This window comes from Electrophorus electricus, chromosome 3 (genome assembly GCF_013358815.1).
Source record: "Electrophorus electricus isolate fEleEle1 chromosome 3, fEleEle1.pri, whole genome shotgun sequence".
Lineage (NCBI taxonomy): Eukaryota > Metazoa > Chordata > Actinopteri > Gymnotiformes > Gymnotidae > Electrophorus > Electrophorus electricus.
In genome coordinates this window covers 21,214,874-21,450,837 of record NC_049537.1, presented here as the reverse complement: position 1 = coordinate 21,450,837, position 235,964 = coordinate 21,214,874, and the positions used below count along the sequence as shown (strand labels likewise).

General features: G+C 43.9%; 6 protein-coding genes across 32 annotated transcripts; 2 read left to right on the top strand and 4 right to left on the bottom strand.

The window, feature by feature from the left end:
* Nucleotides 1–27,979: 27,979 nt before the first annotated feature.
* On the top strand, nucleotides 27,980–31,659 carry hddc2 (HD domain containing 2). Its single transcript, XM_026998762.2, has 6 exons — nucleotides 27,980–28,055; nucleotides 28,234–28,355; nucleotides 28,593–28,695; nucleotides 29,736–29,804; nucleotides 30,389–30,527; nucleotides 30,636–31,659. The coding sequence occupies exons 1-6, from the start codon at nucleotides 27,993–27,995 to the stop codon at nucleotides 30,782–30,784; spliced, it is 645 nt and encodes a 214-aa protein (XP_026854563.1). The 5' UTR covers nucleotides 27,980–27,992; the 3' UTR covers nucleotides 30,785–31,659.
* Nucleotides 31,660–31,957: 298 nt separating this feature from the next.
* On the bottom strand, nucleotides 31,958–48,614 carry tpd52l1 (tpd52 like 1). 10 transcript variants are annotated; one of them, XM_026999179.2, is made up of 11 exons: nucleotides 48,310–48,614; nucleotides 47,625–47,666; nucleotides 47,062–47,082; nucleotides 44,049–44,164; nucleotides 43,324–43,472; nucleotides 36,212–36,313; nucleotides 35,312–35,344; nucleotides 34,593–34,607; nucleotides 33,516–33,554; nucleotides 33,160–33,220; nucleotides 31,958–32,763 (listed from the first exon to the last, which is right to left on the bottom strand). In XM_026999179.2, exons 1-11 carry the CDS (start codon nucleotides 48,326–48,328, stop codon nucleotides 32,644–32,646), a joined length of 717 nt encoding a protein of 238 aa, XP_026854980.2. In that variant the 5' UTR covers nucleotides 48,329–48,614; the 3' UTR covers nucleotides 31,958–32,643. The 10 variants fall into 10 exon arrangements, with proteins under 10 accessions (XP_026854980.2, XP_026854984.2, XP_026854999.2 ...); XM_026999183.2 differs by lacking the exon at nucleotides 34,593–34,607; XM_026999198.2 differs by lacking the exon at nucleotides 33,516–33,554 and having other exon boundaries at nucleotides 48,310–48,613.
* Nucleotides 48,615–48,873: 259 nt separating this feature from the next.
* rnf217 (ring finger protein 217) lies at nucleotides 48,874–63,495 on the bottom strand. 3 transcript variants are annotated; one of them, XM_026999368.2, is made up of 6 exons: nucleotides 62,362–63,495; nucleotides 55,870–56,100; nucleotides 55,533–55,697; nucleotides 54,589–54,790; nucleotides 53,694–53,765; nucleotides 48,874–53,341 (listed from the first exon to the last, which is right to left on the bottom strand). In XM_026999368.2, exons 1-6 carry the CDS (start codon nucleotides 63,226–63,228, stop codon nucleotides 53,262–53,264), a joined length of 1,617 nt encoding a protein of 538 aa, XP_026855169.2. In that variant the 5' UTR covers nucleotides 63,229–63,495; the 3' UTR covers nucleotides 48,874–53,261. The 3 variants fall into 3 exon arrangements, 2 of the variants coding, with proteins under 2 accessions (XP_026855169.2, XP_026855181.2); XM_026999380.2 differs by lacking the exon at nucleotides 55,533–55,697; XR_003409918.2 differs by lacking the exons at nucleotides 48,874–53,341; nucleotides 53,694–53,765 and having other exon boundaries at nucleotides 54,738–54,790; nucleotides 54,987–55,697.
* Nucleotides 63,496–68,113: 4,618 nt separating this feature from the next.
* Nucleotides 68,114–166,083, bottom strand: nkain2 (sodium/potassium transporting ATPase interacting 2). Of its 3 annotated transcripts, XM_035524320.1 has the most exons (8): nucleotides 165,139–166,078; nucleotides 164,907–165,065; nucleotides 130,389–130,526; nucleotides 128,267–128,347; nucleotides 96,272–96,472; nucleotides 77,334–77,394; nucleotides 72,984–73,065; nucleotides 68,114–70,734 (listed from the first exon to the last, which is right to left on the bottom strand). In XM_035524320.1, exons 2-8 carry the CDS (start codon nucleotides 164,958–164,960, stop codon nucleotides 70,725–70,727), a joined length of 627 nt encoding a protein of 208 aa, XP_035380213.1. In that variant the 5' UTR covers nucleotides 164,961–165,065; nucleotides 165,139–166,078; the 3' UTR covers nucleotides 68,114–70,724. The 3 variants fall into 3 exon arrangements, with proteins under 3 accessions (XP_035380213.1, XP_035380215.1, XP_035380214.1); XM_035524322.1 differs by lacking the exons at nucleotides 164,907–165,065; nucleotides 165,139–166,078 and adding an exon at nucleotides 130,735–130,782; XM_035524321.1 differs by lacking the exon at nucleotides 68,114–70,734 and having other exon boundaries at nucleotides 72,980–73,065; nucleotides 164,907–166,083.
* Nucleotides 166,084–173,443: 7,360 nt separating this feature from the next.
* Nucleotides 173,444–208,704, top strand: trdn (triadin). 14 transcript variants are annotated; one of them, XM_026998037.2, is made up of 30 exons: nucleotides 173,444–173,827; nucleotides 175,760–175,972; nucleotides 176,938–176,976; nucleotides 181,630–181,683; nucleotides 182,606–182,734; nucleotides 186,824–186,850; nucleotides 187,477–187,503; nucleotides 188,833–189,702; nucleotides 190,851–190,931; nucleotides 194,546–194,629; nucleotides 195,999–196,091; nucleotides 197,980–198,021; nucleotides 198,216–198,260; nucleotides 199,594–199,626; nucleotides 199,799–199,852; nucleotides 199,966–200,013; nucleotides 200,923–200,973; nucleotides 201,065–201,112; nucleotides 201,216–201,263; nucleotides 201,435–201,473; nucleotides 201,568–201,603; nucleotides 201,718–201,756; nucleotides 201,844–201,873; nucleotides 202,882–202,923; nucleotides 203,565–203,633; nucleotides 204,154–204,198; nucleotides 204,290–204,319; nucleotides 204,555–204,583; nucleotides 205,129–205,173; nucleotides 206,091–206,200. In XM_026998037.2, the coding sequence occupies exons 1-30, from the start codon at nucleotides 173,821–173,823 to the stop codon at nucleotides 206,118–206,120; spliced, it is 2,427 nt and encodes an 808-aa protein (XP_026853838.2). In that variant the 5' UTR covers nucleotides 173,444–173,820; the 3' UTR covers nucleotides 206,121–206,200. The 14 variants fall into 14 exon arrangements, with proteins under 14 accessions (XP_026853838.2, XP_026853771.2, XP_026853761.2 ...); XM_026997970.2 differs by lacking the exon at nucleotides 204,555–204,583 and having other exon boundaries at nucleotides 199,597–199,626; nucleotides 206,091–208,704; XM_026997960.2 differs by lacking the exon at nucleotides 204,555–204,583 and having other exon boundaries at nucleotides 206,091–208,704.
* Nucleotides 208,705–216,845: 8,141 nt separating this feature from the next.
* Nucleotides 216,846–230,587, bottom strand: clvs2 (clavesin 2). Its single transcript, XM_026999690.2, has 5 exons — nucleotides 229,083–230,587; nucleotides 228,041–228,215; nucleotides 220,656–220,766; nucleotides 220,258–220,478; nucleotides 216,846–217,300 (listed from the first exon to the last, which is right to left on the bottom strand). Exons 1-5 carry the CDS (start codon nucleotides 229,469–229,471, stop codon nucleotides 217,207–217,209), a joined length of 990 nt encoding a protein of 329 aa, XP_026855491.1. The 5' UTR covers nucleotides 229,472–230,587; the 3' UTR covers nucleotides 216,846–217,206.
* Between the last annotated feature and the right edge of the window lie 5,377 nt (nucleotides 230,588–235,964).

The window sequence follows — 235,964 nt, the reverse complement described above, 5'->3', positions numbered from 1 at the left end:
AAATAAAAACACATTTCCACACATTATACAGAATTAAATAAACACCCATAAAGAAAAAAACACCTGACAACATGCATATAGACAGACAGACAGACAGACAGACAGACAGACAGACAGACAGATAGATAGATAGATAGATAGATAGATAGATAGATAGATAGATAGATAGATAGATAGATAGATAGATAGATAGATAGATAGATAGATAGATAGATAGATAGATAGATAGATAGATAGAAAGACAAACAGACAGACAGAGAGAGAGAGAGAGAGACTAACCCAACAACTCCAGGAGTAAAAACCCCTAGATTAATTACAAAAATGCATGTGAGGTTACATGAATAATTTACGTCTATACCACTAAAGTGACTGAAGTGTCATATTAACCAGTAAGTAAATACATGTGAAGTTCTCTTTCAATGCCATTTAGACAAAAATAAGCTGATGCTTCTTCAGTACTGAGGTCACTGATTGTAGGACCTAATCACTGTGGGTAAGAACAACTTCACATATCACTCTTCAGGCAGCAAAATTGTCTCAATCTTTCTGAAAGTTTATGTAAAAGATGAGAGTTGTGGACTAAGACAGACATACATTTACTAAGTGCTTGCCACTGGCTCACAAGAATCCTGTTTGGCTCCCAAGACAGCGCCAGATATCTGACTCAGCCTACTGGCTTTACCTGCACTAAATGCCATTGGCCCGGCACACAGCTACATACACTGACACTAGCAAACACAGACTGACAGAAGATCTGCAAGAGTGAAGAACAAACACCAAAGGACAAAGAACAAACACCAAAGCCTCCTCAAAGAGTAAACATAGCATTGGCATTTTGGGGTTAGTAGTATATTGAAATGTGTTGCCAAATGCATGCTAACATGCTTATTTGCTTATATTAAGAAATTAAAAATAGATTTGCAGTTACATGAGTAAACATGCAAAAAAGTTTATTTTCTGCTTTTACTGAAACTGTCTAAACACATACGCTCTTTCTCTCTCTCTCTCTCTCTCTCTCTCTCTCTCTCTCTCTCTACCTCACGCACACACACACACACACACACACACACACACACACACACACACACACACACACACACACACACACACACACACACACACACACACACACACAGAAAGAGAGAAAGAGTCCAGTGGCAGACTCCAGTTCCAGTAATGACTCTCCAGGCTTGAACAGTGAAGACGGCACATTGTTTGGGTACACCCCCCCCACCCCCATTCCGTCATGTGCCTTCACCCTGGTGGAGTGTAGCACAGTCTCCCAGGCAGCTGGCCAACGTGATAGCTTGTTCCCACAGCTTGGTGTGCTCCACTGAAACCCAATCAGCATGTGAGACATGGCTGGGCACACAGGCAGGGCCGGCAAGGCACGCAGAGCCGCTGCCACTGGGAGCTCGCTGCTGGCCAAGGGGCATGACTACCCCACCCCACCCCACTCCACCACCATGGCCACCACTTGCAGCCTTATTCTTCACCTTGTTTGTTTGTTGCATGCCCAACTGAACTAACATGATATAGAACCATGGAAATGCCCGGCTACTGTTGTGAGCTGGGGCAGATTGTGACCTTTCTCACATTCATTTCTGTGGCTTATTGAGCGTAGAGTTTGAATGTTTATTGCTTTAAATAGAACGTTCCAGAACTCTGAAGGCTCTACATTCTAAAAAGTCCAATTAATGAACAATGCAATTACCAGGGCATTGCTAGTACATCAGCACCCAAGGGTTTTGAATAACCACAGCAAAACTAGTAAATCTTCTCTCTTTCTTTCATTCTTTCTTTCTCTTTATTTCTTTCTCTCTCTCTCTCTCTCTCTCTCTCTCTCTCTCTCTCTCTCTCTCTCTCTCTCTCTCTCTCTCTCCGCACACACACATGATAAAGTGTGTTTTCCCGTCTGTCATTACAATGGCCAGACAAGGCCTTTGCGGCTCCACATTTTATGTGTGTAGCAGAGCCCCGTGCGTCTCCTGCCCTGGCCTCTGTCCAGCCTCCTGCACAGACAGCACCAATCAGCCTGTCAGCAGCCTTTCATAGCCCTGTGAGAGCTGCAGCTCTCTCCCAGGTGTGTGGATACTCAGGCTAATTAAAGCCGGCCGGCCGCAATTCGCACACCCCGGACTCTCCCCCATTTCCCCTTGCTGATGGACATGCCCTCCTAAAGAGTTTTTTTTTTTAGGTCTGAAGTTATGACAATGCTGCCCAGAGATATGGCTTTGTGGAGGTCTTAAAGTAATTCTAAAATACATCATGAGTCAGTAGCTTGGTTAGTTACTGCTGCGTATGGCAGGTGTCTACAGAGAACTCTTCAGTCTCTTTAAATCTATTTTTGGCGGCCAAGCCCTGCTTAAAGGTGTGCTAATTTTACACTAATCTGTGAAACGCAACACAACTCTGCAGAGTGCTCCTCGTTATCTGGTTGTTTTCGTGCACCATCCTTGGCCTGTAGAACACGAGGCGCTCCTATCAGCACGAGGTCTGACTGCACAGCATGGCCCGGAACTCGCCCGCCGTTAAGTCTCCCGCGGGGAAGCATGGAGCTGAGAACCTGCCGCCGCCGCCTCCTCCGCGGAATTCTTACGCCGTGATTCTGAGTGCCGAGCGCCTCCGGCCTCAGAGGATTCCCGAGGGGACCGAGGTTTCAGTTTGAGTGTGTGCCTGTGTTTGTGTGCACGCCTCCTGTTCCCAGGCAGGAGAGGATTCCTTTCATCCCGCACATACTTGTGCGGAGCGGGTGTGCGGGCGTGCAGCCCTGCCCCTGCACCCAGCAAGAGAGGCCTGGCCCTGGTGTACCATGCTATCAGTGGTTCCCAAGGCTGCCCAGTCTGGGAAAAGCTGCGTGGACCTGTTCCAAAATCAGCATTACATGCATTATTGTTTTTACCCTCCCCAAGTCCCAAGCACACAATGAAAACAACAGCGACGGCCACAATCTCAAGCCCTCCTCCTCACACAAGGCTGCCCTTAGTCGCTCGTGAGCTGCAGCTTTCAAACAAAGTTAACTGCTTCATGGCAACCCCAGCGTTGCCAAGGCACCACCTTCCTCTGCCTAGGCTCTTTCTCTGACTGTGAAAACGGTGGGGAACAAATATTTCCTGCAACAAAAAGACGTAAAGGTCCCGAGGCCCGGGTTTTTTTTGTATAGGTTTTAAAAGTAGTTTCTTTTAATTGTGTTATATTGTGGTAATCTTATAGTGTGAATCTTACAGTGTCAGAGGAAGGCTGTGAAAAACAGCTTTCTTTGCAGTTTTCATTGAACAGAACTAATAACTTCGATCTGTTGTTTCAGTTGCTAGCAAAAACAACAACTTGCCACTGAATAAACAGTCCCCATGTTTCCTTATTGCTCTTCAGTCAGTCAGAGATCAACAGGCATCTACTTGTTTTCCTAGTGAGTGAGAGACTCACTCACAATAGCGCAGGCCAATGCGCCCCACGCCCCATGACTCCAGAGGCAAATTATAGGCCCTTTATTAGTGTTTAAGGTCACAGAGAGACAAGCAAGTGCATCCTATATCAGGAAGCCCTGCGCGTCTCAGGAGTGAAATATTTGGCGTTGAGTCGGAGCGGCGGTCGCGAGTCGGATATCCTGGGAAGCGGGTATACTGCAGACGGGTTCCAGGCGCCGTGCGGCCTAGCGCTGTACAGAATGGGCCAGAATAATAGAGCCTTTCCTGCCATTCTCAGCTTCCGGGCTGGCCTGTGCCGCTAGCTTTCTACCGTCGCCATGTCCAAAGCTCGCCCCCCGGTGACTGCCAGGCACACTAATCCTGACCGCCGATGCCCGCTGCCCACCCGCGTGTTGGCACTGAGAATGCTGTAAAGAGAAAACGCAGCAGCGGACAGGAACGGACAGAGCGTGTCCTGCATACACACTGTGAGCCAAAGTGAGAGGGAGCTTATGCAATTAGGTGTCCCTTTTCCAACTTCCTGTCCTGAGACCTGAGTTTCCTGTTCGAATACGTAAGCCTAAGGAAGCCTTGGGTTTCCCTTCTATGCATGCAGCCCCTATTGTTCAGGTCTCGCTAACACCATTGTTACACATACTTTGTATTCTCTGTGGCACAGACAGAACACACACGCAGACACACACACACACACACACACACACACACACACACACACACACACACACACACACACACATTTACATACACTCTTTTTACCTAAGCACCCTGAGCTGATTTGTGGATTTTCACACACATTTATGTCCCGTCTGTCTAAACAGAGGCATTACCAAAAGCTCTCTCTAAATCCTCAACTCATTATTTTGAAGTCACTGTTTTGGTTTTTGTGGCTTTTTATGTTTTTGGCACATTTTTTCAAACGCACGACAGCACTGTATTTGCTGGCCCCTGCTGTGACAAATACAGCCATGAACTACAGTCCTGTTATGCAAATTACCAGCACAACCCTCTGGTCCCATTCTCGGATCAGTGGCAGTCACCCCCCATCACCCCCCCCCACCCCCTATACTACAGCTGCCGTGGACACCCACAACCTGACCGAACTCCAGAGGTAAATATGTTTAAGTAATTAGCAGCAAAGAGGGAGGGAGCCATCAGCTGTGCAGAAAGTGACCCGACCACTGTGAAATCACGGCCCCGGCCAGCAGGATGCAGTCTGGGAAAGAGATATGCATGCGACACCAGCCAATGAAACCAGCAGCCTCCTCTCGACCAGGCCACAAAGGACATCAAACAGAAAAAGAAAAGAGAGAGAGAGAGAGAGAGAGAGAAGCTGTCGACATCTGTGCTCATCGTTAGCCGCACGCCCACACCGGAGCAAAATAAAACAACACGACAGTTCTCTTTAGGATCAGCAAGGACCACGTCTGTTAAGTTAATCTGAGAAGTGATAAGTCGGAACCTCTCAGGCTGGGAGATAAAAGGTTAAGTATGAAACAGATTAGAATTAAAAAAGGAACTAGCCTGTGGCTCTAGCTGCCTAGGGATGCTAGGTGAGTTTGCTTGAAATGGTTACCAGAGGGTTCTCAAATGCGGTAAAGAACATCAACTTGTGTGGAACATAAACTTCCAGCAAAATGAACACAAATTGTGACCATTTATCTGAGGGCAAGGTGAAGTGCAATTCTCATGAGGTTGACACGTGCTAGTCTTGCACCTCCCGTCTTTCACGCAAGAAACCCAAACAACCCTCAAGGAAAAACACAGCTCGTGGCCTCCAGACAGTGGCCACAGAGGGGCTCCCATAGGCATCTCAGACACGGGTGCTCTCCTTGGGCTCGTTGTGGGCCTCGTTCACCCTGATGAACCACGGAGCTTTTGAGCGATACGGGAAGTCACAGGCTAGTCACGGCAGCGCCATATCGCTGATATCGCAGGCTGGTGGTAAACATGCTGTGTATTGTTGTAAGGAGGCAAGCCCACCATGCTGCTATCACTGTGAGCCGTACCAGCAAACATAATGCCTGCAACAGGAGCAGTGGGTGTGTTCTCATGGCACAGAGATCGTGGGCGGGGCCATAATAGTGTGGCATTAGTGTTGCTGGCTGTGGGTAGCATATAGTAGATGATCAGATGATCAGATCATTCTTATGTGTGTATCACATCCTAAAAGTTTCATTTTCAAAAAAGTTTCAAAAGTCTTGAACATAGCTTTAATTTGTTTATTTTAGAACTGCTCTGAACTACTCTGATATCAGTGTAAATTATTATTTTATTATTTCAATAATATGCCAATTAATTCGATAAACCAATATGTTCCATTTTTTGCTTCAACCTTTTTATTTCACATAAATTGTATTTCAGATTTATATTTTTATATGCTATTTGTATTTAATACAATTGTTAAGCAATTATTTAGAGTTGAGTGTCAGAGAATCTGGATCCAATTAGAAGTCCTTGGACTTAATATTATTAACATTATTACACCATCAGAATGAAACTCTTCTGAAGCACCGTACAGCATTGTACATCCTTTGCAATGCTGCAAATTTGGTTGCTATTTGTCACACTTCATAAACAAAATTAATTAATAAAAGTCTAAGTTAACACAAAATACAGTGTTAAATTACTGTGATTCCATTTCCCAAATAACATCTTGGAATAACACTTTTGGAATAATGTTCTTTGAAAAAAACAAATCAAAGGTCCTGCTACATATGGCAGGAAGCTAACGCATCATTTCACAATAAGAACATCACTGACAGGCAAATATGGTGGTGTAGTGACAGGGTCTGGAGATACTTTGCTGCTTCCTCAGGGCCTGAGTCACAGTTACTGGACCCATAAATCCTGCTTCCTATGAGAAATTCCTGCAGAAGTGTATCTGCTCATGGCTCCATGATCTGAACAGTCGGGTTACGCAACAAGACAACAATCCAAAGCACATGAGCAAGTGAGAAAAGGCAATATAGGCATTGCAAACTTTTTCATTCCAACAAAAGATCATTTAAAAACTGTTTTGTGTTTTCTCGTATTCTCCTTGTCTTGTTTGACTGTTTTGTACGAGAGTCAGAAAGCTTTTAATGTGACATATGTTCAAAGACAGGAATGGGGGCAAGTACTTTTTCCAAACACTTTTTCACTGCAGCAGTACTCTAGCTGACGTCGCGCCCTATCAGTGGTGTGAACAGGTGAAGAGCACCAGCACACACACGCTTGACCCTCTGGACCTCTGACCCACGGCTGCTGAAGTCCCGCGTAGCACCGCTCAATCCAAGGGAGGATGTGACAACAGCAGGGTCAGCCGCTGTTATCAGGCCCAGCGGCAGACGAGGGCCGGCGGGCGGTGGTGGGCAGACCCCAGATCAGTGACGTGGTGACGGGCACTGCACAGCAGGGCGGCCAGGCCCGTGGGAATGACGGCTGTGGCTATGGTGGTCCAGGCCTGGAAAATACCTGTCATCGGGAGGGCCCAGATCGGGTGCAGGAATCTCCCCACGTTCACACCAGGGATGAGACGGAGGGAGAGGTGTCCACGACAGCTCCCAGACTTTTTTGCAGCTGGAGTCCTTACTCCTTATCAGAGCCGAGCAGGGCTGCCGGCCGGAGCTGCAGGGTGGATGGATGGGAAAGATCAGCACTTGGAGGTATTTTCATAGAGTAATATAGAAATGAAATCTGTCAGTGGTTTGTTTTGCTTAAAAAAAAAAAAAACAACAAAAAAAAACCCATCATTTTTAATTACTTACTGCATGTTCAATACACTATTGATATGGCACATCACAGAATGGAAAACATCCATCAGTACTCACATGGTCCACAAAGGGTAAAGGAGTATTTTAGATTGTGCTTATACTTATATCTGAGTTGATCTCCAAGAAGTTTAGGCTTCCACCAAGAATAAGGAGAACTTTAGGTTATTTGGATAACGAGTACAGAATGGGTAAAAAAAAAGAAGTTTCAGATCTAAACGATTCTTGTGCTTGTGCCAGTCTTTTCCTCAATGCTTAAAAAAGGATATGGGAACTGCAGATCGGTGGGCCTATTGAACGAACTATTTACATGGTCTCGGTGAATGAGGGGTAGTGAATAGAGGTGGAAGTGGCAGTTCATTGTTCGGCTGGGCAACAGGATGAGGCCAGAGCGCTAGGAAGAATAATGACAGGCTCAGTTCTCGCCGTCGCCCAAACAGCTGCAGAGAGTTAGCGGTGGTCGGCGGCGGGGGCAGGGGTGGGGGTGGGATGCCGGGAGACCGTGGCCGGCCGCTGTGAGGCTTGCCGTTGTTGCCTGCGGATACCGCCGGCTGCGGCTGCTATTGTGTGAGGCTGCGCTCTCCCTCTTCCTGTGCTGGATGTGGCGGCCGGGCTCGGTTTGGCTCTGCTGAGATGTCGTGTCGGTCTGTTGCGCCTTAGCTGGCTGGCAGAGTGAGAGTAGCAGTGAGAGTAGCAAGTGAGAGCAGCAAGTGAGAGTAGCAGTGAGAGTAGCAAGTAAGAGCAGCAAGTGAGAGCAGCCAGCGAGTGCTTGCAGTCAGCTGGCAGGCCAAAATACACGTATTTGCACATATTCACTGTAAGTGAGAATGTTGGCGCGAGCAGTGAGCATTATGAGCCATTCAGCAGGATGCATCTGCTTAGCAGGTCACTTGGCACTGCTGGCATTTACTTGCCTTCAGAATATTGCATGCTTCATATGAGCCAAACAAATAACAACAGAAAGTAAATTAACAAACATTTATTATCCGAAACCAGAATTTGTACTTTTTTAATATCATTCATAAGTGTGTTTTAGGGGAGAAATTCCCATTTTATGGCCATTTGAAGATACACAGACGACATGAGGCGGGGAAGCAGGCTCTTAACACCTTCTCAAGGTCTGATCTCACGTCTTGTGTGGGGAGGCAGAATCTTGGTGAGCACTGCTGTTTACAATGGGATGGAGTGGCGGCTTCCAGGCAGTCACGAGTTCACATCCTGTCTGACAGGCCTGTGTATCCTGCAGGGTTCAGGCAGGCCTCTCGCTCAACACGCACCTCACTGAGCTCACTGGCTACATATCAGGCTGCACAAAACATGGAGGATAAGTTAGTTGGTTTGTGGTGGTACACTGACAGGAACTGGATGATAGAAGTTGCTGCCTTGCATGACAGGTGCTTTTATGTTTTGAGATCACAAACTGTGAAAAAAAACCCCAGAAAGAAGCTATTTTGGCTGTTAAATGCATGCCAACATAGAATAACATCAATTGAATCAAATTTAACAATCTAATATAACTTACTACTGCTTCCGAAATATATGAAAATAAACTAAAATCTTTAAGTTTAACCCTACCATTCTACCGTTGTTTAAAATGCTGTTATTTTTTTAAGTTAGTTTTTTTTTTGAGTGTGTGTGAATTTGGTTAAAACGACAGGAACCTGTATTGTCCTCAGGCATCTGGTTAACTTAAACACATCAATCAAGTGCATAATGGATGTTTGCAAGCTGCTGATTTGCCTCAACATGTGTGCATGTTTCCTGTGCCCCTAGCTGATGTAACAGGGGTCACAGGCAAACATCATGAGTGCTTCACCCTCTGCTACACTAGAAGTCAAAGTGTATGTGTTCAAGGACCACCTTTTTAAACCAGTGATATTCCATAAACGTTCCAGTATTATTTAGTATTGTCAGTATTATTATTATAACAGTGTAAAAAGTGATATGGTAAGTGTGTTATAACTATTTTAGTGATACTTGTTACTTTTTAAACTTTAATTTGCCCTGTACTTCACAGCCAAATCCCCAGTGTTGAATTCACAGTGCTGGATAAACACCTACAGTGTTTATGTAAGTCCAGCTGCACCCAAATGAGCATGTGAGTGAAGTCAGCACCAGGGGTTTCTCTGTGTAGGCCACTTACTCTTTACTTGCCTTTTCCCTTATTTACTTTCCATATTTGCATACAACGAGGGCATGAAATCAACCCTGAAAAGGCCGCAAGGCACCCTGACCCTGACCCTGACCCTGACCCTGAGCATGTAATACAGAATGCAGATTTGGAAGCTGATGTCGCTATTACTTGTGCCCGAGAAAGCTGAAATGGTAAAGAAAACCTTTTTTCTCCCACCAGTAAGTTTTTTTTTTCTTCAGTGTGCTTTCAGTAATGTACCTTGCAGGAGCTCTAATCCTGTGAACGCAGACAAACTGAAACTAAAAGAAATGCGTTCTTGGTTTTGCACTGAGGCAAAATGAATTACACCTGACACACTTCAACACAATCTATATATATTGCATCATCCCCTCACTAAAGGTTTTAAAACCTTTAACATAAAAGGTTTCTTTTTCACAGACTTGTCAGTTTAAAATGAAATACTTCAGAAAATAAATGAGAGGATCCCTATTATTTTGAATGGAGTCACTGCTGACTGATGCTGTAATTATTGAATGTGTACACCCAACCCTAATGCAGGACATTTTAATGCTAAATTACCAGTAAATCAGGTTGTGTCACTCAATGTTACCATTTGGGGACCAGGAAGCCAAAGGCGGCGCTGCTGCATCCAGCCTGCCAGAGGAAAAATGCAAAAATCCCCCATCCAGCCTGGAACCAATACTGAAGCATCTGCTCTCAAAACATCTTGACTGGGGCTTTGAGTCACCACAGCTGGGCGTCAAACTCAAGTTGCCGTGGTGAGGCATGTCACCACTGTCTGACCCTTTGCACGAGTGTCTGAGACAGGCCCCTGAGAGGCCTCTGGAGCTGGAGTTGGAGTGGGGGTGGGGGTGGGGTGGGGGGGGGGGGTCACGCCACGTGTCCAGACAGGGCTCGGGAGGTCACAGGCAGCATGGCTCTAAGACCTCTGAGCTGCTCTGTTTGATGTGGCCGAGCACAGACACCGTGGGACGCTTGTGAACGTCCCTCGTCTCACACGGGTGACGGCAGCTGGGGCACCAGCTATTCCCCTTTTCACTCAGAACATGCCCTTCACTGTCACACGCAGGAAACGTCGGATTAGAAGGTCCTAACATGGGCAGGATCAGGAGATAAATGGGGATAAAGGTAGCTAATGCCATAGACACAGTGCCATTCTTTATGCAGACAAAAGTTTTTTGTCATAACTTGATGTCCACTACTGAACAATGAGATCATTGTTTATTAATCCTTGCAATTTACTTATTCAACCTATATTTCAGTTGTTATTACCAAATGCATTAAATAGAAATTCCATATAAAGGCAATTGCGGTTTTCCCATTACTTTATAAGACATTATAAGGCACTATACATTTCGTTAGCTTTTCCATGCTTTGTTAAACTAATCTGTTTCTGTGTTTTCCTGTGGCTGTTTTTTTTTTTTTTTTTTTTTGCATTTACATTGAAGTGCACAGAACAATGTGAAATTACCCATCAAATTTCGCAGACCTGTTTGGTCCTCCGCGAGGAACAATGGTCGGCCGGCAACAGCGCTCTCAGGAGTGCGGCGCGGTCCGCGTGAAGGGGCGCCCGGGGAGCGGAGAGGCCGGCTGCCGTGGCGATGGCGGAGACGCTGGCGGAGGGAGGGGGAGCCTCCGTCAGGCTGTTGGGAAAATAATAGCCCCAAGGTAGGCCGTGGCAAACAGGAAGGGCGTGGGCAGGATCCGAGCGCAGCTGCCGCGCCGAGCGGCGTCTGTTCCCACAGCCTTTGATGTGCGGGCACATTGCGCTCTGTGCCATGAGATAAACACTGTGGGAGCGCGGGTTTGTTTGTGTTACGCATAGCTCCATAATGAGCCGCGCCAGCCGCTGCAGGCCTGCAAGACTCTCGCGCAGAGACCGGAGAGAGCACACAGGGACACTGTCGCTAATTGATCCCTGAATATTGACCGGACTCCCTCATTAACCCACAATTATAATTTATGACTACTGGTTCTACTGGTTAAAAATATCATGTGGTTTTGGTGTGAGGAGCATTGCTAAAGGTGGTAGTTTCAATCGAGCCATTCATTAACCAAAAAATATTTTCATGATTATCCGCAAGTCTATCTTAAATTTAATGTCATGCACTGACATAAAAAATATTGCAAAATAAATTGACAGAAAATATGTTAGATTTATGGTGAGCAGTGTTTATTAAATAACATTCAATTTAATTGTTGGTAACGTTTGTTAAAATTATTATTATTATTACAGACTGTCACAGTTCCAAGCCTTTTCTCATAGACAGTGTGGTTGGCGAGAATAATTTTTTGTCCTTTCAGACACTCTATAAAAAATTACACTCACCTTGGGAATATTGAGCACAGAGAGAGAAAGGCTATGGTATCAAATTGGTGGGAGGCAGACATTCTTCTCGGAGCTAAATAAAGTCTATGAGACACACTTTCTCATGGACCCGGCAGACTCTGGAGCAGCAGCGGAGAGTGGTGTGCGGATGACCCCTGAGTCTGCGCTCTGGAAAAATCAGGCTCTGCGTAAGAAAGAGCCCTGATCGGACTGATGATTACTAGGGCGCTAAAATAAACCACTGCGTAATGCACGCTGCCATAAGCAGAACGTTGCTCATTCATGGAATGCTGGCTGGAGAATTAGGGCCATCCCTCGTCAGGTCCTTGGGTTCTTGTTCTCAGCCAGGAACATGATGAGCCCTCCTGGGTGTCTTTATCTGAGCCGGGCCCCTGAGGTCTCTGCACCAGTGGCTCTAGGCATGGCTTATGTTTAGATGCCCACTAATGTGGCTATACAACTAAGTTGCAGCTATACAACGATGTGTGTCTCTGCTGTTTGTTATGTAGTTTGCTATTTGTAACTCACAAAAGCCTCACAAAGCTTTGATGAAGTCTCGAGTTCTTAATTGATCATTTCTGGTATAATGCTTACAAAAAACTGATACACATTTATTGAATAAAATATGTCTCAGAGTTGTCTCGCTTAAGGAAACTGTTTAAAAACCATGTGTTCATGAAATCCAATTACATGTTATTTGTTGAAAACATTCAAAGATTAAAATTTGGGTGATATTTAATAGTTGGTAGTATCTTCATGGTAGTAAAGCAAAACAGAAAATATGTTGCTTAAAAAAAGTGTTTGTTTCCTTAAGTAAGACAACTCTGAAGCTGAATAGGCAGTAGGCATTTCTGTCTTTGGCACACATCATTGTCATTCTAGCTCTTGAGCTTGTGACACGTTTGTGGTCTACTGGGCAGACAATGCTTATTTTTGAGCCATTGTTCACATCTATTTATAAAGCAAGAGAGCGGTGAGAGACAAACAGCCAGCCAGGTCCCATAGGTATTGCTATGACCAATGTTTCAAAAGACTCAGGCATGCCAGAAACCTCTAATTAGGCTTTAACAACTGGGAATAATGAAATATCATATTTGTTTTGACTACCTATCTTGATAGTTATCATGATAAGGAACGCTATTAACTTACATGGACTACTTATGACTAGAGGAAATCACTGGCATCTGAAGTCAGTCAGATATGCATCTGAAGACTGTTGCTATTGGTCTTGTAAGGTTAAATTTCTGCAGTAAAGCAATGTTTTAGATCCATGATTATTGAAGATTTTGCTTAATTGAACTTGAGGGCGAAGCAGTAAGAGTCTCAATAGCTCTTGCAAAACAAAAATTGATGCTGGGAGTTGGATGCCTTGAAAATATAAAGCATTAGAACTGTCAGATTCAGTTACCTACACAGAGCGACATAAAATTAATCCAGACGGCAGTACCAGTGTGACTGGTTTCACAAGTCTGAAATGTGTTATTATAATGAAATCAGGACTATTTATTAGTCATTACCATTACAATGGAGGTTTTGGCCAACTGCTTAGCATTTCCATATTTAAATCTTCCATATAAATCTAAGTCTTTAAATTGCTGTTGACAGAGCATGACAGAAGTGTGTAATCCAGTCACGTTTGATGAAGGAAAGCATGATTATATGAGTTCACGGACTACATCGATGTCTTTCAAGCATGCACAAAAAGCCGACCCATTTGAAGAATGAGAGAGGATAGGCTAAACCCGTCCGTGTGGCTCGCGATTATGCAAAGGAAGCCAACTACTTACACGATTCGGGCGTTTATTAGCGCAACCTTTATCAGAGCTGCGCATTGTGGCTGCGCAACCCCGCACGTTCCAGAGAACCACAGTCCCAAGTCTGGTGCATTCCCGGGAAGGGGGACGAGGGTGTGGGAAAGACCCCGAGGGTGCACCCTCTTCCTCTATCAGCTGATTTTACTTCATGTTTAATTCCTGGTACAGTTTCCATTTGTGCAAAGGTCAGGTTTCTGGGAAAGTCCACCAGATGAGGGCTCAGAATGTGATCAGAGCAAAGACGGCGGTGCCGTCGCTCGTAGATTGCTTTAATTGTGCTCGCGCTAATGTATGCTACGTCCCAAATAAAAAAGCCTTTGTACCTTGAGATGGGTTTCAAAGACCGGACGCAGATCGGGCAGGACCACCACCATGCAAGCCAAAATGAACCATTAGGCCTTTGGAGAGATTTCTGCTGTCGATTTTAAATGCCTCAGATTAGTTTTGTCTCTTTTGAATGTGCTCCAAATAGCCTCTGATATTGTTCAGTATGCTACTATTTAGACTTTTTATTACCAAAGCTTGTAAATAAATACATTTTAAAAAGTATAAACGACTACGCACGTATCTTGAACTCTCAAAGATATGATAATCTTCATACATTTTCAGATAAATGGTTATTACGTGTTGTGGTTCATTTAGAAACGTTTCAAATGAACAACCGTAAAGTAAATAATGTAACTGTGAAGTTAAAAGTCGGACAGTGGGAATGAGATTCTTTCACTGACGCAACAGAAACGGGGGAGCTGGCAGCTTAAATGACCGTGAGAACTGCGTGGAGCACAAGAATATAATTATCCATTCAAAGAAAGAGAATGTTTCAGTGTTTAGACGTAGACAAAGATTTATTCCTACTACATAAGCAATATTTATTTTAAGCGTAGACTCATCAAATATATTTTAAAAGTAATTTGGGGACAAAGGTTTCTTGAGGTTTGACAAAAGATTACTAAAAACGCATTTTGTTTACTTGGAAGCAGTCCGTTTACTTTGAAGCTTCAGTGGCATTTTGGAGCAGGGAACAAAGATCATGCTTCCGAGAAGTAAACAATATGGACATGAATAAACCCCAAAAAGAGCATCAACCAAACGAATGAAATAATCAAAATATTCCACACCAAACTGATTTCATCTAACCGCACATTTGTCTGCGGCTGCTTAATTGTGGTCAAAGTAGGCCGTCGGTTTCAGGTGATTATATCACGTGTCATGGTGACATGATCGGGGCCCGGGAACATATGCTCCCACCACCTGTTGAATATTTAACAGTGGGAAAGGGCACTCCGAGAAATCCCCATGGCCCCTGTTTAGGTTTCCGTGGTGATGTGATTGTTTTTGGTTGTTGGATGGCACAAGGCGCCACGTCCAACACAACACAATTAGAGTGGCCGGCAGCAGAGGAGCGAGATAGTGCTGATTGTAATTATGTGTTGATCACAGCACCTCCGCCTCCATCAACAGCCTTGTTTAAAAACAGATATCCTCCTGCACTGTTGCCATGCTGCGCAGCCCAGTGACGCTGCCACAACGATATCACACTGGAAGCGTCTTCAGCGCCTACTGTAGAACATTATGGGTTAAACAACGAGGTTTGTTCCATAAACAGCTATTTTGTTTTAGGCTGAGGATTTCAGGGCACTGTTTAGTGATAAAAATTATGAGAAACCACAATATTTATTTGATGATTCAAACCGTGGCAGCTCATAATAAAATAGTCGAAATCAACTTTCTTTCCTTATTTAAAATTCATTTTGTGAAAGTTAAATATTTGTCTGTTCAATATCTACTTTACACACCTGTAGCTTTTGCTGACTTTGATTACACAACTGTAATGTAGAGAGTAGGCCCAACTCATGGAGATCAGACTATAAATGAACTTTTAATAACTTCGGTCTGCAGAGACCTGCAGAGAGATCCGATGCGTAATTGAAATAAAAGATGAGCTGTGCAAAAAATGACAGATGAACTCCTCAATCAGTCACTATGTAAAGCTGAAGTGTGTTAGCTTTAAGGCAGCATTGTGTAGGTATACACTAAGAAGAACGGTTCGAGAGTACCTGCTGATCAACTGAACACAACGCACTGGTGTGAGAGGAACTATAGCTAGGTCACATAGTATGTGATAAGTGGCTGCTTTGAAGGGTTGGTGCTATTCTTATTTGTAAGTTATCCACGAACCTGTAATTACAGTTCTGTAGCCAACATGAGTCACTACCAAATATATCCCCCTTTTTTCTCAAACCAAATGACATGGGTGTTTTCTACTCAGCTTTTTTTTTTTAGCCGACTAAACTTCGCCTTTTTTTTATGCCACGAAAGGTGAGCCTGACATACTGTCATTTAATGTAGGAGTATAGCAGACAGGTATAGCAGATTATAGCAGAGGGGGAGACACCAGCCTTTGGCAGGGCAGATCACTTTTTTTTTCCCTAGGTGGCACTAAAATCTCCATGGGTACAGGCAGAGTTGGGGTGGGGGGTGTCATGTGGGCTTCTTTTGGTTTGAGCTGGGGCCCTGTCTATACCAAGCCTTCCTGTGCCCGTGCACTGCCAGAGTTACATGCTCCCCTCCGCCACTGGCCTGTGTGCACAAAGACACTAGTGTGTAGGTATTCCACCTCCTTATAGTGCATCTAAAGTCTTTTTCTTCTTAGAATTACCCCTTATTTCTTTGCCATAACTCTGGTTGTGGGCTGCTCCTGAAATTCATCCAGTTGGAACCAGTCTTGTGGTCAGGAATTGACCATTGATGTTTGGATGACAAACAGATTGCATACCTATAAAATACTTCTATCAAAGTGGCTAGTGAGTGAATATTCAAATTAAATCATGGATTGTGTGTGCAGTGGTCATTTAAATCCCAAGCAAAATGTTCCAATGACACGGAAAGGCTTAGAAATATAGCTGTACTAGTAAAAAGACGAGGCACTCTCGGAAGCATCCCCTGCTTGCACGGAAGGCCCAGGCATATTACTGCAGACAGACAAGGTTAATAGATGGGCTAGCAGCATGGCTGCTAATCACAGGTCCTGACTTAAAGAAACAGCTTGAGATGAAAGAAGGCCTTCACAGACACCCCATCTCTCCGATTCCCATCCCGGCTAAAAATGGAAGCGTGAGAAGTGCTGGCTATTGGTGACCTTCATCCAAGAGGACAATGTGGAATCTCTGTAAGGCAAGCTCCGTGCTTTTAATTGAATTAGCATCCTGACACTGGCCTGCGGGAGAGTGAATGCGCCGTTCTGTGACCCAGAGAGCTTGGGAGATTCTGCTTTCCTCCACAAAACTGTAATATCTCTTGCCTATGTGTTCACTGATACGTGTCATTCGAATTCTACCATTTTTTTAAAAAAATGGCAGTCCTCTCAATAAAATGTCATGAATCAGGGAAGTCAAATCCAGTTGCTGGTACTGGACGCGAAAGATAAAAACCATCAATTAAATTAGGCCTGGCACACGTGCACCATGAGAACGAGCCTACGTGAGGCAGTAGCCCAGGGGGAAAGGCCAGCAGTTTCCTGATGCGCCTGAAGTGGCTCTTTCTGGACACTGGGCATTCAGCAAGCTGGAGAAAGCACCCTGATTAATTTGGGCTCTGCACATTTCACCCTCCGCCTTATCGCTTATCAGAACAGGGCTGGGTCCTTTCCCCCTGCAGGTTACACAGATTAAATAATGCTGGAGCGCATTTCTGAGTCTGGGTGGGAGACCAGGACCGAGCGGCCGTGGAACAGAGTGTCACTCTCCAGCCCCTCACCATGGCTTTGGTATTCGAGGTATATCTAACCTAGATATCATATATCTGAAGCATTCCGTGTATTTTTAGTGGTCGGAGGCCTAAATGTTTTCAAGTGCATTCTTGGAACTTTTGCTTTAAATATTTACAACCACTTAGGAGCTAAATTTGATCACGCCCCGTGAGACGGTCTCTTGAGCAAAATGATCTGATCTGAGCTCACTTGCTCGACATCATCGTATCAAGATACAAATGCTATCTGTGAGAAGAAACAATGCTGTGCACTTAACCCAGACAGGCCGCCATGTAAATGAAACGGAGCATCAGACAAGGAAAAAAAATTTCAGAGCATCGTCCATATTTTTGACCTCTGGCTTTAGACTGTTTCACACATGTGCCTGCACAGGCTCAAACGTAACACGGTACACGTGGAAACAAAGCTGCCCTCCTACGGCCGGGAGCTGCATGGCCGTGGTAAATCAACCGGATCGTCTCGAAGCAGCCGTTTCAAAGGCAGACTTCTCCAGCGCACGGTGCAAGCGGCGAGAAAGCCTCGTGACTCACTAAGGCCGCTCCTGGGGAGAGGAGAGCGTAATTGCATGTGGCTGAGTGAAAGATGGTTATTCATTTTACGAAGCAACAGGAAAAGTGGTGGGAGGGCAGTTGAAGGCAAGCTTATTTTTTTGGATAATGAAAATCAACGGCTCACCCATGGTTTGAGAGCGCTGACGTGAGATAACAATGCGGACAACGCGGTCCTTATGTGCCACGACGTATGCTTTAGAGCGGACATTTCACTCTGAAATCATGGGGATTTAAAGAATTCTTGCTGAATCAGTCCAAATACACCCCCTCACACAAACACCTCACACTAATATGCACACACAGCATACAGCAGGTGCGGTATTAGTACACTAAAACTAGTTAGGAGAGAGCCATATAACAGCCAAACCAGCTTCCACTTCCAGTTTAACAAGTATATTTTATCTTTCAAAACCCACAATAAAATTGAGCTTTTTAAATTAACTTTGGAATCTCCTAAATTGAAATCTTCGTGTGCAGAGACTCTTGCATCCTCTGTGTTTATTTCTTTAGTCTGGGTACAGTGTGGTTCTTCTTCTCTCGTTGCTGTCCAGGGCCGACGTGCGTATGTGACCTGTTCTGCCCTGCACAGATAAGGCCCTGAGAGCTGGAGAGACTACTGCTCCCACACCAGGGAGCTGCACAGCTGACCCTAACCCATACGAAGCATGCATGCATACGCACATGTGTGCGTGCATGGGTGTGTGTGTGGCAGGGTCATAACATCACTCGGTCCTGTTGTATTGAGCTGTTCTTTGTTTTATTCCTTCTTACACTTTCTCTTGCACATGCATTCAGTCATTTTTCAGCAAAACTCACACACACACACACAGACAGATACCAATTTCCTAATCTCTGTGATGTTCAGCCTACACTCTGCTATCTGTGAAGTCCTACTCACACAGCCTCTCTGTTTGACACACAACCTCTCTCCTGTCTATCTCCCTCCCTCCACACGCGCACACACACGCGCAGACACACACACACACACACAAAACCACTGTCTTTCTGTCCCTTACATGCTGCTCTCCCTTTCTTTTATCGCTTTGATTCCCTCCCCAAGGCTCATGCTCCAGCCTTTACACACACTCCCTCTGCAAGCCTCTCACTGCCCACCACCCCCGCCACACACATCCCTGCACCCGAGCCAGTCAGCGTGGAGCTACACGTCAAAGGGCGAGAGTGGGAGAAACCAAAAGAGAGGGGGTAGAAGCCAGAGGTGGGGGGACATGAGAATCCCAGGATGAAGGAATGGAGTGCAGCTGGAGTGCATGAACTTCAGAGGTGAGAGCAGTGAGGATGAGGATGAGAGAGAGCGAGAGAGAGAGAGAGAGAGAGAGAGAGAGAGAGAGAGAGAGAGAGAGAGAGAGAGAGCAGTGGAAAGAAGCAGCACAAGAGCCACGAGTGGCTGTGGAACAACACAAATGAGTGTGGCTGTGGTCTGATTGTGTGAGGGCCAAGTGTATAAGTGTAGTAATATATAAACACAATCCGTGGGGTCCCTTTTGTGGGTGTTTACAAGTGTACAAGTTACTTTACACTTTACCAAGTTACCGTACCTTACATTTATATAAATATTTTAAAAATTAAAATTGAAAATTAAAATTGAAAATTTATTTATGCAGTGCTTTTTACAACAGATGCTGTCACAAAGCAGCTTTACAAATGTCCAAGTCCAATAATTATGAATATCTTTAAATATTAATGTAAAGGTTAGGTTTAAGATAATGGCTAAAGTAGATTTTCACTGGACTTGGTGTGAGACCTCACAAGTATAGTAATACATAACTGTGTGAGAGTGAGTGTGTGTGTGTGTGTGTGTGTGTGTGTGTGTGTGTGTGTGTGTGTGTGTGTGTGGAGCCAGCAATGGCCAGAGACAGAGCAGGGTGAGAGAGGCTGATCTCCTCGGCGCTGCAGCACAGAGGGCTTTTTGTGGCGGTACCCACGCCTGTCCCTGACGCTCCGACGGTCCCTGCCACACCGCTGCAATGGCAGCCCACCCGGGTCCCCCTGGGGCAGTGATCAGGTGACGTTCCCAGCCCTCTGCACATCACCCAATACCCAACCCCCCACCCCCACCCCCAACAGCAGCTCTAGTGCAACCCTGGAGACATACATGGACACACACACGCAAGCACGCACGCACACACACACACACACACACACGTCCACCCATGCGTGCACGTGAGAACACGCAGCCCTTCTTCTCATCCCCGTAGACAGGCTCCTCACACTTCTCACTCTCTCAAATAAAACACAGTGCTGAGCAAAAGAGCCACACAAAGCAGCATTCTATGGGACCAAAGCATTAGTGGAATTTTCAAATGAACTTCAAAATTAGTCTAAAAATATCATGCGCGTAAAATCAAAGGTATTCCATGTAGGAGATTTCCAGTCTTGGAAACACTTAGTAATGCATCCCAATTTCTTTGAAAGGACCAGTCAAGATTCTCATTATCCATAATGATAATGAGAAAATTTACCTTCTTAATACACACTTTGTCTAGTATTATTTTATTGACGTCTCCTGGGTGGAAAACAGTTTGGGTTCACAGGGAGACTCTGGCCTGTCAGCCTCCTGTATCCGAGGACCTCTCTCACTGTCTGTGTAGGGAATACAATAGAGGAACCAGAAAGTCTATACCTTCACCCGGTGACTATGGTGAAGACCACAAACTCTGAACACGAACAAAAAGAAGGCAGAAGCCCTTTAGCACTACTTCTTCAAAATGAACAGCATGAAGAGCCACGTCTCTGTATCCGAAAACTGATCTGAAACTGGATACAACTGGGGCAAAAGTGTGTAAGAGTGGGGTAGGTTGTGGAGGTACATATCACTTTTTTAAGAGAACTGAATCGTTTGAAAGTCTTTCTAACCTGTAAGAGAAAAGGGAAAAAAAAAAAATGCTCTAATCCGTCATGGTGGCAGAAATTTTATATCAAACAAAACACAATGCAATGCAAAAAAGCCAGGCAAAACTAAAACTTCAGTTCAGGCATAAAGAAGTGTAAATGATGTACATAAAGTAATGTAATATGAGTGTAATATAATTTACACTTGGTCATAGACTCCCCGGTGTGAGCTTGCATTATTTTAGGTCAAGTGGTTCAGACTGATTCAGTGTGTGTGTGTGTGTGTGTGTGTGTGTGTGTGTGAGTGCTCCTGCAGGAGGCGGTGTGCGGGGCGTCAGGCAGAGCCTCGGGAGCTCGGCACAATGCGTCTGCGGAGCAGCGCTCTGCCACCACTTCCTGCTGTTGTGCCGGCTGATCCCCTTGCTGATAGTCAGCAGTCCTCCGCCCTCCCACGCCTCCATCACCATCTGGAAGTGCTGATGTCCTAGAACCGTTCCCACATTATCCCCCGGCCCCCACGCTCTCTCCCTCTCTCTCCATCCCTCACTCACTCTCTCCCCTTCCCTACTTCCCTCTCTCTGTCTGCCATACACACATGCTCACATGCATACGGAAAAAAAAAAAAAAGAAATTCATCAACTTACCCACATGCGCACACATGCATGCACATTCGCTGGTTATCCTGGCAAAAGGCAGAACGGAAGCCGGCTGGACAGAGGAGGGCTTTCCGTGTCTGCACCCGTCCACGGAAGAGCCCGTGGCGTGCTCTCATTGTTCGGCCATGCCGCTCGCATTCCCCGGTGGAGAGAGTAGCAACATTGGCACTGAAGGGCTTTCTAGATGGTAGTAGTTTGTACTGATGATGGGCAGCAGCAAATGAACCCTAGTTCTCTCCAATAAGGTTGTTGAGAATGCCTGAGGACCCCTCGGACGGTCCGGCCTCTGCTTGCCGAACGCGTTGCAGTTGGAGTTTGAGACAGCAGAGGGGTCTGTGTGGCGTTCTCAATGAAAGGGTGACAGGGACCCACAGAAAACTGTGTCCCAGATACATGTCAGAAAGTGGGGGCTGGCAGAACAGCGTGTGGTCACCTGACAGGTAGTTTTCTAGACCCCGAGTTTCAACAACAGCTCGATGGCACTGGCAGGCCCCGCAGGTGGTCATACGGCATCGGGGAGCTGAATATGAAGGTGTGGCGAGGAGAGCACTCTGCACAAGCTCACAAGGAGAGCATTGATCAGTGTCTAGCAGCTCAAGGGCGACTGGCTGCTGGAGTGGGCATGGATCCATGAGCAGAAAGGAGTTCCAAAGGGCAAAGGAAGCCATGTTTGGTTCCCAGCAGGCAAATGACAAGGCACTCGAAGTGGGTGGGACACCGAACTGCGCACAGCCCCGCCCACATAAACGAACCACGACCATCATATAACAATCTGACGTGGAAAAGGGCTTTCAAAGAACAAAAAAAAACCACGGTGATCTAATACAATCAGCAAAGGGACGATCCTGTGCGGGAAGGCCTATCAAAAAATTGAAGTGCAGGTGGAAACATCAGGCTTCAGGATCAACCTTATTAACAGGAAAAAGCAAACTTATTCCCTGTTCCAGTCACTGGTTCAGTGCCACCACAGGCAAGGTGGAGAAGTCGGGTGGAGGGGTTTGGACGGAAGGTAGGGCAGACGGTGCACTCACAAAAACGGTTGCGCAGTTGGAAGCACGGGTGTTGTGGGGGAAAGGCCAAAACCCCACGGGTCTTGGGTGCCCAGTTGCATCACTGCACGAGAAGGGGCGGAGCTTCGCCGGGGGTTGGTGGGCAGAGCCGCACGCAGAGAGCTCCGGCATCTGGCCACTAATGAGGCGCTCCAAGGCAGCGGTGCTCTCATCAGCTCTGTTTGTTTTCACAGGCAGCTCTGCGGCGACATGCCGATTGTTTTGCTTAGAAGGCCCTGCCATCGTTCTCAGGATCTGGGCTCAGTGACTAACCCCCCCACCCCTCCCAACCCACCCCCGTCCCCCCCAAGGAAGCTAAATATAATCATGCCGGCCCTCTGCGCCGGTGTGGTGACAGTGGCCTCGGCTGTGTGGACACACTGAGGAGAGTAGGGGGTGTTTCCCATCACTCCAACCTCCCCTGGCCAGCGTCCAATGGCTGCAAAGCCAGCAGGACGTAGTATGCACATTCCCTCATAGTATTGTTTTTTTTTTTTCTTCTTATATGTGCGTGTATAAAACAGAAGGTGCAAAAATATCATATTCTTTCCTTTAAAAAACTGGAAGCCCTTATATGCCCACAAGTTCTCTCATTGTTGAGCACACGAGCATTCTAGAAAACTCATCACATCTGTATCTAAACATTTAGCTGTGCCTGCATGATCAAATGATCAAACTGCTGTTATATACTGTAAATCAACACTGCATCATGAGTTATGTAAACTGATTTTTTTACATTCTTTGTTCATCTTCCGTTTAATGATTTAAAGTGGTTACACCCACCATTTGAGAAATGATAACATGCAGCTGTAATGTGAAAAGTTGTTTTATCAAATTAGGTAAAATTAGATTAAAAGACCTTACTTGGCAAAAATTAAAAGGAATGATTCAGCACGTAGACACTGTCAACAAAGATTTCCTAAATACTCATATCCCAAACTTTACAATGTTTTCATATCATGTATACATTTTTTTACCACCTGAAATTGCACTGACCTACATATTTCTTTTCTCATTAGCATAACAATTTTTAGTTTCTGCAGAAATATTAGTGGAGGGCAACTGACCACCAATGTTTAAGACAAATTAAACACCGCGTGACTGGTGATCAGTAATCCTTCTTACCATGGACATTTTGGGACTCCCACTGCAATACCTCCTGATCAGCCATCCCGATATGTTAATTTTATCTCTCATGTTCTTTGGCTCTTAATTAAAGTGCTTTACTTTTTTTTTTACCACACGCTGGGCCTGATGCCCACGGCCGAAACACCCCAGCCTCCCTTCTGGATGCACTGCACGTCCAGGCACACTGGCAGGCCGCTCTGATTTTGAAGTGTGGCAAAATGAGCAGGCTCTGAGACCCCAGCCCGCTGCAGCTGCCCCTGCATCTCGGGCTTCTTTCCCAGCGCAGGTTTCTAGGGAAAGGGGACAGAAAGAGAGGCACTGCCCTGCCTCACCACCCTCCACCTTTCTCCTCTCTTTTCCTCCTCACCAGCCTGTGTTGGAATAAACACAGAAAGAGGGGGAGAGAGGGAGAGACAGTGAAAGAGAGATAAAGAGACGGAGGGAGAAAGCGTCTTAGTGACAGACTGGAAATGTGTTACGCAGTGGAAGCTGGTGGCGCTGGGCCGGCACTGGGCCGAGTGTGTGTGTGCGAGTGAAGCCTAGCCAGGCAGGAGGATGGGGGGCTGGCACTAGACTGGGAACAAGGCGATCCGGAGCCGTGGGACCGGTGGCGGGGAGGGCAAGGTTCGCTGGCGTGACCGCGCCTCTCACCCTTTATCTCAGCCGCACAGGGGAGAAGTGGGTCAGCGCCGGGGGAAGAGGTAGAGTTACAGCTGAGTGAGGAGGGAACAGGCTCGGCCGCCACTCGCCCTACCAACGTCGGGTTTCATCAGACACGCAACAGAAGACAAGACTGACTGATGTGCACAGGAGGCAAATAAATTGTTTAATTAGCTGTTGGGTTTTTTTTCCCCACCATTACTATACTTCTTTCATCTCTACATAACAGAAGCCATAAGGTTTGATCCGATCCATGGATATGTTGAGTGGGAAATAACACAGCCTTGCTCACATGTAATAGACTTCTTGTCTGGTCCAGAAATCAGATCATGTTGCCCCAACTCTGTGGGTGTTTGTATGGTGCAAGTGCTTCAGGGGCTGATGTCAATCACCTTGGGTGAGCATCCACCGCAGCAATTCACTCTGATTCTGATAAACAGAAATACAGAAAAAATAAACATTTCTTTACCATTTCATTCAGCAGCATGGTCTCAACTGGAGGACACAGAAAAGGTAAACCAGTAAGTGGTGTGATGTGATGCTCCAAAGCAAGTACCCGTTTGAACCAATCAGAATACCCAACACATATGGTTTCATTGACACAGTCAGTGACCAGTTTGGGTCAAAACTACATGTGCAAACATTAGTTATGCTTCTGATTTTGCACTAGACAAAGTGCGTTCCATCCATTAACACCTTTTGTGCCTTTTGGATTAAATGGAACTCAAGGTAGAGGATTACCAATGAATCAACTTAGATTTCAACACTGCATTCAATGTCGAATGTCAAACGTGTGCTGGAATGTCAGGGCGTTTTGAAAGTCCTCCATGGCAGGGAATGGGCTCCTGTTGCATTTAAAGTGCATTCATAATCAATTTTATGGCTGACGGCGGCTTCCCCTCCGTTCTCACAGGGGCGAGCGGAGGCGTGGGCCGCTCGCTGTGCCTCACATCCATGGCCCCTCCGAGCCCTAAATCAAAGCTCAGGAGCCATGACTGACAATGCCCCTTTCTTTCCCCTGTGCCCCCTTGAAGAAGAAAGCCGTGCAGTACCCCGCCTCCACCGCCCCAAACTTCTGCCCCTCCGCCCAACCTGTCCCTGCCTCGCATTTATGACAGCACAGAGGTCGCTCGCTTCAAGGTGGCGCTCATTTGAATGGTGGCGGGGTTAGGGCTCTTATTTCTCCTGCCGCTGACCCCCACCCACCCCCACCCCCCATTTCTAACCTCCTCCCATTCACACAACCCGCCATGACAAGGTCCTCCGCTGTGCTGCCGGCCCCTCCGCACAAAGTGCCCACAAGCCAGCGCTATTTGTTAGCTGCAGTGACCATGGCCCTGGTCCTCCCTGCACAAAGCCGGGACACAGTGAAAGAGACTTCTGACACCCAAAGCAGGTTGCAGCTACCACGCTGTCACCTGTTGCCATGGTAATCCCCTAAAAGAGGGATGCGTTTTTGCTCAGGAACCCTGCTGGCCTTGCTTAATACCTAAGGATGTTATTAAAAGAAATGCACTTTGCACTAAAAGCAGGCTGAGGCCTAACAAAATACAAATGAATATATTTCATTGTGGGCATGAAAGTCTTTCTTATAATGCACAGTAACTTTGGGTGCAAAAGTATTTGACAATAACTGGGCAAAACTTTAGTTAGGCCATCTAAATGTCCTTATAATAAAGTACAATAAAGTATAATAAAGTATAATAAAGTAGTTAAGCTCTGGCGGTGTTCATTTGCAGCCATTTTATTAAGCCTGATGAAGACACTTTGTCACTCCACAGGTGAGCATCTAATCACTTGTGCAGCTAGTGCAACAGTGCAGCAGCCAGCCATTTAAAATAACAGCTGTGTGGTGAGTGTAGACTGCTGACAGCCTTCGGTGCCCATGTGAAATGAGGGTCTGAGGGACCAAGGGGTCGGGGGACCGAGGGCTTCTCTCACGAGAAACCACGCGACATCCTGCCGGTGGCTGCGTCACGGCGCTCCCTTTCGCTCTCTCTGTCGGACGGTTCGCGGCTCGGCGGGCCAGCAAAATCCCCCCGAAGAGTTCCCAGGACATTTTTAGGCCTTGCCGCTATATTTAGGACCCCCTTTGGTTAACTGGGGTCAAGGTTCGAGCTAACATTTCAAATGTAACACAGCCACGTGGTTAAATATAGTGGATGGGACAATGCTGAGAGATATGCAGTCAGTAGACCGACGTTCTGTTCAGAGCTGCTCGAGTGGCTATTTTCTGCTGCCACAGGAGGATGGGGGAGGAAAGATGTGTTTCCTGTAAATAAACAGGGGTGCGCAGCTATCATTGTTTTGACAACGGAAGTCGTGTGGATGTTTTTCTTTCTCTGACACTTGTCACGTCTACCTGTAAAAAGCGGCTTTTCCTACAGGCCGCAGGAACAGATTGAACCGTTTGTAGACTGAAATGAGAATTTCAATGGCAAGTGATTTCTGCGCAAGCAACAAGCTTTTTATCTACAAATACACACAGACACAGTAGTATTCACTTCTTTTAAGAGATACCCCTCCTTAACAGTGTTCAGTGTGTGATAATGAGTGTATATTTGTATTTGTATTTGTATTTGTATTATAGGTTTAGTGCCATCTTCATCCTGTTTCACAGTCCATTTCAAGAGTGCTTTGAAATCTCATATTTCAAATCACATCAACTTGGTATAAATGAGCTTCAACTTTGATTTTTTCCCCAGGTGCAGTACATTACTTGCAGATAAACTATCCGCACACACTCTGCTGTGATCACAGAAAACAATGTCTACTCAATCACATGAATCTCACTAGAGCTATTAGATTCATCTAAAAAAATTCTGAATTTTCACATGGAGGCGGGAAGCATCTGCAAATTGTGTGGTGCATCCACAAAACCTCCTTTCTGTTGCCCACGTAAGCAGGGCCAACAGAACTCCCTGGAAGAGTATGTATTGTCTACACGTTGCAGTGTATAGGCCACTCCAGGAAACAGCGTCGCGAGGAAGTGTTACGACACAGGTGGATGAGCGTGACCCCCTGATAATGAGGGCTACATACGTGGCGTATAAATACCGTATTTAGCACTAGGATTCTGCTGGGAGGAAGACACTCATATCCTCGTTACGCAGTAACATAAGGTCGCCTGCTCTTCCTTGCTAGACAGTCTTTCCTCCAGGGGGCTTTCGTCGAGTGTCTTGGGGAAACGTGCAGCAACAGCGCCGCATGCAAGTTGCAAGAACAATTAAGCAGTGTTGTTGCAGTGAAAATCTAATTAAGTTGTGGTCAATGGTCTGCGCATCCTAAATCTATATTAAAATGCCTGCCTCTGGTAACCCTGAACAAGGATATAAGAGATTTGTTTGGTTCGGCTGGAATCTCATTTATAAATACTAAGGAAACATTGTAAACAGCATGCATGTCAAGGCCAAAACATCTGAGGAGGTGCAATGTTTTCCAACAACCACTGGGAACTTGAAACACTCAAAGAGTATCGTACGCGGTTTTTTTTTGACACCATGTGCCATACCGTTATCAGAGAATATTTCAATTTTTAAGATAATCTCAAATTCCCACAGACACTTGTAAGGGAGAATGCTGTTACATGTTAGCTTCAACGGATGAGCTCATTCGCCGATGGAGCAAGTAAAGCGCAGGCTACTGTTCCTTTAACGAAATTGGCTTTCACCATAAAATATTCTGTAGAAACTGAATGTGGCGTCACTTTCTAATCCAGCTAAAAGGCCAAGAATAGAAACCCACGAATTATTTTATAGGACACTGCCATCTAGTGCTACAAGAGAGTTAACACCACAGTTTGTACGTATTCGCGAGAAAGAAAGAAAAAAATCTACTTCCGGTTCATTCGTTTCATGTCTGGTAGACACAGCATGGAGAACATGCTGCAGTTCTTAAAACTAGTAGGGCAATTGAAGGTAATGTATGAATTTTAATAAATGTCCCATCTGATCTTTTTGTGCCGTTTACGGTTTGCTTACAGCCATTACAAAAATATGCGTGTTAGTGTTTTGTAGCTTTGATCATGCTACATATCTAGACATTCAGTGGAGTGTGCCAAATGGACAAGACAAGTCCGTTTTTTTCCGTTTGCAGCAAGTGCCACGAAAGGGATGGGTGTACAGACACGTGAAGCATCCAGAGAGTGTGTCCGATCACATGTACAGGATGTCAGTGATGGCATTAACGATACAAGACCGTGGCGTAAACAAAGAGAGGTAACTAGATAATGTTCACTTGATGTTTGTGTCTGCGGTGGACATGGAGTAGGGTGTACTGAAGGCATAGTTGGAAAGAAGATTGAAAAAGTTCCGGTATGTACAGAAGACGAAAACTGAACCCGTGGCCTCAGCTAACCGACGAGTCAAGCATGCCCTGTACCCATGTGGTTTATGACCTATAGACACACACACACCGTTCAGTGACGCATTGTGTTGAATTCCTTCCCATTCCAGATGCATGAAGCTGGCCTTAGTACATGACTTGGCCGAGTGCATTGTGGGCGACATCGCTCCAGCCGACAACATTAGCAAAGCAGAAAAACACAGAAGAGAAAAGGTATCGTTTGAGATGTCTAATTTCATTGTAAAATATTTAATCACTTGGTTGGTGTATATATAAAGACGATGTAACCAAAGGTCTGCACACTAGATTTTCACACTTGGACATCTCATTCCAAAACAATGTACATCAATATGCAGTTGTCCTCCCCTCCCATTTGCAGCTAAATCTTTTCATAAGAATGTGTTGTGTGTCTATGGGACTTTTGCCTATTCACTGAAAGCCTTAGTGAGGTCATACATTGATGCTGAATGAGAAGCCTGTCTTACCATCAACGTTCCAGTCTACTTCAGGGGATTTAAAGCTCAGGGCTCTGTGTGGACCTCTAGAGTTCTTCCACACCAAACTCATCAACCCGTGCCTTTACTGACTGACCTCACTTTGTGCTTTTAAATCACTCACTCTTTTCCCAAACTGTTGTCACAAAGTTGGAAACGTATAATTGGTTAAAATGTCTTTGAATGCTGGAGCAGTGGAAACATGTTCTCTGGAGTCATGAATCGCACTCCACTATCTGGCAGTCTGATGGAGGAATCTGGGTTTGGTGGACGCCATGCGAACGCGTTCCTACTAGCTTGGACGGTGCCAACAGTAAAGTTTGGAGGAGGAGGGATAATGGTTGACTGTTTTCCATTTGGGCTAGGTCCCCAGTGAAGAGCAGTGTTAATGCTACAGTATACAGTGCCCCTGCTCTGGGAGTTTTCTCGCTCTTTGTGGCTGAGTGGCTGTTGGTCCTATCTGCTTCCATTTCACATTAATACCATTTGCAGTGTAGTAGAGCAGAATGTTAAACATTCTTGTGGAAAGGGAGCATCCAATGACAGTGACACATTTATATGCCAGTGTTTGACTATGGAGACTGCATGGCTGTGTGCTTGATTTTACACACCTTTTAACAAAAGATGTGGCTGATCTTAATACTTAAGAGGGATGGTCACATAGTTTGCCATATAGTGTATACGTATGACACTTCATTTGGGGGAAAAAATCTACTAGTTTACCATGAATCCTCATATAATTTTATATGCTTTTTTCAGGAGGCAATGGTTCACATCACAGGCTTGCTAAGTGAAGATCTGCATAAAGAGCTCTACCAGTTGTGGGAGGTAAGTTTGTACCTTTTCCATATCTTATGTTCTCAAAACAAGCCATGTTGTATGGGATTATGGTGAATTTGATGTCTCCTGCCTCCATGTACATGTTTGTCCACTTTGTAGTAGGCTGTGGTCTTTCATGATTTAAAAGCATCAAGCATGCCCAGACAAATTCCCTATGGAAAGTGATGAAAGATTCTGCATTTAGTCATAAACCTCAATTAATAACAACAACAATCCACAGTCCCTGGGATAAATCCAAACCTTGTTAGGGTAGGATAGTTGCCATATTGAAGTGAAGGTTACATTCTACTGCTCATGCTCCCAGCTCCCAGCACAGGGTCACGTGACCAATCTGTGCCAATCAAGAGTCAGTTAAGGGATAATTAAAGGACCTATTTTCCATTCGTGTTAGAAGTACAGTGCCAATGTGCTGTTCTCACACACGAGAGATGCATGTCTCCTAAAAATTTGAAAAACTCCACCACATCGATGGTGGTGATAATGAGTTCATCCAAATTGTAGAGATATATATATTGCAATAGTAGACTTTGCTGCAAAGTGTGGCCAAAGCAATCGTCTGCGTCACCCTGCAGGAGTATGAGACCCAGTCGAGTCCAGAGGCCAAGCTGGTGAAAGAGCTGGACCAGCTCGAGATGATCCTACAGGCCCATGAGTATGAGGAGCTGGAGGGGACCCCAGGCAGACTGCAGGAATTCTTCTCTTCCACTGAAGGTTTTCTCCTGTTCCTTCTCCTTTAGGTGAAGGCTGAAAATCCATCAGCTGCCAGAATGCTCAGGTCAGCTAGCGCCGATTGAAAGTGCTGCTCTTTGCTTGTTGCAGGCCGTTTTCATCATCCGGAGGTCCTGGCCCTGGCGAGGAGTCTGAACGAGGAAAGAGCTCATCACATAGGGAAGCAAGGCGAGGCCAGTTTGGGGCAGGCAACAAATCAGGACAGCCACGTAACGCACAACTTCATAACTTCACTGTAACCGGAGGAAGGGTGAGCTGCTGCATCAGGGTGTACTCTAGATTTTGTGGTTTATATTTATCAATAACCACAAACCACCCAACAGCTAAGGTTTCTCCTTGCATCTTTATATTGTGATTGTCTTGCCAGACAACTTTCATTCTCAAGGGGCAAACAATAATAATTTTACTTGAAACATCAGCAGAGATGAGCTTACAGTCATTTCTGATTAAGACAATGTAAGAGCTTCTAGCGCTTAATTTTCTTTTAAGTACTTTTACTAAAGGTATTTCTTGTTTTGACAGAAATTATGTCTTCAGATAGAAGATAAAGCAGTCTTAATGAATCTACATTTCTGTTAACATTGTTATGAGTGCTTTAAGACTGTGTTGAAGTGTAACACAAGACAAAATTATCTTCCCTGACTTAACTTCTGTTGTTAAAGTAGTAGCTGTATCTACCACATACACATTGTGTTTTTGTCAGTGTTCAGCTGTATAGAAGGGTCATTGTTGCACTTGAATTCCTGCTCCCGAAATTCTTTGGCTTTTACGGAATTGAGTTGACTCACCCTGCATTTACTGCCAGCCTTTCTGGTTACTGCTGACAAAACTTCCTTCTTGATTACTTTGTCAGCAGATTTTGCTGGGTTTTTTTGCTTCATAGGATGAGCAATGGCACACACCAAAGGTCCCATAATTCTTTCAGTTTCCTGTTCTAGATTTATTTATTTTTTACTTTTTTGACCAGTTGGCATTATAACCGAATATTGACTTCATGTCAGGAAACATCAGCCTGTTTTTTTTTTTTTTTTTTTTGGTTGTTATTTTCAATAATCTTTCATTAAAGTGTACCGTAGCCAACTTTAAAAAGCAATAAAAAATGCTGAAAAATTGAGGAAATGTGATGTTAATTTTATACATAGGAAAAAAAATTTCTAGGAATCAGATGCCAGTAATTCTTCAGTAGGTGTGATTCAGCTTCACAACTCTTCATATTGATAAGATGAGACTTCTGACATTGCAAAAATCTTTTAATATTGAATGTTATGCTGAAATGTCAAAACTTGGTATACAAGAATGGATAATGGCAAGTTTATAAAACATTGTTTTCTTTTTGCTAGGTGCTAATAGTTTTAGATTATATTGCATCAATCCACAATGTACAACTTCAAATATAGCGAGGGAAATGATTCTGAAGATTTAAAAAAAAAAAAAAAAAAAGGTTATTGTCAAATTATAGACTACACATTTAAAAATACTCGGCTGGCGGCTTTCAGGAAGCCAGAGCTTTAGTACGTGGGGAATATTACATTGTAGTTATGCATGTAGAGCATATTTATAGAATACATATTTAATAAGCATATTTAATATATGTTCTAGTGTTCACTGTAGTGTGTTCTCATCAGTGATTAGGAGACATTTTAGTGGAGCAGCAGTTTGCCTTGGGTCATGCTAAAAGTGCAGTGCAGCTATAAAACATAGATTCAACCAAATGAGGAAAAAATACTTGAATTGATCACCTGGTCTGGTCCAGCAAATTAATTTGTGATTCTTAACTGCATATAAGAAATTAATTCTTCAGCAAATTAATGGAAAAACTAATTCTGAGGATGGTAGTTGAACATACCTCAAGGTACTGAACACAATGAATTTCTTTTTAAATATAATGTAACAAAAATTATTAATTATTTGGACAGAAGCTATACCAAGACAACTTTTGGATGTATGTTTTGGTTAAAGCACTTGGTAAAATATTTGGTCACAACTAGTACTGAACTCTGGACTTCAGAAAATCTTGTCTAAGGAGGGAAGCTAGCCTCCTGACCACAAAGGGGCAGCAGAGTTCCATCGGCAAGCTGGTAGCAGGCCAGTCCTATTATCATGGAAACTCTGTGTTGTCTCTTGGGTTGTTGGTGGGTACATCCTGAGCGCAGGCCTGGGCTGTTGAGGAGAGCACATCCTCGAAGCTTCCTCCACTGCTACTCCCACCTACCTTTAACTGCTCAGAACAAACAAGCAAACAAGAAAACAAAAACAGTGCATTGTTTAGTAGTCAAGCACTACATGTAAATCCTATTAACACAGCTAACGACCTAGTCTGTAGTCTACACTCCCTTCTTGATGCCCTAAATCTGCTTTAGGTATACCACTATTGGATGTGCTTTGGATCAGAGTTGCAGTGCCCTAGACACTGGCCATTTCTCAAACATTCAAGCAGCTACACACTTGTTGGCAAGATGCCATGAATGCCAAAGGAGATAAATGATTAATGGTGGAGGACTAACAGCCTGCTCCTGGGCTGCTGACAGCACCATCACTCCCGGTCTGCCTGAAACACGGGCCAGTACTGACTGACAACAACCGCCCACTCCACACCCTGTCAGGTTAGACATACCTTGATGTTAGACATGGTGCTTTCAACCTTCTCCTCAAATGACTTAAAACTGGATGAGTTTCTGTTGAAAAAGGAAAACAAATTAATGATGCACTGAATGTATTTATAAATGTATTAATCAAACGACATTCACACAGATGCTCGTGATAATTGTTAAGACTATCTGGTGATTATAAGATCATTATTGGAGTTAAGTACACGTAGACTCTGAAAGGCGATGTCTTATTTAAAATGCATATTAACAGCTAAAGGGCCTCCTTTTGCTGCTACTTTTTAAATTCTAATCTTCCATGCAATCAATATCAGAGTAAAGTGGGTTTCATGATTAAATAAAATATACTCTTATTCACATTTACCTCATGGGGGGCATGCTCATTGAGTGGTGTATAGAGTAGCTGTCCCATGAAAGCATGACCAGGCAAAAGAGACAATTATTAGCATGAACAGACAGGAATCAGCACATATAGCAGACAAAGTATTAGCAAGCACATCACAGAAGGGGATAAGATGTATATATTTCAAAATGTTCACCCACTAAATGTTAGTAAGTTATGTTTTGAGAAGTAGAAGTAGTATTGTAAGAAATGTACTTCTGCATCTATCACTTTTATCCTTTTATCACTTAATATGTTCTGTCCAATAGGAACTAGGCATGTGCTACTCTTCAGTGCATAGCGCTGCATCACATTCAGATGGGCTAACTGCTGCTTTCTGTAGTGCTTTGAGAGAATAAGTTCCTGCTTTCAGTTCAACACCAGGCTGGTGGAACTACTGCTCATGGAAGCTTAAGTAATGGCTAGACAGGTATTGCTAGCTGCTGTTACCTTGACTGTGAACTGAAGGGAAAAGACACAGAAGACAGGGTACTACATGCATACTGAATTCCCTTTTTTTTGACAGACTTAAAAAAAAATGACATGGCAACAATATAAGCAATGATGATATACTGACTATAAAACTGGCTTGTAATAATGAACAAGTTTTGTGTATGTGACATGCATTCATAGTTGGCTCTTAATGGATTGACATGAATGATGAGGAATAGTTTAGCATAGTGATTCTTTAGCCAGTCCTCAGTTATCCTGAGTCAATCCATATGTTTATTCTGTTTCAACTCCCAACGCATCATGATTAGGTCATCAAGAGCTCTGTAACACTTGGTTACCTCGGTCAGGCATAAATGGAGCTGGAACATCACAAATCTGGTCTAGCTGACTGTCCTGAAGGACTGAACTGAGGACATCATGATTGTCCTCCAGTAGCCTTGCATATAATCCTATTCAGCTGCTAGCATGTCTGGTGTCATGAAGATTAACTGAGAATCTGTGGTTCACAAGTTCAGGTACGATTCATTTCCTTTCAGGTGTCACTATTTTCAGATATCATGCAGAGACTGAAAACAAGCACTTCAGGCCACACACACAGCATCTTACCCTATTGCGTTTAATCTTTTGATGTGCAGCATGAAAACAAAGAAAACACACATATACTTTTACCCTATAGGACACACATTATAACATTCATCCAACAAACGTTGGTACAGCTGACCCACAGGGTGAGAAAACAACCCCCCCCCCCCCCACCAAACACTGTTTAAATGGCCATGACCTAGATGCACCTAAAAGTGGACACAAAGAAAGATGATATGTGCAGCATGTGGTGTAGTGTGAGTGCACAGCTCCAGTATGAATATTGATGAGGTAGAAGGCCATTACAATGAGCCTATCTGACTTGCTGATGAACCTTTTCATTGCCAAAATGAAGCACATGAAGAACATGGAGCATACACCACATGCAATTATGTAAATAAGGCAGGCTCGTATTCTGTGAAAAACTGCACCAATGGCTGATTGATAAAAAAAAAATAAATTGCATGCATTTTTCTGGAGTGTAGTGCTGAGTGAGATAATACTCCAGAGATTGGTGAAGTGTTATGGTAGTTGCAACAGTTTTATTTCAGCACAGGAGGTGAATGAACAGTATTTGTATAGTATGTTCTTAGACCTCAATTTTACAGATAATTTTTTTTGTGTGTGTGAAATCACGGGCGTTGGCAGCGTGCGTATCTGCTGGAGATGTAAAAAAAAACCACACACATGCAGTAGAAGAGTTTGGGAAGCTAAAGTTCACACAGAGACACAGCTTTACGTACCTCCTGGGATATAGTAACTCAAGGCCAAATATGCTGGGAGTAAAATGAGCAGAATAAGGAGTTGGTTTTGGGTACAAGTACAAAATAATGGGAAAGAACTTTGGTATACTGCAGTAATAACAGGAGGAAGCATGTTATGTGTTTCAACTTAGAAATGTAAAAAGAGAACGAAGTCAGAGACAGAGAATGTTACTAGCTTGGTAAATGGAACATTGTGGCTTATTGCACCATAACAGACATTTACCACTGCACTCTGGTTATTATGAGAGAGCAGAATTTCTCTATTGTTTATCCACATTTAGACACTTTTCTTTTTTTTTTGCTGATTACAGTGAGGAAATGCCATGAAACACGTAGCCGCACATGCGGTGTGGTGCGCAGCGCTTGGGCTCTCGGACGGATGGTAGACAGAGACAGAATGTTCGCCATCTGTGAAGCATCACCCTCAGGGCTGGGACATGCCTGACTGCAGGAACAGCACAACCAACACTTGGCCATCTTCAACAGCAGTCTTTGGTGGCTGCCTCTCAGTGTGACGCTGGAGTTGTCACTTGTGTGTGTCAGGCCTTAGCCCTTCTTGTCATAGTTTCTTGTCACTGCTTGGTTGCAACAGTGTCATGAGAAGCCCAGTGAAAAGAGCTCCAGTCTGGGCTTACAGAACACAAACATGCCTAATTAAACCTGTCCATCTGCACTTTACAGCCATCCTTCCCTACAGATGTCACGTCAGCAGCAGGTGACGGTGGTGGACAGTGTGGGTAAATGAGTCATTGATTGGGTAAAGCCACTGCTACTAGCATGTAATGTCAGTAACATGGTTTAGCATAGTGCAGAGAAAGCGAATGTAGGAAGGGGCAGATTAGAATGGTAGAAAACCTATGTTAGAAACCGACAACATACCTCATATCCCCAATCTTCCTGCTAATGGCAGTGCCCAGGTTGTTAAATGCCACTGACGTCCTCTGGCCCGCTGTACTTAGGGTCTCTGAGGTCTTTTTGTATCTGTCAGCCACACACAAATAAAGACGAATTGCCTTCATGAGCAACAGGGTTCCAAGCAGAAAGAGAAGTTATTAAATAAATACTTTAGTATTTCTTAAAGAAATACTTCCTTATGTAATTGAACCTCTATTAAAAATAAACTCCTCCCTCAACACTGGCTATGTTCCTAAATCATTCAAACGAGAAATTATCAAACGACTGATTAGGAAAGCTAACCATGACCCATGTCAGCTGCCAAACTATAGGCTGATGTCAAACCTTCCCTTTGTTCCTAAGATCCTTAAGACAGCAGATAAGCTCATACTTGCATCAGAACCACATGCATTAAATTTTTCTGTCAGTGCTTAGACCTCATCATAGTACTAAGACAGCGCTGATCAAAGTAGTTCATTGGCTTCTCATTAGTGTCTCTTTGCTTGTACTACTTGATCAGAGTGTACTTTTCTGCATTTACCAGTGTTAGTTTGGTGCCCCACAAGGCTCTGTTCTAGGGCTCCAAATTTTTACTTTAAATATTCTGCTTTTGGGTGAAATTATTCATAAATATTGTGATAGTTTCTACTGATAATCTGATGACACACCGTTGTATATCTCATCCAATTGTGTAAAGGACATTAGACACTGGATGTTGAGTAACTTTCTCTTAATTATGACAAAACAAAAATACTTCTATTAGACCCACAGGCAGCCAGGAGTAAGTTTTCTGATTGTTTGGTAAACCTGGATGGTCTCCCAATTATTTCACATGCAGTAGGACAGCCTAGAAACACTGCAATCATATAAATGGTCTATAATATATATATATATATATATATATATATATATATATATATATATATATATATATATATATATATATATATATATATATATATATATAAATATAAAATCACACACACACATACATATATACATACATACATACACACACACACACACAGTTATGTGAAAATTAATAGCATTGTGTTTAAAACAATCCTCATAATAGCATTTATTTCCATATACAGAAAGGCACTGGGAGCACTGCACATTCAATTCCAAATGAAAACATAAACAAAATATCCATTTTTAAACTGAAAATGAAGAAAAAAGAATAATGGGCAGTGTTTTCATTTTCATTTACAAACTTGAATATTTACAGTATAAATTGAAAGTTGTTTAAAGATTTAGCTTTTCTGTTCACTGGACTAATATTTAGTTGTATAACCTTTATTTCTGATAGATGCTTTACGTCTGTGTGGCATGGAGTCAACTAACGTTTGACACCTGCGAACAGATATTCCAGCCCAAGCTGACTGGACTACATTCCACAGTTCTTCTGCATTCTTGGGTTTTACATCAAAAACAGCATTTTTGATGTCACTTCACAAATTCTCAATTAGATTGAGATCTGGGGATTGGGCTGGCCACATAACATCATTCTTGTTGCTCTGGAACCAGGATGTTGCCCGCTTGCTGGTGTGTTTGGGGTAGTTGCCCTGCTGAAATACCCATTTCAAGGGCATTTCTTCTTCAGCATAAGGCAACATGACCTCTTCCAGTATTTTGATCTATTCAAACAGGTACATGGTGCGTGGTATGCGATAAATGGGTCCGACTCCACAGTATGAGAAACATCCGCAAACCATTATGTTTGCACCTTGATGTTTTACAGTCTTCACAGTGTACTGTGGCTTGAATTCAGTGTTTATGGGCAGCCTTTAGACCCAATAGGAACAATCTTGGTCTCATCTGTCCATAGAATGTTGCACCACTTCTCTTTAGGCCAGTCAATGTGTTCTTTGGCAAACTGTAACCTTTTCAACATCTTTTTTTCAGCAATGGTACTTTACAAGGGTTTCTTGCAAATAGTTTGGCTTCACGTAAGTGTCTTCTGAATGTTGCAGTACTCACAGATAACTGTAGATCTTCTTTGATTTTCCTGGAGCTGATCATTGGATGCTTCTTTGCCATTCTTGTTATTCTATGATGTATGTGGATGGTAGTATTTCGGGTTTTGTTTGCCATTTTAAAGCATTTGAGGTCATTTTAGCTGAGCAGCCAATTATTTTTTGCACTTCTTTATACGTTTTCCCCTCTCCAATCAACTTTTTGATCAAAGTTCTTTCTCCTTCAGTACAATGTCTGGAATGGCCCATTTTACTCACTGAGCAAGGGCTAAAACCAACAGGTACAACATTTGCTGCCTTCCTTCTTTAAATAAGGGCCATGATTGACACCTGTTTCTTCATAGAATGAATGACATCATTAATTGAACTCCACACTGCTATTAATTTGAACACACCCCTTTCATTAAATGCATCAAGTACACCCAATTAGCAGCGTGCATGGTCATGACTGTTGATTCTGTTGGTTGCCCATTACTCGGCTACACCTAGTCATGAATTTTTCCCCTGTTGTATCTTTTCTGCCAAAAATACCATTAGTGATGTTAGACTGCTATTATTTTGCACATAACTATGTGTACATATATATATATATATATTAGCTGTTGCTGTAGTATATATCAGCTTGTTGGTTATATATACCAATAAGCTGATATATGCCATAGCAACAGTGATACTTGAGATGCTTGGCTACACTATCATCAAGGAACAGTATCCTTCATGGAGAAGGAGGTTGTAGGCCAAGATAAAGGTCACATAAAGAGAAGTCAGCCAGCTATCAGAAATGCAGAAAGGCGCCATAAGGCACCTGAAGGTACCTGAGAAGTACAACAAGCTGCCCATACCTGAGGCCTTGAAGTCTGCCAACCAAAGATTAACAGTATAAAAACAGATCCACAAAAGAAAGAAACTGAACAATACTGGAAAGGCATATGAAAGGAGGCATCACACAACAATGTCCAGTGGCATTGAGAACCTGAGAGCTGACCACAGCAATCTCCCCTAACAGGATCCAATAACTATCACACAAGTAGACATCCAAGAAAGGGCAACAAGCATGAAGAACTGGACAGCTCCAGGCCCTGACATGGTCCATTCTGTCAGACTGAAGAAGCTGCCTGCTCTCCATGAGAGCCTGCCCGCACAAATGAACCAGCTGCCAATGGATGGAACCTACCCTGAATGGTTAACTGAAGGCGGAACAGTCCTGATCCTGAAGGACCACCAGAAAGGGGCAATTCCTTCCAACTACCGACTAATAACCTGCCTCTATACAACATGGAAGGTCCTGTCAGGCATCATTGCAGCTAATATAAGTAGGCAATGGCTCAATACATGAGCAGGGCCCAGAAGGGCATTGGCAAGAACACCACAGGAGCCAAGCACCAGCCGCTGGTGGAGACTGTAAGACCAGACAGACCAACCTGTGCAGTGCCTGGATTGATGACAAGAAAGCCTATCATACAATACACATGAATTATGGTATGCCTGAAGCTGTAAAACATCAATAGGACTCTGAGCTTTCATCAAGAACTCATCAAGCCTGTGGAAGACAATCCTAGAGGCCAACTTCAGACCTATAGCACGAGTCACCATGAAGTGCGGGATTCACCAAGGAGATACCCTGTCCCTGCTGCTGTTCTGCATAGGCCTAAACCCCCCTCACCAAGAGTGGCTATGGATACTGTCTACGGAATGGAGCAACCATCAGCCACCTCATTACATGGATGACATCAAACTGTATGACAGACGTGAACGAGACATCAACTCACTAATCCATCTCACAATATACAGCAACATCATCATTCAGACAACGACATCGGACTGTCATTTGGGCTGGATAGGTGTGGTCAGATGGTTACAAGGAGAGGGAACGTGGCGTAAACACAGGGGATGACAGTACGAGAGGGTTATATAATAGATGTTGAGGGCATCTAAAACTACCCTGGAATCCCACAGGCAAATAGGAATCATGAAGAGGCCATAAGGAAAGATGCTACAGCCAAATACTTACAAAAAGTGAGGCAAGTCCTGCAAAGTCAGCTGAATGCAAAAAAAAACAGGACCCGAACTATCAACACCGATGCCCTGCCAGTCATCAAGTACCCTGCTGGCATAATAAGCCTAAGGAGGAAATAGAAGCCATGGACATCAAGACCAGAAGTGTGCAGTCCTGGGAACAGCCAAAATACTATGCAGGACTCTCAGGCTCCCAGGCCTCTGGTAGAGGACCCAAGCTTGAAGGAGACAGACCGCCCGGAGGGTGAGTAGGGAAAAGGGGTCCGAGCTTTTTCCCACATAGGTCCCAAGATATGGAGTAATCTTCCATTCAATGTTCTGGATTCAGGTCAAAAACCTGTTTATTTAGTCAGGCCTCTTAGGTGAAGGTGTAGTTCTGGGGGCTCATAAACACTGAATAGTTATGATAAACTGGGATGTTGTGATTGGTGCTGATGTTCCAGGGAGCCTTCATATCCATGTTACCTTCTGTCTCTGTCCTTTTAGTGCTGCTACACTTAGATATGTCAGAGTCCACCCTTGTACATTACATACCCTCATTTTATTAACTGACCATGCTTAAATTTGTCCTCTCTGTACATCTACTGCTGCTCGATGTCACGCTGTTGCCGAGTCTCAACCCACTTCTCCTGCTATGGCTACTCTCAACCTGAAGCTACACTTGCATATGCTCTTGGAACAATCTATTATAACTGTGAATAATTTCTTTGAATTGAGAATCACATTCATCTTTAATGAACAATCTCATTCTGATTTGCAGAACTGCTCCTATAATCTTCAGGATCTTCTTATGCTCATCTCAGAATATGTTCATGCTTATACCAATACATTAGATCCTCACACAGATGTGCTGATGCTATTTTTATTTACTTATTTGCTATTAGCATTGTTAGTATGATCTGCTTCCTACGGCTGTATTTCTACCTGATTTATAACCATGCTAATCAGTGTCAGACAGAGGAGGATGGGTTCCCCTGTGAGTCTGGAAGGTTTCTTCCGCATTTCTGTCTCAGGGAGTTTTTCTTTGCCACTGTTGCCACTGGCCTGCTCATTGGGGATTTAAGGGAGTTTGGGATTAAGATTTACATCCACATTCTACATCTGTATTCAGTATGTATGTTAAAAGTATCAGACAAATTAATTGAATTATAACTAATCAGATCAAAGTGAGAGGACATTGTCTTTACACTTTCTTTCCTAAGAACACCTGCATGTGCTGTTCTGTTGCAGCTGGGCAAACATCACCACCTCCATAACAATGAGAGTCAGGTGTATGTGTGCAACTGTGTTTAGGCACGTTTTTGCATATGTGTATGTGTGTGCAGAGCAGCTGTGATGATGAGTGAGCCATCCACACTGGTCAACATATCCAATTGTGATATCTGATCAGGTTAATCTTCTCTGTCCGCGGTCTCCTCACCATGGCAACCGTAACCAGAGATGGGTCTTTTCACTTGAGAGGTGACTTAGCAAGTCTCTCTGTGGTAACTTAATTACCATGGCCGGGGTTGTGTGGGAGGCCTATCCAGTGCAGATCATGAGTAATTGGACAGTGACAGGATTTTGATCTAGGGTTAATTCTAGATGTAGCATTTGAATATGAGGGCTGTTGCTTCTCAACACAAAGCTCATAAAATTGTTTTTGCCAGTAATGAGGGTCACCATGAGAAAATTCAGGCTAAATCAGTAGGAGTCTAACCAAACCATTAAGTGTCTCACAAGTTGTTAAGAAGCAAGAACTTTGGGGAGATTAGCAAGACAACCACGGTGTTATATGTCCAAAGAATACTTCTGATCATGAAGAAAAGTTGAAGAGATCAGAATAGAAATCAAGGATGTATGTACTGATGTATCAAAATCTACTATAAAGAGAATACACCACAGCAGTTTATCAGAAAATGCAAACCATCGCCAGAAATAAAAAGGTCAGATAACAGCTTGCTAAAAACGTGTATAAAGCATTCATAACTGTAGGTCAAGATAAATATGAAGAACATTACCTTGTACTGTGAAACATTGTGGCAGAGGCCTGTTTCAGTGTTTCATTACTTAGGAGCTGAGGTACAGAGCCTAAGCAACAAAAATCGTGTCACTTTGAAAATTACCGACAGACTGCACTATATAGACCTGTGTTCAAATTTGCAGCATGCAAATGTCCAACAGCTCCGTGGGCTTGATAGCACTCTTCTGCTAACTGTTCATCGTCCTGTAATATGTCTTCTGGATTGACTATTGGGCATGATTTTGGCAATTTAACAAGGTACAATGGGGAGAATGATGTTATACTGCCTGCTCTCTGCTGTAATTTTAGCGCTATGCGTTGCATTCTAGAATGCCATGATGCACTGAGGTGAAGTGAAGTAACAGACCTGGCCTTGTTGTTAAATGCCATCCTGAGCCAGAACATCGCTGCCGCATATTCTGCCTCTTCATCATACATCCTGTTTGTGTGTGTGGGTCTGCGGTGGCTGGGCGGCACACCGAGTGTGCAGTGGATCAGTTCACAAAAACGGAACCACAGCCATACTGCGAGTTTGGCAGCGCCGATGATGTCATCACGCTAATGGGCTGCTCCTGCGTCTGTACATGTATGCCTGAGTGAACCGTCTTGGCCAAAGACAGAGAACTGATATCGACAGATTTCGTTTCCTTTCAGACTAGTTTTATTCTTTTTACTCTGCCAGAAGAGCTTTATTTTATTTGTATACGGCATACTGCAGAGGTCAAGTAGGGTTAATCTGCATATATGTCGGGTATTACACTGCTTTAATTCCAGCATTAATGTTTCAAACATGATTATAAAAACCAGATGCAATTATATGAAAGACATGGATTAAGCCTACACTCACATTTCTTGTAATGTTAAATGAAACATTCTCAGTGAAAGTGTCATCTAGAGCTCAAAACCAGATATCCTTAATATGCATCAACAGGTCTGTGGTTTATGAATGGGATTACTGTGACAAGACACTTAGAAAGGTGTAAACTGCATATAAAAGATGTGATGTTTGCTAAGTTGTCTTTGGCAGATCCGGATATGGGTGGTGACAGGAGCGTGTTGCCGAGTCTGGGATAGTCCCTGTGCACGGGCAGGCGTGTACTCACGCTGTGGTGGACTGCATGTCGCTCCAGCCCCTGCTGAGGTTCTCCTTCAGCCCGCTTAGCGACGAGACTCCGAGGCACTGTTTTAGCTCCGACTGCCGCTTCTCTTTGGAGGCCAGCACTTGCTTCAGGGTAGCGATTTCCTCCTCCAGCTGACCAGATGAACAATGCATGTAAGTTCACCTCCTCAACCACTCTGAGTCCTGTTTCATGGCAGTGACTGATGGTTGTACAATAGAACAGGCCTGTGACATCTGCAATCGCTATGGGCAGTGAGTAGAGTACATGACTAGTCTTTCCTCTACCAGGACACACACACACACACACACGCACACACACACGCACACACACACGCACACACACACACACACGTCTTCTGTGATGGACATTCTTAGGTGGTTTAAGGCTTAAGGTGGACAATATGATCACAGGAAAAAAAAAACGTTGATGGGGAGGAAGAGCAATACGCACATAATGCTGAGATTTACAGCCATGGCACATACTGAGAGATGCAAAAAAGAGCAAAATGCAAAAAGGAGCTTTAGCACTAGGGCCGCCAGGATTTACATAACACAAACTCTCTTTCTGCACCAGGTCCAAGACGCCTTTCAAGTGTCCCACTGCTCCCAGGAATGGGCCTCGGACTCTTGGCAGTCTGTTATTTTAATAGAGACCAAGCTGTTCCAATATCAAGCAGAATGTCTTGTGAAATGTGGCAAAAAATGTACCTTGATCAGCTCATGCTGCATTTCATCTGTCTCCTTCTCTGTTATGGTGTTGTTCAGGTCCACCTCTGGCACTGTGGCCTCCTTCACATCCTTTAGGGAATCACTGTCTGGGAGATCTGGGAGTGAAAACAAAATGCACTAATTTTAACTGATTTACAAATCTGTATTTACCAACAATAATGAAGTATTCCATGTCACAGATGTAGCTAAATATTGATAATATTAATAATCATCAGCATTATCATAATGATGTGTCCATGACAGTGGCAACTTTACATGCCCATACAGGTCCTAACAATCAATCAGCACATGACAACAATGTGCCCGGCATGTCCGTAGATGTCTTTAACCACCACCCTTTGTGTGCAATTATCTCCTCAAACATGAATTGCATCTTTATTTTTATACCTGTAATTGCAGGCTATATGCAAAACAGTACAGAAATATATAACGATGTAAAAGGTTGCCTGTGGATGCCTTGAGTATTTAGAGGAAAACGTTCCCCTGCAATTCATTATCTTTTGGACGTTTTGCAGAAAGACTTGGAAGAGGAAGATAAATACTTCATATTCTGCCTTGGATCCAGGTATGTAATCCTAGCACAGGGCTTATCTGCTGAAAACCTGATTTAGTAAGAGCTCTGTAAGCCAGAGGTCTCCACAGGAAGTCTGTTTCAAACAGAAAGAAAAGCACAACAGCAGCAGAAGTAGCAAGTAATTAAGTTAACAGCAGCTTGCCGGTGATTTGCATCCAAGGTGCATAACAGGTGATGCACAATGAATGGTGTGGGGTAATATTTAATACTGTGCTTTTTAAGTGGGACATTTAGAGACTCTTCATAAAAGTGTGGGCAATTGGGAAGTTGGCTTCTGTTTTGGTCAACCCTAATCACACTGTCTGTCAATAACCATCGAAAAACACTTTCCACACAGTTCAGTGAGTATACCAACAAACGGGTTTGAAATCAGTTTAGATGTGTCTGACACCATCATTAATGGATTCCTTATACAAGGAATGGTGAAGGTTAATGTTCGACCAAAGGAGAACATGGCAGGATCGAGTGGCTGACACTGGAGCTGCAAGGTTTATCCCTACTGATTGAACTGCACAGAAAGACAAAGGGGCTTCTAATAGGCAAAGATGGGTAAGACTTACTAAGTTCTGCAATCTGATCGTGGATGTTTGTGTGCACATGCCCAGAGAAAGCAGAGTAAATCTCTGTACTTCTGGCCTTTTGGCACACGAGCTGAACTCATTAGCAAAGCTTGGTCTTCTTTGTCACTAGTCAGCAAAGAACATTTTTGAGGTGACAGAGAAGCAGTGTAGCATCATTTAAAAAGGAACGCTTGGAAAGCTCAGTGAGGCTTGCCCAGGGCGTCAGACATACAGAAAACCTAAAAGATTAATAGATTAAATCAATGAACTGATGAAGGTTGCATCATGGGTAATGTGTCTTACCCACTACACATGTATGATAAAAAAGTAAACTGCAAAATTGCAAGCAATAAATCAATATGCTTAATATTTGCAGAACACTTAAAATACTGAACATGTGACTAATAACTAGTGCTAAATTATTCTTTACAGTCAGTCATACTAGTTGGTCTTTGACCAGCTCTAAGGTTACTTAAGGCATGGTTCGAACATATGTATCACGGTAGTAAGGAGAACTGCTATTCAAAGGAGTTTACAGTACCAAAGACCAATTCCAGAAAGGGTTGTGTGGTAGCTACCACTCACTACTCGTACTCAGCTAATGAGATCAGCAGGTGGCATGGTACAAGCATCACGAAGAACAGAATACAGTGACATGATGCAATTTCACATGAATTTCTAATGATGTTTACTCCAACTCACTGGTGTCATTCCATTTAGTCATGACACTTATTTGAAAGCGCTTTGTGTTTACTCATCCACTGTTAACAGTAAAAGTGTGTTGCTAAGCAACTTCTTTTAGTTTCTAAATCACAAACTTTCCAGTTAGGAAATGTCATGAATTCAGTTCCCCAATGCTGTTTACAGCAGACGTCGGTCATCAGTAGACTAAAGGGCAGATCAGTTTCATCTCCAATATGTACAACTACACCTGTTCTTGCACATCATTCTTCTATTCTGTTCTGCGACTCAACCACCATAAACAGTAGCACAAATCCACAGAGAAACCTCTTTTAGATGTAACTGTTGTCTCTGTTTTGGCTAGTGTCATCCTTTTTACATGCTACATTTCTGTTTGCTGTTATTGTGAATCCCCTTCAGAATATATCTTTGTTCCGCTTCGCTACATGGGCGAGCAAGGCAGGGGCCATACGGCCACCCCAAGGTAGAGAAGAGAGCTGTACTTCCTCGGAGGGGCGCTGCAGCCATGACGCCGCACTCGTTTGCTCCCTAAGAGCCCCCTCAGAGTGCTTACTGTCCACATGATAAGCACAACAGACTGAGCAGAACAATCGTTTCACTGTCCACAGTGGAAGACTTCAGTGTGAGGAGGCGGCGGCCCGTGAGCTCATCAAACACAGTGGACACGCTGCATATTTAATCTAAATACCAAATCATATGCTTCTCAATAATCATACAGTGTGGGTTGTGAGCAAATCCAAGACTAAACATTATTGCACTTAGATAACTTAGCCCACCCACTGCTGTAGGCAAACTTTAGACACTCGATAGGCTACACAAATGCTGTTTCAGGAGGGCAACACAATCCATCCTTTGACAGTGTGGTATGAGGAACCAGTGGTTCTACAGTAGAGTTTCACCAGTGCATTGCACAACCTAAGATGGGGCTGGACTTAATCTGGGTAATTTTCTGCTGGGTTTAACAGGCTGGATTTAAAACAGCCAGGTCCCGCAACACTGATAGGCTAACTGCACAGGGTGAGTCGAGAAGTGATCTCCCATCAGTGACGTTACTGGCTATCAGAATGGCGTGAGCATAAAGCATAGTGTCCCACTGAGCTGGGAGAGCGACTGGCAGCACGTACGTGAGACGGTGGGAAAGAGCCGTGAGACCTACCTGCATGGAGAGGGTCATCATCTTGATTAGACAAAAAAAAGAAAGAAAAAAAAGAAAGAGAAAAACAAAATAAACTGGAGGACACTTGTATGGCAAGGGCATCTGGATCGTGCATTTGCACAAACATGATCGTCAGTCATGCCTGATTCGTACACATCATGCAAATCTTCAGTATGGAGAACAGGACAGAGTGTACAGAAGCAAGCACATCACACAGGCATACATTTGCATATCAACATAATAAAAAAAACTGACACTTTACAGTCACCCCTGTGTATCAGTCAGTAGAAATCGACATTCAAGTGTACATGTGCTGAAGGCTTTAGAATTTATTTTTAAAAAGCAGGTAATTTCATGCTGGGAGACAAATTCCCAGTGAAAACGATCATTGTCAACTGTTCCATGTATTACTCTTAAGTTGTACAAAGTAGCTTTTGAAATGAACAGCTGAATGGCATTAACATCAGATTCACAGTGTCTACAGACTTCAGGCATGTCACCTTCAGTCTCAAGATGCAATGAGAGATGGCTTTCTCTAGCTCATTAGTCATACATCATCTTACCCAGGTCCCCTTCTTCAAGAGTCAGTATACTAGAATACAGCTCTGTAAAATTTGATTTCCAAATGTCAAAGCAGGTTATGACAACACAGACACAAACACACTGCATGGTCTTTACGAACAGGATTATGTGATTAGAAAAAAAAAAAAAGTCAAATGTACCCACACTCTCATTACCTAAGCACGAATTTATTTCGGACTAAGGTCACGAGATTTCAGTTATTTTAGCTTGGGTGGTCACATAGGCAGTGAAAATGCGTGTCCTTGGGCTAGTCATATAGTTTCTCAGATGTAGCCAGTCTACCTAAGTTACGTAACAAAACTTTGAAGAATTAATTTGTTTAAATTATCTCGCCTTACAGCCACGGAAACTCGATTAAATGCCACTTGGTTACTCTTGCCAAGTACGTGTGCTTGGAAGAAAGAGTTCCAGACAGGTCAGCACAGCCGCCAAGTAATGACATTTTCGGATATCTTAAAATGTAAACACTGAGCTGTAAAACAGACTGCAGAATCAGCAGGGTTTCATACATGTGCACCAAGGTGACATATGCCCAAAGAATCATTAATAATACTTTTATATTTACAAACTAAATACCTTAAGGAAAGTCCGAGCTACTTCATAGAGCACGGGCAACGTAGACAAGTTTAGTAGCTCTAACCTGAACAGTATAAGCGCGGATCTCACCTTGCCGCCTTGGTTCCATAACTGGAGAAAGCGACCCTCTTAACAAGGAGGTCCAATACACTCGCAGAAGCGTTTATTTTATGAGAATTCCAGTGAAATGTAAAAGCTGTCTAACTTCCCAAATTTCTCCATTAACTCGAAGTCCGTGTTAGCGCTGTCAAATCACCGCCTCTATAGGCGGAGCACTCGTCTCAGACCAATAGTAATGTACACGTTACAACTGTCAAACGTTTCTTCAGTTGTAGGCCGATTTTATCTCTTTTGCTACAATAACCCAGAATTAATCCTCTAACTATATAACTTGTTAATCCACTAAACCGCTTTGAATTGCATTATTGTCTGAATCAAACTCAAGTGGATTTGTTTATAGTAACTATATGTTACAGTATGAATGTATGTGTATGCATGTTATAAAACACAAGCAATGTACCGTATACATTCGAAATTGTTTTAAATATCACTTAAAATAGCGATAGACTCGATCCAGAGATTAACCACAGAGTGACATTTTATAAGTGAACTACTATTGGCATATATAAATTTAAACAACAGCGTCACCTGTCGCCACAATTTCATGGTATTGCATGGCTTGTTAAAATAATTTTTAGATAATTCGTGAACAATCTCGTTTGAACAGGTCGGAGAATTGATTTCTTAGCTCCAAGCTATCTCATCAGGGTTAAACGGTTAGTTCCAGTACAACAAATAGTTTAAACAGTTTAGTTCACTGCAAACTATCACAACATAATTTACCACTTTTAAGAGCATAAATGATAATTTTGTTCTAGTTGGTCATAGTGAGTTTTAAGGTTTTGATTATTTTCCATTTCTGAATATTTTAGTGACTGGAGCTTTAAATTTTTTTTATAGCCGTTAGACAATAACTTGCAAAACCTTTTAGTTGTTGTCTTTCTACAATGAAAATGATCTGTTGAACCATGATGAGGGGTGGAGCCTGAAAAAAACAAAACAAAACTAACTTCGTTAAATTAGTAATTATTGCAGCAGCTACATCAACAAAAACAACAGCAGCAACAACAATAACAAAAATAATAATCTAAAAATATCACCAAGTTATTTTTCATTTGGTAAAAATGGCTCTCTTTAGCCATGCTCATTTCATAACAAAATAGTATAAAAATACTATAGTAATTAAATTCGAATAATACTGTATATGAACAATTATATAATAGTTACAGCAGGAAAGATTACCTCTAGGCTCCAGAGATGTAATAAATGTAATCTTATTGTAGGCCTACAATAGGCTGCCTTAAGGAAACACTGCATGGCCTCCTTTCAACCCTGACCCTTGAATCCCAGAATTTATTTAGCAGATTCGTACCATCAACTCATAGGTAAAAGCAGGCTGAAAAATTGTAAATAGCAAGGTCAGCCAATTCGATATTCTCTCGCCTGAGTTTGTGTTAGCCAGCAGGTGGCAGTAATGTTGTTAATGTCGATTGCTAAACATTACCACAGGTTCTATTACGTTATAACAATGAAAAATAGCTAATAAGCACTACAGGCTTGGTAATGACAGCATGACGCTTAGTTAGTATTGGGCACATCTGTCTTATAGCACTTAGCTGTGTAAATTAGCCCCTCTGTTGCCATGACATTTTATTAGCGACCTTCTACCCCATATTCTTTGCTGCTCAGTTTCTGAACAAACCATTACTAACCGGAATTGCTATGTCTGGGTCTCAATACAGCGTGACACTGAGCTATGGGACTTGTGGGTGCTGTTATGAACGTGTCAGGTACGGGGCTGCTGGGGTATTTACACGTGTCAATGTCACTACTGCGCTGAGAGTGACCTGCCATATCCAGCCAACAGCAGCCTTGTGTTCACAGATAAAGAGCCGAAGGTGGCAGAAATGCATGGCAACTACTGGGTTGTGGTCTCTAACTGCGTACCTGTAAGGGTGTAGTGAGTGTGCCCACATGATCAAATCTATGATTGCAGTGTTATTAACATGAAAGCCTAAGCTTTCAAGCAGGTATTATAAACATGTTCCTTGTCAAAGATGGAATTTAGATTTGAAAGTTTAATGTATAGTGTAGTAAGATAGATTAAAACTAGTTAAAATAGTATGTAGGCCTACTGTAAAATACAATAACAAATCATACTACACTTTGACAGGTATATTTGAGTGAACCAGAATTAAAAAGCTGCTTAAAACAAAAATCAGCTCTACTTAAAAGCTCTGCTCCGCTGTCTGAACGCGAATGTGTCTGAAAGAATGTGCCAAAAATACGCCAAAAATACCCCGAGGAGAGTTTGTCTGCTAAACTCTGAACCCAGCACCGCTTCCATCATTCTGTCACTGGCATGGCGGTCACACTCTGAACGCGTCAACAGGACATCCATGTCAGTCAGCTGCGCTGGAAAGCGCTGGCCCATTGCCCACGCCTCATCTCAGGAAGCGGCTCTTAGCCGGCGGGCGCGTCTGACAAAGCGCTTAGGCAGGCAGGAAATCGATCCCTCTGGCACGGTCATTGTCTGAGACGCCTGACGGAGTGGGACCGGCCCGTGCTGAAACCGTACTCCTGTGCTGCCCGATCAAACAAGTTAAGGATAAGAAACATTCCTCCATGTAATAAGAGCAAAAACGTTGCTATAAACTCACACACACATTAAAAACAAAACAAAACCCAACAACATCAAAGCGTCTTAAAAAGCAGGCCCGAGATAGTCCTCGCCGTTTGGCCTGGATCATGGCCGTTATTTCTCACAAGTGTCACTTCTTCCCCGAAACGACTCCCACAGCCGTTTCGCAATGTAAACGCGCAGTATCCAGCGGGGTGGGGGTATGGCGTCCGTCACCTTATCGGCGTGGAGCACAGCTGCTAATTCCTACGGACCCAGCGCAGCTGACTGCCGCTCGCCTCACATGCCGGAAACGGAGCCCCTCCATCCCGCTTCGGCCTGGTCTGAACGGTTTCGGGTGTTTACACGAGGCTGGCACGCATGCAAATGTTCGGCTATTTCAACGGCAGAGTCTGGAGTTGGCATACAAACAAGACAAGGGAGACCAATGTAGCTACACGGCATCGTTTTGGTGCCATGCTATGACATTTTATTATTGGAATGAGACATTTGGCTACTTATTAGCCGGCGCTCGCACTTAAATAAACTCGTCTTGGCATTGCACCTAGGTCTATTTAATCCACAGTTCAACACAGTGAATACAGACATGTATTTGTTGTCTGCTAAAGTGGACTGGTGTGTCTGACTCTGGAGATAAACTGCAGCAGCATAGAAGATTAAAAGAATTTGCGTGGATGTAGGCTACAAACAGCATACACATTACAATGTGCTTTTTTTCTTTCCTGAAACACATTCATAAAAACAAATTGTGCCACTGTCCCATACATACACCCCAATGTAATCTAAATGTAACCTTAAAAGCAGGTGTTTGCAAATTTACCAAAGTGTACAGGCACTCATATGTGGCATGGAAAGTTAAGAAAACCTAAAACATACACTTGTTCCTTATAACATCCAATCCCATTTACCGCTTGTTAAAAGGCACAGAAAGAAGCCCCCCAAATATCAGTACATCAATAATACATCAGTAATACCAATGCAATTGCACAGTCTAAAACCGCAGACAGAGACAGCAAGCCTCAGACGAACGTTAGGCTTGCCCTGTGACCTGTTTCATCTATGATCTATAGAAGTGTAACATGACCTGACAAACAGAGCCCTGCTGCGCGAGAGCATTGTGTGCGAAATTCCCAACACACTCCCTGAGATAAACAGTTACATGAACCCTTCTGCCTGGCTGGGTACATACACATGATTGTCATCACCTTGACAGAGTGCGTTTTCTGGGAGTTCCAATGATTGCCAGAAGTGCCCATCAACCAGTGACAGGCAGATGTTGATAGCGTCTCTAATGGCTTGAGTAAGTGTTTCAGATTGATATGTAACATGCTAAATGCACAATGTTCACAATCTATTCATAGAAATCAACACGGGATATGCGTCTGTGATATTCAATGCAATGTACAGCAAGACAGCGATCAAGAGTTTAAAGACGTGTTGAATAGTGACCCATTTTAAACACACAACACGTGCTATGGCTCCACATATAAAACGCAATGTGCAAATCTCAAATATACTAGAGGTAAAATTAGAAATGTCCACCAGATGAGCTCAAAATCAATCGAAGCATTACATGTAAGAATAAATACGAGATTCTTCAGTATCTAAGTAAGTGGGAGGTCCTTCACCCGCCCGGTTGCGCTGAAGGGGCAGCACCAAAGCTGCAGATGCGTATCTGTCTCGACATAGTGATGGCACGGCAGAGATCTGCCAAGTGGGAGAGCAGGCGGCCACGGCGAACCCCCTGGCAGTCCAGGCAGGGATGGCTCCACCCCCCGCCACGCTGCAGCTGGTCCTACTCCTCGCTGCAGCATCACGTGAGCCGGTGGTGATGGCCCGAACTCCAGCAGAGGTTGGCACGGTGTGCTGGTTCGTGGTGGCGGGGGTGCAGGAGCACTGATTTCTTCCTTCCCCCTCCCTCGAGCCCCTGAGATATCACACTCAATCCATAACCCATCCTTATAAAAGCAGGCTTGTATATTCAGACCAGGTTAAAAGACTAAAATTATATGTTACGCTCAGATGGATTATTCTACACTCCCCCCCCCCCCAACCATTTGGCCAGCTATCTTAACAATCTTGCGTGCGTAAAACTGTTCTTGTTTTCAGAATAAGAATGTAATTATATGGCTGTGACTGCCCTTCTGTGCTGCAGACACTCAGCATGGCACCAGGGGCTGCGGCGTGGCGTTGGGTACGAGCGGGGAGGGGAAGGAGTGGTCTGTGTAGACCATGTAGACTTGAGCACATATAGGCAGCAGTGCAATTCAGTGAGCTCACTCTGATTACTCCTGGCACATGTCCTGGGTGTGTGTGTGTGTGTGGGGGGGGGGGCAGGCTCTCAGCACAGCCAGCGGCCTGTTCCATTGGAGTGTTTCCTGTGCTTCTTATAGATGTAGTAGACAGGGAATGCAAGCAGACCTGGGGAGAGACCAGCAAGATTGCAAGAACTAGGCTCAGTGTGAACGAAAGCTTTATTTCTGGAGTATTTCAATGCAACATTAATGGAAAGCCAGTTTAATGAAGACGCAGCTATGTGCCTTAACACCGGGGAGGGGGGCATATACTGTGTTTGTTTATAAATGCTATGATCACCCAATCCTGGCCAAATGAACTTGGGCTCCAGCAGTGGAAAATAATCAAACACAAAGTTCTTAATATATGAACACAATAGTTAAAATTCTGATATTAGCAGTACAAAATAGCCAAGGACATAAATAAATCCTACACAAAAAACACATAGCCACTGTGGGAGCAAGCAGAAGTGTCTTACCTATGATGAGAGCCAAGGCACCGAGCACCACCAACATGACGATGACCACGGGAGCGACCAGTACTTTACTCACTGTGGAACAAGCAACACAGAGCTTGGACTCACATAGCGCCTAGCAAACAGTAACACCATGGGGCAAAGATGTTATCAAGGGCAATACACGTGTAACTGCATGTCTATAACAAGTATCTGCTGGCATGTGGGCACCGAGTCCCTGCTTGCATGTAGGTGTTGCTTTATGTTAAGCTACAGCCTTGTGTTAAGCTCCAGTGCTTTAACCTTATAGATGCCTGCAGCATGCGTGCATCTCACTTTCTCAAGCAAGTAACACTCCCCCATAGAGCAGACACTGTATTCAAACCATCTTCGTGATTGTGGAGAGTTCCCAGAAATTCATCTTTCCTCACTACAATGGCCAATGCAGCATCAAAGGCGTTTGCTAAAAGGCTTAACAGGAAAAACTGCACAATCACTGACCAACCTAATCTGTATGACTCAGTTGACAGCCCGGAGCTGAGAACTACTGTTCTTTTGTTGGGATCAGAGACAAAACCCAAAAAGGTGGATTCAGCATTTTGAATCCAGAAGGAGTCTGCTGCTGGCACCGGACATGTGCTGAGTCATTTTGTTACAACAGGGCACCGCCCTAGAGAAGCCGACACTCAACAGGGGCAAGCCCTCACACGTGGAGCCTTCGAGCTTTCAAGGTTTTCAAACACACCAATTTCACAGCCGTAAGTCACCGTCTATGGAAAGCGTTGGCAGTAAAACGCCTCAAGATTTATCTTGAAATAAAGCAACTGTTTCAAAGTCTTCTGCAGGGCTTGAGATGTGGTTCAAGCCAAGTTGAGAAATGCCTGTGTGGATGCGAGGAGGATGCACGTGCCAGACTCACCACACACGGAGCCCCGCACCGCACGGCGCAGGTGCGGCCTGTCAGGTAGGTAGCGGTACTTGCAGCCAAACACGCTCAGGTTGGAGGTGTGGTCGCCGAAGAAACGCAGGTGGCGGTACTTCTCACCGCAGCGGTAGCAGAAGTTGGTGTTGCACTGGGTGCAGGTCATGTGATCGCAGCCCTCTGTCCTCTGAATGTGGATCTGGGGGGGGGGGGGGGGAGAGATGACAATGGATGGGCGTGGTCAGGATTTTTCAGCGCTCAGTACCCACATCCATTCCGGCCTTTGTTCTTCAAGGGAGCCTCGGCCGTGGAAAACACCGCGAGCAATTAAAGAAAAATAAAACTCAACAGAAAAGTCAAGTACCAATAAGGATATATCAACTGTAATAACATACACGTCCCAGTATTTTTGGCTCTCAAACTGGTTTGTCACAATGGGACAGCTCTTGCGTCCTTCATCCAGTCCAGGGTTCCCCTAAATGCACAAGCATTATCAGTGTTTACAGTGTACTTTTCAAGCTACTAAAGTGTAGATAAGAGAGAAATGGAACTTCTTGTATAGGCCAGGGTGAGGTTCTGGCAGATAGCTGTTTGTCTGCACTGTGACTCAAAGCAACAGGCATGATTTATGCTCAAAGGACCCTCTGGCATTAAAGCTGCAAATAATCAAGAGTCTCAAAGTTCCATGAGCGTTTAAAACACACCACTGACAGCTGTGTATGAATTTATAAGAGTGAAAGCCGGCTGTATAGACCTGCAATGTCCCGGAATGCCCATCCACTGATTGTTGAAATAGAAAGAGAGAAAGAGAAAGAGAGAGAGAACAAGAAAGAGACACACCCACTTTTCACACTGTTGGTTGTGCACAGCACAATTCTGAATACTGAGCCTCTGAATATTTGCAGTAAATTGTTAGTGTGCGTGTATGTGTGTTGCAGCACCTTGCAGCGCGGGCACTTCTGAGCATTCCTCTGCCCGTGCTCGATGACGCTGGCCCAGTGACGCAGCAGTTTGTCTCCCTTCCTGTACTCGCGGCACTTGAGGCCGTCGTGCCACGGGGCGTGGCACTTAAAGCACCACACAAACAGGCATTTGGTACACTGAATCTTCGGGGGGGGGGGAAATGCCGCGGGTTAGTAAACAAGGTTCTACAGCCATGCTTGCTTCACACAGAACGCTCTATGTCAACAGAAACACTGATGTAATGGACAAAGTTGCAGTTTTAAAACGGTTTAGAACTGGTTTAGCCGATTGAAAAGGGGCTCGGACCGGCTATACCTTATACTTGTGCTCGGCCTTTCCTGTTGCCTGCAGGCCCCGCCCCTTCAGTGAGGTGAACATGCTGCACTGTGGACAGGGCTTGGTACCGGAATCCAGCCGGCTCACTTCCTGGAAGTACTTGTACTTGGCCAACTCCTCGGCAGCCAGGTGCGACACGATCACGTTCTCTTCCAGATAGCCGCTGCACTCTGTGATGGGGCATGCGATGTCCACCTGTCCCACAAGGACCTGAACACAGGGGCAAACGACCAGCCTCAGGCCCAATGGGTTGAAAAAGACATCCATCCACCAAGGTTGCTACCGAGTTCTCAAATCGTTGTGATGTTTGTGACTCTAACGGTCAGCTAAGGCTTCTAAGGACTGGTCCAATATATTCGGTGCCAGTTGTCCTACAACCTTACAGAGGAAAACAAAGCGGCATGCTAGATCATCCACAGAGATACTATGGTGGCCTGCTTAGTGGTCTTAAAAAACTGATTACCAACAAATATCACATAAACAAATATCAAATAAAAGAAAATGCTGGAAGGAAAATAGAAAACAAGTAAAAGAACAAAAAAAAAAATCAGCTCAAGTAGATTACGTATTCAAATACCCTCTTGACACTTCTCTTTAAAAACTCACCTGGGATTAAGAGCAACACTTCTCTTTAAATACACGTGTGGGATCAAGGAACCCCCTCCCCCTAAAAATTCTCAAAAGTAGAATATGAAGACATATGTCTCAAAGCAGTGTGACCTTTCCAAGTGAACGGCAAACACCTCAGGGATCTCCAAATCATTTGTATTGTTTGTAAACCAGTGAAATCGACTTAGGCTACCCATCAAAGCCAGGCCTCAATGAAGTGTGGCCTTTCTTAATCCAATCTTAATCTTAATACTTTCTTAATCCAAAGACAGCCACATAAAGAATGTCCATCATTAATTCATAGATTTGTCCTACACAATCTGACACATGATTTGTATCACAGGATTCAATACAATGCTGAAATGTTTTTGCACGTCTTCCGAGTTTATCCCTGCAATCCCATGGGAGAGGAAGAGTCCCCGTTTTCGCCAGACAAAGTTTGCAGATGGAGCTCAGAGGTCATTCTGATCATGTAAGACTGGCCAGATGAGGTGTCAAGCACTTTCTAGGGGACCCTGATGAGATCTGACATTCCAGTTAGAGAACTCTCAGTCAGTCATTTGGACCTCTCTGTTCAGCAGTGGGGAAGTAATGCCTCCCCAGGGCCACTCACTGGTTCCCCTTTCTCACCTGTCAACTTGTTATTCTTGCACCAAGATGATCGCTAGCACAACTGCAGAGTGTGAAACACCCTCTCCACTCTGTGAGAAAGAGAGAGAGAGAGAGCACCGCCGTGCCACGGGGGATCCACGCAGGACACTCCGATGTTGTCACCTTAGCATTACGTGTAACACGTTATTACAGATGCTGTCAGGTTAGCATTTAATTGTATGGCCAACATTATTAACTACCTGCAAGGACTGTTCTCACTGCTGGAGCAAAACATTGTTCTCTTAAACAGGTCTTTTTAACAATGGTGTTAGCCAATGAAAGAAGATTGAAAAGAGAATTAAAGGATGAGTTAATATAACTTTCCAAGATTTGGGAATTACCTGAGATTTGAAGCAATTGCAGAACCTAAGCTATCAGACATGGAAAGTGTCGTCATATATCATTAACATTTTCATGGTAACCATTAAGCTATATTTTCACTGTCAGTGTATACTGATATCAACATCCTTAAATGAACAACCAATACCAACTCTGCAGTGGCAATTGTACAAGACTAGTTCAATGTAATGGAATGGTGAGCTTAAACAAACTTAACTTTCAACATATGAAATGTTTCTATACAGGAACTGCTATTTTCGTTTGCTCTGCCTTTGGGTACAGTGATGTCAAACTCCTGGAATTAAATTCAGGGGGACATGTGGCAATACATGCCAGCGTTTGCCAAATGAAACAAAGCTCATTGCACTCTCATCACAACCACAGCATCTCATTTAAAGTTAGTAGGGCGAAAAGAGAAACGTTTCTTGGTCTGGTGGACTGTTTCCAAGCTTAAATAACAGATCCTCCATTTATACAAAAATTTTACAGGCCACGATCGAACTTAACGTGAAGATTTTGGGCAGCTCATCGCCTAAGGCGCAGGGACAGGTTGTGTTACCACTACCAAGGTGCTGTTCCAAGTTCTCCATCTCTCCTGAGTGAGGAGCAAGGCTTTCCCCTCACCCTGTTGATGCGGGATGACGCTAGCTGATCAAGGCCATCATGACAGAGTGTTGCTGATCTGTTGTGTGTGCTGTGCTTTCAAAGGATCAGTGATTGGAAATTCTTGACATTTGTGGTGAGGAAAACAAACAAACATCAAACAATAAACAAAAACAAACATCTAAAAAAAGAGTGTATGGGAATATTATTTTATCCCACTGTGGAAAGAATATTGATATATTGAGGGCAGCATTGTCTATTGCATTTTCTAACAGATTTGATGGACTGGCATATTTAATGGTGAACATTAAATACCACCAAAGTGGATGAAGGATTTCACAGTTCACAAGCATTTCACTACTCATTCGAACACAAGTCCACTTCACTTAATGACCATAGCTGCAGATGAACTTTATCAAACATGGCACCCTTCATTACTGCCAGGAGTCCCTCATACAGCTCAGCTTTGTCTTTCTCTCCCCCCCCCCACAAAACACATATATGTTTAAAAAACCAGTGGAACCAGTTATGAGGGTCACAGGCACTTGATCTGGTGTGACATCTTGGTAAACCAGCAACACAACACTGCACACAACACCCAGAGGACATCATTTTAGCAGTAATCCGTCATATACACTAGACAAAACTATTTAAAAGTATGGACATCAGATTACACTTACACTCTCTCCTTACAGTTCTTGTATACTTTAATCTGTGTTACTTCTCAACTGTAAACATCTTTGGATCATTGAAAAGCACAATGTTCAAAAATTTGTTATTTTAGAACTATTACAATCTATTAGCACTATAAACCTTGCCACTGCATTTCAAATTCTTCTGCATTTGAAGTGTACACTTCAGTTCCAAAATGCTCTGGATAGTGCTAACAGTACCATACACTCAACATGTACTTCAACAGAGCCCCCTACCATGTACCTACACTCACCATGTACTTTAACAGAGCCCCCTACCACGTACCTACACTCACCATGTACTTTAACAGAGCCCCCTACCACGTACCTACACTCACCATGTACTTTAACAGAGCCCCCTACCACATACCTACACTCACCATGTACTTTAACAGAGCCCCCTACCACGTACCTACACTCACCATGTACTTTAACAGAGCCCCCTACCACGTACCTACACTCACCATGTACTTTAACAGAGCCCCCTACCACATACCTACACTCATTGGCCACTTATCAGATGCTTCTATCCTGATGGTGCATTTTATAACTGTACAGAAGCCAATCTTTTGGCATTTCCACAAAAAGTCAACCAATCTACTCACTTATTACTGGTGAGTTTGTCACTACATAAACTTCTGACAGGATATTATCTGGGTGGCGGACTATTCTCACCACATCATTAACAGAGTAGGTACTAACATGATTGTGGGTACTGGGCTGGCATAGTACCCACAGTGTAAAAATGTCACAAGCACATCAGTGACGTTTTTACACTTTTAGTGTGGCCAATCCCTCAAAAATGTCCAGCCAACAGCTTTGCTGTGGTTACCAGTTGAACACTCAAGATCCTGTTAACATCAGCTGTCCTGTGGTCAGGATACTGAAGATCTATTTAACTGCACAGTTAATGTAACTATTTGCCTATTTTATTAAACACCTTAACCCTAGGAACCCTATCTGTGGTATCTGGACCTTGAGGGCTAGGATTTGAATACTTATAATATCCTATGACATCAGTTAACTAACAATGGTTATCAAATCCAAGACATTTGAGGTCATGGGTTGAATACCTCTGGTCTAGAGCTGAATTAAGGACATTCAAATACAAATTGTCCATGGAAGAACATTGGCTATATATGATACATGACATTACATTTATACAGCACCTTCCTCATTACACTTTAAGATCAACTAACCAATGCTTTTACATTCATTCAACACAACAGTGATACAGACTGTAGACTTTAGACTGTAACTGTACACCATTAAGTGTTTCTAATAAAGTGAGTGATGAGTCTATAATCATTTTGGGGCTCCTTGTGTAATAGACCCATTACTCTGCAACGGGTTTGCAGAAAGTTCATTTGGAAGTTGATATCAAAGCTTCCATGGCCTGGAAAACAACACATTTTCACAGGAGTCACAAGGTCCCAAAACAAGGTTTCTGCACGAAAGAAATACTTACCAACCAATAATATATTAATTAATAGACTGCTGCAGCATTAACACTTTTTATACATGTGATTTTGGCTGCTTTTTGTTATAGATTCTAAAAAGTCAGGACTAAGCATGTTTCTGAATATAGAGATGTCATTTCATCTCGGTTCTGAATTAAGACACTTCGATGCTAAGTGCCTGACATTGACAACATTCCGTCCATTTGCAATGCAGACGGCGACGGGCCGAGTTCGGTTTCTCTGAAGTTGTAAATTAGCTGCTTAAATTGGCCCATTGTGCCGCAGACGCTTCTCGCTGCTGTCTGGCTCCAGTCGTAGTACAAACATTAACACATCTGCCCTTCCTTTCGCGTCCCTTTAATCAAGTCAGGCCATCTTCATCAGCACCTCATCAGTCCACACGTTCGTGTTGTAGGCCTAACAGACATTCAGCTAAGCTTTTGGGGCTTTCGACAGACTAGAGGGAACTGCACCTGATCAGCCTTAAGAGAGCAGGACTAAAAGACATTTTATTGGTTGGGTCCTTGCAGTCCCCTTCCTCAAACCTTAAAGCAAAGTGAACTGGTAGGGTAACGATCAACCACATCTGGCTTATATAAACTCAGAGGCAAAGACCTGAACCCAATAAGTACTGTTCATATAAGAGAATGCACAGAAAGCTCAGTGGGGGGGCCTTTATTACATACATCTGCATATGTAAAATGCATGTAAGTAGCAATAAGAAAGCATGATAAAAATCAGAATGGAAACAGGTGTGATCACTTGGAAGTAAACTGCAGAGCCTCTGACCTCCTGGAGCAAAGAAATATACTTCTACCCTAAATTAATGTCTGACACAAAAGCAACTAAATGCATATCATGACCTCATGTAGTAGTGGCTCAATATCAATTTTCTATGACGCGGTTAATTACATGTTGAAAAGGGTCAAGCAAGCCAAGTGTTCCATATAAAGAATACCACACAAAGCAGTAACTGGACAGAAACACAGAACACGCTAGACCAAATAAATTTTAATGGGATAAGGCCCAGAACCACAATAAAAGTCTTAAATCTTCAGGACAAAAGACACAGATATTATTATCACATCAGCCTCTCCCTGACCCCCAGAAGATCATTCATACACGCAAAAATCAGGTTTGGGAGCCAAGCAGCAACAGGCGAGTCTCTGTTACTCAATTACAACAACAACATCCCTCTAGAACGACTACTGGTCTCTACGCGGCCTGCGGAGTGCACACAGAGACCTTCCACTGAACAGCAGAGTAATGTAATTAAGGCCTAGAGAGGCCAAGCTTAGTGATTAAGCAATCAATTACAACAGAGCACAACTTCCAGGGTCCACGCCTATCCCTGCCCACACGCAGCAGCCAAACTACCCATGTTGGAGTCTTTTTTTCTGTTTCTTATCAGATGAATTTCATTAAAACTCATTAGGCTTGCAAAATGCACCATATCTTAAAAAAGGGGCATCACTGTTCCTATTCAGATGTCAGTGACCTTTCACACGAAAAAAAAACAAAAAAACAAAAACAAAAAAACAACAAGGAAACGAGTTTTGCTTTACTGCAAAGGGCCGAGACACCACATAAGTAGTATTTCTCCAACACCCTTTCTAATGGAGACTTGTAAGAACAGACACCAGGAAATGCATTTGATAGTGGATGTCTGAGGGTAGGGTTCCCCTTAAAACACAACAGACAGAGAGCCTGAGAGAGAAAGAGGGAGATAAGAGGAGACAGAGAGAAAGAATGTCTTGCCTCATTATTTTGAAGTGACCTATGACATGAAGCACTGAGGTGAAATGAAGCATTTTCCAGATAAGTAATGAGTAAATTTAGCATGAAAGTGATAATGTAAATGGCACAGAGCTCAAACAGCAAGTGAGGACATCCACTGTTTTATGTGCAAAGGAAGTGCTCCTGATTACATCAGTTTGCGGCCAGTCAGTATCCAAGAACAAAACAAAAGGTCAATCGGTCTATAAAAGATGCCCTCAATTAATAATTCAAAAACCCTCTTTGGATTTTAAAGAAGGCTTCTAAGTTTCTTATATACTTTCAAGAATAATCTTTGCTAAACAAAGAAGCGTTGCTGTCAAGACTGGCGTTAGTAGTACCTGCGAAGTGATGTACTTTTTCAGACATTCTTCACACACCGCCTTTTTGCAACAGTGTAGTGGTTTGATGTGTTTCTCGTCAAAACAAATCCGACAAGTCAACTGCACGGATAGATTATAATCCGCGTTGTGAACGTTGTTCAACATCGTAGAGTCTACGAGGTCTGCCAGTGTATAGCCCTCTGGGTAGCGCCCCATGTCTGGATTCAGTGATTCATTAGGAGGTGAAGCGGACCCATCTGACGGACTCATGTTATCTAAGGTTCCTGTGTTCTCAGAAGGCTTCTTGGATTCATCGTTGGCAATGCAATAGACGGTGCAGTAAACGTGTTCTTCCGACAGGCTTTCATCTCCGCCTTTATTACTCTCAACGTTTCCCTCTGTATCAGAGAGTTCAAGATCTTCTAGATCTAATGACGGGAAGAAATCTGGGAGTTTAGAGTTACTTCCTCGATTAGGGTCGCATCGGGTCCTCCCGTTCTCAGCGAACCTTCCTTGTTCCAAGTTTTGCAAAATTCTTTCCACTTTTTCACGATCTTTGGGACGTTCCACGTTACTGTCATTGAGAACGGAGGATTTCGATGGTCCAAAATTTCTTCTCAAAATGTCCACCGCCAACGTTTTTCTAACAGTTTCCTTCTCGTTGCTTTCTTTACTACCTCTTCGTTCATGTCTGTGTTTGGGAAAGTCCAACCCATCATCCGTGTTTGGCAGCTTCGCTTCGCTGGCATCCTGGCCAAAATCTGTGCTTTGGTTCTCCACTTCACCGGACACCTCAGACAAATTACTGACGGACTCTCCGTCGTAACTAACATAACTAGGCATATTTTTCGATGAGACATTCACACAGGCGAGCTCATCTTCCATTCCCAACTATGAGTCAAGTTCCCATTTGTCAACAGTGCTTTTTCCCAAACTCACAAACAAGACCGCAACTACCATGTCATATACTACTTCCGGGTCCTCTTAAGGTAGAGAAATAAATCCCTGTTGTAGATTACTCCTTACTTTATCCCCTGAGCGTCCGTTAACACGAATAGCTAAACTGAACGCGGTTGCTAATTCAACGTAAACAAAAACCCCTCACCCCACCCCCGAAATTCAGGAGGGACCATGCTGCTCCACAGCTCCGACGGTAGGTAACCTCCGGAGAGCTGAGAGCATATCGGGTCAGACCAATGACAGGCTCCCTTCCTCTGGAGCTAGGCGACGTACCGTAAAATCTGTATAACGAACGCGTTAAAACCGCCATCGCACGACCCCGTCTCACAAAATGTAATTAGGAATAATTAGGGAATAATAATTAGGGAATTGCGATTGTTGTGATTTTACTAATCTGTAGGTTTGTTAAATTTATATATGAGCCCTAGCAACGAAAAACCATATATCAGCCATTTCCTAGACTTACCTTTCTTCATTTATGTGGGCATTTAAAAGTCAAACTTACAATAATGCTTTATATTTTTGTTTATGTTTTTGCAAGGGCCCATATATATATATGTGTGTGTGTGTGTGTGTGTGTGTGTGTGTGTGTGTGTGTGTGTGTGTGTGTGTGTGTGTGTGTGTGTTTGTTTTGCAAGGGTTCATATGATCATAAAAAGAAAAACAAATTCCCACTCAACCTCCGGGGGGTCTTTTTCCTCCAAGACTAATCTTTTTCAATTGTTGTGCAGTGAGGTACAGTTTGACCAGTCAAAAACCTTCTACTCTTTGGCCCTGGAAAACTCCATAGTCAATAGTATGTTTTGAGTCACTGTCCTACTTCAAATAAGTTTTTTTAAAATAGTTATTTTGGTTGAATTTAAGGACAAGCTGCTTCTCTGCACTTCAGAATTCATCTTGTGGCTGTCATCAGGAGTCACTTCATGGTGTTTCACATGCCCATCACTTCATGGTGTTTCACAAGTGAGGTGGATTACCCAGCATTAGAAGCAGTTCCTTATTTGCTCTCTGTATTTCTCATTCCATCACCCAGGTACAGATACATCTTTATCTCAATTGTCCATTGTTCCAGTACATGTATCCTTTGTTAACCCTTTTGTTTGCTCGTGTGGTCATGAATGGATGATGCAATAAGCACAAACAAAGGAATCAGTCAGTGCTGTGATAACTACATAGATATGGGAATATATGCATATGTATAGGTGTTGACATTGTTGAATTAAACCTGACATCCTGCAGTTTGACCTCATAGTCCTTCAGAGTTTAATTTAAAATAAAATGAGAGTTCTAAAGCGGCAAAATATTGTGCCACTCTCCAGTGAACTGCTGAGTGGATGCTGAATCATCACCCTGTTCTAAATTGTCGACCCCATTTGTGTAAATAGACTCCTGGGTCTGTGGTGATACGTGTATAAAGAACACAGCAGAGGACATTTAACATATAATGATCTTTATGTAGGAACAAATATGCTCGCAAAGCACATTTCTTGTGATTTCAGAATCAAAGCAAACGAGTCTAGGCAGCCTATGGCATTATTTACATTGTACGCGAGGCAGTCTATGGCAAAAAGCACATGCATTTAAACTGAAGGGTGTGTTCTCCTCTCTCTCTCTCTCTCTGACACACACACACACACACATATATAGTATGTCCATGTAAAGCCATATTATGCAAGTATGTCTTAACAAAATGACACTCTGTGAAAGACCCTGATAGCACTGAAATGGCATGAACAGGATGAGTGTCTGTGACTGCGTGTTAAATTGAGCTCACGCACTGTTGCTGAAGCATGACAGTTGTCTCCCGTGAAGGTGAGACACAAGCTCGTCATTAATTATGAACTTGCCATCGCTTGCCATCAGCCATGCTTGAACACTTGTTCATAGGAGGGGTATATTGAAATACTGGGGGGAGGAGGAAGTGTGGTTGGGGGAAAAAAAAGCCAACACATTGTTTCAGTGAAAAAAAATCTCGTCAGTCACAAGCATGTTTAAATGTGTTCTCTCTCATACTTAGCACGGGTCTCCTTATTGTCCACTTTTTACGTCTGTCACGTGTGGCTTCACACGCCATAACGTCGCTTGGCAGAGAGGCTGGAACTATCCGGAAGGGCTATAGCAGCAGCCAAAGTTGAAATGTATTCTAAATCAGAAGACTCTAATGCTTTTGCTGAGATGAAATGATTTTCGGCCGAGGTAAGCAGTTGCTTACTGTAGGCTTGTGTCTACTGTGCACTGGATAAAATATTACATATCGCATAAACATTTCAGCTGCATATGGGGCCTGTGGCAGGAGGCCCAGGCGAAAAGTGGGAAGGAGTGCAGCCGTCATCAGAAAGGAGCTAGAGAAGGTCCCTGACATCAGACAACAACACTTTTAGGCAAGTTGGAGGCTTATGTTGCTACCAATCATAACTTGAGTGCTTACAAGCAAGAATCTGAGATTCTTTAAAGGTCCTCTAAAGTTACATGGCAAGACACGGTTTCACCTTTCTACAGCCAGCCGGCCAGCCAACAAGAACAAAAAGGTTGTCTTAAATACAGTTCCAGATGTTTATTTCTCACTCTTGTAACAACATCCCCTTAGTTATCATGTAGAGTAATACGCTTTAAGATTAGGAACATAATTATAAGCCTGGGATTTAAGAGGTAAAGGGCTCCTGTAGTAGGCTACTGATAAAACTCTGACAAGCTCTTTCAAAGATGTAAATATGGTGTTATTTCTTTGATAGCCATACGCAGGTCAATGAAATCTGAATGGTAAAACAGTAATTCAGGGTTGATTTTAACAATGCATAACTATTTGTCGCTGCAAATGCTCCAAAATGTTAATAATAGAAAATAATCTGCCATTGCAAAGTCCACAGGCAAAAGTAACAGTACAAGCCTATTCAAATCAGACTACACAACCTAGGTGATGTTAGCACCCTTAGAAACAGTGAGAGTATGTTTACCTACAGCGAGTTTGTAATATACTCCAGTTGGATAGCCCATGGTACATTTAACACAGAATATGACAAACAACATACACTTTTATATTACGCAACTCTCCTGTGTGTGCCTCTGGGTTTAGATGTTATCTGAAAATGATTTTTCAAAAATGCTTTAAGATTGCTGACAAAAGACAATAAAGATGCCCATGAAATCAATGGATGAAAGTATTGCACACCAAGAATGCAAGCAGAACTTCTAAACATTAGAGCTTCTTAGAGTAGCAGCCCTTCTAGATGTATTTCCACTAGGACTGTGCAAAAATTCTCTTTTGTCTGATTGCCTTAGGAGACCGGATTTATGTTTGAGATGGAGCAGGTTTCATGTTTTGTCCAGAGGCGGGGCTTTGTTTACTGATTCGATCTGAAAAATCCCAGTGGTTTGGATTACATTGAATTCCAAATGTAGATAAAGTTGAAACAGGAAGAACATGTTCTTAAATGTGTTCGAGAGCACACCTGCCAACTAAAACACATGCAAAGGCACTCATTCACATATGTTCTGTTATGAATAACTTAGTTGCCATAGGGAATGCTAGCCTGATAAGCAGGCTGAATATGGGGAAATTTCATGCAATTTTTCCTGCACAGGCTGTTTGGAATTGTGCCAGGGAGCTGTTTCTCTGGCCTTTTCTTAGTCAGATCAATCAGTTATGACCTGCTCAGCTGGTGGCAACATCAGAAAGAGGCATAGAAGAAGAAACCCTAGTAATGACCAAAGCTCAGAGATTGATACTGCTGTTCTACTAGTTATAACAGAACTGGAAGGCACAGAAAAAAGAAATAAAATGGCAGAAATGACAAATTAACAGATAAAATGTAAAAATACTTATCTGTTTTCAATGCTTTTCTCAGTGGCATTCCTTTCATTCTTTTCCCAGTTTTGGCATGAGCTTGAATTACTGACTTAACTATCACTGTTTGGTCAATGCCAGGCAAAATTCACTGAGCATACTAAATGTGCAATAATGCTAATAAAATGCGCGATAGCTCTTCTCCAGTGTAGGAGAACTCCATGTTTTATCACAGCCAAAAAACAATGGGACATGATGGTACTGCAGAACTGTGGGGTTTCATCACTGGTGCGGAGCAGGAGCAAGCAAGCCTGCAGGGCTGAGATCTGTAGAAGGTGGCCATTGCAGAAACCATTAAGATGATAGTTTGTACCTAGCTGTCCTAAACATGCATTATTTACGTCATGCCAATTACCTTATTATTACTTGAGCGGCACGACGTCTCTGCTAGACATCACTGCTTCCCTAATTCACATCCTTTTACAAGCAAATTAATAAAATGACAAGCTTTTTTTACACTGTTTATTAGATATACAGTCATTCTTGTAAAGTAACAGAAATAGAAAAAGGGCTAAGTCTATTCAAAAGTCAAAGTCAGCACTGAACCCAATCATTACAGCCTGAAAGGTCCCTTAGTGCGGAAAATCCCAGCGCAGTAGCCAAAGGCCTCAAGCCTGTACCAGTCCTCACTCTGTCCCACCTCTAAAACACCTGAGCCAGTCCATCACGGGCAGGAGACTGCCCATGACCTGCCTCGGGTATGTTAGGAGCTGGATCTGTCATATAAACACAGAATGGCTACAGGGTCCCTGAGGTCTGAACTGGGAGCCTCTGCCCTAGGAACTCCTCGAGGATGTGTATTAACTGTAATAGAGCATCACAGACGTCATCTTCACCACTGGATCGAAACAGAATGAACACACCTTCCTATATACTATTGGGAAGGCATTCCTCGAAACCTAGATTCATTAAACACAGGACGTTCTCGTACACATTTTGTATATTTCACAAAGAAATTTCTGCAGGTTTCAGAAACATTTTTTATTTACAACTTGGGACAGTAAACAGCAGCTTGTCAGGACGGTTTCCATATAAACCAGACAGAAGCATCATGCAGAAGGATCAGCCAATCTGTTTCCATCTGGAGAACTCTCACTCGAGCTGAGCTCAGTCTCCATTATCTAAACACTGAGCAGCACCCAAGAGCAGCGCTGCAAATATTACTGATACAGGGCAAACCCCACACAACACATGACTGGGTTCAGCCAGTAGAGCGAGAACGAGCAGGTTTTTTTTTGTTGTTGTTTTTTTGTTTTTTGCCTACATGCCGTCCTGCAACAGTATCAGCATGTTAGGACTAATCCAGCACCATGATGTCTGAAACAGAGATATATTTACAGAAGTCTCTGAGGAGAAACCGTCCAGTGCAGAAGTCAGGCTCGCGTGGGAGCTAATCAGACCAGTAATAAATCAGCAAATACTGTAAATTCACCCTCCAAGTTACACAATGGTTACTCTCTATTGCTGTAACGTCATTTCAAAGGCAAAATCCTAAATACTGTCACAACGCTCACTGTCATCTCTTTTAAGTACACTAATTCAGACTAGCAGCTAGCATATTCACACTCGACCTGGAGCATCGGGGGAAAACTTTGCAACCATGAAAGACGACTGTGGGGAATTATTAGCCAATAAGGCCTGAAAAGTGGTGGGGCTGCAACATCGTTATTAATCACCAAAGCTCTGTGGCTTTGCCAGCACCACTCACGAGGGGTGTGACAAAATATGCCCACATGGACCGATTTACTAACCAGCCAACTGTAAGGAGAAGCACAGGTTATTATTGACTGGAATGTTAACAGGACACTGGATCAGGCACTTTCCACATAGATCCCATACAGCGCAGATTTCCATCCATACGTGCACCCGAACATTTCTATGGACATTTATGAGATTCTGAGGCAACTGCACAGTGGAGAACTACTTAGGTCATGGTCTGTTTTCAAACAGGAAGTGGGCGCTAGGTCTCGTGTGTCCTTCTCTCTCCCAGTTGGACGTAATAGCATGACCGAAATGTAAATATTCCACACTTCCATGCACCATCTTACAGCTTATTTTGACATGAAAGATCTTGAGATATTATGGGGAATAGAAAATTCACTTAAAAAAGAAACTCATTTCTTTGTATTGATGTCTTAATAGTAGCCTACACAGAAGTCCATATGCACACTTCTATTGGTGAAGAATCCCCCCCCCCCCAAAAAAACCCTCGTATTGTAAACGATTTGTTTGTATAACAGTAATCGACAAACAAATGCTGCTAGTTTACTGTTGATGGGGGTGAGGCCACCGTCCTGAAGAGCAGGCATGGAGGCCAACCTATGCTTGCTCATAGGTTCATGTGATAGTGGCAAAGCATGTTTCAGCCACAACACACACACGCACACACACACACACCCTTTCACATCATACTACTGAAACGGTACAGCTTTTTTGTCGTTTTTTGCCAAGGTTTCCCCTGCATCTATATACATTTAAAAAGAAAGTCCCACTGTCACAACATAAAATTTTAGTCTACTAGAAAAGAGTGAACACTGGCACACATGTTAAAAAAGCTTTGAATAGAAAGAAGGTACATTAGTTTTCTCTTCATTTTTCTTCTTAACAAGACTGAACACTTTCTTAGAAAAAGCACAATATTCACATAAACTTTAGGAGCTAAAGACAGCTGTAGAAAGGGCAGCTGTTCGGCCTAGGCTGGGCTATTTCCTGCTCTTACAGATTAATATGCTACATGACACCTCATGCAAACAAATACAGTCAATCTGAAGATGACTTTCAAGGGGTGAAGTGAGATTTTGGACGTCTGAAAATACGAATCTTCTGATTTATGAATCTTCTGATATTGATTTTCTCGCAACTGTTCTTGGCACTTTCAAGACAAATACACCCATAATACACATGAAAACAATTTGGGATACAGTTATTTAACGCATACGGAATTAACCCCTTGATGCCATGGCATCCCAAACCCACTGGAATAACCATATGTAAACGCACACATATGATTCTTCTTGTTAATTCACGCTATCAATCCTTCAACACTATGTCAGGTGACTAAAGCCAAGGCCGACTGGTTATTGAACATTCTTTATGTAAGGAGTATTTCTAGTGTGGTCAGAACCAGAACACAGTGACACTGTCCAGCGCGAGGCGAGTCAGCTTTGTGCGAAAAGGCTCTCATCCTTTTCACTCTTTTTTCCGGATATCCACGGCGATCTGTACTCTGCTCGTCCAGTATCACCCTTTTGCTTTGGCTGTCATGCGTGGGGAGGACGCCGCTGCCGGAGAGTGGAGCAGGATGCCTGCAGACAGCACCTCCGCCACAGGGGGGCTCCCTTGTGCCTGCTGGGAGGCAGGACCCAGGCCAGCTCTCCAGCAAGGCACCAGACAGGAAGCGCTAGGCTGAGACAAAGGAAGTCCAGTGGGTCGGTTCCAGCCTTTAAGGTTAAAGTGCCATGTTTCATGTTCCTTTGACAGTTCATAAGACACTATCATATTAAGACATTTACGTAAAAAGACAAAATGTTAAAACAGCAGTTCTCTATTTGATTGGTTTATAAGGCAGTTTTCCTTGTTATTTTGACCTGGGGAGAAAAGACAAGAACAGAAAAATAAGGGCATTAAAGGATTAGTTTCCACAAGAGTTTGGTTTTCAAAGCAAGCTCAAATGATATGCAGAAGGGCTGCAACAAATACCTGTCTTACAGTCAGTACAACAAATAAAATACCTCATTAAGACCAATACAATGGGCGAGCACAAATTTCAGATTCAGGGTCTGAGATATTTCTAGCCTTTGTCCCCAATGATAGGTAGCATGAGCTATTTTTCTGCATTGTCTTCTAATTGCACTTAAACCTTGTTCCATTTGCATTTGGTTTTGCTCATTTGCTTGTCTTTCTCCCATTCAGTCTAATTTCGGCATTCATGACCTTTCCTGTATTCCAGTGTTTTGCTCAACTTTTACATCATAAAATGAACAACATAAAACGCACAGTCAGATTGCTCTATAGGCTGAAGTAAAATGTGCTGTGTACACAGATGGTAATAACTGGCAAAGGTTTTGAATTTGAGAGGGAGTTTGACATTTGCAAAGGCAAGACACCCATGACACAAAAAAGTAGGATTCTACCAGCCATATTTGTAAGAAAAATACAGAATACTGACAGACTATGAATGTGGGACAAGACATGCAGCTTAAATAACAAAACACTTATACAAATGTGAACAGGATGAGTAATCACGGGTATATCGTCACAATCCAGACATCGCCTGACATGTGCTAAAGCTGTCTCTCCTTGAGTAGGAAGCACAGGAAAGGAACGGAGAAATCATCTGAAACGTCCATCATTCCCAAACGGCCTTATGCTGGACTTTACCCAGATGCTCAATTTGAGCATCTTGGCACTACCCACATGCAACTACAACTCACAGTATGCTTTTCTCTCTACGTCCGCCTGGGCGTGGGGTCCTTGGCTTTTTGACTGATTGATCTTCACCGCTGCCTTGCCCCTGCCAGCTCACGCCCCGGTTCGAAATGAGAGCCCGGCCCGAGTCAGCCCCTCAGGCACTCTCCTCAGGCAGGCCCCGCTGAACCCGAAGGTGAGCCATCACGCACCCACCCCTCTCTAACGCCATATGGACCCATCCCATCCTACTCCGCGTTTCCTGGCAGGGCTCCAGGGTGGCACCAGGCAGGCCAGGTTCAGCCGTGCCCCTTCCTCCTCCCTGAAGGGGACGGCAGGGAATGCCTAGGCTGAGGACGGTTGAATGCCATCAGTGTCGTTTCTGTGCCAAGCCTGGCGGCAGGCACATTCTGAGCACCTGCCATGTGTTTCCATATCAGATGGGCTGTGCCACTATGGCACTACTTTCACAAGGGTGACTGGGTGATGCAAGCCGTGGAATTTACACTGTCTGCGTTACATTAGAAAGTTGGTGCATCCTTCGTCAAGGACAACGAGCTGCCACGATGTGCTTTTTCCACAAAAACGGCTTTTGCTACTGCAGTCTCATTTCCAGTGTTCCCAGCAAGCCATCAAAGACATCCCATGCCTTATTCGAAAGCACTATTTAATCAACCAGTTCTCTGGAAATAAACAAAGACAGCTTCAGCTCAGGAGTGCTGTGGTCTGTTTTTCTCTCTGCGATAATTGGGCACACTATAGACTGGAGAAGACCCAGTGTACATATACCCATCACTGGCACGTCAGTGTCAATAAGCCAAATCCTTTCAAATCTCCCCAGGGACTAAGCGAGCCCACCTCTGCGCATCAAACCAAGTCCTCATAAACTTTTAAGCTGTCGACGAACACTGAGCAAACACTCTCACCCCTCCAAGTTGACCCAGACCGTTATCTGAGGTAGACCGACGGCGATATTATTTTCCTCGGACTGTACGGTGAGCAGCGGACCTCTGAGGGGTTTTATTCTGCTGTCTCTTCTGCCGTCTGCCTCTCATTGCCCACTCCACCGGTAGCTCACTACGCCCAATTTGTGTCTGGGGAGGAAAGCAGCGAGCATTCCGCACCCAGACACAGCAACAGTGACTCAGAACAAGGCGATACACGAGTCTGGAGGCGGATCAGCAAGAAAAGGCAGCAAGCTGGAGACCACAGCCAAGCTTATTGTATCCCCATGGACACATGTACTCAGTAGCTGGATTTTCTACCCAGCTGAAATCAAAACACTGGAACCAGTAGAATAACCCTGGGGTCTCTGCATGCTTTGGGATTTTTGCTGGCACTAGACGAGGAAACGGGAGAGTATCAACAAAGGACTATTTTAGGAACTTGATCAGGTTTGTAGCAGTGGACTGGTGTTTCCAGTACTTACATATACATTGGTTGTAGTTGCAAATGAGATGTCTTCTGTGGTCCTTGGTAACCATAGGAGTCGAACCCACCTATAAAATCAACTGGAAGCAAATGCATGACAAATGAAAACAGAAAAAGAAAGAGACAAAGAGACAGAGAGAAAGAGAAAGACTGAGGATTACTATATGAATAATATTTCATCTAACCATTTATCCCTATGTGTGTGTGTGTGTGTGTGTGTGTGTGTGTGTGTGTGTGTGTGTGTTTGAGCACAAGCGCGTGTTAGTGAACGTTTGTGTGTATTTGCATCCATGTGTATCCATCTGTGTAATAATCCCGAGGAGCGGCCGCTCGATGGCTGGGGCCCTCGGCGGGGCTGGAAGAGGGTGATATCAGTGGCGAGGAGCTGTCGGACCATGGTCCGCTGGATTAGCGGACGCCCTAAAGTACCGCCTAGCAGCAGGATTAGCCACAGGCTTCTCGGCCCCCTGCCGGCCAGCTGTTTCACGGCCCAGCCCACCCCTTAGCTGCCCATATCTGGCCTTTCCACAAAGACACTGAGGTACTACAGAGCGATAAGGATCCAGCGCGTCCCCAGCAAAAGGCCAGCTTCCCGCACAAATGAACGCCGGAGATAAGGGGCAGAATTAGCAGAGTGGCTCTCTAGCATATTTTAAACAGGAAGAGAAGCAAAGATTAAAGACGATGATATATTTATATATATTTCTGGGGGAGGGCATACAACCCCCCCCGAAACCCTACAGTCCATCTTGGGCCCTGTTGTGCATTTGGAACGTTGTGTTTTGATCAGCGTTATCGAGGGGCCTGCAGAGGTCAGCCTTACAACTCATGCCAGCCGATCCATCCGGAGAGCTCTACGGTTCAGAGGCAGCCGGCACCGTAGCTGATGGCCAGTCTGGCGCGGGCGGTTTCTCTTTCCGTCGCGTTCGACAGCAGCACAGTCATAAGCATGGCATCTGTACTGTCTGTGCATGGCGATGCACTTAACGAACCAGAAGCGAGACACACCAGAGTAGAGACAGCACAACACGGTGTGAGGATAGAATGGACAGGCAGGCTTATAAGGCATCACGTCTGCAGGCTAAATCCATGCAGCAAGTATCTGATGAATAGATGAGTCTTATAGTGCATTATTCTGTGAGCTAAATGTTATAAAGCATGCTGAAGGAAAGCGAATGCTTTTACATTTCTGCCTCCCTCCCTTTTCTTTTAACGTAGCAAATAGCTCAGACCCTTCTAATGGCTAAATGCCCCCTGGCTGGCCTTGCCAAGCTAATGGCAAATACTGGGATCACTACTTCAATAATGAAGTAAAAAAAACAAAAAACAGATACCATGCACTAATGGCTGTGGGCATGAGGACAGTGTGCAGGCCTGAGGCCTTAAGCTACACTATTAACATTCAAATATAAATGCCTTCACCTCCTCCACCTCAACAAATGGACTTCTAACATCGATTCCACTAAAATGGCAGCTTCTGGCAATGATCGAGAGGTCTGACGCGGGGCTGGAGGTGACCCAGGCCTCGGCACTGCACAGCAGCTGGAGTCGGAGAGCTTTGTCTTCCGCCTGTGCCATTCCCGTGTCTCTGAGAGTCGTAAGTAGCGCGCGGCGTGACGCTAATTGCTTCCAGGGACCCCGCCTCCGTGCAGCCACAAACCCAATGGCGTATCCCCATGGGGAGGCGTGCCTCCTAATTTCCTTACATGAGCAAAGACACTTCCCTGCACCTTGGCTAAACCAGCAGCCACTCCCTGTCCTCCCGATGAGGCCAGCCCCACAATCCCCTAGGCCCCACCTCCACCCCACCGGCTCTCTTGCCTGGTTTTGGTCTCGGGGGCGGAATCCTTTTAAATACTGTCCTTTCTTTAAATGGACCCTGGGACATTACCCTTGATAGTAGCAGTAATTATGCAGTGCGCATGTTGATTGGTTTGAGGTGTTCATTACCTCTGTAGAGGTACTTCATGTACTATATTAATTAGAGCTATAATGGCCAATATGGCTGCCAGATTAGTGTTCCTGCATGCCTCGGGGATCAAACCGTCAATATTACTGGCATTCGTCAGGGAACGCCAAAGCCTCCCCGACAACATTATTCCAGTGCAGAGGGCCAAATTTCCCGCAGCCCCAACAATCCCTCGTGCAGGTAATCAAAGCATCCTGATATCCCCTCGACAGGCATAATCACTCGGCAGACGTGCACACACCAACCCCAGCAGTGGCACCCAGCAGCCAATGAACCTCTCGCTAACTGAGGAAGGAGCTTTTCAATTACGCACATTTCCTAGAATCCCCCCCCCCCCACACATCACTGATGAAGACACGTGCTGCATTACTCAGCAGTGAGCATAATGTCTGCTGATTGAATTAGAGCCTGTTTGTACAAGAGCGAAAGATTTTATTTGCAACTTGAGGTAACTGGATTTTGTAGGCTATATACAGGCAAGTTCATCAGACAACCTAAGATACTATGCAAAAGAAGATCTTTTTTTGCAGCAGTTTCATGCGTATGAATAATACTCTCTGAAGAGGCTAGTTGTGTGCAGAAATTTTGGCATCCGTTTACAAAATTCATTTACCCATCAAAAAGAGAATTTCTCAGTTAAGGCAGTTAAGGTTTGAAACAGTTTTGTGAATGAAATAAAACACCACTGATTGGTCCTGTTTTTGTTCATGGCTGTGCAGTGCATTATAGAAAACTGCTCACCACGGCTAGCGTGATGACCTCACAATCCACATGCACACTGACCACTTTTATTAAGGCACAATAGCCATTTTGGGCTATGGGGCTCCACTCCTGATCCCAGTGTGGAGTCATTTAGTGTAGTGTAAAAACGGCACGTCCGAACAAGGCTGTTCCTAATTGCACCCAGAGTGAGGCATAATGGTCCTGATTATGACACAGGGTATTGCAGTGAGAGGGCCCGACTAGGTTAGCATGGTCAACCAAGTGGAGCATCAAAGACCATGCCTGAATTACCCGCACAAATACAGACCTTCAGCGACACACTGAAATACACACACACACACACACACTCTATCTGTCTCGATCGCACTCTCCTTCTCTTGCTCTGTTGCTTGGTGATAAGTGAGAGACAAGGACGAAAGAATAGGAATTGGACTGAGAGGGGTACTATTGATCTGATGTGCTTGTCTTGCTTACCAAGGCTTTCCTTTCTGTGTTCCTCAACACAAAATTCCAGCAACAATGTCAACACCAGCCCAAGTTACAAAATGTCTCAAAGCAATAAACATTAATTATATATCACATTAGCACAACGCAAACGTCTGACCTAATTATTTTGCTTTCTAATCTTGTCGAAATAGGGCGCCGACTATTCATGTCTCTTAAAGGGATGGTGATTGCAGCGGGGCAGAGCACGGTGTCTGAATATAACAAATGAGACCATTTCCCATTACTCGCCTTTAAAACACATGGCCACAAGCTGGCAGTTCGGGATCGATAAAAGCAATCTTTTAAATTCAGCAATGTCTAAATCTAAATGTTTGTTGGGCACTGTAACTAGGCTAAAGATCTGGCACTAAGAGAGATGTCTATGCCGATGTTTTATTATTCCAGTAAGTATATCAGGAGATAAGCAATGGACCGATGGACCAGTAAAAAAGGATGCTGGCAAGTTGATTGGCCGGTCGCTGGTCCGTTCAGGCCAGTTGATTGGCCAGCGTTTTTGCCAATCACAGTCATGCGTCGTGCTAACTGGGTGAAGCGAGTTTCTCTAAAATGACAGATTTAGCGGATTTTAGAAGACGCCAACTAGCTATATTTCGCCCCATTTATTATGTAACACTAGGTACACATGCTAGCTAGTTAGGATAATAACTAAGCCGCCCCAGGGTGGCCTGTCCTGCTAAGCTAACTTACAGTACTACCTTATAGTGCTTACCTTGGTTGAGTGGTAAGCACTGAACATCAGGTGACAGCATTTCGCTTCATTCTGTCTCACAGAAGAATTTTCTTTTTCACACAGCTCTCTCTGTATCCATATCCATGCTAACGGTAGTTCGGCAAGATGCTGAAGCCTCAAACAACTTCCACAACATCAGCGATGTTTTTAATTTGAACAGTGGGAATATATAACAGTGGGCAGTGGGAATACAATGGTACATTGGATACTGTATATACTTCTGTACATAAACATAGGAATATGGATTTATTATTTGTAAATGGTATTGGAATTTTATATGTAAATCTCTTGGAGAAGTTTTGTTTTGGGATAAACACAATACTAAACACTGAATTCATTACAAACTCACGTAGTGATTTTGTATGAGAAAAAAAAGATTAATATACAGAGAAACAGCTGGAATGCAAACTTATACTTACAGCTGTCCTCTTCTTCTGAAATGAGTTTCACCACGTAACAGGCATAGATGAAACCAGCAAGCTAGAAAACACACACACACACACATACACACACACACACACACAATATCAGAACAACACATTCATTATCTCCTAAAGACTAACAACAGTCTACCATTTTCATCGGCGCAGTAAGATGCTGTTTTATTGAAATCACAAAAAAACTGTCAAAGAAAAGTCCTTGATTGAGGTAGGGAGTGGACTGTCTGTAGATATGCGTTTGGGGATCTGGAAGGAGACATTGAATATGGGACGGAAGGGGGTGGGGGGTCAGAGGTGGACAGAGCCGTTTGTTCATGCCGAGTACCCAGGTGTCGGAACATCAGCTCCGGGTGATGAGGATGAGGAGCGCCAGAGCTTGAACGAAGAGCGATAAGGATGAGGAGCGCCAGCGCCACTCTGGCTCGGGAACGCAAGGCAGCATCAGCCCACTAAATCAGTGCCACTCCACAAGCCACCAAGCCTTCACTCAATTAACCAAGTAAATCCAGAACAGGAGGCATGCACCAGAGGCCAAGAGGCTTCTGATGGAAGAGACAGAATGAGACTGGGTATAAAAGTGGATTCGCTAGTTTGAGGTGTGGCAGTGGGAGGCACTGTCACCACTGAGAATTCATGTAAATACGAATACATAATACAATACATAAAATGAAAGCTCAAAGAAGGAGCAGTGCGTATATGTGTGCCTGTGTGAGTTTTTAAATCCTAGTCATCCGAGCCTTGTGTGCTACACCAGTTATTTTACAGAAGCAGAGTAATTTGTGGTGTCTGATTGAATTCAGAGAATGGATTATAGCCTTAAGTGTCTGTGTTAGTACTGGGTAAAGAAAGGCAATGGACATACTTGAGGACGTCACAGTGCAGTCTGAATGAAGAAAAAAAAAAACAACTCACCCCAACAGCAGAAAAGATCTCTGTTAAGCACATGTGCTGTGGTGAGGCTACTAATCCGAAGCCGCCATTCCGAAAGCACTGCTCTGGCTGGGAAATTTACATATCCCCTCTCATCTGGGGAAAGGGGGGCGGGCGGAAGCGTCTGTGCGGCAGGCCTGTATCTCCAGCCCTTATCGATTCAGCAGTTCAATTAACTGCACATATGGCAAGCAATTTGGGAATCCGTCTCCAGCTCGGCCGCTAGATAAACACCGAGCCACAGCGAACGGAAGGAAGTGCTTTAGGATTCCTGGAATACCTCAAGGTCTTGCCCTCATTTGCAAAAAAGAATGAGCCACTTCCTCCCTTCGGCGGCGACAGAGGCAGCGCGAACAGTAGCAGGCTTCTGGGTGCGTGCAATCTGTCTCCGCGCTGAGTCATAAGGCCACGCCCCCATGTGATGGGTGGCGACCCAGATACTGCCCTGCTATGGTTGGTGCAGGAAGACAACCAGCTACTTTGACTCAGTAACACATGGCTTTCAGCCAGCATAGGGCACAGGATTCACACGCACACACCCGCGCGCGCACACACACACACACACACACACACACACACAGAGTGATACCGCATGTGTGCTTTTTATGGCATAGGGAAGAAGGATTATGGCACGAGGCACATGATACAGGTGGCTCTTCTGGTTACCTGATGCTATCTCCTCCCCACTGTGTTGTGTAAATGTAAACCCAATTTGTGGATTGCAAATACAGTGCTGGGGATGTAATGGAGGGCCTTCACACACACACACACACACACACACACACACACACACACACACACACACACACACACACTCTCAAATGTGTGCACATACAAGCTTCCTCTCTCACACACACACAGACTCGAACACGAGCCGTCACAGACATACAGCGCATATCTGCCATGCCGTTCCCAAACGGAAAACTAAAATTAGAATTCATGCGCGTGAATAATGCATGGAGGGTTTCTAAGGAGACGCTAAATAATTGAGGTTAAGTCTGGGAGCAATGATTGATCTTAATGCAAGTATCTTAAAGTTACATCACACACTTAAGCCTGCTCATTCTTTAGTGTCTGCAGTCTCAATTACTGGTCTAAATCTTTAATATGTTTATTTAAAAACACCAAGTAATTCAGTCTACTCTGAGAAGGAGCTAATGTATTGGGGAGCCTGGTGGAATTTAAGCCATCTCTGTTGGTACAGCATTCCAACAGATAAGACTGGGTGTTTTCCCCATGACATGTAATGGCTGGCTGCCTGCCTGTGTGTCCGGCTGCATTCGCACGTTTGTGTGTGCGCGTGCGTGCATATAGAATGTTTGTTGTGGACTGCCATCACAGGGCAGAACAGTATGGATTTGATGCTAATGGGATAGCAGAGGTGATAGCAGGGTGAGTCACAGGCAGAGGGGCTTCAGTGTACTGCGCCCGTGAGCACAAACACCACAGCAATTTCCCTGGGCGATGTAATTACCATCGGCAGCGTTTCAAAAATGGTGCCTTGCATTCCCTGGCATTTAGCACCAACTAACTACTGGTAACTGCATGGAAGTGATTGAGTGTTTGCAGAAATGTTTATCCCAAACTGGTCAAGAGGTTATGACATTATTGCTTGGTATACCGTGGGGCAAAAAGTGTCATTTGATACTCTTCTGTCTTCAGTAACTTGAGCTATGCTGGAATACTTAAGTTTCCCAGAGCCAAAAAAAACTAGACGTCATATCTGACGAGTATTTATGTGATTTTTGTCCATGAAGTGGTGAAGATGTTTTCACATATGGACATGCTTGGCGAACTACTAATTTTACAGGTTTGTCCACCAAAGACAAGAAAACAAAATAAATGGAGATGAAAATGAAAAGAAAGGAGGACAAACAAATTGCTGTAGCAAGGCTATGAGCACAAATGCCATCCTTGGTGTCTGACAACTCTACTTAAGGAAGCTGAGGTCCTTGACTGACAGCAAATGATTGGCTGTCCCATCTTGGTGCAGAAAATGCCTCTCACCACTTTTTCCATCAAATATGTTCAGTACATGGTTGAAAATATTAAGTCTGAGTAAGTCTGGGGAATTTTTTTGTTAAGGGGCTTGGTCTTTACATTCTTTGGGGAATAAAATACTTGCCAGCAGTTTAAACTACTGACTGTAGGAAAATATTTTATTTGATCATATTTTGGTTTAAAATGACCGTGTTTATGCGTTCATTGATTCGTTCATCGACTACCTTGCTTCTGAAGCCCACTTGATGACCTGATTTGTCTTTCCTACTTCTGCTGCATGAGAGTCTGTGTGTGGTGACAGGGTGTCAGGACGTAGCTATGGGACTGAGGGCTCGTGCGTTCTCGACTCCCCCGTCAGGTGGGCCGGACCTCTCTCTGGGTGGCTTTTACGGTTTCCACCGCAGGGAACCTTTGGGTCGCCAGCTGCTGCTGTTCTCAACATGTGCGCGCGCACTTCACAAGCTCCTGAGAGCAAACAACCATTTAGGGGAAAGCGGTGCTTAGTTTTTACAGTGCATGACCCTATGCTGACTGGGAGCGTTTGTGGGACATGGAAGAGGTTTGGCAATTTTATATGACTCCATCATAAGACAAGAAGCACAACTGTTATGGCTATGGTGGTGTAAATACCTGAGAAATGAGGGAATGTTAGTCACATATACACAAAAACCTTTACTTGGAAAGCTAGTTATTGATGATTTATACTGCTTACTAACAAACACTGCTTGTTTATTTACAAACCCTGAGAGAGGAAGTGAGTATAAAGCCTCAGTATTGCAGCGCATTTTAGATTCGCATCGGATCACAGGAGTTTGCCTAAAATCTTACAATTCACGCTTTACGGTGCTTTGGCATCAGAACCTCTGTAACTTTGTGGTTGGCCGTTCATTCCAGAAGGACCAGGTTGATAAAATAATGATCTGTCATGCTTCTCTCTGCACTGAACGATCCCCAGGAATAACAGCCCATTCCAGTTCACTATGACATTATTCTTACAATGTTACAAATGTCTTGAGTGAGGAAGCCATTTTCCATTCTGAATGAAATAAACCCATATTCACCCCCCCCCCCAAAAAAAAGAAACCAATTTTCAGTGTGGAGCTCCTTGGGCTGCCTCCAGCCAGCTCTTCATCTGAATTAGACGCAGTGCATTAGGGTGAGTGAGGCCTCATGGCTCAGAGCGAGACATGGGGAGTGCCACACTGCAGGTTCTCTCGTTAGCTCGCTAAATGAACCTTTTTACCTTTGAAATCAGACTCGAGGTCCTCGACGGACCCCCTTACGAAGTCCTCAGCTCCTGTGTCTGTTACTGAAAGAGGAGTATGGAGAGTATGGGAGTTTTGGAGAGTTTTTCTCTGAGAAGGTCTGAGACATGCATGTCGGATTTTACAGTTGCTTGGCTATTCCTAACGTGGAATTAGTTCAAATGTGATACTGTGTAATTTGTTATGCTGGTGTTGTTTATCAGTTTTGCTGTCATTTCAATACTTTGTAATAGAATAAGCATAAACATTTCTGTTTAGTATACAGGCAGGAGAAAGCACTGTATTTACAGCAGTTTTTGACATATTTGGAATTACTAGTATTTGTTTGTATTTAAATAATAGCCAGCTGGGGTCTTTTAAGCACATAATACTCTAGACACTTAACCACAGGCAGACAGGTGATAACATAAAATTTTCAGGCTTTAGTGCATCTACTACACAAAGCACAGGCGGTCATACCATTTGTCACATAATTTGTAAGAATGTATTTGCAACCGGTGACTTCATTTCAGTGCTCTATGAACTTTCATTACAAACAAAGCACTGTGGGGGGTGGGTTCTGCTCTGCTGAGGGCGTATTTCAGAAAGTGAGTTTAACAAACTTTAAATTGAATCTCTAAGTTGACCTAACTTAACATACCCAGAGTTATCGGTTCCAGAACAGCTGCTTTAAATCTCACTGATCGAAGTCAGACTGAACTTAACTAAAGCATGCTCATGGTTAACTTTGTAAGCCACTAAAAACTGCACTCAACATGGATGCGAACAAAAAAATCCTAGAGCTGTTCATTGCACCCTGTCAGAAACTGCAATGAACATTTACACATGCAGACTATTCATACTTTCAAAGTCATTAGTCATTCAACACATATCAGCTATTTCATTGGTTTCTGCCCTTTTAATTTGGGTTGACTGTGATCACTTTCAATTATAATATAGCCTATGTAATCCAAAGGTAATAAACAGTGTTGACAATAAAGAAAATGTACAGGAAGACGACTCATTTCCACAGGTTGTGCATGTGAGGATTTTGAATATCTGACATTAAGTTATATGGCATAAGGTCTACATGTGTTCAAAGTCGCAGGTGCATGAAAGGCTGCATATATGAAAAAAATGTTTCTGTGTAAGAAGGGAGCCACAATTATGATTCATAATGATACATGAAGTCAGGGTTATACTGTAAATGAGTTTACAGATAATTTGCAAATTGGTAGGGGTATTAAATATTTGCATGACATAAAACAAATTTGAAAACCTTTTTTTTTTTTTTTTTTTTTTTTTCAGTAATGAAAAGCTTGTACTGCCTTTTTGAAATGCAAACGAGGGGAAGACGATGGTTTTGAGCACTGGAACCGGCACTGTGTTTCTATCTTGGCCCTGGCTCTAGACCTGTAGTGGGCCAGACTGTAGCAGGGTCAGGATGTGGTGTCACATGAAGGTTGATCTTACTGAAGGTTGATTAAAAGACAATGACATGAAGTGACATGCCTTGTGCAAATTTGATGTAGGGTACAAAGTATCATCATATAGCCAATTATTATTATTATTATTGTTAATAAAAATAACAATAATCATCATTTATAACAATAACTATTAAATAAAGCCTTGAATTGGAAAATGTTTTGATATTGCCTGCACATTAATGACATGGATGGATTTCTAATCACATACATTAAGGAATACGATACTATACGATACTAGGAATGTGGGTCTATGCAGGCTATAAGAAATGAAAGATTCATGATAAGATTCATAGTGTTAAACGTACCACATGTATATTTTAAGAAGTCAGATTAATCCTCTAGGTACATCAGTTTAATCCTCTAGGAACAGTTTCAGGAATTTTCATACTCCAGATTAGGCCAGTGTTCTGATGATTAGATCTGTGCTTTATGACCAGGAAACCTGCTAGATTACATCCACCCCAACCCCCTCACAAGCCCCCCCCACCTGCCCGCTGGATGATGAGGCACTTCTTGTTTCAGTAAAATGTCTCACAGGGTGAGAGGAAGGAGTGATAATCTATGGGGCAAAAGGTTAAACCACCCACCCCATCAGACAGAACTTACCAATAATGATCTTTAGTGGTCTTTAGCATTGTCTAAGGCTAGCCATATGTTTCCAAAGCCCTGCGATCCATAAATCAATGCGATGCAGCAATAACACTTTTGCTGACAAACGGTAGAATTCCCACAGCTGCAGCAAGTGCAGAACAAGTTAATGTTCGTGCTTTCATCGCCACTACTCTGATTCCCAAACAACACACCAGGTCCAATTTTCCACTTTCACATTTGAGAAGGCACTTAGCTGTCGAGGAAAATTGGCTTCTTTGTGGTATGGTGGTAACAGAGCTCCGTGCGCTCAAAGAGGGAGGCTTTCTGTCGCTCTCCCTCACTACACGCCTGTTCTCTCAGGCTGGCCAGTCCTTTATCTAACACACTCGCGCAGTCAGGGAGCTTGAGTGAGATAAACCTAAAGACCCACCTGGCAGTTCAAAACATGGCATACCTAGGGGGGGTGGGGGTGGGGGGAGGGAGTTGGGGGGCTCAACATTAAATGCATTCCAACTACTCCTTTGCCAACACGAGAAGAGGGAGCGCAGTGGGAAGTGCTCTCTAGCGCCCTCACTTGATATGTTACAGACATGTTACAGGCTTGTAACAGATACGTTACAAGCCTCCGGAGAACTGGATTTTTTCACACTGAGTTGTCAATTACAAGATGGGACTGTACATTGTGTACATACATATATACATATCATATATACATTGTACATTGTGTATATAAACATAATATACATATATTGTACATACATTGTTAATATATTTTTGTATATATATAGATATATATTTCTCTATGCACCCCTGTTTTTCTTTTTCCTCAGTTTGGACAGAGCACTCAACCATTTCACTGCGAGTTATACTGTGTATGACTATGTATGTGACAAATAAACCAAACTTGAAACTTGAAACTATTGCCAGAGTTTACTTCATTTGACAAGAATCGCCTAAGGTTAACAGCTGGTGTGTGCAATACAGACACACACACACACACACACACAAGCTCAACAGTAAACTGTATTGCTGGATTAGTACCAACCACGTAGAGCGATACTGTCTCGTCCTGCACAGGCACCTGCGCATTTCGGCCTCACTCTGGTGGTGTCGGCTAATTTGTATTGGCGTCTGCGGAGATGCTTTTCCTTCACTTGATAACAATTCATTATGTGGCCCTTAGCTCTCAGCTCCGTCGTGCCTGGATTGATCGCGTGGGGTAAAAGCCAACTCGCCCAGCTAAGAGCATAATTGTTTTTTGCTCACTATAATGCGCTCAGACATTCATCATTGATCTTACCAAAATACACTCCGCACACCCGCCTGGCAGGCAGGTCAGTGCTCAGGGGCTGGGAGGAGTAAGGCGGGGCATTCGGAGGTCTGCCCCCCCACCCCCTTAAAAATAAAGAGGAACGGAAAGGCAGAGTGGGGATCATGGTGTAGTGGGGTGTGTGGTTAGTGGGATGGGTGGTGCGGTGTGTTGTGGAGTGTACAATGGGGGATTGGGAGTGCTGCTTTGGATGGTGCGGCGTGTGGGTGGGGTGGCGGGATGTCCCATGTGCATTTTGACCTCCACGCCAGGTGGAGGAGCCGCAAGGCTTGTTACGGCAGGGGGGGCTGCCGAACCTCCTGCAGACCACGGGGGCCCTGTGCGTCGTGACGCTCCCAAGATGGCGTGCGGAGCAGATCGGTGATAATTGCTTCGGCAACCTCTACCAGGTCTCTGCAGAGTAATGGCTGGTTGATAACACGTTGGGGAAGGGAGGTTTTCTGTGTTGGCATGGGTCATAACCAGGTTACAGGATTGTGTGCGTCCGCGAACATAATTAGCCTGACGGATGACAGAGTACATGACGGTACTTAAACATGGCAGGTCGGGGAGACAAGGAAACTAGGAGATATTACATGGGAGTTATTACAGGTGGTTTAGGCGACAAGGCGCTAATAATAAGCAATGTGCGTCTACTCTTCACTCCAACAGACTTCATTATCTAATCAGTCTTTTAAAAACCAGGCATGGTACTTAAAAAAAAAAAAAAAAAAAAAAAAAAAAAAAAGAAGCAGAATCTTAATCCAAACACACTTGCACACCCGTGGAAAACACGCATGCATGCACTTCAAATAAACTGCGCACTGTTTGTGCCTGTTGTGATAGAGCTTAGGGATTAATATCGCATTTGTAATAACATGCACAGTACATTAGACCACCTCCTCCGGTAACAATGATAGAGAGGCGCTCGGTCTGCATCCGACAACCGTCAGGACATGGCCGGATCCTAATGCAGAGTGTGACGTGCAATGCAGGGGTCTTAAAATCTCCCCAGACAAGCTGGAGATTGGAACGATGCTGCGTCAAAGGCAGGGGTTCATCTGTGCATCTGTTCATCTGTGCACATGTGTAAAAGAGAAGTCCCTCACTCTTTCTCGCGGTTTCTCTTTGTCCGTATGATCTTTCTGATTACCGCGGCGGCAGAGAGAGAACCAAATGATTACGGCTGGGTAATAAAAGCAGCCGGTCGTCTCTGCTGACTGCTGCGGTTTGAGGGGGACGGGGGCCGTCGACCTGTCACGTTTGCCGGGGGACAACCCGCCCGCATCGGGACATCAGATCCCCTGTCGATCGCGCAACCGACAACCCTCACCAGACAAGACGGGGGAATCGGGGAGGTCAACGGATGCTGAAAAGAAGCAAAAAATAGACCCCACAACAGCATTCGCAGCAGAAGGGGTCCGGAATCGGACGTGCGCGGATGGCCTGTCTGCCAGGCCGCCGACTGTCGAGCTGGAGAGCCGCTGAGCACGAGCGAGCACAATTAGCTGCAAGAAGGCGATTGGCTACGACCGTGGCTTGCCAATGCGTGTCTGTGGGGACTGACATGTAATGGGGCCAACTGATTCTCTTCCCTCTGGGGTGCAGGGACCTGTCAAAACTGATACCTTCTCCTCCTCGCGCACGCTGTGCACTAGTCACAGAGTGACAGTGTAAGAAATTGTTTTCCATACAGGGGTGGTGGTGAGTGATTTTCTGCATAATGATAAATGAGGCGTGGAAGGTACTGTGGAATTTGTCAGACCTGCGCTCAAACAAACTAACATGGACCGATTAAAGCTTTTATACAAGTTAAGACTATCAAAGGCAAATATGACACCAAGAGTAAATACTCCTCTAAGAGCATAACATTTCTCATTATAATGGTAAAGCTCTCCTTTGATAACTGGACAATGGTTTTTCTACTGCTGGTACAGTTTCGTTTTTTTTTCTAATATTAATAGAAGAAGTGTAGACACTTCTATTGGAGTTCCTCCTTTTAGTGCTACAGGATTGTCTCGTTCTCTCTCAGGTGGTGTTTTCTCAGCCTTCTCGCAATGATTTCATCCAAATTGCTTCAATGTTTGTCTTCTTTCTTTGACAGAGGAGCCATTTTCCTCCAAGATCTCTTTGAAGATGTCCAATACCTTCATTTTCTTATCACTGCCACACATAGCTCAGAACAATGGGAGCCAAAATGAGGTTTGGGGGTGAGGGTTGGGGGAGGTTGGAGAGGCAGGTTCGTGCTCAGCTCGGGGAGGCACATGAAAGAGAGCTCGGCTGAGGAGAAGTAGCACACGGAGCGGGGAGAGGAGCGTCTCACTCGGCGCGTCCTCGGCCCGTGAGCTCGGCGAGAGCTGTTTACACACCGGCGTCTATGCAAATCCGACCATTCCATCAACACTCTAAACACAGGAAAGTGTACATAAAACCCATCAGAGCGGGACTGTTAATAAAGTAAATTTGGTACAAGACTCTTTTGGAGGGGTGGGGGGCGTGATTAACACGGAGCATGGCCGAATGCTTTCATCTGTGGTCTAATGGACCCAGGACTAAGCTTTTCTCCAAACAATTACATACTCACGATCAAGAGCACCCGGCAGTACTGCCATGACATACTGTAATTAAACAAGCCCTGATTGATTACGATTGCCATTTAAAAATGCTCTCAAAAGCTCATCAGCAGAGCTGGACTGTAATGGGCTCATTCATTAGGGGTGTATGGGCAGACCCTAGGCCATGGCAGCCTGTTGAGAGCTGTGTGTGTGTGTGTGTGTGTGTGTGTGTGTGAGAGAGAGTGACACTGTTTTCTCCTACAGAGAGGATCACGTCCGCAGGCCTTGCTGGACCTGCTGGAGGCCAAAGGATGAACACAAAGCAGTTTTGACAGTGAACTAGTCGAGATTTCTGCTTAGCATACAATGTGCTACCCTGTCATGGCAGCTGACACCTACTGGTAACCGACAGGGGCAAACAAAGATTTCCATCTTAATAGCATAACTGAATAACTAATATTATTAATATTAATTATTGAATTATAGTCTGAATACACTGAATAACTATTTTTGTAGAATATGACACCTACAGTATAGGTGTACCTGGGGGGGGTCTATGTACATTTAAAAAAAAGAGAAATATATATTACTCTGCAAAGGTCTTAGGCCACCATTAGTTTTAGCAATGGTATAATGACCACATATAATTATTTCTCAGTCTCTTTATTAACATACAAACTGAAAATACAGGAAATATGTACACGAAACAAAATGAACAAAATTTTCAAAACAAAATGGCTTCTACAGGCAAATGACAGTATTTAGCACAACCTCATTAGCCACCAAACACATCTGGAACTTTTATGGGGGACTGGTATATTATACCAGGCTTCTTTCAGCACGTCCCAGAGTTCTTTAGATTTTTCTGCTGTTGTTCATGTATATGGGAGGTCACACTAAACACTTGCCACTGTAGCCTATAAATGGTTTTTAAACTGCATTCAAAATTCCTGTATTTTCTGGTTGTATTCTAATAAAGAGACTGAGAAATAAATATATATGTTCGTTAACGTATATCTGCACACAATATATACCCTGCTGCTTTATTGACTAACTAAATTAGTGCTTATTGTAGAGTATTGCTTATTACACTGATGTTGACTAACAAACTCTAGCACTTATTGTTTATTGCACTTATCATTGTTGAAAATAGTGTCACGGTACCCCCCCGCCCCCCCAAACGTCTCCGTGTGTGTGTGTGTGTTTGTCTGTATTGCCACGCCCTCTCGTGTTTCACACCTGTTCCTTGTTGTGTGTCATTGTCTGCTGAGTCCTACAGAGACCAGCCGGACTACGAGAACCATCACTCGGAGGTGGACTCCGCTGGGTCCTACGGAGACCAGCTGGACTACGAGAACCGGCACTCAGAGGTGGACTCCACTGGGTCCTACGACCCCTACCTGGAAGAATATAAAGGCTATGTGGAGTGTGGGGAGTACAGCGACGTCAGTCTGCGGTCGGACAGGGGGTCCGTTCGTGAGGAGGACCCTGCAATGGAGGTGGAGGAGGTCCCTCATGGAGATCTTCCCTCTCAAAGCGACATTACCGGCTCCGAGAACGACGAGCCCCCAGCTCCCAAGGCTCTGCCCAGGGCACGCCGCCCTGGAGCAAGCGAGCTGCCCCGGGTGACTTGGAAGGAGGTGTTGTCGCCAGAGGAGGACACTCCGCCCCCTAAGGCGAAGAGCCCCAGGGTGCATGCGCCTATGCCTAAGCCTCGTAGAGGCAAAAAGGCAGCGGCACCAGTGCCTGCACCAGAAGCAGACGATATATCCGGTGCGCTTCCCGAGGCGCATGCGCCAAAAGCAGAACAGCCGCCGCTACCAAAGACGGCGAAGGACAACCCCCCCGAGGCTGGTCGGTCTCCGACCCAGCCGATGACTGGGGGACTGGCTGGGGGACTTCCTTCCTCCTTTTCCGGACTGGAACACACAATCCTTTGTGTGTTGTTCACGTGCCTGTCCCTGTCACCGTGCCTGTCCCGATTATGTTGAATGTACCGATTGCTTTGTTCCGTGTGTGCGTCCGTGTGTGCGTCCCTGGTCCCTGTCCTCCCCCTGCAGTCCTGCTCGCGCTGGCCCATGGTGGGTTGTCTGGTCCCCTTGCCTTGCCCCTTTCTGTTGGTCTCGGGGCCGCTGCCTGATAGGCTGGCGCACCAGGAGTTGTGCCGTTGTGTGTGTGTGTGTGGGGGGGGGGGGGTGGGTTGGGGCACTGTCACGGTACGGCCCCTCCCCCCCAAATGTCTCTGTGTGTGTGTGTGTGTTCGTCTGTATTGCCACGCCCTCTCATGTTTCACACCTGATCCTTGATGTGTGTCATTGTTGCGTGTGTATAAAAGTCTGTCTTATCGTGTTTGAAACTATGTCTGTTTCAACGTGTCTCGTCCCTGTGTCGTGCTTAAGCCTCTGAATGTCACAGATAGAGCTTATGTATTTTGTACTTCTAGGTATCAGCACTGATCCCTGTATTTCTACAGTATTCTAGATCATTGGTATATTGGACTCTAACCTACTCTACTGGCTAGGATGTTTTCTATGAGGAAATTACAAAGCACTTTTATAAGTGCTAAATGCTGTAAATGTAAATTTATATATATCACCTGCCACAGCAAGGCAAAAAGTATACAGAGTACACAGAACTGACCAAAACAGGACTGGTAGCCTATAATCTACCTAATGCTTTGGCAACTCAGTGTATCTCAATATAGCGACTCTTCTGAGTTGCTTGTACAGAAATGTACTTAACAGGCTTCCATATTACTCCAAAAAGCTTAAGTAAAAGCCTCTTTTTAGGTCTTTTCTTTGAAGCAGCGGAGTTCTTCACTGGCTGTGATGGCTAAGATGCTTTAACAAGGCTCAGCTAATGGAAGCTCCTGTCCCAGCCCGGCGTGCAGGGGCCCAGGCGGAGCGCTAGGCTTGGATACAGCACTGCTGCTCCTGGACTCAGCTCATTTGCTGGCGCATCCAGGCATAGGAAGGGCCCCCGCCTCTCGCTGCAGAGAGGTGTGTGCACGAGGGAGAGAAAAAGAGGAAAGCGAAAAAGGGAAAGCAAGAGAGAGGAAAAAAGAGGGAGAGAGAAGGAGGGTGGGAGGGGAGGCACAGGGGGTAGACGCCGGCTGCCGGCGCATTCTCCCTTCGCTCCGGCTCGGTGCGAAGGAGAAATCTGCCCGGGAACAGCGCTCTGTGCCTGGGGGGCAGGCTGGCGCAGACGAGCAAGAGGCAGCCGCTCGGCAGAACCGCACAGAGGGAGGATATTACAGTCCGTTTGTTTTCTGAGCAGTGGAGGCCTCTCGTTTTTGGTGCGGGTCCCATTTCCTGCCCGGATGGTTAGGGCAGCGTAATGCGGTCAGACCGCGGACACTGGTGCATAGCAACACGCTCAGATCTCACGAGTGCACGAGGCAGGAGGCGAAGAGAGCCCTGGCACGGGTCACTCGGGGGGAAAGCGTTAACGGTCCGACTGCCTCTGCCTCCGCCCCCTCTCTCTGTCTCTCCCCAGGCAATCCCACAATGCACCTCCATCTCTCTCCCTTGCTAACCCACAATGCACTGCTCATTACTAGTGGTAACAGCAAGACAGCGTCAGCGGATGCAGGAGTTCCGCCGAATTCCTTCCGAAAACCCCCCCCCCCCCCAAGTAAATTAACGTGTTAATGACTCCCCGAGCTGGTGGGGTGGAGGGCAGCAGCTGTGGTCGGGTTACGCCGAGCGGAACAGCGAAGGGGTCCCACAGCTCTCAGAACACCGCTATCCAAACATCACTCAGCGTGGGATTTGGCAACCGACACTGTCGGCAGACCGGAACCGAAGACGCTCCCAAACGCTGCCATGATGGGGGCAGGATGGTCCCGTCTGTACGTCCGCCCTTGGGGATGGGGACATTTAATGGCTGGGTGTGTGTGTGTGCGTGTGTGTGTGTGTGTCTCCTATCAGAGAGGACATTGGCTTGTTCTGCTTGCATATTCAGTTGTGACGCTGGGACTTTGTGGCAGCAGGAGCTGATAAGGCCTGTGTAAGGCTGACCCTGAGGTCATCTTCTCCCGAGCAGCTTGGGATTACGACGCTGAGATTCATAAGAGCTCTGCCCAAATGACAAAGCAAAAGAAAGAGAGAAAGAGGAGACAGAGAAGACAGAAAAAGAGTGAATAGAAAGAGAGAGAGAGATAGAGAGAGAGAGAAAAGGAGAGAGAAACAAGAGGGAGAGACAGAGGGAGAAAAAGAGCAAGAGAGCAAGATCGAGCGTCGGGAAGAGAAAAGAGAGAGATTATCACAAAAAGATCATAGTCGGATTCCTACATCAGCTCGCTCGGTGGGCTTCCTATTATCATGCAGCTCTGTTTAATTACTTTCGGCCTGACGCTTCCTCGTGGCGTAATGATGCGTGCAGCCTCACTAATGTCTGAGCTGCGTGGAAATGAATAGCCCGGGCCTTCGTATCCATCGCGAGCCGCGGCAGAACCTCATTAACCGAGGGTGCTGCGCTGCTGCTCTGCTGGGGAAAAAGCAACGGCTGTGGGGCGGGGCCTCCATCATGGCCCGCCCACTGCGCGGTGGGGGCGGGTCAGAGGGGGAACACGGCGGAGCCGCCCCAGACGTTCCCTCTGTGATCCCTGTAATTATCTTTCCGCGCGTCAGTGGAGGCGGTGGAGAAAAAGGATCGAGCTATCGTCGGGGTACGACACGCAAAAGTTCCCTTCGCTGCGGCCTGTCTCTCCCCGTAGCAGCGCAATGAATTAACCTCAGGGGTTATAGTCATTAATAAAAATGAGATAAGAAATTATTACTTGAGCACTTTGTATGCTGTCAGGTGACTGCCCGCTAACGAAAGAAGAGACAACCGAAATTTGTAGATCAGTTGGGTGCTTCAGAAAGACAGGGGGAGAGAGAGCGAGAGAGAGAGAGAGAGAGAGAGAGAGAGAGAGAGAGAGAGAGAGAGAGAGAAAGGGGGGAGAGATTGTCTGTTGATCAAGCAGCCACTTATTCATTGGTCAAAAACAAGATAATAAATGAGCTGTTTTTTTCTTCTCAGCACCCTCATTCCCCACACAAGGAAACAAAAGGCAGTCATTCCGGGTCTAATCACTTGTGGGTCAAAGGCGTGACACCGCTGCCTATGCATTTGATGGAACACATGCAGTCCCTGGTTTAGCCCGTGAGAGACTGTGAGGCAGGGCGGGGCGGGGCCAGGCCGGGCCAGGCCAGGCGACTGTGCTGCCTCGTGCTGCAGCTAAATCCTGAGCTGCTTCATCGTGACCTCCCTTACCAAACAAAGCCACTTGCAGAGAAGCTGTCATCTTAATGGGTTTCCGAAGGCATTGGGAAAATCAATTCCTAGCTCTTCTCAGATCACCACTTAGACGAAGAGCTCGAATCAAGGTGCTGGGTGTTTAAGGGGCACTGGAAGAGGAAGATGTTTTGAGGTGAAAGAGTCACTAGGGAGGGAACATTGGAAATACACCTTTGACATCTCGGAGGTCTCATCTAGGCCGGTGGTTTTCTATATCAGCCTTTGGGGACCCAGTCCATGTTGCTCTTGGCTCCTACATGCCCAATTTAACTAAACATGTCATTAGCTAGCTCTTCTTAAAGATATTGAGAATGTTTAATCTACGAACTGTTTTTTATTTTTGCTATTTAGATATCTGATGCCTGTGGTTCCTGTGTGGAGCAGGACCTGACATGGGTGGCAGCTGGTGGCTACATGCTTGCACCACACCTTAAAAACACACCCTTGAGCCTTGACATCTGGTCTTATAAAGACAAGGAAATAAAGTTTTTGATTCTTAAAAATATATCATGATACAACTGTTTCGTTATCTGGCTGATTCTAAAAGGAAAGGCATTAGGGGTAAGCTCTCATGAAATGACTGTTGATTAAATTACACACACAGAGACACACACACACACACACACACACACACACATATGCGCACGTGCACGCACGCACACACAAACAAACCAAGGGAAAATCAGCATCATCAATCCGTAAGTGTATACTGCTCCCACAAGCTCTCAGCCAAATTCTTCCAGCAAGCAAAACTGTAAATTTCAACAAAAAAGACTAAGCCTGCATTTTAAACAGCACCAGGGGCTTCACTCTTCACTGTAGGGGCTTCACTCTCCCACCACAGATTTGGAGCCCACAGACTTTCGCGCGCACACACACACACGTGTACACACACACACACACACACACACACACACACACACACACGCGCGTGCACACACACGAGTGCCTTGTCCCTTTCAATGTTTCACAAAGAACTTAATTCAATCACTGTCATATTGATCCTGCCAGCAGGAGCTCTCTTACGTCAGCCCAGCGGAACAGGTTGGTGTTTGGGAGGATAAATGTTATTGGGCAATAACTCTGGCCAGTTCTTACATGACAAACTCTAAGCAGAAGCCTTATTCTCTCATCCAAATGTGCTGAGGAAACCCGAGGGCACACACCTGCGTTCCATTCTGCAGGCAACAGGATGGGAACGCAAATTACAAGGTGCAACAGCTGTGCCCCTTTTTATATTTGGAGATTTGACAGCGAACATAACTTAATAACTTATTGATGGGAGGCTTCGGAATAACTGAAGCCATTTCCAAGGTTAGTGTCTTGAAACTGATTCAGCCATTATTACTTCTGAAGAAACAGATCCCTACAGAAACCTTCCAAACGGGTACATGGAACTGAAAAGCATTCGCGAATGGCAGTAAGGAGTACAGTATTGTCTGTGTCACCTGCAAGTAGTTCATTTCCTAGGTATGGACAAATCAGTAACCAGTACAATTTTCCCAACTGTATAATGGTGGTGTAATGGGCGTTTCATCGTTTGTGAGAGAGTGTTAAGCGGACGAGCAAGTGCCTACGTGTGGGCCGTGCGCAGGTGTTCGGGAGAAGACCGAGAACCGAGCTGTTGAAACTGTGGTGCAGAGAACGGTTCAGGCCTCTCATCCAGGCACAGAGGACCGACTCTCCCCAGGGAAAGATGGGAGCTTCCACATTATCATTTCCATAGCACAACACACAGATCTGTTTTATAAACATGTTTCATTCCCCTAATTACATGGCATACATTAAGCTGCTGTGAAAGGGGGGGGGGGTGCTTGGCGGGCTTGGTGGTGCGCGGGCTGGGAGCCCCAGCACTGTAATTACCAGGAAGGGCTGAGAGTTAAAGGCGCACTAGAGACACACGGGGCCGTCTACCTCGGAATGCGCAGGGCCACGTACCTCGGAACACGTAGGGCCGTCTACCTCAGAACGCGCAGGGCCGCCTACCTCGGAACGCGCAGGGCCGCCTACCTCGGAACGCGCAGGGGCGTCTACCTCGGAACGCGCAGGGGCGTCTACCTCGGAACGCGCAAGGCCGCCTACCTCGGAACGCACAGGGCCGCCTACCTCGGAACGCACAGGGCCGCCTGCCTCGGAACGCGCAGGGCCGCCTGCCTCGGTACGCGCAGGGCCGTCTACCTCGGAACGCGCAGGGCCGTCTACCTCGGAACGCGCAGGGCTGTGTACCTCCGAACGCTGGCATATAGTGAGATCACGCACACACTTACCCACACTCACATGTATATACTCACACTTACACATACACTCATGCATGTACACATGCATATTCAGTCACCTCCATGTGCACACACACACACACACACATACATGCTTATACACACACATATACGCGTTCAGTTACATATACACACACACATCCACGTATGCATGTACACATTCACTCAGACATTCACACAGACATGCACTGACAAATGTGCACAGCCATATGCATTAACACACACACACACATGCACACGCGCACACACACGCACACACACAGCTTATTCTTATCCCAGGGGATGCGGCCCGCGAAACCACTAAAAGCTCCCAACAGGCTCTCAGTCTGAGCGCTCACGCAGGCAAGAAGCTGCTTTTCTCCTCCGCTATCTTCTGATATAAGATCTCTGCAGGGCCATTAGCTGTTCGAGCAGCACAAGCTATAAATACCAGCCGAACACAGCTCCCGCCTGGCTGTGTGCAGGTACGGCTGTTTATGGGCGGCAGTGGTAAAGTCCCCCCACCGGCCTCTGACGCGCTCACGGCTGGCGTATTAAAGCACGCTACAGCCAACAGAAGCCCGGGCCTCCTCGCATTTTAATGCGGTCCGACTGGGAGCAGAAGCGCGCCCGTGCTGCGACAAACGATCACAGAGCAACTCATGGCATGATGCGGCGGCCAATCGGACGCCGGGGGAGGTGGAGGCGAGAGGCGTGGTGGGACGCGAAAATGGGGATGCGAAGGGTTCGGGTGCGAATAACAGCTGCTGAGTGCAGGAGGACTGGAGGCAGGTATCATGAGTGAATGAAGGAGATTGGACACTCAGAGGTAAGGAACACGACAGGTTCCTATTAATAAACCGCTGCCTGGAGTGTGAATCTCAACGTCATCTCGCACGCCCTCTCAGCTCCCACGCTGACTTTGTAAATAGCATGAAATGGAAAAAGCTCCTGAGGATTGGTTAGGCCTGGTCTTGTAACACATTACAATATGTGAAGGGGGTAAAAAAAAAAGGGATTTTTTTCCCCAGAGGGAATTGGTTTGGAGGTGAGAACACGTCCTCCGTTTGTCCGTGGTCCAAGCGGGGCCTGTGAACGCATCGCTGGCAAGAAACGGAGCGTTCGAAAGCGGTTTCTAACCCGGGTGCTCCATGCACTGCTTTCAGTCCTCTCGAAACGAGGCACCTGGGTTTGCGGGAGGCAGGGGGAGTGGAGCGGGTGGGTCTGGGGGCAGGGCGGGGGTGAGGGATGGGGACACTCACGGCTAGGACGATCTGCACGGAGCTGTGTGCCACCTCCACGTACTGGTACTCCAACGCACAGCCGGCGATGCTGATGTAGCGGTGGTCCTCCGGAGCCCACGAGGGCGGGGGGGTCACTGGGGTGACCTTGCAGCCGGGCCCGTTCTCCATCCACCAGGAGCGGTGCATGGAGATGTTGAAGGTCATGATCAGGTCCGTGTCCTGCGGGCGGGGAAGAGAGAAAAAGGTTTTAGACGCACCCAACCACCCTGGCGGCATTGCGTCTGCCCCGCGGCCTATGTGCATGGAAGCATTAGTTCTTTGCTCTTTGTCTCGTGTAAGCCAAGCAAGAGAAAAAGCATTTTAATGATGTATTTCTGGCTTAGCGAGTGTAATACCACTAACTCTGACTGATTTAACAATGTAGGTCAAATGCAAAGCACTCTGGAATATTCCAATCAAGCCAGAACTCATGCGCTCACTTTGGCGTTTTAGGCCGAATTTGCTGCTCGGCGGGGGTCTCTAAATATTTTGCCCTTATGTTTTCTGTCAAGCTAATTCTTTATTTACAGTTGTCGTCTGTTCATGATCACCTCTGAACATTTGGAGAGGGTATACGTTCACACTTCATTCGAGAAAGAAATAAATCTACTCCACTATTTGTCAAGGTTTTGTCTTGTTTGATGAGTAATCAACTTAAAAGCTTTGCTTAACATCCTGCGACACCACATTCACGCCGTTTTATTCGGGGGGCCCCGGGGAACTTCGTTTGCGGCAGCACAAGGGCTCCATAATAAGCAGAAGCCGACTGTCTCCCGCTTAGCTCGGCCTGGTATAAATTTCACAAACAAGGGATGAGACTCTGTCTGTCCCTGTATTGCATTTGTGCCTGCCGGTCTCGACTGATCCAAAGGAGCGGATGTGTGAAGTGGATGTGATGCCCCAGTGAGCGTTAGAGGAATGGAGCGGTAGAAGCGAATTCGTCAGGGCTCTCACAACACGACAGTCCCACACAGATGTGGACAGTCCAGGTTCACCGTGTAAAAGTCTTCCCGGGGATTTTGCCTCAACCTGCCAGATTCGCCAATTAGCTCAAGCAAGCAGGTAGGATTAATTGATGGACAGTCAAGGACCCTGATATATAGTAACGGGTGCCCAGGAGCATCCTTAAATAACGATGGAATGCTTAGGTTCAATTAGAGAAGAACTAAGAAATCAGTAGCGGCTCACGAGTCCATTAGGCTCATTACGAATAACCAGAATCAAAAAGTGAAAAAAAGAACAGCTCCTACCTGGCTCTCCTGCCAAACACATGCACGGCTAAATCAGACTCATGAGTCATAGGAGTCACAGCCTGGTAAACTTGCTCCAATGAACAGTCAGCTAACGTTTCTACTCACAGGGCCGCAGGCCTTTATGCTGTTCATGCGGTTAGCTGTGCGCTCGGTCGGAAAATTTTAGTAGAGTACAAACAAACAACAATAACAACAACGAGAAGAACAATACCCTCAACGAGACAGAAAGTGTTAGCCGAGGAAACACTTGACACCATTACCATGAAAACAAAAGCACCTCTTCAGTGTTTGTCAGATTTGGTCCTCGGCTCTGTTGAGTAAAAGTGAGTCACCAGAAGGCTCTGTGTCAGCAACGTTATTATGTCTCCCCGCTGAGATCAGTCAGCCCGTGCTCCGCAGCAGGAGGGGAGAGAGCGTAGGAGACGTGATAAAGTGCTTTTAATTCACCCGTAAAACCCAGATCAATGGCTCAGGGTTTGTTGAAGGCTTGCCCACACCAGGCCTGGTGGCACTAATCTCGGTCCGGCGGTGACAGAGCCTTTCCCTCCGCCGGCCGAAGGGCAGGTCTTGCATCTCGTGCGTTTTTTCCTGCACCGTCAAGTCGGATGTAATGGTCAGGCAAAACCAAATCTCGCAGCCCGAATGGCAAATCAGAACAGTGAAGGACAGATTAGATTAGCGACAAATAATAAATCATTAAGTTCAGATTGCATTAAACACTCAGCTGGGAATAAAAATACCTGAGACAAACCGGCAGGGTAAAGGAAGGGAAAAAAACACGACAGGTCAGAGATACGCCATAGGGTCACTTCTACACCCAACAAGTGGCAAGCATGGAACATGAACATGCAGCGCAGTAGGCGTCCTGGCGTTTGTGTCCAGGCGGAGACAGATGAAGGCTAAATAAAGAGCATGCCTGGCCTCCTGCTGCTGTCTGGCAGGGTGGGGTGGGTCGCAGGGAGTATGGCAGGGTGATGGGGTTTGAATTCCCAGCGGGGGGGGGGGTTTGGTCGTTGGAGATCAGTCCGGCACCTTGTTCCCCGACGCATTGATTGGGAAGAGGCCTACAAAAATAACGTCCGACATCCACAACGAGGGTTGTGGGAGCAGCCCATGGAAAAAAAAATACTGTACTGATGATAAAATCGATAAAATAATCAAATTTGAAACAATTATTACTAATTAGCTAAAAAAAAAAAAAAAAGCCAAATGAAGCAGTCCAACCTGAGTCATCACCATTATGGAAAGTAAAAGCAATTAATGGAATAATGGATGGGAAATGACCAATCTGTATTGCTGTGTATTCAAGGAAAATGTGGCCATTAGTAATTCTGCTGCTCAAGATGGTATTTAAATGGTCAGTGCTATTATACTTAGTTTGCATGAACAAAAGAGCTCTGCATAAAAACAGGGACCTGAAAAACAGAACCAAAATGGACTAGGCTGCTTTGTCTTTGCCTATCTAAGCTGCCCTTAGAGATGCACAAAACAATGCCAAACACTGTTCCCTTGTCCTATTCTCGCTTAGAAACCAAGGCAGCACAAAATGAACTTATCTAAACTCTTTTGGTGGCTTCCAGCTAAAACTTGAGTGCTGTTTCAGCCAGCTGCCTCTGGCTTGGAGAAGAGGACTTTCTTTAATGACTGTCAGATGAGAGTCTAGCAGAGGCTTGAAATAAATGCCAAAAATAGCAACAAAGATGATATTCGAGGACCCATGACACCATGGAAATGGCCTTAGCTATAACACTCAGCGTACTGCTTGATGGGGTCTTGTGCAACAAATTACCCTGAGGGAAGGAACCTTCCACGAACTCGCAGCGACCTCTGAAAGAGAGCGTGATGTGGTGAAGGGCCACAGGGCATGCAGTTCGCTCACACTATGGTGGCGACGCTGCTTTGATTCCTCACCATCAGGGAAAAAAAAAAAAAGGTGAGTTTGTCCTCTGAATGCCATTGCCGGCCGAGTGGAGAGGAGGAAGATGGAAGGAACAGAACCAGGATATGGGTATCAGTCATCAATATCCATCAGTAAATGAGTTTCTGCAGTCAAGCCCTGGCCATGTTTCCCTCAGGCTGGCACTTTGCATTGTGGTATGAGCAAAACTAGTGAACACTAAGAGGAAAAGAGTTAGCAGCAAAACAGAACCAACCACTTAGGTAAGCAACCAGCCGACCAACCAAACTTTGCTTGCACAACTGATAATGGACCTCTGTCTGAAACGTTCTGTTTCTCTGGAAACTCTATGTACTTTACTGCAATTTTGATTTTATATATATATATATATATATATATATATATATATATATATATATATATATATATATATATATATGTGTGTGTGTGTGTGTGTGTGTGTGTGTGTGTGTGTGTGTGTGTGTGTATATGTATATATATATATATATCCAGTAATATACCCAGCATGAGATTTAACATTCAATGTTTGACCCACAATGCCCTGCTTTGCCAATCTGCTGTCTTGCTTGAGTAAGACCTACACTTCTACTTGGAAAAGAAGTACACCAAGGACTGAGATTCTCCCCAAGGAAGACTTACATAAAAATGTCTTTATAACTAAAGCCATATAAGGTTAAATCTCAGTTCTGTAAAAGTGTTTAAGCTTCTGTGGTGTGCTAGTTATACCTCGATTAGAAAAAAGCGTCAAACTCTGCAGATCCCCGAAGCCATTTTCACTCATCCTCTGGTAATGAGCTGTACGCCTATCAGCTACATATTTTCCTGCAGTTAAATGTCCTGAGCGGATCAGTCTCAGAAAAGCGAAAACCCCGCGTTCCGCACCGATATCGTCCAATGCCTCCAACGTGACAGCGATGACTTGGTAAATAAGTCACCATATCGCCTAAAGCGCTTACCAAAACCTTGGGCGTGGAGCTACAGCAGGACCTCCACCTACTCCAGCATAACGAGAATGCCACGTGCTGTGCTGCTTGGAGTAGCTCCGCCACCAAACAGCTCTGTCCGCAACCACCCGTGCCATGGATCATCTCCGGAAACATTTCGAGCCGGTCCGGGAACGCTGCACTCCCTGATGCCGTCCCAGTTGTTTGTCGAGAGCAATTACAGGAAGGTAGCGTGGACAGAGGGCCCTGCTCGCCACGCGGGCTCTAATTGCCTGTCCGCCGAGAGATGCTTTTCTCTCATCAGACTGACATGCCATGGGAGTCAGCAATAACTATCCCACCAGCAAGAGAGTCAGCAGGAGGAGGGGCACAGACCCTAGATGGAGTGTCTGCTGTAATGAACAGTGGGGGTGTGTGAAGGTGTAGAGGATGGAGGGCTGGAGGTATGGCACCCACTTTAACACATTCTAGAAACATGTCACAAATGCGTAAGGCTGAGATCATGCTGTCTTCACTTGGTGAGATCTTTTGTCGAGCACCAGGACCCCTCTGAGGTCAAATCCATCCTTACAAAAAGGGTTACTGAAGCCAGAATCGCACCATCCCCAAAGCCTGCTGGTAGGTGTCCTTTAGAACTCTGAGAATCATCCACACACATTATTCTGGATCTTTTTTATTCCCCATCTCCTTCACCATACCCTGCTCCTTGCTCATCATTGTAATGAAGTTTAAAGAGCGGGATTGTGGGCTGTGTCGGAGCCTGCTACCGACCGTACGAGGTGGGCTGAGGCAGGCCTAGAGGCAGCTCCGGCACCGGCATGCCAAGAACCTCAGAAAAGCGTGGCCGCTGCAGGCCGAGAATGGATGACGACGCCCCGTAACACAAGACCTCCCCTCCGTGAAAAAGGTCACACCGTTGCCATCCATTGAGAAGATGGGCCTCGTCACTCAAGGAGCTGCGCCTGGTAACAAGAGCATGAAATAAGCTCATTTGGTAGAACTAAATTAATCTGCTGTGATTAAAATAATTGCATGTGCTGGCATAGAACACTGCCAAAAAAAAGGGAAAGGGGCCCTAATTAGGGAGCTTCTATTCCCGGCCCTTCTACGTGCACGCGGGGGCTTGTTTGGAGTGTGAGCAGGATGTGTTTGTCAGAAACCGCGATGTGACATTTCGAAAACGTCCATTAACAGATGGAGGATTGTTTATGTTTATGAATATTGCAGTTCGGGCAACACATATTTACCAGTGGTAGGGGTAGGGGGTAGTGGAACGTCGACACGGAATGCTGAAATGTCAGGGCGTCTGCGTGCAGCCGATGATACCAATGTGAATGGGCATGAGTGCTGTTTATCCATTAAAAACGGAAACCACTGGTCTGGATATCATATGGTGAGAGGAGGAGAGAGAGAGAGAGAGAGAACGCGAGATGCAAAGAGAGAGGAACAGAAGGTGGAGAAGCGAAGAAAACAAAAAAAAAGATGAGCCAGAAGAGAGAGAGAGGCTGGGAGGAGAAAGAGAGAGGGAGGAGAGGAAAAACGGCAATAACGGGAGAGAGGGATGAAGGGAGAGAGAAAGGGAGGAGAGGAAGCCCTTAGATAGGCCATGCTCATCAGTACCTTGGCGCTTTATTGATCGCCTCAGCAGCTGGATATTAGAGTGGTAATTCACTTTTTAGATAGAAGGTGTGGACATTTCGGGACCACCCCATTTGTTACCCAAGCTGCTGCTAGCCATCTGGCAGGCCGAGGGAGGGGACAGGGGCCGGGGACAGGAGCGCTCCGGACAGGAGTCTAACGACGAGCACCCCCCCCCCCCCAGACTGGGCGAGGAGGACACCTGCCTCACGCTCCCCCCTCTGCTGGGCTAAACAAATGGCCCTTAACCCCTTCACTTCAGGGGCCGACAGCAGCACGGCCTCCACGCCGCAGATGTCCTGAGATCCCAAGCTGAAGGCTTACAAATGGAGCAAAAGCAGTGAATATTGGCTCGGCTGGATGGCAGGAGATCAAATCAAGGTCCTAGTAATCGTATCATCCTGCATGATGTCATTGCTCACCTTTCACCTCCAACACGGTGCCGCCGCGGGTTTTTCACCGCAGAGAGTCAGGCCGTTCAAGAGCGCTTGTTTTCTTTACTTGCATCTCGCTGCCTGGAATTGCATGCTGCCACACGTCCTCGATATACCCTGGCGTGCGCGGCGCACTGACGTCTTCACAGGGACAGGGCCCATGCTTCAAGCGCCCTATCAGCAGGTATGGCAGCAACAGGCCTGAAGCCCCTGACGCTCGCTCAGGCCCTGGGGGCAACGCTCACAGACGTTCGTCTTGTGACGTACGCACATCTAAAGCGTGATTCCTGTGTGCTGAACCAACGTTTCCGATTTCAGCTCAAAGAAAAAACGGACGCACATACACACCACTGGGTATATTATTAGTGATAAAAAGTGTCTGACACAGACAATACAGCACATGAAGAATGATAAAAAATATATATATGCTTGTCTCAATTCCATTAAACAGAGACGAACGTATGTTTATTAAATTGTGAACAGAAATGCAAAGACAAAGATCGTATGCTACAACAGTGGCAAGAATTCAACCGAAGTCCAAAATAAGTTCAACTGAAAGGTAGTACTGTGTGATTTCTGAACGATGTAGGTGAGACAGCCGCACATTCTATGTAAAACAAGCTCTTTCCTTTAAATTTATATTAAGGCCAGCCAGTGCAGGATCAAAACAAAAGGAGAAAGAGAAGATCAAAGCTGGATGACTTTAAAGGCAACCGAGTGAAGCACTTCCACTCAGGAAAAATAGGACAAGTTACAGCAAACTTCTCATCTACATGCTGTTCTGCCATCAGAGACTGAGATACAGAGAGAGAGAGTGGGAGAGAGAGAGAGGGAGATAGAGGCAGAGAGAAGGAAAGTGAGAGACAATGAGAGAGAATTCTTGTCACGTTTTACTATTATTTTGTTAATTATGACTATGAGAGCCATTATCGCCATCCTTAACCTAAAGACATTATTGCTATTTTTGCACTCTTTTTCTGCTTTTCCAAACTTTTTTTTTTTTTTTGTCTGGCAAATTTGCACCTGATTCCGCCATTCCAATAAAGCTCCCTTGAACTGAGAAAGCAGAGGGCTTAGGGGCTGCGGAGAGATGAGGGAAAGAGAGGGCGAAAATCAGGAGGACAGATGGAGAAAGAGGGATAGCGCAAAAGAGTGGATAGAACAGGAAAGGAGAACCAAAGATGAAAAGAGCTGAAAAGAAGAACAACGGAAAATCAGAGGACATAGAAAAGGTGATGAGGCTGAAGAGATGCAGCGGAGCTGGGGAACAAGAGAGAGAGAGAGAGAAAGAGAAAGAGAGAGAGAGAGAGAGGAAAAAAGAGACAGAAATTAAGACAAGAAGAAGAGAAAGCAGCATAGAGTGGATGTGGGCTGTGTGTCTGACGTGGGCTGCCGAGCTCATGCTATTCTGATGCGCCGCTACGGACAATGCCGGTCTGCCTCCAAGTATCCGCGCCGATGAGAGTCGGGGCGGCTGGGGGCTACGGGTGGGGAAGGGGTCCAGAACAGGACCTGAAATCAGCCACTGCCTTCAGCCGGGACCCGTCGGAGGCGGCGTGGGCAGCTGAGGGTGGCCGTCCACGTGCGGCAAATTAAATCCCTTGCTTCCATTAACCAACGCGCCGCTTCTCCCGAACGGCCCATATGGTTCAAACGAGCTGGGTGCACTCTGTTACGGCACTCGAGGCATTACCCTGCCTCAGTGAGGACAAGCACCATACGCAGTTGTTTTCGTAGCACCAGAGCTTTTGCACCCGATCCTAATAGCCCTCTAACAGCTGCTGCAAATGGGAATAGAAGCATTAACGTCACACAGACTGTGGCACTAACAGCAGACCATTTCAACAAAATAAAACAATGAAAAAAAAAATATCAAACATTATTTCTGGGCCTCTAAAACATTCTAATATTCTTTTTCACTCTACATCAAAGTCTTATCTCTTTGCGATGTGGTACTTTAGCGGTCTAGGGGCAGAAAAGAACTGCACCGCTGGCATAAGTGGCGGGATATACAGGAGACGCATTGGAGCACGGCGGGATGCTGGGGTGTTGGCGGGGGCAGTCCCACAGAGGGCAGCGTTTCGTTTCAACTGCGGTCGAAAGGGTTACCTGCCGCCGGCTTGTGCCAGGGCGTGGACTGGGGGCGGACTCCAATCGCACGCGCCCAGTTCCCAAGCTGCTGTTGCTGGAGGAGCGGTTACTCGAACTGAGCCACGACCCACGGCACGATGGATCACCTCGGACCGTCCAGAGGAAGGTGGCAGGGAGTCAAACACAGAGGTTCCTGTTCTCTTGTTGGGAGAGAACAGATTGCTGAAGGAAAGATACTTGTGCCACTGAGCTTGTGTGTGTGTGTGTGTGTGTGTGGGCGGGGGGGGAGTGGATTGGTTGCCGGGGGGCCAAGTGTAATATGTGTGTAATGGCTGACACCAGCGTTCTGCAGGGGAAGGGAGTGCAGCAGCTAAGGCTGGAGGAGCCAAAGTCCTGTGACTGGACAGGGAAGATGTTTTCGCGCTGACAATGACAATGCAGGTGATGTAAACCCCTTCTGAGCATTCACCTTCTCCATTAGAAGTGCAAGCGCGAAAGAAGATCAAGAAAGAATGTAACGTGTGCGCAAACCATTTCAGAAATGAGGGCCAGAATCGCTTGCTTCTTCACGCGCTCCCGTTTCCTTTAAGTTCCGGGGTTGTAATCACGTGTGCCTGCCAGACTGGTGCCGATGCCCAGGCTAGCACAGGCAAGGCCCGGTTGGCTCGGGCTCTGCTTCCGGACCTCCTGCAGCGCCACTGTAGCCGCTTGGCATCTTCTGAGTGCCCCCAAAAAACTGCCACACGCAGCTGGGAGGAGGCGGATCGGGGGTGAACCCAAAAAACACATCTGGTCTTGGTTTCTGAATGGCACAGTGGCACTCCAGCCAGTCAGTACCCAGTGCTGCTCTCTCGGTACATGCGGTCTGTGTGAGGGGGTTGGACAGTCCTTGAAACGCTCTGGGGACTGACGCTGTGGCAGTCGTGTGTAAAAAACAACAACAACGACAACAACAACAGCAGAAATGGGAGGCTAGTGCCCCATGACAAGAGTCCTTGAATGTGATGAGGCCCACAGAGAGGTGATTGTTTGCTGGGATGGTCGGGGTACAGATGAAAGCATTGTGCTGGCTCACATGGGTGCGGCACCCCATGCAAGACGCGGCGGGCTAAGGCCCCCCCGAGCAGCTGCCAATGGGAAGGGGGAAGGGGTCAAGGGGTCAGAGGAGGCCATGTGCTCCGGCTGGCATCTGTCCAGGGCACTAGCCACATAGAGGAGGCAAACAAAGCCAGTGAGAGACACAGCAGGGTTCGATTGGGTGGGGGAGGATAATCTGGAACCTACGGGGCAAATTACATCTTGAAACCATGAACCAAGATGAAAAGCTTAGCCAGGAGATCAGCTGAAGGCAAAGGAGAGGTTCCTGGACCCTGACCTCTTCCCCCCCACCACTCATTGACTCATCCTCCGGGCTCTCTCCAAAGCAGGAGGTGCAATCCACTCTGGAGCGCCAGCCAGGTGCTAGACTGCCCTCTAACACCTCCGGGGCCTGCGTCTGCCGGCCTGTAAGGCCAGTAAGCAGACGCCTGCCACTCTCACCCATCTGGAGGAAAGGAGCGGGGGAGGGGGGGGGGGGGGCGCCGCCCAGTGCCTGGTGCCCGGGACCGCACCGACACCCACTCGTTCCCCGTCTGACACAAACAGACGAGCCAACAGGCTCTGGCGAAGGTCACGTGTTTTTTCTCTCCCCCCCACACTCTCAATTACCTGAGAGGAGCAGTCATATAAAAGCAATCATACAGACGCCCTGAGAGGTTCGGAAGAGTTCAAACGTGTATTTATTCCTTAAAAGCTCACAGTTCACCGCGGCCGGCCACCAAGTCTTCAGTGCAAACATGCAGGCACTTTAATTGCCCGGTGCACTGTGTGCTCAGCACTGTGCCCGTGCTGCGGGTAGATATTTTCACAGAAGCCAATTATGCGATTCATTCAGATGATCTTTTTTTTCCTCTTGCTATTCCCTCCCCCTTTTTTTTTTTTACCTAAACAATCCATTAGCAAAGCTCACTTATTAATTCACACCCTGCAGCTAAACATTTATGGTGTATGCAAATAAGCCCCGTTTGACTAATTCAGATGGATTTGAGTGAAAAAAGAGAAACAATTAACAATGCACAAACTGCATCGAGGCAACGTTTTTCTAATCATTTCATACAGGAACATATCATTTAAATAGCAACAGTGAAAAATAAACTAAGTTGTTTATAAGGTTTAAGGATAAGTAAAGGTTGCAGGTGCTTAAATATAACAGGCAAAGTCTCTCAAGGAAAGATCACAGTGGAAATATGCTGCACCACCTTATCACAACAGAAAATACCACTGTTAAGTGTCATCATTCATCTCATTTAAAATACACATGGCCCACAGTGCAGCCTACTGTGCTGGCGGTATTGATTTCTGTTTTTCACTCTCTGAGAGACTTATAGCTCTTACATGGAATGTGTACAAGATGGAAAGAAAATGAGAGAGAGAGAGAGAGAGAGAGAGAGAGAGAGAGAGAGAGAGAACACGATGAGTACATCACACGACACGCTGTGTGAAGGATGAAAACCTCAAATGTCTGCAGACCGACTCCGGACCACACTTACGGCCGAGTATCACACTCGGCAGATACCATTTTCCCCACGCTGGGAGACTGCATCATGTCTCTTAATACTGGGAGAGATGATACGAAGGGAGAGAGAGGGAGAAAGAGAGAGAGAGAGAGAGAGAGAGGGCGCGAGAGGGAGAGAGGTTTATGTGGAGCCAGTCTCTATAGCAGAACTACAGATCGACGAGGTGAACAATGGCTGAACTAAGGGACATGATCACAAAATCCCTGACACATAAGTGCACGTTGGAGGCAGCATCTAAAAGCATCATTACTCCACCTTGGGAATATCTCTATGTGCTGTGTGCAAGGGTGTTGAGTGTTCTTACACACCGTCACATACAGAACAAAAATCACATCAGGAGAAACCTCGAAGAAAAAAAACAAAACAAAAACATCAATCTATGGTGTATTTGTAAATAAATATATGATGTCAGAGAAAAAATAGCAGAGTGGTTGCCTTAACAAGACGTGGTCTGATGGTGGAACATCACGGACACTGACATGAACCTCGCTACCCATTTGGCCAGGCTAAAAGGCCTGATTTCATAGACATTAAACTGACCAATTGATGGAAAGTCGCTTTAAAGGTACAGCCGATTACGACTGCATGCTGACCTGTGCAAAAGACATTAAAACAAACCCATTAGCAGACACTCTAGTGTAGAACACAAGAAGGGTGGGAACGCGATATACCTTCAGCATTTATGGCGCATAAATTACTTACATTTTTAATTATCTTATCCTCCCGAGGTGATTATTAGGTCACCGTTGTGCACACCTTTGCATGTGCACATATACGGCGCTACACCTCAAAAACAGACGGGAGGGAGGCTCAGACCCCCCCGGGGTCCAAACGCGCAGCGCAACTTGATACACGGCAACCATCTCAATTCCACAAAAAGCAGTTGTAGCAATTCTGCTCGTGCATAGAAAAGAAACTGTAATTAGGAGCACAGCAGTTTGAGTTTAGTGAGAATGTAATGATATGTTACTATTTTGTGGTTAAATAGAAGTGAGTTGCAGTCAACGCTTGGGCAAATCCTTACATTTGATAACCCAGAGGATGAGCTTTCATCTTGCGCCAAATGTATTCTGCCCAGTATTCTCCTGGAATGATTTACGGCCCATTCTGTAATTGACCTTTGGCTGCATTTTAATTTGACTAATGCCACCATTATTCTCCTGATGCAATGAAGTTGTTTGTGCCAGAAATAAATAACTCAAAATATGCCAGCTCAAGCCTGTTATTATAATTTGTTAAACTGTATTAATCCAAAAGGGCCGTATTTAGTGGAGGTAAAAAGGTTTGCCCGCCGCCGCCCGGGCGCCTGCCTGGTTTACGAGCCGAGTTTGAGGCAGGCGTCAGATGGATGAACTGCCAGCGTGGGGGCAGAGCTGCGCTACATGACTCCGGGAGTTCACGAGCAAAATGCAAGCGATCTGCCTGGAAGAGAGTGAACGCTGCTATCATGAGGAATTGCTGCGGGAGGTCCTTGGCTGACCTCGACACGCGGCGCACACATTCTCTTTAACCACTCTGACCGGCTCGTCAAGAACAGGGGCGAGGTCTATAAGCGAGAGGCATACGTTCGGCCGCCATGCGTGAAAAGTGTTTTTATTCCTAATGAGGCAGAGAGGATGGCTTGTAAGGTGGAGAAGGAAGGGCTGACCGAGTGTGTGTGCTCAAGTACACGTGTGTACGTGCACGCGCGTGTGTGTGTGTGTGTGTGTGTCTGAACGTGTGAATGTGTGTGTGTGTGTGTGTGAGAGATAGAGAGAGGGAGAATGAGAGATACAGGGGGTTATGTATATATGTGTGTGTGTGTGTATGTGTCTGAACGTGGGAATGTGTGTGTGTGTGTGGGTTATGTGTGTATATATATGTGTGTGTGTGTGTGTATGTGTGTGTGTGTGTGAGAGAGAGAGATAGCGAGAGGGATAAAGAGAGACATGGGGGGGTTGTGTGTGTGTATGTATATATATATATATATATATATATATATGTGTGTGTGTGTGTGTGTAGGTGTAGGTGTGTGTGGGTGTGGGTTATGTGTGTATATATATATGTGTGTGTGTGTGTGTGTGGGTGTGGGTTATGTGTGTATATATATATGTGTGTGTGTGTGTGTGTAGGTGTAGGTGTGTGTGGGTGTGGGTTATGTGTGTATATATATATGTGTGTGTGTGTGTGTGTGGGTGTGGGTTATGTGTGTATATATATATGTGTGTGTGTGTGTGTGTGTGTGGGTTATGTGTGTATATATATATGTGTGTGTGTGTGTGTGTGTGTGTGTGTGTGTGTGTGTGTGTGTGTGTGAGAGAGAGAGATAGCGAGAGGGATAAAGAGAGACATGGGGGGGGTTGTGTGTGTGTGTGTATGTATATATATATATATATATATATGTGTGTGTGTGTGTGTGTGTGTGTGTGTGTGTGCGTGCGCGTATGCGTGTGCGTGCCTGCTTGCGTGTGTGCACCCAGGTGGGCTGTAGGTAGGTTGAGACAGGCACATGGGACACAGCTCATTAACTGGGATATAGAAGTGCCGGCGATGAGGCTGAGGACATCTGTTCTCCCGTCAGCCTCGTCCATGGAGTGCCCATCTCCACGCCACATCACTTAAGGAAAAGCTCCATGTCCAGAGTGGTGCCTACAGCCCAGGAAACACCTGCACTCAAACGTGATGAGTGTCAGGAATAGTCATCTCTACCGTGCATCTGTGTATTACCGTCACTCACATTATATAAGGCCACTACTATAGGTCAGCCTCTGTGTACTAGTGGACTGGACCATAAAGCAGATATCCCCTTATACACATAAGCACAATTTGAATGAAATATTGTACTCATCCATGTTTTTACCCCGAACTCGGAGTAAACTACACCTCCATTTAGATTAATGGCGGCCTAAAGGAAAATGCTGGTAATTTTATACTGGTTATTATCCTCTAGGAGCTTCATGTATGCAATTTGTTTTGAAATTTGTAGTCTCCTAACAGTGAGAATATGCAGGGAGGAAAAACTGCTAATAACGCCTCACTGTAGCCACCGCAGATATGACACGCTCTTTATTTTCAATTTAAAATAAACGAATCATTCACTGCCACTGCAGAAACGAGGCCCTTTATTCCAGCTCAGGCAGAGGACAGTAGAAGAGGCCACGAACTTGATTCCAGCAGGGGTTTTTTTTTGCCGATATTCTTTCCTGCAGTTTTTTTTCCTTTCTTCTTTCCACCTCTACCACATTTGTCCCGAAAAAGCTTTGCATCGGGGAAGCAGCTGCTCTCTCCGGAAAAAGCATTTCACGCCCATCAAGAGTCCTGTGTTTGCACACAGAGTCATATGTGATGAATCTAATAAAGGGGGACTGAAGACCCTGTGTTCCTTCACCCTGGCCCCAGCTCTCTTGCCCCCTACCACACACACACACACACACACGCACACACACAATGAGATGCCAATAAAGGAGACCTTTAGAGAGCAGTGGTAAAATGGCTCTACAATCACTATAATAACACAGCTGACCTACACATAATTGGGAAATGGGTTAGTTGGGTGCCTGCAGGGGTGAGTGAATGGTGTACACAGAGGTGTGTGTGTGTGTGTGTGTGTGTGTGTGTGTGTGCGCGCGCTTGCATGGGGAAGAGGGTCTCACTTGTCTGGCTACCCAAGGCAAGAATTGTCTATCTCTCCTCCAATCACCTCCTGAGGAGCAGGTGCAGAACTGGAGGAGGAGAGCCACCCCCGCGACAGACGGTCCTCCACACACACACACACACACACACACCCTCACACAGAGACACACACACACAGATACACATACTGTGCCCGCCTACCTCAACCCCCCCCCACGAAAACTCTCTCTCCATGACGGGCCAAATGAAAGGAGTCCAGCACAAGCAGATGAAGGGCACCTACTGGATCGCACTGCCAGAGGGAGAGAGAGAGAGCGAGAGAGAGAAAGAGAGAGAGAGAGGGGAAGAGAGAAGGAGAGCGAGGGCAAGAGACAAAGAGAAAGAGAGAGAGAGAGGGAGGGGAGGAGCAGGCTGTCTGGCTCCTGTCGGCCCCCTGGAGCGGATCCGGACCCCCACAGCAGGGAGGTCAGTGCATCCCCGGCGGCTGGAGATGCAGGCAAGTCTGCTGGGACCATTTGCGCCCCAGATGAAGTGACAGAGGCCGAGCCCATCAAACAGGCCCAACCGGCCGGAAATAACACCAAGACAAACAATTTGGGTTTGCTGCCTGAGTGGTACTCACTGGCGCTGGGCTCTGCACTCTGGGCCTTTAATGGAATCCCAGCCTCACAGCGACGAGAGAGGGGCTAAACCTCATCCGCTCTCAGAAGGCTCCTCGCAGATAAAGGACACACCGCCCACTGAAGAGGTGCAGCACGCCACGAGAAAGGCGCAAATAAACCACGCAACTCTCCACCCTGACAGTGGACCTTGCCACTCCCCTACTCTCAAAACCCACTGCGGACGTTTGCTAGGTAATTGCACACTGCGACTGTGGCAAAACCGCTCAAATCATCTGTGGCATCCTTGAAGGCACAGAGGAGATGCGGAGCCGTTTGGGTGGGGCAGATAGATGGTGCTGCTGTTGGAGCACCATACTGGGACTCCGCAGGAACGCGTCGAGGCACTTCCAGCTTTCCGAGTCAAAACGCCAGCAGCTTTACTTTCCAAACCTCAGATTAACCCAAACGTTCATTTGCAGTTATTACACACGCCTAATGAACAGCTTCATGAACCTTTGAGGAAGATAAACATCTGCTAGCGCAGTAATGCCGTGTGTGTGCGCGTGAGTGTGTGTATGTGTGGGAGTTGTTGTTGGGAAACGGGGATCTTGAGAGCAGGGTTTGGCTGAGCGGTGTGCTCAGCCCGGGGCTCATATCCCCCACCCCCCACCCCATCACTGCTGAGCGAGAGGTTCACTTCTCACTTTAAATTTACATAAGCCACTTGTGCGCACCCCCCCCACTTCTCCTGCCAGATCGGCGGCTGGCCTTCGTCATGGGGAGCAGGCTGGCTTTTTTGGGGGGGGTGCTTGGGGCGGGTGGTTACGCATTCGTCACGGTGGCGCCGCTTCCCATGTCGGGGTCATTTGCATTCGATTGGAATACAAATCCATCCATCCAGTGCTCTAACCCCCAGCCCCCCGCACGCACATACCCTGACACCCATATCCCTGGCGCTCTCCTTGGCCTTGGCCCACTAAATCCAGTATAAAATGTCATTACGGCAGGATCAAGGTAGCGGTGGAAGGAGAATATGAATTCCGGGCGTCACTGGACATGTGGTGGGGGTTTGTTTTTTTTCCGCTCCTTGCCACTGCAAGACTGCTGTGGGGAGGAAGCATGAAAGTGGCTAACGGAGTAGTGGACCGCACGAACACCTCAGCGAAAGAAACACACCCACCTCTGTTATTAAGCAGCCAAAACTCAATAAGCTGATTGGTTCGGGTCAAACTGTTCTTGACACTGCAGCAAAACGATGATGTCCAGGTGACACATGGTTTGAAACAATGCGTAATAAAAAATAACTAGAACGGAGTCCGTACAAAGAAACAAAACAGGAAGAGTTGTATTAGAGTTCAAAGTCCTTTCCAAAGATTCCCAAGGACGTAAAGAGGACCATGTCGGGGGAGTCCTGAAAGGAATCCCCAGAGATGGCTGGATCTCCACTGAACCAACATGATTTGCCAGCATTTTCCAACACTAAGCCAGTTTAGGAATTTCTGATCCAATGCAGTTGGATTTGCCAAAATGCTTTACAATTATGAGATGTTTGAGATCTGGTAGAAATATGGTTGCAATGCCTTTTAAGCACTTTAACATTATCAACAAAATTTCAAGTTAATATCTCCACTAAATTGAGGTTTTATGCCTGGATGGCAAATTCACTGCACTGAGCTTGTGTATATGACACATATACCAGGCACAGCAGAGAGCAGTTAGCACGCTAAATCTCCCATGCGTGGTATGTTAGTAGGTTAAGGCTACAGTCAATTCTGGAACATGATACTACGTATCTGCACATTCAGCTTGGTGCCAGCCAGGTTCGCCATTGATCCCTGCAAACTTCACATCATCGCACGCGCGGGTGCATGCGCGAGTGCATGTGCGGGTGCATGCGTGCGCCTGGGTGCCTGCCCGGAATGCGCTTGATATTTGCAGCTTTGATGTTGCAGTGTGCCTCGTTGCAACCTGAGCCAATGCTGCGTATTCAGAGCAGTGAATGGCATGTCTGCATCCACGGAGCAAGCGGACCCTTCGGGTCCTCGCGAGCGTTCACGACAAAGGTAATCAATCATGCCGCTTGTGCTATCGGCAGCCTGCGGCGGCCTGGGGGAAGTGTCTACAGATAATGAAAGAGAGGAGCAGACCACAGGCTCCGGGGTGGGGGGTGGGGGGCTCTGCATGTGAGGGGTGAGGGTGTGTGTTGATTGGGGGGGGGGGGTTGTCTGGCTTCTCGGGCTACCGGAGATGGACGATCACACTCCGGCAACTGCTCGGTGGAGGGATGCCATCGAACCACATCTATCGGGAGACTCTCTAAAGAAATGACCGAGGAAGAAGCGGCACCTTATAAAACGTAGGGGTGAATGGAGAGACAGACAAACAAAAACAGGAGTACAGTACACAAAGGCGAGTGGACTCTCATTCCCCCTAACAAATTATCTGGGAAGCAAATAAATTATTATGTATACTGTAAAGAACATGTTGTAGATAATGGATAACAAAGCTTACAGGAACTCTACAGGTTACAGGAACACATCTGTTATTTTACCATTACTGAAAAACAATTAACAGAGAACCAAGGAAATATATTAGAGAAAAAAGTAATCCAATGAATCTATATATTTAAAAAAAACAAAAACTTTTTTTGTAACACACTGAGAAAACGCCCCAGAATGAGCACCACACGTCAGTGTCATGATAATAAAGTTTTTGCCAGAGGGTTATTAGCTAATCACCCTGCCTATGATGGGAATTCAAAGTCTGACCCCTGAAATTACAACCTCATTTCCATTGCTAATAAGGCCTGCTGTAAGTAATTACTAAAACACCACCATCAGTCACAAATGGCTCTAATAACACCTCTAAGGATGAGCAACGTGAGGACAGGGCTGTAGGAAAAGCCTTTCAGGCCGTTATTCATACTTGTCTTCTTGTCTTCTTTCACACACTCATCATATGCTCTCACGCGCTGTCAGACTCTCATCCACACAATGTCGTAGTCCCCCCCACCACACACTGCTAAAATCTCATGCATACACTGTCATAGATGCGCACACATGCTATCAAACTCTAACGCAAACACCATCTTTTGTGCTGCATTACACTCCCGTGCAGGCACTACTGTAGTTCTCAAACTCACTATTCATCTCTCACACATGCTATTAGACACACACACACACCCACACACCCACACACACCTAACAGGAAGAATAGTGTGTGATGGAAAATATGAAAGAGTAGGAATGAGTAATAGTCTGTTTGAGAGGTGTGATGGTGTATGCAAGTGCACATCAGAGTTTAATAGCGTGTGAGACACTATGATAGTGTACTCTTGAGTCTTTGGTCAGGGGCGTGAGAGGTTTGATAAGGTGTGCATGAGAGCTTGATAGTGTGTGAGACAGAGTTTGATACTCCATGCCTGAAAGTTTGATGAAAGTGTGTGAAAAAGAATTTGATAGTCTGTGTGAAAAGTTCATGCATGAGAGTTTGATAGTGCGTTCACTATCAAGTTCACTATCAAACTCTTTTTCACCCACTATCAAACTTTCATAAATTCACTCTTAAGCTCTTTTCCACGTACTTTCAAACTCTCATGCATATGCCATCATGATAGTGAGTGAAAGATGCCCAGTGTGAATAACACCCTAAATGACCTCTCATAAGGATGGCGTGCTGATGACTACTAGCTGATGCCGCACACAGGAACACCATGTCTCACTCCGACTTCCAGCTCGGATCTGTCTGGGGGACGGATGATTGCAGTGGAACAAAACGTTCCCAGATTTTTCTCAAAAGCTTAGCAAAACCGGCAGCCTGAGAGCCGGTGTGAAACTGTGGACGGTACGTGCGGGATCTCTATTCCCAGGAACTCAATCCGCCATTATGCGCAGTTGAATGTTATTTATCTGCTCGGGGCACAGAAAGCAGTAATGATCGCATAGAAGGGTGGTGTTGGGGGTCTCCCAGTGAGCCAGTCTGCCTGTGAATGTTCTCTATGCTGCATGCTCCACAATTACACTTCCTCTTCATTAGCCAGTCTGCCGCCAGAGCTGTATGATCAGGCTGCAGGAATTATTGCCGTTGCCTGCCCTTGTTTGACAGCGTGCGCGAGATACGTCAGCGAGACGGCCAGGTGGCACGTGCGGGCACGCACGTACATCTGGGAAGGCCGTCATCTTAATGGGTGCCCCACTCCTTTTCCACACACAATCATTCATTTAAAAAAAACGTTATTACACAGACACAGGAGTAACCTGGTACAGCATTGCTAATCTACAGTGACATGCCACCAATTTTCTTAGCCTTAACCTCTGGACAACTTCAGGCTCAGATCAAGCTAGTGCCAAGCTTTTAAAGTTCAGCTAGGACTAGATTCAAACTCAAGACTACAAACCAGTAGCCCACAACAATAGAGTTATCCAAATACTGTTGGGTTTCATCGACAACACTAGAGTCATCCAAATACTAGTGTTTCATCCACAGCACTAGAGTCATCCAAACAAGGGTGTGTTTCATCCACAACACTACAGTCATCCAAACACTGTTGTATTTCATCCAAAATACTACAGTCATCCAAACACTGTTGGGTTTCATCCACAACACTACAGTCATCCAAACAGTGTTGTGTTTCATCCACAACACTAGTGTCATCCAAACACTTTTGTGTTTCATCAATATCATTAAAGTCATCCAAACATTGTTGTCTTTCATCCACAATGCTAGTCATCCAAACACTGGTTTGTTTCACTCACAACACCAGGGGTCATCCAAGCAGGGGTGTGTTTCCCCAACAACACTAGAATCATCCAAACACTGCTGTGTTTCCTTCCATTATACCAGATAGCTCACTAACCACAAACCCTACCCTGTGCTGTGTATTGTGCTGTGCATCAACCGCAACTATCCCTAAATGATGTCCATGATTGAAAAGTTGACCCCCCACCCCAGGCTACTGTCATCTTAAGCTGCCTATATCAGCTCTGTCTGGGTTCGACCGCTGTCGCGAGCAACATGTGGAGCAGAAAAGTACCAGGGCACAAAAAAGGCAGGCAGGTCTCAACTCACAAGCTGCCTGAGTTCACACATCACAGTGCAACGCTCTGCCACACGTGGCCAGAGGCACCTGCTTCACTGCGGAGACGGACGAGAGGCTCGTCTTCACCCACCTGGGTGACCTTCCATGACCTCACCTGACCTCGGGTACCCTCAAGGAGACAAGAGTTCCCAGAAATGCGCTTTCTGGAACGGGCAGGGCAGCTGTAAGCGTACACGTAAACTTCAAAAAAAAAAAAGGGGGGGGGGGGCGCTTTTCTGGTCCAGTCGCATCATCCAAGGCATGAGAAGAACGCAGAACGTAGAACGTAGGAATGCATGATCGGGAACAGTCAGACAAAGAGAAGATGAGAACAAAGGACGGGGGGTGGGAGAAGAAAAGACAGACTCCGACGAGGTTATATTGCTACGGATTACCTAAACAAAAGGTCCCCTGGTCTCCTGTGATGAGACGGCAGTGTCTGAAAGCTGACCCCCATCATCTCATGAAATGTGGCGGCCATGTCACTTTAATAAAGCCTGCTGCGCCAGGAGGCATGAAGAGGTGCGACACCCTCTCATCCTTGAAGCTCTCCAACACAAGGCCCCATGCATCAGCTGCAACCAATAAGCGCAGAGTCCTTTCGGATCGACATCCCCGTTATGATCTAATTATAAGCATATGCCAGGAGTAGGGGATCCGTGGGGGGGGGGGGTATCTCTGTAATGTAGTTTTTCGTCTTTCGTTAAGGGTGCTGGGACAAAGCCAAGCCAGATGAAGAGCGAGCGTGGTGCCCGACCTAAACAAACAAACAAAGGAGCCTTTGTGTGGGGAATCTGAAAGTGGGGAAGATTACGGGGGAATATGGCGGCTCCTGCGACTGTAGGGATTGCATCTCATTACAACAGCAGGGAGCTGCAGGGAGTGACTCACAAGGTTTTAATGAAGACTAATCAGACAGAAGAAGGGAGAAAGAGAGGGAGAGAGGGAGGGAGAGAGGGAGAGAGAGAGAGAGAGAGAGAGAGAGAGAGACAATGGTTTCATTGTTCTTGGGTGCCTTCTGATATACCTAAATGGTATATGCTACTGTGCTCTGCTGGAGTTGTTTTAAATTTGTTCATATTATGTGTGTTTAATGTGAGTCTCATTTTCCAGGAGAGCGAAGTTTCAAAAACAAGTTTTGCGTTTCTGCCTGACTATAATGCACAGGCAAGGTTCAAAATAAGACGCGCGCATGCTTCAGGATAGAGCTCAGGTCTTTCTCTATCCATGCAAACTAGACCAAATACAATCCTGCTCTGCAGATGTTGCTGTGATCCAGATGTCAGCGCGGGATCCTGATCGCTGAGATCCAGGTGCAACCACTCCTGAACACCGAAAGCGCTAATTTTGCCACGCTTATTACGGGAAATACCAAAGTCAGAAACAACACAAGGCTGCTAGGCCTGCCCTGCTTCTGGGTGACCTATTTTCTGGATTTACCATCACGCAGAAGAGAAATATCAGCAGATGTACACCTCACATAAGGCCCAAATTGCTCTCTGCAGGTTGCCAAAGGAGCCCTCAAAATGGCCAGCAGTCACACACTTCATACAAATCAAGTGGCACATGCTGGCTTTAATGATTACAGGTAGAGCGGCAGTATCTGGAAAAGGCCATCAAAGAAGATCCACAGTGAAGACATTAGGTGGTGGCGTCCGCTTCATCATGCTTATGCTCTATGAAAACATAAAGGCATTTCGGTTCACACAGGTATGAAGTGAGTGCACACATTTAATATCTTTTCCTGTTAAATGATCTCTCTTTCTCTCTCTCTGTCTCTCCCTCTGTTTCCCTTGTACTTAGTACTTGCCAGTGTTTGACAGAGACTGTGCGACAGATTTATAGCAGAAATGCGAGCAGCTGCTGAAGGTTTAATTTATTTTCTGTTGCTTGGCTGCCTGCTTTCGTTCTCTGTGAATCCCAGGCAATCATTTTCGGGAACAGTAGGAATATAGCTAAGGGCCACTCTTTGGGTTTCTATTTGCATTGTAAGATTTTTTTCTTTAATGAGGGTCATTATTTGTGTAAAGGATCTATGGCAGAACAAAGCTCTCTCTTTTATGTTTTACTGTTATGGAAAACCCAACACCATTTATTCTCAAACTCTTTCCTTTTTTCATTTTAAAATTTATATACAGAAGCTTTTTTGCAGCCTGAGACATGCATCATACTATGCATTGGTGTATCATGTTTTTGTGATATCATAAAAAATGGCTAAGGACATTTCCCAAAGTCACTTTAGGAATACTTATGCTAAAATAATGCTCAACAGGTATTTTGTTGCAATACAAAAGTTCTTCAGAGGGCAATTGAAGGGTTGAGAGTTTTAAATTTGATTTTGATCGTTTGACTGTGTAGAAGAAAAGCAGTTGTTTAGCACAGGTTAGTGCATTGCAGGACTTCCAACTCCTCTCTGACCAACCTAACCGCAATTAAATACTTAATTTCTCTGGGGTAAAGTGGGGTCTGGACCGGGTAACCTCTGGAGAAAGTGAGACACCGAAGAGCTGACTCACCATCACACTGCAAAGAGTTCATCCAGTAAGGAAAAAAAAACTGCTGGGGTTGCCTGGTATCTAAATTTGCAGAGCCAGGACTACTTCTGAGTAGCCAGTCCCATAGATGAAGTTAATGTGGCTTTGAAGAGAATGAGGTGATTTACACTAGCACAGTAAAGCAAATCCGACAGTAAGTTGTAATCATTTCATAACAGGTAATGGATGAAGGTGACACAGAGATAAAAGATCAATTTATGAAGCATCAACAAACAAAATAAAGGCCTATTACAACCCGATCCGCTACAAACAGTAACCGGAAACAGCAAACTAGAATTACTGTCAGATCACACACTCCAGATGTTCGGATTTGACAAAATACATGATGATACCTCCTGTCATACATATTATGTGTCAAACCTATTCAAAGATAGCTCTTATGTACACTCACTGGACCCTTTATTAGGGAAACCATATCAGTGTTATCAGTACTACGAATACTGTGTATAACATGATGATGTCATGTAACTGCTGCAGAGTTCGCAGCTTCCTTCATGCCGTGATCCACTTGCTCTACAACATACCAAACACGCTCTGGTAGATTTGGATCTGATGAATGGGGAAGCCACTGAAGTCCACTGTCATGTTTATGGGACTGGTTTGAGATGACTTGTGCCGGTAGGAGCCATTTTAAGATGGCAAATTGTGACCCGAATTGCAGCCAAGGGACACATATGAGCAACAAAACTCAGATATGCCATGTGGCATTCAAATGACGCTCAGATTTAGGAGGACCTCAGCTGTTGACACAGGAGAGGTTGGGTCAATGGATTAATGCTGTTTATGGCAAATCCCACAATCTGCAAGTTGAAGCAATAATTGAGATGCATCAATGGGCTTTCAATCTTCAGCCTTCCAGCTCCAGCAAGCCTGCGTGACCTCCCTTTACTGTTCTGGGCTGACATGAGTGGACCCCGATGAGGTCTTCTGCTGTTGTAGCCCATTCGCTTTGACAGGTTGCACAACTGAGAGGTTTTTTTCTGCTCGCCATGGTTGTAAAGAGTGGTAATTTGAGTTACCTTAGCCTTCCTGTCAGCTCAAATCAATCTGACTATTCTCCTCTGACCTCTCTCATCAACGAGGTATTTCTGCCTGCAGAACTGCTGCCCACTGGACGTTTTATGGGGTTTCGCATGACTCTGTGTAAATTTCAGAGAGTTGTGTGCAAAAATCCCAGGAGATCAGTGCTTTATTACATACTCAGACCAGCCCATCTGGCACCAGTGACCATGTCAAGGTCAAAGTCACTCAGGTCACATTTTTATCCCCTTTTTGATGTTTGATATGAATATTAACTGAAGCTCTCGACCCACCACCACATGATTTTTTGCATTGTGCTGGTGTCACACGATTGGCTCATTGGATAAATGAGCGAGCAGGTATACAGGTGTTCCTAATAATGTCCTTACCTATATGGTCACAAATATAAAAATACACAAAGATAAACAGCAGTATGGTGGTATAGAAAAAGAACACTTCAGAATACCACACTTTTAATGAGTAACAGTGTCTAATCAGCAATGCCTTCTGATGATTCAGATTTAGATAACGTCTTCTGTGAATTTGTGGTACTACAGGGAGGTTTAATCAGTGCCTACTCTGTTCTAAGATTAAACATCTGAATGCAGTCAACCTGAGGTGAATCACACGTTTCCCTCTATTTTTCACTGTCATATCTTGCCCTTAAGCATGGCGCTGGTTTTAAATTGCATCTCGGTGTTCTTGCAACGGTTTCTGAGCCCTCAGCTGTGACCTCTAAATGTGTGGGTCACGGATTCCAGCAGCAGTTCTGTGTAGTAGGTTTCGTTATGCAGAGGGATAAAGAACAAGTGCCCGCGATTCCTGCAGATGCCAATCTCCAAAGCCACAGCCGGCTGCCTCTCGTCAACGCACTTCTCCTCCACCAAGACCGTCGTCTTTGCTTGGGACCCTCCGTGCTCCTCAATGCAAGAGAGGAGAGCGCAGCACTGAGCAGCCCCTCATCCTCACTGCTGACGCTCTCGGCCCCGGAAGCCGTGTTGGAAATGACAGGGTCCTCTCCAGATGACCGGCCGGTTGAACAGCGTCGGTCACAGAGCCGTGGGCAAATCACCGCCTTCATGCTTATGATGAGTTGGCTCGGTGGTGGATTTCGCTTCAGCCTGGGAGATCACAGCTCTTCGCTGAAGCGGGCAGCCACTATGTATGCGAGGCTAGAATTACCGTGCTTCACCGGTTTACCCTCATTTCACATTTTTACTTGCAGGGGCACCGAGTTCCTGCATTGCATGTCATAGCTGACACTGTGCACTTCGAGTCAGCCTATTTGAAAACCCACCGAAAGGCAGCTGATGTGATGTCTGATTCCAGGTTTTGAATGATTAAATAATGGCGATAAACTCTCTAGATAATACGCCCGCGGATGTGTTGGTTTTTGAGAGTGCGCATGTGTGGGGTGTCACTCCGTTTGCTTGTTTGTTTTTTTTCTTCACAGAGTGACACTGAGGATGACACGTTTCCCTCACCAACCAAGCTGTGGGACGAGCATTGAGACTCCCTGATGTGGCATGATTGATAGCAGTAGCTCCCGGGCTGTTGAGAGGGAATCTGTGATGAACGTAGCCTCCTTCAAGATCCCTGCCAAAACGACAAACTCCCTATTGTTTGGCAAAGAACGTGAGCTTCCACAGCCTCAGATGTGTCATGATTAATAAAGTTAATTGAGATTAACAGAACGTCGGGTGCGCTCCGTGTGCTGAGGTGCTCTGGTATTCACGTGTGGTGTGAGCAAAATTAAGTGGCAGTGTGGGAAAACGCCGTCGTCCTCCCTCCAGCGCCGAGACAGAGGTACGACTCCTACAAGCTCACTGAGTGTCTGGGTAGCGTGTTAGTGTCACTCTAATCTTAATGGTGCTTTGGAATACGAACTTTCGTTGTCATCTCTAATGATGACCCTTTACACAGCTCCACATTCGTCAGAGATGGACTGCCTATGGAGCTCTCCACATCCTGCAGTTTAACCCACAGCCAACTGTGGCACGTTCCGTCACAGGCCCCTATAGCAGCTGCCTGTGGGAGCTGCTGCGCACACGCACCGGAGAGAAACAGTTTATGAGATTCCGCCAGTTATGCTTCCATTGTCAAGTAGAACTCTTTGATAGAGAATTGCCGAGGAACGGTTGAACCTGCAATAAAGGATTTTGTAAAAACCTAACCCAGTCTCTGAGTTCTTTAAACGCTGAAAGTGTAACGTTTTGATGTGGAGATCCCAGGCTGCCGTGGTTCATCACGCTAGGAAAAAGCCCCATAAGAACCATTCAACAAACAAAAATGTTCCGTGTCTGAATGGCTGTGCCCACAGCCTTCACAATCCCTTCCAGAATCCCGCAGTGTATGTAACAATGCTGCTGCATTATGCGGTAACACAGTCAGAGCTCAGGAGGGGACAGAGACGGAAGGCTCCGTTTGCATTACAGGAGGAACTATTTTATGTATTGACCACATCAGGGTATATGGACCATGATGAAATGTATGTTAGCTCTTTCATTTGCTATCAGCAACAGGTCCTGAGAGGCCAGGAATAGCTCAATAAAAGCAGGCATCAGGTAGTTTTGGGGACTTATTTAACAAAGGGTCAGATCAATTTAAATAATAGGAAATCAGATATATAGATTTCCCCCTAAAAGGCTATAAGACTCGTAGTGGTGAGCCTGAAATAGATACTAATTACACCATGGTGAATCACTCCAGTGCCTAGTTTCTTTTTTTTAAATAACACTCCTATTAATGAGAAACCATATGCCCTGGTCTGTGCTCTTAGACATCTGTACAGTATCATTCTGATACCATATAGCCTATTTTCATTAGCATTACAGAAAGTAAAGCTAAATGCTAAAGGTCAGAGGAACAGGAACAGGGGACAGGGACTCAACCAGTGGATATAAAAGCCACAGCGTCTTAGGGAGGGTCCCCCCGCTGCTCGAACAGAACTTTAACAGTTTTAAATATTTTAACTTGCTCATATTTTAACCCTCTCATTCATGAAGCGCACGGAGACGCGAAAATGAGCCGAATTTTGCAGACAAGATGCTCTGTTATGAAGCAGAGAACCATTTTGTTTATTCAAAGAGTTAGCCAAGGTTTCGGCTGTAATGGTTACTCAACAATGCACACAAGCACTGTGAAGCCCTTTCAAGGTATGTGCTGAGGAAAACGAGTGAAATACCGATTCTGAACAAAGGGCCAAAACCTAAATTCTCTGCCTGATTAACAGGTACAAAAGGTACAGCATAAACTAGGTGGGCAAATACACATGATGCTCCCCCAGAGTCATCTTATGCAAAACTACAATCTCCAGGCCCCTCTCCACTCTCATTGGGGCTGTGGTGGTGATGGGTGCTGATGGGAAATGATGGCCTTATTGAGCCAGCACATGGACTCTAACTCATTTGTTCAAAGGGGCCTGGAGCTGACAGCCTCAGCCCTTTTTTTCTACTCTTCCCAGTGAAATTGACTATAAATCACCTTATCACTTTTAGCCCCTTGACAGTTTATCAGGATTCCTCCATTTTACTGTATATGAGGAGACCCTGAGTTTGCTGACAGAGCCCAGGTGTGATGCATTTAAAGCTGCCTTCACGGTAAAGGGCAAAGATAAACCTGGAGCAAGTCCGTTTTATAGATTGAGTCGCCAGCTTCAACAATATCACCTTCTGCAGCAACACAGAACTATCAATATAACAAATGGCAAGTCATGAGACAAAACAAACTTTTAAAAAGTTTTAAGGATGGATGCCTGAGGAGCTGATGAATAAATCTTATCTGCCGAGCTCCATTCCGCGGAAGGGCCGCTGCAGTTTCGGCGTCACGACCGCAAATGTGACGCAAAGTCTGGGAGGTGCAACGGCACAGTCTGCCTTGGAAAATCCGCAGCGCCGAAAAGCAGCCCGACGAGCCAGCGCGGCAAGGGTTAACTCGGCATGGGTGGATCTGCTGCATGGGTGGGGATGGCGGGCCTTCAGTCCTGAAGTTTGAAAGTATCGCAGATGTTTCCAGCGAAGCGGAGAGCAGGCGACGGGCGGCACCGCGAGCGTGCTTATGCAGGTGTGCCTGCTCCCTTCGGCAAGCATTCCCGCTCACTCGGAAAAGCTCGGCAACATTTTCCTGCTCCATCTGCTTAGTACTAGAGGAAATCTGTGCTATTTATATAAGAAAGAAAGAAAAATTAAGCTAGCATGGCTTTTACCTACAGCGAGGCAGTCACATTGGCAAAAACGCTCTACTGAGCTTTAAGAATATCAGTTTGTGTCTAACTTGCGGCGGTTGCATCAGTGTGTGGCAACACCAGTAATGCTGGTCAGTGTGCTACTCGGTTCCTCCATAGCGCAGTGCTACTGCTCTTTCCACATCCGTTTAAAAAGATACGGAAATTAGGAAGCGTGGTCCCATTAGTCGAACGTCTTTCAAAAGGTGGGAATAATGGGCCAGCGTGCGTTTGTGGTGATTATGTTAACAGCACGTGCAGGTGCTGCAGAGTGAATCAACTCAACAACATCAAATCCATCAACCTGTTTGCACTCAAGCAGGGGATCTTGTGCAATTGCCCAAACACAAAAGCCACGCAAAAAGGTGCAAATGAAGTGTCCTTTTATATGAATTGTCCATCGAATTAATTGTCCATCGAAACCAATGGGACTGAGGTTTATTAGTATACAAGCACAGAGCTGTATCAGTGTGAATGCCAGCATAATTTAACATCGCATTTCAGTGACATTTACTTTATCTTAATGGAAAAGGAAGAGTTTTGTGGAGTCAGAAGGTTATTGTTACCAAGATTATTTAAATCTCAGCAGAGCAGATTGTCAGGTCTATACTTTTTGAGCGAGTGTAGTCAGGCAGGGATAGTGCTTGATTAGTGGGGCTCTATAGATGACGCATGCTTACTATACAGAACGCAATCTAGACCAGAGAGAAGCATGAAAATACTTGACTCTACGCAGGTCTGTCCAAAATCCGACCTTACCCGAACTTGTCCATGGCATTTGTTCTGAGGCTGACTCTATATTCTTGAAAGTAGAGCCATTGCGTTGTTCATCACATCTAGCGTTTAATACATACTAATGTCAGCCTTTAGGTCCCTGATACTGCACAGGCCATGAATTTTCCAATGAGCCCTCTAACAATGCATGAATTTTTTTTACCAGTATCCAGAGTATCCAGAGAACATTCTGCAATGTGACAAAATTCGTTCCTGTGACGACATTCGCGCAGTCCAGCAAATGTGAATAGTTTTGGTAAAGACAATTCAGCTTTTAACAACGTCACATTGACTGTTCCTTGGTCTTCTTTGCAAGGCGCGTGGCAATCGCAACATGCGTCATCACCGCAATGTCATGTTTTTGTCTGTGCTGCGCCGCCCCAACGCAGGGCGGTCTGGCTGCGAGCAGTGAACTGGCTCCGCTACCCCCCCCCCCACCACCACCACCACCAACCCCTAGATGTCCGTGTTTGCTTCCGTTCTGGAGGAGGCTGCTGCGTTATTAACTCCCTCCTGCCTCCCCAGGCGATCCCTCCTTCAGACACGCCCCTCTGACATTTCAGCTCCGGGACCGAGCCTCCAGTGATGGCTCTCATGCCCCCCTCCAGCCCACACCTGGCAACAGCCATTCCCGTATGCAAACACAAAAGGCGCACAGAAGACGATCCATTCCAAGGCGGGGCATTTGTGTATGGCGCAAAGCAGGGGGTGCTGCCATCGCTCCTGTTGTGGGGGGGGGGGGGGGGGGGGGGGGGGGGAGCAGATATTACTTTTCTCTACAAGTGCAAATTAGATTGACCCAGGATGGCAAACACCGTGGAAGGCAAACAACAAGGATTGGATTTTTTCCCGGGGAGTGAAATTGTATTTGTGTCAATCAATTCTGTCACTCTTTCTGCCATCTGCCGGTGGCACAACAAGGTGATATGGTGCCGTCACGAACGAGTCAGAGCGTGTCTTGACCTGTACGCAAGCCAGCATCACCTAATGAAAAAAGAGAGAGTGGGAGTTGTCATTTATTTATCTTCATTTGTTTATTTGTGCGATATAAATCTAATTGTGCTTGCCTCTGCCGGTCTCGACGGATTCTTTCCTGGTTAAACAGATTACACCTACATTAATAAATCATGAACCACCCTCAACACAAGGAAATAAATCATAGTAACTAATATGCTATTACTTCGATGACTAATTAAAGCAAAGAAGTGGCACTGAAACTGGGTGCTGGATTCACACGGCAATATCATCGTGGGTGTTTTGGCTTCTGCTGCCGCCTTCTGCTTGGCGACCAGGTGGACTGTGGGGGGCACCGGCGAGGGTTTGTTTCGGGAGGGGTGTCGTTTTTCTCTCCTGTGAGCGCTGACACGTCTGCGGCTCTCCAGAGAAGGAGCGTCATAGGGTCTGCTGCCTGTGACTATCCCTCGAGCGGGCGAGGTGGGGATCTGCTCGCCATGGCTTTTTGAGGAGTGTGTTGCTTGGGAACGTATGTTTCAGAATGCTGCTCGTAGGAAGGGCTATCAGCGGACAGGAAGACTGGAGCGCTTTAAAATTCTTTTCTGCCTTAAAAGGGGCAGGAAGCACCCTGTGAGCCGACTGATTCTGCTGAGGGAAGGTGTGGAGGATTTCTCCCGGGTCATTATGTTTTGCGTGTCTGCAGTCCTAGAGAAAGTCTGATAACGGATCCAATCTAACCTGAAACGAAAGTCTGGCCTTCTGGTGCTGTTGGCCTCCCGCTTCCCTGCAGAGTGAGCCCGAATGTCACCTTGCAATACCAGCGCTAGAATGGATCCCCACACCTGAAGGCTTTTTGAGGCTATCTCCCAAGACAGATTGGCGGTCTTGAAAAGGCAATCCGTAAGTCAGACATTCTGCCACTGCAGCACTGAAAAGGAGCAGAGGTCGTTATAAAGTGAAGGTTCCATCTGTTGTCTGAGATGGTTGATAAGATTGTACAGTGGTGACAGATCAACAAGGAGAACAGAAAGACCTGGCAACCAACGGGGTGATTTAATGATGAAGTAATCAATCCCCAGTGCAGAGCGGTGTAACTAAGAGATCACACATGGGCGCTCAAAAAAAAAACAACCAAAAAACCCAACCCTGTGCTGTTGCAATGGTCCCATTTTTCATCATTAAGGGTCCAGTCCAGTGGTGCTGCATAAACCCCACAACACCTGGCCTGCATTATCATTCACTCTTGACCATTATTCACCTCCACTCAGTTTTTATCTACCGCACCACAAACAAAAACCCCTGAAGACTGAGAGAAAAATCCACCTTGCTTTTCTGAGCATTTGGGGCACTCAGTATACCAAACTGCCATCCAAGATCATATACAAGCTCCACATGATGGCTGTAACAATGTCAGCGGTAACGATGACCTTGGTAACCATGACAATGGCAGCCTTAATATCTGGCTTGTAATAATGAACTTGTGAGAACGAACTTGGAGGCTCAGAGGTCTGCAGGGCTCTGTTTGAGGAAGGTCATTTGCACTGATGAGCAAAACACAGGAGTGAGCATTAGACAGAAACCAAAATATGACCTGAATATGGCTCATTTGCTCAAGGGGAACTGTCACTTCTCCAATGAAAATGCGATACACAGGGAATGCCTGATGGATTTGATAATCAACTTACATTGCTGCTTTGCCATGTAATTGGGTACAATACATGACATTTTTGTCATTTTAATTACATCTTTACTTATTCTTTCTACACATGTGAGCATAGGATGGATTATGGAATGATTTATCCTTTGAAATAAAACAGAGGGAAATAGAGACTAATGAAGATGTTAATATTTGTACATATTTCAGTCTATATGAAATTATTACAGTAGCTCAGCAAAGGTAACAGTTTACCAGTGATGAAGTCCTCAGCACCGTTTGCAGTGAGAAACAACACATTTCCATCCTTAGCAAAGACTTTGTGTGCTGACATGAAGGCAAAGAACAGCTTCCCCAACGCTGCTTCAGACTCTTCAAACACAGTTGACGATACACAATCTATTTGCAAAGGGGTGGTGGTGGTGGTGGTGGTGGTGGTGGTGGTGATGGGGTTGCTGCTGCTACAAAGACGGACACCTGCAAATAACCTGCTTGCTAAAATCATCCTGTTGGCTCTAGATAATATATATCTACCTCTGGCACAGACTCCATTCCTCCTGACCTGAATTAAAAAACCGAGAGGGGGGGGGGGATAAAAAATCCTCCATTACCTTGGAAAGGTCACCCACTTCCAGGTAGAAGCAGATGATGAAGATGTTCCAGGTGACCCAGAGCACCAGCCAGACAGCATACTGGGGAAGAGAGACACAAACCTGATTAAAATTGCATCCAAAATGGGAAGGAGCCAACTAAACCTACTTCTACGTACATGTGATTAATTGGTTTGCAAAAGCGTGAAGTGGGATGCTTTCTCTGTAATTAATTCCCCGATATGTGCGCCTTAAGTCCCTCTTTCGCAGATCTGAGATCTGTTGGGAGACGGCTGCCTTCTCCTGGCGAAGCCGAGAGACTGTGTGGGAGTGTGTGAGGGGGCAGCTTTCTCTCTGCTGCATACGCTGAAGCTTGTCAAAACAGCGGCATATGAATCAAAAACAATGAGTCAAATATCCATGCACAAGCAACAGCAGAGCATGGATACCACAAAAAGACAAAACAAAACAAACCAACCCAAAAAAACAAAAAAAACAAAACAACCCCCCCCCCCCCAATGCACACTGCTTGTGTCCTTGAGAAGCAAAACCAAAATGATGAAAGTCATGAATAAATCCATTAAAAGATTAGTGGACACAGCACTGTTTGTTATTCTAAACCCAGAACAATTTTTTTTCCAGATTAAAATGTAAAGCGCATCTTCCTGAGATGTGTTACGCAGGGGATGATCTTTCGACATAATCTCACCTAGATGATGTGCCTGAAATGTAACAAACAAGTAAGCAGACAAAAAAACACCCCCAAAAAACCCTATTTGTGTTACCCATAGGACTTTGACCAGAAGGTGAAATGACTTGCGCACGGCAAGAACCTTTCCGTGTTGGCCCTGCTTGTTCAGAAATGGAGAGAAGGACAGACATTGCTCCATAGGTGGGCATGAGCTCAAAGTGCCCTTTTCAGCACAGCTTGGCCTGACTGAAAAGGTAGCCGGATAGTGCCGTTTAGTGGGTATGAATACTTTCACTGTGCTTCAGAGTTTTGTTCTCATTCACAGCACGCTGCCAGGCTAGCTACTGAATTTATCCAGCTAATGCAGCTATCAAGTTATGGTAAAGGTATTTAACTACATTTACCGCAGTGACAATAAAAAACTAATAATATAGGCTCCTTAATAAGCATTATTGCTAAGGTTTTTGGTGTGCAAAGTTGGGAGTTGGAAAGTTATTGTGAATGGCAGAAAAAACCCAAGACTATACTCATCTTTGGCATTGTATTAGAAGTGGCGAAGCTGGCTGTTTACTGAGGGCCTTAGACAGAATGTTCCAGAAGGTAGCGGCAGTCTCGGGAGCAAGCCAGTGCCTCTTCATTTATAGATCACACTGGGCCTCCAATATATGGGGGCTCCTCAGTGCCTGGGGTTGGCTCACAGGCCAGAGCGCCACGCTTCGCTTCTGACCAGACTGAAACTGATGTACTGTAGCGCCAGCACATGGCTGCATGATAACGAGCTTCCCATGGGTCCCTGAGAGGGAGGGGAGCCAGGCCAAGGCACTGGCTTCGGTTAGGCCCTCAGTCCAGTGCGGTGTCTGGCCATGTTCACACGCCAGAGCTTCTGAGTGGGACAAGGGTGCCCAACTGTGATTGTGGAGGGCCAGACTCCAGGAAAGGTTGGTGATCCCCCCAACCCCCACACACACACACACACTCTCTCTCTAAACCTAGTAATTAGCTGATGTTAGCTGAGTTTGTGCAAAGAAAGAAATGACTGGGTTCTGGCCCTCCACACAGGAGCTGGGCCTCCCTCTGTTTCTCTCTCCTTCTCCCTCTGGGTGGCTGAAATTTACACGACTGTAATACCTAATTTGAATGAAAGGCCATCATATCAGGGAGCTTCCTTTCATGTGTACTGGGACCCTGCTCCTCACCCAGTGGAGAATGAATGTTGTTTGTCCTTACTGAATGCATTGGACACAGCCAACGCATCAAATTCCAGGACACACTGATGCAGAGGAAGCCTAAATTTATAATTGTATCCGAGGCTTTTTGAGGAGGGTGTAAAAGATTTGATTTCGCTGCTAACAGTGGTACAACACAATGAAAACGCAAAATAAACGGGGTGGGCTCATTGGAGAGAGCTTGATGTGGTGCAAAAATATCAAAAAAAGTATCTGCCAACTCACCCCCAGTCACGTATCTTGGTCTGAACTGCACTGTCCCAAAGAGGCCCAGGATCACTGTGATGATGTGGACAAAGTTGGTGAGAATTGGTGCCCACTGGTAACCAAGGAAATCAAATATTTGCCGCTCCAAGATGCTAATCTGTAATGGAAGCAGAGGAGATTAAAGACACGTTAATTCACCAAACAGTGGAGTTAAAAATAGAATTGTGGCAACGTCTAGAGCATAAAATCATAATCAGGCCCTCCCCCTTTAATGGACACGTAGCTGCAGCCACACTGTTTTACGACACATTAGAGAACTTGGCCCCATGAATTCTCCATTGTGCTGTGGAAGGCAGAGCCCAAACCTCCTCAAGCAGCTCCGATGGTGGCCTGATCGGGCCAGAGGAATTGGGATCTCCACCTCTGCCCCACCCCTGCACGAGTGTAGCGGGAGGGATCAAATCCTGCAATGCGGCGCAATCACTGACGCTGACTGCGCGCGACACCGGCGGGGGGATGGGATCAGGTCCTGTTCCCGACGGAGCCGCAAAACTGCCGTCCTCGAGCAGGCTAATGCTAATGAGACTCCCCCAGCGCTGGCATGCCTGCTGTAGTGCTCCAGTGGAAGACCTAAGATCTCCAAGCCCTTTCTGAAAATGAAATAGCAATGCAGAAGGGCTGGACTGGTGACAAGGCCGAGACATTTAATCCCACCTCCCCTTTGCCATGGATGATTGACAGCCCTAAAGAGCACTCCCCGTCTATAATGAGTCCGTACACGAATATCGTCGCGGAATATCATCGGCCCCTGTGTATGTGAGTGCACCCTAGGAGCAGGAGTGCCGTAGCTTGAGCGTCATTGCGAGAGAAAACAGGTCTGCGGATAAGCTCCAGTTTGGTGAGAACTGCTTCATGCCAGAAATTCGTCATCGGCAGCCAGTGCTTTAGCTTGTATTAATCAGTGCCTCCTGTTTGGAGCCTGGTGCTGACCAGCTGGTGACCTCCCCAAAGGGATGCCTCTTCTGCTGTCTGAATGGTTCCCTCGAGCCCCTGCTAGAACACATCTGGTAAGTGAGCTGTGCATGCGCGCGCACACACACACACACACACACACACACACACACACACACACACACACACACACACACACACACGCGCTCTACATCCTCCATCATAATAAACCCTGCTCTGCCGACATGGAGCACCGCCGGCACATGCAAAGCGATTAAGCAGAATGCATCTAATTAAGACATTTCTTGGTCCGCTGCATTAGAGTTCACATGGTGGGGGGCGCTCGTCCTGCCCGCCACGCCGCATAGTTCGGCCCCAGCCTTGCGGCCCTCGAGGACGCAGAGGAAGGTGCGAAAAGGCCAACGGTGCCAGCTTGTGCCGCTGGTCGCAACCGCAGGCCGCACCGGACGGCTCTGCACATGCGCCAGTTTCCTGCTCTTCCCCTGGGCACGTCTGGGCACCTTCCCACACACCTTCGCTAATCATTTCGTAAAACAGAAGGCTTAAAGGATGACTGATGTTTCACCATCTGTTTCCTGAACAGCTTCCAGTACAAAAATATATATATGCTCTGAGTGAAAAAGAGAACCCTGGGAGTTCGGGAAGACCGAGACACTTCAATGCGAAGAATTAGTATTATAGTATTATAATGCCTTTATTAGCAAAAGACTTTCCCACCTAGTGTGACGCGCATGAGACCATCTCCTCGCAGGCGCTTTTGTAGATGAGCACAAAAGGAGAGGAAATAAAACATGTTCATTAGCTCACATCACCATTTTCACGGCATTTGAGAATCCTGGTGAAGAAAAGCAGAACCGCAGCTGAAGAAGAAGCAAGACTCATTAAAAGCAACAAGAACATAACCAGAACACCAATAAATAAGTCAATAAATAAGGAAGGAGGTTGTAATATTATGATGATGTTTTTTTTACAAAAGCAATGTCCATTCATGTTGCTAGGGACGTCTGGTGTAATGGCCCTTTGATACGTTTAAGACATTATCACCTTCTGCCTTCGTGTTTCATTTTTGGAACTGTGGTTTCAAAATGGCACCACCCAGACCTACTTTATGATGTCCCACAACATGTCAGATTGACATCATTACAAGGGGATTTCACTCAGCGTTGAAGATGTCTAGACAATAACAATACAGGAGGAATAACAATAAAGAAGAAAGAACATGGTAAGAAATGTGAGCTTTGTTTACTCGCTGTCACCAGCTGATGGTTTCAGATTATTCTTGGCTCCTGCGTTGATTCTTCGCACTGTATACTGATTTAAAGTTGGTATGCAGGTTCTGTGTGTTAACTGTGTGAAAAGCTAGCACACTGACGCACTGTATTGTGCTTTTAAAAAAGATAATTCGATCAGATCTATGAACATGTTACGTTTACACTTTCAGCATTTGGAAGACATTTGTATCCAGAACAATGCACATATATTTATTGGTATGAAAGCATGGCTGCCCCCCCGAGAATTATCCCACCTCTAAAAAGAAAATCCAAGGAAGGCGATACATGCAAACTATGCAGCACCGCAGTACAGTGCAAGTCAAAAGGCTTTTAAGACTTTTCTGAGTCTCTGAGTATGGTCGTGGGGTTCGGTTGTAGACGAGGCGCTGTGCCCCGCCTCCACCCCGCACCCACACCCAACCCCTCACTAATGTGGCCCCTGAGGCTCTGCTTATCAACACTGATGTAACAACTCTGTAGGGTAGCTGCGGGCAAAGTGACAGATTCATCAGGCAATTATGTATACATGAGTAATTAGATGCATAAATATGAGTGCCAAGTCTATTAATGGGCACAACAGAGGTGTCAGCCTTGACTGAAATAATAGCAACTGCTTAGACAGGAAGCCCAACCCCCCACCCCCACAAAAAACAAAAAACAAAAAACAAAAAACAAAACACCCAAAAATCTGGAACCAAAACATAGGTGTATTGACCCAAAGGCCACATTACAAATTCTGCTTTAAAGTGGTGGGCATTGTAGCCACAGGAATTGCACTTCAACAATACTATACATATTGAAGCTCATTCAAAATATGTACTGCATAAAGAATGTGGTAATAAAAAGAAATGCTAAAATAAAACTTTGAAACTGGCTTTGAAGTCTCTCAGTATGTTTGGACAGAGTAACATGATAAGCTGTAATTGGCATGGCAATCTGAGACAAAAGAAGCTTTAATGCACTAAGACTCCTCCGTGATGGCTGTTTGAGGCTCTGGTGTATGTGGTGGACTAAAAGCAAGTTCAAACATTACTTGGTATCTGATTCAAGTGCATTTAATCTGTTTATGGTAATTACAGAGAATTTGGGGTAGACTGACTATAACAGTAGTGTTTGGACCCTCACGCCTTGCTGCGAAGGCAATGTAGAACAACCGTGGCTACAAATGGTGGTCTATGGAAACATTCTATAATGCGTGAAAGTTGAAAGATGTGCAAGCCAACTATTAAACATTCAATTACCATTAAATACAGGGGCCTTTGTCAGCAGTCCAGTTTAGTCCTTATATTTTCCATTTTATTGTGCAGCACTGATTACTGCTTAGGTGAAAGGGAACTGAGCATCTCATTACTGGAGCTGCAACGCATCGTCTCAGAGTTGATTTCAGTGAAGTGCACACTCCAGTCCTCAGCTTATTCTCCCTTTGATACAGCTGAAGGTCTCTCTCTCCTTCTCCCCCACGCTCTATTCACGTATTTATTTTGCTGTGTAGAGACACGAGCTGCCTCTAATCAGTGAGACAAAAGCCAATCAATCAGCCATGACAGGCTGAGTAGAGCGCATGTTCCACACTGCATTCCAACAAGCCCGATCTAGCAGTGCTGCAGGCACCACACGGCGACCAGCGTCAGCTGCAGAACGAACCCTCCTAAAAGGGGGGCCAGATAAAGAACAGAGGGAATGGGGGGGGGGGGGGGGGGGCTGTTTCCATTGTTCAATTGTCCATCAGTAATCCAGCTTTGTGTGGCTTCTGCCGGCCAGAAAGTGCAACAGCAAGCAAAAAAGCAAAGGGGAAAAAAAAAGAGAAGAAAAGCAGGCACTACATGGTTAATTCCATTAGGCAGCACCAGCCTGTCTTACCCTGGGCATCAAACAGGACAAGGAGATTGTGGTCAGATGGGAATCTATAGGTGTAATCGTGCACACCAAAGCGCCCCTCATTTCTGTTTAATGGTTGCAGCGTTATGACAATCTCTGGCCAGTGTACTAAACATCCCACATACAAAGGCTTTTGTTTGTCTGGCTTGTACCGGCTGTCCTTTGACAGTGTCGCTTCCCATCAAACACTTGCGCAACCTCTGAGAAGTCAGCCATCTCTGACAATCCATCGCTTCTCTCGTGCTGTTTCTCAAAAGGTCTTGATGGCAGGCACTAACCACAGTAAGAATTGTTTTTCTAGGAGTTGTATTGTTTCCGCTTCAGAGTAAAAGAACAAGGGTATAACCCAATTTAAGTTGCATAAAAACGAGGTGGAGCGCAGAATACAGAGTGGTTTTGCGATTGCTCTTATCTGTCACAGCACCAAAAAGGCAACATTCCTGCAAAATGTATGCGTCAATATGAATATGTAGACTTTTTCCGGAGACACTCTGCTTTGTGGATAAACAATCTGGGTGCCTGAAAATGAGGCAATTCGCACCTCCAACCGCACTCATGAATAATGAAACCCAATCAAAGAACACCGCAAAGACCCAATTATCCGCAGTTCATCGGCTCTGAGCAGTTGCAGGGTGAGCTACACGGCACGCTGACGAACAGGTGCGCTGTCCTGTTGGTCCTGACCCCAAGCGTGGCGCCCTGCTGGATGCTTCATCACCATGTTTCCAAAAAAAAAAAAAGGTCCAGGTGTCAGAACATTATATCCGAGAGGTGCGCAGAGCGTAAAATAATCAGATATAACAATGGCTGATGCGTTGTTAAAAAGGTGAAAAGTGAGGGAGGGATACCAGGCACGAAAAATAGGTGTCTGTCCGAAAGGAACGCAGCGGAACAATCTTGCGAGGAGGATGAAAGACATCTAGCCATGACGATGAAAGAGCTGAAAGGTGCAGGCGGTTTGGACCCGCCGGGATCCTTCGCCGCTCACTGCCGAGGGCTTCTGAGATATGCACATGATAATACAGCTCCTTTGTTTCTCGTTAGCTGAAGACACGCTCCGCTCCAGCTCAACAGAAGGCAAGGAGAAGCGAAGCTAACGCCAGTACCGCTAGCAGCCAAATAGGACGCAGGCTGAGCGGAATTTTCTTAAGCATCAGTCAGTCTTCCGATGAGCTTTGTATTTTAGGGACATTCAGAGGAGTGTTATTCACCCTGCAAGACCTGTTATTAACATGGGTTACAAGTGAAGATGAAGATTTTTTTGTTGTTGTTTTTTTTTTTTGAGGAAGCACACGCCATGGTAACAAGCTTTGTTTGTCACTTCGAAATTCAGCTTGACCAAATAAACACTTCCAATTTGCACAAGGAGTCTGCTGTAAGTGGTTCTGAGATCCATGCCACTTCTGTAGTGTAAGGTAAGGGCCGAGAGAAATGGAGCAGTTTCTAAAAATATCAAACCGCTTACCTCACAAAACACTACTCATTTTTGCATCACTGCAGGCAAAAATACCTTTTGTAATATCAGTACACAATAACATTGTCATCTACTGTGTTTCGTTTTATTAAAATTAATTACTTCTAGTTGCCTTTAGGACACAGATGACAGGCCACAGATCACAAGTGCCGTCACGATGTCTGCCATACACTATTTCTTTTTTATTTTTAAATCTCGTCTCTAAAAGCATATCTCCTGGAGCATATCTCCTGGAGAACCCTAAACATGTTCAGACAGTAATCTTTTATGTCTAATCAGAAACCGTTCAAAACTCGTTGAACACATTGAGCAAATAATGAGCAAGTGTCGACATCATTCATGGGCTCTTTCAAGACACCTTTTAAAAAGAAGTGACGTTTTCCGATGTCTCTGTCGGAAAGCTAGGACCCGAGGAGATGGTGGCATAGGAAAAACCGTTCCCAACCGGTTGGTAAATACAGAGCGACCAATAGAAAACACGTCAGCATCTGCACGTGGCCAGAGAGGTGCTACGCCAAACGCACGAGGTTGTTTCCGTGTCCAGAGCGGTTGCTGCGGTTTTACGGCTACGTCGCAACCGCTACGCTCCCCCACATCTGACAGCTTTGCGCGCCTTCCACATGACACGTGTCGGACGTTCAAAGCCCCGACGCTCTGTTTGTCAAATGCTGCGCTGATGGTTTCCCATCACTGTCGCCCTGGAGTGATCAGACAGAGGCGATGGTGTGCTTAAGCACGTGGTCTAGCTTCGGTGCGAAGATGCCCTGGAGCTGTTGACAGAACTTACAGCTAAGTGTGAAAAAGTCTCTTTGTGACCTGCAGGGCTCCGTGGCCTGCTCTTTGACCTGTAACCCACCATATGTCTTCAGTAACACCACAGCTCTGGGCTGCGAAAAGCCTCTGGCGATGTAAATACAGACCATACAGCCCCGTCTTGGATCACAGGATGGAAATGAACAGGGATAGAAGACTAAAATACACAGCAGGAAATTATTTTTTAGAAGGGAATAGGGATGTTCTCTCTCTCTCTCCCCCTTTCTTTCTCAAAAATTGGTCCTTGCCTGGCTTATATGTTCCATTCAATACGTACATGTAATCAGGACACTAAACAGAGCTCTAGATTTCTTATCTCTCCTCTCTCTCACAAACACACACACACACACACACACACACCCCGGACACACACACCTGAGCTAAACAGAAAAGAACGCAGTTAACTCTAAAGCCAGAGTGTGAGCCACATCTCATTAACATATCCCAAAGTGAAGCCCCGAGGCCTGCAGACTCGTCTTTCTGCCCTGCCGAGCTTCTGCAGGAACCCGAATTTCGATATTGCTGCCGGCACTGCGAGAAGGAGGGCACAGTCTGAATAAAACTCATCAAGACATGCCATTGCCTTAATGAAGATAATTCATTTTAATACTCGTTTGCATTTCAATGAGGAAGAAAAAAAAAAAAAGTGCGCTTGCCTGGGGGGCCAAAATGATGATGAGGCCTAGTCTGGGGATAGGAGCCGCGCTAAACGCCAATGGCACTTGACTGAGAGGGATGGAGCCTGTCGACACGCCGAGAGAGCCCACTGTGATGAGTGCCACAGTCGTTTCACTAATAAATACGCATCACTCAGGGCTTAGGGAATACTTCAATCTCCATGCCACTGACTGGCAGAGTATCCTCTCCACTGGAAAGGGATCAAACAGTCCATCTTTCAACAAGTGTTCCTCTACCAAAATAATAATAAAATATATATAAACAAATAAAAAAGACGGATTTGTAATTAAGCAAAAACAATCCGCGGCAGCTGCCACCCAGTGCCTTGGTAAAATCTCCCGTGTCGACGGAACGGCGCCGGTCGGCCTGCGGGGTCGGCCCGGTGCGGGTTGGGTGAAGCACGGAGTTCTTTGCTCTCCGCGAAGACAGAGGCCCCCACGGCCGTTTCGCAGTTTGTCAAAACCACGGAGGGGTTTCGGAACAGGTGCAGGCGGACCGTCGCGGGGGGCTCGGCGACCTCTCTGCTTCCAACTTCTCTTCGGCTCGTATGCTGCATTTTCCCGCTCGTGTAAAGAGACCCTTTCCTCGCAACTGATCGCGGTATTTGCCTCTGCGCACTGACGACCTCTGGCTGAGAGTAACGGAACGTGGCCCTGTAGCCTCTGGCCGTGACGCACCTGCAGCAGCCGTGACGGGGAAAACTTCTCGGAATGGCTGCATAGCTATGGAGACTAATGGAGGATCGGAGTTTTAATTTAACATTGCTCAAAGCTCAGGTACACCTTTATTCTTCTTCCTGAAGTGACCTGCAGCCTTTCCATTTAAAGTTCCTCTTTCTACTAAATCAATTTACACCTGAAGGGTGTAGTAAAAGCTGTGTTCTGTGCTTTTTCCAATAAACCTGCTTATAAGTGATTGTTCAATCTTTACGATCGTCCAGTATTAATTACCAAAAGGTCTAATTAAACACAAAGAACTCTTCATAAATTAACTCGGAGAGCTCCTTATCTGTTAGGATCCTCTAGCGTTTCCTGATGTGGACTCCTGGTGTGGAATTTACTGTGAGAAACGAGCTGCAATAGTATTGGATCGGTCCTCAGAATGGTGGAGGTCTGAGCTGTGAGGTAAGCCTGGGCAATATGTTTAAAAATCAATATGGATAAGTCAGAATCATGACACTGAGAACATGGCCTAAATGGTGCAGGTGAGTGAGAGCGACTGTGTGAACCGTGTGAGATATTGTGTGTGTGTGGGGGGGGGTGTTAATCAGTGCTGACAGAGAACTTTAATTTTCCTCTAATTAGCAGTAGTCTTTGTTACAGTACCCCTACCCATATGCTTTCTTTCTGTATAAGGTGTCATTACCATGAAGTTCCTTTTAGCCTATTTGTCTGTACGCTGTCAATAGCTTTGGCTTAAATAACAGTCAGAGAGAGAGAGAGAGAGAGAGAGAGAGAGAATATTTTAGTTGAGCTGGCCGTGACTAGAGGACTCAAATGTCAGGTGTTGTGGGAAATCTACAATGCAAACTGATAAGTGAGCAGAGGAGATACAGAATGCAGAAGATACAGACTGACATGTTTTTAATCTGGCGTGTCTGAACACCTGTTCATTACAGATTGCACATATAGTACCTTCTGAAATGGAAAAAACCTGTTCAATTTTCAAATGATTTATATTATTGTGAGAAATTGACTCTATATATGGACTATTATAGAAAATTTATAAAGCGACACTATATGGTGCTGCACTTCAATCAAAGGGTGTTTGGAGAACAAATCATGTTGAGTCGTGTTTCCCATCTGAGGTGCAAATTATTACAAGATCAGTTTAAATCCATATTGCTTAGGCTTAGCAGCACAAAGAGGTGAAGCACACATCACTGTAATCACACAGTGAGCCCTTCAGGTCCAGAGATCAGCTAGGTACCCTCTAATTGGCTGGCTTTTAACTTTTAGCTTTTATTATTTCCATAATTGCTTGATTTTTTTTTCCCCACTGTGAGTCGTGTGATGTCCGAAAACTCACTCAGGTGATTTTTGTTTTTGTGGACCATGACACAGCTAGAGCCGTCGATGTGGCTTCAGATTTTCCACGTTTTTTGTCAGTATCCAAGCGGTAGCCCCGCTACTGCTCGCTGGAAAGAGTTTCAATCCCCTCCGTCGTGTTACAGCCAGGCGACACATGGCCATTGGATGTTCGGCTGGGTTTGAACCGCTATGAAGTCTCCACGTGGCAGAGAGCAAGCCTTACAGTGCTCCCTCTGAGGAACGAGAATGATGCGTGTTGGCAGCGTCAGGCGTTCCTTGCCGAATTACCACACAAGATGAGCTCCGCCACAACTTTTTTTGCGAATGTGCCAAGCTCATGTCCTCTGTATCTTGCTGTCTCTCTTAACAGTGAGGCATGTGCACTGTTTGCTACAATTTAAGCTTCGCGGTGCGTGAGGGGATGTCTGCAGATGTATATGAAAATAACCCACTGATCATGAATGAAAGTGGCCATGTATGGGCGTCATTACCAAACAGATTCAAACTCTACACAGGGGGATCTGGCGCCCCAGAAAGCCCCCCCCCATCACCGGGAGCAGGAGCAGATCACTGGTACACTGGGCATAACACTACGGATTAAATCCTAGTGTAAATAACAGAGAGAGGGAAAAGGAGAGTTTCTAATTATCACATGCAGGATGTAGCTGGAAGAAATTGACTTTGTGACTGATGCACCTAGCAGTGCTGTCTTACCTGTTACATAACCGTCCCGCCTTTCACTCTGGGTTCCTGAACGAACCCGGCACAAGTGTGATACAGCAGGTGAGTGCAGTTCACACTTCCTGACGCAATCATCCTAACCTTGATCTTTTTATTTCTATCGATTTCCACATATATTCTGACTCTGGCGTGTATCCACCCTTCATCCATAGAAACGTCAACGGTGGAGTAAACCAGATCCGTGCTCTGTTGTCATGTTCTACTGAGCTGAGGGGATAGGAAAGAATGTTTATGACAGGGGACTTCTCTCAAAACAATGATATTTCTTTCGAGTGTAACTCAACAATATTTTAATGCCTTTTGGGTCAAGGACATGAGAGTGGGAGTGCAGAAGGCGTGAATATGCATGAGGTGGCTTCCTACTTCTTATGTAAATCTTCCAGCAGAACTTGGGCATCAGGCATGTTCAACAGCCAGGGGATTACTGAGGTCAAACTGCCACAAGCACACATGGTCCCTGGTGACAGGCCCCCTCTGGAGAAGAACATATGTTGATCGGGAGTGCCTGATCCATTCAGGGTGGGTGAGGCTGTTATATGCATTTGTGTGTGTGTGTTGGTGAGAGTTGGCTGTAAAGAGCAATCTTATTCAGGCGTGACGCCTAAGACACTTGCACGGGCCACTCCTAAGTGTTTCTTAGCTTTGATGTGTGCTGGAAAGCTAGCTGTTCAGAAACTGCTCAGCGCGAGAGGGTCTCTTTCATTCCACGGCCTGTCGTCTTCTACATTCCATCCTGAGGCTCACTCAAGGTCGGTTTTACGGAGAACGATGAGTCATTCTGTCTGTGGATACAAAGGAAATGGATGATAATGTGGAAAGGAGTTAAGTTCCAAATCACTGCTTTGGCATCGACTCGGGAAGTTAACCGACGGTCGCATGCCTCCTCCCCATTACGGAGGAGTTTGGGAAAGGAGGTAAGCCCACAGCGCACTCCATCCTGAGGCCAAGAGATACCATGAGCTGGGAGGAGTGGGAGGAGTGGGAGGAGTGGGAGAAGAAAGACAAGGGGGCTATTTGCGACCGAACTCCAGACAAAGGCTCGGCACCTCCAGGTAGCCCCAGGCCTCCCCGCTACAGTCCTTATGTCAGCACGACCGACGAAGCGTTTCCCAGGCCGAAAAATTGATGTGCTACGCCTAATGTGGATACGCCTGAAAACAATTGGCCATTTATGCATGCTAACCGTTCAGTGTCCCATTGGATTTCCTGAAATATTTACAATTCAAGATGATGAACGGCTAAGCCTTTGAGATTGGTGCAGCCGCTGAAAGTCGCGTGCAGGTGCAGAACCCGAAGCCACAAAAACAAAACAAGCAAAAAAAATGTCCTCAGCAGTAAAGGAAGAAAAAGGAGCTAGCCAACTCTTTAACTTCTACCCTTAGGATTTACCACCATTTTTCTGATTCTGACCTTTTCTATAAGCCATTGAGCAGATTCTGCTACACAATGAATGAGTAAGTGTGTGTGTGTGTGTGTGTGTGTGTGTGTATGTGTGTGTGTGTTTGTGTGAGTGAGATCAAGGAAGCAGCCATCTTTAAGTATACAAAACCCCCCCAGAACTAGTACCATTTTCTCCCCAAAAGGGCTTTGAGAGTGTGAGAGCGAGTAATGTAATTCCCCGATCCGCCCCCCCGGCACTCTGTCTGTATCTTGACTATTGCAGAGCCGTGCGGCGTTAGGTCTTCTTAGGTCAAAACACATGCCAGGTCTGCAGACGGGAGGAGGGCAACCGGCAGCGGCTGTTACCGAGACTTCCTGAGCTCTAATGGTGCGGCTTCGGGGGGAGTGGGATTGATCGACAGTGTCATCCTGTGGACCAGCGAAGAGGGATGCTGATTGCTCCAGCCATCGGTCTGTTCCCTGCCGATGTGATGAGGCATTAAGCAACGTGATCGGCCGACGCGATCCTCTTCGGGAGGAGAAAAGAAAAGTTAAGACCCGGAGAACCGTGTCCGCGAAGAAAACGGTGCCAGAAGGGAAGCCCTGATTAACGACCGCCCTTGCCTTCCGAGTGGACTTGATAACACGTGCCTAAATTTAAGGTGCGTTGCATTAAGACGCTTCAACGCTATGCTGCTGATTCTCCCATCCGGAGTGACTTCCCTCCTGGTAATTTCGGAGGGTAATGGACACCAGATCAATCAGCGTAATATCTTCTTCCTTCCATTAGGAAAGTGAGGAAAGTTCCATCTGAGTGGGGAAGGGGCATAAAAGTGGCTCCAGTCTGAGGCGGGAATCCAAATTCGCAGCTATAACTGCGCCTTAATTACGGCCAAGTGATATTCTTAATGTGCCGATCGCTGTTCTATTGCAAATCGTTGTGTACTTCAAGACAGGTCATTGTGCATGCGCACGTGGTCTTGTTCATTTCTGCCTCAGTGAGCATTGTTTGGGAGATGATTAGCCCATGTCATTTAGCGTTGTTATTTGGAGCCGTTGACCTTCACAGTGCTAATTCTGACTTTAACATGCAGGGAAAGGCAGATGAAGCCCTCCAGCTGAGGATGTGTTACCTTTATGAGTCCTATTATCAATATCATAATAATGACATGAAGTCAAAAAAACAATGTTTTGCATCTCATCAAAAAGAAATGAAGGCTTTGCGCTTCAGAGGAGAGCTGAGTTTCTTTCACGTGTCTTTCGCGAAACAACGGCATATAATGCACCATAGAAAAACCCTCCTCAGCCCTGCTCTGCACCCAGATATGAGGAGGACTGCAAGCCTCTGATGGGAAATGAAGGAGGGTAGTCAGAATTGCACTTGGTACCAGCACAAAAACTGCAACACGGGCTCGAGCTTTTCATTTTATCCACCGTGTCACAGCCGCGTCAATCCCAGTGACAGGCTGATTACAAAATGACTGCAGTGCACAGAATTACGAGTCCGCACGAGCCCACGGTTTAGTTCAGCTACTGGGATCTTACTAAATCAAACCACTAATCAGACAAGCGGCTTGTGTTTGTTTCGGAAAATTTGCTCACCCTATGTTCAAAATCCTGATATTTGTGACATTTAAATGTTCTCATAGAGGATTTTTAAATTTATTTGTGTATTTACTTATTCATCAATTTATTCGGTCATTTACTCAGTCCTTTTTTTGTAATAACTAAATTTACTCTCAGTGGTGTCAGGGCAATTTAAAAGTGTGCTCAGATTCTCCCCCATTTCATGCTGAACACCGTGAAAGTGCACAGTCATCTCTAGCCTGCTATCTTGCTTCTGTATATAGCCCCATTTTGAGCAAGTACAGCATACACAGGCAAGCTGAGGGGCTTCATGAGTGTGTGTCAGGGATCTGGGATGGATCCTGGCTCTCTTAAAAAAAAGCTCTTTTGAGTGAAAACCGCAGCTCTTAAATGAATCTCTAATTCTGCAATGTTTCTCAAAGCAGGTGGGATATTTGGGGATGTGCATCAGGACAAGCCATTCACAAGTGCAGAAGTGATCAAATGTGATAAAGAGATTGCTGATTGTCTACGCACACACAGACACACTCTCATGCGTATGCAAACGTCTACACACACATGCACAGGTGTATGTATGCAAAACACAAGTGTGCATGTACATACACACACACACACACACACACACACACACACACACACACACACACACACACACACACACTGGCTTCTACCCAAGATTATGAAGCTGCATAACAGCTATTGAATGAAGCTGTCATGGACAAAACTCTATCAAACAGTAAAAACGCATCTCTTTTTCCAGCCAAGCACTCTCTCAAACTTTCTTCCTTTTGTTGTCATTCTGTTCCCTCTCATGGGAGAGTTTAGTAGAGCACAAGCACCATTGCCAGGAGTAGCAGAAAGATGAGATACCAAATGAAATTTGAAACGGGGAGATAAAAAATAAAACCCAAAAAAAGGTTAGAATGACATCTTTTTGTAAGCATCAAACATATCCCAAGGGCAGCGTAATGAAGATTTTTGAACTAAAATGGATCCAAGAGGCAGATAGCCAGCACTCCGGCAGCATAAATACTAAAGGATATATCTGAGGCAATGCACGACTAACCATGAGATTAAAAACGTGCAATTCGTACACTTGGAGACGAACTTTCAGCACATGTTCTGTAAGGACTGCCGTCCAACAATGCAAAGGCGCTGTTGCCACATTAAATCAGTGGGGACTGCCTGGCCCCTTAACCGCTTATGGGAAGATATTACAAAGATTGCTGTGTGCCCCGCTGTCTGGTGGACCGACCTCTCAGTCACGCCACCTTCCTGGATACACCAGGAGCAGTGCTGGTCATAAACGCAGGGCTTTTCCATCAGCTCTACGTCTTCAGCAATCATGACCCACGGCCCAGTCGCACAAGCACATGCCCGAGAAGCTTGGCCTGCCCCCTACAAGGCCATGCTGTGCGCGTTAGTGAGCCATTTGCACAAATCCAAACTCCGCGCCGATGACTTAAAGTAGCCACAGGTGCTGGAGAGGTTGAAGGGGAAATAAAGCAACCGCTTCCTGGAACATTTGGAACATTAGCTGAAATAGTCCGTTTCCTTAAAGACCTTTCCTTTATTTTGGAATCACCGGTACTGGTGTCACAGGAACCAGCAGAGGAAAAGCCTGTTGGGAGATTGATGCCAGTTCCATTAAACACGGTCATGCCTTGAATATCCCTCAGTCGTACTGTGAGTAAGCAGGTCGTCCTTTATCGAGATGAGCAATGGCGCGCATAAATCCAGAGAGAGAGAGTTTATCTGACATTGTGCGTCTGCTGTCCAGACGCTGGTCGTGCAGCTGATGGACTATTATTTATCTAGCAACACCGCAAATGCAAAGACGCCTGCGCGGCCCGGGCTGAGAGTGATGATGCACGCGGAGGTAGCGGTCCTTCTGTCTGACGACCGCTGCTTAAGCTGCATTAGGGCCTGACAAATGGAGAGCGCTAAACGGCGGACTCCGCTGAGGAAACACATGCCACTCGCAGCCGATACGAAGAGCTGCGATGGAGGGGAAAAAAAAAGCGAAAAAAAAACAACTAACGCGTGTGTCCTGTAGATTGCTTCCGCTGCCATCTAGACGAAGCCGACGGGATACACGACCACGGCAGCCTTTACAATTCTAATGCAGCATTAGAATTCATCAGGGAGTCTCTTGGCTGTCATTCCATTACAGGAAGGGGGGAGGGGTGTGGAACAAGACAAAGGGCAGAATCAGTGGAGTTTGGCGTGGCTCTCCATCAAGTTCCATTAACTGTGTTGGCATGCTAACAAATCCATGGCTTTGTCAAAGTCAGCCAGAGTCAGCCAGCTCAGAGGAGATCTATGTGAAGCAGGCCTGAAGAGGAGAGAACTAGCACTGAGTTTGGCACAATTAATTACAGTCACACACCCGCGAAAACACACTCCAACCAAACGACCTTGACCAGACCAGACGCTTAGCACAGACAGCTGGAGCCTCCCACACACATGGGTGTTTATCCCAACACACAAACACACTCACACATACACACACACAAACACACACACACACACACACACACACACACACAAACACACAAACACAAAAGTCTAACATCACACCCACGAGAGAAGACAAGAATTGTTGGATAACAGTGGGTCTTCATCAAAGGGGCCTGGGGAACAGTGTCTGAACCTACATTTGATCTTTTGCAGTTGTGCTCTCGTTAATCATGCTACAGTAAGCGTCAGAAGCCTGGAGGTCACACTCCACAGCGGAGCTGGTGTGTATGGCGACGGCAGAGCTCATTAGCAAAGCAGGCCTACGGTAGCGCGCAGAGCAGGCAAGAGGAGCGCACGGCCAGTGACAAACACACATCCTCATCACATAATGGTCCAGCCTTTATTAGCCATCATTGTTTAACAAACAGGGCCATGTATGCGTGTGTGTGTGTGTGTGTGTCTTCAGGGGGTCTGAGTGTTTTTTGAGGATCAGCGGACTGCAGAAATGCAGAGAAAATAAATCATTTCCTATGATTACTAGTTTCTTTGCTCAAATCACAGTGACACAAACTATTCCAAAATGACAAAGGCAAACAGGATGTTATTAAGGTACATTTTACCGGCGATCCGGACGCCTGTGCCATTCTCATAAGCTACTAAAAGAATTCTAATAGGATATGGCTTCTAGCAGAGCTGTGGAGAGAGAGAGAAAGAGAGAGAGACCCATGCAGAAAGTAAACTTCCACTTCCACTACACTTTCCCATGCCTCACCATCTAATTGTCTATTCTCTCCCCCCCCCCCCCCCCCCCCCCCGGAGTTTCACGTAACCCCATCCCACCCCCCACCCCCCTCACAACTTCACCACCACCACCAGCAACAGCCTCCACTCCCAGTGCGATAAATAAATAAAATGCATACAAATGATTTCCCGCTCATGAAAACAGACAACTAAATGGTTGATATATGGATTGGTAACTCTTTTATGAGGAGAATTGTGGTCCCGAAATTGAATTTCTGCATGATAAATAGCCGCCATTATCTCCCCTCTGCCCGGAGAAGCCATCGCGCAGCTACTTAAACAGAGTGGTGGTGGCATTGGAAAACCGCTCACAGATGGACAGCCAGAAGGCTAAAAACATTAGCCTGGTCCACTCCGTCACTGCAGTGCACCCATCCTGGGAGCCAGACTGGCTCCCTCTTAGCTTATCTACTCGCTTAAAAGTGCGGCGTGAGGTTGGAATTAAGTGGCGGTCACCCCAGCGCTGCCCATTTCGGGGGCAGTATGGCAGGAGGCTATCAGTCAGTTACATCGGACGGTCGTTAATAAAAGTCGCGGCCTAGGAACGCGAAGGAAGAGTTCGAACTGTCCGACCCTGTGTTTTGGGCGTCTGCCTGAAGGGAGTGAAGGGGGTCTTCATAGAGGAAAAATACGGAGAGATTGTGGGCACTGCTAACAGAGACAGTGTGAAGTCTCTGGGCGCAGTGTTGCTCACCAGGCTAAGCCAATCACACAGCAAATGAATCGCTGCAAATAAAGGAAAAAATTCACAGCCCCAAATGGCCAAATGGCCAAATTTTGGAGTCCTGGTTAAGTATAAATGAATAAGATACCTCTTTATATAAAAAGTGCTAAAATTCAAGAGATTATTGCTTATCCTCCTTATAAGAGCCTTATAGCAGGTAGCTTAGCCTGCTTGTAACAGCCTTATAACATGTAACCTAATTTGGAACATATGTCTAATGTACTGGACCCACACGCCCACACAATCACAGAGTGCCACACGGAATGATCAACAATAGCAGCAAACAGAACAACAACAGATCCGAGCAGAAGCACGGTTTGCGAGGGGGGAGACCCGTAGAGCTGCCTGTACACAGGCAAGCCCTCATCAACTATGCATTTCAATCCCCAGAACTGTAATACACCAGACAGATAACTTCAAATGTCTGCTAGTGAACATTAACCACAGTGGTAATGGGCTTAGATATGCTAATCAAAATAAAGAAGCCATGATAAGTCAGAATTAGTTGTTCAGCGTTTATGGTCTTCCAACGATCTGAAGAAGAGGACAAGAATAAAGACTTGTTCCACATCAACTTTGAGAACTGATGACATCTTTTTTATAGAACCTGAAGCGCTGTGTAGATTCTGATTGCAGTTTTCGTCTTGGCCAGTGGATGAACCGTTCCTAAAACACAGGTATTCACTAAAAACAGGCGTATGGATAACCGCGCCCGGAACCTGAATGTCTCCACACAGCCCACGACAAGTCCAGCGGCCCTGTTCTTAAAGACAGCGAGACATTTAATGGCTCAGGACATACACACTGAGCCACACCGGACAACTGCCATTTATCCAATGTAATTACAACTAGTTAGTGTGTCCACAGATGAGTTCAGAGCATTATCTCTAATGGGCCGAATACTTGTTTCCATAACGCTGATATAAACCAATCTGGAACAGGCTAAGAAGAATAGCACCTCATGAATCACTGTAGTGGTGGTCACTTTGTAGACTGTTTATTAGACACTGCTGACCAACTAGAAATTAAAGCCCTCTGGGTGAAAAGAAATTCTCTCAGTTCACATTTCATAAGTGCAGCATCTTTTTTTTTGTGCTATCTTTCTCAGTTACCGTGGGCCATGGATATATTAAATATACTTGGTCCAATTAGGTGGCCTCACAAATGCTAACAATCTATATGTCAATTAAAAAAAAAAACACATCAGTGGGGCAGAATCCTTGAAGATATTGTGATTGTATACTTGCCTTTGCAAAAACCCCGTCACACGGGGGACCAGTGGAATCGGACTGGATTTCCTTCCAAGACAAAAGCAATTATCATAATAAAGAGCTCTGCTTTTCATTAACGGGAAACACAAATCAAACACTGACATCAACACCTAGCACACAGACTCAGGAGATTTGGGGCTGTGGTCGACATCAGAAAGCTGGGCTTTGATTGCTTTATTTCCATTAAGGCAACGTTTTCATTTGGATTATTTACAGCCCTTATCGCCGCGCACGAGGATGGAGCCGTGGCGTTCCTGCTGTAGTGAACACATTCACATTTGCATTCCTTCTTCTCGTTCTGCAGACGCGTGCTAGAGGCCCCTCCGCTTTGGTTTAGGTTTTTGAACATGCCCTCCCTCTTACGGTGAACCCCCATCAGTCCTCGCTGGGTGTATTTCTCCTGTCCGCGATGGTCTGAATTAGCTCGGAGACCGCGTGGGCGAAATCAGGTCTTATTTTTCCATGCACTGAAAATAATCAGCAATTTTCTACTGACTGGCGGGATCCTCGGCAGAATGAAGCAAATAACGGACGGGCGCTAAAAAACGGAGGCGGCCCGTTGTGGTGGAGCAAAGAGCAGGTAGGAGAGTGCTGGCTGCCCGAGGCCTTCCACAAACCCCCTGCACAAATCGCAACGGGAACTGGCACACGTGACGGTGATGACGAACATTACTGTAATGCCCGGTTTAACGATCCCCACTGCGAAGGCAAATTGCACATGGCAATCTCATTGGACACGAATTACTGGAGCACACAAAACAAATCAGTGATTAATACAAATAGATTGTATCTGAGCATTTCATCAGGAGATTACTAGTGCGGGTGTATTCGGTGGGAGATGGGCGGGAGGTGTTCTGATCGGTGAGGGGGCAATGCCCAGGTGCTGGAGAGGCAGACTGACGGCGCACTGGCGAGCCGGGATATATGATGTCATACCATCCGGCTGCTTCACAGCCCTCTTAATTCCACCTGCTCCTGGCTGCATTCTCTCAATGCTTTCTAACTAATGCAATTTATCAGCCTGTTCCATCCATCTCATACACCTCCAGCACTTTAAAGCTTATACTACTTAAGATATTGGTCTGACACACACACACACACACACGCACGCACGCACGCACGCACACACACACGCACACACGTAGTACACTCACTACAGACTTATGATGTGAGTATAAAAAGTAAACCCCCTCCTTTCCTTCATCCAGAGAAAATCAGGGGAAAAAAACGAATACATGGGGCTTCAGTGGGAGGAAAGAGGGATTCATTTAGAGCTTTTCATTAGCTTAATGGCTGACTGAGCTGAGTCAACACTGCAGCTTTTAGAAATGGAGAGGCTATTGTTGACATATAGATTTTTCATATAAACCGGAGCCCAGAGTCTCTGTTGCAGTCAGTTTCCACAGCAAGTCTGGCAGTGGAGGCCAGTTAACGTCGATGTAATTCATAAAACAGGCAATTAGCAGGGAGCTATACTGATTCTGAGTCTGGCCACAGAGATCAAGAGTCTGACATGCAGCTAAGGACAAAGAACCCTGGAGCTTGTCCAAGTACAACTTTACTCCAAGACAAATACCGGAAGACGTTTCAGAACTGCTTCAGTCACACAGTGCAGTGGTAGCAGCGTTGAAACAAGAAGACTGTCCCCATACCATGCGCACGCGCACACACACACACACACACACACACACACACACAAACACACACACATTCACAGTGGTAACAGTCTATCTCTCCAACAGAGGTTTAAAACCAGAAAACATCAACCAACCCAATATATACAGGGAGAGAGAGAGAGAGAGAGTGAGTGAGTAACAGACTGCATTAAAGCTGTTGAGAGATAAATTGTAAGGAGAGATAACAGATCAATCAGAGCGCAAAGCCCTGACAGCAAGGGACAGTTTGTCTTCCAGCCAGCCCTCCAGCAGTCAAGTGTCATCACCAGCCAAACTGTTCTGGCCTTAGCCCCTCTGAATCCTCCCTTTCCCCACAGTTCCCAACCTTTTCCCCCCAAAACTCTACCACTGTCCTCAGCCCTCTCACGCCCCCCCCCCCCCCAACCAGGTGTCTCTTCACCACTCTCGCCCTCCTGACATCCTTATACTCTCCGTTTCCCCAAGGCCTTTAATTCACTTCTCTTTCGTTTCCCGTCTTTTTCTCCGCTAACACTACCTACTTGATCTCCAATCTCTCTCTCCCTTCCTCATGCCTTCCCTCCTTGCCGCCCTCTCATCATTCATGTCATCCTATATCTCCTGCAGCCTGACAACCTATCCGCTTTTCATTTCCAGGCTGCTCCTGTGTCTTGTTTACTCACCTGGGCGTGAGTGAGCTATCTGGCCGGCATCAGGCCGGCCGAGGGTGAACGTGCTGCCTGTGTCAGTTCAGAGGGTCCCCTTGTACAGCATGTTTACTTCCTATCAGCACGGACTAACGGTGACGATGCCCCTTGGCTGCCACGCTGCCATCTGTATGGCTGACGGCTGAATGCTCAACCGAGTGACTTCCTGCAAACAGTCACTGGTTAACGTGCTGTCCATTGCAATGTGTGATACACCCACGGCAGGTGAGATGGTAGCCATCTTCTTTCCCCACACCAGGTTGGGACGGCACAGGAAAAGTGAAACGGGCCATAGTTGAATGGGAAAGAAAGCTTTTTCGACAGAAACAGTGATCAATCACGTCCCAGCCGGAACGTCTGGACGCGCTCTTGAATTATAAAACGGCTCGTGCAAGGGCCCGGTGCAGCTCTGTTCAAAATGCGACCTGCGTTCATTAGCCGTTGAGTGTCTGTGGTCTTTTAATCATGCTCTCTAAATGCATGATAATTTCCCTCCGTCAACAGTTTTCTGACAGCCTGACACCAGGCACGACCTATAAAACGGCGCGACTGGCGCTGTTGGTGGCCTTCATCGTTATGAATACATCAAAATTTTACCACTTAATTACCAGTCTGTGAGCCTCCATTTTGGGCTGCTTAGCACAGACGTGTGTGGGTTGTTGAGTGGGCCTCTAATAATTCACAAGGTGAATGGGATTTTGTCTGGCATGTAAAGCTCAGGAGTACAGAGGGCTACGTCGTGTCCCAAATGGCATTCATGACTCTACACACAGTCTGAGCTAAAGACGCCTGCAGACAGAACCAGCACTGATGGAACCAAATTCAGTGGCCGAGACCTTTCAATTCATAGGTCCGGTAATAAGAATGAATTAAACAGGAGGGTCATATTGATGCGATGCTTCTCTGACTACCAGTGAAGAACACCCTTTTGCACTTATTGGTCATGTGGCCTTTTAGCATCCATGTGACACTGGTCATGTGAGTTGTAGTGCCTAGGACATACTGCTCATTAGAATTTCCATAACGACTCCATGAGATCTGACAGTCCAGCCAGTCAGTACAAAACACTTAACGGGTACTAACAAACACCACTGTACAAATCTGTATATGCAACTGATATAACATGACAGTCCTGATATAGTAGGTGCAAGTGTTGGCATTGGTGCATCTGTAACAATCCAGTAAACATAAATGTACAGTATGTAATTTGCTCTGTAAAACCTACAATTTACATTCAGTTTCCTATCACAGCCTCAAAATATCCAGTCTCTACACAAAATAATACACAACAGATTTACAATTGATAAATGTACTCGGATGGTCTTAAATGAGCACTATATTGTAGAAGGTAATTTAACCTCTGGTATTTTAAATTCTGGCACTGTGTGAAGGTTCTGTGAATGGGAATAGAAACAAATGAGTGGCTTTGGTGTCTGTAGCCTCACACAGAGACAATCCTGCAGTCACAACCCCATGCAGATAGTCCTGCACAGAGATAATCCAGCACAGTTACAGACAAACATAGTCCTACACAGAGGCAATCCCGCACAAAAACAACACTGTACAGAGACAATCCCACATCCTGGAAGACAGTCCCACACAAAGACAGTCCTGAACAGGGATGATTCCACACAGATGCAATCTTGCACAGAGAGAATCCCACACAGAGACTACCCCACATAGAGACAGTCCTGCACAATTACCCACAAAGGCAATCTTACACAGAGACAGACCTGTACAAAGACAATCCTACAGAAAGAGAATCCTACATGGAGACAATCGATCACAGACACACCACCATGAAGAAACAATTACACACAGTAACAATCCCCACACTAAATCAGTGATCCCCAAAAGGAGAGCTCGTGGCTTCTGATGCTCTTCCTGATGGAGACAGGTCTCACACAGTCGGGGCTGCCATCCAACTCTCCCAGCTGCGCAAGTCCAGAGGAAACACGCCCTCATCTCCATTTGCGCAGGCTTTAATAATGGCTGCACAATTCAGATGGCTAAAATGACACACTGCCATGCCAGACACCCATTAAGTGATCTAATAATAAAAAAAAAAAATGTAAAAACCTTTTACTTTTTAGACTTACTATTAGTATCGACTTATTATTTAGGCTCATTTCATTAGGGCATGAATAAGAGAGGATATGACGCCGACTCTCTGGGTTCCATCCCAAGCGCTCCGAGCGGTTCGTCTTTGTCATCTTCGAACATGTATTTCAGCACGGGCGCAGGCAGGCGTCTCCCGCGTGCCTCGTCAATGCTTTAGCTTTTCCCGCGCGTGGCAAGGTGGCGGCGCGAGCTTCCGGACAATTTTAATATAGCCCCGCTGAAGCGCGCGCCATTAGCGCGCTGAGATCTCTATTTGGCCATGCTGGCAGGAGCGTCAGGCGGACGAGGCGAACAATAATGGCAGCTGACACGCCTGACCTTTCCCATTAAAACAGCCGGGGCTGCTTAATACAGGCGGCCTCCACATCTCATTAGCCAGCTCAGCACCTTGTGGGCTGCTGCGCTCTGTGGCTGAACCTCCATCTTCAGCTGGCGCTTGGTAATTAATTTCTGCCCATTATTCTGCCTGTGGTCTGTGTGGTTGTGTCTGTGTGCGTTTGTGTGCCTATGATTGTGTTTAAAAAGACACACACATACACACAAAACAAGAGAGCAGTGTTGTGGTGTGCTACTGATAAGATAAGCTGAGGCTTCTCCTGTCACACTACCACAGGAGGTGGGGAAGCAGCGTGTGGAAATATGCAAATATGCGGTGCACTTAACACGGCTCACCACACAAGCACCAGGGTTAAACAAACACATGTAGTGCCACCCTGCCAGCCAGGGCTCAGTGATTCAGGCGCTCCTTTAACATGGGTGATTTGGCATTCCAGAAGTACAAACTATATATATATATATATATATATATATATATATATATATATATATATATATATATATATATATATATATATATAAATCGTATTGCAATAATACTGCTTCAGGCAGTATTGTTATATGATTTGCAATATATTAAAATACACTGGTGAGCTCTTAATGTGACATGATTGAAGACTAGCACACATGGTTTGACTAAAATTATTTATGTGAAAGCCCTGACTCCAAAAGAAGACTCATCAGTGGCATCTGCAGTTGGTCAGGATTTTCTCTCCCTCTCTCTCTCACACACACACAAATTGTGATTTATCACAATGCTCATTTACATATTGCAACCATTTGACATAAGTGTGCAGCAAAGGCCAATACAGTAAGAATGATTAATAAAGCTCAAACTACCTGAATGGTGAGAAAATATAATCACTACAAACAATATACAGAAAAACCCATTCAATACAATTTTAACTCAGCAAAACCTTCCAATAAAAAGTATTTTATTGTTAAATCAAAAAGGCCACTGTCCTGGCTTCTTCGCTGGGAAAAAACTTCCCCGTGGAAGCAGAAGAGGCCTCACAAGCTCAAAGAAATCTATCATCCCAGACCACATCTCTAGCTCCCTAGCTCACAAGGTCAGACCGCCCCCTCCCCCAACAAACCCACCCCCTGGCCCCGCCCCCTCTGGAGCAACCACAGCCACCACATGGCAACCAACTCGCTGTAGGGCTTGAATGCTATTTATGAGTCGCAAACAGCAATCACTCCATCGCTATCCTCCCTCCCTCCATTGGCTTGGGAGGGTGGGCAAGCTGACTCGTGGGGCCCGATCGGTGTTTGCTGGAGCTGAATTTGAGTCATGACGGTATTTAGGGTGGCTTTGTGCCTAAAAGCCCCCAGACGACCCAACAAAAAAAACGACAAAAGAAATTCCTGCAGGCTACAGTGTAATTTAGTACTTGCCTTCTCTGCTAAAAAAGCTTTCTTTGGGAGCTTTTTGAGCTTTTCCAAAAACGATAATAATATTAATCCTACTACTACTACTAGTACTACTACTACTACTACTACTACTACTTATTATTATTATTATTATTATTATAACTATAAAAATGATTAAATTGCTACCTCTTAAAGCTTGGTCAAGGCAATCAGTAGAAGAGAGTGGGTGTGGTCAAGCTTGCCTAAATTTCTAAACACCTCAGTAGCAGAAGCTGCAGGGTACTGAGGTTTGCAAACAGCAAATAGCACTCCAGGGTCTGTGTGCGCTTTTGTGCTCTCAAGCATACGTCCTACCTGGCACCGAGGCAGTCACCAGCACTGAAAACACTAATTAATAAAATAGACGGATGAATCAAAAGTGAGTTACGGCACGACTGGCCAAGCTTCACAGCGTTTCCATGCCGAGCCTCCTGGTTCCCCAGGTGGTCCAATCACACAGGCAGAAGCTTAAAATCTTCTGAGTGAATAGAATAACAATCAATTTGTCATGCCCAACTATCTGTCCAAGCCCGAACACAGAGGCTCGGAGAAAAACCTATTTTTAATTTGCTTGATAAAATGTGCATCTAATGCTGTTAATGTATTCATCAGAGGCCTTCCTTTTCTGTGCTCCATAATTATGGATTTTCCCATAGTGCTGAGAAGCTCTCCGAGCAGGGACCTGAAGTACATCTAGCATGTGATCAATTAAGCTGAACTAACATGTCCTTCAGATCAAAACCCCAGAAAAAAGGCATGGCATGTACAATACCTGGCCTCCTCATCAGCAGGATTTGGGGAAGTGTCTTAGAGCCAAAACCCTGCACTGGAACCCTATACTTGAAATTGCTTTAATGAACTCTGTAAGATCCTTTTAAAACCACTGAATTGGGTGGAATTACTGGAAGTTCCTGGATCCCTCTGTTCTCCAGTCATTTCATCATGCCATCGTATTAGGCCAACCGATGTGGACAGAAATCTGGGCCTGTTTTGTAAAGGTCCAAAGGCATGGCGGTGTCAGCAGGGGCTCGATGGGAGCCCAGCTCCAGCTGCAGGAGCACTCTAGGCAGGCACCCCAGCTGATGTGGTCAGGTGTTGGCTGCTCCCCCCCCCCTGCTCCTGAGCTATCGTCTCTCTCAGCTCGTGTCGCATTAGCCCCTGCTCCAATCAAGACGAATATCATGAAGAGGCGCGACTCTCCACTTAACGCCCATCCAGGCAGCCATAAAACATTTTATGGAAAATACGGCCCCATCTCACTCTTAAGGGCGAAATGTAAATTCTAGCAATATTTGGAAGCAGGGAGTAGAGGGATGTTACTCACTGGAGGTTAGTGACGGCATGGGAGAAGCTGCCCTGGTCTGTTTGCAGTGGTGTCATCTGTGTGCTTGTCCATTGATTGCGTGCCGTGTGATCATCAGATTACAGATACAATTACAGAGCGAATGTCGCGCTTTCGGTTGCCTTCTGAAACCCAATACAGAACACGGTTAAGCCAGGCTAGGCGATGTTAAGATCAGACCGTAGAGACTGGGGGAAGGACTAAACAAAACCGTACTGGCTCAAATTAGAACCGGGCACTATATCATCTTACATCATCAAGTAGCTTAGTGGTTTTTATTATATTTATTTTTAAATGGCATCAAATGATATGCTGCTAGAAAATACAAGTCATTTAACAAAACTGATAAGCCTGGGATAAGCACAAAAAGGGTGCTAAGATAGCTGGCTATGCAGTATTCTGAACTAGTGTTTACGATGTCATTGAAACTACAAGTGGTCCAATTAATACAGCATTTGCAAGTTCAAATGAAGCCTGAATGGCACCTTTCTTAATGGGGTGTAATCAAAACATTTAAAGAGTGAGTCATACAACTTGCTGTGCTGGTCGCTACTCCCTGTATTTAAATCTGCATGTATTTGAAGGGGCTCATTAAGCGCAGGAGACATTCAGCTTCAGGGAGAGCGCGGAGAAAGAGCAAACACACCGCAGCCAGATTCAGGTTCCTCAACGCTTTCAGCAAAGATGAGGTCCCTTGCACAGACACCTCTAAACAACTAGGAAGCGAACGCGCAATCCAGTGCGCGTACCGTCTCCACACGTTGGCGCTGCGCTAGGAGAAACCCCACAGCCTGCCTTCCCATCACTGCACAAACAAACCACTCGCAAAGGTCACAGCCTACGCTGTCATTATCGTACCCTGATATGAGGTGAAAATTATGGCTAGGCGGGAGAGACAGCCAGCCCTGCGGTGACACTACCCGCACCAGCCAGGGGGTCTCGCTTCAGGTAGTGCTTTGCAGTAAGATACATATAAACACTGGCATATGTATGCATACACAGATGCAGACACACACACACACACACACAAACACACACAATGCAGGAGTAAAGTAAAAAGCCAGCCTTTCTCAGACAGTCCTGCTAGCCTGCTTCATTCCACCGAGCCAAAGCGCCTTTGTGTCGGGCCCTGTGGGACGGCATCCTCCCTAGCTCACCGCTGCAGGCAGAGCCAGGGAAGCTTCTGCCATGGCAAAACAGCACCCGGGATTTATCAGAGACAGCTAAAGCCCAGGCATTATGGGTATTCATATTTCTTGACAACAGCATTGGATAGTGTTTATTATTAGATCATAAACAATAGGCAACAGCATGTGGAAAAAAGATGCTCTTACAATATCTGAAATATAGCCAGAAAAAACAGTGATATAGGCACACAACCCCACCCCCCAATGCTCTATAAGGTTGTTTCCTTCACTGTTGAACTCAGATTAAAATTGGGTCTGGGCAAAAAATACAGCACCAGATGTTACTGTGTGGCCCATCAATACATGTACAAACAATGAATAAACCACAATTGCATTACATCATCTGATGGTTTTGTAAATAATGCACAACAATACCATTAGCTACTAATGCAGCTGCAAGATACTGACACACTGTGATATTTACAACACTGTAACTAACAGCTTGTTTTGCACATGTAACACGAAATCAGTAACATGATGAATGCAACGTGATAAATGTTGCTCTCCGCCTTGACTCAAAGGTCCAGGCTTCATGAAATTCCGCCCACTACCAGAGATGTGTTTACATATCTCATTCTGCCTTTTATCTGATGTTGTATGTACCTTGGTAGTGTTTATTTCCAGATGTTTATTCCTCCAGTTGCTTTCCAAGGGCTTTTTCCAAAACTGCTGTCTAATCAGTCTTGTATTTAGTTCCCTTGCATTTTTTTTTCTTCAGTTTTTGAAAGTCAAATTGCTAAAAAAAACAGGTTTCATTCTGACATTACAACCTCCACTACTGCCTTGCCTCACTCTACAGTGGCATGGAGTCTCTTTCAGCAAATTTACTGGTTATTTGATTCTCAACACGTTTGGCAATGTTTATGTTTTAAGACCAATTTAGCCTTACAGGCAAATAAAGTTTGATAAAACACATCTGGAACATTTATTTTAAAATGGAAACAGAAAAATTAGAGCTGCCAGCAGGCTCCCCTGGGCTGCTCCTGTCACAACTTCACAGAATATATACCCATTACAGAACAGCGTGGGCCTGGCCTGAACAAATTTCATTTTTGTATTGATTTCTTGCTATCTTTTGACAACCATGACTTTGTAGCTAGATGCTGGGTTTCACATTATCCTTAATGCTCCGTGCTTTCCTCGCTATATGTTGTGATGTTTTTCATTTTGATATGGAGAAACATATTGCTCTCTAATTAGTTGCTGTCACATAGAATTGATTTGGTTTTCACTTCTCAACTTGATCTGATTAAATGTGAGAATCAGACTAACAGCACAGTCTCAGATGTAAAGAACTCACAGGGAGTGTGACAATTTCTGTTTGTACTTCAAATTTTAGACTTTTTTACAGGGAATAAGGCCATAGTCTTAGCCAGATTAGAGAGCAAAGAAGGGGGGAAAAAGACACTTTAGAAGTCACACATTCTCAGGGTTATGCTGTCAGGGGCCATACAGAAGCTCTTACGTTTACTGCTTCTAGGAGAGACTTTTGGCATGTTATCGCCTACGACTCGGCTCTACCAAAAGCGAATCTACCAAAGTCAATGGCCCGACAAGGGAGCACTGGCGTCACACCTGACGCTGTTACGCTGACTAAACAAGCTGGAAGGAAAGGTCAGCGTGATGTCACCAGCAGAAAGCAAAGCGCACAACCACGCCAAAGTAAAGCCATCCTTCCGAAAACACCATCAGCCACACCTGAATTTATTGATGTTGTTTAGCTTGCCGTGTTTTACAATATTTGAAGAGTCATTAAATCTTTCTGCATTTGGTGGGTGGCAGCATTGGAAAGGGGATTCATTTTGCTTGCCAAACATCAAGGACTCGAGCAGCCTGCCAGGAAGCTTGGCCGAGCACCTGTCTGTCACCCTCCCTGCAGTGACCCTTGGCTCCCAGACCGCCTCTGCGCGTGCATGAACTCACGCGCAGCACACGGTCCTCCAAGAATGGCCGCAAAGTCATATATCACAAATGCTGGCATAAATATTTGTACTTTTTTTATTATGGGGGTTTGGCTGTTTGGAGGGTCTAGCTGAATTCTCTTTAAGCCACTTGAGTTAAAATATGTGAAATTCTCTAACTGTGTTCAATATTTAATGCTGCACCACTGTTTTTGCTGTTATCATGTGCATTTCTGAAACACAAAACCTTCCACTTTGGGGTACAGAAGAACACATTCTTAAGGATTCAAAAATTATTTAACTGCACAGCAGTGGTTTCTAGTCTTAAACTCTGGTACTGGTTGCTACGTTTGGTGCGGCTCCATATAGCTCATTATTTAAATAATCTCTTTCTCACACTACAAACAAATACACAAAAACCTTGGCATGAAAGTGCAGTAGTTTTGAAAGGAATTAATAAAGTGCACTGAACAATAACCTTTCCCCTATGCAGTGGCAGAAAGGTTAGTCTTTGGAGAAAACTATAATTTGAAAGCATTTTTGTAGTACTGCACAAGTGAGTGAGCACAGTTTAAAATCTTATTAATGGCTACTTTGTATCATCATGTCAGGTACGGCTCTCTATAGTACAAAAACAGAACAAGGCAGTCTATGACCTTGACAAAAACCACTGGATGTGAGGCTCCAGGCAAAGTCAAGCCAGCTGTTACACTTGAATAAGAAATTAGAATTACAAAATTGTTCTTTTCATAGCAATGGAATTTAGATCCGGTCTTAACAGCTTTTGGATAAATGTGGCTTTGTTTAGGCAGCAGGAGCAGGAATAAATGTGGGAATAAGATGCGGTTGGATACGGTTAGGCAGAGAGCATGTAAAATTGGATAAAGGTCTGCAGATTTCCAGAGATCGAATGAATAGCTTCAGCTGGCAGTAGAGTATGGGGATTGTACCAAGTGAATATCCCAACACTAAAGCACAAATCGCAAATGAGTCCTCAGAAGGTCTCCCCAGCCCTCTAAATGCTCTAAATGCAGCTCACGGATAGCAGAAAAATATGTCCAGGCACCAGAGCAATCAGACCCTGTCAGGACAGCAGCTAAAAAAAAACAAATTGGATAACATTAGATTAAAAAAATACACATCATTTGTCAGTTTCAGTTTTCAAATGCCTATATTAATTTTGTAATATAAATGTACTCTTACTTCTCTCTCTTCTGATATGGCTTGATATGACTTTATCAAATATTGTTAATCACGGCGAATTTAACAAGACCAATAAATTCAGGTGTGGCTGAGGGTGTTTTCGGAGGATCACTTTACTTTGGCGTGCTTGTACGCTTTGCTTTCTGCTGGTGACATCACACTGGCGTTTACTTTTGGCTTAAGGCAAACAAATGCGCTCAGCTAATGAGTCGCAGTTACTTTTTCTCTAGAAAATCTACCACACTGGACACGTTACTAAATACCAAAAAGCGCTGAAGGCAGTTCAAAAACACAGGGATTGTATACTGTGTGTTGCTTTAAAGGGTCCGATTTTCAAAACCCATTCAGCTCTGAGCAACATCATTTTCAGGTGTTCTGTAGATGTGAGATCATGAGCAACACAGTACGCTGGACCGATAACCGAACTGGAGTGGCTTAACAAGAAATGGGCATCAACGCACAAGCTTAACTACTGCACCATGTGTCTATTAGTCTCAGGCTCCAGTCACATGTGTACATTACTTATGCATTTTCCTCCATTAGCATCACTGCAAGGTGCCTCAGGGTCAGGTAGGCTGGGAGTTCTTAATACCCAAACTGCAAAAACACCAGGCGCTATGGCTGAACAGCTCCCGTGTTGACGACTGCTTCTGTAAGCTATCGCCAGCTTCTCCATTTGATATGCCAGAGCTGGAAACATTAGCATACCCATTTTATTTTCTCGAGTTATTCTAACCAAAACAGTACCCAATTTTTTTAACAGACTCACTCGATAAGGTGAAAGGCTCTCACTGCTTTATATTTCAGCCCCGTGACTCATGTGGGCCACTAATGCACAGCAGGGAATACTCCCATATCTGCGCTTCTCTTTCAGCTGGACTTGCACACACCGAGGTGCAGCTCGTTTGAACAAGTGGAGTCCAGTGCGTGTGAAAACATGCAACGTGATACCAAAAGAACACAAACTAAGGTGAGGGCACTTATTGTGTTACAGTGTGACACAATACTGTTTAGACAACACATTTCAATGTATAAAACTGCCTGATCTGCACTGGGTTGCTCCCATCCCCACATCAGTTTTCTATGCCATTCATTGCACAAGGTGTTGAAACCATTCCTTCCAGATTTTGGTCCATGTTGACATGATTGCATCACAACACTGCTGCAGAGTACCAAGATGCACATTCGGTCGCTAATCTCCCATTCTGCCACATCTCAGAGGTGCTCTTCAGATTCAGACCTGGCAACTAAAAAAGCCACAGAAGAACCCCAAACTGAAGTACGATAAACCGTGCCTGCTGTAACTTCGGATTCCAGCTCTCGGAACACACGCTGATGTGGTCTTCTGCTGATATAGCCCGTCTGGCTGTTCTTCTTCTTTTTTTTTTTTTGCACACCATGGTCGTGAAGACTGGTTATTTGAGTTGCCAGAGCCTTTCTGTTTGCTTAAGCCAGTCTGGCCAGTGTCCTCTGACCTTTCTCATCAACAAAGTGTCCTGCCCTCAGAACTGCCTTGTGCTGGATTTTGTTTTTCGGTTTGCGCTTGGCATTGTGTAATCTTGAGATTGAGTTGTGCGTGAAAATCCCAGAAGATCAGTTTCTTCAATACGTAAACCAGCCCATCTTTCACCAGGAGTTGACATTTTTTATTGCCTCGTGTGGTCATGTCATTTCACATTTTGGCCACTAAAAATGTAGCGCTTGTGGCCAAGTACCCACTTGTCATGGGCTGTTGTTTTTTTTAAACACATCACCAGAACTTAATTTCCATACAGTCACAAAATGTACAGCCTTAATAATGAAACAAATACATTCACTATTCTCCTGTTATTGGGCATGGATGAAATTACAGTTTGAAGGTTCTGGATCGAATGGAAGAAAGAATTCGCATGGCTGGAGTAGGATATCTAGAAGGATGGTATGTTCTGTCAAGCATGTCATTAGTTTCCACAACAGGCAGACACCACAAGTTCATTCTTTACGAAGGCCGTAACTCGTTCAGGAAACACCATATTCTGAAAGACGACTGCAGTTTTCAACACAAGCACTGTTATAGCACTAGATCTTCAGCAATCCAAATAGAATACCCAGAGAGCCAAATGATCAAAGCATTACGAAAAGATGGGTCATCGGGATCGCATCCTAAAAATCTTCAATCTGGTTCACAATACTAATACAACTGTATTATTTATACTAAGTTAATCTATTAAAATGTAAGTCAATGACCTTTTAAGCTTTGCTAGCTGGGGTTGTCAGTTTTTATCATTTTGAAGTTTCCAAACAAATATTTCCTATTTCAACACTGAAGCAGGTGTGTTAATTGTAAATACAACATATATGATAAAAATCTTTCTAAAACTCTGGAAATCAATTCTTAAATTTGGCCACAAGGCTCACTGGCTTGGTGTAAAAGCTTCCCAAATTGACATTTTTAACCAAATACAATACATAACAGGGTTCAGCAGGGATCTCTCATGGGAAACCACAAATTCCATCCCAAGAGAAGCAAGAGCAATTTAAGGATCGATTTAACAAAATGGATGTTTCCCAACATATGACTGTATAGAACACTCATGACACAAGGGAATCGAACTTTGACATTGTGGCAAAGGCATGCATTGCATCACCCAAAACAAAATCCCAAGAGATCCTGATGTTTGGACCTCTGCAATCCTGCATTCAGAGACAGGGCTGTGCTCAGAATGAACAATCCCATGGTACTGACAGGGAAGAGGCACTAGAGAGATTAGAAAAGGTCAGTGTGTGTGTGTGTGTGTGTGTGTGTGTGTGTGTGTGTGTGTGTGTGTGTGTGTGTGTGTGAGTGAGAGAGAGAGACAGACAGACAGACAGACAGACAGACAGACGGAGAGAAATAGGGGTGGGAGCGTGTGCGTGTTTGTGACTGTGTAAAAGCAAGAAACCCATTGATCACGGAGTGGTGCTGAGGCCGAATGGGGTGTTGTTGCCTCAGAGGAAGTCCAGTCCAGCTCCAATGGCTGAGCAGCAGCAGTGTGATCTCCCCTTAAGCCTCTCCACATCAAACACACTCTACAAAAAGAGACACTCCCACTCTGTCCTTGGGCACAGTCCTCCCCCTGCTTCCATTATTCACCAGAAAACATGAAGCATTTTGTAAGAAAAGTGATTCAGTGATCCAGTCACATTCTCTTTACAGTACTGCAACCTGCAGCGCATGATTCACTTTCAAGTCTCACTCCTGGAGTCCACCAAGATGACTAAGTCATTTGCTGCTAACTATGACATCGTGTAGCACGCTGCCAAAGACCAGGGCTCTAGCCACCAATGCTTAGCAAGCTCTAATTAACAGAGTCCAGAGGGTGACATCACCCACTAAAGCAGCTTCTTTGGAACCATGGCCAGCATAATACATTAACACACAAAATGGCCAACTGCATTCGCTTAAGGGATAACTGAGCTGTGCTTGCCAATTGTGACGTGCCAGATCACACGGGCCTGATTCACCGTGCTAGTTGGTTGGCATGATGAGGCCATCACTGCCCACTATCAACTAAGGACATGATTCAATGCAAAGTGGGTGCCACAATGTGTTATGAAGTTACATCGTCAGTAACATGTTCCGATTTTTTCAACAGTATGAAGTGTCATCAGTTGAAAGGTAACCAGATTACTTGTTTTTCTTTGTCATACACTGTTACACTCTAATAGTCTCTTGCTTAGTGTGAGCTGTGTTTGCCTGGAACTGATAACCAATTTAAAATAGAAAATCAAAAGAAAATTCAAATATGGTAAAAAAAAATAAAGCTTGAGTCGGATAGCCACCAACATGAAAAAGAAGAGTCTGAACTGACTATGTATATTTAACAAAGTGGAATGGCAATTAGACACAATTCAGCGCATCCTTTAGAATTTTCTTTCCATTTTCTATACACTAGGCAGGGCTACACATTTTTTAAACAAAGGGAAACAGTAGTAGGTTTCACAGATTAATTAGCACCTTTGGGAAAACCAGAATTCCTGTATTTGTCTAATATGAGCGCAATAATATCCAAACTTTAATAATTGTGTTAGCAGTGGAAGGCAGCATGTCCAATAGCGTATAGCCTAACGTATCCAGACACTAGATTATCGTCGGTGTTTACAGTGAGTTTCCCGAGTGCCATCTTCCTGTGAGGCCATGGAGACACTGGTTTTAGCGTGCACTCCCAACTAGCTGTTTTTAAAGCCAACAGCAGAATTAAAACAAGCCTAAACGATACATGATAACAGTGTAAATCGGACTTTCCATAACCAAGGTTCACCTTCCAATAAGATACAAGATATAATTTACGTTTCCACCAAGACTGCACACTGCAGTCGTGCCTTTCCTTACACTCTGGTGACCCACATTTTATCGTCGTATCACCGCTCAGGTAGGTCAATAAGATAAGAAGTCCACCGTTAGAAAAGAGGAACGGACTGTATGGCTTTAATCGTTTTAGCAAACTCCCTCGCAACTTTAGGCTCGCACTAACCGTTCACATTCAAGTCCGAGAACACAGCTGTTACGGCTACAACACAACAATAAATAACGCGGATTTGTCACAAGGCTGTACGCAGAGCTTGGGATCTACAACGCGTGTACTGAAACTTACCAGTTGCATGCCACAGATAAAGGCCAGAGTGCATCGGCCACTGCAACAGCCCATGGTGATCTGGCCACACTGGGATCTTGCTCCACGTGGGTCGCTGTAACTCCAAAAATGCCCAGATCTCTTGGCAGGAGACTAGGCGATAGACCACCGCGCCGCGTCCTGCGCAAAGAGCAATTTATCACTCCAAGGTGGTATGAGCGAATTCAGTTGGTCCTCCTTTTTGATATCATACCTTAACGCCAAATGTTCCCCCGTACTCGTGCAGAAAACAACATCCAAATGTTTGCCAGCCAAGCAGAATAAATGTCTTCAGTGGAGTCAAACTGGTTGTGCCCAGCTGTGAGAGGTCTAGAAAGTCCTTTTATTCGCACGGTGCGCACTTGTACTAAAATGTCAGCTTTGTCCAACGTACAGTGGAAAGTCAAAGCAAATTTAAATTTGCGACAAGGCAGGACTTGTCAAGTTACTGTCAAAACGAATACACACAAAATCCCCCGAAAAAACCTCGATGCACAAAATGGAGTGCACAAAGCGCTTTAAAAATTGCTTCGCCCAGTTCAATAGCAAGCCGTATCAACCGTCTTCCGCGCAGTCGGTGTCTGAGACAAAGCGAGCCAGTGTTGTTTACGGCGATAGAGCTGCACTCATCGCTCCTCCCTCAGAAGATAGATTCTCTGAGTCGCGATGTGAAAACGAATGAACGCTTTTGAAAACTGTAACTGTTACCTCGCACGAGAACAGTCTTCAACTTTGCGTTACTTCTCAGATTTAAGCCCATACAAAAAAGACTGGTGATGGGCATTTAAACTGCTCTCCCGGCATCGGTGAGGCTGGAGTATTTGTCTAAGGCGCTTTGCATCCTCCGGCGGTCCGTTTCCCCAACAGCCGTTTGGTACTTAACGAAACTCACATGCACGGCGACAAACACAGCCCGGTGGAAGCGGGACAAAAGACGCAGCGTATCTCGCGCTGTCGCCAGCACCACCATCTGACGTTCCAGATTGAATGAACCGCACGCGGTGTTCCTCGCGGCGGGGAAGCGGCTAGGTTCCTTTCTCACGCTGTGCGTGGTTCTGATGCGATACAGCGCGCAGCCGAGGACCGGGGCCGTCTCTGAATGCACGGGAATAGCTCTTTGCTCCGACTCGCAGTGGGCGTGAGTAGAAAGCAGCTGAAACGCAATGTTGAACTGATGAGAATTGTGTGTCGGGTCACTTGGGAAATGGTGGGCAAGAGTCGAGGGCTACTCAGTAAATCATTTGACATTCAGATGTCCCAAAGAAATACGACAATTAGAGAGAGCAGACAGTCCAGGCTAGTATCGCGGGTGCTACACTGAATGACAAGACAAGGACGTAAGAAATTGAGAATTAGATTGAGATACTGCAAATAATGACAACGCATACAGTTATGTTTGCAGTTAACTTCGCAGTTAATAACCTAAGTGCTGAATCATTAAACGTAAGTCAGTGGGGACAGGCATACACACGCATAACGAGAGAGAGAGAGAGAGAGAGATTGGTCTTCACAGTAAACTGAATTTGGCATCAAGGATTTCATTTAATTGTGTTCTCAGATAGGCCAATGACGTCAGTCAGTAATGTATTTGGGAGCTTTCTGAGCTTTCTGTGCTTTTCACGTCATTAGTGGAAAGCCTGACCTCACCTACGAAGGCTTTGATACAGTTTGAAGTAAACAAAGAAACAAACCAACCAACAAATCCCACACCAGAAAAGAAATGTCTATACAAAAGCTTATGAGATTGCAAAAGGATGATATTCTCATGAAACCTCCGCAAAAGCACCTTGGTCGAAATATATTTCAGGCCTTTCCTCCTTCTTCCCTTGTGCCTAACCTTGCCGAGTAGTTTGCATTCGGAAGCGCAGCGTTTTAGCTTGTCTGTTCCTCCATTTATCGTCCGGACATGCACCGAAACTCGCTTGGGTGCTGACGGCAGTGCACGTGGCTAAGCGGCCGCACTGAGAAGCTCCCCTCCCCGCGCTGACAGTATCGATCAAACCTTTTGACTTTGTCTCGCGTTCTGGGGGTGAGATAAATCTACCTGCCATTTGGTGTCTGATCTTCACTCTGAGATAATCATGTATGACTGGCAGCGCCGACTGTCACTCAAAAACGTTAATGGCTTAGCGAGGTCTGAGTTGCGATGAAACGTCTTACTAAAGCGTTACATTTGCTCCGTTACATTTACTTAAGTAACTTTTGGACCAAATTGTAGCTTTAAGACTTGTTTTACTTTTTAGAAATATGTTTAAAATGTACTTTACTCAGTTATATCTACGTTCTTTTCGTTACAATTCAAAAATAATTTTAGTTCAGAGCATATTTTGGACGTTTAGTTTAACTACGGGTGTCCCCAAGACTAGAGACTGTCTTGTGTGAGAGGGTTACAGGGACCCCCAAATATGATCACTGAGTGGCACGGATTTGCTTCGGTAACCAATAAATACCAACAAAACGAACGGGCAAGATTTCCGGCGTGGGACGAAATTGGAGGCATCCTTTTTGATGCATGAAAAAAAAAAGACAATCTAGCTATAGCTTCCGATATCTAACTATATCTTCCGATATCTAACCATATCTTCCGATATCTAACCATATCTTCCGATATCTAACTATAGCTTCCGATATATCGAAATCGGTGCTTCCACCGAATGTGCGTCACTAACAGGAAAAGTGTTACAATGCAACGATATCAAGCATATTCTGATAGAAAAAAACTGCTAGCTAACTAATAGACACTACAAGAAATAAAAATTAACAAATGCAGTACCTGAGCTATGCAGTACTTTCTACAGATTAAGTTTGTTATTGATTTATTGGACTTTCTTTCGACCACCTACAGGCGCAGTAGTATTAGCGCGACAGCCCCTCTCGCTCTTTTGTCTCCCAATTGCAAAGTAAATATAAAGAAAAATAACGTGTCTAGTTTGGGCAAAAGTTCAAGAACAGTACCACAAATTGTACTAATCACAACGTGATTAGCAAATTTACTGTGATGCTTGTTACACTTACATGCACCACATGTAGCCGATGTCTAAACCCTCGTCTAGCAATAAAACATAACAGCATCCAGTACCACAAAACATAATTCCTTAAAAGGACCATAAATGAAGACTTAGTACATCATTTGACGTCGGCAACTTGCATGTAATTAAAGATACAGTTTTCACATGTCGAATAGTATTTTGGAGAAGTATCGGTTATTTGTGTATTTTTTCACATTGAATCCAAACATGTTTTCAGCATTTCTCTGTCGCCCCTTAGTTTTGTTTGGTTTTTTTTTAGTTTGTTTTTGTTCCAGTATTTTTACACTTATGGCATTTAGCAGACACTTTTATGCAGAGCCACTTAAGAAAGTGATTTAGTTCTGTACTTAGATAAGTATCCTTAGCTAGCACAAACAGGCTAGTATCGAGTATACTCGCATAACATTTTTAGTAAGGAAATACGATGCCGATGTTGGCAGACTGCTGGACACTGAAGGATCTTCTTGAGAGCAAAAATAACCCAAAAGTAATATAGGCTACGTGTACACTTTAAAAGGTATTTTGTACATATTTTGAGTGTAAATGCACCCACTCTAAACATCCATTATGTTCCATCTTTCCGTAATTAAGGTTGCTGGTAAACTGGGGTAAGCCATTACACCATATAAGCATAAGCTATGAACAAAGGCCAGGAATCTGCAGCTGTAGAGAGAGATATTGATCCCTGAAAAATTCATGAGCGTCTGCAAAGCTCTTGACTTCTATCGCTTTAAATTGGACACTAGACAAATGCACTTCCCTCTTTAATGCTTTAGTGAGGTTGAACTTCAGGCTCTCCTGAATGTTTCATTTGATCCGTCTTTCTCACGTTTGTCATTCATCAGCTGTGGCTTTGAGCAAGCAAGGCTTTAGCACAAAGATGGGAAAGGACACCGGCTCAGTTTTTTTTCAAGGGCTTCCTTCGATGTCTAAATAAGTTGCGTTGAAGAGGATAGTTATGATGGAGATAAATTACTCCAGCATGTTGTGCTATTTTAAAAATCACACGTAATTATATTTAGCAGCCCTGCTTTGTCTGCTATACGAAATTATTTACTCTCAGTAGCACAAAGATAAGCAAATGCATATTAATGAACAATGTTTAAATGACTTAAAAATAAAATGCTTTTACTTTAATAGGTAATAATAATAAAAGTACTTAGGCTCTTTGGGTATTTGTACTCTTTGGGTATTTGTACATTATGAGAAATAGCTTCATAAACGCAGGTAATTAGTCTGCCGAGTCTTTTAATAATTGTGCTGCATTTTCACTTTTAACTTCACAAAAGCTTTAGAAGCTTAGTTACGTAGCCACATTCACTGGGACACATCTTCACTTTGAGAGGTAAGTCGTTTTCCTAATGAGACTCATGCGGAATCATTTTTCATCAAATTATGCACTGGTATACTGGGGAAAAAAAAACAAAACAAAACAATTCCCCTACATTTTTCATCCTCTTTCCTACTGCCAGGTCTGGTTTTCTTTTTGCTGTTGTTGTCTGCTTTTTAATGAGTGGAGCATGGAGAAAGTGTTCACCCACAGTGTCCCCATTGCATTCTACCTGTCTTAGAGTCACTGATGCCAGAGTGAAGGCTGCTTACATAATTATATATATAATTAAGCAATTAAATTCAATAAAAGTGCCTTTGAGGCTGTTTAGTAATTAATATTTTAATAAGAAACTAACAAGCTCATTTGGGTCACATAGTGCCCCCTTGTGGTTTTGTATCTAAATTCTAAATTGTATCTCAATATTTAGTAATTAAGTCTTCTGCTTGGTTAAAGTGTGTATCTTAGAGCAGGCAGCCAGGGTCAAAGGCTCCGATCTGGCCACTATGATTGTTTTACAATGTGAATGCTGTACAAGCTACTCAGGTTACATCTGATGGCATTCAACAGCATATAGCAGGTTATACAATAGCCAATGAAGTTTAATTAGATGTTGTAATGTCTTAATGGCCTGTTTGTCTTTATACTATTATGTAATTATCCAAATAATGGTATAACTTCATGATGGCATATCAAGTATCAAGATGGTTCTCCAAAAAATAATGGAAGGTTAAGTACAGTAAAGTACAGTCTATCAAACACAACAAATGCATAGTTCAAAGGATCTTTTCCATGATCCTGGTGTTCCATGATCTGGTTATAGATTACACTTGCAAAATCCTTCATAATCATTCATCGCTGTTTATGCAGAAACAGCTTGTTGGAGCGACTGGCTCATTTTTCAGATGCTAAATGCTTACCCAGAGCCAGGCCCTTGCTGCGCGCCTGCACCTCTGAACTGCGCCTCGTAAATGGGAGAAGGAGACCGCGCTTCAGGCGTGCTCTCCGCCCCATGAGGTGGGGGCACTGAACCGACACCACACTGTCTGCACAAAGGCCCTGGACCCCGCGGGAGCTGCTGGGACGCCGCCTCTCCACCTCCGCTACCCCTCACTGACGCGGCGGTCCACACCCTAGGCCGGCCGGGTACGTGAACGCATCCACCCAGACTGTGGGCCACACTCAACATGGATGTATCACCAGGATGGGTGTGGAGTAGTCAGGTCCTTCGGCATTGTGTTGGGGACTTCAGAGTGCTAGAGTGATAGAGAGGGGGGAGGGGTTTGGATGAATTCCCAGGCGAGTCCTATTGACGTCCCACTGGTTTTCCGGAGAGATTTTAATGTGTGTAGGTGCCACGGATCAGAGCTACATAACCAGGCAACAGCTGTGACTGAAACAGAATGATAACTCAACATATCCCACTCTTCCTACAGTATCAGTTGTGCTGACTCACTGGCAGGCTAAGTTGCCTATTTTGTGCACTATGGTCTCATTAAAGTCTTTCTGTAATGTCAAAGGGACTTGTGTTTGGCCAGCTCAGTTGTCCCTCTGTGTTTCCCCATTCATTCCCTTCGCTGTTCATATCTCTGCTGTTGCCTAGTGCCCTTGGCAAGCGGAGGGCTGTTTAGAGCCGAGAGGAATAAATTATGATCGAGTTTGACAAAGCTCCGATGCGTTGGAGCAAGATGCCTCCGTCTGCCTCCGCCTGCCTCCGCCTGCGATACTGTATGACAGCACCATTAAATATTTTTCCCTATGTTCGGCACACTAAACGCTAGCAGTGTCAGGTCTTGACTCTTCTGCCCATTATGGTCATTCAGGGCTGGTGGTTATTGCAGTGCAGACAGGCTGTCTTTAAGTATTAATGACTACATCAGCAGTTCTTTCAAATTAGCCGTGTGGACGCAGTTTCAGCTCCATCCTTTACACTGTGAACTCCTCCCCTCAGCTCCATGTCTGCCTGCACTGCGCTCTCTAAGCGTAGCGGGCCAGAAACATGGAGGCAACCTCAACGCCGTGTGCCAGTTCAAGCCACAAAGGGAAGCATTTCTGTTCAGGGATTCATTACCAATGAAGCCACATGGTCCTACACCATACCAGGTTGGTGCTACTCAGTTTTGCTTTACTACCTGATACCTTGAGCACTCTATTTTTTTGGGTTTGTGCACAACATACTAGAGGAAATAAGGTGGGTGGAGGAGGGGTTTAAGGTCCCGGAGTTGATGATAGCTGACCGGAAAACACTCGCATGACGCTTTTTGGCCAAGGAGCAACGCTAGTATTATTAGATAACATTGTATGTGTTATATATTTTTTCCATTTCACAGCTTGTGCTAGTATACTGCTGTCACTCACTAGAGCACCCGGGCTGTTCAGAGAATCGTGGTGATTGACATAATCATTTATGGCTGCTGATAGATGATGATTCTTGGCCAAGTTGTTTGTTGCTTTTTGAGACAAATTGTTGACAAAAAATGAATCAAGCCAAGATCAATTTAAATTTTTCTTTTCATCAAATTGGACTTTCTATTTTTAAATTTCTTTTGTTGTTGTAAATCACCCAGATTTCCTCAGTTTCCCCCAGTCTGACAGTCAGAAACTATAACAATAATAGTGACATTATATTTGAAGGCTAATTAGAAAACGTATACTTTTATTATTAATTCAGTACCTCCGCAATTTTGTTAGGAACTTGCATCATGAAGCTCTTCTTCCAGAAGAACAAATGTGGAACCCACAGAAATACCATTACAGGCCATTAGAGGCACTTCATAATCCATCCGTAATCCTGCTTTATCAGACAGTGCAGTGTGTTCTAATATTCAGTTCATAGTTGCAGCAGTATCTACCCAAAGATGTCCAATCTTACACCTGATGTTTATTTACTTTATAGCTAAACCAATCAAACAGCATCTTTCACTGACGTTTGAGTAGCACAGATTTTATTCTGAACTGTCATGGAGTCCAGCCTCTGTTACGAAGCATAATTTCAGAAGCAATTTAGCCAAGGTGCATTTAGATGTATATCTATGTTAAACTCACGCCGCAATAAGTCAATAAGAAGGTCACCAATGCCATCTCTATTAGGACAGGGCTGTGCAGAGTTGATATAGCAGGAGTCCTGAGGTGCCACATCAGAACATTAACCAGAACATTCTACTACTGCATAAGCCCTCTACAAACACACACACACACACACACACACACACACACACACACACACACACACACACACACACACACACACACACACTGACACACACACACACACACACACACTGACACACACACACACACACACACACACCGAATGTCAGTCATTTTTCCCCCCATCATTGCACCTGATTTCATCAGACCTGCATGTTTCATCTTGACCGGTGAAAGGGTCGTTGCCTGCAAACTGCCATGGCGACGCAGAAGCGTAGGTGACACAGGCACCAGGCCGCCCTCTCTCACACACATCGCGGAACGCTCCAGCATGAAAACGCGAGCCTCCTAAAAACGGTGCAGGAGGATGCTCAGGACTCGGTGGGATGCACTGTGTACAAAGGTAAAATATTCCACCTCTTCATCTGTCCTTTTTATTGCACAAAGCTCAGTTAAATTGCTCACCCAGCCACCTCAGCTTTACAGCCGGGTGACACCTTTTTTTTTTTTTTTTTGTGGATGAGACACACTCCTGCTGAGGAAGCAGCATTGTGGGGACAAAATGCAATTTACTCTTTAAAGATCAAGTGCATTAAATGTCCCATTTGCACAATTTATAAGAAAGGTTGTGCTTGTTTTGTCGGAATATTTAATAAGCTTTGGTAGCTTAGCTCAAGTGGGTTCCATGGCTCTCTTTGAGACGAACAAAATCTGAACCTGTGGGAACTCCAGACAGTTACACGAAGATGTTTGTTGCACTAATGTTTCATTAAAATCTAATGACCTTCATGGAGACAAGAGTGTACTCTTTTGTTTCCTTGTTGCTGTTTTGGACTAAGCTAAGTAGAGACTCTGACTTCTTGGCAACAATACTGTAAACTTTCGGACGCCTCTGTATACGTGTTGCTGGGTTCTCCGCCAACCCGGCTGCTGATAACCCAGCTCACAGGTCACACCCTCTGGCCTAAAAAGGCGAAGCAGAATGCTGCTGCCATGTCTGGGGGCGCTAAGAATAAACTGGCCGGTCCACTCAGGGATAAGGTTACCTCCAGGCCTCCCGTGCTTGCAGACCTCCACCCGGGAAGCGGCGGGAACGATCGTAGGGGGGTTAGGTTTAGCCATTTCAGCTGCGAGCCTAAGCGTTCCGCCGCTCTCGTTGGTGCTCGCAGAAAGGCCACAATCTTCGAAATACCCTTCTCTGGAGCCAGGGGGTGTGGAGGCCCACGCGAGCGACACCGTCGCTGGGTTTTTCCAAACCAAGCCGCTCCGAGCAACAGGTGGCATATTTTTGTGCTTCCTTGTGGGGTTGCAGGATTTTGTCAGGACACTAACAGGATCTTTTAAGAGAAGGACTCTTGCAGTTGGGGATTAACATAGTTTAACAGAGATGGAAGGTACAGTGCATCTTTTTCACATATTCAACTGTGTATTGTGTTATATGTTTCAACTGTGAGAATGAACAGTGCAGAGACATTGTAGTATGTTTGGAGAAGTGCAGCTTACTGCACTGATGAGGAATTTCCTGACCGAAGGCCTCTAAAAATACACTGTATCATATAGCTCATTGCCCAAATGTTATGCTCCTGAAACATGCATGTGATGCCCATGAAGCTTTTAAAGGATCTTCAGATAGGGCCATCAACTGAATTATGCCTCAGCCTGCCTGATAGGGAATATGGCTGCTTAATTCGGTTTACATATCTGGGACTGTGGATAGGTGATATCGGCTCTCAGATATGAAAGTAATTTTAATATGCTTAGAGGGATTGCATGGACATTAAGAATGTCAGACAAACAAAAAACAAAAATCAAAAATCTGTCAATTTTCACACATTATCGAAGCTCTTTCGGAATAAGTTTGAAAATTTCTCCAAAGCTCCGTTCCCTGACTTGAGATGTAGTTATCTCAACATTAATTATTAGTATGATGGAAGGTTGCTAAATGGATTTCAGTCTTGCGTGAAATAGCTTATTGTTGCAGAGGCTTTAAACTGAATTTGATATTCCGATGAAACTGTAAAGACGGTTGGTCAGATGGATGTAAATAAGCTCCAGTAAAGGTGTCAGGGGAGCAGTGTGGTGAGTGTCTGAAGCCCAGCGGTGGACTGTCTGTCTGCTAACTGGCTTCCTTCAACAGCTCCAGCTCACTGGCTGATGTTAGTTGCCATGGATATGAACACAGGGACCCAAGTGTGAGGTCTTCTATCGGAACAGGTGATGAGGGGCAGCCATTTTCTGTTTATTATTTCAACTACTGCTCTGATCCAGAAGGGCTGGTGAGGTCATCCTGTAGCCTAGCACCCAACACTGTGGTTAACATGATAACACCCTTATACTGCTTGGCATAACACACCTAAATACACCTTAGTGTGTGTGTGTGTTGAGCATTAAGAGTTCATTCATAAGGACAAAGGTTTCTGACACAAAATATAGTAGTCCAAGAGGGACTGTTGTTTTTAGTGAGGGGATGACAGAAGAGGCTCTTCATGTGGTCTTCTTGAGTCAGCACGTAAAGGCCAACTCTCTAATTTCTAGTTGGGCAACATGGTGCCACATGACGGGCTCCAACAGGTGGGCCGAGCTGCACGCACGCACGCACACACATGCACGCACACACACACATGCACTTGCGTACACACACACACATACGTGCACACATACATACACCCAAGTGCAGATAGGATTGTTGGCTCTAATGGAGGGTGCACACACACAAGTGAGAATCAAGTGAAAGTGGAGGCAGACTTAAAAGGAATTTCAGGCAGATTTTATCTGCCACAGGTCATCGCAGACAGTGAGCAGAACCCCATCTCCTTTTAGATGTACAACAGATGAGTCACATATCAAATTTAAGAAACCATACACAGAATCACAATGGCTCATACAAGAATCAATTCCCGACTCAGACTAAATTCGGCCGCATTGGACCAAATCAATAAGGGGCTCTGTAAAAGGAACAGTGTTTACAAAGGTCACACACGGTGTGTGTAAGGAATCACTGAGCGGCTATTCAGCCTGCATGGCACCAAGGTTTTATATCCATTTAGAATGAGCCTTTTGACAGGAACAGTCACATCAATACATCTCCCCAACAGATACAAAGGCAGCATTTTTCTTTACTGTGGCCTTGAAGATACTTTAACACTAAGTGATTGATACTGCAGTCATGTAACATTCTTATGGAGCCCTTTTCAGTCGTCTGTTGCTGTGGTGCCCTGGCCAAAAGACAAAGGCCTGAATGTCCGTTTGTCAGGCCTTGTTACGAGCCTCTCATCCCCCCTGCAGGGAGTGAGGCGGTGCCTAAATCCTCCCGTGTGTCTCCACAGTGCGGGGCTCCAGCACCACCACCACAGTGCTCGAGGGCAGGGGCATAGACGCGGCCAGGGCTGTGCCTCGCCCCCCCAGGCGCACCATGAAGGAAGACCTGTACACTACATTCAGCTCACCCATGGCCTGGGTGCTGGTGCTGGCCCTCGTCATCACCTGGTCAGCCGTGGCCATCATCATGTTCGACCTGCTGGACACCAGGAGCCTGGAAGGTAAGCGCAGCTCAGCTCCTCTTCCCTGGCCCATCCCCATGCATCCCGATTCCAGCAGGGTGCCTGGGGGTCGTGCTGCAATGGCTCTCCTGTGGTCAGCCATTGTATATTTTGGTCTGGTTTGGAGCCCAGAGCCGATGAATACAACCATCAGAGGAGCCTGTATCAGCGAGGCACTGACATCGTCTATGGATTGATGCTTAGCGTAAAAATTGCTACGGGTCGGACTAATAGGAGTCTTGGACAAGAAGTTGGAGAGACTACAAAATGCGATAAAGCCTGATGGTTGTTTTCAGGGCTGAGAGTTTATCTAGAGTTCCACTGCGAGTGGGTGCTGGGGGGCAGGGCGGAAGTTTATTGGGCCAGGTCCTGATAGCGCTGACAGTGATTAAGACAGATAGGGTGTTCCATGAGCTGCGTTCACTTTCAGTCAGCAGCAGTCAATGAGCAGGTCAGGTCCTGTCTAGCTTCATTCCTCCTTTGGCCTTTTTTGACAACCACTATACTGCATAATCAGCTGATGAGATTATACATTAGGCAATCTTGCGTATGATGGCTGCATATGGTCACGTTTGATGTGAGATTAAATCAGGATGTTGCTCAGCGAGCTGTTTCAAGACTGTTGAATGTGAATTTTGTGAAAATTGTCATCGCTAAGATGGTTTTTGCAAATGCTATAGTTTCCATATCACATTTCACTCGCATTTCATTTCATTTCAACTCCCCCCCAAAAAGGTCAGATGCCTAGCACACAGAGCACATTTTTGAAAGTGTTTCAAAAGTGGGAGACCTTTTCATATTTAGTGTATTTGTGTAGCTGGGACCAACCCACACCTGGTTAAGTCTCTCTAGCACACTGTACCTGTCTCTGGTGACCACTTTCACTCGCTCATTTCTAATAAGTTTGCCTCCTTTTTCCACCCTGTCCATCCCCATGTGTCATCCTGTTGCCATCCAATAAAAAGCCCATACTTTATACTGTGACGACCCCTGTTTGCCACCTGGTAAAGACTCTCTGCCTGCAGTGAAGTGCTGTTGCCTGAGTCTGTGCGCGTGCGTTTGTGCGTGTGCCTGCCGCTGCCTTCCCCAGCTCCTGTGTACGCGTGTGCATGCATGCAAACAGGGAGCAACTGTTGCCATGCTGCAGTGGATCTGGTGACGGCACTTAACCGACAGTTGTCTTGTATTTCATTAAACACACCTTCACCTCGCATCCTTTCTGCTTTATTAATTCCTCTCTGGTGTGACGCTGTGCCTTTGAGCACCGTTTCTCAGGCTTGGTCACGACGAAATGCTTGCTTCTGTGTTTTCCCTGCTCCCAGCACACCTGAGTCGAGTCATCAGCTCGTTAATGAGCCCTTCATATGCCCTTCTCTGTGTGGCACAGCAGGGAAAGCACCGACGTGTGCAGTATGCGGGGTTCTCGGGGGCCAGCAGTAATCTCCGGCTTCTGGCAACTGTACTGGAATGGTGAAATAAGTACTGTGTACTATCAGATGGAGTCCTTTCTTTTGTACCAAGTTTTTGCTGTACATTCTACAGACAAACTACAGAGCACACACACACACACACACACACACACACACACTCTCTCGCTTTCTCTCCTCTCTCCACTGTCTCTCTCGTTTTCTCTCCTCTCTCTCTCTCTCTCTCTCTCTCTATATATATATATATATATATATATATATATATATATATATATACACACATACACACTGTATTGTAAGTCTCCATGTCTTTTCCACATATGACAGTTGGTCCTGTTTTAGTGAAGGCTATGCAACCACTGTAGTGTTACAGCTCACATAAAGTAAGGGATGTGCAACCCATCTGGTAATAGCACAGTATTTGTGAATGCCACTGCAGCACATAAAAGGCATCATGTCAACTGGATATACTATATACTGCCACTCTGCCCTTCTCTACTGTCCTCTGTAAAATTCTATCATCTGACATTGAAAATCAAGAGGATTCTCACTGCAAGTGCAAAGATTCTCCAAGTACCTTAGCAAAAAAAAAAAAAAAGCTAAATCCCATGTTAAACACCTTAAAGTTTAATGTAATAATATGAATTGCTAGATTAATGCATACTAGTATAGTATATCTCTACTATAATGTAAATGTTCCTTTTTTTTTTAAAAAGTGTTACTAAATAAAAGCTCCTTTATGGATAAACCCTAGTCTGGACCTGCAGTGCCAACAAATAAAGAAAGAAAAACCCTTCATACAGACAATAAAGCATAAGTGTGAGCTGCTACTGTGAGTGTTACTGTACGCAGCAGAGTTCAACCTAGCACATGTAGGGCTGTATTACATACATTTACATGCACATTTAAGGCATTGGGTAGATGTTCTTATCCAGATTTACAAAAGTGCTTTAGTTGTTAAATCAAAATAACATATCCTTAGCCAGAACAAATTGGTTAGAGTCCAAAAATTAAAAGAAATAAGCCAAAATTCCAAACAAACAAACAAAAGCAAAACACACACACAAATCAGCAAGATTCAGTCAGGTTGCAGATCTTCTGGAACAAGACAATACTCAGATTGATACTCAGGTGATACTCAGATGATACTCAGACAATACTCATCATAGCATCATAGGGTTATTGAGCACAGATCAGGGAACATGCAGTTTACTTGGGATGGCAGAGCAAGTTGGTCAACAAAAATCTCAACTTTACATGAACTTCACGTTTCATTTTAGAACTGCTGTCATTGTAGAAAAAGCCCTTATTTTTGTTCCAGCACCATCTTTCTGCATCTTTCAGGTGCAGGGATTTTGTGGTTGGAATTTTACTATACAATACTGCTTAATACTAAACGTACATGTAGTCTAAGGCCTGAAGAAGTAATGGAATTCTGTTAATAAGCTTCACATTAATTGTTTCGGACATTGCTAGTTTTGTTTCCTTCAAAGAGAAGGGGAAGAAATGTGAAAAATTATCTGAAAAATCTGTAGAGACTGAATCAACAAACGCAGTCACTCGAACGTGTGCATGGGTCAACCAAAAAGGTCTTCACGGAGGGTCTTGAGCTTCTTTCATTTAAATTCTGTTCTCAGCATTACTTTAGCAGTGTTAAACCAGACTGTCTAAATTCATTTGAGCTTTTATTGCCAGCATGCTCCTTGCAGCTCTTTCCATCCCATGAAGTTCCACATCGTTCTGTTTAAAGTTAAGTTTGCAATATGGTTTCACAGAGCTACAAATGATTCACCACTCAGGTCAGGTCAGGTGTTGAGAATCAATTAAAACACTGTGGCTTGTCCTGGTTTATTAACTGTGTGGTAGTGACCAGTAAGCCATACTTGCCATGCAGAATGATTCAAATATTCATTTTTATTTTCAGTACTTTGAGAGAAAGAGACCAACTAGATTTGCAGAATTTTAATGCAGTATTCTATGTTGCAGATATGCCAGTTCTTGTCAGAAGAAGGGAAATATAGTTTGTCCTTTCAGTGTACTCGGTGACTACTAATCGAGAGAGGCCCAAGTGGTCATCTTGGGAAAATCGAGATCTTGGGCCGTGTCATGTGGAACCACAGCAAAGAATAATATGCTTCAGCTCAACTAACGCAGCGCTGCGTTTGTAGCCTGAAGTCATTGCCCTGAGGTGGAGCTGCTGAGTTAAACCCAGATAGAACGGCCGTGCTCGCACATAGCACGAAGCAGCAGCAAAGAAACCATCATTAAACAAAATGAATGGGTAAGCATAAGTCATGAAATGCAGTGTGGCTCAATCAATCGCAGCACATCACGATGGCACTGCACCAGGGCATCTGCACAAGGCCAAGGCTTTACAGGCTTTGAGGGTCAAAACTCAGAGGAAACTCTTTTTTTATGCTTCTTTAAAGGCTTGATTCAAAGATTTTTTTGTTGTTCTGTGGCTGTAAGGCCCAGTTCTCGTCCCAAGAGCCTCTCAGAGCACTCTCTCTAGAAGATGTCTCTGATGCTCACTGCCCTTCTTGAAGATCTGGAATTGCCCAGCATACTCTAAGCCTCTATTTAAAAAAATTATATTAATTTTCAGAATTATTACCATAAGGGATGGGGTTTCTCAGTAACCGCACCATGACCATGCTAATATATACAAGTGATTTGTTCTACATTAGCAATGATTGTTTGGGACGTACAATATAGAAGGGCAAAAAAAAAAAATCCCTAAAAACCTTCACATTTAAAAGAAGCCAAAATTTTATTTGCTAGACCAAGGTTGAAACTGAGGGAAAAAACATATTTTACATAAATGGAAGGAAAGATAATCCAGTTAGATGATCAAAATGACAAGCTTAGAGCTGTTTGACTGCGCATTAAAGTCTGCATGTCTCGGCCATGTCAACCATCAACAAATAATCTGTTCAAACACCCAGCTCACTAATTTTATTTCATTTCCTCTGTGACTTTTGAGTCAACGGCACCGAATGAGTAATAAAGATGAAGCCCACATATTGCACTGGTCCTTGCTTACGCATTGCCTCACGCGAGCCACCCAACAAACCGAGTCCAACGGCAGACGAGGAGCAGCATTAGCATTTCTGACTCATGCTTACATTACATCTTAATCTTGAACTTTAGCAGCGGATGAAGTAAAAGACAGCAGTGGTGACTCATGCGAATGAGTTGCCAGGTGACATAGTCTAAGAGCAGCTTTCAGTCTGTCCTCCCAGAGTCCCTCAAATAGCTAAATAAATTCACTTTTAAAGTCTCTCAAGAGTTCTGACTCGAGCCCTCTGCCACACAGAGTGAGTGAGTTTAACGAGTCTGTGCCACTGTCTGTGTTCGAGTCTGGAAGGCACACGCTCTCCTTCTCTCTCTCTCTCGCTCCCTTCCTCTTCTTCTCTCTCCAGACTGGCATCTGCTGTTTACTGGGGCTCTAGCTGCTGAGGCCATGACATGATCATCATAGACAGTGAGAAATGGGTGAGACCAGAGTGTGGGAGCTCTGAGGACAATAATGGATTTTCATGAAGTAGGTTACAAAGTTAATCAAACAAATGTCACTGAATTTATCAGCACTGCATTAACATTTCTATATGGGGCAGTTTTCACAATGACGAGCTGAATTCCGATGAACCCTGCTGGAGGGGATGAAAACAAAACATCTACCATGCTATACAAAATGAAGCCGACCACAGCTTTTAACAGAAAACACTCTACAGTGCATTGTAAAAATGGACCTTTTATGAAAACATCATACAAGGAGGCATAAATTAGGCATAGAAATACAGAATTAAGTTTACTTAATGTCTGCTCAAAATCCATGGAGCAGTGTAATCCCAAAACTATCAAGGCCCAAATTCTTTTTTTTTCCCACCCCCCTGGAAATAAATTTCCTTTTACATTTTGCAGTGGCCAAGCAAATTTTCCTGGGATGAGCTCGGCACAAGCCACTCTGCATCTGTATCGCGTCCAGTGCACATGCCTGGTCCCAATGATTGCCCCAGTGTGCTTATAGTATGTGGTGCCTTCATATGTTTCATCTGCAAGCATGTTCGCTATTACTGTCAGTTTGGAGGCGTTTGATGTGTTGGATGTGCACTGTGCTGTCCAGCCTCTCTCTGTCTTGCTTTGCTGCATGGTCCCCTGGATGGATTCCACCATGGGCTTGTCTACTTGCTGCTGTGCAACTCCTCTGCCTCTGTCTCGTCTTAACAGGACCTCAGCCAGGCCGTCTCAGGAACGCCTTCAGGGAGGCAGGCAGCCTTAGAGGCAAGCCGTCCTATGGATTTACACTTTGAAGTTTTTTGCGGTGGACATTTGTATCACTTCATCAACTAACTACAAAGACTGTATAAGACCTATCTAATTGAGCCCTAACTTACTCATGTAATAAATCATTTCTGCAGTTTCTTTTGTCATGGTGAGTTTGTGTATGTTACAAGGTGCAAGTTTCATAGGAATTTGCAACATCTTAAACCTGCTATCTTGGATGTAAATGAAAATGCCTCTTACTCTCATTGTGGCTTTCATACTCACAACAGAATGACAGATTTGTAACCTGGTTTTGACTACAGACTACAAATTCGCATGCAGTGAATCCTAATGGGAATAGCCACTAACAGGAGAGGGTGCAGTGGCTGAAATAGCGTGAGTCAGGGGAGTTTGGATTCTGTTGCATGCTCTACTCTCATCCCTGCCTAGTGCTGTCTGGCCTGAACACTGCAGCCAGACAGGTTTGAGCAAACATTCACATAGGCAACGCCGAATACCATAGCGACGAGTGTCCCGCACGACCGTGGATGGACAAAGGGAAAGGGGGAAAACCCCAAACCACATGACACACACACACCGGTCCTGCATATGATTCGCAGGCTTCTCACATTCATGGCAGTATCTCATTGTCTAGCCTATTGTTGTTCAGCCGGGCTCTGCGGCAGGTTTGGTTATCGATCAATCAGAAGGACTTTGAAGGAGCGGAGAGCGTGTCTGAGCAAAGAATCAGAATGAAGGAGCAGCTCATGTTGGTTTATGAGTGTTGCTGAGAGGTGATGATGATGCTTGAAAGTGTTCTAATATCTAGCTGTGAAGTGAGCTGGTGTTTCTGACCTTTTCCTTAGCATGTACACAGGAAGTGTATTTTGAACATGTGGGGGTCCTTTTCTGATGTCAGCCTGTTACACAATGCACTCAGGGGGCATTCAGCACATGAGCAAAGATCCCATGAAGACAGTGGACAAGGCCATGGAAGATTCCTCCAACTGGATGAATGCAATCTTGACATTTATGACTAATTTGGTAGCACCAGAGGAAGAGGAACAAGGTATTTTTCATTATAGAGGTGTACACAGTAACAGAACTAACACACAATAACGTGTGGAATGCATCAAAAAAAAAAAAAACCACAGGCAGAGTTTTGATTTGACAAGTCTTGGGAACCAGTAGTCCTTATTATAAACTTGTCCCACTGAGGGTCACTCTTTTTCACCACTGGAGGATATGACACATGTCTAGGGAATGACATTCACACAGAGATTAGGAAACACCACTATCATATCCAAACAGCAGGCCCAGAGGACCCTGTTCAGCACCCATGGGGAACCCATCAGATAGCTGGCATACTGAAATCAGATCAGACTTCTCCTTCTGCGAGGCCTCCGGCTAAAGCCAGCTCCGGCTGTTCCGCTGCAGCCCTGATCCACAGGCTTAGAGGGGCAGGAGAGGTCACTGTCAGCCTGTCTCATCTCTTACTTTATGTGTACCTGACAGAAACGGCCGAAAGAAATTAGCCACCGTAGGCCCCCTTTTGACACAATTAAGGCTGCACAGTATATTGCTTGTTGCTCATTATCACAATATTTGTCTTTGAAACATCGATATCGCACAAGGCTGCAATATTCAAATGGACCCGGTAACCATTCACTATTGTTTTTTTTTACTCTGTGTGATTTGAGCATCCTGACCTTTCTAAATGAATGCTCTTTCTTTTAAGAACCGCATTCAAGAATTGACATTCGCATAATCCGATAAAATGTAAATCATTTTGTTCAAAATAATACAGATGAATTTTCACGGATGGATTTTTAATATATTGCAAAGCATATCACAGTCACATTATGCAGCAGTATAATCGCAATATAGTATTGTTGATCATACCCCCCCCCCCCCCCAACACACACCTCACCTCAACCAGTACAGAGAAGGGTGTGATGTGATTATCTGATTGTGCATGAGGTGTCTTGTTGATAAGAGGAATAATATAGAATGGAACATTGTTTTCCAGCCTTACCCCTCATGGAAGACATTTGAGACAGAAGAATAAGACTGTGTATCCAGGAGTGCAAAACCGTATGCTGTGTGCCACATTTGTGAATGTTCCAAACTAAAAATAAAGTCACTCAAAAAAAAGGACAATCTGCCTTTCTCTAAGTCACTTTCATAATGTCTGTTTCTATTTGGGGAATGCCTGTTGTCATTTAGTACTATACAATATTGCAGAGTACACAGTTCCATCGCATTATGAGTCACATGAGTGAAGGGAATAATAGTAAAAGAATGGATGCTGTCATAGCATGTAACTCAAGAGCACATTAGCGCCACGGCTAGGCTAGTCATTAAATTCCTTAACTCATCATCAATACTGCAAGTACCAGAAGGCTGAGCGGTACCAACCCACGCCGAATAGGTTCTACACAGAAGACCATTGGAGCAGTATATCCTTTAATGTGCACTGTCCCTTTAAGGACCACCCGATGCTCAGAGTAAAACCTCCAGTCCCCCTCCTGCCCTGTTTAACTCTGGAGGCTAATGGGAGGCTGAGGCCTTTTTTAAGCATTCTCGCATAGTCTTGGATTGAACCACAAATGCACTTTAGAGAGATATAAAGCTCCCGTACAGAGGAGCTTAGGCCCTCTCAGATCAGACTTTCATTCCAAACTAGCATTTTGTGGGTGCCTAGATTGGACTCAGTGGTGTGGGTTTATTCCACTTTTTGACCTTGATTTGAAATCAAAAGGGTGCAGTTTCAGGACTGATCTAGAAACATACACTTGCCCTAGTAGACCATCCGAAGCATCTGAAGGCTAGCTGGTGGAAGTACAGCAAACTAACAGCTTGGACAACAGTACTTTGCCAAGAACTGCAGAATTCTCATTTTTATATATATATATATATAAAATTGCAAACGACTATCGGCTATTTGGCCTGTAACACGTAACACCAGTCTACTGACCTGAGAAGTTAAATCTTATTTAACTCTAATTATTTTGTACTGCTTTTAGAGAATCTTCCGTCTAAATTTCTCAGAAGAATCTAGTTCCTTTCACTCTTACACTGTCCCCATAAGAGTGAAATCTATAAATAAGATTCAGCGTGTCCTGAGTCAAAGCACACAAGTCTAAATTTACCCTGCTTCTATAAGTTCAGACACATACAGTTAGACTAATACAATTTTAAAATAAAAAGTACGTTTAGGTGGAAGGAAGGGGAAGGCCTTTATTTAATCCCTAATGTCTTGTTAATGTGTAGAATTACAGTATATTATGAGTACATGCAAATTAATGATGAATTGAAGCATAATAAAGATTCAATCTACTTACAAAAGAGCCTATTCATTGAAAACCTTGGATCAGCTATAAATGTTTAATGTTGTATCCAATGGAAAAGCTTAATCTAATTAATAAATCTCATTACATAATGGATAATATGATATTTCTAATGTATAAGCAGGTGCAGTAAATTATCTCTTCATGCCGTATCAATATATTTACATATTTAACTTATCAGTACTGACCAAGTGTAAATCATAGTGCTGGCAGTAATAATAATAATGGCATCTGGAATCTGATCTGAGGTCAGGAATAAGATCTGAGGAAGGAATAAGAGTGAGTCCTGTGTAGCAATAGTAGGCTGAGGCAATGAAACCAAAAGCTCTGTAGCATACACGCTAAACTCCCTCCCACCACAATGACCCACTGACATCAGTGAGCTCCCTATACATGTTATGTGCCAGTGTGTGTGTTTGGGTGCATGTATGCGAGCATTTGTGTATGTATGTGTGCATATGTGTGTGTGTGTGTGTGTGTGTGTGTGTGTGTGTGTGTGTTTGGTAGTGTTTTTCAAATAAAAAGGGGCTCTGGATTTACTGTAAATGCTAACGAGCTGTGAGTGTCAAGGACATTAAGATGATTCCACTCTAACTTGGAGCAACACAGTTGGTGCAGAAAAACTCCTTTCTAAGCAAAATCAGGTCAAGACAAGTTAGGTCATTAAAACACTGGAGAGAAACATTCTGGCTTGCAGTACAAATAACAGTGAAACATGCAGCTCCTCAGTGGAGCACGTCCGGATTTATGCACAGATCTCCCAGGGGAAATCCCCGGCTTGTCAAACCAAACCTCTCCGTTGACTACCGTGCTAATGAATTAATCCTAATCACTCATTCACACTTAATCACATGTAACATGAGTCATCTGGCATGGACAGTATGCTCCATAAGTACAGGGGACGTCAATATTAGCCATATTGTTTGGCTAATATGAATAATATGCAGCAAAATTGTAAAATATTCTATTAAATTTATGGAAATCTTGGGAGCCGATGTGCTGTTCTTTGGGACTATTCTCATTAAGGTGAGAATATACATTGGGAAATTTGATTAGTGTGGCTTAGACCGCTTAGAATTCAGTGCCACTGATTAGGCACACATAACTCACACAACTCAGTGACATAACTGTGTGTTAAAAGCCTTTAATTTAGCCTGTTCTTGTGTTTGCTGTTTGAAGGTTGATATGCATAAACAAAATGGAGATGCAATAAATTTAGATGAATAAACAGCAAGCAATGTTGTCACTAAAATGATCTGTCACAGTACTTATGTTCAGCTGAACTGGGCAGTATATCCACAAAATAACCAATCATTTTGCCTCATATTCACCTCTAATGACAATATATACATAATCAACATAGAAAAATCATAAGCTCTGTACCCATATGTATGGAGAGTACTTGTGCCACAAGATGAACTGACACAATATACCTGGTTTGCTATTAGCTGTTCAGTCCCACTGTTATGTGAGCCATGCAAACCATTGCTGTGGTTTTAGCTGTTCCCAGGTATTAACTGCTACCTTAATTCGCACATTGCTATTTACCTTTTATCTTTGTCATGGTGCATTTAACAGCATAATATTAATGTGGTGTGTGTGTGTGTGTGTGTGTGTGTGTGTGTATGTGAGACACTTCTGTTTTGTGGAGCTACCACTCCTTCTCCGGCTGTTCGGATATTTGAGAGGTCAGGAACAGGCTGCCATTTGCTGAGCCTAGCCTCTTCCCCTCTCTGATCTACATTCATTATTTACTCTTTCTGCTCCCATTAACGTTTCTCTCTCACCTCTTTCCTCTTTCCCCACAGAGGAATGGCATTCAGTGAAGAAAAAAGGTTCGTATGTAGGGCTTGGTCTTTTGTTTAAGCTTCTTTCAAGCTTATACTTATGACATGAATGGAAGCTCATTTTTATGCAAGAAGACACTAATGCTACATGTCCAACAAGCTCAAGCTCAAGTCTACACACACACCAACACTCAGCTAATGGATTGTATTTAAGAGGAAGCAATTCAAATCTGGCTAAATTAAAATCTGGCCAAACTGACCTCACACCTCACTAGCAACTGAATTTTTTAAAAGAAAATATATAGTATTCAGGTGCCAAATCTTCATGTGGATGGTGAAGACCAACAATGCTGAATGTTTTCAAGTGTACTTAAATGTCTTGTTACATGTGCTTAACTTTTAAAGTATCAGCAACACAAGCTCATGCCAAATGGCCCAGTGTATGTGACGAGGCATAGTGGGGCTGGCATAAATAAAATAACACAAGTCAAAGTGTGTGTGTGTGTGTGTGTGTGTGTGTGTGTGTGTGTGTGTGTGTGTGTGTGTGTGTTTGGAGATAGTAGTGCTTAGCCTTTATTAAGCATGTCCATAAATCACATTGCTCTCAATTTTTGTTTTCAAATATATAATTACTGCATAACTGAATATCATGGAAATCATTCCCCTGCCTCTAGGGGAATTCCTACCACCAAGGAAAAAAGGTTTGTAAACCCATAAATCCCTTGAAACCAGTCAGAGGGTATGAGGCTATTGATTAATCTATTAAAATTGCACCTCAGTCTTTCTTTTATTTTTGAAACATTTTAAGTGTGTAAATAGTAAATTATAACTAACGTCATGAACAAACCTCTTACCAGCATTTTTGACAGCATGTGTTTTGCACAAATAAATTGAAGACTGACAGATTTTGGAATTGTTGCTAGTGGAAGTTTGTTTTTCTTCCTTCCAGAAATGTTGTTGTTTTTCTCATAACAGCAACAAAATGAGCAAACCTGGTTGGCATGTCAACGAGCACCTAATCAGTGTTAAAGCACCAAGCATGTCACTCCATCATCCATTACCAGCTTGATGAGCTGATCATTAAATCACGTCTTAGTGCCCAAAATGGTGCAGCTAAGATGGCAAACATCTAAAAACCATTATCAGTTTAGGCTGCAGCTAATTTAGTTTACATAATGAACAGCAGAGTGACTAAAATCTCACTTTTGTGGCTGTGATGACTGTTTGGGTATTTTTGTATTTATATGTAATGGAATGCTGTTTTTTTTTTTTTTGCTTTTTTTTTTGTAAATTATACTTTTGAAGTTTTGAATTTGTTTTTCTTAATCACATACTTGGGCTCTCCAAGCGACATTCAATATATAGTTTTCACAGTTATAGCAGATAATGAAGTTGCTCTTCATACTGACAGTGTTAATTATATACAGAGTCATGCAAGGGTTCCATTAACATATATGGCAAAGACAAGGTCATCTTTTTTTCTCACACACAAAAAAAAAGAGTAAAGAGTCAAAATCTAAAACCATGCTGCCTCTGGGTAGGGTTATTGAGTCATGCATTAAGCGAGCACCTGCGTGTCTGTGTAATTCCACCGCAATGCTAAGCAGAGTCCGGCACTTTCCCCTATGTGTCTGTTATGTCATCTCCCTACTCCCAGCAAATGTTACAGGAAACCAATCCATTAACTATATAGCTACATCATCTAACCAAGGATGCATGTGTTTGTATGCATGAACCAGTTCACACTGTTTAATCTCACATTCGTCTTAAGCCACATCCTGCAAACTGTGTCGGCAGATGATAAAAACACCTACACACTGGCTGCACACGCACGCTCCGAATCTTTCTGCATTATACACCGAGTTCGTCTTCATAGATATAAGCATCGTTATAGGTCTGAGGAAATGTTCACTGCATTATGCACATCTGATAAAATGTTATAGAATTATATATTCGGAACATTTTTGGAGCTGTTTTCTTGCTTTGTGGCTCATTTATTCTGAACTGCGATAAACAAATGCATGGTTTAGTTACAGAGTTGCAGGCCAAGGAGATGATTGAGAAGGAAGAAGAAGAGAAGAAACAACAAGAGAAAGAGGAAGAGGAGGAGGAGGAAGAGGAGCAAGCTGGAGCAGCAGTAAAGGCTAAAACAAAGCCTGCGAAAACAAGAACGAAAGAAAGGAAAGAGCCCACAGCAGAGACCAAGAGGGTCAAGGCCGCCGCCGCCGAGGGGCAAAAAGCCACAGCAGAAGCAGACGAGGCAGAGGAAGGGGACGAGGAAGCCATTACTGGCTCTGTGGAACCTGTAGTAGCTGCCGACAAAAAGTCAAAAGAAGAGGCAGCAGAACCTGCCGATGAAGAGGCAGAGGAAGAGGAGCAAGCCGCCGCTACCGCAGTAACTGCCGGTGTGGCCGACGAGGACGAGGCAGGCGAAGCCGTCGAGGAGGCTTCAGCCGAAGGTGATGAAGGAGCTGCCCGCAAAGAGGAAAGAAGAGACGACGAGGTCACTGAGAGTGACGAGGAAGAAGAGGCGATTACGGTTCCCAAAGCAGCACACAAAAAAGACAAAGACAACGGGGAGAAGGATGAAGCGTCTGACGTTACCGATGGCAAAGCAGCCAATGAGGAAGACGAGAAGGGTGAGGAAGACTTCAAAGTCAGAGATATGGCGGAAACTGCAGAAAGGAAAGACGAGCCCGACAAAGTAACCGAACCGGTCACCGCTGACGCCACAGCCGTGGATGATGATACAAGAGATGATGACCAAAAAGATAAAGATGACCAAACTGAAGACAAGGAAGATGAGAAGGAAGAAGAAAAGACTCTCACCGTTGATACTGACCTTGAGCTGCAAACCAAAGATGACACAACAGTCACTGGAATTCCAGATCAGGAAACCGGTAAGGGGAAAAATTGATGATGTAGAACTAATATGGATGGATGTGGATAGTGACGAAGATGACAGGGACATAGCTAATAACAAGTCTGTTCATTTAGCTTACAAAGTGAACAGCAGAACTGATGGTTAGGATACTCCTTCCAATGACAGTTACAAGTTAGACAGTGAAGTCAGCGACAGGCACGACAAGGAAATCACTTACTTTAGCTGAAGCTAACAACAGAGTCTCTGATGACGAGCCCAAAATTGGCAGTGAACTGACAGATGATCATACCACAAATGGCACTCTAGATCTTATATCGACAACTATTGGAGAAACGGAGAGGAAAGTGGACACCGTAGAGAGAGTGACCGAGGACTCAAAATTAGTTGATGATATTTCAGAGGCAAAGGAAGCCGAGGCAGAGAAGAAAATTAGGAGGTGGGATGGAAGGATCTGGAACATGAGGAGCCAAACCATAACAACAAACCAGGGAGGACTGACAAGACTGACAACCTACCACCTGAGAGATGATTATAATTACTAATACAACAGAGTCCCAGTCCCCTTCACAGTGTGAAGATCAACTTAAATGAAAGAGAGAGTGTTTATTGTGATACTCACTCTACCATTTAACAATGATCTTTGTGTTACTGTGCTTTGTGTTGCAGTGTAATCAGTAGCTAGCTTCTCTACTCTACAGTACCACTTCACAGTGTGGACCCACCTAGATGAATGTTTTTCATAAGTTTCTTCACATTTCAAAATACGAAATAAATTCTGGTATGACATAACCAGTGAAAGATAATGTCCATGTATGAATTCATCTCCAAAACAAAAATGTTACATGTAAAATGTTCTCATTTAAAAGTTTAGTCCACCAAGTGCTTAGCATATATTTGTTTTTCCCAATGTAGAAGTGAAGTTACTGACTTGCATTAGTAGAACCGCATTAGGTCTGCACTGATGGGTGAGGATGCTGTTAGCAAGCTGTTCATTTTTAATGACTTTTCATTATTTTAGGGATTATTTTTACTTAAGTCATCAATCCAATCGAGGTTTGTAGGTTCTGTTTGATTATTATTATTACTATTATTATTATTATTATTATTACTACTACTATTATTATTATTAGGCATTGTTTCTTCAACTGTCTTATGTATATACAGATACCAAAAAATTAGAGGATGAAGAAAAGAAGACAGAGCAGGAAGTTGAGGAAGATGAGAATGAGAAAGAAAAGCATGCAGGTGATGAATCGTCAAACCCAGACCCCGAACATGTAGCATTTCAGACAAATCTGGGAATTGCTCATGAGAATGCAGCATGACTTTTACAACTGAAGGTCTGATGTAGCATTTCAAACAGAATCATAAGCAACTGCATGAGCTGCCTTACCCTCTTCATGAAAATCTACTAGTTCCATGCCTAGTCCCACGCGCCAGGTCCTAAGGCCTGTAGGGAGACAGATCTGTGGGAGCGGCACTGTGGTTTGAACAGGTAAATTCAGCAAATAAATAAAGTTAATGAAATTATTTCATCCATATTCCAAATTTTCATGGTACGTTGTTCACCCTTGGAGTAGTGAAGACAGCTTCAGCGATTTCACTGAGCTTCATATGCAGCACATCAATGGAAATGTCACGAAACAGAAATTTTGCGAATACAATTAACTGGCAGAATTGATTGACTTCAATTAACAAATTCTTAGCATAACTCAACTTTTAGAATTAAGTGAAAAGTTCTAATAGTTAGTAGTGAATTCACAGAGCTTTCAGGGAGCGGTATAAGTAAGAGGAAGCGACAACAAGATGCCAAAGTGTGTGTGCGTGTGTGTGTGTGTGTGTGTGTGTGTGTGCGTGCGTGCGTGCGTGCGTGCGTGTGTGTGTGTGTGTGTGTGTGTGTGTGTGTGTGTGTCCTCCACATTTCTCCATTCCTGCTGTTCCTGCGGAAGGATGTTCATGTCTGTTTGGTATGACTCGGGTTTTCTGTGTTGAAATATTATAAAGGGGGAAAAAAAGAGGCAAAAATAGGACTCACAAGATTGCTAATAATAGTTCTACATATACATATAGATGGATGCATAATTATAGATTTTTAAGGCCAGAATATAATTGGATGATACATATGAGCAATAAATAGGTTGGGTGTTTGAGATTAGCGACAAACTGTACGCTGAAAGTTCACAGAGAAATGAAAGGACACAGTGCTTCCCTCCAACACGATGAATTCTCCCCTTGTTCCTGTTGACATATTGACAGTTATTCGCTTTGCCAGCAACCCGTGTAAGGGACAAATGTATAATCCCAGTTGCCATGACCACAGCCTTGATTGCTTTGCTCCTCCTAAAGCAGTTGACTTGTGTTTTATTGTCCACATTATGAACTGCATGAACTCATAGCTAGTCTCTGTGCTTCTCCATGTCTTCTGATGTTGAATGCACATAGCACTCTCCGTATTGCCCGTTTCAAGGATCTTAGCCAGTATTCTGTTCCTGTATCTTGACAGTTATTGGCCTTCATGTCTTGGATCACTAGTATCACTGGTAAACCCCATCGAGCAAGGTCCATCATAACTCAGTGTCAGTGTCTGCCTTCTGTTGTGATTCTCCCGTTTTATCATTGCACCTAAAATGGAGATTAGATAGCCAACCCATGAACCTAAGTTAGAATGGAATTGAAATCTCATGGCATGTGAAACTAAGGGTCGACATCCTGACGGCGGCAGCGATGAAGCCTGATGGCCTCTGTGTGAAACCGTGGAGGTGTCAGGCTTTCTGTCTGCGCTCGAGAGAGCAAGGCGTGCAGAGCGACCACCCACGCAGAGGCGCAGCCAGAGACGGACATGCGAGCGCATCCGAGACGGAGTCAGGTGTTCCGCTCCAGACGGAGTTGAAGATGTTGACACATGCAGTGTTGAGAAGCGCATCCTTCTGGGTTGCTTCTATAGCCATCTTAGGTCTCGGGTGCTTTGAGTTGTTGGCAGTTTACAGCAATACATGAGTGTTGTTGTTTTTTACCTCTCATATGCAGTTTCTTTTTAGCTGCACAGAATCACTTTTTAAAAAATGTTTAGGCTATAATTAGGCTACGTCTGCGATCCGCTCCCTCCCCAAAACAGCCAGTCGATCACCGCTAATCCACAGACCACACACCCCTCGGATGCCGTGCCAATGTACTAACACTCTTCACCTATGAACTGATTTCTTCCCTACATATACTCACTGTGTGGCATGTTCACATTGTGAAATAGGGTTTTGCTCTGGGTCCTGCTTCTGAATATTCTGGCCCAGACCCCCCTGATGAGCATCTCTATGCCTTCTGGATAGTGTTTTTTTTTACCTCTGCCTTCTGATTTCCTGGTGTTTTACTTAGCCTGTCTGGTTTCCTGTGTGGTGTTTTTTTGTTTTGTTTTTTCCCCGTGCCCCAATATTCTTCCACCTTTTAAATGGATCCCCTTGCCTGACCCAGTTCCTGATACTACTGCTTATTTGACTAAACTGTCACCTAAATATAAATATTTAATATAAACACCAGTTAGAATGTGTTTATTGTAACAACTAGTCATTGCTAATTTGAGTTCAAATGTGGGAGACAGTGCGCTTCTCTGTGATTCAGAATAAAAACTAGGCTTGATCTTAACTCACAGAGACTTCAGCAAGTAAGCCTCGAGCCATGCCGGGGAGGAACATCTCCCTTTCCCTTATCTCATTCTCTATCAAGAATCTCCTGCTATTATCTGCAAGCAGTGCAACTCTCATATAACACATTGAGATGTTTGTATGGAACAACACCATCTCACTTGCAGAGCGAGTTTGATGGAACACATTTTCATAAACCGTTTTAGATGCAATTTCCTCAGCAGTATTTTCAATCCATATCTGTGATTTGCAATATTTCTTTTCAGTCTGTTTCTTTCCGTGTCTACCATTCAGACACAGATGCTGTGCATTCAAAGAAATCCTTCAGGAAAGGATTTGGGATCGAGTGTCTAACTTGTCACCCGTTAATTCTCTTTTGAGTGTGAGGGACACACAAACCCTCTAAATCCGGTACAAGAGACATGTGGGAAGGGTTTTAGTGACAGGAGATATGGTCCTTAGATTTGTACTTGACTATACAACAGATGAAAGGCCTAATTGAAGACAGAGTGAGATTACATGTGACACTGATGTTCTGTGCTTAGATAAAGTGAACATTTCAGAGCATTCTCCTGGCTTGCACTTTTCAGATGCTCAAGCCTACTTTTTTAAGAGGTTGTCATTTCGTGGATCAATTTTAACCATTCTTTCTAGGGTTACCATCGGCAGTACCGTAACATCACTTATACAATGGCCAGGATCGGCCATCCCTGTAAATGTGATTCATTTGATGAATATTTGATTGCATTGAAATATTTTATTTCTGGGTCTGTAACCTTCCTTTGTCTACAAATATTTTTTTTTGTTTGTTTGAAATTGCAATGGTCCAACATTTCCTTAGCCTTTAGTGAGATTACATTTGGAACCAGCCCTTATGTGTAATGGCTTGTGTCTGTAAGGTGCATCTTTGTGTTACTGGGCTCCCCAGAAAATTACAGTTACAGCGGTGGCTTGTTACCATTTGTCACCTGAAACAGGCCTGAAAAATAGTGGTTCAGCCTATGCTTATGAACGGACTCTGTCATTCCTCTATCAAGCGCTTGTTTAAATTTATTTCACACAGCGACACCAGTTCCTGCTAAGAAAGAAAAACTGAAACGAGGCTTTTATAAATCTGTATGCACCCAGTGGCTTGAACAGACTCCGCTCAAATCACTCGAAACATCAGAGATGTTATAGACAGCTACAAAGCTTACGATCATGTTTTATTTTTCCAAATGTCAGAGCTACCAAAAGAAATTAAGGAAGATAAAAATGATGAAGAAGAAGAAAGAGACATACTCAGGAAAAAGGCAGAAGCTGAGAAAGGTTAGTAAACAAGACAAAATGATTGGAGCTCATTTTGTAAATTGCTTGGGTTTTCTGGACTGATTTTGTTCAGCAGACATTGTTTCCTGTTATATCTGTAAACAAACTACTGATTTAACATCTCTGATGCTTCCAACTATTTTTGAAATTGTGTAATCATGTGTTATCCTTTCGAAATTGCAGAGTTAGCTGATGTGCGATGTAATTTGAGAGCTACACTAATATAAACAGAGCAGTTGAATCAGTAAAGATACATCTGTGAGAGAACAGTAAGAGAGAAAGTTGAATTCAACATTTAGTTTATATTTAAAATTCATAGTTTTAATCACAGGCACTAAACTTTGGTTTTACTCCAAAGCTTGGGATCGCATGAGTGTGTTCCTGCTGCTTATTAATAAGGATGTGGTGTGGTTAAATAAATAAATAAATAAATAAATAAATAAAAAATATCTGATAATAAAAAGTATTCTTCTAAAGGTCATTGGCTAGGGGGGAGTTTAATAACACAGACACTATACTGAGCTGCAGGGCTGAGTATTATCAAAAACTCCATTAGCATTTCAGGCACAAAGCATTCAAATAAGATCTCTCTAAAAGCCTCCCAAAACATGTATACAATGACCCAACACCAATTATTATTACTCAGACACATGGATATGTATCACACTGTAATATTTCTGAATTTTGCAGACATGCTCATAAAATTACACCATACATCACCTATTATCTTTTTTGCTGCCATAAGGCTGTCTTATTGTAATGATCCAGTTCTTTTTCTGAGAGGGTGGCATGTGATCAAAAAGTGTCACATTAATTTTGACAAATGTGTGTAATTCAGACCTCTAATAAAGCTGTCACATTTGTACCGTGACTTAGAGTCACTTTTTTAAAATTAATTTTTCTAGTTTGATGAATGATTGCAAAAAGCTCTTTGCGTTTTTATGACACAAGTACATTATTGGATTTGGCAGATTCTTCGCCGAACACCCAGGGAACAGTGAAGCTAATAAAGTGTCCTCAGACAGAGACATGGCGTGGCTTCCAGTGGCTTTAGTTTCATAAAACTCCACATAATCTGATGATCAGCAAAAGTGATTTTTGAATGATAATCCTCTTTTGTACATTTATCTGATGTTATGTTTGTTGCATGCATTTAGAAACTTATTAACTCAAAGATGTTTGTCTAATTTGTGCATTAACTTTTCAAAACTTCAGCAAAGACCACACACACACACATTTACAATGACTCTAAGGTATCGGACATGCATAGGTTACAGAAATACTTGTACATACAGCAATACTTGTATATAAACCTGTATACTTGAATGCAGGTTTCTCATATAGCATTTTTGTGCTTGTTTGCATTCAGATGAACGAAAAGAATCTTCAACCTGTGTGTGTGCGCTGCCAGAACAGCCTATAGAACCTCAGAAACAAGATACCACGCCCAAGGAAGACGCAGGTACTTGATACTGACTTCTGAGGTCAACGTTATGCATGTTTCCTGTTCGGTGTGACTAAGGAATCCACACCAGACATTTCATTGCTTTTTAGATGCTCAGATCTAGTGTAAGATAGTGGCGACCATGATTCATGCTAGGCATCTAGAAATTAAATCTGTGTTCATTCATTTTTAGTTTATTGCTCATTTTAGGAATGGAAACCCATGACTGGTTGTTTGCATACAGATGAATGCGTCCTAGAGTCGGTGTCAGCGGGGGCTCTTCAGTCAGGGCCCTTTTATATCTATGAACAGGTTTAATCCAGCTACAAACAGAGGCCAAACATCGCCTTAGGGATGGATGATATGGCCATAAAAATGATGTCTCAACATGGTCTAGAATTCTGATGATTTCAGCACACTACAACAGATCACACAGAAGCAAATATTAACAAATAAATAAATAGAACCAGGATTACACAAATGGAAGAGGCAATGAATTATGGCTATTAGATTAATATAATTAGGAACATCATTTATTCTGCTGTGCTAGCTGTTAATAACTTTCTAGACTAACCTCTCAATGTGATACAGTAAAGAAAAACTGGCATGGTTCACGCTGTATTATGACATGGGGACATTATTCTTGTACACACCAACTGCCCTTACATGACACCATTATCACTGATAATTTAAACGATGAGAGGTTATAAGATTTGACGGTGCTTACTAAGTGTCAGTCCAAAAAAAATCAGGAAATACAAGAGCCTAAATTCACAAAATATCTCCAGAGATTCTAGGAGTATCTAGAGTCTATTTTAGATGCCATAATTACCATAAACAGGAGGGGTACATGCTGCCCGAACAGTGCTGTTAGAGTGCAATGCTCAGGAAAAAAAATGGCTCAGGGACACATCTCTGCTGATTCATGGAACTTTTTTTACTTTTATTCTGTTGTCCCACACAATAAGATACTTGTGTGCTGCTGATCAGTAATCAATTCTTGCCTGATGTATTCTGAGACCCGCATCTCTGTGAAATTCACGTTGCTTTCAGAGGGGAAAAAAAAGGTGTTCTGCTCAATGTTGCCATCTGGTGGAGATATTCCATAACACTCATCGGGCATACAGGAGACTTTTCCTCTTCATGCTGTCTGAGCCTATACACAGTGCTTTTACCAATGTATTTCGCAGGACACAGCAATATTATCTTTCTTTAGCAGTTACCTTTTCTATTTTTGGAAGTAAAGTGCAGTGCAGAAGGTCCTGGATCATATTTAACTGTGTAAGGTACTGGGTCTTATGTAGCTCTATATCTGTCAGCACCAGTGAAGATACACTAGGATATACAAACGTTGGCAGGGGGGGCATCATTAATTAAGGGCTTTACATAAGCTAAACCCACTTGTTTTTCCAGTTCTAGGTTGATGTGTAACATGCAATAGTGCCCCCTACTGTAATTTCATCAAACCACACCACACTTGCTAGATTCCACTGTTTTTGCTGTCTCATCTTTCAGTCATACAATACATAATTTTCATTATGTATGATTCAGTTTAGGTAAGAAATTGATTGAAATTTTGAGGTACTGGAACGAAATCTAATTCATGCACATACCAGTAAATCTTATTGGCCAGGGAGCACTAAGATGAGAGGAAAAGCCGCAACCCCCCATGAATTTCTGTCCAGCCTAGAGAACAACTATAACAAATTGATTTGCTAAACACAAAAATGTCATCAATACTGCACAGCCTTGCCAAATGCAAATGTTGAATAATTTGTATAGTAAAATAAATAGTTTGTTTGTTGAAAGTACAGTGTGCATGTGACAGTATATTTCAGTGAAATCAGCTACGATATGACAAAGCAATCAGAGTTTGTATTCTTATGAAAAGTGTCTACATTTTCAGATGAAGAGACGAAGAAAGAGCCAGAGAAAGAGCAGGAGAAAGGTACCTGCATCAGAATCAGCACGCGGCACTCACCAGGGCTACAGCGAGTGTAACGAGATTAGATAGTGCTCAGTCCAGGTTCCCCTCTGCTTACTTACTCCGCAAGTGTAAAACTAAAAAAAGTTGTTTTTACATTAATCGTTTGATGATTCGATCAACACTGATTGTAGCATTATCTGATATCTGTATTTCAGAAGTAACGGGGAAAATTGTGAATTTTGAGTTGCCGAAAGAAAAAGGTAAATGGAGCATGATTTTTCTGATTTGGCTGCTACTTTGATATTTATTGCAATATTAAAACAATAACAGCTCACCCCAGTAATGGCACTGTGGGAGGGAACGTTCTTGTGTGCCACTGATGAGGAACAAAAATTGCTTTATTCAAGTATAACTGTTAGTCTTGTACATAACTGTAAGAAAAACATTGCTAAATTTTAAAAGGTTGTCATTGATATATATTCCAAAAACAGTTACAGTGCTAATAAGGAGAAGCTAAAACAGTGGTAGAGCAGACCCAGTTATGAATTTATGAAGGCAGTATACTAAACATGCATACTGCACACTTCAGTTTATGGGGCAATGTTTACTGGTCAATACCATTTGCCGTTGTTGAGGCTACTAAAAGGTAAACCATCACATATGCCATTACATAAGCAATTCTGGATCTGGGTTTTAAAACTGCAGTTTTGCATAGCTTTCAGTCAACATTCACAGCTGTTATGTTTACCCATGTGAATGTTTACACACACACATGCACGCATACACGTGCAAACCCCACCCCCAAGCACACTAACATACACGCTGAGCGAAGCAGTGATATTTAAGCACAACCTCAGCATGCAACATCACACTGGCTAGTCTGATACTGCTGCACCAGCAGATGGGCAGTGGAGTAACTGTCTGTTCCTATGACTGTAACTAATCACGGCTACAAACTGCTGTACCGAAAGTGTCAGAGTTGTACTTAATAATGACTTTGGTTGCATTCCCGTGTTCAGATGGGAGTTCAGCTACAAGGAAATTAGTACCCTCTAGCATATTTAAAATGGTGAAACTATTGTGTATTTGGTCATTTTCACAATTATTGATTGTACATCGTACAGCAGGTTAAAATAATACAAATAATCCAAACTAAGTGATTATAATCTGTCCAGCTAGATAATCAATGCATCTGATGTAAAACTGATGTACAAACTCCAATTGCTCAAAAAATCAATGAGAGATGCTATTAAATGACCTCTATCTGGGTCAGTTCAAACATCCTAGCAGTTTGGCAAATGTATATAATGGAAAAATCCTGCAGTGGATCTAAAAATGTTTATATATATATATATATATATATATATATATATATATATATAAACTGTTACAGAAAATGAGTGAAAAGCTTGAGAAAGCAAAAGTGAAAATATCTTAGAATTACAACTGACATAGTTAGAATCATTATATAGTTAGATATAATGATTCTAACTAGAGCCAATTGATTTTTACTATCAAATATTAGTTAATTTGATGGAAAGTTATATTTTAAAATCATTTTTATCTTTCCAATAAAATTATCTGCAAACTCAGAAGAAGTTGATGTCGTGAACCCTCCACAGGACCGTAAGTGTGTATTATGATTGATATACAGTATATGCATTCATATCAGAATATGCAATCATGTCCTCATAATTACAAAATTAATGACCCCCCCCCTCAAAAAACAAACAAACAAAAACACTAGTTGATAAAGCATCAGGGTAAACATTTTCCTACTAATCCACCTCATGTTCAGTTCCTGCATGCCGCCCAGCACCAGTGTACTGCCCAGCGCCCCCTGGCTGGTATGGTGAGTACTACAGCAGTAGCACACTTGCAATGAGTGTAAACTGTTCCAGATTTTTGAATTTTTGGTTTTGGTCTGATTGAAATATATAACCACAATCACCATTTATATTGCAGTTCATCACATAGTCACAGATAATCCGTTGCCACCAACGGTTCTGAGAGGTATTTAAAGCCATTCCATTGCAAGCACAAGTGGTCCGTTATCACAACTGACAATGCTGATGTACTTGGCTAAAGTGTCCAAAAGAGCATTAAACACAATAATTTATTTAACCCAATTGCTTGTGAACATCTGATGTGCTATAATACATTCAAAAGATTAGCTGAAGTATGTGGTTATGTTCAGTGCATATGTGGTGCGAACTAACTCATTCTATTTCTGCATGTTTTAATCAGCCTCTTGTTGTTGTTGTTATTGTTGTTGTTGTTATTGTTGTTGTTGTTGCTGGCTGTGGTGTGCTAACATTGACTCCATCGACTCGTTCTTCAGTCTGTGATGTCTGAGACTGCCTAGTTGCTGTTTTAGTGAGCTCAGAGTGCCTGGTTTTAATAAGGCAGATTCACATCTTAATTGCAAAAAAGACAATTTTTTAAAGAGATAAAAAGGTTAAAAATGCAATGTCCTAAGTGACACCATTCCCCTGCCAGAACAATTTGTTAGAATAAAACTACTTATTAATTCTGGCACTGAGGTACTTCCGCTGTCTATTGCTTTTAGTGTTTTTCTCCTGTCTGCTATTTATGCTTACCTCAGCTAATAACCCTTGCATGGTCATACAGCAAGCATTATAAGCCAAGTAGATTACCAGCTCACTTTGAAGTATTTTTTAAAAAGATTTGTGAGGAACGTAGAACTTTGAAACGGCTGTGTGTGGCAAAGGTTCATCAATAATGTGATTACTTTAACTCCCTGGTCTTGTATTATATGTTCAGCCTGGCCATGCCATCCAACACTGTGTGGATCAAACATGGAAAGGATTCCTATAGCCGTGTCTTATCTGCGGTTCTAACCTTTTGAGTTCTCAACACACTTTGCTCCTGACATTTAGAATGTGTTGGCATGTTTTTCAGAATATCAAGTTGCCGCAGTAGCAACTCATGAGATTACTATCCAAAGAACAGGTAGGAACATTTCATGGCAGTACAGTGTAACTTCATACAAATCATAATTTTCTTTTCTCTTGATAAATGATATTCTTTGCAACAATTACAGACAAAGATACCAATAAAGAGAAACCAAAGGAAACCTCAGGAAAACAAAGTAGGAGTCCTAACTAATTTGGAACTATAGTTTAGTGACATACAGCACACCAACAAGTCCTGTGACATTCATTTATGTGTCTGTGATTATGGGATCATTTCAGGGCCACCTACTCAAACAAAGAAGCCCAAAGTAGCTCCCCTGAAGAAGGGTAAGGAAATTAATATTAAGAAATATTTTAAGCGAAAAAATATTTTAAGAAATATTTTAAGCAAAAAAAATAAAAATGGTGACAAGTAACAAGGTCACTTAAAATGTAATAATTATTTGACATTTTAACACATGACCCTTTTTTGCTTACCTAAAATTATTTTATTTCCAGAAAATAAACAGAAAATGAAAATGACAGCCCAGAGAAAAGGTAAAAGAATTTTTTTTTTCTGTAAAGAAATCTGTGCTGCATGGTGGAGGTCTCTGTACTCTCACATACACAACTGCTGTGTCCTGTGTTCTAGATCGGGCGGCCCCAAAAGAAACACCTCATAAACGAGGTTAGTGAAAGTGTTGACGTTCTGATACATACCAAAAGGTCAACCCTAAACTGAATCAGGAGAAAAAAAAAACAGCATTCTGTTTATTAATGTTTGTGCTGACGTCCCCCACAGAAGCCCAGAAGCTGGTCAAACCCAAGTCAGCTGGACAAGGTAGGTGGATGACCAATATACCACGCTTCAGTCTGAATGGTCTTCATCGTGACATTGACTTCTGATGACTAATGTTTCTACACACAGTAAAACGGAAGGCCAAAACAACAGAGAAAGGTTAGTCTGAACTGAATTGCTCAGTGTAATAGTTATATATATATTCATATATATTGCATTTTTCTTGTTGTTACACCTGATTGCACCCACAGTACAGAGGAAATATATCTTCCACAAACTTGCTAGTTTTTGATATTTGATCATATTTTTCATAGAACAAGCTATTGTTTGAAAATAAACTTTTTAAAGTTGTTCCTTAATGTGAAATACAATAACACTGCTGCATATATGCAAATAGATATATTATATCATTGTACATTGATTTGTTAAGTAGCGCAGCAAGATTGTATATAATGTACATCTTTCAAACTGTGTGTCAATCGTACATTTTACTGTTGAATTAATTCCTTTGTACAGGGGTTGCAAAAGCAAATAATGTTATCAGCAAAAACAGCCTTGTATTGCATTTTGGATACCAATGGCTTCAGTAATTAACATTACAAATCTAAATGCATTCAAATACACCATGTATATTGTAAGGGCTTAAAAATTTGTATCTAATTCAAAAACCTGCCTGGATGTAGACACGTCCCCCTAATAATGAAAACACACATTTGTTTTGGAAGCTTGTATATGAATCTGAATTATATGTCAATTATATTTCATTACCACTAGACAAATCATATACAATGAGCTATGGAGGCGAACAATGATATCACAATTGTAAGAAGGGAACACTTCCTGCTAATGTTGTTAGAGGTAATTGCATCCATAGTACATTAATCAACTGAGGAATGAAGAAAAGACCCATTGTCCAAATCTACTACATGTTATTGCTGAGCTACTCGAATAATGTTAAGCAAGACAAATTTGGGCACTTACTGTTCCCATGTCTCTGCATGTTCTGTTTCTGAGTTAAGAGGCATCCTAGTTCAAAGATGACTCCATTCTGTGCTGTGCATTCCTAAAAAACTGGAAGGTGAACTGCTAAAGGCCACGGGTGGCGTAGGCAGAAATGTATTAAAGTGCCCTCATTTTCTGCTCTTTTAATCATCTCAACATGAGAAGAAGAGAGAAAACGAGCCAAGGATGTGAAGCCCACTGCTGAGGGTAAGAAGATGCTGTATGCTTTTGTAGTAACCCTATGGCATTTTTAAATACATTCGAAGTGTTAGCAGTTATGAACTAGGCACTGATTGCAGCCTCTAATACCAAAAGGGGGAGAGTTAATGAATCATTTTGATGAAAATTGATCCATTTAATTAATGGCCTGAGGTAACATGAGTCGTGGATATTTTTAGACCTCACTAAAGTTTCAGTTCATAGCATTCACTTTAGATAAAGAAGTTTAGGTATGTTTATCTCTGACTCTGTGCGCGTGTGTGTGTGTGTGTGCGTGCGTGCGTGCGTGCGTGTGTGTGTATGTGTGTGTTTGTGTGTTGAGGAGAGAAGTATAAATGATTGTAATTGTGTTCCACTTCTAACTCTAATTCTAAATGTAATCTTTTAGTTATTAAACTAGTAAGAGTGAAATCACTTTCCTGAATATATATTTCAGATGAAAGATAATCAACACCCTGCTGTTCCCTGTCACATCTTATAAACACTGATAGAACAAATAAAGGGGGGAACTTTTGGCTACAGTGTCACTGATGGCGACAGCTAAATAAAAGCAGCTCGTGCAGCCTACTGTGTGCTTTCCGTTGTAATGACCTAACAGTAATGAGAAATATCCTCAATTTGCTCTATAGAAAAAAAGACCAAGCCAGCAAAGACTAAACAACCTGTGAGAGCACACCCTGTTAAAGCGCAAGTTCCATGTAAGTATTAGTGCAGGCTTTCACATTAACTACCAAACTGAGATACTTTTTACATGCGTCCCATATACTACAAACAACTGGATTGTGCTATTAGGAAGTATGTCCTATTAAACCTCAGAGTACAACTTAATGAGTAAGTGATCAGATGCTGACAACTACAGTCATTCAAATCTTCAAATCCTTGTTAAACTGTTAACGCTAATTGACACAAGAAAATTGGATCTGTCAAGTGACATAACTTAGAATAAAAGCCTGGCAGACTTCCTGTCAGCAGGGAAGAAACGTGCATTCCTTTGATTGCTCGTTACAGCACTGTATAATTACAGACTGCTGTGTATTCCCAACACATAAAAGGTGAACAAGAGAGCGGAAATCACTCACTTTTGAAGCTCCATCCGATGGTTGTGCATGCAAAGTTGAATTGGCACTGCTGACGTGTCAGACAATGTTAGAGTTATGGCACCGGGAATAGAAAACAGCAAGAGCAATTTTTCCACGCCCTGTTTGCATCCCTTCACAGCTAAACCTGCTCGAAAAGAGAAAGACGCGAACAAGGAGTTGGAAGGTATGCGAAAGCATCAGTTACTTTATCAGTCAAATGACATGACTCTGAGTTGCTGTAAAATCTAAAAGTCTTTCTGAATATTTGTCCACAGAAAGCACAGCTGAGACAGCAGTTCCAGCAAGTGAGTATGCTACAGGCTTGAATCTTCCTTGGGGGGCAGGCTTGCGTGTGTTCGGTTTAAGTTTAATATACCACACGGTGGTGGTGCACCTAACCACCAAGGCTTTCCCAAGGTGCACGTTCATTAGGAGATGAGTGAAAGATGTATGCACGCAGATGTGATATTGATGCTTTGTGACTGGTGCATAACTGCATATTTTACAAGTTCAAGGGCTCTTACATGCTTGCTATTCTAGGACAAGGGAACATTACCCAAAGCTACCAGGTAGGAAAAAGGTACCATCTACATCCACCGGGGGCCCAGGCCAATTAATATCACTATGTTTTAAAAACTAGCTGTGGCTACTTCACTGAAAGTAAATGAGCCCTGTGATGTTTCAGTAATTCACCACAGCAGGTTTTAGACCATATAAATTCTGCCCCCAAATACTGGATTTCACAGCATTACCTCACATGGAAATCAACTTTGACTATTGTACAGGGAATGAATTCTCCACTCCTGCTTATCATAATTCATCAGTTTCTTCCCAAACACAACCTTTTTTGGCTGACTGTCTATGACTGGATGCTTAACATTTCTTTTTAACCCTTTTTTTTTTTTTTTTGCACATCCATCAAAGTAACTTATAATGTCATTGTTGAAATTCAAAGCACCTTTCCCCCAGTGGAATTTCCGATCACTTTACACACTCCTCCAAAGGAAACTGAGTTGCTCTAACTGAAACTGTGATCTGGAGTTAACACAGCTGGTTGCGTTTAAGAGCGCTGGTGCACATTCCTAACACATTTCCATTCCTGTTTATTTATTAGAAGAGTCTAATGCAGAAGAAAACGTTACTGGAGAGAAGAAGCCTGGTAAGCTGTGCTCACTTCAGCACATACTTTGGTCACTCACAGACATGATTCTAGGTCTTTTAGTACCATCACAAAGAACTATAACACAAGTAAACGGCAAAAAAAAAAAAAAAAAAAAAAAAAAAAAAAAAAAAAAAATATATATATATATATATATATATATATATATATATATATATGGTACTATATGAATTTAAAGAGACAATAGATTTTTCATAATGGCAATTACATAATGGTATTAGCAGTGTATTCAGAATTTCAGAGTAAAGTGAACTGGTTCTGAGAATATGCATCTTGTTCTAAGGTTACATTAGCAAAGGAAATTGCTTTCATTTATTTCAACAGTTTTCTCTTTTAAATGATGCAATGCTAAATTCCGATATATGGAGGCTTTACTTGTTTCACATGTTTACATTTACTGTCTTTCATTGCATATAAAATGTAAAAACCACTCACATGCTTTTTATAAAGGAATAACTAAAAATTATTCTGTTCTGCTTTGCATACTACCTGAACACTTGCCAAATAAACTTAGATGTCTTATTTAGGCTTTTGCAGATATTTGCTTGGATTTCATGGATTTTTCACCAAAAATAATTATGTAGACCATCTGCATATTTTAGTTTACATTTTTTATTGGTTGATGCTGAGATGCCAAATAAACAGGACAGATATCATTTAATATCACTGGTTAAAAATACCAGACCAGCTTGTAACAGGACATGAAAGGATATCAAAAGCTATTAATAAAAATCTGAAAGATCTGTCATACACAACAATAACCACTACATCTTAACATGAAAATATTTGACAATGAAACACAAAATTAGCGTCAGTTGCACTAATCAGGAGTGCTGTGGAAACTGAAACCTAGGGAGGAAAAAAAGAGATCACTTTCATTTTTCCCTGTTTAACAGGCAAGATCCCGTACTTCCAGTGTGTGCTAGTTGGGGGAAAAGCTGGCCAGTATCCACTGCGCCCATTTTCTCCTGCTGTGACTTCAGGTATGAACCCGGCTATGATGAGAGCCATGATGGAGCAGAGAGCCAGTGTCCTGGAGCAGAGAGCCCGGGGGGCGGGGCAATAACCCGGAAGCCCTACCCACACCCAGCCCCACCTGCGTGAGGTCTGCTCCCTGCTCCTGAGCTGCTGTTGACACTCCATTGCCACTAGAGCTTCAGAGCTCCCTAACGACTAAACACAGACACTTAACACCTGAAACAGACCTCAAGCCTTATTCAGTTCATCCTTTTGTGAAGTTAGGGGTTTTAGAGCTAATAGTCTGTTCCTTTATGGAGGAGTTTTACGATTGATCTTTGGCCACTATTACAGCAAGAGGAGCACAATCACTCAAAGTCTACATGGACAGATCTATTCATTAAATTATAGTTTATGTACATTCTGAATTGTGTTTGAGTAAATATTTGAATATACTGTAATGTTTAACTAAACGAATGTACAGTATTCATAAAATCTGTTTACATTTGGGGAGTTTGGGGAAAATTATCTTGTTTTTATTTTGAACATAAGACAGAACATATTTTGCAGAAATGTACATTTAAACTTAAAAACCCATGTCCTACAAACATGCTCTAAATATTTATTTATTTATTAGCCATTTATTTTATGAGACTCACGAGGTAACTGCAGTAAATGAGTTTTTGCGTTATTAAAAAATCTAGCCTCATGTTGTGCACTGCAGGCCTTATCTCTTGGCCCAGGTCATTTTCTTTGGCACACTGTAATAAGATTATGAAAAGAGCCACCATGCTTGGCCTCTATCACACATCCATATTACTAATGTGCATCTGTAGAAGGCCTATATTTAGAAAGAGTGTATTGTTAACAGTAAACAAGAAGAAAGACTTGAAATCCTTTGCTTGACTAAAACAAAGCAAACAACTAACACTGCTAATTTGATAAACTAAACCTGATATCCTGTGTCAGTGGTAAACATGTAGGTGTGGATAACATTTTGCTTTGAGTAGAACGGAGAAAGAAAAAATATTTAGCCACCAGATGTTCCCATGCACAAGGAGAGAGATCTTATCTCACATCATGTCAAAACAAGAAAAGGAATTGAAGGAAGTGTTTTGACTTTCTTATTATGACCAATGGATATTTGAAGACGGTGGCCTGGCCGTTCCATGCTGCTTGTTCATACGTGCATGCAAAAACGCACCGGCACCGTGGCGCACCTGCAACGCTTTCCACATCGTGTAGGTAAAAGTTCCCGGAGTGGCATTTAACTTAATTTCCTTCATTGTCTTATTCAAGAACTGATTTATGCAAGATATCGATCTTTCATCTCTGTAAAGTGAAGGGTCACAGGACCTAAGAATCGAGCTTGTCCGTAATGGTATTATCCTTTCGCGGTGGCAGCACGCCACGCGGACGGATGAGGAACGAGCAGACGTGATCCGCATGAAGAGTCCAAAGTCTCCTCGCGGTCACGGCAGGAACGGACCGCGTATTTTCCGTAACGTCTGAGTGCCCCATGGCTGTGGCTTTGATCTCGACGGGCAGTCGGCGGTATTAGCGTGGTTGAGAGCAGAGATGCAGGCCACAGAAAGCCCCTCTTTCAAGTTACTGCGCTATGTGCTGTCTGTAGGCGGCGGCGGCTGTTTGCTCTTCTAACTACGATGTTTGCTAGAATAACGGAATGGGCTTGCGTTAGACGTTCCGAGGAAATATGCTTTATGAGAGAGTGTTCAAAACGGCACGCAGCTTTGTGTTGTCAACGAATGGACAACAGTTGTATCAAAGCAAGGCTTGTGTGGTAATGAGTAATGCTAATATTGAACTATGCCAATAAGTAACCTTGATTACAAGTGATTAAAGTCTTGACCGTCATAACACTCAATAAAAGAGTTGGTGATGCTTATAATATTGTCATTTATCAGGCACATTTAATTTTTGCCCATTTTTTTTCTTTGCATGACAAGTCTGTTGTGTTGTCGATATTTATATTAAACCACGTTGTCTCATAATTTTGTCATTAAAATGGAATAATGCATCACTAACAAAACAAACCTCTCCCCTGGATTTTTTGAGCCCACTAGGCTGCCTATTCATCCTGCATTGCTCTGCTGACTTGGGCTTTCTCTGTAGTGTTCCCAGTTGTCTTATAGAAGGCATAAAGCAGTTGTCATAAAGCATCATGAGGAATCTATTTTAAATGGCTTTTTTGCTGTTCATTCTTGACTTATTCAGGAAACCTTTGAGAAGACATAATGATGAATATTTTTTGAAGAGAAAGGTTTTCTTTAAAACACATAAATAATTAATAATTATGCTGCACATATTTGAGATTACTCCACTTTTGGACCACTGTTCTTGTAGGTCCTGCAGGGAACCAGTTAAAATGCACAGGTCAGCTAGCAATTTGCATTTACTGCATTTTCCCCTATTTTCAAGTTTATTATTGCATTTACAGTGCCGCATCTTAAATGTGTTATATTGCAATGCCATCTTTTATTATTTAAATGAATGTTTACAAATAGTAATAAATAATTTTACCATAACAATGTCCATATATTGAGTCATTTCAATTTATATATAAGCTCCAGAAAAAAATAAGAGACCACTACAAAATTATCAGTTTCTCTAGTTTTACATTGATGGGTTTGTGTTTGACCAGGCTGAGCAGTTTTGCTTTATTCTATAAACTACTGGCAACATTTCTTCCAAATTCCAGATAAAAATATTGCATTTTAGAGCATGTTTTTTAATGAAAATGACTAATGGTCAAAATAACAAAACAGTCACAGAAACTTCAGACCACAAATAATGAAAAGAAAACAAGCTCATATTCATTTATAAACAACACAGTACTAATATTTCAGTCAATATTTGAGTCAAGAAATCAATACTTGGTGAAATAACCCTGATTTTTAATAACAGCTTTCATGCATCTTGGCATGCCTTCCACCAGTCTTTCACATTGCTGTTGGCTATCTTTACACCACTTCTGGCACAGAAATTCCAGGAGCTCAGCTTTGTTTGATGGCTTGTGACCATCCATCTTCCTCTTGATCACATTCCAGAGGTTTTCAATGGGGTTCAGGTCTGGAGATTGGGCTGGCCATGATAGGGTCTTGATCTGGTGGTCCCTCATCCACACTTTGATTGACCTGGCTGTGTGACATGGAGCATTGTCCTGTTGAAAAAAACAATCATTAGAGTTGGGGAGCACTGTCAGAGCAGAAGGAAGCAAGTTTTCTTCCAGCACAGTTTTGCAAGTGGCTTGATTCATGTGTCCTTCACAAAGACAAATCTGCCTGATTCCAGCCTTGCTGAAACACCCCCAGATCATCACAGATCCTGCACCAAATTTCATACTGGGTGCGAGACACTCTGGCTTGTAGGCTTCTCCAAGTCTCCGTCTAACCATTACATGACCAGGTGTTGGACAAAGCTGAAAACTGCACTCATCAGAGATGACAACCTTACTCCAGTCTTCTACGGTCCAATCCTTATGGTCTTAAACAAACTTCAGTCTGGCTCTTCTTTGCTTCTTATTGGTGAAGGGCTTTTTTCTAGCATTGCATGACTTCAGCCCTGCCTCCAGAAGCCTGTTTCGAACTGTCCTCGCTGTGCAATTCACCCCAGCTGCTGCATGCCATTCATTTTGTAGGTCACTTGACATCATCTTACAGTTGTTAAGTGACATTCGAATGAGGTGGCGATCATCACGGTCGGTAGAGAGTCGTTTTCGACCTCTGCCAGTCTGTAGCTGTTGTTGTCCCATGTGTTTGCTGCTTGACCTTGTTCTTATGAACCACAGTTTTTTACATTTTCAAGACTGAAGCAACCTGACGCTCACTGTTTCCATCTGCCAGTAAAGCTACAATTGAACCCTTGTTTTCCTCATTCAGAACCTTTTTCAACACCTTTGGCATGGTCTGTAGCTGTATTTTGATGACACTTACTTTTTGGGTAGTCCTAGCACTGCTTTTCTCATCCAGCTGGTTCTATAACAAGAGAATAGTGATGACAGCAACATTGGTTTTTATACTGTTGCTTGTTAGAATAGGATTTTGTTAAGGTGACCACGTATTCAGCATCTCATTGAGTAGAATGAGGTGTGTCTTTGTAGGAATTCAACAAACACTTGAACTGAATGGGTGCTGTACATGTGGAGATGCTGATTTAAGAAAAAATTGAAGTGGTCTCTTATTTTTCTCCAGATCGCTAGCTAGCATTATATGTGTGTGTGTGTGTGTGTGTGTGTGTGTGTGTGTGTGTATGTGTGAGGGCGAACACACATGCAAAGTACCAGCGCCTTTGACTTGAGAACGAGCAGAATCCCAAACAGGGTAAGACAGTGAAAACAATAAACAGGACAATGTAAATAAATGACTAGTTTAATAACAGAAACACCAGGAACAAACAAAAAGGATGAGGGGCCAATTCAGGGTGAGCACTGGATAAATAAGGGGACTAAATATTAAGGGGGAACCTACTGGATAACAATGAAGCATAAATCTCAGACAAACAGGGTAAAAAGCAAGGAAGGGGAGTACAAAGAACTGGGTTACTCAACTAGGTAAACAAACAATGACCAAGACTAAATTACAGGTAACAGATTTACGAGGACAACCAAACACTTGTATGAGTTAACTAAGGGGAAAGAAACCTAAAGGGAGCAAAGCGATGAGGAAAGAGACTAGACTACGACGTGGGATTATACATCAGGAAAGAAATTTAGGAGAGCACACTGAGATAATGTACAGCGGACAGGAGAACAGAATCAACTTAACGAACATGAACCGGGAAGGCAATACAGACAAAGAAGGCAACATAAACTAGAATACCAAGAGAACGCATGTAGGAACCAAACAAGAGATAACACTAACAGCAGAATGACAATAGTAAACAGAGAGAGTAACTTAACTTGGAACACAGAGAACGAGTACAGCGTAACCATAAGCGAGGCAGAGTCAGAACATCGAAGATACATAGAAATGGAATTAGAAATGACCAACAAACCTAAGATGCAGTGACACGGTTTAAATATACAAAGCTAACAAGACTATAAACAAGGGGCTGGTGAAAGCAATGAAAACAAACGAGGGGGTGCAGAAAACGAAACTAAGGACTGGAACACACAGAAGAGATCATGAAGCCTGGCAAACAGGAAAAGCTCCGGTCAGCGAACATGACAGTGTGTGTGTGTGTGTGTGTGTGTGTGTGTGTGTGTGTGTGTGTGTGTGTGTGTGTGCAGGAACAGCTGAACAGACTGTGACTCTGTGTAGCTCCACCTCCCTGCCGACTTACCCCTCATTTACTAAGAGCACCATTAAGAGTAAGGCACTATTTTAAGCCAAATTCTCCATGGATAAAATAAAGATAATCTTAGCCCAGGTGTAGGCTCGGGCCCCCAGCTTGTGTGAGTAACTCAAGCAGGTCATATTGGCTGATGGGTGTGGATATGTGGGTCAGTCAGGGAATTGAAATGCTGCAGTGTGCTGTATGCTTAGCACAGGATTGCCTCTCCATATAAACAATGATTTCGAAGCCACCCAGTTCCTGCCACCCCGCCCCTGCCAAACAAATCTTGGCACCATATTGCGCTTGACCTAGAATTGTTTGGAGCAAATGTCAAACAGATTGCCTCTCTGTTTAGGCGAGATCTTGTCAGGCCTAAAGCATCTCTAATAGGATATTTGTAATATTTGTAAAGTAATTTGTAATGTAATTGTAGTACGTGCATTCTCACTTTTATTTTGTAATGCCCTTCTAATACATCAAATATGTAAATTGTTAATTAAAATGTAATTTAAAGAATTTAATTAAAAAAAAAACAACAAAACACTAAAAACAGCAGCACCCATGTGATTAATCTGCATATGGCATGTTCAGTGTTCCACTCTACACGTTCCACGTATTTTCATAGCACGTGGATGCTATGAAATATAAGAGTCGCAATAGCAGCAGTGAAGCACCCTTAGGGCAACCTCTCTTCTTTCTCCTCCATGGGAGAATGTCTGCTTTAGTCCAGAGCAAGCTGTACAATATGGAAGCTGCTGGCTCAAGTATGCATCTTGGCTGTGACTCTGGTATTAACTCTGGCATCTCAGCAGGCGGGAAAAGGCCCTAGAGTTAAACACAGTAGGCTTACTGATGAAGGCGTTTCACTGGCCCCGAGCCAACAGACGCCAGAGCTCGGTTTCCTCTCATGCAGACTCTGCAGAATTGTAGGTTAGCATACAAAAATGCAGCTGATGCTGCAACACAGGCCTGAACTCTGACAAGCATGTTTTAATTAGTCTAGGCCCCGCTAGTACTGATCGTTGTGGTTGGCTGCGAGGCAGTGGAACACAGGCTGCACCATTGGGGTCACTCTGCTGCATTCCAGGGAATCCTGCACTAAATAATGCAGGAGACCGTCATGTGTTGCGGAGCGTGAACATGCTGTGTGTGCGTGCGGTGGGTGTGGGGGCTTGAGCATCAGTGGGTAGCACAGGGGTGAGAGGAAGGTTCCTGTATTAGTCCAGAACTTACCTGCCTCCTTTTCAAGAAAGAAAACAAGGCCTGATGATGCAAAGGCTTGTTATTGACAGCTAGGTTCTATAATCTGTTCATCTACTCAGCCCAAAACACATGTAACCCAGCGTTTCTCAGGCCAGTACTGCATCTTCTGAGAGGTCTTAGTCAGGTGGCACAAGGAATAACAGCTCTGAGGCACTGCCCACCATAAAAACACACAAATACGCAAAACGAAGAAACAAAGAGACTAAACATTTAAATAAATAAACAGGCATCTTTTAAACGAGATGTATCAATATTTATTGGTTCTATCTTTCATAGTTCTGTTTCAGTTACATAACTTATTTCAGCATTATGTTCTTAAAGACATATACACATATTTACTCCTGTTCTAAACACCCCTTTCAATCACACACGGGTTTCTTTCTGATACCTTTGTACTGTACAGGCCCTTTCATTTCTATTATTATTATTATTATTATTATTATTATTGTTGTTGTTGTTGTTATTACATACAATCAAGGTGATATGCAAGATAAATCAACAACTAAAGAAAAAACAATGCTTTCAATAGTCAAGAAATACTGTAATCATACTGAAATATTCCTATAGCAACATTTTTTTTAAGAAAAGCAAAGGACTCCTCTAGGTTTCATTCAGTTGGGTGGCTTTGGTTGTAGTGGTAATACATGTACTCAATACTCACATGAGTGTGCTCATAGAAAGCAAGGCGTGAACATGAAGACAGTTTGAGAAACATTCAGAACGCGTAAAAATATTTTTAAAAGGCTGTCCACAATGTTGCATGACTTGAAGTACAAAGGACAAATTAATGATGTCCTATAACACTGGTCGCAACAGTGATACTAGCGTCCCAAACCCGGCTCAATCCACAGCACCATTTGAGGACCAACAACTGTAAATACTTTGCTGGTAAACAAATCCTAAATTTTTACATGTCACAACTCTATAAAAACTGGGAAACTAATACAGACTGGCTGTAGGGAATCTTTTGGCAGAACACAGAGCAGCAAAAAACATTATGTGACGTTTCTTGAATCCATAATGTTACCATTTGTGTTTTTTAACTTCCCGAGTCTGCTAGAGGAACTCTCCAGTCTAGAGTTGATCAGAATAAAAATGAAAAATAAAAGTACACACCTAATATATGCCCTTGAAAGTCGTATGTGGAAACATAAGCACAAAAACACTCACGCACATGGCTTATCTAGATCTAAACCTATGTAAGTTTTGCCTTAAAACTCTACTGCACTGAACTTGCACCAAGCAGTCTTCTAACCTTTTGTCCATCTGAAGATCTCTGAAAGTTCTCGATTTATCTTATCTTACATGTACATATATTCTCTGCACAAACACATAATACACAATCATTAATTAAATCTGAGTCTTGGTCCTAAAGTACCTCTGCACTGAAGTTGAACATTCTCCCAGTACCGTTATTTCATTCGTCAGCATACTCTTAAACCCCCAAGCCTTAGTCTCAGTCTAGCACACCTCACTGGACTCATCAGGTAATTACTGAGCCCTTTGGAGCTGAGCCAGGTGTACTGCAGAACAGGCTACAGTGTATGGCTCCACTGTCTTAAGGCCAGTTTAAATTTAAGATCCACAACAAGACAAAGTCACTTCAGAATGGTACACAGCCATGATGACATTTTCTATATGTATTTACCATATGTTTCCAGAAAGGAGCTCTATGTGTTTATTATTAAAATAGCCTCAAATTAACCCATAGTAATTTACAGTCTGGGATTCCGAATGTCAGTTGATTAGCTTGTGCTTGTTTTTAATTTGTTAAAATGGCTATCTTTGGCTATCCATTTTATCAGATACGTCACAACAAAGTGAACCAGCTGTTTTCCCCAAATGGAAAAGCTTCAATTCACTGTTTCGGTGCAAAATGCCTTGTTTTTTTTTTTACCTATTTTGATTCAAGTTGCAAGTGGTGGATGCTCGTTGAGGAGCAAATCTTTGATGTAAACTGGCCTTAAACTTTCCAAACTACATTAGATCAGGTAAAATAGTGTGGTACTCGAGGACAATTTAATGTTCCACCTCTTACATTTAATCCTCCTTAAGCAAGATACTGCACCATCAGTGTGCTTTTTGGGGGTCGTAGTCTTACTGTGACTTGTACTTTCAAGCAGGAGAGAATGAAAAAAAATTGTAATGTCTTTAGGAGGGCAGAAGAGGCTGTAGCTGTTTTTTCCAAATTTGGTTGTTTCCAGTCCTGTCCCTGGAGTAACCCTGCATTGCATGTTTTCTGAGCTCGTTTTATACTTAAATTATCTTATTGTAAAGTGAGGGGATGTGTTGGAAGCAGAAAATTAAAAAAAACCCACCAAGGTGCCTTTTACCATGTTCAGCCCAAATAACAGTGTGGTTTGTGTCAAAGAAATTGCTGAAGTAAAAGCTTTTCTCAAACTCAACCGAACAGGACTTTACCGACAGGTACCCAAGAACGGCTCCAGTAGAACTGTGGTATGGTTTGGCTCGCATTACAGGAGAATGTTGCCTGGACCATGGCCTGTGCTCAGTCATGAAATAAAACAACAAGCGCATGCGCCATTAATGTGAAACGTTACCATGATGATACTCATCTCGATGATAAAGTTGCATGCGATCAGCAAAATGATACATATTGTGAAATCAGACCAGCAGCTTTGAAATAACTGAACTAAGGCTTGGGTAAAAATACTCAATGTGAAAATCACCTTTAAAAGAAGCAGTGCAAAGCTCTGAGAGTACTAGTGTTGGGAAACACTATTTTCGAGCCAAAACAGAAAACCAGACAATGAAGCAATCTGCAAAGATCAACCAGAGATCAAAGTCCAACCTAGAAACTACTACAGACATGGCCAAATCTTTAGTATAGGCAACATGGTTAGGCCAAACCATGTGGTAAACATCTCCAGTAAGCAGCTCTACGTGTTTACTAAAATTGCCTAAACTAGACACATCATAATTTATACCAGTGTTCAATTCTACGTCATGTTCAGTGCTAATCAATTAGAACCAAAAATGGAACAAACTGCAGTTAGAACTCCACTTCATTCTGCTATCAACTTCATTCTGCTATCTTATGTAAACTCGCAAGAGGGTATGAAACGTAGCGTATGCACTGGATAATGTTTCTGAATCATGATTAAAAGCCATTAACCAGTGGTTGTGATTTTTTTGGCCTTTTTAATTCTTTCACACTGGGATTTTTTTTATCTAGCATTAGCAGGCCTAATCAGAAACAAGACCTTTTCTTACTGTCACTGGACGTTGAACACAGTCAGAGGTGCAAAGGTTCATGCTCACAAAGTAAAAGTCCTGCCCTGAATTTGTATCACCCTGTTGTTTTTACTAATTAAGTATTTGCTGGCTTGGGCTAATTAGCAAAGCTAAGCAGATGGAATGAAATCCTGAGGAGGACTTTTACTTTCCATTAGTGAACCATACACTTCTGAGCGTAGTACACTCCCAACTACGAGCATACCTAACTTTATTTTCCTTATGAACATCCATAACTCATTGGTCCATATAAAAAATGACCCAATTATGTCATAATTAAGAAATAATTTTCCAAACTGAAAATCATAGGATCACAGACTGCAAACTGCAAAATACTTTGACTGCAAAATTTGCTCTTGATATATCGACAATATATGCAGGCCTATTACAATGTCAACACTATTCTGTTTTTAAAGTATTTGAAGAAGTATCATTTCCATATTTATTTGAATAATAGGTACCATTCCTAGCCAAGACCTTAATTAAGTGCAGTCTTTGCTTAACAACTGTAAATGAAGATGGAAATGTACTGACATTTCTGTCACTATAATAAATGTGAACAACCAACCCCCAGCCCATAGTTGCTGAATTGTGCAGAAATAGCATCTTGAAAAAAAAACTATAATTCACTATGCCTTGCTGTGGTGTAAAGGGGTATTTGCTTTGAAAGCTCAAGACCTGAATGATGGGTGCTTGGTATTCCATCAGATGAAAGCAGCATATGCTTGTATGCCACAGTTAAAAGCCATATGCTTTGCTCTTTTAGGTACTAATCACGATCATAGATCCTGAGCTGCACTTGGTGATTTGGACATTGGAAATACCAAAAGCCGCACCCACCCCGCCCGGACCCACCCCACCACAATGCCTCGCCCCCCGCCGGTATCTGACAACAGCGCTCTTCACAAACGCATTACAAGAAGCACGTACAGAATATTCACAGCGATCTTTACATGTGTTTGTGTCACAATTACCTTCCCCACATTCTAAGCTTAAATCTGACATGTATTTACAGACTTAAATTGGCACTTAACAATTACATATGGAATTCTTCCTTTGAGCTCTTTGCTCCAAAAATACCACTTCTCCCCCCCCGCTTAACTTCCAGGGGGCTTGCCACATCTTCCATCTCTTTCTTCCTTGAAATTTTTTTATTTTTTGTACATTTTCCCCTGTGGTTGAAGGAAACATGTGCCCTCTTCGCCTGCGTCCAGGCTTTAAGCTCCGAGGAGCTCGGAGCTGTTAGTCCAGCGAAAGCAGCGGTTGCATGTTGTCCTCCTCGCTTTTCCCTTTTTCTGGCCGTTTAAGCACTCCGGGCTCCACCACTGACTGGGACCTGCACGCATGAATAAAGCACGCCGGGATTTAGAGGGGGTCCGGCATGCACCTAGTGGCCTCATTAGCTAGTGCTAATTAGAGGTACACATGCCCAACAATGATATGGGCTAATACAGAGGAGCATATAGAGGAAGCTATAGAGAGATGTAATGTAAAGGCTGAGCATTTAATCTTTAACATTTACTATGGTGCATGTTGACAGTTGGTGTGTCATGTGCTGATTGAGCCAGGAAGGTCATTTAGTAGAACAAACACACAGGGCACAGCACTGGCCTATTTGAGATATAATGCACCTAGTGGAGGCATAAGGAGCTTTTAGGACAGCACACTACCATTTATCATGCACAAAACTGGGCCAGTTCACTGTGACAGATGCATTTATACGACAGAAGATACTGGTGACTTGTAACATCAGGACATTCTAAGGAAACAAACAGCATACATGATCCCGTTTTATGAGACAAATTGATGATGCAAAAAAACCTCCTCCTAAAAACACTATCACCATGGTATTGGCACTCTGAAGATTTACATCCTTGATACTCAAATTCGGCCCTTAAATTTTAACCCTTTCCACATTGAAGTAATTACTGAGCAGTTCAATCAAATCAAGAGCTGCAGGGTCATTGCACCTAAGTCAAAATCAGGGCGAGAATCTATAGAAACTGGCCCTCAACAAGTATCAAGTGTCACGGTCCACCCAGCATCCAGCCAGCGAGACACACCCAACTCCTCACGCACACATCAATCACACTCACAACCCCTCCCTCGCTCTCCATCCCCTTATTATTTCACTAATCTATGCACACCTGTCCCATATTCATCTTATTATTTAAGCCCACAGGCACGTCTCCAGTCCTTTGCTTTCGTACCACAGCCTCTGCTGAGAGACTCTGCTGCAGCTATTCATGTGTTTTCTGAAGCTGCTCTATTCACCGTTGTTTTCTGAAGCTGCTCTATTCACTGTTATTTTCTGAAGCTGCTCTATTCACTGTTGTTTTCTGAAGCTGCTCTATTCACCGTTGTTTTCTGAAGCTGCTCTATTCACCGTTGTCTTCTGAAGCTGCTCTATTCACCGTTGTTTTCTGAAGCTGCTCTATTCACCGTTGTTTTTTGAAGCTGGTCTATTCACCGTTGTTTTCTGAAGATGCTCTATTCACCGTTGTCTTCTGAAGCTGCTCTATTCACCGTTGTTTTTGAAGCTGCTCTATTCACCGTTGTTTTTTGAAGCTGCTCTATTCACCGTTGTTTTTTGAAGCTTCTCTATTCACCGTTGTTTTCTGAAGATGCTCTATTCACTGTTGTTTTCTCAGGTCGCTCTTTTTAATTCGGTCGCATGCTTGTGTTAATAAATGCCTCTTTATTCACACTGCACTTGAGATTCACTGTCTATGAGATGTCACTGCAAGTATCTTGGCTTTATATTTTCAGCGTCTCATGGGACAAAAACCACAGCGGTATACCACACACTGCAACTTTAGTGTAGAGAAAGAAACTGCTGATAAAATGTCCCCATGACTTTCTGGATGTGCAGGTAGACAATCACTCTGATGTAATTACTCTTAATGTATCCTTTTAAGGACTTGCAGGTAAGGTTGGCAATTTTTGAGCAGACATTACAAATTAACAAATTATTCACAACACTGTTTTCCATTGGATGATTAGTAAAAGAAAAACCACATAATGGAGCTTGGGGAAATCAAGTTATCATCAAATAAAAAACAATAAAAGTCTCTGTGATCTGTTTGGGCAGTGGCTGTGGGAGCAGGAATATCTACGGCAATGATCCAACGTTGCACAGATCTGCTGAGCTCACACCAGGTTCAGAAAGGAAAGGCCCTCCCAAGGAGTTTGTTTCAGCCATCTCTTTGTCACTGCCAGTTCAAGTCGACAAGTAGGTTGGAAATCTGCTGGGTAATACAAAATCGTTGCAGGACTAAAGAGACCTTCTACGCCGTGAGTGCACGGAACCAGAAAGAGCACAACCTCCGCCGCAAGGCTGTGATGGACGCAAATGGCTGTGTTTTGAGAACGGAGCGCTACTGAAGCCTCTGTGCCCGGGGCAGTAGCGCTCACCCGTGCGAACGTCAGCAAGCCTTTCATCACGGAGCGCTCTGTGGTGCTGCACGGGCTGTGGAAGCGCGAGTGGAAGAGTCAGGAAAAGCTCCATCACATCTGCTTCTGCTCCGGTTACCAGCACACGGGCCCAGCCCAGCCCATCACTCACTGAGGGCAACTCATGGAAGGGCCTTTTGTGGTCTAACTATGAATTCATGACCCGGTAAGCCCAAACTCTGGAGACAGCAGGTAAGACTTTAAACTGAAATTGGCTTGTGAATGTAACTTAATCTACCAGGGAACGATAAAACAACATGGCACGTAAGCAAACATTCAAACAAGCACAATATTGGCCTATCAGCATTAAATTGTGGTAAATGCTTGTAATCACAAGGAGTGTGCAACATTTTTGGAGAAGTGCTGCTCAGTTTATAGCTGAAAAATCAGTTTCCTCTGAAAGCCCCAGGATGATTCAGAAGACATGAACATTATCATGGAATGAACAAATTCTGGGTTTCTATAGCCTGCCACCAAATGAGTCAGTGTAACTGTGTTATTCCTTAATGCTAACCACCGATTCCTGTGTCTCTCATTAATCATAATTTCCCTGTGAGAGAACCTCGAAATAACCTCGGAATGCGAATAACCTTGAAACAGTTTTAATAAAGAAAAACCACACCAAACATACATATACACACAGTCACACAAACACCACCTTTTGTTAAGTGTGCCCATTATGAATTCACAACCATCTGACTCGGCAACAGACTGTCAGCAACTCAATGCGAATCATTCTGAGGATGCAGTTTGAATTACACAACAACACACAAACACTAATCAAATGTGCATGTTCGTAATACAAACACAAACATCATATGGGGACTGGGGAGTACTGACCTCTTCATGGATTTGGGGGACAGATCTTTCTCCAGGTCTTTGACCGAGAGGGTGTAGGACTCGGGGCAGTAGTCAGTGTCCTCATCGTAGGCGTGGTCAAGCAGTGTTCGGGCCCACGTTCCCATGTCGTAGGGAGGCAGCATGCCACCCAACTCTGAGGGCAGAATCTCTGGCACGATCAGCTGGTGCAGGCTGTTCAGATTATTCCCATGCATGAAGATCTGCACCGGCCACACAGCAGGAAATCAAACAGTTAATACTTATCTGGGGTCTGACTGGCCCTTATCTGGGCACATTCTATCAAGTTATTGATGTCTCTGCTAATCTGATTAGTTCTCTCTCTCTCTCTCTCTCTCTCTCTCTCTCTCTCTCTCTCTCTCTCTTTTTCTCTCACCCACCCTTTTTCTTGTTTTGTCCTTCAGGAAGGGCCGGATGACCGTGTAGAGAGCATGGATGTACCATGGCTGGTTAACAAAATGAATCCCTCCGAACCTGGCTGGAAAGCTATCCTGTAAATATCAAAAGAATACAAAAATGAATGTTTCCCAGCTTTTAACAATTAAAATATCCACTTACCTTCATATTCAATTTTTAAAAAATCACATTTAGTTGTATGGCTGTTTAAATTAGTGTATATAAAACTATAATGTATAATGAACACAGTACTTGTAAAAAGAAACAAATCAGATTACAGCAAATTCAGTCCCAGAATTCCCATGTTTCCCCCAGGCAAAAGGAAAATTATGTTGACATGTGACACATTAGTGGTGGTTTTGAGTACTTTCACGCCTATGACCAGAATATGAAGGCTAATGAAGGATAATGAAGGATTCACCCCAAGAGATTAATAATCACCTAGCTGTTATTATCTCCATATGATTTACGCTCTAATATGCAGTGAACATTTAAAGCCTGACCTGAACAATCCCTTGATTAATCCTAAATTGGGATTTTTGATTATAAAAAGATTAGTCTCAGAAACAAAGAAAGCAATAAATGTAAGTTTTTAATACATACAGTTAAGTTAATATATACTGTTTCAATTAACTACTATTCATATTTAGAAACAAAGTGGACCACTCCCAGTTTTCCAAAAATGAACAATGCTTTTCGGGTTTTTTTCTCTTTCAAGGTGACACTCTAAAGGCAGAGCATCTAAGGCAGTGACTAAACTGTTCTGCACAGTTCAGGCCCATGGGCGTGAGCAAGGGTGTGGCCACCGGGAAACCAGGCCGAGCACAGGCAACATCTGCTGTCAGGGTTGAAGTTCCCAGGAGGAGATGCAGGCCTGGCTGATGTCGAGCGGCGTGAAGGCATGAAGCCTAGCCTGGACTTGAGGGGTGAGCCATAGAACATAAACCAACCAACGCCAACCAGTGTAGTTCTTGACCCCTGCAATCCCACCATTCAGACTGGCACATGGGATACAGACATGAACATAAGAGATGAAACTGGACAATGTGATACCTGTCTCTTCCTGTTGTGTGAGCCACTGAGATTTGATTGAGCCACAGCACTGAGGCACCAAAGAGGGGTGGAGAGGAAGCTCACACAGAACTGTTTTGATTGGCTCAGAATGGAGCCATTCAGCTAGGAGGCCTTCCAATTGTTGCTTGGGATATGGCATTAGAAGTGTATTACACACTAGAACTGAACATGAACAAATGGACACGCTTGCCGTGTTACGCCAGACTGTTATTGTTTATAGGAACTTATATTCAGTAAATTAGATGTTCATCTGTTGCTCAGGAATATAGAAGCACTCAGCTCTTCCAAAACTATGTCATGTTTCATATGAAAACATCTAAACAAGGTGTGTTTCATCAACAGCAGTTATGGTGCATCTACATTGTCAAGATCATTTGACAACAACACAACAGAAACTCTTATTTCAAAATATTTCTGTTGAAAACGGATCCTATTTCACAACACAAATTGGATCTAGTTTCAATCAGTGGTGTAAAAATAGAATCTAAGTTTATAGGGCTGTTAATACATACATTTATGTCAATATTCCAAGCCAAATAATGAGGCATAATTCATTAAATATACTATCATTCCACCCCTTATTCTCTCGGGCTGTACACAGCCTGGTCAGATCTATGGCTCATGGCTAGATTTTTAAGCAGTGGAATACTTACTTTTTTCATTACATAAAAAGAGAGTTCTAGGAAGCAGAGACACATTCTTTAAAGAATGGACCATTTTTCTCATTAATAGTATATGGAACATGAGCTCATCAGTTTGCTTTCATGGATTTAGGTGAATCAGTCCATTGAATTTGGCCAGAGAAGAAAGTGGTGCTCTCAAAAATAAACTGTGACAGATCCAGGACACATACATTTTATATGACAGTCTGTGACAGTGCATCAAGGCAATTTCATGTTGTTTGTTTTGCTCTGTATGATGGCTCCATCCTTGCTCTATATGATGTCTCTTTGTCCCCAAGTTTCATTTGGTTAGTGACTGACATTCTCATCTTGTCAGGACCTATTGACTGAGCAGGAGTGAACTCCACTGAGGTCATTATTTTTAAAGAAATATCCATATTCTCGAGTTCTGTTGAAAGCTGCAGCCTGTAGAGAGGTTAGTGCTTTAACATGGTTCCTGTAACAAATAATGCACACCAGTCAATGCATACTTCAACAGCCGCCTCCACTAAAAGCATGCCAGCTGATGTTGCCACACATGCCACTAAATCTGTATCTGGAGCAAGTCTTTAGAGGGAAGCCACACAAATGCATCAAACGCAAACGATTGTAGCGCACACTACAAGCAAAATACAGCTGTCAGAGGCTTGCCAGACGCATCTGCGCAGATATTTCCCAAGGTAGCCACAAAGAAGAATGCAGAAGCCTGGACACCAGGTAGCAGGTCATGTCTGTAACAGAAGGTCTGCTGGAGTGACTTTAAGTATAAATGGCAGGTACAACTAGAAAGTTGCTATGCCTTTCATCAGCCAGCCAGACAAAGACCCTCAAATTCTGCCTCTTGGCCCCCAGCTATGAGGTCTCAGGCTTTCTGCTGGACCTGGCCCTCCAGACTGGCCACAGTGAGAAAGGCTGCCTTGTTTCTTGTGTAAACTGCTCCAGCTCGGCGGGGTCTCTGACATCTCCCCTGGAAGTGTCTCTGTCTTCCACGCCCTCCTTCCTGTGTTTGCACTACGAAAACTGCTGCTGGCCCAATAAATATTACATACACCCTGTGCCCTTTGCACAATGCTGCCCAAGCAAAGATTATGAAGTTGACTGGTATACATGCACAGGTATAAGACTGCCAGTCAGAACAAACAGGCTTTATTAAATGAATCAGCAGATTTTATGATAAAGATTTGGATATAAATAATAAAGGGGGATTACTTGCCCACTGGCCACCCAGCTGCTGTTCCACTAAAACCTGTAATCTGTAGGGTTTTTTTTGTTGCTGGATGCTCTCATCCCATAATGGTGCGCAGATCTGATAATGCAATCATTAGGAGGCAAGAGGCCCAATGACCTATTTTTGGAATGGCCATGAAAAACCTGTCACTCTGGCTATCTGAATCGATCTGCAACATCATACAGACTTTAAAAGATTTTGATTGTTTAAATCAATGCTGAAACCCAGCTTGAGTCTCCTTCTTTATTATTTATTCATAAAGTCAACTGCTTGATTCAAAACTAATTTATTTTTTTAATGAATTTTCAGAAAGGTGCATCAATTATACTTTATTATATATGTAAATGCTGAATAAGATTTTATCATCCATGGCAGTTGAAAATGTGATGCCACTCAGCGTCATTAGACCTGTAGCAGTTAAACCTTTTAAACCTCAACGCATTTCCAGGAAAAGACAGGCAATGCTGTGTGAATTACCTGACAACACTTGGTGAGAGAGAGCTGATTCTAATACACTCTGTCAGACCTATCTACTTCTCTTTCAAAGACATGCACCAAAACCTCATACATCAAGCTAAATCACAAGCAACTGACATAAAAATACACAGATATAGATACTCACACACATACAGACACACACAAATGCATGCATGCACACAGAGTCATGGTGACTGAGTGACATGAGTGTGTATCTTTCTGTGAGCACAGCCCATCTGGAGGGTGCATAGCATGGCGGTTGGACAGGTTGCCAGGGAAACTCGGCATGGGGTGGGATGAGGAAGATTGGTCCACTGTGATTGGCTGCCAAGTATGGGTTATTTCTCAAGACGAAGAGAGACAAAAGGCAAGTCCAAGACACAGAAGGAAACAACAGAGGGCTGCAATAACAAAGAGTGCTGCGAGAGAGCCGTGCTCATGTTCGTCGTCCTCCATTCAGCTGGGGATGACGTTGCCTCATTGCTTTTGTAAAGAACAGCCATTTTCTACTTCTGTATCGAGTGTTCTTTCTTTTGGCCATCATTTGTGCTGAAACTCTTTTAAAATGTCACCCAAAAGATTCAGCATTTTGGCTCCCCAAGGACCCTTTTAAACACGATACTAAAGGTTCAACATTTCACCAATCATAACCTTTTTTCTACCTAAATGTTTTCACAAATATTTATTTTAATCTCTATGTACATTTACATATGTTTTTAGGTTAAAGAATACACATCTATGGACTCAATAAGCCACAGAAACAAAAAACTGACATCCTTAACTAAAAAAAAAGTATGTGACAAGCCTTAGTATATACATTCCTTTGGAAACTTCAAAGTTTCAGTAATTTTCTTTGACTATCCTCCTTCAATGTCCTTATAGATCCTCCTACCATACTACAATTCTGCTGCCACTGAGTTAAATATAGATTTCTAAAAAGACAGACAGCCCTGCCATAGAGCTGTGTTGCAATTGGTGGATGTTGAATGACAGTAGATTAAGGCGTGGGTGTGCTTGTGGAAGGACCCTGTCAGTGAAAGCAATTCAACTACCAAAAGGTTTTATTACACTGATAAAATAATACTCAAAAAAAAGAAAAAAGAAAAAACAAAAGAATATATCTTTCAACTTGCATCTCTAAGAGAATGATTTTCAAAATTCACTGCAAAGAAAACATTTATTGATTAATTCACCTGCTTATAGGTAATAAAGTTTTTCACAGTTAATGAATCCATTACTTGATTCTAAGACCGACAAAACCTTGTGATACAGAGTAAATTTCTCCAAGGGGCCTGAAAATATACAGCTTGTCTACTTTGTCACACTAATATAACATTGTAACACTGTATTGTAATACATAGTAATATAATAGATTGTAATAGATTGCAATATAATAGATTGTAATAGATTTAAATGTAAACGCATCTAAACAGACACATTGTGCCAAATATGCTGTCACTGCTAAAGGGTGATATGTTTAATACCTGTGCATCTGATGAAAAAGTCCATAATAAATGCACTGCTCAGACTGAATCAGATCAAGCCTCAGTGCCACAAAAGCACATGGGAGGGGTCTGTTTTCATGTGTTGCAGATGCCTCAAATGACCTTTGAGAGCTGAGTATCCACAAGCACTGCAGGGCTGAGGCCAGCGCTGCAATATTAAAGTACTAAGAGTTCAAACGTTCGACACTAAACGGTTGGAAAACTTAAGCGACGCTCCTATACAAATTTGTTTGCAAGAATGACCTCAGACCGTTGAACGTTTTTACAGTTCAAGAACAGACTGTTAAATTGCTATTCGCAAAATACAGTTGCGGCTTATGCGCAAAAACCGACCCATGTGAACCTGTGAAAACGAGCATCGCGATGCCTGCAGACATCAACTGTTGAGCAATTCCATTTGACTAATTAACTACAGCCGTCTTTTCCGTGCGTCGCTATTGTTTTCCTATTAATGGCCACAAAAGCGCAGTCCCACTCGCTTGGCGATCGAGCACGGTCTGGAGGCGAGATGCTAATGACCACAATCTATTATTCATCCGCTGATCTGTCTGAAGAGGCCATGGAATGTTGTCTCGCATTCAGATAAAAGCCGACAGGTCTCACTCTACGCCACCGGCCTGCGTGACTCGTCGGGGTCAGGCTCATCCACGGAAGACCACCATCAGAGGTCTGTTCAAAATGCAGCTACCTTTCTGTTGTTCCATTACATGACGCGCACAACTGCTTAGATTGTTCAGAAATGTTGGAAATAATACGATTATTAAAAACATATTCCCAGTAACAAAGCAGCTTTATCACAAATCCAGTTCTTACAAAAATTAAACAAAATGTAAAAAATAATAATTAAAAGCATCAGTTTAGTCACAGACATTTCCATTTCAGTCTCTCTCCATCACGTCCGTGAGACCATCAAGACAGGGCTAAATGAGTGCATATTAATGCATGTGAATCTTTTCCAACTGTCAGCTACGCAGCATTTTTATGTAAAGGCTGCACACACTTCTTTCATCAGTGATGGTTGCACATCACCTCATTCCAGTGAACTTAGAAAAAAACATTATATATATATATATATATATATATATATATATATATATATATATATATATATATATATATATATATATATATATACACACACACACAAAGCAATGTACTATAAAACCATATAAACAGTTACTTTGCTGCTGCCCTTCACCTCAATGAGAGCACAGCAATATTCTCAGTCACAGATACCACATGCCAGCAATGGCAGATTTAAACGCAGGTCTCTGCAGTAGATATTCTCTGTATGCTGCTAATCAGTGCATTCACTAGTTATAACACATACAGAATTCCTGCACTATAACAACAACTGTGAACATGAAAGGTATATGCTGACATACACCCTAACGGGAGAAACAGAAGCAGCGACACAGCTCAGATGGGTGATGATAGTGGTGGAGGGCACCTTCTTAATCGCTATGCATGTGATGTTTTCAAGTCGTCGAGCATAAGGTCATCTCCTGTTCATGTGATTTACAGATAGAATAGCTAATGCTCCTGGAGAGGGAGATTCCAGCAGACCCAATCACCTGCTTTCAGTTCATGTGCAGATGAGACAGAAAACCACTATGAGGCTCATTGGGATTCTGCAGTTCATTTACATTTATGGAACGTATCTGACGCTTTATCAAAAGCGACTTACACTGAATACAACTTGAGCAATTGAGGGTTAAGGGCTCAGGGGCCCAACAGTGGCACCTTGGCAATGGTGTGGCTTGACCTGGCAACCTTCTGATTACAAGTTGAGTAACTTAACTATTGAGCTACCAATGCCCACAGTTCAAATGGGCATAGTTTGATTAAAGATTAGAGCAAGCAGAAAAAAAACAGAGTTCCAAAAAATGACTGTCCATGTTTCTTATCACTTTAATTGAACTGATTTACCTACAGTTTATGACATCTAACTCATGTACTGGCCAGGTACTCATTTTTGGTTGGCTATTAAGCCCAAGTACTCATTGTGTATTGGTCATTAAGCCCAAGTACTCATTTCTGGTTGGTCATTAAGACCATCACCTACATGACCACCATCTCTGATGATTCCACAAGCACATTCACCTGGTAAACTTTCAGAAAGAAGCTTCAAGAACAATAACAAAAGCTACAATAAATGTGAATATTTAGGTAAATATTCATGTATCATGTATTTATCTGAACAGGTCTTCCCTGACATCTTAGAGTCTGTCAAGAAAAATTATACTGCCTACACTTTGACAAATGCATATTATAATTTAGCCACAAACATTAAAGCAGTTAAAGCAATAGTTTACACAAACATATGTTACTTGAATGAGTTGCCAAACAGACTGGATGATAAATGTACGTGGGCACTGTAACGTGTGAGAGAAGTGTAATGCATGACAGAAGTGTAATGTTACCTGTAAGCCTTCGATGGCCAGCCTCAGCATGCTTGGAGTGAGTTTGGAAGCCTGCTTAAATGTGAAGTTGCTCCAGTCGATGATCAGCACAAATCCATTGACTTGCAGTTCCGGGTCTTCAATCATCGCTTCCAGTGACAACAAAATAGCTCGAAGTATGTCCACAAATGTGTATCTAAAAGCAGGTTAGATATTTTTGGATTAAAAAAAACACACACACACACAACTGTCATAGCTACAATTTGAAAACAGGGAACATTTATGCTACTGGTGTGAATACATTTTAATTGCTTTGGATTTTTCCATACATTTTTTGACTAATATTGACCATCACAGCAACCTTTGGTTTTGTCTATCATTCCAAAGCACAGAGATATTTCCCCAAACCATGACAAGCTTCGATCAAGAAATGTATTAAAATGTTAAGAAAACCTGAAGTAATTTTTAGACGTGCTTAAATTAATCAAGTTAATGGAGATCCATATTTACCCTCTTTGGGGTTTGTTACACGTAGTGCGCCAATAGAAATGGCTCTGCTGCCCTCTGAGGTAGTGGTGTGATTGGCTAGGATTCAAAGACCTTTGAAATTGACTGAGGCATTGTGTGCACTTCTCAGCCTAATTAACTGAGTTTCTTTAGATTCCATTCTGACGAATAGCTACAAATGTTCACTATTCATGCAAGTGCACACAACACTGTGGCCTACTTGTGTTAATGAACTACAAAGGTAAAAAGTCACTGAATTTAAAGAGAGTTTAATGTAACACATTTACACGCGATTCTTTCGGACTCACGCAGTTTCCAAAACCATCAATTCTGACAAGGACTCTAAACATGTGTGTCCGTCTGTTGTGTGCTACTAAAGACAGCCTTATGTAAAAGTGATTATCACAATTTGTAAAACTATGGAAGTGTCACAACTCGACCCGTCACGCTCAGGGGGAAATGCCAAGCATACTTAATTATGGTGTGGCTGTAGCTACTGAAGGACAGCTCCGATGCTGCGCACTGTTACCCACAATTAGCGAAAATCCAATATTACCTGCTTTGATCCCAGTTCGCAGCGAAGAGAACCAGAATTTTCCTGCCGTATCTATCCAAGTTCGACAGAACTCCTGGAAATCCATCCTTCAGAGCTTGTTTGATTCCCGGGTCGGTAGCCTTTAAGTTTTTGAACATATCCAGGTTTTGCTGTCGATACTCGAAATATTGGGCCAAGAGGCGAAAAGCCTCGAAATGGTTAAATTTCCGCGCTCTGAGAAAGCGGAGGATGAAGGCATCATCTGTCCTGAGAAAGCCAATGTCTGGACGAGTGATGATCATGTCCCGAACCTCCTGTATGTCCTGATGTAAAGTGTCGGGGTTCTCCTTTAGCTCCACCTTGGCTTTTTCCAGTGTTTCTGGAGAAAGGCCTGCCTGCAAATGAGTCATTGTCCTCGCACTGTAAACCAACACGTACACGTATGAAATAGCGAGCAAATGTGGGTTACAAAAGGTAAGATAAACCGATACCTATAAATGCGTCACTTATTAAGCTAATGCTCCTCTCTGTGGTTCTGTCGAATTCAAACCGAACTCGGAGACCGTCCTGAGTAAGCTACCACGCACTGTGATTTCCAGTAGGCTATACCAATTCACTCCTCGATCTGAGCCGTTATGGCTTTACCTGTAATGAAGATATCTTACTGTTTTCTTGATGAAATGAGTTTGCGTACATTCACCCGGTCGTTTTCATAAATTGAAACAGCCTGTCTATGGCTTCGATGGTCCAAAGACGTAGCTGAATGAGAATGATGAAATAGGAAGCATTGAATCTGGCGACGTTAATCCCTTAACACAAAAAACGTTAAAACAGAAGACGTTCATTCATCCTTCCCCACCCAAAAAGATCTAAAAATTACTATCACCATGGGAAAAAAATTAAGCTACACTATCCTACCATGAAGCGCCCAGGCAATGCGGCACCCTGCAGCAACTCTTGTCATAAGTCTCCATTTAACGTGCATTTCAAATGTTGGCAAAGCAGTAACAGATATAAAGAAAATTAAGTTAAAGCTTCATCAGGAAAAAAGATCGATCGCCAGTGCCGGTCTCTCCCAGCAGCTGATTTCCATCTTGTATCTTGTGGTAACAGTAAGGTCTCGGCTGCAGTCCTAGGTTCACGGCGCCGTGTGGTTCTGGTGCTGTGGCGGACGGTGTGCGTCAATGCTGCTTTGTTGCTGCTTTGTTGCTGGTGAAAGTGACTTAAAACCACGGCTACGGCGACAGAGTCAGCCCGTCCGTCATCACATGGCGGAGGAGGGGGAATTGACCACTCGCTATTCATGTCATCCTTAACACCTGCTCTAGAAAGTGCAACCAGGCAGCGCCTTGTCTAAATTTTGTACCCTAGTTTTGATCATTCGTAGCTCTTAATTGTTACCGAGATTGTTTTTTTTGCAGTCGTGAGCAGTTGCTGGTGTTATCTATATGCATGCATGTTGAAGACGTTTAACCTAGGATGACTCGCCTACGGAGTACAGTCTGTCAGTCCTTATACAAGTCAACAGACATTCCAATCGCAAAGACAAACACACTGGACTTAAGTAAATAAGATTTAAATCACATATTAATAAACACAAATGAGGATTGGGACACATAAAAGACAGGAAGATATTACATTTTAGCATTACGTCAACAGTGCATTGGACCATACCATTCTAACCATATGACGTATAAAACCACTTCCCCGTGTCTTTCAGCAGTGAATTCGAAATTCCTACTGGGGATTTCACGATTGCTTCCGAGGACTCTATATGCTTTGCTTTTCCTCTCTGCTACATATACTCTCATGATAGAAAATTCCATTACAAATGGAAAACAGCGATAATATTTTCCGTATGGAAGAGATTAATTTATTAATCAGGTTTTTAGTTTTTTTTTTTAAATTATACTATAACACTATGTTACACTATAAGTCTGCATGTTCACACATCATGTGCAATTTGTCAGAAAGTCTGTCTATCTATCTATCTATCTATCTATCTATCTATCTATCTATCTATCTATCTATCTATCTATCTATCTATCTATCTATCTATCTATCTATCTATCTATCTATCTATCTATCTACCATTCACACACACACACACACACACACACACACACACACACACACACACACACACACACACACCTATGGGCTAGGGATTATATAGGCCTACTTTTGTGCACAAAACATGAACCCACACACAACATAACCCATAGACACACAAAGGCACTTGACGATATGGAGTCATTGCTATCAAGCCCCATCTGTGACAATGCAGCCACATTCTATTATATTCTGAGTGGACTAAGTATTGTTCAGTAGCCATGGTTTCATATTCGTAATCAAGCAGGTTTTGTTGGATTCCAGTGATTGTTTCAAGCAAAAGACTACAGTGAAAACAATACAAATTCTCAGGCTGTACAGGCTAAACTCAGCACAACACAAATATAACAGTATTTTTGAAATGTTCAGGTGGCATACATTAGAAAGGAATCCATACAGTGCAATGCTACAATTGGTTGGGATGCTGAACACAATGCCCCTATTCATTACCCATAAACCTTTTCAGGCTGTCAGTGGAGAAACCTAATTTATTTTGCTGTTGCAATATAGGTATAGAAATTAAGAAAGTCCCTTTTTTTTTCAAGTGAAGAAGTGATAATTAAGATTATTGTCCAGCTCAGAGAAGACAGTTGTATCTAGTTCATACAGCTAGCGTGTGGTGTGGGGCAGGTAGGCAGGGCGGTAGGGAGAAGGCCGGAGGCAGGCGGGGAAGGCCAGAAGGCACAGGGATTCACAACTGTGTAGTGTGAGCAAGGGGGAGGGTCTCCCCAGGGAGAGTGAGATGGATGCACGATAATTACATTCAGTTCTCTGGGAGATGTTGAGCATATCAAATGAATGCTCTTCCTTGCATCAAAAATGACCTTTGTTGCAGAAAAGCAGCTGTCACTTAAAATGGGTTAGTCAGCCATTTTGTCTTCTATTTTTAGGATCTGGGTCCTTGAGATTTCTTGGAAAGATAAGGGTGATCATTAACAAACAGGACCATGCATCAGTATAACTCAATATGGTGATGTGGTTATTAGAGCATGAAACCTTGATTTTTGATTCATAAATTTTATCAATGAATGTGCACATATATATATTTTTCTGTAATTGTCCATTAACCTCTGAATGAATTACTCATGAAGCACAAGTGTGTAAGGGTGACAGTGGAGTTCAGTGGAGATATTAATTTATATCTCCTAGAAAAGATTAGTGAAAATCCTTGTATGCAGTTTCAGCACCTGAATAGTGGACAGCACCCTTTTAACCTCAGTCAGAATTACCTCTGCTCTCACTGTAACATGTTAGAGATACATGTCTAACTAAATCCATAAAGAAAACTCTATCTCTAGAGAGAGAGAGAGAGAGAGAGAGAGAGAGAGAGAGAGAGAGAGTACTTGAAGGTGTCTGTATGATATTGGGGCTGACATGAGGAAGCAGGATACATGAGCAAACATTATTTATTTATTCCCATGTCTAAGTGTCCAAGGATGGGGAAAATGGTAAAAAGAACAAACAAAAAGGAACACAGCACTAACAGAATAAGACTAATTACAAATAAATAACCCAAGCAAGCATCCACAAAATAACACAGAGCAAAAAACAAGAACTAAACCCAAACATAAAAAAAGCACTAGAAAACCAAAAAGAGCAAAACAAGGTAGACCATAACTAAGAACACTGCAGTTGGAAAATGTATGATTGGAGACAATAGGGAACAGGGGAGTATATATACCCAAGTAATGGGAACAAGCGACGACTGAACCAGATAAATTAGGGGTGGGGGGAGTAACAAGTCAGAGGTGAAAGGCTGAAAAAGGGGTGGAAACTGAGTATGGTGCCAAAACAAAAACAAAAGCACACAGATGAGATGACAGACAACATGGATGGTAGAGACTGACCTGGGAACCTGTGACAGTGTACCATTGAGGATTTGGATGAGATGACAAAAATTCGGGGACTTGCAAACTTGCAAGAAGTTATGTTGTGTTTAGTATAAAGTCAAAACAAAATATTGCAGGTGCAAAGTATGCATGTGTATGTAAATCACTTTTCCAACCAATAAATATTAGACTGGGAACTCATCAACGCAGTACACATGAGCTCCTCTAAAAAGCCAGATGGTTAGAGCAGCTATTTCTGTTACAGCCTCAGCACACAATCACTTCATTGCATCCATTGCTACTTCACAGGTGTTCATACGAAGTAAAACTCACAAGTAGCGTACAAATGTTTTATTATTTTTTTATTCATAGCCAACCTTCTTTTCATGTTGTTTATTATTTTGTCAGGTACACACATAGTGAGTCGATATGCCTCTCCTAGCCTTGGGCTGTTATGCATCTCCTCGTGCAGACAACAGTTCAGCAGGCCTGTTCTGGGCTTGTGGTGCTCATTGGATAATCGCCAGAGACGTCGCTATTGCGGGCACTGTGGTATGTTTGTTTTCAGGGCAGCAGTAAGCCCTAATCCTGGCATAACTCATGATAAATTATACGCCATATGGTAAATCTGCCGTTAGCAATGGTGTGACCCACTCCCCTTCTTACTGACATCTGGACAGAGACACATAACGTCATTCGTAGAGACAGGTCCCGTTAATATAAAATTGATAAAACGAGTGTAATCATCTGGCTTGTGGCCAAAAGGCCACTTGCTGACAAATTATGTCATGTTTAATTATTGCATGCTGCATTGCATTTATAATATAATCTACTTATTTTCTGCATGAGGCAGTAGTCTCTGTGTGGCATCAAATGTCAACCTATTGCAAAACTGCTCTTTGCTTCCTTTATTCATATATTTTATTTTAGGCATGTGCATTATAAAGTGGGGTACCAAATTCTGTGAAAGATTTCATTGCTACTGCTCCTGATGATCTGACCAGTGTTATTCTGCTTGTGATTTTCCAAGACTGGATAAAGTGACTATGCTTAACCAGAAGGTGGTAGTGCTGTACCACTCGGAGTGACAGCTTCAATACTCCACATACATTGCTGAAATAGTTCAGATGAACTGATGAACTGTGTCAATTCACACACTGTATTCTTTTATATGTTATATAAGCATGTAGTAAAACCTAAATGAGTTTCATGTCTACATTATATGTATTGCAATACTAGCTGTTATCAAAATCGCTAAGATTATTATATGTTTGAAATAACATTTAACATTCACATTTTTTTATCCACTTCTTACATGTTCTAATGTTGTTCTGTATGCAACTCAAAGTATCATGCCAACAAAGGAAAGAGAAAAGACCTCTGATGGCATGTTCAAGAAAATTGCAGGCAAATGTTCTTTTCCCTCCAATATGATTCTGCATATATAAAAGAGAAAATCTTTGTCATATCAGTGTTAAGAATGTGTAAATGTGTACATCAAAATAAATAATATTTAAAGCCTCTGTAAACTAGTATTAATACACTGCCAATGAGTATTATTACAGTAATTATTAATACACCTCCAGCAGCTACAAAATGCTAGTTGTTCAATAATGTGCAAGTACATTAAATCTATTAACCTTTTCAAGAGTAGTTCTTCACATCAACCAAATATAAAGGTATGTGAGGATGAATTTTAAAAAGAGCTGTCAGGATCAAAAGTATCTTCAATATCAATTTGCCCATCTCTAAAAACCCATCCCCTCATGGGTTTTTCTGCCTGACACACTTTGATGGTGAAGAATGTAAAAAAAAAAAACAGGTGAGAATGCACAAGGTGAGAGAATAATTAGCCCAGCTGTCAGTTCACATTCACAAGTTACTAAAACCCTGAGGGCTGGTTTGATCATATAAAATAAAACTTGGGGGCAATGTAGGGATTAATATACCAAAACAGCATTCTAAGAACACTAAATTCCTCTCACAACTTACTTTTGTTACTAGTGCGTACTACCAAAATGATATAATTTAAACCAACGGGGGGGTGTTGGGTGAGGCCAAAGGTCACTGTTGGAGTTGTGTATACCAGCGAACTAACTAGAGTATTTTTTGGGTGAGTGTCAGAGATTGAACAGGTGGGGTTGTGCACCTGGGTGTGCAGCCATGGGAGCACTCTGCCACTTTGATAGCCTCCTCTGGTGACTCAGGGTGCTGGTTCCATGCCACCGTGCCCTCTGGCATTCTGGTGATGAACTGTTCCAGTAACACAAGGTCAAGAACTCTCCAAGTTTTTTTGTTTTTTTTTGGAGTGAAGCCATGGCCTGCAAGAAACCCAAAGCTGCTGACAGAGCACAAAGGTTCTAAATTCCCTGAGCGTGCTTAAATCTAAAGTCCCTAAGTGTGCTTAAAAGCTGTCTGTGCTCCTCAGAGATCTGATAGGCCCCCTGGAAGACAGTTGTCTTCAGCCCATCGTAGTCCATCTCATGGTGCAGAGAGCTGCTGGGCGACAGGCTGGGATTTGCTGGTGAGGAGAAGAGGACAGACAACCCACTCCACCTTCATCTGCCTAAAGTCCGTGCTTGAAGAGCTCCACAAAGGTTTCCAGATCATCCTGCGGATCACAGCTGGAGCGCTACAGCACACTCCTGAGGATTCACCGAGTCTTGTCCCGCCCAGTCGCAGAAGCTCCAGCCTTGGCCTGCTGCACCTCCTGCAGGTCGAGGACGGCCTTGCGTAAGGTCTGCTGCAGGCTGCCAGGCTGCCTTGTTCAAACTGACTTGATTCCATTTCAGCGTAATTATCCAGGTCAACACTGCAGCATCCTGGGTGTGCTGGGGAGCGAGGACATGGGAGACAGGAGGAAGGAGTGCAGATCTGTCTTTTAATGAGTATTAAAGGAAAGGCTCAGCATAGCTGTGGTAGTAGGCTCAGAAGATCAGTCCAGGCTTTTCTGTTCCCTGTG

Excerpts from the sequence above, each read along its gene's own strand:
- hddc2 (XM_026998762.2), top strand. The coding sequence starts at position 27,993 with ATGTCTGGTAGACACAGCATGGAGAACATGCTGCAGTTCTTAAAACTA. Across the intron at positions 28,056-28,233 it reads AACTAGTAGGGCAATTGAAG|CAAGTGCCACGAAAGGGATG; the intron begins GTAATGTATGAA and ends TTCCGTTTGCAG. Across the intron at positions 28,696-29,735 it reads AAAAACACAGAAGAGAAAAG|GAGGCAATGGTTCACATCAC; the intron begins GTATCGTTTGAG and ends TGCTTTTTTCAG.
- tpd52l1 (XM_026999179.2), bottom strand. Across the intron at positions 36,314-43,323 it reads GACATGCAGTCCACCACAGC|ATACAAAAAGACCTCAGAGA; the intron begins GTGAGTACACGC and ends TGTGGCTGACAG. Across the intron at positions 32,764-33,159 it reads GCACCATGTCTAACATCAAG|TTAAAGGTAGGTGGGAGTAG; the intron begins GTATGTCTAACC and ends TGTTCTGAGCAG.
- rnf217 (XM_026999368.2), bottom strand. The coding sequence starts at position 63,228 with ATGGAAGATGAGCTCGCCTGTGTGAATGTCTCATCGAAAAATATGCCT. Across the intron at positions 56,101-62,361 it reads AAAAGTACATCACTTCGCAG|GTCCTTGTGGGACAGGTGGA; the intron begins GTACTACTAACG and ends CCCTGTGTTCAG. Across the intron at positions 54,791-55,532 it reads AGAAGTGCCCGCGCTGCAAG|ATCCACATTCAGAGGACAGA; the intron begins GTGCTGCAACAC and ends CCCCCCCCCCAG.
- nkain2 (XM_035524320.1), bottom strand. The coding sequence starts at position 164,960 with ATGGGCTGTTGCAGTGGCCGATGCACTCTGGCCTTTATCTGTGGCATG. Across the intron at positions 130,527-164,906 it reads TTATCTGTGGCATGCAACTG|ATTAGCATCTTGGAGCGGCA; the intron begins GTAAGTTTCAGT and ends CTTCCATTACAG. Across the intron at positions 96,473-128,266 it reads AAGTGGGTGACCTTTCCAAG|GACACGGACCTGATCATGAC; the intron begins GTAATGGAGGAT and ends CCCCGCCCGCAG.
- trdn (XM_026997960.2), top strand. Across the intron at positions 201,757-201,843 it reads ACCCAAGTCAGCTGGACAAG|TAAAACGGAAGGCCAAAACA; the intron begins GTAGGTGGATGA and ends TTCTACACACAG. Across the intron at positions 204,320-205,128 it reads TGAGACAGCAGTTCCAGCAA|AAGAGTCTAATGCAGAAGAA; the intron begins GTGAGTATGCTA and ends TTTATTTATTAG.
- clvs2 (XM_026999690.2), bottom strand. The coding sequence starts at position 229,471 with ATGACTCATTTGCAGGCAGGCCTTTCTCCAGAAACACTGGAAAAAGCC. Across the intron at positions 220,767-228,040 it reads TGGCCATCGAAGGCTTACAG|GATAGCTTTCCAGCCAGGTT; the intron begins GTAACATTACAC and ends TGATATTTACAG. Across the intron at positions 220,479-220,655 it reads AGGACAAAACAAGAAAAAGG|ATCTTCATGCATGGGAATAA; the intron begins GTGGGTGAGAGA and ends TGGCCGGTGCAG.